This window comes from Eulemur rufifrons, chromosome 19, assembly GCF_041146395.1.
Source record: "Eulemur rufifrons isolate Redbay chromosome 19, OSU_ERuf_1, whole genome shotgun sequence".
NCBI lineage: Eukaryota > Metazoa > Chordata > Mammalia > Primates > Lemuridae > Eulemur > Eulemur rufifrons.
This window is the reverse complement of record NC_091001.1, coordinates 85,428,155-85,716,512: the sequence shown is the minus strand read 5'-3', so window position 1 is coordinate 85,716,512 and position 288,358 is coordinate 85,428,155. Positions and strand designations below refer to the sequence as shown.

At 39.4% G+C, this 288,358-nt stretch overlaps 2 protein-coding genes across 5 annotated transcripts; one reads left to right on the top strand and one right to left on the bottom strand.

The window, feature by feature from the left end:
- The first annotated feature begins 105,683 nt into the window (after window positions 1-105,683).
- Window positions 105,684-164,606, top strand: TMEM178A (transmembrane protein 178A). The gene is made up of 4 exons (XM_069495014.1): window positions 105,684-106,140; window positions 148,449-148,562; window positions 151,705-151,842; window positions 163,641-164,606. Exons 1-4 carry the CDS (start codon window positions 105,741-105,743, stop codon window positions 163,880-163,882), a joined length of 894 nt encoding a protein of 297 aa, XP_069351115.1. The 5' UTR covers window positions 105,684-105,740; the 3' UTR covers window positions 163,883-164,606.
- Window positions 164,607-182,582: 17,976 nt separating this feature from the next.
- THUMPD2 (THUMP domain containing 2) lies at window positions 182,583-219,876 on the bottom strand. Of its 4 annotated transcripts, XM_069494359.1 has the most exons (10): window positions 219,714-219,857; window positions 213,725-213,860; window positions 211,751-212,163; window positions 211,032-211,109; window positions 209,057-209,109; window positions 203,801-203,888; window positions 197,335-197,406; window positions 196,730-196,844; window positions 190,078-190,186; window positions 182,584-183,584 (listed from the first exon to the last, which is right to left on the bottom strand). In XM_069494359.1, exons 1-10 carry the CDS (start codon window positions 219,837-219,839, stop codon window positions 183,260-183,262), a joined length of 1,515 nt encoding a protein of 504 aa, XP_069350460.1. In that variant the 5' UTR covers window positions 219,840-219,857; the 3' UTR covers window positions 182,584-183,259. The 4 variants fall into 4 exon arrangements, with proteins under 4 accessions (XP_069350463.1, XP_069350464.1, XP_069350460.1 ...); XM_069494362.1 differs by lacking the exon at window positions 196,730-196,844 and having other exon boundaries at window positions 182,583-183,584; window positions 219,714-219,876; XM_069494363.1 differs by lacking the exon at window positions 211,751-212,163 and having other exon boundaries at window positions 182,583-183,584; window positions 219,714-219,876.
- Window positions 219,877-288,358: the final 68,482 nt, after the last annotated feature.

Genomic DNA, 288,358 nt, shown 5'->3' with positions numbered 1-288,358 from the left:
ACTGGTGTAGTAACTCTAATAAAAAAGAAAAGATGTCATTTGCAGTGATCTTTTTCTTAGAGAACCTAGGCTGACTCTGAATGATCACCTCTTAATTTCCAAGTGTTCACAAATCATCATCTAAATACTTCATTCTAGAACTTTCCTGGAAATCACACCAATCTGTTAGTTACTTCAGACTTTTCGCTGCAGTTGAAGTAGCTATGTGCAGACATACTGGCCCTGGCTACCATTTAATGGGGCTGAAAAAGTGATCCTGTGGGTATATATTGTCTTATTCTCTCTCCTTCAGGAGATCAGCTTCCCGTCAGCATGCAGGAAACTGGAAAGCTGCAGTCTAATAATACAGCCACTGACAGGAAGATTGTTGTTTAGATTGCCCTTCCAGATTTCTCAATTGAATAATGTCGGTGAAGGATGACTGCTTATTTTATTTATGACTTTGAATCAACCATAAGGATACCTGACTATGTTGAGTAGATGTGCTGCTTCAATATTGCATATAAATCATTTTTCTGTTAGTCAAATTCCACCTAAAATGTATACCATGGGAGTTTACTTTTAAGGCCATCTTGTGGTGAGATACTTTATGAAGTCCAGAATTCTTCAGTGATTTATCTGTTTGCTTGGATTTTAAAGATCAGGGTAGTTTAAAGCAAGGCAACATTATGCTATATATTTCTTTACTTTTCGAAAAAGCAGCCTAACATTATCTTTTGTGAATGTCACCCTGAGCAAATAGCAGTGGAAAGATCTTGGGACTGCTGGGCAGCCAGCTAATGAGTAAAAACTAGAGCCACGACCCTAAGCCACATTCTCACCTCGAAATTCTCTGATGCATTCCTGCTGATGACGGGCTGCTTCTTTTGATTTCCCTGATTGATACTTTTTGAATTTTTCAATGGTCTCATCAATAACTCAAAGAGAATTCTATTTGCTCATCTTCTCCAAGAGACTTCCTGTCACTCAGCTGCCAGGGGCAGGGCTACTGGCTCACTGGTGAGGCTTCAGTTATACATTGTGTGCTCTCCACTTCCTTGGATTGGAGCTGTGTGAAGGCCAGGACCTCACCTTGTTCCCTCTGTATCCCACTGGACTGGCCAGAGCGTCCTGTGAAACAGGTGCTCACTACACATTCGCTGACTCAATGGTGACTCCCAAACTTGATCAGGAACCAACTGCAGGTGACATGATAGGCTCACCCCATCTCCACCAAGGGGACTGTGACAACTTGGACTGTGTCTTGGACTATTTGGGCTGCTATAACAAAATACTATAGACTGTGTGGCTTATAAACAACAGAAATTTGTTTCTGGTAGTTCTGGAGGCTGGGAAGTCCAAGATCAAGCCACCAGCAGATTTGGTGTCTGGTGAGGGTCCACCTTTTGGTTCACAAATGGTGCCTTTTTGCTGTATCCTCACATGGTGGAAGGGACAAGGCAGCTCTCTGGAGCCTCTTTCATAAGAGCATGAATCCCATTCATAACGGCTCTGCCCTCATGATATAATCACCCCCAAAAGACCCACCTTCTAATACAATCACATTGGTGATTGCGTTTCAATGTATGAATTTGGAGAGAACACAAACATTCAGACCAAAGCAAACTGGCTTTGTGGTTCCTGAGAGTCCCCTCTCTTCTATGAACTTCTGCAACATTCTTTAACTCTGAGGCTCATGGGCCCTTAACCAAGACAGTCTTCTTTTGCTATTTGTGTGTATGCATGTATATTTTACTTATATACATGAATAGTCTGCCTAAATTTCTGTGTTTAATATGTTTCCAGGACAGGTGTTGGGCCTTAACCCTAACTCCAACCCCTAACCCTAATCCTAACCCTAACTCTGAAATCTCAGAGTCTAGCAAAGATCTCTACTAATATTTAGTCTTTAATAAATGTTTGCTTTTCATTATGTATATTATAATGATCTTGACATAATTAAAATAACCAGAAACTAAAGAAGCCATACGTTTTATGTATGTAGTATTGTTCAATGAGAATTATACTGTAGCTCAGAAAGAATATCCCCTGGCACTGAAAGAGCCAGAAGATTAAAATACCCTCAGTATACGTGTTAGTGTTTAGTATGCAACTCATTATCTTATTGCTATGACAATTAATCTATAAAGAGGAGTTAAGCTAACCTTATCAATTAGTTGAAGCAGCCAATTGATCAACACTAATACCACACCATTTGTCAATAAAGGATGTTTAACGCTTGTTCTCTTTCTAAAAGTTTTTATCCTCTCATCATAGGATAATTTTATAGACAGCTTTAAAAATAAAATAAATGAATCCATTAATATAACCAGAAGCATTTAATACTCCATGTAATACCCCAGAGCTACATAATTTGAGGGGCTCAGTGCAAAATGAAAACATGATGTGCCCTTTTTGTTAAGAATTTCAAGATGGTGACAGCAGATGGTAAACCAAGTATGGACCCTTCTGACCGTGGCCCTTCTGTGCCTATTTGCACATCCATGAATTTGGCCATGCTTACTTTACAGATGAGGGGAACCCAGGTCCAGGAAGGCATAGGAAGTTTCCTCCATCCCATAGCTGATGAGTTCTGGAGAAGCGGTTGAAAATCTGGTCACTGGTCACCTGGCCTACTTCTCTTTCCTCTTGCCTTCTGGTTCTCAGACTTTTCCCACCACGTGGCCTCATCACTGCGAGGCAGCTGGGGTACATCACTGGGGGTGTGGACTGGACTTTCTTTCCTTAGTACGTTTCTTTAGTTGTTCCGACCCTCAGCCTGATTCCTCCCCTAACCTCATGCCTCAGCTTGTTTGCATACAGTTTCTTCTCATTGTCACATGACCTCTTCCATTGGTTTTCTTGAAGACTCTGGGGAGAGGATCTGTGAGATACTGGTGGTGGAAAGAAAGCTAATTAGGGACATTTTGCAGATTAGATTCCTTGCCTTGGTTCTCAGTAGCAAAAAGGATATATTTTTTCACACTGAGTTTCTCCTCTCTTCCCAAATCCCAACATACACTAATTCCTAAAGGCCAGCCTAAATGTCTCTGCTAAAACAGCCTCAGGACAGGCTCCAGAACATGCTGGATACTAATAAAGAGACGGTAAGAAATTCCATTTTGAGAATTTCTTAAATGAAAAATTCCATTACTTTAATCCCTAGGAAATCAGTCCCCAATCTCCTGCCCTACCGTAATTCACCCGTCTTGAATTAACCATGTCTGTTGTGTGCCAGAATTCCATGGACTTGAGAATTTGATAAAGAATTCTATTTCCTTCTTTCTCCCCAGAGGCTGGAGGAATTCAGACCCCTTTATTGTGCCAGACTCCCCAAAACTGCAGACACTGCATTAACTTCTGAATGTGGCAGAGACTGTCCCTTTGAGAAGGAAATACTGCTGCCCTGAGCTTGACGTCTGTGCAGACCCAGCCTTGCATCTAGCCAGCAGGCTGGTTTTTGAGCTTATTAGTAAAATTCAAACAGGCCTAAAGAAACCCTTGATCCAATGAAAATGTGAATAGCCAGTTTTCAATCAAAAAGAGTGGAAAAATGGAAAGATGATAGGTGAATAAACAGGCTCAGGGAGGTTTGAACAGAAACTTATTAAAGTCATCTACACAGTATCTCCCTCCCTGGCCTCTCCCAAACTTTTAGAATGGACTCAAACCCAAGCCGCCCAAGCCATCCGTGCAATGTGGGCTCTACACAGTCAATAGGCAATGCTCCTGAGAGTTGTCTCTGCTGACAGTAAGCACTTTGGGGACATACCCAGCAACGGAGGACACAGTAGAACCCTTATAGAATTTCACTATAGAGGGTAGATGAAATAAAGATACAAACAAAGGCAGAGGAACATTTCAATAAAGATACAAAACAAGCTACTAAGGACCAAATGCGAAACTCAAACACCACATTGCTGTGGCAATGAGGAGCAAAATGAAAGGATCATGTCAGTTAACCAAGGAGGGCTTCCTGCAGGAGGCACGGTTCAAAGCAGAGTTTTGAAGATGATCTGGGGGAAGTGACCTGCCAAGGTAAAAGGAGGGAGGGCAGTCTCTCTGGGGTTAGCTAGCCAACAAACTGCTTTTTCTCTTAATGATTTTATTTTATCCCTCACATATATTTTTGTTCTGGTCTAAATAATTCAAACCATTCTGTCTGCATAGATCTGATCTCTGAGGAATCCTCAATTGGTTTTGCAGGTATTTATAGGTACACTCTAAAGTGCCTCATTTTTTTTTTTTTTTTAGCATACAGTGTGAACATATAATGTAAAACCTTAATTCTGGACAAAATTGCCAAGATTTGAACTATGCTACCTCCTTTAGTTATTACTCATTTCTGGGAAAAAAGTAGGAGGCTTAATTTACCCCTAGGGCAATTTAAAAATACTATTTCTAGTTAATTCACTCTGAACCTTGCTCCCCAAACAGGTTTGTTTTTCCTTTATCATTTGAGTCCTCATTTTTAAAGTTGTATATTTTTTCTGATTCATGGCTGTGTAGGCAATTAGTTAATCTGGATAAAGTTAACACTTTTCTGTAAAGACAAGTTTATGTTGTTCTAGGAATATCATATTTAGAAAAGAGCTGTAGATTACATTTTATAAATTGTTTGTCTCCATCGGTATCTTCCCTACTGGTTTGGAAAAAACTTTCTGTATCTGTTGACACAGGCATCAATTAAAGTAGGAATTTAAACCCTCATTCACAGGATTATAAATCGTTAAGCTCACAGATCTGATTGACAAAAAAACAGGGGTGGGGCGGGGGCTGGAGGAGACTTCCTGTTGCTTCCTGGAAGCTACTGCTCCCTGTCATCTAAGAGGATTTAAAAGTTGGTTTCAAACAGCTGTCAGAATGATTCCCCCCTTTCTTAAGACACTCATTAGAAAATAAAACCAGATATAATTAAAAAACAAACAAACCTATCTGCCTGCTGTTCTGACTTGTTATAATAAGTGTTATTTCTACTTACAAGCAGTTTCCTGTCAGCATCCTGCTGTTTCTTTAATAAGACTTCTGCATTGGGGGAAAAAAAAGGTCTGCATTAAAATTAAGCCTTGACTTGTCTCAATTCTTTTCCTGCATTCAGATTCATTTTGCTTTCAGGTTGAAACGAACTAAGGCATCTAAACCATTGCTGAGAGTGGGAGAGAGAGAGAGGAGGGAACTTTCTGCTCCTACATTTGGCTGAAGGATGAGGCTGCCATTAGGTTCCTGACAAACACCCTCACTGCTGGGCCTAGGAACCTCTACAGCCGGCAGAGTTGGTGGAAAACTCTTCAGGTTCCTAGTGTTGGTTTTGGAGCTGGATGACGATATTCTAATACCTGTAACAAGTTTCAGAGGCTCATGTGAGTGGATGGATCTAGAGGGTACTTTGACTCCAGAGCTAGTCTGTGAGTCTGGTAGTAACAGGAGACTAAATGAAAATAACTGGGGAGTTGCTGAGTGGCAAATATAGCAGCAAAGATAATGCTATGTGATCAAAATGTTGGGAGAGTGTGGCTTTTCTTCTTTGGATTTTTTAAATTAATTTTTTTAATTCTGGAAAATTTCAAACGTGCATACACGAGAGAAGGCAAAATAAAATAGTGACCTCCTGTGTCCCCATCATTCATTTTTAATAATTATTTACTTGTGCCTTGTTAACCTATAACCCCACCAACTTTTGCCTCCTGGGTTAGTCCTGAAGCAAATTCAAGACATTATATCATTTCATCTATAAATATTTTAGTTTGTATTTCTAAAAAATAAAGACCTCTTTTTGAAAATATAACCAAAATATCATGAACACACTAAAAGCAATCAGTAACTAATTCCTTAATATAATCAAATACACAATGTTTAGATTTCTAGTTGTCTCATAAATGAATTTTTTAAAATTATTTGATCTTGATTCAAGTAAAGTTCTACAGAATGATTGGTTGATATGTTTATTGCCTCTCTTTCCCTCTTTTTAAAAGAAACTATTTTGGAATAATTGTGGATTTCCAGGAAAATTGTAGACATAGTACAGGGAGTTACTCTGTACCCTTTACCCAATTTCCTCTATATTATCATCTTATGTAATTAAGGCATGTTAGTCAAAACTAAGAGATAAACACTGGTACATTACTATTAACTACCCTACAGGCTTTATTCAGAGTTCATCAGTTTTTCCCCTAATGCCATTTTTTTTTCTGTCCCAGGATTCAATTCAGGAGACCACAATGCATTTCGTCACTATGATTCCGTAGACTTTCCTGATTTGTGACATTTATTCAGCCTTGCTTTTTGTGACTTTGACAGTTTTCAAGAGCACTGGTTAGATATTTTGTAGAAAGTCCCTTAATTTGGATTTGTTTGATGTTTCCTTGTGGTTAGACAAGGGCTATGGGTTTTGGGGAAGAATACTACAGAGATAGTTTCCTTCTCATGGCATTATATCATGGGGTACATAGTACATACCAGCATGACTCAAAGTCTCTTTTAAATCTCTTTAATCCACCTCTTTTTCTCTTTCTCTCTCCCTTTGTTCCTACTACAAATTACTTGTTGAATCTCTAGGGATATTTTTTGTTTTGTTTTGATTTGTTTTTAACAAATAGAGGCCATGATCGCTGTTTAGGCTGAGCAATGGAGGCCTCTGCTTCAAGTGAAGGCTGCTTTCCAAACAGTTGCATCTCAGCAATTCCTGTTCATTCGCATCTCACAATGTCACAAGACAGGGTTAAGTAAAAGTGCAGGTTACTCTGCAGGCTGCGGGGCAGGCAGCGTTTGACTGAAGGTTGACACTGGAGAGAAGCTCTGAGAAAGACATTCTTCACGGAAATACTTTTAAAAAATTCCCTGAAAGCTGGTTGCTGTGTCATTGAAAGGTTTAGATAAGAGCACACATGCACACCTCCCTCCCCCATGAAGAAGCATACAGATATTATTATCGGTATTAGAAAGAGAAGGAAGTACACTGTCTTAGTTTGTTGTGTGTTGCTATAACAGAATACTCAAGACTGGGTAATATATAAAAATAAGAGGTTTGTTTGGCTCATGATTCTGGTGGCTGAAAAGTTCAAAATGGGGCAGGTGCATCTGGTGATGGTCTCATGCTGCTTTTGCTCATGGCGGAAAGTGGAAGGGGGGTGGAGTGTGCAAAGAGATCACATGGCAAGAGAGGAAGCAAGAGAGAGAAACTGAGGAAGCCAGACTCGTTTCTAACAACCTGGTCTTGAGGAAACTAATCCATTCACACAAGAATGAGAACTCACTCACCCCTGTGGGAGGGCATTAATCTATTCCTGGGGGCAGCCCTTCCCGAATACCTTCTCACATTCGTGGGATCCATTCATGAGAGATCTGCCCCCATGACCCAAACACCTCCCAACCTGCCACATTGGGCATCAAATCTCAACATGAGTTTTGGCAGGGACATACCACATCCAAATCATAACATATACTATAACCCCAGGGAGTCCTTATAAATGGACACTGGGGATGATTAAGATCTCCCGACATTGGCTCTGACTGACCGGAGTCCTCAAGTTCCCACATGGCAGGATGCTGGCTCAGGTGAGCAAAGAAATAGCAATGGCTCCCTCTTGACCGCAGTGCTTTACACTTCACCAGGTGTCTTTGTCTGTGTAATTTAATGTCATGTCATTGTTGAAACACTTGCAGGTGTGGTGGGACACATCGCCTTTTCCCAGATGAGAAAACTGGGAAGGCTGAGAGAAGTCCTGTGACTTGGTCCTATGGCCAGTTATGGTTGGACATGGGATTAGAACACAGATGTCCTTCCTTTGCCTGCTGTTGTCAAATAAAATTCAGATTGATGTTATCTAGGATCAACCTTTGAGGATTTTTTGCTTTGGTATCAAACACCTCAGGATGAATGATTAAGATTAGAATTGAATATTATAGGCCCAAGCTTCTCATAGTGAACAGTTCAAATGTTGATTTGGAAGACTTGGGCTCTACATCTGGTTTATTGCTGCTATTCTGATAGATATCTTCAGTAGCAAGCCCGAGTGGGCCAGACAACATAGCCTTTCCTAGTCTAACTACTGGGGTGCAGGCAGCAGCTCTGATCCTCCCAGCATGGGAAGGATGACCAACGACTGACAATGTCGGGAGGACCAACAACTCACCCTGTAGCATTACAATTGGTTCCCGGAGGTGCTCCTTGGCTGCCAGCCTCCCCAGGTCAAGGTCACACTCAGAGCCCGCATGACCCAGCTTTCTGGGGGCAGGATGGTACTTCTGAATCCAGTCCTTCGTAGTTCCCCTTGGGCTCCCATCAGAAACATGGAGAGAGTAATTGCAGAACATAGAAGGCAAGGGAGAGAGAGAGAGAGAGAGAGAGCGAGCAAGAGAGAGGAGAGCGATTCTCCAGGGCTCTCCTGGGAGAGGAAGCCAGCACCTAAGCACATGTTGGCATTTCAGATACAATGTCTCCCTCTGGTAATGAGGATGCTGACACCAGAATGCTACTGTAATGGGGTCCTCTTGTTAGGGGAGGTGTGATTGTAATATGGGTGAAAAGCCCAGGCTCACGAGGGTGACTTTGAACATACCTTTAGTTTCACGAGGAGGGTCTATTACTCCTTCCCCTCGCTCGGTCCATGGGCAGTGGCGTTTAACGATGTTTCACACACAGTGTGTCTCAACCGTGCTAAGGCATTTCACGGAAACTCTAGTTGGGCTTCTGTATTCTTGGGCCATTAATATTTTTAATGGTGACAATAAACGCTGGAAGAACTCGAATCTCAGCAAGGGTTTTCAGGAGGCAGTGCAATAATGAGGCAAACAGAGCCCTGGGTGGCAGGGCCTTCAGGCTCTTGCTCTGTCCCTGGCTGGCTCTGTATCCTTGATCTCGCCACTTAACTTCACTTTCAGAATTCCAGAAGAAAGTGCAGGTAAAACTTTCCTTGACCTGCCTGATAGATAAGTTTTGAGAAGCAGCTGATTGGGAGTGTAGAAGGTGGGGGGAGTTTGAAAGGAAGAGAAAAAGGGAAAAAATATTACATTTGGAAAGCAGAAATTGCTTAATAACAAGCAGTGACAGAATGCCTGCGTAGTGGAGTTTTGTAGTCAGAGTGAAGATTTATCTGGCATTTTGAATTTGTTTTTTTTTTTTTTTTTTTTTACTCAGCACAGGCTGGGGGAGTTAAGAGAAAGGAGAAACAGGAAAGAAATTTAAAGTGTCAAGAATAATCTATGTAGAAGTCTCTACCAAAAATTCTACTGATTTACGACTCCTCCTACTTAAAGGAAAAGGTATTTCTATTAGGATTATTTACATCACGTCTGCTTTCCACACTGTTTCACAGTGTGTGCTCCCTTCACACACCCCATTCCCTCGCAATTGTCTAAAGCTCAAAAAACAAAACCATTTAGATCGTTGGCCCTCTGGGGCCTTAGAACAATGAATGACCTAATTTTTTCCACAAGTCCTATTGCAAGCCTGGTGTCACACCTTTTTAGCTGGCTTATCTTGGGGACCTTATGAAACACTGTGCCTAAGAATAACCTTGTGGTTTAAAAACAAATAGACTAAGTGCTGCGTGAGCCTTCCGTGAAGGGCATTTCTAATTCCCTCTTGGAAGCTCGAGCCTGGAGCAGAGTCATTGGCAATATTTCGAGGTCACCTGCCGACCTTACTTTCCCCACAGCCCCCCTTGTGTCAGGATCTTGCTTTCCGCTGACTATTTTCAGTTCCAGATGACACCTGGATAATGGCAAAATGCAGATACCTGGATGAAGCCCTGAGTCTGGCCAGAGAGTGTGTCTGTCCCTTCAGCCCTGGGCACTGCCGGTTCCTGGCTGGATGAGGAGAATGATTAACCTTGTGGGAACCAGCAGGGCTGAAGCTGCTCCTCCTTCTCCTAGACCAACTCAGATCTTGCTGGGTTAAGGGGTTAACACATTTGAAGGTCTTAACAACTGGCCCCCTCAGTGTTTGTTGTCCTGCCGTGGCGTCAGCCTAGCTCACAGCAACCTCAAACTCCTGGGCTTAAACGATCCTACTGCCTCAGCCTCCCAAGTAGCTGGGATTACAGGCATGTGCCACCATGCCCGGCTAATTTTTTTCTATATATATTTTAGTTGGCCAGATAATTTCTTTCTGTTTTTAGTAGAGATGGGGGTCTCGCTCTTGCTCAGGCTGGTCTCGAACTCCTGACCTCGAGCGATCCACCCGCCTCGGCCTCCCAGAGTGCTAGGATTACAGGCGTGAGCCACTGCGCCCGTCCTCTTGTCCTGTTCGTGTTGAGGATGCTGTCTCTGACTAATCCTGACTTGTCCTACTGGGGGAACAATGTGAGGACTGGAGAAGTTTATTTGGTCATAATTCTGCCACCAGATGAATGCCTGTGTCTACTTCCATCCATCCCCTTAGTCGAGATCTTTGTTCCTAAGTCCTTGCCAGGGCTTATGCCCACTGAAAGGGCACTTTCCATGGGTGGTTCAACTTTCTAGAAGATTCAATGGTGACATATCCACTCCTGTCTTGAACAGGTCTTATAAAATCCCTTGGCTACACACTTGCTAAGGAGGTGGCTTGAAATGGAAAGAGCACTGCATGGGGAGTCAGGAGACAGAGTCCTAGTTGCAGCTCTACCACCTACTTTATGGCCCTTTCAGTTCTGAGGATGCTATTTTTCTTGCTTATAAATTGAAGGGATTAATCTAATACTCAGATGGTCTCTAAATGCCTATCCCATAATAACTATTAAATTGATTTGGTGAAAAAGGTTAACAACTTGTAGCATTCTGGAAGTATGCTGAATGTTTATGTGTGTAAGTGCAAATAGGTCTTAGAAAAAAAAGAAATTGATAAAAGAAACTTCTTACCTAACTATTCTCACCTCTACAACAGACATCAGTTTATTTTTATTTTTTTAGAGACAGGGTCTTGTTCTGTCACCCAGGCTGGAGTGCAGTGTTGTGATCGTAGCTCACCGCAGCCTCCATCTCCTGGGCTCAAGTGATCCTCCTGCCTCAGCTACCTGAGAAGCTGGGACTACAAGTGTGTGCCACCATGCCTGGTTATTTTTTTTTGTAGAGGCAAGATCTTGCTATATTTCCCAGGCTGGTCTCAAACTCCTGGCCTCAAGTGATCCTCCTGCCTCAGTCTCCTAAAGTACTGGGATTACGGGCTTAAGCCACTGTGCCTGGCCAGAAATCACTTATTTTTAATGGAGTTTTGCCTACTCAGTGTAATATAAGGAAGGAAAATTCTTCCTTTATTGGCCTGCTGGGTCTAAGTTTCTGAAGACCACCAGTGGCCATTTTATCACGTATAAGTGATATTAACATTGAAAGCCTGTGAGTGGGGATTTTTAAGTGGCTGGCTATTATTTAACAATAGTGACGATTTAGCAACTCCATTCTTTCTGAAAGTTAGATACACAAAGCTGTTATTTATTTATGAGTTTAAGACAGAAAAAGAGATGGAAACACTGCCTTAAACCAGATGGAGCGTGGGCAGATGCTGGCCAAGATTTTCTTCTATCAGTGGCTCCTTGCAGGCTAAGCAACCAGCCTCTGGGGTGAAGGCTGGTGATTATGTTAAATCACACAAAATGTGAGGTGCACAAAATGGATTGAAAGCAGTGAACTACTTATTTGTCAGTAGAGATCCCAGACCCAGTGGCTGAGGAGATAAAGAATAAGGATTAACTCTTCTAATATGCTCCCTCCCACTTTGGGAATACTTTTCTGTGGAAAGTACAACACACACATTTCAGTTTATTACAATTTTCCAATTAGTATTAACTCATTAGTACAGCATGAGTGAGTTTGGAATTTTCAGCCCAGCAATCATGCAGTTGCATGAAGGTCTTCACAGACTTCCTTTAATCTCACCAAAAATGTCCAAGATTCCCCCTTCTTTGCTTTAATTAGAAAACTGGATTGCAAATCAGAACAGGGACGTAAAATTGACTTTGTCTCTCTTACTAAATCTGTCACCTGGAAAAAGTCATTTAGACTATTTGGACTTCAGATTTTGTAACATCACTGTTTTAAGTTTACATCTATAAAGACGTCCACATTATATTCTTAGATGGGAAAAGCAGATGATAAAAGATTTATGCAGTAATCAGCTTTACTACAGTAATAACAACCCCGAAGTTTCAGTGGCTTATAATAATAATTTATTCCTCTTTCACACATATGTTAATGGTTGCAGTCAGCTGTATTTCGGCTCCTTGTGTCTACTTATTCTGGGACTCAAGCTGAAGAAGCAGTATCCTACTCATGGCAGAGGGAAAGAGCAAAAGAGCTCACAGAAACACACAATGGCTCTTGAAACTTCTGCTTAGTTGTGGTGCATGTTGTATCTACCATAGGCCATTGGCCAAGGCAAGCAACATATTGGCCACGATGATGGTGTGGAGATACATATATTCTTCCCACAGAAGACACTGCAAGTCATTTGGCAACTGGAGGTTTTATTAATTCTCCTACAGGAAAGAGGAACAATAATAGTTGGGAACAATAATATATCACAATATATTAATATTTACTTGTAAATATAGATATGCATAGAAAAAAGTCTGAAATGTTATTCACTGAGCTATTTTTAGACCAAGGGATTTGAAAACATATGTTCACCAAAATCTTATACGCGAATGTTCATAGTAGCATTGCTTATAATAGCCCTAAAGTGGAAACAACCCAAGTGTTCAATTATGATGTGGTATGTCCATACAATGGAATACTATTCAGGCATAAAAAGGAATGAAGTACTCTTACATGCTACAACATGGATGAACCTTGAAAACATTGTGTCAAGTGACACAAAGTCACAAAGACCCCAGATGGTATGACTCAGTTTATGTAAAATGTCCAGAACAGGCAAATCCATAGAGATAGAAAGTAATTTAGTGGTTGCCAGGGACTGGGGGATGTGGGATATGGATTAACTGCTAACAGGTGTGGAAATTGCTTTGGGGTGATGAAAAAGTTTTGGAAGTAGATAATGGTGATAGTTGCACAACTTTATGGATATGCTAAAAACCCCTGAATTGTACACTTTGAAAAAATGAATTTTATAGCATGTGAACTATATCTCATTTAAAAAATTCTCAGAAGTTGTTGGATGGTGGGATTGTAGATAATTTTCACTTCTTCATGTATATGTTCTTATACTGCCTGAATTTTTTATGATGAGAAAGTATTACTTTTATATTCAGAGAGAAAGAATGAAGATATTCTAATTAGGGAAAATACAAAAATATTACCTACACAAAGTTCCTTTGAACTTTCATTAGGATGCAATTCATGCATTCTAATCTCAAGTACTTGCAAGTTATAATTTTGAACCATCTTTGAATTAAACACTTAAAAAATCATCACTTTTCTTCGTAATTAACCTGGAAAAGTGCTATAACAATGATGAAAATATCTGAAAGCAGGAAGAAGTGAAAGCGGGGTTAACAAAGGGTATTTGCAGTCAACACCAATCTACCTCATAGGGAAAAATGGTTTTCCAAAGAGTTAGAGCCAGAGCCAGTCAGTGGTACAACAGTCTCCATATTCTTACTTCTTCCCATGGGGAACAATCAAAACTACAGCTTCATCTCTTAGTTCTACCATTAGAAAAATTATGAGCTTAACTAAGTCTTTTGGCCAAGTGTACCATTTCACTTTTGAGTGAACATGAGAGCTAATATCCTAGTCAGGAAACATATTTTTCCATTCTGGGTTAGGGGTAGAAGAAAAAGACAGAGTGCTGGGTATAAGGTGGTTCCAGAGGAGCGAGATGGAGACTCAGCCCAGAATGGTGAAGCTGACATCAGAGTGTGGATGTTTTCCTGTGTGTGCTTGGCCGGGGCAGGGAGCTGATGGTGAGTCTGAGACCAACTCAAGCATCTGCCCTATCCATGCAATAGGAATTCCTTCCCGCACCCAGACAATGACAAGAGACCCCTCTGGTTCAAGGTTGATTGGAGGATCAGTGGCTGGTGTCTCTTCCGTCGTATGTCCTTCTCAGTAAGCAGTGTTAAAGGAAATGAGTAAACAATAATGAAAGAGCTATTAGAAGTCCAACAGCTCAATAGACATGAAATATACCCTACTAAACAGGCAGGGCTTCTGCCTGCCAGAGATTTACAGTAAAATACGGCAGATGAGAGAGACCAACATGCAATCAGCAGAAAATTAGTGCTCAGAAGAGTTGTACTTACGTGTAGGTGTTTACAAGCACATATTTCTAGAAAGGCCATAGTTTAGGTTCTTTACAAATAGCACTCTATAAATGTAATTGGCCCAAACATGGCTGTTCATCACACTTTTGATCTGAAAGGTCAAATGGAACTTAAGAAAAATTGTTCTTTGACCAGAAGCATTCACACATGATGCAGTGATGTAGCCTATTACTGACGACTTAGTATTTGAATGAGGAAAGGGCAGAAAAATTGTTCTCCCTTACAACTCTGGCAAGAAAATACAGTCTTTCTATGCCCTTTCTAAAGCAACTTCCTGAAGAACAAAACCAAATCCACAAACAGCACTGCGGCTCAGACCATTTTTGCCTGGCATTACCCATAATATTATGCTAATTCTAATCTGCAACGCAGATTACATTAGCAAGGAGTAACAAGAAGCAATCAATGTTTATAAAGTATGTGTTCTCCTTAGCCCCACCTGACACTGTGCCCCAGAGGTTGCATAAACCTCTAGGTCTAACATTGGAGACGGCTTCAATATGCTGCCTGAACGCTGGAGCTCTGCGCTGTGCTATTATTATTATGCCCAAACATCACACAATGGCTTCCATATTTTCCCACGTTTAATAAAATGACTTTGTAAATAAATATGTTTAAAAAAATTTTTTTGACCAGCGCAGATAATAATGCCCAGAGTACCCAGATAATAATGAATTCTTTACTTTTGTTTTGCTAAGGTATATGTCTTTTGTGTTTTTTAAATATTTTAATTTTAATTGTGGTAAAAAACACAACATAAAATTTATCCTCTTAACTGTTTTTTTATGTGAAGTCTTTAAATTTTAATGCTAATCTGGGAAAGGGCAACTTCCACAGCTGAGGGAGCAGTATGTGCTGGTTTTATTCAAACACCTTAAATTGTGCCTGACACACAGTTGGCCCCCAACAAACATATATTTTTAAATGAACGAATGAATGAAACACAACTAGGGTGCAAATTCCCTGCACACCCTACCCTCATAGTAGGACAGGTTATATGAATCAACCACCCTTTTCCTGGCTTCTTTTGTAATGAATGACACGTGAGGCTGCTTAAGTAAACTACCTGGTTTGTGACCACAGATTAGAATTTTCTGTGCATGAAGTTAATTAGCACAAAAGAATCCAATTCATGATTTCTGACAGCATTTAGTACCTACTAGATACAGTTGATTAGATGGTCCTGTGTTCCCTTAATCATCAGCTACCCTCCGATACTCGTATAATCAAACTGACCTCAGAGTGTGGGTTGCCAGGACCAACACAGGCGATGGGGAAGCACAGAGTCTGAGGAGGTGGGATAGCGACGGAGAGCAGGAGGGCGGGCTGAGCAGAAGGCATCAGGTAACATGTAAACACTTTTGCTAATGGTTGTCAGTTGGTTTAGCTGTATCAGGCCAATTTGGCTTAACTCTCATGTCACAAAGTTGTGAGTTGTTTTTCAGTTGCCATGGACCCCCAGGTTGAAGGTCATGCAACCTGAGCATGCCCAGATGAACCAAACGTGCAACCATGGGTGGAACCTAAATGCTTGCACTGAGGAGCAGGGACTGAATTAAGAAGTGGACACTGTGTGGCAGGATCCAATCAGATTGAGGCTGGTGATACCCCATGGCAGGATGCAGTTGGAGTATGTTTCCTGGCATCACCCCCTAGCAAGATCCTATCAGATCACACCTCATTACCCACTGACTATAAAACCAGCCCAACCCCCTTGTTTGGGAACACACTGCTTTGGGAACTATCCCAGTGTGCTCCTTACTTGTGCCAAGTAGTAAAACCCCTTTGCTATAACCGACTTGGCTGTGTCTATTGACTCCATATTTTGTAGCACTGATTACTGTGTGGTCACCTCAATGTTTGTGTGGCTCTTCATTTTAATATAAATAACAATTATGACTTGAGCCTGTTCAACCTCTCCTCTTTGCTCTGTTGTTCCTTGGTGGCCTTGGTGAAAAGTGCTCTCTGGGCTCAGATCTACAGGGTTGATTTTAATCCAGGAGAAAGCTGAGTTTGCTCCTGAAGTCCCATTTGGTCCAATCTCTACAAGGAGACAGAATAAAAGTAGTCTAAAGTAATGAAAAGGAAGCCCTGTCTCTATAGCTGCCAAATAATTTTAAAAGGAAAAAGATGAGAATGTTTAGAGACATTTCTTGAAACTCCTTTCTTCTCTCTCCTTTCCAGATCGCTCCAATTTCACAGCACCTGGAGCCACGGCTACTCCTATTCCTCCATCTCCCTCTCCCCCTTGTCCCCCACTCTTCTCCCTTCCTCTACTTCTTGGTACATCTGTGCAGTCTCTCTGCATAGCACGTCCCCTACTTAGGTCTTCCTCTTTTCATTCTCCAGGACTGCAACCCAAAAGTCCCGGAACCATCCAAGAAAACTGCATATTCCCTGATGGCCAGGGCGGGACCAGCAGATAGGGAAAGACAGCATTTCCTATGTCAGGGGGAAAAGTGAGACTGGAAGCCCTTCTCTGTTAATGATTACCTTGCGTGTTTGTCTTCTCTACTGGACTGTAAGTTCTTTGAGGACTCCTTGTCTTACCCCATGTGTATCTTCCACCAGAGTCCAGTTTTTGATACATGGTGAGTGTTCAGATATGCATGAACATGACTTCTTGGTGACACACAAGACTCAGGTTCCAGGTTCACCTGGATTCATTCCCCTTTTCCCCTGATGCCACAGAAATAAACTTTCAAGGGTCTCAGTTGCCTTTGCAGTCTTCAGCTTGTAGCTGACATTCTCACCAACACTCTTTGATGGAGGTGATATTTTGAAAACCCAGAAAACCAGCAGGTCCCTTTGGAAGTGATATTTCACTGCTGCCTTCTCATCCATAAAATCAATGCTTGTTTTTGGTCCAGAGCCGGGTACAGATCTTATTTCTTATGCATAAACAGTATTTTCTCTGAATTGATTCATCACTATATACCTCTGCTCCTAATGACAGATGGCAGCTTTTTCTTGTCTTTCTTGCTTTCAGACAAGGACATTAATCTGTGGGCTAAACATTACGGAAAGAGCACACGTGTGACCTTCTCCTGTGGTTCTCAGGATGCTGGACCTAGGAAAGAACTTTAATATTCACCAACAGAGGCAGCTGTAAATATCGCACTGTTTTCTTAACTTGTAACATTAATCTTCTGTGGCTCTGGGCATAAAATAATAAGGAAAATATCACAACTTACTACAGCAAGTCAATGGGCCGATAAGATGAATGCTGTTACGTTTCAAAATTGTGCCAAGTTTATGTTGATAAAGTGACTTTCTTCTGGGAATCTAAGAAACAGCACCTATGGTTCCAATCCTGTACGAGTCTGACTTTGTCTTAGATTTACATAAGACAGGAAATTGGCCCAATATGGCCTCATTCATCTTCACAACTCCTCTGCCGATGGAATTTATAGCAAGGAGAGTGTTATTATTTTTTCACTACTGAGGTGTAGTGAGCTTAACCTTTCAATCAAACTAGAAATCCTGTATTGGTCCCAGAACCAGGAGAAAAGGAGTAAGTCTGTGGCTATGCCTACATTAATGACAACAACAAACATTTAAAAATTGCTATTGTGTGGTGAGAATGAGCACATTTTCTTAATCAAAAGTAGTTGAGACTCACAGACTAAATTTATTTAGGACTGTTGGTTAGAATTGACTTGTCAGTTCTCTAGAACAACTGGTCATTCAGCCTAACCACTTTGATATTTTTTTTCTAAACTTAGAACGCTTGGTTGATCTACCTAAATTGATTGCATGTGGACCGGCAGCACCTGGACTGTTTCAATTAAGTCTCTCTCATGGCTCTTGAGAAAAATAACGACTCCAAATTCTTATTCTTGGGCCCAAATATTCCCAAATCCTTCTTTCCACATTCACTGACTATGCTATGAATTTTGACATGGTCCATATTTCTGTTAGGAATTTTATTTAGCTATTAGTACCAGAGACTTGAAATAATAATACTTATATCTGATAAAAGTTAATTTTTTTCTCATGTCAAGAAGTATAGGGAGTTGACATGCTCACAGGCAGAACATGAAGGTGCTGCCCCCGCTAGGTGAAAGTAAATTGCTTTTGGTGTTTTAGGCTGTAGGTTAAGGTAGAGAAAAAAGCATTGTAAGCTTAATGACTGCATACTAGATGGCCACACTTGTGTCAATTTGCTCCAGTAGGGACAACTTTAGGAATAGTAGCAATGACTGGAATTACTAATTAAGATTTTTTTTTTTTTTTTTTTTTTTTTTTTATTTTTCTTGTTAGATACAGTATGTCCTCATAATGTATACATTATTTCTTGTACAATGATATGAAATAATATGGGAAATATTCATGATAAATTATTAAGTGAACAGTGCAAGTTAAAAACAATAGTTTCATATTTTTTTCCCCCACCCCCCCTTTCCCGAGTCAGCACCTTCAAGTGTTACCACTCCCCAAACGGTGCGCAATGCACTCATTGTGTAGGCATACCCCCATCCCCTCCCCCACCCCCCACCTCAGTCTGATGTCCAATTGGTGTCGTTCCCAGGTTTGTATTTAGGTGATGATCAAGGAAACCAATTTTCTGGTGAGTACATGTGATGCTTGTTTTTCCATTCTTGGGATACTTCACTTAATATAATGGGTTCCAACTCTCTCCAGGAGAACCATAGAGATGTTGTATCTTCATCATTCCTTATAGCTGAGTAGTATTCCATGGTATACATATACCACAGTTTACTAATCCAATCATGTATTGATGGGCATTTGGGTTGTTTCCACATCTTTGCTATTGTGAATTGTGCTGCTATAAACATTTGGGTACACGTGCCTTTGTTACAGAATGACCTTTTTTCCTTTGGGTATATGCCCAGTAATGGGATTGCTGGGTCAAATGGCAGGTCTACTTGAATCTGTTTAAGATACCTCCATATTGCTTTCCACAGAGGTTGCACTAGTTTGCAGTCCCACCAGCAGTGTATTAGTGTTCCTGTCTCTCCACACCCACGCCAACATGTGTTGTTTTGGGTTTTTTTGATAAAGGCCATTCTCACTGGGGTTAAGTGATATCTCATTGTGGTTTTGGTTTGCATTTCCCTGATGATTAGAGATGTTGAACACTTTTTCATATGTTTGTTAGCCATTTTTATATCTTCTTTTGAAAAATTTCTATTCATGTCCTTTGCCCACTTTTTGATAGGGTTGCTTGATTTTTTCTTGCTGATTTTCCTGAGTTCTAAATAGATTCTTGTTATCAGTCCTTTATCTGATGTGTAGTATGCAAAAATTTTTTCCCATTCTGTAGGTGGTCTGTTTATTCTCTGGACTGTTTCTTTGGCTGTGCAGAAGCTTTTTAATTTAATCATGTCCCATTCATTTATTTTTGTTGCTGCTGTGATTGCCTTGGGGGTCTTCTTCATAAATTCTTTGCCTAGGCCAATGTCTGTAAGAGTCTTTCCTACATTTTCTTCTAGAATTCTGATTGTATCACGCCTAAGGTTTAAGTCTGTTATCCACCGTGATTTGATTTTTGTGAGAGGTGAAAGCTGTGGGTCCTGTTTCAGTCTTCTACAAGTGGCTAACCAATTCTCCCAGCACCATTTGTTGAATAGGGATTCTTGTCCCCAGAGTATATTCTTTCCCGCTTTGTCGAAAATTAGGTGACTATATGAGGATGGTTCTATATTTGGATTTTCTGTTGTGTTCCACTGGTCTGTGTCCCTGCACTTGTGCCAATACCAGGCTGTTTTAAGAACCACGGCCTTGTAGTATAGTTTGAGGTCTGGCAAATTAATACCTCCCATTTTGTTTTTGTTGCTTAAAATTGCTTTTGCTATACGGGGTCTTCTTTGGTTCCATACAAAGTGTATAATTATTTTCTCTATGTCTGTAAAGAATGATGTTGGTAATTTAATAGGGATTGCATTGAATCTGTAGATCACTTTGGGTAGTATAGACATTTTAACAATGTTGATTCTTCCGATCCACGAGCATGGTATATTTTTCCATCTATTTGCAAGTTCTGCTATTTCTTTTCTCAGTGTTTCATAGTTTTCCTTATAGAGGTCCTTTACCTCTTTAGTTAGATATATACCTAGATATTTTATTTTCTTTGTTGCTATTTTGAAGGGTATTGAGTCTTTAATTTGGTTTTCCGATTGACTGTTATTGGCATATATAAATGCCTCTGATTTGTGTATATTAATTTTGTAGCCTGAGACTTTGCTGTATTCGTTAATCAATTCCAGGAGTCTCTTGGTTGAATCCTGGGGGTTTTCCAGATATAACATCATATCATCAGCAAAAAGTGAGAGTTTGATCTCTTCCTTCCCTATTTGGACTCCCTTGATTCTGCTCTCTTGCCTGATAGCTCTCGCAAGGACTTCCAATACTATGTTGAAAAGTAATGGAGACAATGGGCAGCCCTGTCTGGTTCCAGTTCTAAGTGGGAGTGCTTTCAGTTTTTCCCCATTCAGTATGATGTTGGCTGTGGGTTTGTCATATATGGCTTGTATCATTTTTAGGTAGGTTCCATCAATGCCTATTTTGTTAAGCGTTTTTATCATAAAAGGGTGTTGAATTTTGTCAAATGCTTTTTCTGCATCTAATGAGAGTATCATATGGTTTTTGTTTTTGCTTCTATTTATGTGGTGAATTACATTTATAGATTTACGTATGTTGAACCACCCCTGCATCTCGGGGATGAAGCCCACTTGGTCGTGGTGGATTATTTTTTTGATAAGTACTTGGATTCGATTTGCTAGTATTTTATTGAAAATTTTTGCATCTATATTCATGAGGGAAATTGGTCTGTAGTTCTCTATTTTTGTTGTGTCCTTTCCAGGTTTTGGTATTAATGTTATATTGGCTTGGTAGAACGTGTTAGGGAGAACTCCATCCTTCTCAATATTGGAGAATAGTTTATGTAGGATTGGCACCAGTTCTTCTTTGTATGTATGGTAAAATTCAGGTGTGAACCCATCTGGACCAGGGCTTTTCTTTTTGGGAAGGTTTTTTATTGCTGTTTCGATTTCAGTTCTTGATATTGGTCTGTTCAGGTACTCTATTTCTTCCTGGTTGAGCCTGGGAAGACTATGTGTTTCTAAAAATCTGTCCATTTCCTCCACATTCTCCAGTTTGTGTGCATAAAGATTTTTGTAGAATTCATAGGTGATATCTTGTATCTCTGTAGCATCGGTTGTGATTTCTCCTTTCATGTTCCTAATGGAGGTTATTAGAGATTTTACTTTTGTGCTCTTGGTTAGTCTAGCCAGAGGTGTGTCTATTTTGTTTATCTTTTCAAAGAACCAACTTTTTGTTTTATTAATTTCCCTTATAGTTTCTTTGTTGTCCTTTTCATTTAGTTCTGATTTGATCTTAGTAATTTCTCGCCTTCTGCTGGGTTTGGGATCGTTCTGTTCTTCTTTCTCCAGCTCTTTGAGTCTATTCGTTAGGTTGTCTATTTGCATGTTTTCTGTCTTTTTGATATAGGCATTTATGGATATGAATTTTCCTCTCAGGACTGCTTTAGCTGCATCCCATAGATTTTGATAAGTTGTATCTCCATTGTCATTTAATTCAAAGAAATTTTTGATTTCCATCTTGATTTCTTCTTTTATAGAATAATTATTCAGGAGAAGGTTATTTAGCTTCCATGACTTTGAGTAAGGGTGAGGGTTTCTGTTTGTGATCATTGTTACTTTTATTCCGCTGTGATCTGAGAAGATGCATGGTATAATTTCTATTTTTTTGAATTTTTGAAGACATGATTTATGTCCTAGGACATGGTCAATCTTAGAGAATGTCCCGTGAGCTGATGAGAAGAATGTATATTCTGTGGACTTTGGGTAGAATGTCCTATAGATGTCAGCCATGCCCATTTGTTCTAGCATTCTATTGAGGTCCATTATGTCTTTGTTTATTTTCTGTTTAGAGGATCTGTCCTGTACTGTCAGTGGGGTGTTAAAGTCTCCAGCTATTACAGTATTGTTATCTATCATTTGGTTGAGATCTAGTAGGGTTTGCTTTATGAATCTAGGTGCACCTAGGTTGGGTGCATATATATTGAGTATAGTCATGGCTTCTTGATGAATTGTGCCTTTAATCAGTATGTAGTAGCCATCTTTGTCTTTTATTATTTTTGTTGGTTTGAAGGCTAAGTTATTGGAAATTAAGATTGCCACACCAGCTTTCTTTTGGTTACCATTTGCTTGAAATATCGATTTCCATCCTTTTATTTTCAGTCTAAATGCATCTTTGCAGGTTAGGTGAGTTTCTTGAAGACAGCAGATACTTGGATTGTATTTTTTTATCCATTGGGCCAGTCTATGTCTCTTGAGCGGGGAGTTCAAGCCATTCACATTTATTGAGAAAACTGATAAGTGAGACAGTTTTTTGTTCAGCTTGTTGGGTAGAACTTCATTGTGATGTTTTCTCTCCTGGGCCAGTGTGGTATCTGGAATTTGATCTTTAGCTCTTGAGTAGTTTTACATTCGTGGATCTTTCTTGTGCTGATCCGTGTATAATTCTCTTTTGAGTACTTCTTGGAGGGCTGGTCTTGTCTTGGTGAATTCCCTCAACCTTTGTTTATCTGAGAATGTCTTGATTTCTCCTTCGTATAGAAAACTTAGCTTAGCTGGGTACAAGATTCTAGGCTGGGCATTATTCTGTTTCAGAAGCGTGAAAATGGGGCCCCAACCTCTTCTTGCTTGTAAGGTTTCAGCTGAGAAATCTGGCGTAATTCTGATGGGTTTTCCTTTGTATGTTACTTGTTTCTTTCTCCTTACAGCTCGGAGAAGTGACTCTTTAGTGGATATTTTGGTCAGCCTGATGACTACGTGGCGTGGTGTTTTCCTATTTGCTATGAATCTCCCAGGGGTCCTTTGAGCTTCTTGAATCTGTATGTCTAGAGTATTGGCAAGGCCTGGAAAATTTTCCTCGATTATGTCTTCAAATAGCTTGTCCAACCCTTGCTTGTTATCTTCTTCACCCTCAGGAATGCCAATAACTCTCAAGTTAGGTTTCTTCACATAATCCCACATTTCTTGAAGACTCAGATCATTTCTCTTACTTTTTCGATCTATCTCTGTGACTGACTTATTTAGTTGGAAGGAGTTATCTTCAATTTCTGAGATTCTTTCCTCTGTTTGATCTACCCTGCTCTTGAGACTTTCCACAGTGTTTTGTAGCTCTCTGAGTGAATTCTTCACTTCTAGGAGTTCAGTTTGGTTTTTCTTCAATATTTCAATTTCTTTAGTGAATTTTTCCTCCAAATCCTGTATTTTTTTTGTGTTTTCCTTGTGTTGTTTATCCATTGATTCTTGTATATTATTCAGCTTGTTTATAATCCATAATTGGAATTCTTCCTGTGACATGTTGGTGTTTTGAGTCTGGTTTGTGTCAAATGGTTGGGAGCTGGTATTTCTCTTTGGGGATGAGCTTTCCATTTGATTCTTTTTGCTCTCCGTGTTTTTTCGCTGGGCCCTTCCCATCTAGATTTGTCGTTGGATCTTTACTTATAGGTTTAGTCTGGTTAACAGGACTCTTTGTGCTCTATTCTTAGGCTGTGAAACAGTCTAGGTATGTTGCTTCTTTTGGCAAGAGGGGGAGTTGCTGTAGCTCCCACGGGCAAAAGTCTGTCTTGGCCCAATGTCCCCAGGGATCAGGTTCCACACTCTCGCTTCTGGAGAAGTATTCAGTGTTTACACTTGGGCAGGGATCCTATATAAGGTCCGTGGACCAGGGGAGAGGGCCGTCCAGGGAGCCTCTTGGTACCCTATTGCTCCGCAGTGACTTGGCTGTGGGCTCTATAGTGGCAATTGCGTGCCCGCAGATCTCCGGCCCTGGGGGTGACTACTCAGGATCCGGTATGTACCAGAGCCAGGGACCTGGCCCGTTCCGAAGCTCACCGTGGGTCCCCAGTTTGAAGGCGAGAAGAGAGGAGAAAGAGAAGAGAAAAGAAAAAAAAAAAAAGAAAAAAAAGAAAAAAGAAAAGGAAAGAAAGCAAAGAAAGAGGAGAAAACGAAAGAGAAAAGAAAAAAAAGAAGAAAAAGAAAGAAAGAAAAAGAAAAAAAGAAAAAAAAAAAAAAAAAAAAAGAAAAACGCAAAAAGCCAAACCAAAAAACGCCAACAAAAATGAACAAAAACAAACTACATAGCACTTCACCACACCGCAAGGCAGAAAGATACACAAATCTGAAGTATATAATTCAGCGACTCAATGTTTTTTTTTGTTTGTTTGTTTGTTTTACGCCTTAGCACAGCTCCGCCCCTTCACTTCCACTCGGCTGGGTCCGGAGCGGCCATTAGATGTTTTTGTTTTTACGCCTTAGCACAGCTCCGCCCCTTCACGCCCGCCCGGCTGGGTCCCGGGCGGTTTCGCAGTGGATTTCAAGATGACGTCTGCGCGCCCGCACAGCTCCGAGGGTGGTGGGGATCCAACCTCCGCGCTCAAAAAGGCGCGGCAGCCAGAGGCCCAGAGGGCAAAGGTGCCCGCCGAGGCTGTCCGCCACCGGAAAAAAAAAGAAAAAGAAAAGAAAAGGAAAGAAAAAAAAAGAAAAAACCCCAAAAAAACAAAAACAAACACAAACACAAACAAACAAAACCCAGAAGAAATTTACCAAGAGTAAAATATACAGTTCGGCGAGCCTATTCTTCTTGTTCGTGTTTTTTTTTTTTTTTTTTTGTGCCTTAGCGCAGCTCTGCCCCTTCACCCCGAGCGCGGCCCCGGCATATCCCGTACTCCTGGTGTTGGTTCAGAGACCAGCGGAGGGCGCCGGGCAGAGAGAGCAGCTCGGCACTTTATGGCTCCTGAGCGGTTTCGCCCTCGCTTTCAAGATGGCGCCTGCAGAGCTCCGGGGCTGGAGGAGACTGGCTCCTCGGCAGGCAGAGACCACCACTGCCCGGGGGCTGGCGAGCAAGGACGCGCACCAGGGGGTCACCGGTTGGAGAACCGCCGAAAAAGGCAGCACGGGCAGAAAGAGCCGCTGGGCACTTTTTGGCTCCCGAGCGGTTTTGCCTTCGCTTTCAAGATGGCGCCTGCCGAGCTCCGGGGCTGGAGGGGACCGGCTCCCCGGCAGGCAGAGACCGCCACTGCCCAGGGGCTGGCCAGCAAGGACACGCACCGGGGGTGACCGGCTGGAGAACCGCCGAAAAAGGCAGCACCGGCAGAAAGAGCCGCTGGGCACTTTTTGGCTCCCGAGCCGTTTCGCTCTCGCTTTCAAGATGGCGCCTGCCAAGCTCCGGGGCTGGAGGGGACCGGCTCCCCGGCAGGCAGAGACCGCCACTGCCCAGGGGCTGGCCAGCAAGGACACGCACCGGGGGTGACCGGCTGGAGAACCGCCGAAAAAGGCAGCACCGGCAGAAAGAGCCGCTGGGCACTTTTTGGCTCCCGAGCCGTTTCGCTCTCGCTTTCAAGATGGCACCTGCCAAGCTCCGGGGCTGGAGGGGACCGGCTCCCCGGCAGGCAGAGACCGCCACTGCCCAGGGGCTGGCCAGCAAGGACACGCACCGGGGGTGACCGGCTGGAGAACTGCCGAAAAAGGCAGCACGGGGTACAACGCTATTTGCTGTCCGGGAGTCTTTTGTGTTTTTCTGCCCTGGGGCAGATCCGTCCCTCCTCGCCAAGCGCTGTCTCAGCTGAGATCCCCCAGGTTCTAAGGTAATTTCTCAAAAAAGCCTCCTGTCTGCAATGCGCCACGTATCCCTCAGTGATTCTGCGCTGGCCTGGGTCAGGGCTCTATTCAATTGGGAGCGGCGGTCAATGAGGAGGACAAGCCGCTTTCCCGAGAGGCTGCACCCGCCCCGGCTGGGGGCAGGTGTATCCGACCCGCGCTCCGCTGGCTAGTGTCTGTCCCGCGTTCCCAATTTTCGTTCACCTCAGACCTCACTCGTTCTGTTTGTCCCACGCTGATTCTCCGTGGATTCACACCGCTGTTCCTGTGTGGGAGCGGTCTTCTAGCGTTGTGGCAGGTCCGGATCGATGCCTTCCTTCCCGGGAGCGCAGATTCAGGCCGTCACCACCACTCCGCCATCTTTGATTCTCCCTAATTAAGATTTTGATAAGCCATAAAATCCATCTGTTCAGTGAACATGTTGGTCAGGTGAGTTAAATGGGGATATAATAGAAATCATCACTTCTGTAGTTTTCTTTTTTTAATTAAATTTTAATTAAATTTTATTTTGAGAAAAAAATGTATTCATGATATACAACATGATATATGTATACATTGTGGAATGGCTAAGTAAAGCTAATGAACATACATATTTTGTGGTGAGAACACTTAAATTCTACTTTCTTAGCAATTTTCAAGTATACAATATATTATTATTAACTACAGTCATCATGATGTACAATAGGTCACTTGAACGTATTCCTCTTATCTAACTGAAATTTTATATTCTTTGACCAATATCTCCCCAATCCTCCCACTCCTCAGCCCCTGGCAATCACCATTCTACTCTCTGATTCTATGAGTTCAACATTTGTATATTCCACATGCTAACATTTTTAGATTGCCATAAGTGAGATCATTCAGTATTTGTCTTTCTGTGCCTGGCTTATTTCATTTAACATAATACCCTCCAGTTTCATCCATTTTGTTGTGAGTAACAGGATGTCCTGCTTTTTTAAAGGCTGAGTAGTATTGCATTGTGTATATATGTCATATTTTCTTTATCCATTCATCTGTAGATGAACACTTAGGTTGATTCCATATCTTGCTTATTGTGAATAAGGCTGCAATAAACATGGGATTGCAGGTATCTCTTCAACATGCTGATTTCATTTTCTTTGGATATATACTCAGTAGTGGGAGTGTTAGATCATATGATGGTTCCAGTTTTAATTTTTGAGGAACCTCCATACTGTTTTCCATAATGGCTGCACTAAGTTTTGTTTCCAGCAAGAGTGTATGAGGATTCCCTTTCCTCTATATCCCTCACCAGCACTTATCTTTCATCTTTTTGATAAAATCCATTCTAACAGGTATGAGGTGATAACATGTTGTGGTTTTAATTCACATTTCTCTGATAATTAGTGATTTAGATCATTTTCTTCATATGCCTGTTGGCCATTTGTATGTCTTCTTTTGAGAAATGTAAATTCAGGTCCTTTGCCCATTTTTAAATCAGGTTATTTGTATTCTTACTGTTGAGTTTTTTGAGTTCCTTTTCTATTTTGAATATTAACCCCTTATGGTTTGCAAATATTTTTTCCTGTTCCACAGGTTGTCTCTTCACTCTCTTTAACATTTCCTTTGCTGTGCAGAAGTTTTTTAGTTTGGTGTAATGAGAATTTTTCTGTTTTTTCTTTTGTTGTCCATGCTTTTGGGGTCATATCCAAAAATCTTGCCCAGACCAATATCATGAAGCTTTTTTTTTTATGTTTTCTTTTAGTAGTTTTACAGTTTCAAATCTTATATTTAAGTGTTTAATTCATTTTGAATTGATTTTTGTATATGGTGTGAGATTAATCTAATTTCATTCTTCTGCATGTGAGTATCCAATTTTTCCCAGCATCATTTATTGAAAAGACTGGCCTTTCCCCATTATGTGTTCCTGGTATCTTTGTCAGAAATCAATTGACTATAAATGTGTGTATTTATTTCTGACCTCTCTATTCTGTTCCATTTGCCTATGTGTCTGTTTTTATGCCAGTACTATGCTGTTTTGAGTAGTGTAATTTTTTAGTAGACTTTAAAATCACATAATGTGATGCCTCCAGCTTTATTCACTTTGCTCAAGATTGCTTTGGTTATTAAGGGTCTTTTATGGTTCCATACAAATTTTAGGACTTTTGTTTCTATGTCTGTGAAAAATGTCATTGGAATTTTGATAGAGATTGTATTGAATCTGTAGATCACTTTGGGTAGTATGGACATTTTAACCATATTAATTCTTCCAATCCATGAACATGGGATATCTTTTCATTTATTTATGCCTTCTTTAGTTGTTTTCATTGATGTTTTATAGTTTTCTGTGTATAGGTCTTTCACCTACTTGGTTACATTTATTTCTGAGTATTTTATATTTTTGTAGTTATTATAAATGAGATTTCTTTTTATTTCTTTTTTGGATACTTTGTTGTTAGTGTATAGAAATGCTACTGATTTTTGTATGTTGATTTTTTATCTTGTAACTTTACTGAATTCATTTATTAGTTCTAACAGGTTTTTTTGTGTGTGTGGAGTCTTTGGGGCTGCAGTTTTCTTTGATGATGTTACTGATTTTCAGAATTCTCTTAAAAATAGAGTACTGCTTTTGTTTTAGTATAATATTTTGAAAGGAAAGGGCAGTCTTTTTGGGTCAGGAGGAAAGTTGAGGATTCTGCTATTCCTTGGATTTATCCATTCAAACTATAAATCAGGAAATGGGAGAAATAACTAGAGGTTGGCTTAACAGAAACTGTGTGCCCACTATGATATAGACTTGGACTCAGACTCCATTTATCACTGGATACCCATAGATATGGAGAAACAGTGATATTCTAGGTTCCCAGGGGTTAGCACAAATTCAAAGCCATGTCTAATAATTTGTGAAAGGTATAGATATTCTACCTTCTCTAGAACACAGTTACCTTGGTAAATGTGTGCCAGTCCTATTGGGGAAGGGGTAGAGGAATATTTTTGTAGGTTCTTATAAAAGAACCTATAAGGTTCTAAACCTAAAAGGTTCATCATGGGTCTTCCCTTTTATTCGCTGAATTGAGAGTCTAGGTATTGGGAGATAGGCCCTGATTATCTAGGGATAATTTAAGTCAAGTATGATGATTTAAGTCTAGGTTCATTAGTCTCAGAATTTTTTCAATCATTAAGGTCAAGTACATTCTTTGTAGGCCACACATCAAGTTCATTTTTAGGAACACCATGATCAATTAGCCACCACCAAAATATCCCTGCAAATCAAATCATTCTGCTTATTGTAATAACCATAGCCACTCTGTTTCTGTTAGTTAAATCCCACTATTTAGTGTCTGCACCTCTGAGCACCCATCAACACCACTGAAAACAGGGAACTAACTTCAATAGCAGTATCTCCCACCTCTCCCAAGGGTAGAGAAGAAATTCACAAAAGCATTATTCAGGGATTCTGGTTTTCACTTCATCAATGTTTTTCTCAATGTCTTAGATCTAGATTCAGTAATTGACTAAATTTGACTCTGCATTTGGTTTTTGGCCATGGCATTTTGTGACTATAAAAGATAAAAAGTTGTTTGAGGGGAGTCCTAGAAACTCTAACAATCCCTTGATCTGAGAGTCTAAATTCTTTTGCCTATGTTTTTCTTTTGTAAAGCTCACTGGTGCTGATAAAATCAAGCCATTTCTAACCCATGCTTCTTATATTCCTTAACCCCCACATAATGGTGTATTGCAGCAACCAAAATGGAAGCCAAAACCTTGGCTTCAGTAGGCACTTTATTCCAAATGACACAGGTACTCATTTAAGAAGCTGTTTTATTACCTTGTTTGGTTACTAGTATCCCATCACTTAATGATACTCAAACACTCCTTTAAACCCAATCAGGACAGATAGCCAATCTAAGGGCCTCATGTTTTCGAAATCTGTTGCTTGCAATCACTTCTGGTCCATTTTTAAAAAATATTGTTTAGAGATCCTTAGTTGCAGTTAATGAATATACTCCAGTTACTTTAAGCAGAAAGGAACTTATTAAGGGATGGGGGATTAAAGAATCATTATGAAGCCTGAAGAAATAGTCTCTAGGTGAGCTTCCAGAAATAACGCCAGCGTACATTTCCACATTCCAAAATAGCTTTCTGAGGGAGCTATAGCATTTGCTATGATCAGGAAGCCAACATGACTGCTGGTTCCAGTCCATGCTAGAAAAATGGGTACCTCATGGCTTGCCTCTTCCCCATATAACTTAGTTCTCATTCAGTTATATGGGTGCACCTGTTTGGTGGAATCTCCATCACATCCTGGCACCTTTTCACAAGAAGATCTGGGAAGTACAGTTTTCAGTTTTTTTATTTGTTGTTGATAAGGTTGAATCAACAGAGTGGGGTACTATCAAAATGTTAAGAAAGTGTTGGAAATCTTTGGGCTTAATGTATTTGTATTAATATATCTTGTGCAAGATATTTATGTATCTTGGGACATTTCCAGCTGTTTGGTTAAATAGGTTTTCTATGTTTTTGCCCATCTCTTCTCTTTCTAGAACTCCCAAAATTCAAATGTTTGGTTGCTTTGTGGTATCCGTATGTCATGGAGGCTGGCTGGCTTTCTTTTGTTCTTTCTTTTTTTCTTTCCTTCTTTCTTCTTTCTCTGACTGGATTGTTTCAATAGATCTTTCTTCAAGTTCAGAGATTCTTTCCTCTTTATCTAGTCTATTGTTGAAGCTTTAAGTTGTATTTTTAATTTCATTCATTGAATTCCTCAGTTCCAGGATTTCTGTTTGATTCTTTTTTATAATATCTATCTCTTTGTTGAATTTCTCATTCAGATCATGAATTTTTTTTCCTGATTTCTTTGTATTGTTTATCTGTGTTCTCTTTTATCTCAGAGTTCCTTTAATATCATTATTTTGAATTTTTTTTCAGATAGATGATAGATTTCCTTTTTATTGGGATCTGTTCCTAGAGAATTATTCTGTTCCTTTGGAAGTGCCATGTTTCTTTGTTTTTTCATGTTTCTGTGTTCTTACATTGATATCTGCCCATTTAGTGTAACAGTCACTTCTTCCAATTTTATGGATTGGCTTTTCTGGGGAAAGACTTTTTCCTCTAGGTGTATCTATAGTATTGATTGGGTAGGGCACTTTGGCTTTGATTCTGAGTGGGTGCAGTTTTATAGTCTAGTCTTCATATGATTTCAGTGGCTGTAATCAGTGTCAGTGGTGTCTCTGAGTTCCTCAGTGGCTCAGGCTGCAGTTGTTAGTGGAGGTGGTGGTGGGGCTTTGCAGGGGATGAGGATGCCAGGGTTGCCAGTCCTCAGGCACCAATGGTGGTGGTAGTGGGCTGGGTGTGCTGATCCTTGGGCCCCCAGGCAGTGTATCTGGGCACCAGTAGTAGTGGAGGAAGAAAGGCTAACCACTGGGCCTCCAGGCAACTTGTGTGCGTGTCAGCAGTGGTAGCAGTGGGCTGGTTGGGTGGGCAGGTTCTCAGGCCCCTGGGCAGTGTATATAGTGTCAGCAGCGACAGTAGTGGTGACAGGCCAACCCTCAAGCCTCCAAGCATCATGCATAGGCACCAGTGGTGTCAGTGGTGGGCTGGGTAGTCAGTCCCCAGGCCTCCAGGTGGCACATGAGGGTGGGTGCTGGTAGTGGTGGTGGCAGCAGGCTGGGATGGTCCAGTCCCTGTTCCCAGTGTGTTTGGACAGCTGTGACAGTTTGATCCCCAGGATCTTGGACATGTTTGGGAACTGGCAAGTATGGCACTGAGTGGGGACAGGCCTGTCCTCAGGGTCCCTTATGGTGTGAGTGGGCGCTGTTGGTGATGGGCAGGGTGGGTCCAGTAACTTGTCATCTTTCAACTTTGGTGTCCTTTCAGTAAAAAAGGCACAGTAGCAATACTTATCTCTAACACTCAAGGTTCTTATAAGCAACAGCAGCTGACTGTGGCTGATTAAGCAGAATAGGGAGTTAATTAAAAAGATTATTGCTTGCACATAGTAGTTAGGAAAGGCAGGCTTGAGGCCAAGCTTCTGGGGTCGAGGCCTGAAACTATGTTGCAGAAGTGACCCAATAAGGAACCTGCTGACCCTGCTTTCCCCCAGAGCACCAAATGGCTGCCAGGAATTCAAACCCTACTGCAGCTCTGCCAGCACTGATACTTCTGGGTCAGGAACTGATCTTACAATAACTGCTACCCCAGAAAACTGGATGAATCTGCTACCACCTTTTCAGGAAATGGGTCCCAAGCATCACTTCCTTCCTCTGCTTCATTATTTCTGATTAAACTCTTGCTTGGGTACATCTTAGTGGCAGATCCTCAGCTTCATGCCTGTATTCTAGCTGCCAAGGTCTCTGAGGAAACAATTTTTCTGACTTGACTTTGGGCAGGTAGAACTCATGAGGTGAGACATTCTCCAAACATAGTAAAGTGCATAAAGGGCATAAGGCAGCCAGAAAACATGGCATACATTATCTCTCAAAGAATTGTAAAGTCTGAGTATGTCACATTTGGCATGCTTATGAGTTCAATAATTTTCTGTTTTCTTTTTCCTTTATCAGAAAAATCCATTTGCTCATTGGTTTAACCCCCCCAGCCTGATTTTTCCTTAGGTAGGATTTGTAAATAGAGTGGAATAGAGCCTTTGATCCAGATTGAGGACACTTGGAAGAGTCTCCGCTTTCTACTGCCATTCCCTGGGTGGATTTGACCTGTTGGCTTCTGACTCTTGTCCACTCTGACCCATGAAACCAGTCGCTTCCTCCTGTAATATTTGACCTTTTCATTCCTAGACCTTTGTCTTGCCCATGACTACAGGAACACACTGACAACCCTCCCCCATTTTGTCTTCATCTCTTGATTTATTGGCACTTAAACTTTTCCTTTATAATGAATCCTAATACCGATTGGATTCTCTCCTAGCCCTGACTTCTGGACAGCTTACACAGCAGTCTCATATTTTGTATAATTACTGAAGGAGAATATGTAAGAAATATTTGGTTCTGTCTAGTTTTTTATTCTTTTAGATTTAAAAAGTAACTTTTCTGTCTCTAATGAAAGTAAAGTGAAGAAAGTCTGAAGGTGAGATCAAAAAAGACAAAAGCAACAGTGACAGAATGGTTTTCCTATCACTTACCCCGTCTTCTACTCCTCTTCCTAAGAAATGAGTCATTAACTTTGTACACAAAAGGGAAAAAAAAACTGAACCTAAACAAAATAAAAAGCAAAACTAAATCTTGTTCCAAGAAATAAGCTAGCATCTTTCTTATTGATAATTTTCCCCCAAACTCTTTTAAGACAGCTTCTCTTTTTTATTTCATGCAAACTGAACTTGCTAAGTTGCCAAAACTTCTTCTCAACTAAAACAAAGGGGAGCATTCTCGACATTATCAGCCTGGTTTCTAGTTGTTGGGACTCTGTGGGCAGAGACAATGCCTTGAGGAGCTGGGGAGAAAGCATGATCCTGTTCTACCATCATGGCTCAGGGAGCCTGGAATAATCTGTCCATGATTATTTATTCAAACTGTCCTTCATTTAACAATCTTGGAAATGTTTTGCTCAGATGACTCAAAATGTCTTCAGAAGCTATTAGTCCTGTCTGTATCCTGGAACAAGAGATCTAGAGATGTATCCAGAAGCAGATATGAAAGATGATTCGTGTACAGAGTTGTTACAGTGCAGTGACTGACTCTCAGGATAAAGGCAGCTGGAGCAATGTGCTATTTTACATCATGGATATGCTAGAGAGAGCCAGAAATTTCCACCAGAAAATGTGGCAAAGAGTCAGCACACTTTTCTTGCTCAATTGTGTATCTCAAAATAAGGTATTATTGGAGAAAGCTGGATGACATCAGATCAAAACAGCTATCGTATCTTTAAGAAATATAACTTTGAGTGTGGCCTCATCCATTTATAATAGTGGGAGAACTCAACCTAGAGTCAGGCCACTTTGAATCCCAGCTCTACTACTTTTAGAAGAGCATTTTGGATGAGACATTGGTTCCATTATTATACGATTTCTTGTTTTACAAAAATAAAGGGCATAGCTAAAGTGCAAATATACTACAGGGCCTTTCTAGCATCTAAATTAACTAAGATTCTTTAGCTTGTTGGCTGTAAAGATCCAGAAAGAATAGGACAGAGAGAGGTAATTCTAAAGAGGGAACATGGTCTCTCAGGATGTAGAACATAATATCATGGAAATGGCAATTCTAGCGGAATGCCCAGGCTGTGGTCTCCTGTTGACCCTGGGACAGCTGGAAGTAAGTGGCATAGCTAAAACCATGGCAAGGCGCTCACAGAGAAATGGAAGGAGCCTCTCAGGCAGACTTCATTTACTGTTAAATTTTGTCTACATTTGGCCCTGCTTAGCATACTTAGGTAAGCAGCAGGGGAAGCAGTACTGGCAGATCAGAAAAAGTATTCCGTGGATGGAGATGGGAATGCACAACGAGCATATTCCTAGCTAGTCGGTTTCATGCTGAAGGTATCCATACTCACAGCCCTGTTGAGGAAAGAGATCCTAGACTTGCTGCCAAGCTTTATCATGGGGTGTGTGGACCTTATTCTTTGAGGTTCAGTGGTCTTGGCTCAGCTGCAAGAAATGACTTGTACATGAATTGGCAACAGAAACAATGGTAAAGCTATTGGATGAGGACCAAGTAGATGGCAACCTCTCTGTCCCTTTATATGTGTCTGGTTTTTGGAGGGCTGATCTGGTTAATTTTGGCAAGTCTGTCTGCTGGGCTCCTACACCTAGCTTCTGGGAGCTCGAGGCACCTGTCCCATTCACCTTGCCCTGGGTCTGTTACTGACGATGAGTTCTAACAACAGTCCAAGACTGTTCAGAGCCTCAATACCATGTTGAGAGCACAGGAAAAACGGTTCCACTAATATATTGTCAAAAAATAGAATGGAGAAACAGGAATGAGTACTTTTGTTCCCCAAATCCAGGAGGAGGCTCAGGTCCAGAGATTTGCCCAGAATTACCTGAAAAAGTTTTTGGTAGGAGTGGAAACTTTTCCAAAAAGAATGAAAAGTTACCTATGGGCATGGTTATTACCTCTCCTCATCAGGCTGTTTGTGCAGTACACTATTGCCATTAAAAAGGAAACAAATCTCCTCCAGATGTTTCAGGGTGTGACCCACTGAGCAATGACCATATTGCTAATATACAATTTTACATAAACAGTGGCAGGAAGGCACTTATTTTGCCAGTTTAATGCAGCACTAGATTTCAGGAAAATAGCATTTTGTTTTAGAGGGACGGTGATAGCTATTTATACACAACAAATTCTTCGGCCCTGAAATATAGCTCTGTACTTCCTGACTGTCTTTCTAGGCTAACCATGACTCACAGAATAAGAGTCCTTTAATTATTCTGAAAATGGCTGGCTAACTGTTATTTTTTCTTCTATCCTTTCATTTCTACCACTCATCAGCATCACTTCTCCAGGCTGAAAACTGTCCTTTCTACTAGGGTCTCCTGTTCCATGCAGTCTTTGGAGGTGCAGACACAGGGCACGTGTCTGTTCTGTAACCGTGCAGTTGCTCCTTCTCACATTGGAGGGAGGGGCCTCATTCCCATTCCTCAGCTCAGATGGGGCTTCCAGGGAGAATGAAGCAGGTCAAGCCTGCAACCTGGCTGTGGCTGTTTTATGGGCTAAACTTTTGGTTTTTTCCTTTAGATAAAGTCCGTGATGGTTCACCTTTAATTTTCAATTTTTCTTTTCTCAATAAGGATCCATTTTGAGAGCCTTCCCTCTTAACCAAGAAAGTACAGTTCTCTTGCAAATCAGACTTCTCATCACAGAAAGGGCCAGACCCTTCCTTTTTTCTCCCTTCTCAAGTGTCTCATTTTCCCAGCGTAAACCAGCTGCCTTCATACAGAGAACTTGATTGGTATTCAGGAGACATTCATTCACTCATTCAATAAATACTTATTGAGAGTCTGCCTTAAGTAAGGTGACTGCTACGGTTTGAATGATAGTGTCCCCTCCAAAACTCACGTTGATCTTCAATGCAACAGTGTTAAAAGATGTGGCCTTTAGGAGGTGATGGAGGCATGAATGCTCTCACGAATGGGATTAAATTCTTTATAAAAGGGCTGATGGAGGGAGTTCAACCCTTTCCCCTCTTTTGTGCCTTCCACCTTGTGAGGAAACAGTGTTCCTCCCCTTTGGAGGATGCAGCGGCAAGTTGTCATCTGGGCAGCAAAGAACAGCCCTCATTGGACAATTGAATGTGCTGGTGACTTGATCCTGGATTTCCTAGCTTTCAGAACTGTGAGAAATAAGTGTTTGGTCTTTATAAATTTCCCAGTCTGTAGTATGCTGGTATAGCAGCACAAATGGAGTAAGACAGTGCCCAACTGTCGACTTTACCTCAGACAGTCCTGGGTTTTGGACTGAAAGCCCTGCATCCCAGAAAACCCCTCAGTTTGGGGTAGAGAGACAGTTGGTCACTCTAACCCTAAACCAAGCACTGTCTAGGAACTGAGTGTATAACTGATCACCAGCTTCTCAGGTACCTACTGTGGTTCCGCATTCTTTTCTCACAGAGAAAAGCAGGATATTGATGGAAAGGGCCCCTCACTGGAATTCAGGACACTGGGCTCTGGCCCCAGGTTGGCCACGAAGAAGCAGGGGCTTCAGGGTGGATCATTGAGCTTCAGGTGCCTCCTCTGAAGAGTACACGTGTTGGGTTTGGTGTTATTTGACTCTGTTTTTACCCAAAGTCAAAAATTCTATTTACAAAGCAATATGGTCACCTATTTCACACTAATTAGTATTCCTAGGTAAAAAGGTAGCAGATAATTAGGTTTTGTTGACACTTACTGATGATGCTAAATTTACGAGATCCTCATTCTATGCCAGACACATCCACTGTCTAACTTCATCCTCACAACTTTTGATGTGGATGCTTTCTTTACTTTGATTTCCAGATGAGGAACTTGGGCCTAGAGAGATTATGTAATTTGCCCCAAATCACAGAGAAAGTCGTGAATCGAAGATCAGAACCTAGGAGGTCTGACTTCCAAGTTCAAATTTGAACTGGTGCTCTCACTGGCTAGAGATAAGTCAACAGTTGAAGTGAACAGACTAATTGTTTCCCCTGAAAGCACTGGAAAAAGGAACCAGCAGCTATTTGAAATGAGATCTTTGTATCCTGGGCTGCTAAAGGTCATGGTCCTAAAAAACAGCGCATGGTATTTGAGAAATTAGTGTTCTTAAAGACTAGCTAAAAGGCGGTGGGACCACATTGAGAATTAAAGCGTCTCCCATCCTCCACTCTTCCCTTCCCCTTTTGGCTAATTTGAAGACGTTATTCCCACTCCTTGCAGGATCCATAAAATACTTTAGGTGCTGTTAGCAAGGTTCAGAGGGTCACTGCTCACCGTGCCCACTGCCTCTTACTGTTGGCCTGAAAAACAATTCCTTTTACATCTGGCTGTTCTAAACGTGTGTGTGTGTGTGTGTGTGTGTGTGTGTAGGGTGCAGGAAGATTTCTACTAGGCATGTTTCTTCTCTTAGAAGAAGAAACTTTCTTTCTTTAGAAAGGATGATTTGAAATACAAACAAAATAAGGCTGTGGGGTCTCATGCACAGCAGCTGGCAGAGTTTCACTTAATTCACTTAATCAACTACTGTTGATTGCTTTATTCATACATTTTGCTCGTCCCTACTCCCTTCCTCTCTGACTCCTTATAAAAACAATACTATTTTATAGGGGAAGAAATTAAATGCTGTTAGTCTCTAAGACCAATAGCATTTATTTCACTGATTGCCTATGTGGAAGTCTGCAAAAATAAATTCATATTCTGAGAATATGATTGCTTTGGTCTGAACAGTAAAGGGAAGGAACAGTTCCTGAGAACTCACCATCCTCTGCTTTAAATTCTCCAGAGGGTAGTGAAACACCAGTGCCAGGGGCAGGATATAGAAACAAGGGCCAAAAGCTGAGGCCAATTGAGCTGCCAGCTACCAGCATGATCATCCTCAAACTCAGGTCTAACACACTTTCTCTCCTGTCGCAAACCCTGAAATGAATCTCCTGCCTGCTGCGTCAAGGTAAAGCTCCTGAACCTGACATTTAAAACATTTCACAGTCTGGCTCCACCTTTCTTCAGCTTACCTCCCTGTACTCACCACTGCATGCCAATGCTCCAGTCATTGCCCCCTGCCTCATTCTTTTTATACCTCTATGACTTTTTCGTAACTGATTCTCTTTTAATGCCGTCCACACCCAGCATACTCCTGCCACCGGTGAATTCTGCTCATCCTTTAAGATTGGAGCTTGCCTTTGCTGTGAAGCCTGTCTCAGCTCCCCCTGGTAGGATTAGTTTCTCCCTCTCTTGTGCTCCCATACTATTTTACATATTTTTATCAGAACATTTATCACAATGCTTTGTAATTTTATTGGCATGGCTGTCTCCTTCATTAGACTGTGTCCTATTCATCATTGTTATGTCCTCTTCCAATTTCAGGGACTGCCACAACCCTGTCACATAGGAAGCACTTAATAGATACTTATTGATGACTGTATGATAGCTGTTATGATATGTCAATTAATATTCATTGTGTGCTTACTATGTGCAAAGCATCATGTAGGTGCTGTGTCTGCATGGGTATCGACGGGGGAAGGAGAGAGAGAGAGATGTGCTATGGGTCACGGTACTCAAGAAACCTAAAATTCTGTGTGAGACAAAAAATTAAAAAGCAAAGCAGAAGAAGCTAAACATTATGCATAGATACAGGTACAGTTAGCCCTCGGTATCCCTGGGTTCCGTAACCTTGCATTCCATCAACTGCAGATCCAAAATATTTGGGGAAAAAATGGATGGTTGCTTCTGTACTGAACACACACAGACTTTTTTCCTTGTCACTCCCTGCCTAAACAATACAGTAGAATAACTATTTGCATAGCATTTACATTGTATTATCTATTATAAGTATATAGAAGGATATGCATAGGTTATATGTAAATACCATAGCATTCTATGTAAGAGACTTAAGGATCTGTGGACTCAGGTATCTGCAAGGGGCCCTGGGACCAATCCCCCGTGGATACTATGAGAGCTGTGGGGAGGGGAAGAATCATTTGGATTGGGGTTAGCTTGGGAAGGCAACATCACAGAATAGGTGGCATATGAAAGGATTTTGACAGTTATAGAAACAGTGGAGGGGAGAGGGAATCTAGGCTGAGGAAACAGTATGAACAAAGGCATGAAGATAAGGGCATAGTAATTTTCCTAGAACAAAGGGGCCTGAGAGTTCTGGTCTCACTATAACTAGAGAGATTGCATATTTTTAAAAATCTGAAAAAAATCTCATTAATATCAATAAGTACATTTTCTCTAGTTGCCTATTTGCATCCTCTAAGCAGGAATGGTGATTAATCATCTCCAGATTGCTCAAGGATATATGAAATGGGGTGCTCATAAGTCTTTAGCAGCAGGAAATGCTTGTTGCAAATAAACTATTTGCAATTTACTTTGTGAACATCATTTCTGTTTGTGCTGTGCAGCAGATACAGTAACAGTAGGTGTTAGGTCAGTCTTAACAGAAATACAAAGAAAATGTTCATTAAGTGGAAGCCACTTCCTATTGCAACAAAGTTTTAGAGGGCTGGGCTATGGTGTTAGACCTTTAACATACAGTCAGGAAGCACTAAGTTGGTTCCATAATTTACACTGCTATTGTATTTTGAAAATTAAAAGAAACAAATAAAAAATTTATTTGTCCCTTAACATTTCTTTATGAAAATACAAAAGTTAAAATGCCAAATACAAACGGTATAAATGAACCAACACGAAACTGGACTTTGTCAGTTTCTATTAATAATTTCAGGATGGGAGGCCTTGAAAGTTGAAAACTTTTAGACTCTAACTCATAGATCCCCCATTGTTAACAATATTCATGAAGTACCCAGTGGTACCACATGAAGCCTATCACAGCAGTATTATGTAGGCATTGTTGCTGCATTCTGGGTGTGATCACTGCAGCCTCTTCTGTGTTCATGACTTTGAGGACTTGCAGATGTCAGAATAAAGATAACCAACCAACAATGGCCTCTTGCATTTTCTCCTTATTCTTTTCAAGTAAACATACCCTCACATTCTTTGTTTTAGTGTTTTAATATTGATTTCCTGATTTTTTAATTGATATGTGATAGTTGTACATATTTTTGGAGGTACATGTGATATTTTGATACATGTATACAATGTATAATGATCAAATTAGGGTAACTGTGATACCCATCACCTCAAACATTTTTCTTTGTGTTGGGAACGTTACAATTCTTCTAGTTATTTTGAGATATACAATAAATTATTCTTAACTCTAATCTCCCTACTGTGCTATCAAACACTATAAATTAGTCCTTCTATCTAACTGTATTTTTGTGCCACTTAACCAATTTCTCTTCATCTCCCCTCCTCCCTTCCCTTCTCAGCCTCCAGTAACCACCATTTCACTCTCCACCTCCATGAGATCAACTTTTTTAGCTCCCACATACGAGTGAGAACCTGTGAATATTTGTCTTTCTGTGCCTGGCTTATTTCATGTAACATAATAACCTCTGGTTCCATCCATGTTGCTGTAAATGACAGGAATTCATTTTTGTAAATGGATGAATACTATTCTATTGTGTATGTATACCACTTTTCTTTATCCATTCATCCATTGATAGGCATGTAGGTTGACTCCATATCTTTACTATTGTGAATATTGTTGCAATAAACATGGTAGTACAGAGATATTTCTTCAGTATACTGATTTCCTTTCTTTTGACTGTGTAACTAGCAGTAGGATTCCTGGATCATGTGATAGTTCTATATTTAGGTTTTTGAGAAATCTGCATACTGTTTTCCATAATGTCTGTACTACTTTATGTTCCCACCAACATTGTATTAGCATTCTCCTTTCTCTACAACCTCATCAGCATTTGTTACTTTTTGGTTTTTTGATAATAGCCATCCTAACTTGAGTGAAATTATATCATGGTTTTGATTTGCATTCCCTGATGATTAATGATGTTGAGCATTTTTCATATACCTCTTGGTCATTTGTATGTCTTCTTTTGAGAAATGTCTATTCAAGTCTTTTGCCCATTTTAAGATCGATTATTTGAGTACTTTGCTATTGAGTTGTTTGAGTTCCTTATATAGTCTGGTTATATATCTCTTGTTGGACGGAGAGTTTGCAAATATTTTCTACCATTCTGTAGGTTGTCTCTTCACTTTGTTGATTGTTTCCTTTACTGTGCCGAAGCTTTTCAGCTTGATATAATCCCATTTGTCTATTTTTGGTTTTGTTGTGTGTGCTTTTGAGGTCTTACCCAAAAAATCTTTGCCCAGACCAATGTCCTGGAGCATTTTTCCCATGTTTTCTTCCAGTAGTTTTATAGTTTTAGGTCTTACATTTAAGTCTTTAATCCATTTTGAGTTAATTTTTGTATATGGTGAAAGACGGGAACTTAGTTTCACTCTTTGGCATATGGATGTCCAGTTTTCCCAGCACCATGTATTAAAGAGACTGTCCCCAGTGTACATTCTTGCTGCCTTTGTTGAAAATGAGTTGGTCGTAAATGTCTGGATTTATTTCTGGGTCTCTATTCTATCCCAGTGGTCTATGCCCTTGCATTCATCTTTTCAGTTTTTTGTAACCTGGCAAAGTAAATAGAGCACGAAAAATGATCCTTACTTTATAGATGAAGAAATCAAAGGCTGAAATGATAAAAAAATTTCTCACACCCACCAAACTGGTTGTTACCATAGAACAAACCAGAACACTTGCCTTCTGACTTCTTGCCCATTGCTACACTATGTTGCTCATGAATAAATTTACCTCATGTAGAGTGTTGTAGAGATGGGAATGAGAGTTAAGTGGTTACCATAGAGATCAGCAGAAGAAAGAATGCCAATTCCAAGATAGAGAGGAATAACTCAGAGAAGGCCTTTAGCTCACCTTTAAGGTAGAGGCCCACTAAAATGGATATATCCAATGCTCATGTAACAGACATAATGCCACTGAAATTTGAATTGAAAAATCTCCAGGTTTTTCACAGGAAACGAAATAGCATTACATTTCCAAGGCAGAAGACAATAATAATCACAATGAACATCTGTAGGGTGCTTGATCTGTACCAGGTACTATGTCAAGTACTTTATATCCATCATATCTTTTAACAACAATTCTGTGAAGAAGGTAATGTTACTGTTCTTGTTTTACAGATGAGGAAATTGAAGCTTAAGTAGTTTGTCAAGGTCTTACAACTAATAAACCACAGAGCTGAGAAGTGAACTCAAGCAGCCTGCCCCCAAAGCCCACATGTTTCCACTACATCACTCCAACTCCTGCATATCAGCGGTAATGTCTGTGAGGTGAGGGAATGGAAAATGTGCAGGAGTAGGGTTGGACCTGACCCTCAATATTGAGTCCAAGTGTTAGACAATATCTGAGAAGGCAGATCCTAGAGAGGAAGCTCCCAATAAAGGGAATCTAGAACCTACCAATGCTTTTCTCATGTGGTCTCTCCCACAACACTGCGTCTCAACAGACAAATCTGTTGGCAGGCAAGTAAAGGGCCTCAGAGTGTCAAGGGCCAAACTGGGTCTAATGTTTTCCCATTTTTGTTTCCCTCTTGTTGTTCAGAAGTTTATTTCTGCTGTTTGATTCCTTTTCAGGGTTAATTTTCTAGATCTTGATATGGTTGACAGTAGAATTAGGTTTCCATCTTCCTGAATCTTGAGTGCATATTCTAACTCATAGAAGACTCACTGCTTCTGAGAAGGCAAAGAGAATATTCCTTAAACACAGGATATGTGGAGCCTTCCCTCTCAGTGGAGAGGGCTTTCTGTTTATCCCCACATCCTGCTTCTGTTCCCAAAGCATAGGTGAGAAGCAAAGCCAGCTGTCCCCCTGAGAACCCATCGCTTGTTCTCTACGGACCTGACCCATTCCTAGTGACTCTCAAATGCTGTGCCGCAGCCCTTTGAAATGAAATGCTTTTGTATTGAACCAGAAAATAATCACATCCTCCCATTTACTCTTTAGGGTACAAACTGATCTGACTTGATTTGTCAGAGAGCCAGAACTGCAGGCAAATAGATGCCAGAGAAATCAACCAATCTTTTAAGCCAGCAGTAATTGTTCCTCCTGTCGGCTGGCTAAATGACGTGTGTCTGGAGGAGATGCTCAGAATGAATCGGAATGCTCGAGGTGACAGGAACACAGAGCATTCCAAAGTGGGCTCAGACGGAGTAAGTGTTTCTCCATGTCCAACAAGGGTTTGGTTTCATGTTTTCCCCCTTTCCCTCTTATCGTGTCTTCTGGGGTCAGTGTTATCTGGCGGAGACCAAGGTGATGTGTGTATATAACAACAAGGAAAAAAAGCTTGTTTGGGGAGAGGTGAGTATTAGCATTGGATTCTAGGATATGCTTACTCGTACGTCAGTTGTTAGTAAACCCAGGAATTTCCTATATAATAGGCCACACAGCGCAGGGGGTGAAGTCCCTTTGCTGATGAGCTGTTCAATATTTTTAACATAAAAAAAATTAGAATAGTTTAAACATGCAAGAAAACTGCAAACAAAGAATATAATTGACATTCATGTACCAACTACCCAGATTTAAGAGTTACCATTTTGTTGTATTAATGTTGGTTCTCTTTCTTCTGTCCTTCCTTCTTTCCTCCCTCCTTCTCTCCCTCTCTCCTTCCATCTCTCCCTTCCTTTGAAATAAAATGTCACAGTATAGCTGTATAGTTAAATCTCCATCCTTCTATTCCACTGTTTTATTCATTTTTCTTTACAAAAAAGGCTGCTATTATAACATTAGAAGTTGTTTTTCTTATTCATTAAAATTATTATGTATATACATAATAGAAATAATATGTGTTACTCTTTGGGGTGAGTTTTAAATATTAACCTATGTGATATATTCTATATCTTTACTAGCTATTACCAAATTGTTAAACTGTGCTCCTAAAAATAGTTTATACAGCATCATCCTAAAGCTTAGACTAAAAAGGAATAAGTTGTGGGAAACTAATAGCAATAATTTGTAATAAAAAACTAGGTGAATAAGGCAAATTGTGTTTATTTTCTGTAACCTGGTCCGTGACATTTATGGTTGTGTTTCCCATCTTGAAATAAGACTCTAATGCAATCTGTATCCCACTTGAAGTAAAGTAATATCTAACTGGCATCTCTATACTATTTTACCATAAATAGACATAAGGCAAGTAGCTGGATAAGAGGTGCTCAGTTATCCCTCTGAGCGCTAAACTTTCATTCCATAACTTTACCTTCAAGCTTAGTTGCAATATATGCCCACGTTGGGAAATTAGCCTCACAGAGTCTATAAAATCCAAAGAAAACCAGCTCGTGAAAAAGGAAGAATGTTCACTTCCTCCAGATGATATCAGAATGTCTGGTTCAGGTCACGGAGACTTCTGACCATCAGGAATAGAAACTGAAAAAGGTCTTTACTTCATTGTGTAACCAGCCTGCGAGTACAGGTTGGACATGCTCACGTGGATGCTCCGGTTTGCAATAGTTCTGAGCTCTATCTGCTCAGGCTGAACTTCCACCACGTTCCCCTCAGAGGCACCCCAGTTATTTCAATGGGGTCCCCAAGGTGTTGGTGTATCACATGTGCTCAGAAACAAGTCTGCTTGTGTGGTGCTTTGGCTTCTTTGTCAGGGGATCTTACCCTGAGTCAGGCCCTCAGTGAGAAGGAGACTGCACTAAGCACGCCATATTCTTTCCTTCTTAAGAAGCCGGAGCTATTTGTATGCGTGGCAGAGTTGGGGCAGGGTGAGGCAGGGGAGAGAGACCCTTTCTCCAGCTCTGCCTCCTGGACTCTAGAGCAGCATGCCTGAGACTGGATTTGCACAAGATCTTCCTTCTGATACTTGCTTAACTCCTCTTTGAGATTCAAAATGAGTCCTTTGCCATGGGTTTGGATTCCGGGTGGGGAAGACATTCTCCATCCTCGCCATTGACACCCTGTGTTCCCAGCTTTCCTCCCTGGCACCCTGTTGGCACTGTCTTGACTTTGTCCCCAGGCATGGTGTTCCATGGCAGCGGGGGTGGGGTGGGGGCCAGACCCTGGCGCCTTAAGACACATCTAAATCCCTCCTGCAGTCTAGGCAATACTGCCTTGCTAAACACAGTCACTAAAGACATAAGGAGCCCCTTTCGGGGCATTTACTGTTTTCCTCCCATGGCAGATCATCAAAAAAAGCACGTGCAGAAACCAGCCTTGTTCCGAATGGAAAACAGAGCCGTGTGTGGACATGAGAAAAGGCGTGATTAGGGCTAAACCAAACATCTGAACATTTCTTAAAAAACAGGATCACGTTTGAAGAGATCTTAGATGTTATCTAGCTCATCGTCCATCTCTTTTGGGTATTTACAAACCACCCTGAAATTTAGTGACTTTAAAACAGTGATTTATTATTTCTCACGATTCTGTTGGTTGGCTGAGTGGTTCCTCTGCTGTTCTCACCTAGACTCGCGTACGTGGCTGTGTTGAACTGGAGAGTCCAGGATGGTCTCATTCATGGGTCTGGCAGATGGTACTGACTGGCAGCTGGGGTGCCTTGGGTCTTGTCCTTGTGTCCTCTCATCCTCTAGTAAGCTGGACTGGTTTCCTTACATGGTGGTCTCGGGGCAGCATTGAAAGAGAAAGGAAGCTGCAGGTTTCTGGAAAGCTGGGCTCTGAAACTCATACAACAGCTCTTCTGTCACATTTAATGGGCCAAAGCAAGTCACAAGGCTCGCCCAGACTCAAGGTGGGGAAACAGACTCCACCTCTTGATGGGAGTGTTGCAAAAGACTGTGGTCACTCAATCCCTGCTATAGCCTCTCTGATGGTTGCTCTATTTGAATAAGGCTGGAGAAGGGGTCCTTTTTCTTTCTTGAGACAATCTGTTTCATACAGACCACGTGCAGGCTTCTCCCTTTAGATAAGTGCTCTCACGGTTCACAAGAAGCATCCAGGTCTCACACATCCTTATCCAGTACTGGGGAAATGAAACTTGTAGTGGGATGAATAAGGAAATTTAGAACATGTAGATGGAATAAACTTATTTTGTCTAAGTTATATTTGTGCTAGGTGTGCCTGTTTTGAAAGGCAATGTCATTCTGAAGGGCTGAGTCGGGAGGTGTGGGGCTGAGGGGAAACCAAACTAATGAGCTGATTGCAACTGTCTCTGTCTAGACTTTAAGGGGGAAGGATAATGGGTGCCCTTGAAGTTTCTATGCTATTCAGCTTAGTCCCCTAAAGCAGGAGAGCAGGTAAGTTAGTTGGGGAGGAAGCCGTAATCAGGAATAAAGTGTGATGAGACCTATATACCTCAGGAAATTACATATTGCCATAAGTAGCTAGATGGCATGCAGATCCAGAAGGCAAGATGGTGCTCATACGTTTTTGGTCTAGTGCCTTGTTACTAATAGTGTGTTCACTGGGCCAGCAGGAGAATCTTGGACCCACTGCATTTTGATTGCTAAGCATTAAGATTGCTAAGCAATTCATATGCTCATTAAAATTCGATAAGCACTGGCTAGAGAGCCGTCTTGATACTGTTAAATCATACCCTAGTGGGAGATGTGACATAATGCTGGCCTTACTTTCAAAAAAGAACTATGTTTGAACAGAGAGGACCCAGCCTTGCTGTCTGCAGGTACCTGCTGTCCATGGTCCTTTTTCCTAAGCAGGGGTTCTTAGATGTTTTTTTGTTTTTTTTAAACAGTTTTATTGAGATATAATTCACATACTATACAATTCACCATTTACAGTGTACAATTCAATGGTTCTTGGTATATTCATAGGTATGTGTAACTACCACCATAGTCAATTTTAGAACCTTTTCATTACCTTAAGACAAAGCCCCATATCGTTTAGCTATCACACCCCACATACTCCCTTCCCTGACCTCCCCAGTTTTAAGTAACCACTAATCTACTTTCTGTCTCTACAGATTTCCCTATTCAAGGCTTTCATATGAATAGAATAACATAGTATGTGGTTCTTAACCATCTTTCGGGTCATGCACACCCATTGAAACTAATGGAAGCCATGAACCTGCTCCCCAGAACATACGTGCACAAGTGTATTCACCCAGAGTTTCATAAAATTTCATGAATCCTCTGAACCCTGGGTCTAGGGAGCCAAGATTAAGAACTCACACTCTGTGGCCAGTCAAAATGGACAATTGTAAGCAGGTCCCGATCCAGTTTGAGCACCATTGGCAAAAGGGACGGGACCACACAGGGATAGGTCACACAGGGTCATCATCACCTCAAGGTGGAAAGTGACTGAAGCAACAAGCAAAAGACAGGCACCAAGTGTTTACAGAGCTAAAGGAACTATGTTTATAACACATAGTTTGCTAAGGAGGGGGCGATGGTGAACAGATGTGTCATTTGCAATTATTCCTAAAGATGTTAATTATGCAAATGGAATCTCTGATTGGGGTTCTAAAAAAAGAACCCTATATATCATGGGGTGTTGGATGCGTACAATCAAGCATGCTTGCTGACTGCTCATGCAGGTAATCACTGTTGGTGCCAGACTTATCACCTGGGGCTCGGAGAGAGGCTTCTGTGGGATGCTCTCCAGCTGCAGAGTGTGGAAGCTGGAAGTGATCTCCGAGATCAGGGAGTGCAGCTCTGTCCTTATTCAGAGGCAGAAACTGAGGTCCAGAGAAATTATGTGACTTGCCACTAGCAGAGCAAGGATAAGAGCCCATATCTTTTATATCATTGATTCCCTTTCCTGTGCCTTTTTGCCTCAAAGAGGCTATAAGTCAACTATCAATTTTCCAGTCAGGGTCTTCCTTAAATCTATTTGGAGTGAGGGCCAAAGGAATGATGTGAACCAAATGTCTTCCTAACTCACTGAGCAGGTGCATGTGAGTGTGTGGGGGCAGGTGACTAGAATAACATGAGGGTTACAATCTAGGCTATGCTAGTCAATGGATAGCAGCTAGTCACCTGTGGCAATTAAAACTAAAATTAATTAAAATTAAAAAATCAGTTCCTCAGTTGCAATAGTCACATTTCAAACACTTAGTAGCTACTTGTGGCTTGTGGCCACCATATTGGACATTTCAATCACTGTAAAGTCCTATGGGACAGGCATTGCTAGAGTCTAGAGCCAGATTTTCTGAATCTAAATCCCAGTTCTACCACTTAGAGTAAAAGCCTGAGTAAGTTATTTAATGTTCCCAACCCCCAGTTTTTTTGGTCTGTAAAATGGTATCTGCCTCAGTGGTTTGTTATAAAAATTATGGATGTAAATGAGATAATGTATATCAAGCACTTAGCAAAAGAACCTTACACTTATTAAGCATTAAATAAAAGTTATTATCAGCATGAAACATCCTAGCATCTGCTTAAGACTGTGCAGTCTCTTCTAATTGGCATGATACAACTTGTTCCCTGGAAGACTAAGGAATTACTTGCCTGGGGCCCTGGGACTCTAAGAAGCCCAAGTCTTGGTTGGGTTATAGTGCAAGTAAGTTGGGATTGAGGAGGTGGAGGTGGGGAGAGGTTGGGGTGGAGGGAAGATGATCAGAGTCCTGGGGGACAGGGAGGAGACAAAGTGGTGTGAGTTGTGAGAAGTGATGGAGAGCTGTGAAGATCGCTCTATCTCATGACTTTATCAAGGGCTGGACTGACAAATGCCACGTGTGGTGAGGACATCAGCCGGTCAGTCTGTGTGGCTCTTGGGAACGCCTCACCTCCTCAGTCCAGTGCCCTAACTGCTCGCCTGCTTGTCCACCAGAGGGAGGCAAGGGAAAGCAGAGGAAGGAACGTGAAAAGACCAGCTGGTTCTTTGCTGCAGCTCTGGTCAAGGGTTTGCGGTGGAGGAAGCTGACAGTCCTAATTTTAAAAAAAGACTCTCTTTCACACAAGCTCCCAGGTCTCAGCTGTGTTTTCCTTGAATCCACTACCTCAGGCGAGAGGATCCTTCCCAAAGGCTGTGTGTTATTCAGAAAGTCCCACTTTTCACGGGGAGGACAATTTTCGCACCTGGCTAAAGGCTGTGCCAGCCTCCCAGCAACCTAGAAACCCAGGTCCACAGGCACAAAACCCAGAAGGTGTGAGTGAAGGGGAGGGTGGTGGCTGTCGTCCAGGCAGTTTAGCCACATGGCCAGCCACTCCACAGCACGATTGTCTGCCAGGGCTCACAAAGCCTCATGTTAGGCATCGGGAAAAGATACTAAATGATCATTCATTTTACCCTTAGGGAATTTTAGAGTAAATTCAGAGCTAGTGAGCCAAGGGACAAAAGGGTCTTAAGGTGGCAGAGGGGAAAGACACTACAACAGGAAACTAGCGATGCATCTTATTCCCTGGTCTGCCGGTAATTCGCAGTGTGACTTTGGGTTACTGCAGTTCTTTGGGTCTCTTCACTCTTATCATGGATAAATTTAAACTGTTGGACTGATTTTGAAGTTCTCTTCCATTTCTAGAACTCTGAGATTCCAATTCAGATGTGGGGATGCCACATCATGCCTCAGAGTAAGATTCTTTCACTAGGGTTACCAGAGTTATCAAATAAAAGTACAGGGTGCCCAGTTTAATTTGGATTTGAGATGAACAATGAGTCATTTTTTTTTAGGGTAAGTATATCCCATGCAATATTAGGGATACACTTATAGTACAAGATGATTTATTGTTTTTCTGAAATCCAAATTTATCTAGCCTTCTGTATTTTATCTGGCAATGCCTGCCTTCTGCCAAACATGTCTGCCCCACATGAAGGTGCTGAGGAGGGCATTTCTGCCCCTCTGTGTCCTCTAACTCAGTGGTCCCCAGCCTTTTTGGCACCAGGGACCGGTTTCATGGAAGACAATTTTTCTACGGACAGGGGTTGGGGTGAGGTGGAGCTGAGGCAGGGATGCAAGTGATGGGGAGGGGAGCAGCTGCAAATACAGATGAAGCTCTGCAGCCCGGTGCCTAACAGGCTGCAGATCAGTACCAGGGGTTGGGGACTGCAGCTCTAACTGGCACGTCCTGATGGGAGGGAGCTGATCAATCTGGTTGGTCAGAATCTGCAACATTCCTTGGCCACATTTGTCTGTAAGGGATAACTGTGTCTAAGGCAAGGCTCTGGGCTTCCGCTTTGGCTTTTGCAGCCTAGACACAGGAGCTATGGGTTCTCTCTCCCTCTCTCGTGGGAGAGCCCCCAAGAGCAGGGCTGCTCATGGGGAAAAGGTAGGAAATTCTCCTTATGTCCTGCTGCCCTGAAGACCCCATCCAGTCCAATGGCTGATGGATGGACTTGCAGCTCGCTCTGCAGGGCCATTCATCACAGGCTTACCCAGTGTTTAGGTCCCAACGTATAGATTTGGGAGGGGAAACAGAGTTCCATTTGTCCTAAAGGTTAATCTTTTTTCTCCAATCTAGCTTTTACCAGTGAACTCTGAATTTGGGGGACTATAGGATGCTTGGTGGCTTAATAATAAGTTGAATTGTGGTTCCAACTGGGCCAGTGGATGCCCGTATTTTCCTGTTTGACCTATAAGGGAGGAGCTTTGAGACTTAGATCCCAAACCTCTTACATCATTGTTGTCTCTACATATCGGACTTATTGGCCCATCTACATCCAGCCTCATTCACTGCAAAAAAGAAAAAAAAAAGCGAACAGCATGTGAAGTCATTAGACTGGAGTAGGAGGAAAGGATCAAATATAGGACATCCTGGGACATGTCTTATTTACTTATAGAAATGATCTGGGGACTTTGTGTTGTACATAACTGCTTGCTGTATGAAAGAAGATGGGGAGAGTTCTGGGCTTGCTATCCAGCCCTGGCATTTGCAGTTACAGACTTTGGCAACAAGGTAGTTATCAGAAGCTACCTCTCGAGATCTTTTGCCAGTGGATTCTGTCATCACAGTCATTGGGATTTTCATAGCTCAGGCCCTTATTGCTTGCCGGGTACCTTTGCACGCACAGCATTGTAACTTTACATCTCTTGTACTTGGCTGTCCTAAACACAGTTCTGATTGTGTCACTACACTGCCTGAAAGCTTACCCTTTCCTATAGAAGCAAGTCTAAACTCCTCAGCATGGCACAAGAAGCCTTCCCAGGCTGGGCTGACATTCCTTGCACTTATGCTTTTCTCCTGCTACCACCCTCCCAGTTCCTGGGCACTCTAGGTTCCACCCTAATAAACTTCTAGCTATCACCCAAAAGTTGTCCTTCACGTCTCCAAAGCTTTGTATATTCTGGTACTTCTGCTTCTAATGTCCTTCCTCTTCTCTCTCTGGTGAATGTTTTCTTTTGAGAATTAACTCAAGTGTCAGCTCTCCAAAGCCTGGTTGAATTTCCCTCTCCCTGGGAGAATTACTGTTCCCCTCTCTGGGCTTTCGGGCTCCACCATATGCATTGCGGTGGTTGGGCCAGGTATCTATTAATATTTCTCCTGTTGATCTAAGAGCTCCCGGAGAGCAAACAGCTTGTCTCAGTTCATCTTTGTATCCCCTCTATAACGTCACATGCCTCTCCTATTCCTCTGTCACAGGGCCCGGCACAGCAGGCGCCTTCAATAAGTGATTGCTGCATGAACGAAGACAACAGAATATGGCCCAGATATCTGATATTTAAGTTGTTTTAATTATGTAGAGTGTATGAATTGTCAGATAAAATAAATCTTCAGGGTGGAAATGATTAAATTGAAATATTAGTGTAGGAACATGCTGCAGCCCATAAAAACCAAATAGATACTGTAATTTAAGAGAGGGATATTAAATCTTTATCTCAAGGAACAAATCAGAATAGAGCCACAGCATGAAACACTTGTAACAGGCTAACATTAGCATTAGTACTAGCATTCAGTAATCCTTTCTTCTTTGGGGTGCAGAATGCCTATTTTGGTATCAAACATCATCTCATCAACATATGCGTTATGATTTATGGAAGGGATTTTTTTTTTTCCTTGTCATGTAAGATTCAATGGATCAGCAAAATATCTCTGCTGGCAAGTACTTTGTGAGAGGCTGTGAGACTGATTACAGGGATAAAGGATACTTATTTAGTACTTTGCCTAAATGAAATCTGGAGTGACATCTTGTCTAACATTTTATTTCCTTCAATACACATTGGGGCATGAATTTAGCTCTCAAAGTCTAAAGATCTAAAGGGGAAAATCACAAAGCTGGAAGGACTCTAGGAGAGAACAATGAACTTGCAGTCAAGATTTCAGTCCCAACTCTTACTAACCAGCTGTGTGATCCTGAGGAAGTTACACAACCTTTGAGGGCCTCAGATTCCCCATCTTTATATCAGAGGGTTGTACTATGTGATCTCTGAAGATGTTTCTCTGTTCTGTCGCTTTGATTCTCTGTGCTCTCTGCAGAGACAGGTTTGCTGTGAATTTAATGAAGGTTGAGCTTCAGGGCTCTTTGCTTACACAGTTCCTTCCAGAAGCCCCAAGAGGGGCCCCGTCAGTGTCTTTTACATGGTCACATATTTCTATAAAGTTTCAAAAGTAAGATATTTTAACTGAAATTGGTTAAGACAGCTGACTCTTTCTACTCCCGCCCCTTTCCTAACACAAATCCTCAGGTATGGGGCAGCTTAAAAGTGAGTGAAGGTATTTTTGGGATTGAATTGGGGATAGGCTGATTTTGGAATGGAAATTGAACTGGGGCTATGTTGATTTGGGGCGTATTGGTATATCTTTATGTAGTTTATAGTTACTTTGTATGTAATTACATTGTTGCTAGTCCTCCTAGCACTGCTACAACTACCAGGAATATTTCCACTACCCACTGTGCTGGCTCACCCAGTACTGTGACGTGAAGGTACAGGGCCACACTTTGTATCACGGAATGAACTTGTCCTACGACACTTGGCACTAGAAGCATGTGGGGAGTGGAAGAGAAACAAGATTTGAAATGTGTAGAGCCAGCAGCTACTCTGTGGAAAATTCTTCCAATCATCAGGCATGTAAAGCTGTAAATGAATGATTCAGTTCGCAATGATGACTAAACAAAATGGCAATGTTCTCCTGTCAGGAATATCCTCAATAATGCAGCATATATGTTTATAAATACACTTAAAAATTTTTTTTTTGATGGTAATTGCTCAATACAGAATCCACCAGTATTCCTGTATTTGTGAGGACAAAATCCTTTAATTGTACCAGGAAGAGTAAGTCTGTGTGCGATGTTTCAAGTTTTATGCATCTCAAAATGTCTTAGTACATTGGACGCATCTTGTCTTGATGAATTCTGATGGTTGCAGATGAAGTGGCCTGCAATATTGACACAAGCATTAGAAACCCCTGAAGAAACAAGGGTTCTAGTGACAGGACTCCTATATTTCTCAGTAAGGCAGCAATAGATGTAGGAGAAGAGTAATTTGATTATACTATTATGTAGCTCAGTATATGGTAGTCACAACTTTAAAATGTATTTGAATTGCTCTTGTGTATACCTTAATTTCAGATTAATTTTGTACCTCTTTTCTGAATGATCATACTAAAAGTCAAGAGTGAAGGGAAGGAAATATCCTACTGGAAACTGAAGACCTAAACTAAAAGGAAGAAAACCAGCACAAAGTTCAAAATGTTGAAAACTCGCTTTTATCACAACAGAAGCTAAAAACTGATGGTCAAAGTCATAAAGACAAGAAACAGAATCATGATAACAAAGAAAATGTAGATAAAATTATAACAGAAGAGGTAAAGAAATTTATGAGAATTGGGACACTCTGGGATAAGGAACATAAGAGCAAAAGAGACTGGGCACGGTGGCTCATGCCTGTAATCCTTAGCACTCTGGAAGGCTGACATGGGAGGATTACTTGAGCTCAGGAGTTCGAGACCCACTTGAGCAAGAGCGAGACACCATCTCTACTAAAAATAGAAAGAAATTAGCTGAACAACTAAAAATATATAGAAAAAATTAGCCGGGCATGGTGGCGCACGCCTGTAATCCCAGCTACTCGGGAGTCTGAGGCAGAAGGATCATTTGAGCCAGGAGTTTGAGGTTGCTGTGAGCTAGGCTGATGCCACGGCACTCACTCTAGCCCAGGCAAGAGAGTGAGACTCTGTCTCAAAAAAAAAAAAAAAAAAAAAAAAGAGCAAAAGAAAGATGAAAGTAATGGTTGCCCAAGGTCATGAACTACATACAGATGGTTAATGAGTGTCCTTGGTACCAAGGGCACTTAAAATTATCCACTGGACAAGAACCTTGAAATGCCATGACTCTTATAGCTCTTATGAAAGAAACTGAATACAGTTTATCCCAAATTTGATAAAACTCTAAATATTTTACATGACATTATAATGAGTTGGAAGTTGAAAAAAAATTTTGTCCAAAGTGTCAATAATAAAAAATAAATTTATAGCCAACTGAATTATCTTTCTCATCTCTGTATAGAAGGATTATATAAAAAAATTTTGTTATACAAAGAGAAAGCTAAAAATTTAGAAAAATATAGAAGTATGTTAGGCGGCTCAGTAGTGAACATGTTTTGTCATTTTTTTTTCCTGGATCTTGTGATGTTTATGGTACTTTTTGGGTATTAAAAATTTGTATTTTATTAGGATTTATTACTTCATTGTAAATAAATATTCAATTTGTACTCAAGTTTTGTTTGTAATTTTGTATTCTCTTTTTGGTAAAAAGGACTCCCTAAATTATATAAGCTTTAGGCCCCACAAAATCTGGATCTGTTGGTGCTCATCTGTTGCAGTATCCTTTATAGAGTAGTGTTTCTTGAACTTTAATGTGCATTTAAATCCTCTGGGGATCTTGTTAAAATGTAGCTTCTGAGAGTCTGCATTTCTGACAAACTCCCGGGTGATGCTAACACTGCTGGTCTCGGGACCGCATTTGAGAATCAAAGACTTGATGGTTCTTACCTGGCTGTGCATTGGCATCACTTGTAGTGCTGTTAGAAAACACATTATGTCCAGGTCCCACTCAGTACTCGGTAGGTTTGGAATAGGGTCCTATAGTTGTTTGATTTGTTTTTTTAAAAAATTCCACAGGCTGGGAAAGAGGCCCCTTCATATATTATTGATGGGAGTACAAACTCGTGCAGCCATTTTTGAGCTTGATTTGGCAATATTTTCATAGAATAGATAAAAAACAAGCCAGCTGGCAGGGCAGTGTGGGAAAGGCAGATTATCGATTCCCACCCAAGGGTCACAGCGTAGGGTGTAAGAGGATGGGCTTTGGCTGAGAGACGAAAGCTATATAACTGGCACAAGGTACATTCTCTGTGATCCAGTAGTTCCACTTCTAAAAATTTATCCTTGTAAAATAATATGTATCAAGATTACATTTAAATATGTTCAATTTCATATTATTTATAGTAGGACAATTTACATGCCCATCAATAGATTACACAAATTATGTTACACTTTTATAAAGGAATAACAATAGCTAATCTTAATTAAGCAATTACTATGTATCATTGTTTATTTATAAGTAGTAACTTAATTTGCTTTCACAACTATCATATTTCCATTGTACCAATGATATAATTTATAGGTATCAACATGGAAAGATGTGGAAGGATAGAATAAGCAAAGAACAAGTAGCAGAACATTACGTATAATATATTAAGCATTACCATTATAAAACACTAACGACAAAAAGTACTACATTTGATTCCGATGCACAATCCTCAGTAGATAACTACTGATTTAGTATAGAAATAAAAGAACATTCAGTTGCATCAAACAAACTGTTTTCATGTAATTAGTTAACTGGTAACACTTTGAGAAGAAGAAAAGGAAAAATGGTTAGTTAGGTCAGTTTGGTAGTTTAGAGTATTCTGTTGATCAATGGTGGAGAGGGTGGACATCATGAGTGATCTCTAACATTAGCGTTGACGGGAAGAACTGACACATAGGTGTTCCCACGTCTCATTTCTCCTAGGACATGCCCTAGGGAGAAATGCTCCAGTGCAGTTTGTCCAGGCTTTTCACTTGATCCAACTGCTTTGCATTATGATGTTTCCACCTTACTGGCTCTATTCCTCCCTCACTTCTAGTCCACAGCAAGGTTTTGTTTTTAAAATATATTTTCCCCAACACTTTATAATGGAATTTTCAAACATACAGAAAAGACAAAAGAAATTTACAGGGAGCACTTATGTCTGTATCAGCTATATTCTACAGTTCACATTTTACTATACTTGCTTTATCATATATCTATTTCTATCTCTATGCATCCATTGATCCCTCTCACTTTTGGGATACATTTCAGAGCAAGTTGCTGACATCAGTACACTTTCCCCATACATCTCAGTATGTACATCAATAACTATAGTTCAATATTTGTTTATGGTTATTTTTCTTTCCTTTTGAGGTGAAATTTATACACAAGGAAATGTGCAAAACTTAAGTGTACCATTTGATGAGTTTTGACTAATGCCTCTGTTTGTGCAAGTCAAACCTCTACCAAGAGACAACATTACCATACCTGAGAGGACCCTCGTGCCCCTTCCCTGGGGCAATTCTCTACCTCTATACCAATTCCCCTCCAGGCAGCTACTGTTCTGATTTTTTTTTCCACCATAGATACTTGTTCTAGAACTTCACATAAATGGAATGATAAAAAATGTCTCTGGTTTATTCTAATAAAGGATAGTATTTAGAAACCAAGATCTGGGTTATCAGTGTGTTAATTGCTACTAAGGTGTCATTGTTTTAGGCTCATTCAGTGGACAGAACAAGGAAATATATCTATTTGTCATGTCTGTTTATATATGTATGTGTATATATACACACATACACGTCTATAATGATTTCTATATCTATCTGTCTGTATGTATATACACCCATGTAATAAAGTCATATATTTCTGCGGTTACCTCTATTTCAATCTGGCCCCTCAGGGTTTTTTCTAGACTTCCTTCCCCCTGTCAATGTTCATAAATACCTGCTTTGGCAATGAGACTTTTGGCTCCTGTTGTCTTCAGTATATATATTTATTTCCTGTCCACACCTCTGTATGGCTCCATAACTCCTCACTTCCCTGTGAGTTCAGCTGCTGTGCTGACTTGTCTATGCTGGGAAGGGAAGTAAAGGGACCATGTAGCAGGTCTTAGTAGCAAAAAAGCAAACTGAACAAAACCAATCCTCTGTTCTATTTGCAGTCCTATTTCCCAGCTCCTGTTTTTGACTCTGCAAAGAAAAAACAGTCTTTCAGTCTTTAAAAAAAAAAAAAAAGGCAGGGGGTTTGGGGGAAGATTGAGTATAGTGAGTTACAATTTTATTTAAGGTCTCAAATAGAAAGGCTTTTCGAGAAAGGTTACGAGAATTATAACCTGTTCCTGCTGTGCAATCAGCTCAAACCCATCATGATTTTGCCCAGCAGGGGCTAATGCTACTCTGTAACAAGTGAACACACTACGGCTTGCAAAGGGGTTAATCAATAATAAGGAGTTCTAGCAGAAGCCTCCATTTGCAGAAGTGTTGGCTGTCCTTTGGCAGGCACAGCGGGTGAGGATCCTCGTCACCCGCACCAGTCCTCTGACCTTGGCGTTCACGAAGTCTCAGCTGTGACAAGCCACTTGGCACCAATGTCAGCTTCTCACCCACTGACTGGAGCTTCCTGGGGGCTTTCTTATTAGAGCCTTTGCCTATTGCCTTAGGGGAGAAACTTTGCAATAGTTAGTTTCACGTTCCTTAAATCAGAGAAATATCCTGGCTTTTGGGAACAATGTGATAACATTTTCTGGAAAGTATGGGTGGTAGGCACAGCTTAACAGCACCAAGCATCATGCAGGCACCAGCTCTTTCATTTCTAGCTTGACATTTACTCACTTCCCTCACTGCATTCCCTGCACTGACCAGAAAGCACAGATGCTTGGCTTAGAATAGTTCAGATTGCACAGAGGGAGAGTACCCTGGGACTCTGCCTTTGTCTCTGGCCACACACTCCCCATTCACCAGGGCACCCAAGAAATCATCCCTGAAATAAGCCTCATTTGCAGGCTTCAGGCAGCCCATGACCTGTGATGGGGATGGCAAATTTGCTTCAATACATTTGATAGCTCTGAGTGACTGTTAGTGGAGGCTTGAGAGAGCTGCGTGATAAAGGCCTTTGAAGCCTCATCTGGGCTCAATAGGATAGAGTGCTGTAATTGATTAGTGATGTCTGCCATGAGCATGGAATGGGAAGAGAAGATTGGGGTAAATGTACAACATTTCCGCCATCCATATCCTAGGATTTAGCCTCATGTTCTAGCAGAAGACAGGCAAGACAATTTTGCCTGAGGTCTTCAGTAATTATCCTAATTTTCAAGGCTGTCTGATTGGTGATATCTCTTGTCTGTTGTCCATATTTATATTATTAATATTTTGGCATATGTGTGCTCCCTGACTAATGATAAGAAAAGAAAGGGAGAGAAATGGATATTTATTGTCTGTTATTCTTTTAGGAGCTTTCCAAGATGTATCTCATTGAATATTCGAAACAAACCTGTGACATCAGAATATTACTCCTTTTTTTAATATAAAGAAATCAAGGCTAAGAGAAGTAAAATATGTGCCTAAACCATAATAGAAAATTTCAAATTCAAGCATGATACTCATTGTGATACACTTGGGCAGTGGTTCTCAATCTTGGGAAAACTAAAAAAAAATTTTAAAATACCGATGACTGTATCTCATCCCAGATAATTTTATCAGAATCTCCAGGAAAGGGAAGCTCAGGCATAAGAATGGTTTTAAGAATCCCCAGGAGATTCTAATCTGCAGCCGGGGCTGAGAACCACTGCACCAAGCTTCACATTAACAGAATGCCTACCCTGAGCCTAGCTTTTTCTTTTTTTTCTCTTTTTCGTATGTCCTATCTAATTTAATTTTCACACAATTCCTTAAAGGATGCATTTACCTGTGAGGGAAAACTGAGACTCAGAAAACAAAAATACATTGCTGAAGATCATGCAGTGAAACTGGGATTTGAATGCAAGTCTGTTTGGTTCCAAAGCACTTGCTCTTTCCATGACACCGTTCTTCTTCCATTAGGTTTCTGAGCTCAAGCTCCATCCTTAACCTTAGGGTTGAGTGATTCTGGATTCCACCTGGTTTCCAAATCTGACCCCAACGTGTCATTTCCTTTCTTGACTTGTTTCTCTAGCTTGGGCTGGAAGCATCGTTCATAGTCTTAGCATTTGGTTTCATGGGAGAGAAATGCAAGAGGTGCCTCCTAAAGTTACTACCATTTATCTTGTGGAATTTGGGCAGCTCAGGGGGAGGCTGCTTCCAGAGACACGTGTCCTGAACAGTGATCTTGCCTCGGAAGGATGTTGTGTCTAGACCACACAAATCTGGGGTCCACTCTGTAGTCCCCAGGCAGTTGGAAAGGTACAAAGGAGCTGTTGGCCTGGCTTCCTGATCCTGTGAGCTGTGGGCACGTGTGTTCCTGCTTTGGCTGTTGTGATACTACACTGACTTCAGCTCCTTTGATCAGAATCTTGAGTGTCCATGAGCTAATTGAGCAAACTATCGGAACTTTAGAGTTGGAACGGACCTCCAATTTAATCTAATTCCAACGCCTACCTAGGGCAAAAATACTCCCCTAGCACCATTTTCAGAAAGGAATTCAGACTCTTTTTAAATGTTTCCCAGGGATGGAAATGCATGATCTCCTGCATTAATTGACACATTGCTGGGTGGCCCTAGCAACTCACAAGCTCTTTTCAAATGAAGTTTATATTTTGCTCCCTATAATTTTCAAGTTTCTCAGCTGATTAATTTTCCTCAATCTTATCAAAGACTGATTTCTATGAGGCTGATCCATCAAGCAAGTAGTTTATGCAAATTAGGGTGGACTAAGCAAAGTTGTTCCGGGCAAAATTATTAATAAGGTCTCCAGGGGAGTTTATCTTTAGTATCCTTAATCCTGCTGCCTTTGTTTGGGGCCAGCTGCTTCTCACCTCCTCCACTGTAACTTTTCCTCCTCTATCAGAATTCCTGCTGTCAGAAAAAGTTTGGAAACTCGGCCACTATCAGCTATGGGTGGCCGAGAAAGCATGACTTCCCCCGCCCAAGAGCATTTACACTTTATTAAGGATGAAGCCTTGAAAAGTTTGGCATAAAGGAACAAATTTGAAATGAATCGTAGTCATCAGGCAGTCTGAGGGAGGGTGGGGGTAAGGCAACACAGCTTCCCAGTGCTGCTCACATCGCCTCCTGTAGGCACACCTGACACCCCTGGGCGAGCCTGGGCCTGAGAGCCGTCGGGAGGCTGCTACCTGGTCCTATGCTGCTTCTGCTCTGGGCACTGGTGGTCTCAGGGGAAGTCGTTGGAGTGGAGCGTAGGGAGGGGAGGTACCTGAGTTATGTGAAGTCTAAGTGCAATAGAAAGTGGCTGATTTGCTGAAATTAAAGCCCTGTAGGATCTGAATGGCCACCCTGGGTTTGACTGATAATTTGTTTTGATTTTCTTCTCAAAGATGGCACTTCCAACGGCGCAGTCTCCACCAGACTGTTCCCGCTGCCAAAACAGGAGTCAGCTGTCATTGGAGGGGAGTTTTCCTCAGAACAAACAGCCATGTTTCTTGATGCAGGGCGTAGACATTCCTTGAAAGGTTTTCTGTTCAAAACAGACAAGGTCCCAGTTCGCCTTCCTTTAAGAGAGTTGAAAACATCACAGCCTGCAGTGGTTGAGGGCGCCGTGGAAACCAAACTTCTTAGCCCTGAGGTGCGGGGATGGCATGTGTGTTTTATTTATTATTTACTGAGAAATCTGTCCAAACACTGCATTTTAGGAACTGGTAAGAAACCCTGATGAAAACGTGAGCACTGGAGGCATAAAAGAGCCTTTGAAACTAGGACAGCCTTTCATTAGATCCTACCTGGACTCTCCGGGGGAGGCGCTTTGCATGCACGACCCTCTCCTCCTCACAGATCAATTTTTCAACTTGGTTTAGACTCTGGGAAACAGGGAAATAGGGGATTTCAAATGAGCCTCTCCATCCAGATGTGTCCATAATAGAAACCGCTGGGCAGTGGGGCATAATTAACGATCTCTCCTTCACTGAGACCACAGAATGGCATTAATTTTGCCAACTGGGCTTGATGTGAATTGGCTGGAATGTCTGAGTAGATTTCCAGCTGCTGCTCCTGGAGCTCTGGCTTCCAGCAGTATTTGCATTCCAAATAAAACGAGGCCTGAAATAGATGTGCGATACATGTTCAAAGCTATTTTTAATCAATGATCACTTGGTTAGCTGTGAAAGATTATCCGCAGGTCACAATCCATTTTGAATTCTGCTGTGTCCTGCAGAACTGATCTAAACACACAGCGACTTCAGCTTCCCCTGCGGTCCTTGTGCTTCGTCAGCTCTTTGGAGGAGGGGTGGGGGGGAGTTGGGTGGACAGCGGCACCACATATGCGCCACAGTGACAAGTACCAGAGCTGGAGGGCCATTGACTCCAGCTAAGGCTGTGTTTAAATTGGCCCTGGTCCCCCAGAGAAACTTGGTAGAGCAACCATAAGCCCCAAAACTCTGTTCCCTGAACGTTTATCCTGCAACTCACCATGTTACTGCCCAGCAAGCCCATCTCTTTCAATTCACGGGAGAACTCAGAGAGAAATGTTTATTTCGCTTTTGCTACCCCCTCCAGCTGTGGGGATGCTGTGGGCACTGCACATTTCTTTATACGTAGTATCTTACTGGAAGCTTGGGATTTCTGTGGGGACTGTTGTCAGTATCACCCACTAGTTGTGTGTGTGTGTCTTTTTTTTAAATAATAACCACCTTACATTTGTTGAGCACGCTTATTATTTGCAAGCAAATCTATAATCTCATTTGCAAAAGGCATTTACATAGTATGAATGCATACAATTGCATATTAATTTTATTCAACAGAATATGCTAATATTATTTTCCCCTCCCTTATTTCTCCCTTCTCTTTCTCTATAACGTGTGTGGGTTTTTGGGCGTGTGTGTGTTTTTTTTAATTTAGCTTCTCTAATGTTTTTGCACATGTGTTGGCAACTGTATTTCAGCTGCACCAGAGTCTTGATGCCCAGGATCTTTAGTTTTAATGCTTTATTTTTGTACTTAAAAAAATAATAATCCCACCATCTTTTACCCATAATATTTGTTTTGCCCTCATTTTTTCTTCCAAATATTAATTTATAACTTCCAAAAGCATTTTTGCCATGGTTTATTTAGAGTTTAGATGTGGATTTGTCTTTTCTCAAAAAAGTTCTCTTAAGTATATTTCTTTTTGATTCTTCAATTTTATGAGGGTTGATCTGTCCACTTTGTCATCATTTGGTGTTGTCAGTATTTTGGATTTTAGTCATCCTAGGAACTATGTAGCAACTATGTTGTTTAGCTGGTGAAATGCAATAAGAGATCCTACCTGAATGTGTTATGAAGGATGTGCATTGACAGTCAGGTTTCCTGGAATTGGGAAAGGAGACAAAGCAGAAGCAAGATTGGGAAAAAAAAAGGAGGGGGGCCAAGTCTCACCCCAGGATGGCAAGATCTACCTGAAAACACAAATAAAACTTGACTCTCAAATTTAAGGTCAAACCTGAGAAAAAGAAGTACACCAATATCTTTAAGTGTCTGGACATCTCCTTTCTTAACAGTAATTTTGGTTCATTTGTTGGTTTGCTGAAATTCTTCAAATATCTTTTTTGAAAAAGATAAATGGATAGTATATTTTCTGATCCCATGAATATTTGGGAATACCCTCAAGTACAGAAGACAAGTTTGTCAGAGTGATGGAACATCTCTTGTACTTTTCTGCCCCGTGTTCTGGTTTTTTGGTTGAGGAACATTTTCTCTCCCAACTCATGTACTTTTGGTGCAATTATCAGTCCAGAATGTACACATACTCAGACCAGGTTCATTGTGATCATCTGTTCACAGTGATTTATTAAAAGTGTGGGCATACAATCCAAATAGGGCCAATCATGGCCCTTGAATTAAATGTATGGGTTGTGAGCCATATGGATGTAGGCTTGGGCTGCCAGTGGCCATCTTTCCTGTCATATGAACAGAGTCCATCTATGGTGGGAAAGAATGAGGCCAACACAAAGAAAATAAAACAAAAGACAGAAAAAAGCAGATCTGAGAGATGTAGAGAAACAGAAGTATAAATAAATAGATAGATGACAGATAGCTGGAGGGAGAGGGAATGAGAAAGGGAGAGTGAGCCCTGATGAATTGTTTGAGATCCTTGATCCTGTGCCTGAAGTCTTACTTTTGGATTTCTTAGTCATATAAACCAATAAACTTCCTTTTTCCCCCCTTAAGATAGTTTGAGTTTGGTTTTTTGTCCTTTACAACTGAAAAAAAAAAGTATAGAATTAGTACTAGGAATGGGCCATTGCTAGAGACAGATTCTACAGTGAAGAATTGGTTGAGTGCAAGTGTGGCACAGGCTGGTGAGGACTCCTATACCAAGGGCAGGAAAGTTGACAAATCTTGTCATGCTGTTCTGAAACATATGGCTAAATGATCACCTGTTGTTTCTTTGGGCACAGGTCATCTGCCTGCTGAGGCTAGAGCTTTAGGGGAATCGTTAAAATTTCAGGATATCAGCTTATTGCATGTCTTTCAAGGAAAGAAAAAGGTTCAATATAAATTGGTCCCTCTGAAAGCAGGAAGGAAATAGTATAATAACTATTAAGAGATGCCTTTCCCCCATTTGGATGTGAGCAGTACTCTTAGACTTCTGCGGGTCAGATAATCATGCACCTCATGGAACTGCAAAAGACAACATTATCCTTGCCCCAAGCTGAAGTTAGAAGCTGGGAGGTGGGAGACACAGTGGAAGGTATGACTGGGATGTAGGAGGAATTTGAGATATCTAGAAGCCTGATCCTTTAAGCCCTTTCCCAAAATATCCTGCTGAGAACTTGCTGATGGTGAAAGTAGCAATTCATTCCATAGCAAATAGCCAACCAATGGGATTCGACCTGGGAGGAGGCCCTGCCTCAACACCTCAGCCTGAGTCATTAGGAGTCATTTAGCTGAGGGCTAAGATCTGTTGCTAAGAGACAGATATGCAAAAGAGTCTGGTCCATAATCAAGGACATAAGACAAGATTTCTGGTGTTGTTCACTCACAGAAGTAAGCTCAAACAGTAGCTAGGTGTAGAATTGCCAGAGAAATGCCAACCCAAAGGAGCTTGGGGATGCTACGTTTCTAAAGCAACAAAATCAAAAGTAAGAGGGAGGCTAAGGGGCAGGACCTCCAGAAGGGACTCCCTCCTAGTACTTATTTCAGCCACAGCCTGGGAGAATCATGAATTTGGATGATCTGTCCACAGGGTAAAGCCCTAGGCAGTCAGATTGATTCCACTGTCAAGATGTAAATCCTTGCGATGCTAATCTGCAGAGTATGCTACATGTTGTGGCATATGTCATGTCACCCTTTCTAAATGGAGTCTTAATTGAAGATATCCTGTTGCCTCTTCTCTACTGAGTAATGGAAGTGTAGGAGATTCTGACATTGATCATTTAAACTGCAGGTTGTTGGACCAAGAGGAACCATATCTGGCTGTGAGAGTTATGTGTATTACTCAGAGATCCTGGATGTGGAGATAGGTTGGTGACTGGATATAGTTCTGGGTGGTTGTCTCATTTTGACAAGTATGGTTTGGGTCACACATTAGTTGGACAAACATTAGGTGGAGGCACTTTTGAAATTATATGTGCAGAGATGTGTACGCACATGTATTCAGCAGGTATGGGGGGAAATATACTTGACATTTGCTCTTAGTGTCTGTCCACTCTTTTTTTCTGGGAAGGAACTGCTTCTGTCCCATCTCATTAGGTTCTTGTGGAACTTCTCATCACAGTGTATCCCTTGGCTGCAGGAGTGTTGAGTGACTCAGGCCTGACCAATAATGGTCTAGCCCCTTGTCCATGGTGAATGGACATGATCCGAGTACAGGCAACCAGAAGACTTTCATGAAATTTTAAATCTCGTGGATGCAGGGAGTCTGTCTTCCATTTGAATCATGGGCTAAAACAATGTGAGCTTGGAATTATTTCCTGGCTATGTTTTTTGGGATTGGGAAAGAGGGTACACACTTGTCCATCAAAACCTATTAAACATCATAACTTAGCCCAGACTTCTTTAAGTACTGACATTGATTAGCCTAGAGTTGGTCAAAATCATCGTGCAACACCGTACAGTTGACCCTTGAACAACACAGGTTTGAACTGTGTGAGTCTACTTACACACAAATTTTCTTCTGCCTCTGCCACTCCAGAGACAGCAAGACCAACCCCTCCTCTTCTTCCTCCTCCTCAGCTACTTGGTGTGAAGATGATAAGCATGAAGACCTTTATGATGATCCACTTCCACTTAATCAATAATAAATATATTTTCTCATTCTTATGATTTTCTTTTTTTTTTTTTGAGACAGAGTCTCGCTTTGTTGCCTGGGCTAAAGTGAGTTCCGTGGCGTCAGCCTAGCTCACAACAACCTCAAACTCCTGGGCTTAAGTGATCCTCCTGCCTCAACCTCCCAAGTAGCTGAGACTACAGGTATACGCTACCTTGCCAGCTAATTTTTTCTAATTTTTAGTAGAGACACTATGTTGCTTACTATGTCGCTCAGGCTGGTTCCTGATCTCAAGCGATCTTCCCGCGATGGCCTCCCAGAGTGCTAGGATTAAACTAGTTTGAACTGGTTTTCCTTTCACTTGCAACTAAAAGAATCATAAGGGCTAGGTGTAAAATCTTGAATGACAACTTTTGCCTCTCAAAATTCTGTATACTACGTTTAATTTCCTTCTGACATAATACAAAGGAAAAGTCTGGGATCAGCCTGATTTTTCTCTCTTTATATGCAATTTATTATTCTTATTTGACTGCTTGAAGAGTTTTTTTCTTTATACTCATATTAAAGTCTTTTCCAAGAATGCACTTAGTTGTACTTAGGTATATTTTTCATATATATGAAATAAATATATTTTTATCTGAATATATAAAAATATACATTTTATCTAAAACATCATGAATTCTTTAAATCTGCATACTTGAGGCTTTTTCCAATTCATGTAAAAATTTTTTTTTTCAATTATGTCTTTGATTATGGTTTCCATTCCATTCGCTTTGGTTTCTTTTATCTATAATTCATAAGTTGGATCCTCATAAGTTGGGGAAAGTGGGAAACACAATATTTCATGAGTCTCAAAAAGCAGCAGCTAGCCAATAAAGGTCAACTATCCAGTTTCTGGGTTGGGAGAGGTCTTGTGTTCTTATTTCAGGGAGCCAGACTGTTTGAAAGAAATGAATGGTCTTTGTACGTTTGCTCAGATGGGCTGTCTTTCTCTTCAGGCAGAATAACACAGCGGTTTACCAATTGCACCCTGTCAACTCTTTCGCATGGTGTTTAATGAACATGACTCAGTGTTCAGGGAGATGTATTTTTATTTTCCCCCTCTTATATCCATAGATATTTTAAGAGAGACTTTAGAGAGACTGTCAGATGCCATTTAAAGTTGGAAGTCATCTGTTGACTTCAGAGCTAGCCAAAGTATCATGTAATTTGTGCTTTCAACATTCACCGAATTAATTAATTCACAAATCAGCATCGAGCACCTTCTATGTGCCAGACCCATGCTTACTAGGCTCTAAAGTTGATTAACATGTTATTCTAATTCTTTTTTGTTGTTGTTTTCTTTTGTTTTTTTGAGACAGAGTCTCACTCTATTGCCCAGGCTAGAGTGCCGTGGCATCAGCCTAGCTCACAGCAACCTCAAACTCCTGGGCTCAAGCAATCCTACTGCCTCAGCCTCCTGAGTAGCTGGGACTACAGGCATGTGCCACCATGCGCGGCCAATATTTTTCTATATATTTTTAGTTGTCCAGCTAATTTCTTTCTATTTTTTTTTTTTTTAGTAGAGACAAGGTCTCACTCTTGCTCAGGCTGGTCTCGAACTCCTGAGCTCAAAGGATCCACCTGCCTCGGCCTCCCAGAGTGCTAGGATTACAGGCGTGAGCCACGGCACCCGGCCTATTTTAATTCTTAAGGATCTAGCAGTCTAGTGGATAGGTATATGTGTAAAATAACCAATGGCTGGTGAGCATGTGATACACACAGTGCTCTGAGAGCAATTTGGGGAAGGCTCCACAGGGGAGGTAACAGATACTGGTATTGGGCTTTGTAGAATCAGCAGGTGCTTGACAAATACATGGAGAAGTAGCGTTGGTGTGTTATTCTGTTCTCACTGGCCTGTGTCCTTTCAATGGGGTGTAATAAGGGTTCAGTCTGCATATTGATATTTCTTTTCAAAATTTTATTCCATTGCTTTTAAATTTCATAGTATTTTTTTATGACCAACAGATTTGCATGCCATGCACAATGTATGGGATTACGTGGGCAGCTTTGCCTTTCTCTTTGTTGCTTTTCTCTTTCTCTTGACTCACTGGGAATGGGGATACTGTGTTCTTCACATTTTAATTGCTTATCTATTGCAATATATATTTAGGTAATTTGGAAGAGAAAGGAATGATTTATATTAATATAACAAGAGAATGTGAAAGTCTAAAAGACTAACCTAGTTTCACGTCCTCATCTCTGCTGCCGTGTTATAGTTGGTAAGGTCACACCACTAAGGAGAAATTGAGCAGGGATAATAAAAATGATGATGAAGGTTGAGTAGCACTGGCAATTTATAACACTTTTTCACAAGCATCATGGCATTTAATGTTCACAAATATACTCTGAGCCTGATATTAATATTATGCTGTTCAGTAGTGAGGAAATTGAATTTTAGCAATGCCAAGGTATTTGTTTAAAAATATTATATTAACTCTGGACTTTCAGTCCAGTACTTTCCCTTTAATTCAATGAAACTTCACTGGTTTTTGTTTGTTTAACTAAACTCTAGTTAAAAATACTTTCCAAATAAGGATTACCTTTTTTTTTTTTAGTTTCTGAGAAAGTACTCAAATGGTATTTAGCACCAATACTTGATTTTCTATATTTCTTATAGTCTGTTTCACAAGTAATACTTCCTATGATACACCACTCTGTTATTGTCCAGTTTGTGTTTATATGATTTGTGTTGTCTGAGCAAAAAGTTTTTTCTCTGCTCAAAATCTAGTAAATTTCTTTCTCACTCCCTGTTTGTGACTTCTCTTGAGTTCACCGAACTGTCAGCTCTTTCCTGCCTTTCTATGGCAGACTGCCAGGTTTCATTTATCATGCCTTTGGCTGTTCTTGTCAGCCATTGCAGCAGAATTTTTGCAAAAAATCTTGTAAACAGTGTGTTTCAATGTCAGTGGTTTCTGCTACTAATGCTTTCCTTCTCTTCTTTTTAAAATAATGCTTTGACCTCTTGTTTTATGGAGTGGACCATTTCACCTTTCTCCCATGTGTAGCCAGGCTCTTCCCATGGATTTAGTTGAAGCAGACCCTGAATTTATTATAGTCAAAGGCACTTCCCCTCTTCAGCAAATTCATTCTGTTGCTCCCTAAATCCCTTGACCCTTTGGTTCCCATTAGGGTTCCTAATGGGAGTAGGGTAGTGTGAAACACCAATCACATGCTTTAGAATCTGAGTCCTGTTTTCAAATCTTGGCTCCTCCACTTCCTGGTTGGGTCATCTTGGACAAACTTCTCTGAGCCTCATCTGTAAAATGGGACCACATTGGACATACCTACCTGGCAGAATTAAGAAGATGGAATTAGATGAAAGAGGAAATTGCCTAGAATAGTGCCAAACATATAACGGTTACTAGAAAAAAATGTTAATTTCCATATTTGTTATTGCTGTAAATTACTCTTTGGCTGAAGTTTCTCTTTGTTGCCATGCTAACCATCCAGTTGGATGCCATAAATTCACCGATGCCCTCTCTCTTTTGAAACATTCTAAGCCAGCTGTTTTGTTTGTTTTTGCCTAAACTCTGTATTTCTTGAGCACCTTGATTCCCTTATCTTTTAAAAAATGTTTTTGCTCATTCTTTTCCTTAGGAGTTTTTAGGGCCGGCTAATCGCCAGCGTCTTTAGGTTGGAGCAAATGGCCCCTGTGGGTCATTCCTCTGACATTTTTAGTCACTTCCTATTCTCACAATAATTTGGTAATGCCACATGTAATCTGATAAACCAACTCCCAAGGAATACATTTTTGTTAAGACTGTGGCAAATTGGTATCTATCACTCTCCAGTGATATGTTCTGGTAGTTCTATTGGCTCATTTTCCATTTTTTCTGAGCTTTTAGAAAATACATTCAAATAAATATTCTTCAATATCATATTATTCCTATTAACCCAAAAGCTTTGATTTATTACTGCCAGTCTTACCTACTTTAGTTGAGCAGTAGTCATCCCTTCCTTACTTCTTTATAAGATATTCATATCTTTTTATTTTTATAATCATGAAACTTGGGAACCTGCGGCCTTCTGATTTCAAGACTGTTCTTTATTAAGCAGCAAAAGAGGGAAGAAAAGCTTCATCTTTCTTTGCTGCACCCCTTTTAATAAAAAAGGATTTGTTCTGTAAAGTTTGGATTCAGTCCAAAAGCACTCAAGGATCCAGAAGGCCACATGTGGCCCCAAGGCCACAGGTTCCCCACTCCAAAGGCCTATATTAAGGTGAAAAAAAATTAGATGATTCCCAAAAGAAGTGGTTTGTGGTTCGGGTATAACATTTGCATGAGCCTATTCTAAAAAGATGTCTTTTTTTGAGTTAAAACACTATGGCTACAAATGAGAGTGGACTGCATACTTCATGTTTGGCTATCATAATTGCTATAGATTGTTTATTCCAGAAACATACAGCCACAAGTGAGTTGACAGTTAAATGGAACAGAGAAGAGAAAACAAAGAATCTCAAGAAATCTTCTAAGACAGTAATAGCCCCCATCTGTAATTTTCCTCTCTTTTGCAGGAGCTACTGCAGTTAATTAGAGTGTAGCAGGACCAGAAGGAACTCTGGTCTGCATGAGGCCAGTTGATGGTTACTCTAAATCTTCCCCATGTTCAGTTTTTTTCCCTTCCTGGCCCTTGTGTTAGGGCATTTCTATTGTCAAAATAGAAATATTTAGTAACAGAATTTTATTGCTGAAAGGAATCTTACAGATCATTATACCACAGAGGTTCCCAAGCCTGTAGTATAAAGGAATCCCCTTTCAACACCAATATTTCTTGGATTCTCACATAGTCACACTAAAACTTATAGCATCCAGGGATGGAGAAGGTGTATAATGACCATATGTTACTATGAATTCAATAATCATTTGAGATGAATTTAAACTTTATTAATTAGAATACCATTGCATATATTTGAAATAAATAGCTACTCCAACATGAGTGAGAAGTGCCACTTATTTCAATTAGCCTGCTAGGTGTACTTATGGATTTGGAAATCCCATGGATCTAGAGACCCCCAGGGACCTGTACCTTGGGAACCACTGATCTAGTCTAATCTTATGTTTTAACAGATGAATTAAATGTGGCTCGTGGACGTTAAGTGATTTTCCAAGGACACAACCTGCTGGTGGCAGAGTCCAAGTCATTGACATCTTTTCCACTGTACCAAAGCTGTCTTAAAGTTTTGTGAAATTATTATTCATCCAGATCAACAGAGAGAAGTATCATAAATGAACTAGCTCGGAGGAAACTATGACGTACACACCACATCTGGGAGGACATGCTCCTATATTTAACAACAACAACAAAAACTTTTCAGTTAATTAGATTGTGAATAGAATTCTTACATAACTTGTCCCACTTGACAATTAAATATTTCTTGAGGATTTCAAGGAGGCAGAGACCTGTGTTAGGTACTTTTTTAAACCACAGAATAAATTTGGAAATACTGTATTAAATTTCTGGCCACAGATAATAACTCCTTCCCCCCCCACCCCACACACAAAAATTAGAGAAATTTTTTTTTTTTGGTGGTTTAAATTTATCATGGATATAAATATCCCTTTTTACAGAAATCTAATACACATGTAGGTTAGTCAAATAGGTAGTGTTTAATATATTTTGCATCATGACCCTTTTGATAATCTGATTCTTTCCCTAAGAGAGAAAAACATACATATATATGATATTTTGCATTTAATTTCAAGATGTTCAAAGATCCCTGAAACTCTTGGCTCCAGGTTAAGAACTCTTACTCAAATGAATGGAACCTTTGATTATAAATCAGCAAACTTAGATTCTTATCTGACTTTAATGTTGATGAACTTGTGACCTTGAATAAATTATGCGGGTTTTTTTGGCATTAAAATCTTCATCTATAAACATGATTGCCACCGATAGTAATAATGTATTCCTTAATGTAAAAAAGGAATTTTGGACTCTCTGGAGGCATATCACCACATAAATCCAAGATGTTATTGTTATTGAAGGTACTGTATAACCCAGACACTGTGTACAATAATAATGCCAATTTCACACATCTACATATATATTTGTTTTCTTTTCTTCCACATTGGAAAAATAAGCCTCAAACTAATTTGATTTTTAGGTCTTTCCATTCTTCCTGAAGACTTCCTATGACTATCTAATCTTAAAAAACACTCTACTTTAAAATATAATTGATACATAAGGAATTAATAGCATCTGCACTTGATTATCATTAATTGCTGCCTAATTCTTGGTTTTAGACAAAAAAAAAAAAAAGTAAAGACCTTAAAGATTATGGACTTTTGGCAATGAACAGGCACAAAAGTCAGCAAGAATGGACATCTTCAACTTCTGCCAAGTCAGGAGAAGCAGTTCTGGCTGCCAAGTTGAAAAAAGAAATGAGAAAAATCACCAGCCAAATAATATATTATAATATTGGCAGACATAAGAGGAGGAGGAGTGTGTCAAAGATATTAAAAAGCCATTCAGTATTAGAATGACTCGATTCAGCAGGGAAAGATGAAAAGAACAATTGATATTTCTTGGATATTTTTTAATGTTTAGATACAAGTGGGTGTCTCAACAGTAGCCCGGTCTCCAGCCAGGGTTTCTCTGAGTGATTGATCTGAGGTTAAAGATGCTAAACTGAATGCTGATCAAATTCATGGTTTCCCTGGATGATCCATTCCCTCCAGTATGACATTGGTTCAGAAAACTTAAGGAGTTCAATAGATCAGCTTTAGGCTTCTCTTAATCTGGATGACCCTGCAGATTCTGGGTTGATTCTGAGTCCCATCAAAATTTAGGTCATTTTGGGGTAGACCCTGGGTAATCTGATCAGATCTGTCATGTGGATATTTTAATCTTGGGGGTTCGTTCAGTTGGATCCAACAGTGTCTTAAGAAGGTCAAGGCTACTTATCTAGACATTATGTGTCTGTTTTCCATGGATAGAGGATCTATCTTATAAACACAGTTTGCAATTTTCATCCCAACCAAATTAGAAACTATGAATCTCATAAGGAATCTTAGGGAGGGTAGGATCAAACACGCACAAATGCATTCCCACCACCAGAAGATGTAACTCAACCTGTGTGGTCTTTGGGGGACAGCATACCTGAGTCATAGAGCAGCAAAGAGTAGATACATAATCGGTGTTGACAGAAAAGCTATGCCAACAGACCCCAGTGAATTCTGCAGCCCCTACAGCTAAATATAATAATAAAACTGGGGTGCAGGGAGTGCTGCTTTGCCTCTGGGTTTCCCTACCCTCTCATTCCCAAGACTCTCAGAAGTCGCAGGGAGGGAAGGGTGTTTGCCGCAGAACAGAAATCCTTTCTCTTCCCGTTACCTCTCCGGAGAATGCCAGAATGCCGTGGTGTTGGCAGCCGTCCTAAGAAGGCTCTGAAGAGTGGGCTGGTTAACCGGAGCATTTTCACCGCAGGCAGACTCGGTTGCCTTGGTGAAGTCCCCGCGCATCTGAAGAGTGGCTCATCTGTTCCCGGCTGGGGATCACTTGTGCTCTCCCAGGCTTGGCCCGCACGAGAAACCTGGAAGGCTGGCGAGCTGGTGCCAGCTGAACTGTGAACCTTTAAGAATAAGCAAATAAGAGCATTTTACTCATTACACTTCTAGGAGGACTGATGCCGGGAGGAAAAGTGGTCGGAGCAGAGATTTGGGGCTGGGGGCTGCAGCAGGAATGGCAAGTTGAGGAGAAGGAGGAGGGAAAAGGGACAGAGGGACAAAGCAGGGACAAAGCAGTGAGGCAACTCGAGGTAAGAGGAGTGTGAGATTCTTAGCAGTCGTCTTGTGTGAGAAACTTTGGAGACAGTTGTCCAAGAAGGATTTTAAGGACATAGGCTTTATGATATGCTGTGTAAAATCTCTTACCATGCTCCTTTAAGAAAATCTCACTGAAGATTCTGCATTCTGGTCTGCCCAGTGGTGGGAGCCAGTAACCATATGTGGCTACTGAGCCCTGGCATTGCAGCTGGTCCCAACTGAGACGTGCAGTAAGCGTAATATACACGCTGGCTTTGCAGCCCTCGGTGAGAAAAAAAGAATGTCAAGTATCTATCTCATCAATAATTTTTTTACATTGAATATATGTTGAAATGATATTTTTAATATATTGGGCTAAATAAAGTATACTGTTAAAGTTAATTTTACCTGTTTCTTTTTACTTTTTTAAAAAAACGTGGCTACTAGAAAATATTAAATTACATATGTTGCTCACACTATATTTCCGTGGGACAGCATTGCTCTACGTCCTTCTTCAAAGCTTCTGGAGTCAGATGTGTTTATTTTGGATTGATGGTGGTGGTGCCACAGGTTTGTACAAGCAAACACCTACACCCACGTCTATTGATGGCCAAAATGGAAGGGGGGGGGTCAGATTTAATAAATCTCAGGCCCCAGAAGAAGCTCTTGTTTGCAGCCTTTAGAGAAATGATGCCTGCCCTTAAATACATCAAAAAGAGACCAAGTTCCCCTATAAGAATAGAACTTGTGTTAACAGAGAAACCGACTGGGGCAAGGATTGGAAACAAAGGGAGTGTCTGAGTAAAGAGAGGAGAGAAGTCATGCTCTTCTCTTTGAGTGTAAGGATCTGGGGTCTTTTCTCCGTGAGAATGCCTGAGAGGGGGGAGAAAGAGAAAAGAAAGGGGGAGGGGAATGGAAGAGAGGAAAGGAACCAGACACAGCTGAATGAAGAAAAGTGGAGCAAGACTAGACATGGTTCATGCGGTTTCTAATAGATCTTGTGAGCTTGAAACAGCTTAAGGAACAACCACTCTAGAGAGCAGAGATCGTGTGTAAAACCACTGCAAGCTAAAGCAAAACACAGATTTCCCAAATGCTCCGTAGCAGCAGTCTTGAGTTTATTTATTCAAGAAATGGCTTTGAGTGGCCCTAATTCTTTGTCCAGACAGGACTGGGGAGAAAGGAGCATTTACATAAATGATGAGGTAAAATGGCTCCAGGGGTCCCCAAGGAGCTGTTCCTGGATGTGTCCTTAGCACTCTCCTCTGAAGGTTGCTGTGGCTTCTCAGAGGGTGTCCCTGGCTGTACCCCTACATGGCATGATTATGCAGCATCGTGTATAACTCAACTGTCCAGAGCACAACTGGGCCCTTCAATTAACCAAAACGGTGCCCTTTGTTTCCCATTAAGGCAAGAAAAGACACTCATTCCAAAGAGTTAGTAGAAACACATAAAGCCCATCAACAGAATTCAGTCTATGCTCTGGATCTGAACAAATTCAGTTCAATTTCTTACCCTGTAACTCCTGTATCCTTGGGACAGGGCAATGAAAATGAATGTTCTAAATACTGACCCGAGGCATTGCAAGGGTGTGAAGTGCCCCACAAATCATCAAAGAAAGATTAAATTATGTCCCATACTTACCAAAGCCAAAAAGTGAACTAATAACATATTTTAGAAACTATTGCTTCAGGAGCTGAAACTGAAAACATGGTAGTGTCTAACTCTGACTTAACTAGAACATCTAAGTAACCAAAAGTCCCCCAGATTAAAACTTTCCAGTTGATTCTTTTTCATATTGATAATGGATATAAGAAGGCCTTACATGTCAGGTATTCTTTGAGGCAAAATTGTTAACACCACCAGCCTGGCAGACCAGCGGCCCTTGTGTCACCTGGGACTAGTTAGAAATGCAAATTCCCCAGCCTCCCCTGCTGCACCCCAAAACACCTACTGAATAGAACTGCATTTTAGCAACATCTCCAGGGGATTCATACGTGCGCTGAAGTTTGAAAAGCACTGGAGTAGGAGCAGGGGAGTAATCGGCCTCTTACAAAGGAAGAAACCCTTTTTCCTTAAACAGGGCCTTTGGGGCTACAACTATTTCTTCAATGTTTATTTTATGTTCTAGGCACTATGCTAAGAACTTTACATGACTTATCTCATTTTAACCCTTATAACAGTCCTATGGAATCAGTATTAAAGTTAATCTCATTTTACAGATAAGGAAATTGAAATACAAACCGGTCAAGCAATTTGCCCAAACTCATTTAGCACTAGAACCAGAATTCCCATTTAGGCTGCCACCTGTTGGCAGGACGTATTTGTTGGCTCTCTCTTCCTCAGTTGTTAAGACATCTACAGGGGGCAAATAAGGAGTCCTGTGTGTCTCACCCCCATGAGTTTTCTTTATCTCCAGAAAGCCTGGAATTTCCTGCTTGAGATTCCCACACGATCTAGATGGTGGAATGACTTCCAAAAGTCGCTCAATTCATGGCAGGGGCCTGAGTGGATTGCATTCTGACATCTGGCCTCATGTATTGCAATCAGAAAATATAAGAAGAGCAGAACTAAGATCATAAAAATTGATCTGAAATCTTATCTTTCAGAAATAATATCTGTTAAACTTAGAGGTTTACTCTTTATTTTCCTCCAGCTTTACTGAGGTATACTGACAAATAAAAATTGTATAGTTTTAGGATGCATAACATGATGGTTTGATATATGCATACACTGTAAAACAATTACCACTATCAAGCTAATTAACACATCTATCACCTCACTTAGTTATCTTTTTTGTGTATGTGGTGAGAACACTTAAAATCTACCCTCTTAGCAAATTTCAAGTACATAGTACAGTATTATTAACTATAGTTACCATGCTGTAATTAGATCTCCAGAACTTTTTCGTGGAGGTTTACTTCTTTGTGACTCAAGATAGCTCAGTTGAGGGGGACTTATTTAAAAGTGGAGAGAAGGCTGGATGTGATGGCTCACACCTGTAATTCCAGCACTTTGGGAAGCCGAGGCAGGAGGATTACTTGAGGCCAGGAGTTCAAGACCAGCCTGGGCAACATAGTGAGACCCCACCTCTAAAAAAAGTTTTTTTTTAAAGTTGGGAGTGGAAGGAGACAGGAACACCCCTCCTTCTACCCATCAAAGTCTCAGGTAGCACCCAGTCTGTTTCTTTGCTCTCCTCTTCTCTCTCTGCAAACAAGGTTCCCTCTCTACTTACTCCTTGGCCTGCAGGTGGATGAGAATGGCCACTGCATCCCTGATTTGATAGTATCCTTCAGTTTATATCTCAATGAGTACATGAGCCTGGAATTTTTACCTTTTATTTCCAATTCTCTAGAAAGAGAGTCCCAGGCTATTCATTGGCTCCTCACAGCAATGCGCCAAAGTCCAGTTGTTATTAAAACAGAGCCAGGAAGCCACCCCTTTTGGTAGGGACTGTGTGTCAGAAGTAATTCCAAATAATGGATTGTGGGTTAGGCAGGCATGCCCAAATATGCCTACTACAATTTTTTTTAAATGTGAAAATGAGATTATACCTTTTGTAACTTTTTTAGCTTAATATTTTGCCCACATATTTCCCTGTCTATAAATGTAATTGCACCTCATCGTTTTTAGTGACAGTGTGGTATCCATTATATATGCACCTGCCTCAGTTTGCTCAATGAGTTGTTATTGCTGAATACTCTTTCCTCCAGGTATTTGCCACTATATTCAATGTTGTTATGAATAATCACCATAAATCTTTGTGCGCAGCCTTAATTATGTTTTTAGGATAAATTCTTAAAAGCAAAATTGCTAGGTTCATAAGCGTGAATATTTTTAAGGCTTTAGAAATACATACCCAAACTTCCTTCCGGAAAGCCGCACAGTTCATACTCCCACCAGCAACGTGGAAAAGTGCCTGCCTTCCCCCCACCCTCCCCAGTGCTGGGGATTACTCTCTCTTATCTGCCAATTTGATAGGCAAAAACTGAGCTCATTGTTCTCCTAATTTGTGTTCTTACTGAGGTGGAACAATTTTTCATATGTTCACTGGCCTTTTGCACTTCTTACTTTGTGAAACATTTATTTTTAAAACTCAACTGTACTTTATACAAGGGGAAAAATGATTCCAGCTGCTGTCATTAGTTGTCTGCTTGATCCTTGCCCTAATTGCATCTCGTGGCTTCCTTTATTTGATTATCCCCACCTAAAAATAAAGCAGTATCACATTGTCTTCCTTAGGATGATGTTGAGTCATAAAATACTACATAGAACTAAGCGTTTAGTTTATTATGTGTCACCGTCCTATCAACCCTGCATGGAGATGTTCTAGGAGAGGTGAATTGATCTTCCAAGTTGTGTGATAAAATGTCTGAGACCAGAATACCCAGGTGGGTTGGAAAGGTGGGGTTGGAGAGATTGTGGGTGATATCCAAATAGGCTACTCAGATGGCAGTTCTTAATGGACTAGAGTTTTTCCTACCATCCTGATTTTTAAGGAAGGGGAGAGAAACTTTTATGGGAAGTTGACTTTTTCTTTTTAATCTCTGCTTTATATCCAATGTTGAAGGGGTGGACTCCCATCTCTCATTAAAGTTGAAGCATGGATAATTTTGAGTCTTCCCTCAATTACTTTCCAAGACCTTCAAATGATTCAGGATAGAAAACTCCCAAGACATCGGGTTGAGGAGAGAGAAGGCTCATTGAGAATCATGGCCAAGACATTTTGAGGAGTGCAGGATAGTGGAGCTTGGCTGCTTTAGTAAGAAATGTCCTTCTGTGTGGCCAGTAGCCTTTCTGGTTTGATTCAACAGGGTTTCCCAGCTTCCTTCATGGTAAAAGCCACCAGATGCATTTACAAAAAATAAACATTCTCAGGCCCCATCCCAGGCTCACTGATTCAGACTCTTCAGGTGAGAGTCTGATGAATCTACTATCAGGAAGTTTAGAAAATGCAAATTTAAAGGGTCTGAAGGAGGGCCTCTTGTAAGAGATAGCTTTTAGGATGTCCATCCGGCCTATGAGATGCCCACTAACAAAGCTCTCTACCCATAGGTAGGTCCCTAGCATTCATCTCTGAGCTGTGTCCTCCCCACATCCCTGGCCACGAAGGGAGCCAGGCTGTCCAGTCAGCTTCTCTCTCTGCAAATTAGAAATGGTATGCAGAGACAGCCCGTCTCTCTAAAACTTTAACCTGGGATCTCACAGCATGGGCAGCCTGATTTTGCCATGTGGATGAAGAAGTAGTTAGAATGGTCTACAGGAAGATAGAAGAATGAGACACAGATTCCCTTTTTGCTTGAAGTAGCTTGATATGCTTTCAATAACTTGCTCCCAAGACAAAGACCCTCTAATACTTAAAAAAAAAATTTAGTACATTACTAAAACCTTCAAATTAAAGATCAAGTGAGGTTAATAGGTCTTCTGTTTTAAAATGCAAATTCTTCTAGAAAGATTAAGGCTATCAAATGTTCATAATGAATTACTTTAACCAGATTGCTGCATACTGAGGGAAAAGAGTGTTATTTGTTGGGGAAAGGGTGGGGAGTGGGCAATGAAGGTGATGTGGGGAAGGGCCAGCTGGGTAGAGTCACACAATAGGGGTGTTAGAGACCAACAAGGCAGCATGAAGCCTGGATGTGGTCATTGCACATTTTCTCCTTATGCTAGGAAATGTGTAGGTATTTCCAATGGCTGACCTGTCCACCATCTGTGACATAGCACAGATATCAGATGGCATTTAGGATGTCAGATTCAGTTTTGGTTGGTGTAAACCATATCTGGCTAGGGTCTTGAATCAAAGCTTAATCACATAAATGGGTTATTTGAAGATAACTCAGTGGGCTTAGTGGAGTTGATTCAGTGTTCATTCAACCAGTTAATTCATAGCACGACTAATTATGTTTAGCCCTTGATCATCACACAAGGGTGAGACAAATTCTTCTACAATAGAACTGGCAATGGTTGTCTAACTGTTAGGGCTGAGTGCATGTCTATTCTGGGTGTCTTGATCTATTGTTTTCTTTCGTTCATGTTTCAAGGGCTTATGGACTCCCTTGGAAGTTATCTCAGTGCTCTCACACTTCTAGACACAATTTCTAGACTCTACTATGGAGTTAGTAAGTTCTTAAAAGCTCACCTTCTGGTTCCCAAAATTTCTTTTGCTTTCCAAACACTTAGTAAAAAATACCACATTCCCAGTCCTCTTTGATTCCACTGTCTCCTGTTTTTCCCACTCTTTACCTATCTCTTATTTCATGTATAATATGTGGAAGGGGTGACTATTATCTCCCAGCAAAGCTTGTTGAACAGAGAAATATCTGACGTCCCATGGTCTCTTTAAGGTTCTTCATGTTGCTGTTCTTTGAAGGAAGCCCCAGCCACTGAGAAGGGGGTGAAACCACTGAATACTGAAGATGGGGGCAAACCTTTTAGGATCTGATGGACTCCTACCTTTAACCTTCTGTTGCTACACCAGTGATTCATTTTGTTGTTTTAAGGGATTCCATTCCTTTGCCAGGGAAGTTGCATCAAATTTTACTCAAAGGTCCTTGGAAATCTAAAAGTGTAGGATTAGTGTAGGTTGTTTGATGTAATTAAAATTTTTAGCTTGGTGATACATTTAGAAAAGGAGTGTCTGAGGGCCAGTCCTAGAAGTCCAATTCTGGATCCCTGGCTGCGTTCACAGGGGCAAACATGCTGCAAGAAGGACATATCTGATCTCTTGAACCAAATGGACCCCGAGGTTGTGGCCTTCTGATGTCAGTTTTTCAGTTGTGGGCTGGGAAGGCAGATGAGAATGAAGCTTAGAAAAATCTGTGCTTTCTTGACGTGAGATAAAGCATAATGCAGTATTTGCATATATAGCAAACTCCTCTTTATTATCTCTTAAATAGGTTTTCAGGTACTTTGTAAATGTGGACTGTAAACTCTGACTAGATCTGTGTATTATTTCTCTTATTTATGGCTGGGCAAACAAGAAGATAAAGAGATGCAAGGACTTGCCCGAGATTCCTGAATAAGTGAAACAGGCCGAGCTAATAGACTAACTATCCCTCACTGTACCTCTGGCCCAGCCAGCCCACCTCACACCCTGGCTTCTGAGGCAGCTGCAGTCCTTTTGGGAAAAAGGGGAAATTCAAGTGCAAGTGAAGAAAAGGGAAATTATTTCAGTTCAGCATTCTCTTAACATTTAATCCAAACCTGCGCCCTTGGACTAGCAAGACCCACATGATTTAATGTAATCATGATTAAACTAAGTCTAAAAAAAGAGTATATGCACAGTATACTAACCTGAATGCATATTTGGGGAGAAAACTGCAGACTTCAGAGAATTCTACATTTATTTCAAGCCCCTGAGTTACAATGACTGTTATTTGTTTCTTTCTGTCCACTCAGGAATTAAATTGAGTTCAAGCAGCCCGGAACAGCTTGATGACTCCTCCTTTCAGCCATGGAAGATGCCAGGTGTGCTTCGTCTAGAATCTGACATCCTATCAGTGAGGATAACGATACACTACCGGTAGTCCTGAGAAAGCTTTCGGCTCTTTTTAGATCCTTCTACAGGCTGATTTATGTTAGAGTTGGCGGGGACCTTAGAAATGAAGCAGAGTGATGTAGAGGTAAGAGCATGCACTTTAGAGACAAATGGTCTTAGGTTCAAATTCTGCCACTTAGTAATGTGATTGGGAACTCTCTGAGTATTATCTTTCAGGTGATGACTGAGCAGCATATTATAGGTAGGTAATAATAATGATAGAGGTAATAATGATAATTATTAGAGTAGCTACCATGAAATAAGTGCTTACTGTGCTAAGTGATCTCACCAATCAGTGATCTCATCTAATTTTTACAAGAACCCTAGTAGATGGGAACTACTAATGATTGTATACTTAATCAATGTCAGTTGCTTTATTGTTTGAGCAAGTATTTGCTGAGTGCTGGTTACATGTAGACATTGCATTAGGTGCTGATGATTCAATGTCAGATAAGTTGTGATCCCTTCCCTCAAGAAATTCTCATATTCTTAGGGGGATGGGAAAGAAGACAAAGGAAATACAGTATAACAAGGGCCAGCCAGGGTATGATGGGAGCAACCAGGTAGGGGAGTATAAAACAGACTGGGAATCAGGAAAGGACGGATCCGCAAAGCTGTGTGGCCAGAGAGGTTACTGAAGTGCTGGCAGTCATGGGCTTCTGAGTTTAAGCCATGCCCTCTACTTGCTGGATGGACATTATCACTAAGACAAGGCAAATAGAAAGAATAGAATAATAGAGCCCATATACTCATCTCCTAGATATGGCAATAATCAACGTTTTGCCACACAAGCTATATGAGAAGGACACTTTTAATAGGGTGATTCTGCAGCAGGCTCTATTGGTGGTTCCAAAGGGACTAGATAGATCGCATGTCCATTTCCCCTTGTCCATAAACTGGATCCTCTCCTTTGTGAGGGCACCCTTGGTTCTAACAAGGGAGAGCTGTGAGGCCTGTGTTCCAGCCTCCATCACTGCTGGAGTAAGACAGCCTCACACAGGTGCTGGAGTAGCAGCCTCCTGTTAAATTTGAGACAGCAGTGCTGCTGCTGTAATCAGATTTCCATTCTGCAATATGGCCTTTCTTTCACGCCAGTATGAACAATGACTTAATTATCACGTGGCCAGTGTAGTATGGGCATCTTTAACAAATGGATTGGACACAATGGGCACCTTAGGATGCTGAACCTTATCAGGTAACTGTTGTCGCCCACATCTATTACTTAGCAATCATCTGGTGAATGGTAGATCTGACTGTGAAAATACATTCGAACTTGTCTTTTTTCCTCTTTTTCTCCATTAGTCCCAGACCTTGGAAAGGAGTCTGTGTCAGGCAGCATGCCCTGAGTGGCAATTTCAAAGGCAGAGAAAAAAAAAAAAATGAGCGCTTAGACTACTAACCCATGGAATTTAATTCATGGCGCTTTTTTGAGGGGCTGGGGGGAGGAATTACAAAAGAATTGATTGAGCTTGTGAAACAAGACTAAGTCATTTCTGGAAGGAAAATCCTTTTTAGCATTCAGTAAAGAGACTGACTGAGGTTTACCAAAGTTAGAATAGCGCTGCTTTTGTTAAAAAGGATGTGATTAGGTACAGGAGAAAGCATTTTGGATTGTTGGGCAGAAATCATAAGTTCAAGTTCCAGGCTCTGCCTTTGATGAGCCAAGTGCTACTTGGCAAAGCACTTCATATCTCTGAGTCTCATTTTCCTTACCTGTAAAATATGAAAGATCCTCTTAATCTGTGTTATTTTGTGATTTTAAGGCAGTGTAGTGTTTAAAAGCAGTAGCCTTTTGGAGTCAGATAAAACTGGGTTTCAGGCCTAAGTCTGCCGCTTGTTAGCTGTGTGGTCTTGGAAAAACTCACTCAACCTTTATATTTTCCATTTTCACCATCTATAAAACTGGTGCAATAGTAGTAGCTGCAGCCTGGATTTGTTATAAAGAGTAAATGTGTTATACTATGCTTAGCACAGTGCCTGGCACACTTAAATGCTCACCAAATGGGAACTATTATCATTAGGTGTCCTCATCCCCTTTATACCATATTCTACCTAAGTCATCAGAGATCCAGGAAGAAAAGCAGAGCCCTCCACAAAGTTCTGCAGAAAAATTAAGCAAACCATCTGTCTTCAGCTAGCATTATTTTCACAAGCGCATTGCTCTGTTCTAGTGCTAGCATACGTGCAGAAAGGATGCATTACTAGCTCTGTGCCAAGTCTATGGTTCATTTCCAATTTCATTCATTTAAACAACCAGCCAGCATCACTGAATGCCTTCTAGGTTCTTGACATTCTACTAGCCTCTGAGGATAAAAGGGCAAATGTGACATCTCTCTTGCTGTTCCGGGGCTTACAATAGAGAGGGCAGAAGTAGACATAAGCAACATTGTTTCATCGTGTTGTTTATCAGATCTCTCTTACCTTGTGCTTTGTGGAACTCCTGTCAGATTTGGAACTCAAAAGCCTGTGCCAGTTTTGAAGTTTGCCCTCAAGTCAGCTCTCTCTGTGGTGGTGTTTGGTTCAGGTACATCTCTGCTAATATTCTAAGTCCACACAATTTCAGATTTTCCTTCTTGAAGTCTGCAATTGGCAGAATTAGTCTCTTCTTTTAAAAAGTTTATTTGAAAGAATATTTGAAACAAACTTGGAAAATATGTAGATTTTTGCATGGTTATTTGAAATAAGCAAACAAAACAAGAAGAAGGGGCAGCCAGTTGCACTTTAAAAAATAATAAACATAGCTAACTTATACTGAGTGTTCACTGTGTGCCAGGCAATGATCTAAGGTCTTTGTGTGTAATAATTCACTAATCCTCACACCGGCCTTGTTAAGTAGATTCTGTTATAATCCTTGTTTAACTGATGTGAAAACCGAGGGACAGATAGATTGAGTAATTTGTTAGTCAGACAACCAGTAAATGCTAAATTGGGATTTGAAGTCTTACAGTATGACCCCAGAACCAGGCTTATAACCAGTAGCTTCTGAATGGCACAAGGTACTTGTAATAGTTTTCTATTGTTTTATTAAATATTGAATTCAAGAAAATTAAATCACAGCAGGCTGCAAATATAATTCAAACTTTTATTAAATGTCAGAATATCGGATCCTTGGATGCATTTTACTTCTGGGCAATTATCCAGGTTTGAAGCACATATTTAAGTATTTGATGCTGTGATTATTGCATTCACTTACAATGGCAAATCAGATTACACAGTGAGGAGAATTAAATTACTGACACACACTTTTCGGAGGACACCTTTTGATCCCGGTGTGTGAGTTCAGATGTTACCTCATGAGCAGCAGGACTTCTTCCTGGCCTGAGTATTTCCTTTGAACTACCTACTCTGTTGAAAAAGTTGTCATCTAACTCGGAACCTGTGAGTTCCAAAGGGGAAATTTATTCTTTACCCTTTAGCAAGGTGCACACCTACTGCAAATAAATGCTCTTGGTTTGTAAGTAAATTTATAGCTGCTATCGTAACTATTTTGTTTAGTTTGGAAAACCTAAAATTGCTAACTACTCTAACTTGCCTTCTTCCTAAAAGTTCTGCCAGACATAATTCTTGCAGTGGAAATAAAAGATCTTTTTCTGTCTGTCTTACTCTACTGTACTAGAAATGGTCCTTTTTATTTTTTTTTTTTATTTTTTTTTTTTTTGCTTTGCTTTTCTTTTTATATAAAATATCAGCAAGCTTGAGGTAGTTTACTTCGCACACAGCATTGCCTGACTCCGCCCACATGTCGTGGTTGTCTTGTTATTGTTGTTGCAATGTTGGAAGGGAGGGGAACTCCATGCATGGGCTTTTCCATGCCTAGAGAGGGCTTCCTCCCTTCCCTATGGTCCTTTTTAAAGTCTACATTTTGGCCAGGTGCGGTGGCTCACGCCTGTAATCCTAGCACTCTGGGAGGATGGCTTGAGAGCAGGAGTTCGAGACCAACCTGAGCAAGAGTGAGACAACTGTCTCTACTGAACAATAGAAAACATTAGCCAGGCAACTAAAAATAGAAAAAATTAGCCAGGAGTAGTGGCGCACGCCTGTAGTCCCAGCTACTTGGGAGGCTGAGGCAGGAAGATCACGTGAGCCCAGGAGTTTGAGGTTGCTGTGAGCTAGGCTGATGCCACAGCACTCTAGCCCAGGCAACAAAGTGAGACTCTGTCTCAAAAAAAAAAAAAAAAAAAAAAAAAGGGTTATAGAGTCTGCATTTCCTTTAAGAAGTACACACATTACTTAACTTCTTGTACCTTTCTTTTCTTGACTGTGTCCTCCTTAACTTCCTAAAGTTAAATTTAAATGATTCCAATCACATGTTCACCTCAGGTTACAAAATCAATGGTGGCAGAAAGTATCTTAGCCTCACTTTTGGAATTAGTTCACATTCCCAGGCAGGGTGTCCAGCAGCAAGGCCACAAATGCAGAGCTCCAGGGCTGGCCCTGAGCACTTCCTCACTGTCAGGTCTTCGTTATCCACTGCCAACAAGCACCCTCTTGCCTGACACCATAGTCCAGCTTATCCTAAGAATCTCTTGCTACTGTTTCCTCCCTTTGGGCTGGAGCTCCAGGTATCCACAAACTCTGACCTGTGCCTCATTTCACTGTGCTCTTTGAGGATCATGTCTTCAGACCCAGTCTGACTGTCTCTGTGCCCAGAGCCATGGGCAAACTGTAAGCTGGGAATGTTGGGCTGAATGCTCAGGCTGCCCATGGGGGCAGTTGTGGGAGTGAGTCCTGAAGACTGCCTAGAGGGGCCATGGTGCTCAGGATTCTAGGCAAGCAGTTTAAGCATTACTGAATGAGGAAGAAGAAATACCAACAGCCTAGAGGTGAAGTGGGAGGTTGCTGTCCAACAGAACAGGTAGTCAGAAGTGTCATGTTGATGCTGGGGCTGAAATGAATGGCTGGTGAGCACAGAGGGCAGGCAGGGATGGAGCAGGGGGAAGGAGTAGGGAGAGAATCTTCCAGGTCTTGTGACCCTTTTCCAGGACGGTGAGTAGCACCTGCCAGACTAGATGCAGGACTTTAAAGTTTGCAGCTGGCCTGGCGTACGCTCTGGTTCCCCGTGCCCATTCCCGCCTGCCCTTTGCTGCCAAGGCCCCAGCAAGCCTCCCGCCTGCCGGAGTCTGGGCTCTGTCCCATTTTCAGTTTAATAGAATTGATGTTCCTCCGTGCTCCCAGGACACATGGCATTGCTCTGTTTGGCTCCGGCCCTGCTTTCAACAGAAGGGGGAAGAAAAGAGGACTGCCAATAAGGCCATTTCCTTCAACGGCAGTCCCACTGCGCCTCCTGCTTCTTATGAGTGACGAGCCCGAAAGATTCTGGGTAGGATTTTTAAATGAAAACACTTTATGTTTTCTATTCTAGAACATAAATAGTGGGGAGAAGAGATCATGTCTAATTAAACTCAGCAAGTGTTTATCAAATGTCCAGTATTTATCAGTATTAATTGCATCCCTAACTTTGTTACTAATATAAAAGTCACAGAGACAAAAATAGTATAAAATGCAGCTCTAGACTTTAAGGGCATACCCAGAATTTATTATGACTTAAAATCATCTAATGCATATATAACAGAAATGTAACTAATATTACAATATGGTTTATGGGTTTAGATATACCTTGACTCAAATCATGCGGACTGAAAGTAAACTACACAGAGAACATTGGTTTTAGTCCCACTTTATAGCACCAGTCTTTTAAAAAATTTGAACCTTTCTTTCAGCTTTATTGATATATAATTGACAATTAGGAATTGTACATATTTAAGGTGTACAACTTGACATTTTAATATATGTATACATTGTGAAATGATAACCACAATCAAATCTTTAGCGTATCCTTCCCCTCATATAGTTACCATTTTCTGTATTTTTTTTTTTTTGTGGTGAGAATATTTAAGATCTACATTTTTAGCAAATTTTAAGGATACAGTAAAGTAGTAACTGCAGTCACTATGATGTACATTAGATCTCCAGGACTCATTCATCTTGCCTGACTGAAACTTTGTACCCTTTGACCAACATCTTCCCATTTCTTCCTCCTACCCTGCCCCCACCCCTGTGCCCTTGGCCACCGCCATTCTACCCTCTGCTTCTGAGTTTTATTTTACATTCCCATACACATGAGATTGTGCATTATTTGTCTTTATGTGTCTGGCTTACTTCACTTAGCCTAATGTCCCCCAGGTTCATCCATGTTGTCTCAAATGGCAGGACTTTCTTCTTTTTAAAGACTGAAAAATAATCCATTGTGTGTGTTTGTGTATGTGTATATATAGGCATAGATATATCTAGAGAGAGAGAGAGAACATTTTAAAAGAATTCTAACTTTAAGCTCTACCTTTCTATGAATCCTTGGAGTTGTAAGTAGTAATAAAATCACACACACACACACACACACACACACACACACAGGTACACAGAATTCTCCCTTGCATTACTACCAAGTCAGATCAGCTATAGAGATGGCCAATGAATAATTAATGACTGGCTGAATGATCAGCCCATATATTGTTTGGCAAATTGGATCAAACTACAGAAAAGCAGCCTTAGACAAAGTGAACCATTTAATGTAATTTACCTTCTCATAGTGAGATGCTCTATTTAATTTTCACACCCCTGGGTCTGGTGTCCTTTCATGAATTACAGTAGTCTGCCTCTCAAAACTTTCCTGCTGGTGAAAGGCATGCATTTGTTTTCTAACACATTCTTAATTTTTGGTCTATAGCAATAAATTAGGTCTCTGGGAAAGAGATGCACTGCATGGATACACTTTGTGAAGGTAAACATACAGAGGCATTTTGCTCTATTAATTAATGATAGTGATGCCAAGTTTTTATAGGAAACAAATTTTGCTTTTGAACACCAGGGAAATCTTTGAGCATAAGAAATGTTTCAATTTGGGAAACCATAGCACAGCCAGAAGTCCAAATGGAACAGGTGAATTACAGTTGGTCTAGAAAAGTGGATCATCAGGAATTGGTCCATGAATGTTCAGTAAATACAACTAGAGCCCTGAAAATATTTTTGCAAAGCTAAAGAAAGGCAACTCTGCAAGTTTGGATTTGCTCCAGTGTTTTCCCAGGAGTTGGAGTTCGGATGCATAAGCTGGGACTGTGGGAGCTGAGAGGGGCTGGAGTTGCGAGCAGCCCTCTGGGAAGATCTTGGCCTGTCGGGTGAGGGATCGATGTTTCCTGGCTCCAAATGAAGACTGGTTGACTTTTTTGCAGAGTGGGATTTTGGGCTTCCCCTTGATTTTATTCATTATGAAGTTATTTATGAATGCTCACTAACTGTGACATGGCCTCATTGGTATATTTAAAGCAACCCCGGGCTAATGTTGTCAAAAGTTTCATTGTACATACAGATGAGGCTTGTCAGCAGGAATGCAGAGTTTGGCAGGGTGAGAGGAGAAGGATGGGAGGCCTGAGTCGCCCTGCAGAGCACACCAGATAACACCTCCCCAACTTACGCAACGGGGTCTCTTCCAGCGACATTCCCAACTCTGTACAATCTAGACTCTATCTGCCTTGCACTTGTGTGTAATTGTCTGCATGAAGGCATAGTTAGTGGTAAAAGAATGATGAAAGTCAGAACAGTTAGATCAAGTGAAAACACGAAAGTCTGGGCTCTCTGAGCCCTCCCAAAGATGTCTCCTCTTTGACGTCTAGGAATCGATTCCACAGAAATACTCAAACACAGGTTCTCAAATACATGCACAATGAAGTTAATTACAGCATCATGTATAAGAATGACAAATTGGAAACAACATAAATGGGAGGGGGGGCCATAAACTATGATACATTTATACAGTGGAGTATTATGTAGCTGTGAAAAACAACTAGGCAGCTTTATGCAGATAAAAACGTCTGCCATAGATTGCTAAGGAAAAACATAAGGTGGCATATATATAAATGTGTGTATATACACATTCCCATTTCTGTGTTTTAAAAACCCATGTGTGTGGACCAGTGTTACCCTTGGGGAGTGGAGTTGGGGAAGGTGAGGGAAAGACCATTGCTTTGGCTTTCTACATTTCTGTATTACTAGAAAGTTTGCATTCACATGGATTATTTCTGTAACTAAATACACATTTGAAAAAGCAGATTAAATAATTAAAAAGTTTTAATTAAGATTCCCAGAGTAATCCTGGGATTACATAGTAGTCAAAAAGAACAAACCCATCAGTACAAACAGAGGTTCTATGGTAGCTCTAGGCTATTGGGTGAAACCATTTCACCAAAGAGTATATAGTCATTCATTGCTTAATAATGGGGGCATGTTCTGAGAAATGTGTGGTTAGACGCTTTCATTTTGCAAGCATCACAGAGTGTACTTACACAAAACTAGATGGGATAGCCTACTACAAACCTAGGCTATATGGTAGTCTATTGCTCCTAGGCTACAAACCTGTACAGCATGTTACTGTACTGAATACGATAGCCCATTGTAACACAATGATAAGTATTTGTATATCTAAGAATATCTAAATGTAGAAAAGGTACGGTAAAAATACGGCATAAAAGATAAAAAATGGTACCTATATAGGGCACTTACCATGAATGGAGCTTGCAGGACTGGAGGTTGCGCTGGGTGTGTGGTTAGTGAATGTGAAGGCCCAAGAGATTACTGTACACTACTACAGACTTTATAAACACTGTACACTTTGGCTACACTAAATTTATTAAGAGTTTTTTTCTTTCTTCAAAAATAAATTAACCTTAGCTTACTGTAACATGTTTACTTTATCAATTTGTTAATTTTTTAAAACTTTTTGATTCTTTTGTAATAACATTTATCTTAAAACACAAACACATTGTACAAATTTACAAAAATATTTTCTTTCTTTATATCTTATTCCGTAAGTATTTTTCTATTAATTTTTTTTTACATTTTAAACTTTTTTGTTAAAAACTGAGACACAAACACACATATTAACCTAGGCCTATACAGGGTCAGGATCATCAATATCACTGTCTTCCACCTCCTAATCTTGTCCCACTGGAAGGTCTTCAGGGGCAGTAACAGGCATGGAGCTGTCATCGCCAATGATAACAATGCCTTCTTCTGGAAACCTCCTGAAGGACCTGCCTGAGGCTGTTTTACAGTTAACTTTTTTTTTTTTTTAAAGTAGAAATAGTACTCTAAAATCACAATAAAAAGTATAGTATAGTAAATACATAAACCAATAACAGTCATGTGTTATCAAGTATTATGTTCTGTACGTAATTGTATGAGCTGTATTTTAATATGACTGGCACTTAAGTAGATTTGTTTACACCACTATCACCACAAACATATGAATAAATGTTACAATGACTATGATGTCACTAGATGATAGGAATTTTTCAGCTTCCTTATAATCTTATGGGCCCACCTTTATGTGGTCCATCATTGACTGAAACATTGTTATATGGTGCATTACTGTATTTCTACAATTTGTGTTCTATCTTCTGAAAGACTGTAATTCCAAACTGTTCATTGGTCTAGGCTGGCCCTTTTCTTCCATCAGCTTAATGATACTACTAATAATGTACTATTATTCTTTTCCTATTTTACAGCTTACAAAACACTTTTCACGTCTTAAATAATACAACAGTGTGGAGGGTATCATTATCTCTACTTTCAGAAAAAGTAATTGAGGTTTAGGGAAGTTAGTTTACATGCTCTAAATGACATACGTAGTCAGGACAGTACTGCAGAAGGAGTCAAATAGGCATTCTGCCCCCCACTAGGCCATTGATTATAGGTAAGTCACCCTTTTTCTAGGTCTCAGGTTCCTCAACTATAAAACAGGGATGGGGAAGTGTGTGTTCTGTGTGTAAAAGCATGCAATTGTGTAAATGAAACAAAGTAGTCCCTTCCTACACACCCTCCTCTTGCCCTAGTGAACTTGGGGACAATTCCCTGGATGTGTTTGAAGATGTTTATGTTGTGTAGACATGGCAGCCGTCGTTTCTAGTAGCATATTTAGGTATAAGGTAAACAGTTGTATATTGTGAAGCAATTTAAAGGAAAGATTCTATTCTTGTAGAGGTTGGAAAGAGCCCAAGGTGTTGCGGGCATGCCGTCCCTTCCCAGGTGGCACAGATGGGAAATCAGGAAGCTCCTGGACAGTGTGCATCTGCACTAACCCAGGTGGTCATGGCCCACCAGATGTGAATTGTGCTGCTTCTCCTGGCCTTGGTAATTTCAACTGCTTGAATAAGGATTTCACTGGAGTTTAGAGTAGAGAGATGGATTTGTACAGATCTACTTGGTACATGGTAGCTCTAAATAAATATTTACTAAACCATTGAATTTGCTGGGTGACTGTTTGGCAATGGATCATAGTGAAAGAAATTGACCTCTCTTATGACTGAACTATCACCTTAGTCTTACTAATACTGTGTCCCAAACAACTTTCACTAATCAACTAAATTTTCATGGGCCTACACCCAAAGGGCTACGCTTTAAGGTGTAGGTTTTTACTGTTATTCAGGTATGGTGAGGCCAATAAATCAGGAGATAGGTGCCGTTGAAAAGATAATTTGTTCAGCCCAGTTTCCAAGAGGAGGGATGCACCATGCAGGACCATGCAGGGAGTAACAGCCTTGGTCAGGAGGCAGAGAGAGCAATGGAAAGCATGGGCCAGAACCTTTACTGTGGTTTCCATGGCTGAGGCCAAATAAACAGCCTCATATGAACACTTCTTGTGGGCTCCGGAACACAGCGGCTATCTCTAGGTGTCTGATACCTGACCTCGGTGGTTAGGACAGGGGGATATTGGCTTGACCTGTGACAGCCCAATAAAGGAGGTGATTGGAGCATGGGATCTGGATTGGTTGGGTTGTGTATGAAAGGTTATGCTCACAGACAAGCCCTTTACTACCTCTGCAAATTGGCTAGCCCTGGGAGAGGCAGTCTCTCTAGGGCCAGCAAGGCCCCAGCTGTTCAAGCATCAGGATAAAAAGACATCCTTAATACTGGCTGATATAAATTAGGTTAGTCTTAAAAGGAAGCAAAGAATGGGTAAACAGGAGTGCTAACAAAAATTGGATATATAACCTATCACTCTGTATAATATTAATAGCATGTGTACCAACATATTACATTTTCATCATGGGTCACTGGTTTGGGGTTAGTGAGTGTTCTTCCAAAACCACTAGGTTACTTTGTCATATGAGATAGTTTATTTCTTTAGGTAGTTTTCCTGCAATTGAGCAATATAATTACCAGGTGGCAGTGGTTCCTAATCATGAGTTTTTCTAACCCCTCCTACCCCACCCGCAGATATATATACACATATGTATTCTAACTTGTTGAGTGGTAGCATTTGTTTACAAATATGTACGAGTGTATACAAGTTGATAGATACACACACCTTTCCATACCTACCTTTTATCAAGGTACTGGAATACATAAACCTTATATAACAACATAAACATAAACCTAATATAAATATCATGTAATTTCAACAAAATGTATTTTAAAGTTGAAAAAGATTTATCGCATTGTTGACCTTCAAACATACCCCCCGCCCCCCAACACTGCCCCTCCCCTGTCTAGTTAGACAGAACTGGTTCCTGAAAAACATACAAATACGCGCATTATCTTTCATTTCTTTCAGGAATGACTTATATCGAGACATCATCAGTGTCAGTAGATTTATTTGCTGTAACTTACGGTATCCTTAAGTGAGTCTCTGGGCAAAATGAGCTCACATACATGATTTAGCATTGGTCTTGTTTTTACAGACTTATCATTACAGAACGCCAAATGCCACTGACTGTTCTCTTTTATGGGCACCCAGCTGGGTGGGTACAACCCTCCTGAGTCCAGTGAGGCAGGGCAGGTGACAGGTGCCACCCACGCTTTCTTCTCAGGTCAGCTGACGGGGGGCACCAGGGGGTTGCACTGCTTCTTGGCCCATGAGCCGAGAATTTCCTTTCCTGTAGGACTGGCAAGACCCTGCTTACGTATAAACATGTTTTTGACATCTGCACCCATTTGCCAGTTCAGCCAGAGAAGCAACAGGTCTCAGGGACAGAAGTTCTCTCTGCTGGCAGGGTCCAAGGTAATCCTTCAGACATAACCATTTCTTTCATGATCTCATTCACTGTGCAATCACCCTTTCTCTAAACCTATACTTAGATCTCCTCCCCAAATGGCGCTAGTCACATATAGCCCAACTTCTAATAACTCATGAATGTACTTTTTTCTTGTCACAACCTCATTAACAAAGGGAAGAAGCCCCAATGCCAGAGCAACAGAGACCCAAACAGGCATAATTCAGCATGTCTTGAACCCTCTGCTCTATACGCCTAAACCCCAACCCCAACTTCCGCTTTTATGTCACCAAAAATATAAACATTCTTCAGTTCCCCGTTTTTTAAAAATTTTCTCCATAAAGTCTTCATTACTGGTCCACATTTCCTCGTATTTGATAATTTAGCTCCTTTTATTTTTTTCTAGTAAGGCTTGATGTCTCTCCTTCCTCCTATACAATACAGTCTTCCTCTGGATCAATACTGGTCCCTCAGTATATACCTGCCTTATAAGTAACTCTCAAAAGACTTGGGTCCTTTTTCAGAGTCCAGAGGCAACCTCAGGGGTCTGATGGCTTGGGTTCAGGTAATGAGGGCAATCACTACGTCTGCTTTATTGTCTTAAATGCCAGGTGAAAAACCATTCTAATTGAATTCAAAGTGAAGTTGAAAGAAAAAAAATCTTGTTTGATATGGAAACAGCTCATGGTTCTGCACAAACCCGAAGAACTCACTGATCATATCTTTCCTGTGACACAATAATTTATACTTGGGCTTCTGTGTTGCTTTCTGGAGCATCCATGAGAGTAATTCTCAAACCTTTCCTGTTCCTGGATGGCAGATAGAGCAGCCCCTTGGGCGAGGGAGTGAGGACTCCGGGTAAGATAAATGCCTGAAGAAAAAGGAAGTCAGGAGCTCAGGAGGACTGGCTCAGAGATGCACTCTCCAGCTGTTAAGAATTTTAATTTTCCTGTCTTTTGGAATTCAGTAGACCCTTGGAGCGTGATCAAAGAGGAAGCAGAGTCAGGGCGGAGGTGGTGAGCTTCAGGTTGTCTGAACAAGGAAGTAGCCTAGCCCCTGTGTTAGTTTCCAATTGCTGCTATATCAAATTACTACCAAGTTAATGACTTAAAACAAGACAATTTATTATCTTACAATTCTGTAGTCAGAAGTCCAAAACCAGTCTCACTGCGTAACTGCTGATGTGTCAGCAGGGCCGTGTTCTTTCTGGAGCCTCCAGGGGAGACTCCGTTTCCCTGCCTTACCCACCCCCTAGAGGCGGCCCACATCCTTGGCCTCTTCCTCCATCTTCCAAGCCAGCAGGGGTTGCGTCTCTCTCTTCTTCTATTGTCACACTTCTCTCTTTCCCAGACTATGTAGCTGGGAAAGTTTCTCTGGCTTTAAGAATGTGATTGGATTGGACCCCCTGGATACTCCAGGCTAATCTTCCCATTTCAAGATTCTTAAGTTGATCACAGCAGCAAAGTCTCCTTTGCCACATAAGGAGACATATTCATAAGTCATGATGGGGGTGGGGAGGAAATTATTCTATCCCACCATAACCACAAAGTTGCTATCTTCACTGAGATGGGAAAAGGAAGCTTGTACTTGGGACCCTGGTGTTGTGAATGAATCAGAAGGGCCACAGCAGCCAAGGATGCTGAGTTTCCAGGAGTGCCTGGTTGATGGTATGGAGAATTACAGGAACATCCAGCAACCTGTAGAAGAGAAAGGGCTCCAGTGACATGACCCCTGGGGCCTGTGGCAGATCCGTGTCATTAGAGAGCTTCACACAGGAACCAAACTTCTCAGGTCTGAGGGGTAAATAGAAGGTAAGGAATAATACATGTTCATTAATTTTTGGAGAACTTTAGCAGTCAAAGGAGGGAGAGGAATCATTCTGTAGCTGGAGAAAATTAAAGGTTTTTTTTCTGCCTCAGCTTCCCGAGTAGCTGGGACTACAGGCGTGAGCCACGATGCCTGGCTAATTTTTCTATTTTTAGTAGGGACAAGGTCTCACTCTTGATCAGGCTGGTCTCGAACCCCTGAGCTCTAGAGATCTTCCACCCTCGGCCTCCCGGAGTGCTAGGATTACAGGTGTGAGCCACACTGCTTGGCTTAAAGTTTGTTGAAGGTAGAGAAAACTCATGTATGTTTGAAGGAGAGGCATGAAGAAGAGAGCAAACTTACCTCTACAACTGGAATTAAGGTTAAAATTCGAATAAAGAAAAATTATACCATTAATGATATTATTGCTTACCTATAATAAAATTTCATTTGTTACAGACTGATTTGATATCAAAGTAGAGAATTAAAAAAATCTGTGCATATCCTATTAGAGCTGAGGTCCTTCTCATTTCTGCTTTACTTCGCCACCATTGCTAGATCGATTCTTCATCTCTCTTCTTCCATCATGTCATTATCCTTTTCTGAGTTGCCTAAGATCTTGTGTTGTTTAAATTCTGTACAGTCTGAATCTAATCAACATTTCCAAACTTATCCTGAACTTTTCATCACAAACCCTCCATTCTGGCAGGACTGGGATGCTCACTGTTTTGTGAACATAGCTCGTTCATTAGTATCTCTGAGTTCACATGGTTTTCCATTCTCAAAATACTCTTCCTATCTACCAACTTACTCTTTTGGATCTTCAAAAGCTTAAATTCCATTAATACTCTGGCTATCTCTGTTTATAAAATATCTCCCTCCTCTGAGCACATTAACATTTACTAAGCATGTTATAGATCAGTAGACAACTTCCATAATGTCCAATCATCACACGCACCCATCTTCCTGCAACTGTAACTATGTCCTCAATTCTTTCCGCTGTGGCTAGGGATGAACTATACCTGTGCCTACCTAAGACAACCTCTGCGCTTATCTCCCAGATCCCCGCCCCTCTTGCCCACTCATGGACTTTGCTCCGGGAGTCTCTTTCTCTTTTCTGTATCAGTTTTTCCATCTCCCATTAATTGTTTCATTAGCATACAAACATATCGCTATCCTCCCATCCTCAATAAAACAAACAAACCCTCTCTTAATCCCACTTCCACCTCTAGCTATTACTCTTTTTTTCTCCTTTGCTTTAAGACAAAACTCCTTGAAACAATTATCTATACCCACTGCTATAACGTGTCTGTTTCCATTTTCTTTTGAATCCATTCCATTCAAACATATATCCCCAAAACTCTCCTGAAACTTCTTTCTATTAAGATCATCGAAGACCTCTACATTGCTAAATCCAATGCTAAATTATCGATTCTCATCTTGCTTGACTAGTAAGCAACTTTGACTTGATGATTCTCTCTTGTTTGAAATGCTTTCTTCACTTGGCTCCCAGGACTTCACACTTTCTTGTCTTTCTGTCCACTCTTGTTCAGTATCTTTTGCTGGTTTCCACTGATCTAGCATATAGCAGTTTTCCACATCACTCTTCTCTATTCTGTCAACTCCCATTGCCTGAGTGACATCATCCAGTCTCATGGTTTAAGTTCCATCCATACATAGGTCCTCTTGGCTCTTGAATTTGTATCTGTAGTCTGAACCTCTCATCTTAACTCTAGACTTGTATTAATATACCCAATTGCTCACTCAACATCTCCACTTGGATAGCTAATAGGCATCTTAAATTTAATGCACCCCACACAGAGCTCCTGATATTGTCCCCACCCCAAACTCTACTTTCCATAGCCTTCCCCATGTCTGTTGATGATAGCTGCACCCAATCCCTTTCTTTCTCTTTCACCATACATTGTACACATCAGCAAATCCTATTGGTTCTGCTTTCAGTATCTATCCAGAAACCAATCACTTCTCTCCAGTCTACTTTTATCACCTGGTCTAAAACATTGTAATGTCTCTATTAAGTATACAAATAACAGTTAGGAGTACAAGCCGGGAAGTCACACCCTGCATCTTTGAATCCTGGCTCTGCCACTCACTGAGAGTACGACCGTAAGCAAGCTATTTGCCTTCTCTGTGCTTCAGGTTCCTTATTTGTAAAATGAGGATAATAATAACAATCTTGTTTCTACCAATAATAATTTCTAAAGGATTAAATGAGAAAAACATATAAAGTGCTTAACAGTGCCTTGCAAATAGATGTGATTAACATATGTTTGCTACATAGTATTATTCTATAAATCTATACACACTCCATGACAATAAGTAGAAAGTAGTAAGCAAGAAGATCAGAGAAACTGTGGAAATGGCTATTCTCCTAAGCACAAACAGTCCAAATATTTAAATACCCACACCCACACTGAGCCAGGCTGGGAAACTGTTCTATCAACCCATTCTGATCTATGACTACTGCTTGGTATGTTGCTTATTTTGTGCAGATTTTGCCTATAGATTTGTAGACTAATAGTCCATAGCTAACATTTCTCGATTATGTAGTATTTGCTATTGTCATTTCTTTTTCCTTTGTCTTAAAAATAATTTCTATAGCTCCTCTTTTCAAAATCTCCTTTCAGATCCTTAGTCCTGATCCTGGATATATTTTGGGTTGACCTCCCCTTTCAGGATTCTATATCTAGTTTGCTGTCAGTCTTACTTATTATAATATTTAAAAAGGGGCCTTATAAACCCAGGTAATAGTAGTGCCATGAGAGCCATATTAAATTTTCATTTTATTGACACATAGAAACTGGGTTTCATTAAAAAAAGAAAGAAAGAAAGAAAGAACCTGGGCTTCTTGGCAAAAGTGGTTGATTTGGAAAAACGTAAACTGCTGAGTGAGAATGAAAAATGCAAGTAACTAAAACTATGCCCATGAAATTCAGGACCAAAACAGCCAGACATCTTTCAGGAAAGGAAATTGAGAAATTAAAGAATTCCCCTAAATGCCCAGAAGGTAACCTTTTATATTTGGGATTAAACTTCAGTGCTTGAAACTCTAGGAATTTCTTTTGGCAAATACGAGGATTCTTAGGAGAGAATCCCTTTCTGCTGTGTTTTGGTTTCAGCAGGGTTCATAAGGGCATTTGATGACTTGGCTGGAAAACACTAAGAGACATCTCCCCCACTGCCAATCCCCTCCCCGACTTGCCACTTACATAATCTGAGGCTCTTGATCACATGCAGTTTGTAGACACCAAATAAATTAGGCAGATGGAATTCATACATCAAAGCCACCTACTTGGATTCCTTTTTGGCCATTGGTGCATTTCCTCTCCTTCTTTTTTAATCAGCCTCATAAATCTGACCCTGACAAGTTCCTGCCTCTCCATCCCATCTCACAGGTGAGATGGTAATTTGCCCCCAAGCTTTCATTTGCTTCTCCACTTGAGTGACCATCAATGCCCCACAGCACCTATTCATTTCAGGGGCTCAGGTGCGGCCAAGGGAGGTGTGTGCCAAGTCCTACCAAACTGGTTACTCCTTCCAAATGACAGGATGGTTCTCCAAGTACTGTGCACATCAGATGATTACACTCCACAGTGCCTGATGAAATCCTGGTGTGCTGAGAGCGGTAAAGAACACGACACATTGCTAGGTATTCTTCTGAGTATCTGGTTCATAATAGCTATTCACATACTAGCTAATGATTACCTGGACTCAAATAATTTTTCAAGTGGTTTATCCAAATCAAGAGTTGAAGACAAAAACAGAGTTGTCCAGAGTAGTGACCTTGCTTTCTGAGGTAGGGGCAAATGCCTGTGGATTTGTGTTGAATTCACCATTTTCAGGGACATCTGACTCAATCTTTGTCTCCTGGTCTGGACAATGAGAATCTGGAATGTTGACCTAGCTCATGTGGGCAAAGTTTGGATTTTTAGTCATTTGTGGGGACCTGTCATCTTGATTCTAGCAGTTGTGTCTTTGCTGAGTCTTGCATCCTTCTTGAGTTTTTGCTCTTTTCTCTCTGCCCTTCTTACAGGGAGCCTGTCTCTTTTTCTCTTCTCATCCAGATGTTGTCCACAGCTGGCTTAGTGTCCCCTTGTCCTCTCAGGGCTTTCCCTGTTCCTTGTTTGGGAGGGGAAGGTCCAGGCACTCCCTTTATTCCCCTAACATGATTCATACCCACAAAATACAGTAGCTGTGGGGGGTCATTTTCTACAGTGCCTTTCTGTCTAGTCCACTTTAAAGACCTTGAGAAATGGAGATACCTTATCATACTCTGGCAGCTTATTTCTGCTGTTCACAAAACAGCATTAAACCCCTTTTATGGGCTCCTAACAAAATAGCCTATTGAAAGAGCATAACGGTCCTAGTACTTTTGAATGCTCATCATTTCACCAATACTATAGGCGATTTATGTTTTTAGGGGCCTTATGGTAGGTCTTTATGCCTTTCATTAAGGTGCAATCCTTGGGAGAGTAATGTGCTGTGCCACATCCAGGATTATGGCCTGCAAATGTGAGCAGTCACTAAATATTGTTGGAGATGATAAATGACAACAATAACAATAGCTGTCATTTATATATTGAGTCCTTCTTAAACATCAGCCTTTGCATGAATTATGTTGATAAATGCTTAATATTCATTATGTATTTGGAGTCTCCTGGAGCACTTAAGAAAGATATTCTTATCCCCATTTCACAGATGGGGAAACAGAGGCTGAGAGAGGCTGAGTACCCACCCCCAGTCCCCCAAATCACACTAGAATTTCAATCCAAGTGTCTCTGACTCCGCAGCCCAGACTCTATATTGTCCTGTCTCTGTGTCATCACAGTATATTATTAGACTTCCCTGTCTTGGCTTTGGGATGCACATTTTCTTGGTTTCCCTTCTTTTTTTGCTTCCCGGTCTCCTTTGTGGCACCTCCTTCTCTAATGAAATTCTAAATGTTTGTGAGCCTCAGAGCCTGGACCTAGACCTCTTAGTTTTTCTATCTACAACTTTCCCCTAAGCAATCTCATCTAGTCCCATGAATTTAAATACCACTACGCATATAGCACCTATATGCTGATATATCTAAGATCTAAATCTCTAGTGCAGATGCTTCCTTTACTCTCAGGTTCACACATCCAACTGCCTCTCCAACTGAGATTTCTAAATGACATCTCAAACTCAACATGTCCAAAACAATTTTTTTGCTTCTCTCCTCCAAGTATGATTCTTCCCTAGTCTTCTCCTCTCAGTACGTGGCACCACCATTTTAAACACTCCAGCCAGAAAGGTAGTATGGGTCTTGATTTCTCCTTTCCCTCATTTGCACTGACAGTAATTCTGTGAGTTTGACCTCCACCCACTTCTCTCTGTTTCCACTGCTGCCTCCTTGGTCTAAGTCAGTAACAGCCCTTGTCTGCAATAGCCTCCTGGCTGGTTTCCCTGCCTTCCTACTCGCCACCCCCAGCCCCAATTTATTTTTCACATAGCTGTCTGAGTGCCATTTAAAAACATGAATCAATTCATGTCCCTCCCCTGCTTAAAATTATTCAAAGGTTTTCTTTTGACTGAAGTCCAGATATGGCTTTCAAGGCTATGCATGATCTGGTGTTGCCTAACTCTGCAACTTCATCGCATACCATTCCCCTCCTCTTTTACTGCTTTCTAGCTCTCTTTTCAGTTCCTTGGCCATAGAAAGCTCTTCCATGCCTCAGGACCTTTGCACTGGCTGCTCCCTCTGCCTGGAATAATTTCTCCCCGGCCAATGGGTGCTCAATAATGTTAAGTGAAAAAAATGACAATGATAGATTCTGTCTCTTATTTGCACCATATTAGTAACATGGAAAAACTTATGTCAATAATAAGTTATTTAGACATTTGTATTTATGACATTTAAATTATATGCTCTTAATATGATAGACCTACAGATTTTCTGAAGCATGGATATGTGTTTACATGGATGCAGTAGGGAGGAGAAGGGAGTGGGAGGAATATATTTAGCATGTGACAATCATGAATCTTGAATCCTGTGAGGTCAATTTTAATATCCCTGTTTTTCATAACTTAGGTGGTTTGGGAGGTCAGGTGGCTGGCTAAGAGTGCACAGGTAGAAAGTAGTGGATCTGGAATTTACAGGTGGTGGTGACCCCAGGGCCTATGTGCATTCCCCAGAGCCTTATGCCTTTGAGTTGAACAGTAGAAAGAGAAGCTTTGATGGTAAGAGAAGGAGGAGACACCTAGAAATACTGGCTTTTTTGTTCATCTGGGCAGCAGTACAGGCAGCTGTGAATCAGAGACATTGGATATCTTTGTTATATCCAATTCTGCCCTGGCTGTCAAACATGGCCTGAATGAGCTGAATTAGGCCCCAACTTCAAAACCCAGTATCCATACATACAGATAAGGTGGGAAATACAGTTAGGTATGGCAATTAATGAGCCACCATCTGCTAAAACATCACACTTTGAGTAGGACTTAACATGGTTATGGGTTTCTTTGAATGTTTTTTTTTTTTTCCTTCACCATATGTGCTTAAAGGCTCCAAAAAGGAAACAGCTTAATCCAGGAATGTGAAAAAGAATGATGACATTCTGCGGTGTGTCAGTGAAATGAGAAACTTATCAGGCACCATCTATTTTGGGGGTTTTGTGGTATTTTATGGTTCCAGGCTTCTAGTCAGTGACAAAATGGCACTGCCAAGATGACTTACCACATGCGTGGGGTATAGAAGAGCATCATGGTAGGTGCTGCTTCTAAGATTTACTTCTGGCTTTGCCCTGGACTGAGTTGACACACATACAGAAAATACTCCTTTTCCTCCAAGGCCTAGCTGAGATAGCATCTATTCCACTTGGCTCACCCATGTTCCTCCCCATGGAGAAATGAATCCCTCTGTACGAGGCTTTCCCACTGCACAGTGTTTGTACTTCTGTGCCAGCACTCATCCCAGGCTGTCCCTCTTTGCAGCTGTTGCATTTCTATCTTCCTCCCCTCACTAACCTAAAGCTCCCTGAAGGCATGGGCCGTGTTTCGTTCATCTTCACATAAACCGGTGGGACCTACCACAAAAGCTTACATTAGAGGTGCTCAACATATATTGTTGAATTAAAATAAAATTGTTTTAAGAGAACAATTTAGAGTGATGACGGTAACATAAGATACCTCACTAATATGCAGAAATGATATATTGTAGATTAACAATATAATGACTATATCCTTATATTAAATGCTGAAAAAAAAAAACCTGATATTACCAAGAAAAACAAACTTCACACTATTTATGAATGCCAGTGTGTGGTTTGGTTAAACTGCACAGTCTAAATTGTGTAATCCAAATGTTTGAAATGAGGAAGGATGTAGCTTTTAGTCTTGGGGCTGGGGCAAAAGGATGAAAGTCTTTTAGAATATTCATGGTTAGCGTGGTTAGCTTAGCATAGGTATGTCAATAAATCATTGCCATAGCTCTGTGATAATCTGAGATCTGTGTGTGTGTATGTGTATGCACATGGACCGTTTTCTAAGGAAATATTTATTTAGTGAACTTTCTAACTGTAAGGAGAAATTCAATGAATGTCAAAAAGCACCTAGATAGTATGGTAAGTATGTTTGGAGGATACAAAACAACTTTGTTTTCTAAATATTTAAACACAGCCAACACATCAGTTGTGATGTTTAAATGTGATGGGAATACTCACAGTAACAAAGGGCTCTAAAGTAGCAGAGTGGAAAATTCTCTCTAACCTAGACAGGAGAGCTGGAAGCTGAAAGATGACATAATCAAAGTAACATTTGAGGAAGAGGAATTTGGCAACAGTACCCAGGATAACTGCAGGAAGGGTTGATCCTGGAATCACAGGGACCAAGGAGGAAGCTGCAGTAATGATGCAGATGTGAGGTGGTACATGCACAGCAATAGCATGTGGTGGAAACGTAGAGGAAGGATTGAATACAAAAGAGATTTCAAAGGAAAAAGCCCTATGTCTCTGTGAAGGTGATGGATAATTCTAAGCTACTGAGTCTGAATGACTTGAGAGACTTGTCAACACCAGGGAAAGAGAAGTTGATAGGGGCAGCTGGACCATTGGGAATTATGGGTATTTGGTTTTGAACATGGTGAGCCCGTTAACACAGTAACACACCCAGGTGAAAATTCTCTGGCTCCATCCCTGTCACATTAGGACACTGTTGTTCTCTGAAGGATGCACTGAGGATATCAGATCTGGAGATGGCAAAGAGAAATTTAAGACAAGTGAAGAACAAGCAAAGTTTGAAAACATCGAGGTCATAGCCCAGCTAAAGCTAAGACATGCCATGCGTTCCGGCTGGATATTTGATCTTCCATCATCTTGACTCTATGCCAAGCTAAATGCGCTCATACACCGTCTATATTCTGGATAGACTTTTGCTTCTATTTGTCTGCGGATATCTAGCTTGTAGTCAGTCGTTAGAATATGTTAACTTTATGGTTTTAAAATGTAGGGAAAATACTTATTTTACCGTGGCCCCAAATACTGAAGCTTCCAAATGTCTTAGGTAGGCACAAAATCAAAGAGGTATATTCTAACTGCAATGCCAATATCTCTGGTAAAGTTTAACTCATCCTTTAAGAACTAACTCAGAAGTTACTGTCCCTACATAGCCCGCCTGACTCCCCAAGGCATTTTGTCTCTTCATTTTTCATGTTCCCACAACACTTTGTTATTTCTACTACAGCACTTGCCGCTTGTTCTGTCTGTATGTCTGTCTCTTGTCACTAGACTGGGAGCATCTTGAAGATGGGAACCGTTTATTCATCTTTGTATTTCTTACTCCCCTGACAGAAATGGGGGTTAGTGGGTGATAGTTCATTGTTGGAAATAAAAAAAAATTTTAAAAAGGAAATTTTTAAAACATGGATGGAACAATGTGCAGTTGCTGTAGCAGAGCCTGTGTACACATCATATGTCACATCCCTGCTGGTGCCGTTAATGCTGCACCAGCAGCGGCAGTGCTCTCATTACATGCTGCTGGCCCATATTTGTAATGTGTGACATTTTTTATGAAATACTGTCAAGGGCAATCCATCATATAGTAACCTTTGGATTATATGCTGAGACTGGTCTTAAACATAGACATAAATGAACTTCAAGGATAATGCTATTTTCTAAGAAGAGTATGATCAAAGAGTTCTGGCTAGGAAAATGAGACAGAACAGTATGTTCTTTTAAGTTAAACAGAAGTGCCTCAAAAAGAGGTTTTCTTCTGTCTAGCTCCAGTTGGGGACAAGATTATTGGGTGAAGAGGATTAGGTGACTCTGAAATGCTGCTGAATATTTATTTCTTGTAGTACATCAGGTGAGGACTTGAAAAGGAGATGAGCACTTGCTAAAGGCTTGACAACCCCTGGGACTTGCAAGGTTTGTAATAACTTTATCTAAAGAGGTATTTTTTAAAAATAAAAGGACGCATGATAAGAGTGAATTTTAGATGTCAACTGTGGACTTACAGTTAAAAGTATTCTCTCTGTGTATCCATAAAGATCTAGGATTTCACACATATTATACAGCATAAATAAAAGAAAGCTTCTAAGTCTCATCATTTTTGTGCAAATCCAGATAAGACTCCTTTGATGAGCTTAGCGTTTCCTGTTAAGGAAAAACTTATAGGTGAGAGATATACTAAAATTATAATTCTTTGTCTTCCTTAATTAGACTAGAGCTCATCATAGATTTTGCCGAAGCTGTGAGAAGATCTAGGCAATAATTCACATTGTCAGGTCAGCAGAAATAGGCACGGGGGATCTGATATGATTTGCTTAAATGAGGCTCAGAATAGGTACATGATCTTTATTGGACATATACCCTCTGAAGATGCTGGGTACAAACAGCAATGAAAATAAATCCCAGCAAGATTCTTAAACCACCTGTACAGATGTCATTCCAGAGGAAGTATATAAATCATATTAATACCAATTGATGTGGGACACTAATTAATAAGTCCCATTAAATCATGGAGTAATGACATTTAGTATCTAATGAATGCTTCATAATCTCTTGATCATTAATATTTCATAGCATAAGAACACAAGAATTTCCATCCCTGGGCTCATGCAGCATGGTTTTCTGTCTCTAACATAGTCACAAGGGTATTAAGCGGCACAAGGGTATTGCACCCCTGTACTGACTATATACCATACAAGCAATTAACTCTTAGTACCCTGGCTCCCAACATCTCCTCGTTTTAGAAAATGTGGATCTGCCTGCCATTCTTGGAAGTCACATCCCTGACTGCTGAGTGCTCTGGAAGAACAGAACCGGGCTCAGATGTTGACTTCAGTGTGTAGCACCGCTTTGTTGTTGACCCTCCCGACCCAGGAGAGAAACTTGCACAGGAGAAAATCATTACTTTGATTTATTACTGGGGGCTTTCTTTATGCAAAGGCAATAATTGTCTCACAGAGCAGGTGCCACGGCAAGGGTTTATTGATCCCAGGCTCTTCTAGAAACTCCAGGAGGCCATCAATCTGGAAGAGATGGAGGTAGTCAAGGAAAAGAGAAGCCCATCTCAGTGCAGGCTGAAATGAAGTTGGGGGACATCTCTGGCCATCGCTCTATCGCTCCAGTGACACTCGGTGTGTTTTCTTTCAGAAGAGGGGCTGGGGCAGAGAGAACGCTTAGAGGTTGCAGGGGAGAATGAGAAGGAAAGAGAGCGACAACAGGGACAGCTACAGGGGGTCCAAGGGGCTGTATCCTTCTGGCGGCAGGACAAAGGGTCTTCAGCTCCAGATCGACATTCCGAAGAGTTAAATGCTACCACGCAGACTAGCCTGGATGGGATTTGCTCCTGGGTACAAAACGGGACACTGATCAAAATCAACTTGGACAAGTGACAAGAGTGAGTCTGATGTTGGTGGATGTCTTTTAAGGTCGCTGGAGGGGAGACGACGCGAGGGGTGTGCTGTGGAGTAGGTGGAGAGAGGCGCTGGGTGCAGAGCGGGGATATAAAGGCGCAGGAGCCGGGAAGCAGAGGGACAAAATAAGTGGGGGGAAGAGCGAGAGGAAGAGTTGAAGAAAAGTCAGGGGAAAGTAGGGATAGGGTTAAGGGGAGAGAGGAAGATGAAGGCGGTGAGGAGAGATTAAAAAGGGAAGAGGGATCGCTGGAAAGAAGGGCGGACTGTCGGACACAGAGGTAGGGCGAGGGGCGAGGGGAGCGAGCGGGGGTGCGGAGAGGGGCTGGGCGGGGAGGAGGGCAGGAAAGTGAGAGCGGCGCGGGGAGGGCTCGGAGCCGGCCGGGAGGCGGCGGCGGGCGGCGGGCAGGAGAGCCAGGGCCGGGCGAGCGAGCGAGCGAGCGGGCCGGGAGCGGAGGGCGCGGAGGCCGCGGGAGGGAGGTGGGGGGCAGGTGGGGGGAGCGGGAGGGAGCGCGAGCGGAGCCGAGGCCAAGTGCATTGTGTCTGGCGGCGGCGCGCGAGCCCACCGGCGGCTGCGGCGGGCGGGAAGCCATGGAGCCGCGGGCGCTCGTCACGGCGCTCAGCCTCGGCCTCAGCCTCTGCTCCCTGGGGCTGCTCGTCACGGCCATCTTCACCGACCACTGGTACGAGACCGACCCCCGGCGCCACAAGGAGAGCTGCGAGCGCAGCCGCGCGGGGGCCGACCCCCCGGACCAGAAGAACCGCCTGATGCCGCTGTCGCACCTGCCGCTGCGGGACTCGCCCCCGCTGGGGCGCCGGCTGCTCCCGGGCGGCCCGGGGCGCGCCGACCCCGAGTCCTGGCGCTCGCTGCTCGGGCTCGGCGGGCTGGACGCCGAGTGCGGCCGGCCGCTCTTCGCCACCTACTCGGGCCTCTGGAGGAAGTGCTACTTCCTGGGCATCGACCGGGACATCGACACCCTCATCCTGAAAGGTGAGCGGCGGGCGCGCCCCGCGCCTCCCAGGGGCGCGCCGTCCCCGCGGCCCCCTCCCCGCCGCGGCCCGCGCTCCGCCGCCCGGCGCATTCTCTCATCCTTCCCCGCAGCCTTTCTTTCTCCTCCTGCCCGTTCCTCCCTTCTCTCTCTCTCCCTCTTCTTTCTCTCCACGACTCTTCTTCCGTCCTTATCCTGCGCTTCCTTCCCCTTCCCTCAAGTCTGCGCTTTTCCCCCGCCTCTGTCTCCTTCTTTCCTGCCTCTGCTTCCTTTTCCCCTCTTCTTTTGCTCCCCTCTCGTCCTTCTCTGTCTTTGTACACCTGCCAGACTTGGATGCATGTGTGTATTTTCTTGACGCTACTCCCCATGAGGGTAACGGTCAGAAGACTCGACTTTGCCCAGGCAGGCTCCTTCCCTCAAGTTGTGCTTTCCTTTTAGGAATACCCTTTGGGAGAAAAGGGGTGCACACCTCAGAAAGGGGCGGGGAAGGGCTCTCTCTTGCATTGTGCGGATGCTGGTGTCAGACGGGACTGACGGGGTCATCCCAGCCTGGCGGGCTAATGGGGAGCTGCAGAGGCCGGAGGAACCTTCCCCCAGACACCCAAGTGCAGGGTTTGTGTGGATCAGACTTCAGGTGACAGTCCGCTGCCGCTGGAGGCAGCCGGGGCAGGTAGGACACCTGCTTTTCTCAGTCTTCCTGATGTGCCCTCAGTGTCTAGCCGAGGAGAGAAAATGCCCCGGCCCTTTAAAGTAGAGCTTTCCAGATCTGGGCATGGAGTCTCTACAGATCTCTCTCTGTCATGTTTGTGATACCTTGAAAGGTTGTTTTCGTTGTTTTGTATTTGGCACTGAGTTGTAGAGCATCAGTTCGCTCTTTGGGAATCTATGCAACACCTGGTTTCCATGCACGTAATCAGATATGTTGAAAAAAAAAATTTTTTTTTTGGTAATCCCATTCGTGTAAAAATAGTCAATGTGACAATTCTATTTGGTAAGCTTCCTTTAACTTGCAGAACTCAATCCTTATTATAATGTTTTTTCCCTCTGAGATGAAAAAAAAAAATAAACATCTCTTCCCTTGGACTCATTATTCCAAAAAAGAAAAAAGTCTAAAATAAGTACATTTTAATATTTAGCCATTCAGGAATGCAGAACAACAGATTTGTGCTAAATTACAACTCGGAATGGAATTACATAGAAAGGAGGGGGTTAATAATGTGTTGGCCTTCAGAGTCTTGCTGGTTGGCGTATTCTTCATTTCTCAAACATGTCAACTTCCTCCTTCCCATGGCTAGCTCAGCTGGGGACTGCCATCCAAAATCTGTCTGTGCATGGAAGGGCTCCAGCACTTTTGGGGGAATCACAGTAATCTTTCTTTGGGAAGTGCACCCTTTTCTTTCCTTTCCTAACTCACATCCACATCTGATTTCTCCTCATGAAGATGCTGCATAATTAATGCTGATAGTAGACAGTACATGAACAAACTGTAAAAGCTGAATTCGGAGGCTCAGTTATGGAATGCTCATTTAGGCAAGGCAATTTTGAAAGCTAAGCAGTGTAGTCTGTCTTTGGAAATGACAGAACTGCATTTCCTTACACTCTTTCTATGCCTAGAGTATTTGATTGCATGTAAATTGGATATAGAGTAATACCTGAAACAGCAAAGTCCAATCCACCAGTAGGAGAGGGACCCTCACAGAATACTGTATAACGCCTCTGGAAATGTAGCTGAGGTGCCCAGTTCCTGGGCAGTCCAGAATCAAATAATCATAGAGGTGGAAGGACTTTAGAGGTCATTGAAACCAAACCTCCATTCATTGTTCAAACTCCCTTCCACAATCTGACAAATGGTTGTCCAGCCCAGTACTGCCATAGGACAGAACTCACATACCACTTAAAAGAAGTAGATTTTTCTAGTGACGAATGCATATTTTAGATGAAAACAGTCTTAGGCTGATAATATTGACGGTGTTTAGCTGATCCTTTGTGTAGAACACCGAAGGGTTCTAGGTCATAAGCAGAAGATATGGGCTCCACTGCTGGCTCTGTTGCTAAACTGCAGTGTGTTCTCCAACAAGCATCCAGGCCTCCTTGGCTTTCAGTTTCCTTGTCTGTAGTATTAGGAAGGCTGACTATTCTTCGGAGAATTTCCTAGTTCTAAAATCTATCATTGTTGTAATTAATGTAAATTTAGTGCCCTGGGAAGTTAATGAGCTGACACTATTAAGAAATGAGGAGTTTGGAGGAAAGGATGAGCACCGGTACGTTATAGGTCATAATTTGTTGTTTGGGAGATAGCTAGCAGCGCCTTTCAACACTGCTACTAACATAGCTACCTTGGGCTAGTTACATAACGGTTCTAGATCTCAGTTTCATCATCTGTGAAATGAATGGATGACATGAATAGCTTTAAAATTCTGATTCTGTGAATAATTTGAGAAAGGAAAATGTCACCAACATTTTCCCATCTCAAACAGATGATTTTGGCACCCATATTAGGTAAACATCATTACCTTTGCTTTAGCATCTGACATTAGTGGCCATGTGGTATGACATTAGTGGTATGAATTTCTTAAAGGAGCCATATAAAACTAGAAATTGACATTACCTCTAATTTAAAAATGTGTGTAACTAAAATCCCAAGTCCTTTTCTTACTTTCTTCTCTGAATTACCTTGTTCATGAGTCCCAACATCATTTGGAAATTTTAATTATAGGAGTTGGAGAAAAGTTGATTCAGATGGGAGAGTGGAGAGGGGTGAGAAAGGGGCACAAGAACTGCCTGGCGTGTTTGGTGAGCTTTTGAGAGTAAAAGAGATCAGCCTTTTTCTCCTATGGACCTAGAGATGGGTGAAGGTTGTAGAGACAAAAGTGTAGACTTGATAAAATGGAAAACATTCTCACAATTGGAATTGTTTACATTTTCTATCACTGGAGGAAAGGCAAGTATTTCTGAGAGATGTAGAGGAGATAGAAACACACAATGTGGGCAATGACAGATTAGTTTAGAAGTATGTATAGATTCCATAGTAGTAATCTACTTAAATCACATGAGCCAGAAAAGCATTGGTGTCGATGGAACAAATATTTAGAAGAATCATCAAATTCTGATTTTCATCCTCTCATTATGGTTCTAGTTCCTCCCCCATCTAGCCCAGACCCTGGAAGGGTCTCCATTGGACCTCCAACTGGACCTTCAACAAGAATGGAGGTAAAGTTGTTGATAAGCCCATTAAGTACTGATACTAGAACCCTATGCTGTTCTACCAGGCTGACAAAAACCATTCACCAGCATAGTCTGAAAACAGTTGTGTTTCCAGCGGCAGGTTTTTCCTAACAGCACTATATTGACCAATCCACATTTTGCTATCTTGCTCACCAGGATAACGTGAAAACTTATCAAGTGCTTTAGAGATATTAGGTTAACAGTGTATTTCCTTAGTTTACTATCCAATTCGATAAATGCCCATTGCAATCCTATTATGTGCCAGGTTATACTAGGAAGATTTTGGCTACACACATGGGGGTTCTTTTGTGTTTGCGTTGGACACTGACTCTGAGTTATTCTTCCGCATGTGCTCTTCTTGCAGCACTGGCTAACTTTTGATGCCAAGAAAGCTTTGCTGGTCAAATAAGGACTGGCTCTGGGAAGTATGCAAATGAAGTCATCCTCCACCCAACAACCTGATTGCTGGAGTAGTTGAACAGAATGGATTTAAAACTGAGGGCTTCGGGCCACTGGGAATTTGGGGGTCTGAAAGAAGCCTTTATGTGTAAAAGTCTGTAAGGCAAGTGAGTGTAACATGGATTATATAAGGATCCCAGGAAATGAGAAGAGGTGACCTAAAGATAGGTTCTTCCTTCCTTCATCCATTTATTTACTCAACAATAGGTATTGGAGTGTCCGGTATTGTTCTAGGTGTAGAAGATACTGGAGTGAACAAAATGGATAAAAATCCCTGCCTTCACAGAGGTTGTTTGAAGTAGTGGAGTTTGTATTTTCTAGTGGATTACATTGTAACTACTCTTAGTAGGTTATGGGAAGATTACCTGAGAGCACTTTGGGAAGGCTGATAGCTCTAGTGAGTAAATGACAGGAAATACAGTGCAGAGTGATGGAGTGCTGTGCCCTTTGGGGGACTCCCAGCCATTCTGTCCCAAGTGCAGTACATATGTTTCAACTACTGGGTGAACAGTAAGATAGGAGGACAGATGGAAGGAGACTCAGTTGGAAACATATAATGCTTCTTTCAGTTACTGAAAACACTGACTTTAATAAATAAACATTGATGAGATTTGTGAATACATTATGTAGAACTCTGGCAAAATCAATTTTGAATAGAGACCATTGTCATTGAAATTATACTGGAAGTTCTAACTGTTCTATTAGCCTTAACTTTAATTTTTAATTAAAAATTTATCACTAACAACATCACTTTTCAAATATATGTACTTTGTGCATGTAAATCAAATTATAATATTCTATATTGTCTGCAATAAACAAAAGGAAAATTAATGTTGTAGTGTTTTGTTTTGATGAAATTAAAAATGATAGGATTTCAGAAATGTGAAGATTACAATTCTGTACGCATAATGTAGACTTGTATAAATCATTTGGGATTGAATTCTTGAAACTTGAAATAAAACATGTCCTTGTGGTTTCAGAGGCATTTTTCCTCTAATGGGATAAACAGATATCAAAGACAGTGGGACATAAATACTTTGTCATTTTGCTCTCTGTAAGAAAGGAAAGTAAGAGCTTTGGTAGGAATTCATTGGATCTGCTCTTCACTCTGCTAATGATTTATCTGCTTCCCCTGTTGCTTATTTCCCACGAAATTAATAGTCTGCACAGGACCCACCAAGTTCTACCTGACACAGAAATAGATTGATGATTTTCTTCAGCTCATTTGTAGACCAGAGTATCATTTGTGTTTGAATAATTATCTCCCAAGAGCAGATATATCTAGGGAAGCTGAGAAGCCAGCACTGTTTATCCTCCTTGACCCAGCAGTTCACAGATTGTTCTCAGACCGTTTTGGGCTAGAAGATGCTGCCGGCAAAGGGATTCCTTAATTTTGGGGGTGCTGGGGATGTGAGTAAGACTTCCTTTTTCTTTCTTTATTTCTCAAGGCAAGTGGTCTCTGAAATTCATCCCTCTATACGATTTATATTTACTCATTTAATTTATGTGCATGGACTGTACTAACATATACATCATACAATGTAGACAAAAGCAAATTTTGAAGGAATGTGGTAGTAAACAGATTGAAGTTTTTCATCCCACCTTCCAAAGAATTGCTTGTATGCCCTGGCATGCATACACCCCACTCTCAAGAATGCTTCTCTCACTGTTCATTAGCAGAGCCAAGTCTCATCTGGGCAAAGGAAGCAGGGATTTTTTCTATCATGGCTAAAATTTATGGTGGGTATCCCAGTACACTGTTACATCACACACATTTATCTTCCACAGGGAAAAGAAGATGCATTTTATTTCTGCATCAATTCTGACATTAGGCACAGTATTAAATGAGCCCTTTTTGATTAAACAACTGCTAGCTAATTCTACACAACTCTTAATGACTAGATTTGTAGTTTTGGCTTGTCTCATAGTATGTCGAGGCTGAACATCCCCAAGTGTGATATTTTATGTTTCAACACATTCTTTTGCTAACACTCATGCAGGTTATCTTGAACAGAAATTAAATTCTTGCCCCTCTGCCATCAATAGAAGATACTTGCTTCCATTTTTACCATCTGCACACAGGAACTGTCTTTTAAAAGTAATTTATAAACACAAAAGTAAATGGTGTTTACGAGGTTTGTGATCAGAATTGCCAGAATCAATGCCATTTTCATTTACCATGTCTCATGGATAACATTTAGCAATGGCCTTGAGGGGAAAAAAGGAAGTTTTTGCTATGTCATAGAAAGTTCAAGTCCAATTATACCAGAGTTGCTGTGATTTTTTTCCTTAGCTACTGATTTTTCTTCTTCAGAGCTCAAAAAAAGCCCTCAAACCCCATCAGGCAGACTGCTCATAATTGCAAGTGTTCTTGATTGCCATGAAAGACAGGCTTTTGTTGGGGGAGCATCTGGGAATTCCATTCCATTGAGGGGATGTCAATGCTAAGTGTGAGATCCTGGGGAGTGGGAACATTGAAGGAATTTAGGCAGGTCACAGGGTTTCCCCAACAGTTACCAAGAATGAACTCTCCTTTCATCTCTGTACACCTGCAGTGCTATGTACACTATCAGGTTATAATCACAGATTATATAATTACAGATTATCAGATTATAATCATAGATTATTACTACCAAGCAAACCATGATCTCAGATTGGCTATCTCCTTATTCCCTGAGCCCACCTTTCTTGTGTCCACCTTATCTTTCAGGGAAATTCCACTTTTCTTCGATTTTCAATTGTGTGAAAAACTGGGGTCCTTTTTTTGTGTTATTTGCTGGTTAAAAGAATAAAAATAATCAGATCTAGTCTGGTCATCCTCTTCAGTACCCCCCACCCCCTGACCACCAATAGCAATGGTGGGATGGAGTAAAAAATTGAAAACAACCGAACTGGAGGATTGGTCAATAATACAAATAGCAAATATGTTTCCTTTGGCATAAAACAGCTCAGTATTCTGGGTTGATTCAGATAAGATCACTGCTTTAGGTTTAAGAATTTTTGTTTTTTCTATAGTTCCTATTTTTAAAAAACACCATTGATATTGTCAAAAGCTTTGCATAGCTGATTGTAAAGATTTTAATCAAAAGAAAGACATTTGTAAATAGAAAATGGACCTTATCTTCCCAACCTGGCAAAATTTATGACAGTTTATTTTTTGCTCTTTCAGAGTGTTTCCCTGTGGTTAAAAGTGGTTGCAGTGATTAATCTGTTTTATTGCAAGTTTTAACTAAAAGGATGTAACTGAACTTCTTGGAGCATGAGAGAGTCAGCGTCCACCGTCATGAAGCTGACAGCCTTTGTTTGCTGCAGAGTAACGGGGAAACTACATGCTGCATTCCATCTTTCTTGTAACTCAGCCAGATAGCTGATTGCAGACCAAACAATAATGTCATGGGGACACCCATCAGGGAATGCATTAGCAAGTGAAAAACGGGGAACAATACAAACCATATTTTAGTTTCTGTTATCTTGAATTACTGAGGACACACTGACTTATTTTCTGTAACTTGCCTCATGTCCCCAAGTGTTCAGACTTTTTAATATTTTGTTCATAGGTAAAAATCAATCAACTCATTTCTTTCCTAAGAGCCTAAAGGATGTAATATGTTCCCTTTTGGTTTCACCAAGTTATTTGACATTATACATGTAGACAGGGAAGAGACTCCAAAAATATAAGTAGGAAATTTCTGAGCGTACAGATAATTCTAGAAGGCTTAATTGTCTCTTTATGACAGGTCACTCAACTGCAAATCAACACCCATGCTTCCATCTGCCATGCAAATAAGCATTAACTTGCATGCTTAGGGTCTGTAACAGCAGAACAAGCTGGATGGGGGCAGTGGTGGGTGGGAGGCTGTATTAGGCTTGGATCTTTTTTGTGTGTGTTTCAAGAAATTTTTATTTGGTGTGGGGAGGGTGTGAACATTTGCTTCACTCAAAAATCAGTCAACAAATGTTACTGAGTGTTAGAAAAGAATTTTTTTTTTTTTTTTTAAATAGGAGGCTGCTTAGTGAAAAACCCATGTTAAATCCTCTAGGTTCCATGGGATTGTGCTTTCCCTAACCGACCCCAGACTAGTGTGGAAGGGGCTCTGAGTCTTCGGAGTGGGCTGTTGGTTAATTTCAGTTTTCATGCCTTTTTTAAGCTCTTGCAATTTTGAAAACTGCTTACAGTAATGTTTACAATTGTCATGGAATTTTAAGTATGTGCGTCCTGTTAAATATTACTCAATGAAGTTATCCTGCAAAAACAACAAAATTGATCACTTGTCATGTGATTGAAAAATTATGAAACAGATCATCAGAGCAACAATTTTACATAGCAGAAGATAAACTGTATGGGGGAAAACAAAAATTATAATGGCCAATTGGAATAATTGAGCCTCTGCCATTTGGAGCTCAGTGTTTGTTTTATGCCACTTATACTTACGTCATTTATTCCAGGTAATTTAGTCCTTAGCATCTAACATATTCTAGGAAAACTTTGCTTGGTTTTCAGACAATGGAAGAATAGGATGAAGGAAGATAAAACTCCCAAGTATTGGAAAAATAAAGAGATAGGCTGAACTAAAGAGTGGCAGGAAAAGCAACAGTGACTGCCAACATGAATGGTCCTGAAAAATATTGTCTTTTCCCTCAGGTGTTTGAAACAAACAAAACAAAAGACACAAGGAGACTGTTTATTATTCAGCAGTAAAAGATAAAATCCAGCCAGAAGATGTCCGCTGAAGAAGCATCAAAGTCATGTATTTCCTTCCTTTTTTTCTCAAGGGTCACCTTTCTTTCTGAAAGAAACGCAAATTGATAGGGAGAAAATGGGTAAGCACCTGTAGAATCAGATTCACAGAGTTGAAAGGAACTTCAAGCAGTGATCCTCACCTGATTTTTACACAATAATGCCTGTGATAGGTGATTTGCACTTGTGATACAAACTTTTGTCAATTACTCGCCAGTCTTAGCATATTAGCGCTAACTGCTTCCATTTCTCTCTGAAAGCCCATTATCAGAATGCCTGTAAGGGGGATGTTATTATCGGTAATGGGTTTTAATTTATAAAACAGAGTGTATGTTTGGAGGGGGAAAGCCCTTTGACTTTTGTGTAGAAGAGGTGAAGGTGGGGGCTTTATCCGGATTGTGCATTTTTTTAGGGGTGGGTGTTGTACAGGGAGCTGATGGGTATTTTGGGCATGAGTGCTTCAGTCCCTAAAGTCATCCCTCGGCACCACCACTGATTCAGAAAATTGGCAGCTGTGTAACTCATTACCTGTTAGTCCTCTAAACAGGTCCCAACATACCTGATTTGGAGAAGTTAAAAAAAAAAAAATGAAGGGAGAAATCTTAAAAGGGCACAGTTTTGTATGTCCTCCAAATGTGACAGAGTTATTGAAATACATTGGTTTGAGGGCCACTGAGAGGTGTTAAACAGAGTAGTTCCCTATTCTCTTAATCACCTGTACAGATGATTCTGCAGCAATATTTTGATTATGCCATGGGGGAAATTGAATGCTTCTTACTAATAGGTCCCAGATTTTCCTTTTGGAAATTTGTGGCATAAGTGTTTTTTAGAGCATGTTTTTATCTCTAAATTATCACACAGTTCTTGTTTTCACACTCTTCCAGTTCTGTTTGCAGGTTAACATGGCAGACCTATTTTTTTTCTGGTCAAGTATTCTCCCATATGTGTAGTTTCCTGGAGTTGTTTTTATTTCTAAAAAGGTCAGATACAGCAGCATTTCTGATTAGGTATGAAACATTATAATTTGGGTTGCAGGTGTAATTTTTTAAAACGTAACTAATAAAGTAGTTGATAAACATTTATCCACTCACTTAGGTAGGTTTTACTATTAAGGATCTTTCAGTGCTGTATAACAGAATACCCAAATAAAAATGGGTTAACCAACAAGGAAAATGTATTATTTGCATAACAAGAAGTCTGGAAAAAAAAAAACCTGCACCCAGACTAGTTAATTAAAGAGAGTCAATGCTTTGTGGCTTTAGCAGACCCAACATAGGCAATTTTGCCTTGAGTCTTGTCTCTTCCTGGTCATTGGAGTTCTGTGAGTCGCTTCCTCACACAGCACAGTTCAAAGGCTAGAAAATAGGAGAGCACATGCCCCTTTTTGATCCCTTTTTTACAATAAATGTGACTTCCCAGAAGTCTCCTAGCAGACTTCCCACTGATCTCATTGGTCAGAATTATGTCACATGACCATTTCTAACCCAACCCCTGGCAAGTGGAATGGAATTGCCATGATTCTATTAGACCAGTCAAGCTTCATCTTTAGGGGCTGGGGAAGGGCTGCCGTGTTGACAATCTGAACAAAATCTGGCTTCTGTAACCAAGGAAGAGTAGCTGCAGAGTGCACGACACAACCATAGTGCCTGCTGCAGCAGGGACATTGAAATGGCAGTCCCATCCTTCCTATGATCATTCCATAGTAGGACAAGACTGAGAGGAGAACCCCAATTTCCTTCCAGCTCTTTGGGATTTACTACTTTCTCTCTCCACACTCTGCCCTGGTGGGCACGTGGAAGTGCCATGAAAGCCCTATACTTTTCTTTTTGAAGAGCAGTTTAAATCTCTTTAATCCCTAGTGACCCAGAGATTGCATGGTTGTTGCTAAGGAGTTTTATTTATAATTACACTTTAAAATGGAATGTTAAAATGTTCAAATTTGTGCATTTTAGTGGATATTAATGTACTCTAAGATTAGATGGTACAGTTGCTGTAAATTTGATACTCATTGGGTTGGTGAGGTCAGTGCTTCAGCACTCCTTAGATGCACAGCCTTTGCTCCCTACCCGTCCCCTTCCCCCAAACAGAAATTTAGTCCCCTCCAGAGAAGAGCTTCGTGGTCATGCCACCCCACTGCAAACCCTCAGACCAGTTTCATTTATGAAACCTGTTCAAGCCATGTTATGACTTGTTTTAATTTCTTGATTTCTGGGACGAAATCAACAAGAACAAAACAGCAACAACATATTTCATTCCCATCCTTTGACTGGTCACTGAGTGACCATCACTGTGACTTCTGAGTACATCCATAACTATCATAACTTTGAGAAAGAAAATTAATAAATCACTCTTTGCTATTGCTTGTGACCTGGTGTATTGATGGAGGCACATGTTCAAAATTTGAGAAACTAATCCATTTTAATTCTAGGAAAGCCACTTTACTCATGTCTGCATTGGGCTTTCATAATCCTTGAAAGTCCTGTGAAGAATTGTTTGCTTTTGAAATTACAAACCTGGAAATTCCACTGAGGAAGCAGTTGTTATTTAGCAGTGTATGTTTCTGTGTTTGGAGGAGAGGGATGGAGGAGAAGAAGTATGTGAAGGCAGGAATGCTGAAGTCAGAACACTCCAGTGAACCTCATATTTCCTGATGGAACTGCTGTGCTCCTCTTGGACCTCTCATTCAACACCAAGAGGCCTATTTATTAAAGCTTGATACTTCCTCAGAGCAGGAGTTGTGAAGCAAGAAAACAATCTGAACTATTGCAGATGGGCTGAGCTAGCAGGATTTTAGCACAGAAGCCTCAGAAGATGGTGTAAAGCCACAAGGTGTGTGGGTGGGCATATATTTGGACTACCAGATTGCATGCCAACTTGTAGGTTCGAAAAGAAAAAAAAAGGAAGAGAGCAGGCAGGAAAGAAAGGAAAGGAGGTAGGAAGGCCAGGAAGGAAGGCAGGAAGAAGCAGATGAACAACTATTTGGTAGATCTTTGGGGAACCATCCCTATAGGATCTTGTTTCCTTAAATATCCATTAGGTACATTTAAGTTTCTAAAATACAATCTTATGTCTTTCCTTTGACTATAAGTATCTGATGGATTCCTCAATAAGTTAAACCAAATAACCCAGCAATTCCACTAGTAGGCATATACACTCCAAAATTGAAAACAGGTACTCATAAACTTATACCATACATAAATGTTCACAGTAGCACTATTCACAATAGCCAAAAGGTGGAAACAACCCAAATGTCCATGAACTGATGAACTGATAAAGAAAATGTGGTATGTCAACACAATGGAACATTATTCAGCCATAAAAAGGAATGAAGTACTATACATGCTACAACATAAATGAACCTTGAAAACATTATACTCGGTGAAAGAAACCAGACACAAAAGGCCACATATTGTATGATTCCATTTATATGAAATGTCCAGAATAGGCAAACCCACAGAGACAGAAAACAGAGAGGGGGAAATGGGGGAGTGACTGCTTAGGTATGGGGATTTTCTTTTGGATTAACAGAAATGTTCCGGAAATAGTGGAAGTGATTGCACAATGTACTAAATGCCACTGAATTGTATACTTTAAAATGGTTAAAATGGTAAACAAAACAAAACATCACAAAATCTCTGATGGTTTACTACTGCCTACAGCTATACGTCTAAACTTCTTAGAAGGTCATAAAAAAGCTTTGTCATGTGGTTCCAGCTACCTTTCTGGTTGCGTCACCAGCCACTTCTCCATGAAAGCAGGGATCAGGCTACATGAGAACGTTTGCTGGTCCCTCAGTACACAAGCCCTTCCACATCTCTGTGTCATTGCCTATCCTGTTTACTCTGCCTGAAATAGCATCCTCTCTTGTCCATCTGGGCAGTGTCTTCTTTTCCTTGAAAGCTTAGTGCTGGTGTTATTTCCTCTCTAGCTTCCCTTGCCTCTGCCCCCAGCACCTCCCTCATTCCCTGCAGAATTAACTGCTTTATTGACTGGGACTCCCGTGTGCATTGTACATACCGCTATGACAGTACTTGCTACATCACACTGAAGTTTGTTCCTTTTTACTTTTACTCCTTCCCTTAAGGCCAGAGACAGATACCACCCAGCTCAGAATTGGGCATATGGCGATCTTTCCATAAAATGGTTATTGAAAGATTTGCTTTGTATTGATGCAAATCACAGTCATATCTCATCCATTCTCTCCTCACTAATTCCATGGCTTTTTCTTCAATTCAAAGACAAGAAGAAGTGAGAATTATTCTGCTTTCAAATACTTAGACACTAATTATTAATTCAAAGAAGATAAAGTACTTGGCATTAAAAAATATATAATAGTAGCAGATGTGAAAAAAAAGCAGCCAACATTTATGGTATGCTTTTATTTTGAAGTATTTAAAAAAAATCAGTGTAAAATTAAAAAGGGCACTCCTTTATGGGGATTTTTCTCATACAATGTTCTTAATCCTTAACTGAAGGATTATATTATTATTGTTGTTGTCTTTCTGCTTATCTTCATAGGAAGTCCCTGCCTGCAAGAAACTGTCCCTTTTGCTCTGTTTTCTCACAGGACCTAGTACTCAATATATTGGCAGTGCTTTGCCAAGTTCATTCTATGTATGTCCTTTGGTAGTTTTGGTTTATTAAGTATTCTTTATCCAGTAAAATTGTCGCAACTCTAGTTATGTACTTCCCCTGACCAGAAAGCAGAATGTCTGGGATGAATTGCTGCAAGAAAGGCTCTTGGTTTCTGCCCTCATCAGGCTCTTCACTGAACTCTTGTGCTGCTGTGTGAGCCTCGTTACTAGGGAGGCTCCACGTGCTGAAAAAAGCCCAGAGGGTCACGTTGGGGGGGGGCGGCGTGAGGGCTCTTCAGGCTCTTCAAGAGACCAGTGGCCTTGCTGGCGTCCTGGACTGATCTTCTTTCTAGCAAGTTTATGTTGCAGTTTGTTGAGGTGACAGGAGGGGGGAGATTTGGGATATCTTCCTCCCTCTGCTTTTAACTGTAACCTTAGGCAAGTCACCTCACCTCTCCAGATCTTGATTTTCTCTTTCCTGAGAGGTTGGATTGGTGTAACGTGTTGGGTTCCTTGCTGTTTTAGCTGGCTGCAATTATAGAATGCTTAGAAAACAGCAGCTTAATTAACTCAGCAAAGTGTCAGGATGGGAAAAGGTTAGTTCTTTCTAGAAGTAGGTAAGCATTAGGACAACCCAAATGCAAGGGTCTTTTCCTGTTTTCAAGTTGTTCACTCACATAGCTTTCCTTTGCTCTTTTGAATGTGGCATGCTTTCTTATTGCTAATTTTCTTTTTCATTTCTTGAGGGTTTCAAAGGAGAAGTCAGAATCTTTATTTTGTTCCAGGAATTCTGTTCTGTGTGAATATGTGCTATTTGCTTGGGAGGACTCAGCTGTATAATTTTTTTCTTCTTAGATGATTTCATAGGGAGTTGGTAATAAGTTATACCTGATTTTAAGAAATGGAATTAGAGTTGATAGTGGAGAGCAAAAAAGGAGATACTCTTTAGAAAACTGCATAGTATAATTTAAGTTTTGCCTTACTTGCCCATTTTAACTTTCTTTGGAGAAGGTTTGAAAAGATTTTGATGAAAGAAAAAATTCATATACTTTTTTTGTTACTACAGGAAAAAAGTCTAGGTTTATTCCTTCTTTACTTCATGAGAGTATTTAATACTCATAATCCATGTGAAGTCAGAGAAGACTACAATTATGCTTCATTTGTTCAAAAGTTTTAGAGATGTGCTTTCTGAATTTAATAATCCTCTGTGTTAAATACCCGGAAATTATATTTGATCACTTTAATTTAATTTGTATTATAAATCTTGATTATTCATTTTAGTTTCTTCCTTTTTTTCCTCAAATGATATTTCTAGGTAGCTTGCTACATATTATAATTGGCATAATAGTTAATTTCATTGAAAGCCTTATTCAAAACTTTGAACATGATGTGACTTTCCTTGACCTCAAATTTCCTCTTTTATGCAGACAAAAGGACATACCTAGGTAAACCTCTTTGATCATACAGAGGGCAGTGATTATAATGGCAGATCTGCTGCTTAACCTCCGATGCTTGACAGGACCTGTTTTTACTTAAATCCTTCCACACAAAGCAGACATTAGGTAGACACGCCAATCATCTCCATCATCTCCGTCAGGGTTAGGCTGGTTCTTATTGAGAGAGCCAGAGTGTGACTCCTAGAAGACAGAGTGTATATGACCTAATACATTGAGCATACTGCCCCACCTCTGCCCTGTCGTAAGCATCTTGGTCATTTGGAAGACTTACTCAGAAGATAATCTAAGAGAAGAAAAATAAACCTGTTCAAAACAGGTTAGCGAAACTCTACTGGCCAGTGATGGGGAAGATGGGAGGGAGAGACACCTCCATGGAAGAGTGATGAGGAGAGCCGTCATGTATTGGTCTTCACGTTCCTCTCTTGACTTGAAAATATGTTTCTTTGGATTTTATTTCATTCTGTTGGGATTTTTGTTCATTTGTTTGTTTCCTTTTACAAACAGTAACACTAGGGGAGAGTCTTACAAAATCCATGGGAGATTGTGAATTAGGAAACTGAAATTACTGTGTAGTAGCCATAGGATGAGGAATGCATTACTCATGGAATGTAAGACAAACACCTTAAACTTAACACAGCAACTTCCTTTCACATAACTCAAAGTAGTTTTTACAAAGAGAGACAGGAGACACGTTCCTTGACTAAGCATATGTAATCACGAGAATGACATTGGAACTGCTGGTCATTATTATTTATATATAGCAGAGACTGTGTCCATGTGGGGTGGGGGGAGATCAGGAACCCTGGGAAGCAGAGTTATAGGTCTGGTCATGGCTCTTCCTGCTCCCTGTGGGACATTGGCAAGTCATTTAAACCTCTCTAGACCTCAGTTTCTCATTTTTAAAGCGAGGGTCAGACTTCATGCTAAGCATTTATCAGATTATTACATTTTATGATTTATTTAGAGCATCAGAAAGTAAAGGGTGAGTTTTCCAAATAGCTAAAACCTACCTTTCTGTGCACGAAAACTTGTTTTTAGTTTCAGTTAATTGTGCACATCTCTGCCTTCTGAAACAGAGAGCACTAAATTTAACTTCTTAATGACTCAAAGTTAGCAGCTATGACGGAATACCGAGGCACTCTTGGGGAATGCAGAGGTGTGTAGAACTATCTGCCTTAAAACTAAATGACACTGTTTACTATCCTTTAAAAAAAAACTATTATGCTTGTTCTGATTGTTTTTATACTTGTTGCTTTGCTAAATATCATTTCTTTCTGCTTCTATTGTCTGCCTGTAGCTGTCCCTTTGTATCAAATATATCACACTTTGCTGTTTCTAATGGGCTAGGAATAGGGGGCCATAGATGAAGCAAGTTAGTGTTAGCTTGATATATAGGTCTGAAGTTAAGACTAATAGTCCCTAAGTGAGGTTTCAGGAGGTGCTCCTGCCAGTGAATACTTTGGGACTTTATTGCCACTGCCTGAGGCCTTTGGGATATTTTTCTGTGTTGCAATAAGTGGCCCTTAATATGTACTGGATCAAAGTATATGGCACTTCCTATTTATAGAATGATGTAAATTTTGGGGATATCCTTCCTAGAAGAGAATATGAGGATGAGAGCAGGGCAAGAATGACAGAGCCCACAGAACCTCAAGAAGGCTCAGAAATATAGGGGTCACGGAGAGGGCAGATCAGCAGGGTCGTGAGAGTGTCCAGATGATTGACAGGCATGGGCAGACCTCATTTTTGGGCCATCCCACACAGTCATCCTGTTCACAGCCTTGGTTTGCCAGCCATTCTCTACCATGACAGCCTATTACCACCTATTTAAGATAAAGCAGATATGAGGGGATTATAGTGGCAAAGGTTGAATTAGGATCTGTGGATGCAGAACTTCTAGTTAATTGTAATTCTATTGATCTTCAGGGCTACTTACAGTAGATTAAGAAAATTTAAATTGGTTATTCATTTTCTCTGTATTTACAATTAAATGGTGCTTTATTAGCTTGCAAAATAGGTATCGTCCATTTCAGCATAAATTTGGACACTGACTAATTTGCACTTGTTTAATCTGCAAGCCTGGCAATTTTGGGAAGCCTCCTACCTTCTCCATCTTCCCTCCCCGTAGTCTCACCTCACTCATCCAACAAAGCCAGGAATGTTATTTTAGGCTATGGAAGCCATATTAAAAATACCACTGGGTTTCTTTAAGCTTTTTCTGAAGTTTTAAAAGGATTCCATAAAAATAAGGCCAGTCTCACACGAGGATCTCCTTTGCTGCATTTTCTGGGCATCTGTGGAAGAGAAGCCACGTGCCCTGCAGTCAGACCTAGTGCTGTTCTGGGGCCATGGCTTCCCTGTCCAGGAGGTGGGCGGGAGCCGCTTCTGGGCAGGGGAGAGCCTGGAGGGTCTAATATCTGCAGCTACAGTTTTATCTAGGATTGTGTTTTTTGTAGCTCCTAGGGGTGATGGGGAAGCGTGGAGAAAAAGCCACGAGGTGGTCAGCAATTTGAGAAATAGGACTATATATACCATCCATTTCGGCATGAGAGTTATGAATGCCACAATTGTGTACCATTTATGTTACCTTTTTTTTCCTTTCTTTTAACACAATCAGTATGGATGAGGGTGGGCACAATGTGGAAGCAACTTTTGCTTTCCTCTCTTCTAATACTGGCCCCCTCCTCACTGCTAGAAAAATACTGACATACTTGAGTTCAGGATTCTGGAATTACAGTCCCTATAGCCGTGTAGCCTGCCTTATTTACCCAAGGCTTTGGATTGACTTCTTCTTTATTGATTTGGGCTGATAATCATGCAGTCTGTTGGGCTGCTTCTAATTATTTTGGTTATCTTAATTATTGGATTGTGCATGATCTGTTCTGTCCAAATAACTTCTCAGCAAAAAGAATCAAAGCAGCTGAGGAGTGCATGCATCTACCTCGTTCCTGTTTGCTTCTGCCTCTAGCCCTTTGTGTCACGTTAAATGAATCATTTTGCTTCCCTGTTTTTCATTTTCTCCTCTGTGAACATGGAGAGAATGATATTTATCTTGTGGTTTAAGATTTAGGGTCACTAAATACCAGGTGCTATCAAAATATAAATTGTTGCTATCAGTTTGATGGGCCATCCATGCTGACTTTATGTGGTTTAAATCTTATTTTTTTTCTGATTATGAACTTTCATAAGTACATGCTCCTGTGGTAAATGCAGAAAATTGTAAAGAAGGAATCAAAAACCATCTATAACTCTACCACTTAGTTATATAAACCTGTTAAAAGATTTGTTTTCATCCAGTCTTTATGTAAATATATACACAAACACATATTTGAGATAATATGAAATATACTGCTTTGTATCTAGCATCAAGCTACAAGAATTTTCTAATTTTAATCAATTTTAATATCTGCATAGTATTTTACCATGTGGATGCATAGCCATCTAGTTAACTAATCCTTCTGATTCTCATATCTTCTCATATCCCTTATTTATCCAACCGACAGAACCATCTATCTAAAATAAACTTGATCATATCACTTCCCTGCTTAAATCCTTCTGCAGCTCCTGATAAGTTACTGGATAGGGCCTTGTTGTGTGGGGGAGGGAGCTGTTCTTGTCGGGGCTCTGCCAACCTTCCCTCTTAGCTCTTTATTTCTCATCACTCTCCCTCTCACGCTTTTTGCTCCAGCAATGTGGAACCTCTCACTGGTTCCTGTAAACATCCCTTTTTCTACACCTTTGCTTTTGCTAGTCCTCTGTCTGGAATGTTTGTTCCTTTTCCCAACGCTTCCTGGACCCCTGGCAGACTCTGACTCAGGAGGGCTTCTCTGACCTCCACTCACGGGGATGCTTTTCTCTTGGCAGTTCTTTTTTTTATTTATTTATTTCAGCATATTAGGGGGGTACAAATGTTTAGATTACATATATTGCCTTTGCCCTGCCTGAGTCAGAGCTTCAAGCGTGTCCATCCCCCAGACAGTGTGAGCACCTCACCCATTAGGTGTGAATATACCCACCCCCTCCTCCCCTCTCCCACCTGCCCGACACCCAATGAATGTTACTACTATATGTGCACATAAGTGTTGATCAGTTAATACCAGTTTGATGGTGAGTACATGTGGTGCTTGTTTTTCCACTCTTGTGATACTTCACTTAGTAGATTGGGCCCAGCTCTATCCAGGATAATACAAGAGGTGCTAGATCTCCATTGTTTTTGTGGCTGAGTAGAACTCCATGGTATACATATACCACATCTTATTAATCTACTCATGTATTGCTGGGCACTTGGGTTGTTTCCACATCTTTGCAATTATGAATTGTGCTGCTATAAACATTCTAGTGCAGATGTTTTTATAGAATGTCCACAATGAGATATCACCTAACTCCAGTGAGAATGGCTTTTATCAAAAAGTCCCAAAACATTAAATGTTGGCGTGGATGCGGAGAGATAGGAACACTCATACACTGCTGGTGGGACTGCAAACTAGTACCACCTCTGTAGAAAGCAATATGGAGATAACTCAAGGAGCTAAAAGTAGAACTACCATTTGGTCCAGCAATCCCACTACTGGGCTTCTCTTGGCAGTTCTGTAATGGCCTGTTTGTGTCTCCATCACTTAAATTACTACAGACTCTAACCTCCATTCACACCAGGGTCAGAGTGAAATGTTTTTCCATGTTTGGTTTAAAATACCAATTCTGAGCATGTCTCCTTCTAGCGTACGATCTGTGGAGACTTCTACTGAGGCTCCCGATAGAGTCTCAACCTGGCCTTCTGACCCTCTGTGATCTAGCCCTCACCTTCCTTTCTAAGCAATCTCTTCTGTCACGTGCCCTTCCTCTCTGCACCCTGGGCCTGCAGCCTTCCTGTTCCAGGAGTGAGCTGGGCTCTTACCATAGGGCCCCGGGGACACTCTTGCTTCTGCTCATCGGGCGACCTCAGGCTTTTCTTCCTGCCTCCTCCTTCCCTCATGGCTCAGGCACCCTGTTCTATGATCTCAGAACACTGTATTTCTCCTTTATGTCAGAGTCATCATTTTACATCTCTTTGTGCTATTATTTCAATAACGCCTGTGTCCTTCACAAGACTCTGAGCTCTGGGAGAGTAGGGATTGTGTTCTCATTCAGTTTACAGGCAGGATTGGACAGAGGGAAGATCACAGGGTCCACTAGCTGAGGTTAGACAAGCTCTTTAACAGACCGGGCTGGATGAGACCAGTTAAGCCAGATGTGGCTGAGTGGGGTATGGCAGGAAGCGTGGATTAACGGTGATCATACATTAGAAGTGCCTAGTCCTTGCAATACCCTATGAGATAAATATTATCAGCCCCATTTTACAGATAACCAAGACTAAGAGAATTATTTTGCTGAAGGTCGTAAAGCTAGTGGGTAATAATTCCATGTTAAGCCAACCTACAGGATGGAGAGGCAATGTGGAATGAACAACATGTTAGGCTTGGGAAGTGACAGACCTCCTGGCGTGCAGTTTGTAGAGCTTGTGTTTGTTCAGGTATCTCAGGAAGTGTTTTGGCAGCTGGCTGGCTCACCGGGGCTCTTAAACCAGCCAGGCAGGGGAGTGGCACAGCCAGAAGCAGGGACTGCTGCAGAGGCTGACTTCACTTCTGCACACTTGTGAGCTGGTGACGATTAATGGTGCTCTCTCAGACCTTTTGACTGCCCTACACAGGTGGGGGCAGCTGCCAGCCAGGGTGCCAGAGTCCTCTGGGAGCACTGTGCAGAGCCCCAGCAGGAAGTCACCAAGTGCTCAGAAAACTCAAACTCAGGTGCTTCAGAGCCCTATGGGGGAAACAGAGATAGGCTTTCTGCTCCCAACCCAGGGCTCTTAAGTTACCCCCAAAGGAGTCCTGAGGACTCTGGGAGGCCCTAGAGCATTGGGTCTCTAGCCTGAGACTTTGAAAACCAAACAAAGGCAACTATAGAAGTCTTCTGGTAAAAGAGAATAATCCATAAAGGATGTTGCCAGAGTTTTAAAAAATGTCTTCAGAATTTTCTTAAATTAGGTTTTTCTTTTAATTACATACTTATCCTTCAGAAATTTGGAACAGTCCCATTCCTTATCAACATACTCCTTGTCAGTTATGCACAGGCGCAGGCTTATGGTGCCGGGGGTGATGCTGAAGTACAAGGCAGCTGGAAATTTCTCCCCTTGGGTCGAGGGGAGTGATAGGAATGCTGATGTGCTGCAGCTCTGGGCTGAGTGTGTGTGTGGGGGGCCTAACTGAGCATGGCAGCGCCTGGGGGCAGGGTGGGGAGCAGCTGAGGGGACCGAGGAAGACAGGCGAGGGTGGGCGGCTGCTAACCTTTGATGTTTGTGATCCTGTCAACTCTGCCTCCCCACTGCACTGAATCCCCAAATAGCTGATTTAAGGGATACATAACAAAACTGCCTGTCGGCACTATTTTTTCCCCCTGCCTGGTTGGCTGTGTCATCCATGCTGCTTTGAGGTAGAATCAGGGCTGGAAACATTCTGTGGACATATTCTGATGAGATGTCAGCCAAAATGTGGCAGTGTGTGTGTTAAGAAATGCAACGAGAAGGGTAGTGAGGTACAGGTCTGGACTATTTGCAAGTTGTCCTGTCCTGTGCTTGTCCTTCAACTAGGCAGTCTGTATGCCCTTGTTAGGACTAGATGTGACAAGGACAGGTGGTAAGCAGAAAGAGAATGATAGCTACCCTTCACGCTGTCGTTGGAACTGGGCCAGAAGTCCATTTGTATTTCAGGCTCAAGTACCTGATGGTTATTTGGACTGTTTGAAATATGTGGGGTAGGTGGGTAAGTTCTGGTAGGAGGGAGAACAGGGAATTCAGTTTAGAGGGTGCGGCTGTGGGGGTAGGCCCCCTGTCCCCACACGTAGAGTCCCATCTGGAGATGTCAGCTCTACTGGGTCAAGGAGGGGTTTTCCCTTCCATCATCACATGGGATGTTGGAGCTCCCACTCCCACCCCTGATCTGGGGCTCATGTGTATCTGGGGCTGTGGGGTTTCACAGAGGTGGAACCCCTTTCCCACCTGCCCCCTCCCCCTGTTCCCACACCTTCTTCTCAATTCCTGGTCAATTCTGTGCCCCTTCCTTTGTTTTTCCCCTGCCCCAGCCAGGTGTTTAGGCACCTGAAAACCTGCTTGGCAGTCTTTCCATGCAGAACATTGGACAGTGGCTTCCTAGAGTCTCTGCTTCGGCTTCAGTTGTGGGTAGAGGGCAGCCTCAAGGTGTGAGTGCAAGAGCAAAGGAGATGGAAATATTCAGATTAATATTATGATAAAAGTAATGCTACATGTCAAGGCAGGCCTGTCTGCTCTGTCCTTGTCCCCTTAAAAGGATTAACTGCATGATCAGATGTAGTCACAGTGATTCTTATCTAACAACATCTGTTTAGATGTCTAAGAACTGGTTTTGGAGACAGATACAAATTCAATACCAGCTATGTCGCTTGTTAGCGGTGGGACTGCAGTCAGATTATTTAACTTCTCTGAGCCTCAGTTTCCTCTTGGAAAAGAGAGGTAATGATAGAACCTATCACTTGAGAGAAATATGAGTAGAGCTCTCAGCATAGAGCCTGGCATATAGTAAACCCGTAGTAAATTAGTGTTGTCACTGTTTAGTTATGTGGCCTTGGGCAGGCCACTTAAGTGCTCCATGCCTCGTTCTCCTTATTTGCAAAAGGGGAAGGTTGTCTGACTTATGTAACTAAGAGGCATGTGTGAGAAGGCACTTTGAACAAAGCATAACATGTGATGTATTAAATAAAAGCATGATTATCATTTTCCTATTACTACACTAAAGCAATTCTGGTGGTCTCAAAAGTGTGCTTATCTGGCTGCAGATTTATGTAGTGATTTAGAGATGCCTGTGGAGCTGTTGGAGGAACCAGAACACATGGGAAATAGTGATAAAGGAAGCCAAAGACAGAGGACCCTGACCTGACTGTCACTTCCTGCTGTTACTACTTAATGGCTTTGGGATTTGGCTTCTTCCTACCATAGGTTCTTGCCACTGGAAAGTAGTGAGTGCCATCCTCAGCTCTTGTTAGAGTACATCCTTGATAAAGCATCCAATTTGTAGATGTCATTGCCCCTTCACTTCTTTGAATCTGGCACCTACCAAGATATTTAACTGTGAGAGGATAGGCTAAAGAAGTAAAAGGAAATAAAATTCAGACATGGCAGTTTTGCTTGATCTTTGCTTAGATTGTTCATAATCATTGCTTTGATTATTGCTTAGAAAAAGTTGAAAATATTGTTCCTAATCAGTTCATATTGCTTTTTGAGATTGATTTCAATAATCCATAAAAGCCCAGGAGTACAACTCTATCAATTATCAAGCCAGCTATAGAAAAGACTCTCTATTTAGGTCCTGAAGGTTGGCTTTAAAGGGACTCTTAGTTTCCATTTATCTTGATATGTATCTATGACATATCTCATCATAAATCCAGCAGCCCATCTGGTGTAGAGGACACGAGAACATTGTTCATGGTAGCAAATATGTTTAAATTTTTGTCACACTCTGAGCAGAGCTATTGCCCTTGTCTATATTTTCATAAATTAGTGGTACCAAACATTGCTTTCCTAATCATCTTATACGGTGTTAATTAGTCAATTCAGTTTGATCTACCATTCATTTTCATAAAGGAAACAAACTTTTGAAAGTGTAGTGCAATTAGAAGGCTTCTATCAAGACACCTGGAGGGGACCAACAATACATTGTTTTTAAGGATAAATTACCCTGGAACACTGCCAACTCATTCTAAAATGTGCAGACTTTCTCCAGTAAATCTCTGTTTTCTGAATATTTGGGAAATTGCTAAAGCCATCAGTGTTTCTGGGTCATGATATGGCAAGTGGGAGATCTCTCTATCTTCCTCGCTCTCTCCCTCTCTTCCTCCCTCTCTCCCTCCCCATTTCAGAGTTCTAGTTTAGTTTCACTTTGTTAGTTTTTTGTTTTAGTGGTACCATATTCTAGATTCAGAAAATAGTAGGTCCTCGGTCTAAAAGGTACTTGCTAAATGTTTGTTCAATTAATGAATGAAAGAAAGAATAAATAAGATAGTTGACTTTAGAATGCAAAAGGTAATGATTGACATGGAGACAGAATGGTGGTTTCCAGAAGGTGGGGAGAGGAGTAAATAAGGAGTTTTTGTTTAATGGGTACAGAGTTTCAGTTTGGCAAAATGAAAAGAACTCCGGAGATGGATAGTGGTTGCACAACAATATAAATGTGTTCATGAATGGACACGCCTGGAGCTCTGACTTGGGGGGATAGGCAGTACGTGGGCAACGTATGTAACCTGAACTTTTGTACCCCCATAATAAGGTGAAATTAAAATAAATAAATAAATAAATGTGCTCAGCACCATTGTACCGTACACTTAAAAGTGGTGAAGAGGAAGTGATGTCAACAAATGGCAGGATAGGAGATTCCAGACCTCATACCCCCACAAAAACATCGATCTTGACAATCACCCATGGATGGGAATACCTCTGTGGGAACTCAGGAGTCCAGTGAAGAGATTCCAGCACCCCATTTGAGCCAAAAATCTGAAAATAGGTGCCTATTATAGATGAGGGTAGTAAGAACAGTTTCACTTTACCTGTGTCACCTCTTTCCCAGGAGGCACAGCTCAAAGTCAAGAGAGACCACCTTGGCCTGCAATTTCACCCATGAGGAAAAGGGAGAATGTAGTAAGTGTTTGCTTTCACAGCCTCCCAGGATGTTGCCCAGGAATCCCACTTCTGCCTTGCCCCACCCAGATCACTGAGGGGATCAGCATGACTGAATAGCCTGGGGGGAGTTAGAAGCAGGGAAAAGGAGCAGAGACTTACAATAACTACTGCATTGATCTCAAAATCTAGCCACAGTTCCTACTAACTGACTGCAGACTCCACCAAAAGGTCCACCCACAAACCCTGTGGGATGCCTCACCTTCAGTGCCCCTCTAGAACTGCCTGTTATGTGTCCTCAGTGCGCTGTGTACACCCCTGAGATGGCACATGTGAGCCTCTGCAGGTGGTGTGTGCCTGCCCTCACAGATAGCACATGGATATCAGCAGCCAGCTCAACTCTGTGGAATTAGAAGAAGATGTACAACCTTGGACATTTCAGGGCAGTGCCCTAGGGCACTGGTAAGCCTCTCAGCACCTTGCCTGACTCTGTGGGGTTGAGAGAGGGCCAAGAAACCTAAGACTCCCACCCCCAAGAAGGAATGAGAGGAGTAGGGCAGATGAATCTATAGAAAAAGCCCGAGAGACCTTCAATATTTCTAGCTGAGCTGACTAATGAGGGTCATTAATTCCCAAAGCCAGTCAGTAAATACTGGGGGAGGGACTCCTTAAATGCAAAGATAGCAATGCAAAGCTTCAAAGAACATGAAGTATTAAAGAAACATAACACCACCAAAGAGGGGTATAGCTTAGAGTTAGAGCATTTGACTGCATAACACCACCAAAGGAACAAAATAATGTTCCAGTGGCTGACCCCAAAGAAATGGAGATCTATGAATTGCCGGACTGTTAAGACAAAATTTTGTCTTAAAGAAGCTTAGTGAACTATAAGAGAACACAGACAACTAAATGAAATCAGAACTACAATATTGAACAAAATTATAAGTTCAACAAAGAGATAGAAATCAAAAAAGAACCAAACAGAAAATCTAGAGCTGAAAAATACAATGACTGGAATGAAAAATTCTAGAGAGAGCTTCAACAGCAGATTCAATCAAGCAGAAGAAAGAATCAGTGAACTGAAAAAAACAGATCATTTGAAATTTTCCAGTCAGAGGAACAAACAAACAAAAGAATGAAAAAGAGTGAAGAATACCTGCGTAACTTAAAGGACACCATCAAATAAAACAATATGTGCATTGTGGAAATTCCAGAAGGAGCAAAGAAAGAAAGGCACAGAAAGATTTTTAAAAGAAATAATGACACGAAACTCCCCAAATCTGAGGAGGCAAATGAACATCCAGATCCATAATACCCAAAGAACCCCAAATAGGCTGAACATCAAGAGATCTTAACTGAGACATATAATCAAATTGTTGAAAGTCAAAGACAAAGAGAGAATTTTGAAAGCAGCCAGAGGAAAGCAACTCATCACATATAAGGGAACCCTTATGAGACTACCAGCTGATTTCTCAGCAGAATCTTACAGACCGGGGAAGAGTGGGATGATATATTCAAAATGCTGAAAGAAAAATCAAGAATACTTTACTCGACAAAACTGTCCTTCGCAAATGAAGGGGAGATTAAGGCTTTCCCAGACCACAAAAGACAAACAAACAAACAAAAAAACCTGAGCGAATTCATCACCACTAGAACTGCCTTACACAATATGCTAAAGGGAATTCACCAAGTTTAAATGAAAAGATGCTAAATAGCAACATGGAAACATATCCAAAGTATGAAACTGACTAGTAAAGGTAAGTCTTTAGTCAAATTCACAATTCTGAAATGGTACTGCATAAATCACTTTTAACACTAGAATAAAAGCTTAAAGACAAAATGCTAAAAATAACCATGCTATAATAATTTGTTAGTGGATATATATTACAAAAATTATAAATTCTGACATCACTAACATAATATGTATGTGGGAGGGAGAAATAAAAGTTTTTGTATCCAAAGTCAGGTTGTTATAAGCTTAAAATAGTATGTTATTTCTATAAGATGTTTTATGTAAGCCTCATGGTAATTACAAAGAAAAAATCTGTAGTAGAAGTACAAAAGATGCAGAGAAAGGAATCAAAGCATAATACCACAGGAAGTCATCAAATCACAAAGGTGAGACTGCAAGAGAGAAAGAAAGGAACTAAACAACTACAGAACAGTCAGAAAACAAGATCCAATTTTTTAAATTAATTAATTTTTTTGACATAGAGTCTCACTCTGTTGCCCTGGCTAGAGTGCAGTGTCATGATCATAGCTCACTGCATTCTCGAACTTCTGGGCTCAAGTGATCCTCCTACCTCAACCTCCCGAGTAGCTGGGATTACAGGCATGCGCCCCCATGCCCAGCTAATTTTTCTATTTTTTTAATAGAGACAGGGTCTTGCTTTTGCTTAGGCTGGTCTCAAATTCCTGACTTCAAGTGATCCTCTTGCCTTGGCCTCCCAGAGTGCTAGGATTACAGGCATGAACCACCATGCCCGACATACAAGGTCCAATTATATGCTACCTATAAGAGACTCATGTTAGCTTAAGGGTACACACAGGCTGAAAGTGAAGAGATGGAAAAAGATATTTTATGCAAATGGTAACCGAAACAGAGCAAGTATGGCTATACTTAGACAAAATAGACTTCAAGTCAAAAACTGTCACAAGAGACAAAGAAGGTCACTACATAATTATAAAGGGGTTGGTTCATCAAGAGGATGCAACAATTGTAAATATATATGCACCTGACATCAGAACACCTAAATATATAAAGCAAATATTAACAGAACTGAAAGGAAAAATTAGCAGCAATACAATAACAGTAGGGAAACTTCAATAACCCACTTTTGATGTTGAATAGATCATCCAGACAGAAAACAATGGACACTATCGACCAAATGGATCTAACAAACATCTAAAGAACATTCCATCCAATAGTAGCAAAATGTACATTCTTTTCAAGTGCTCACAGAACATTCTCCAGGATATGTCATATGTTAGGGCCCCAAATAAGTCTTAACAAATTTAAGAAGTTTGACATAATATCAAGTATCTTTTTTTTACTACAATAGTATGAAACTAGAAATGAAACTAGAAATCAATAACATGAGGAAAATTGGAAATTTCACCAAAAAAGTTTCAGGATACAAAATCAACATATAAAAAATAAGTTACATTCTACATACTAATAATGAACTACCCAAAACAGAAATTAAGAAAACAGTTTCATTTATATTAAATAATAGCATCAAAAGGAATAAAGTACTTAGGAATAAATTTAACCAAGGAGATGAAAGATCTGAACACTGAAAACTATAAACAATGATGAAAGAAATTAAAGACGACACAAATAAATGGGAAGATATCCCATGTTCATGGATTGGAAGAATTAATATTGTTAAAATATCCATTTTACCCAAAGCAATCTACATATTCAATATAATCCCTATGAAAATTACAATAGCATTTTTCACAGAAATAGAAAAAGCAATTCTAAAATTCATATGAAACCACAAAAGACCCTGAAAAGCCAAGGCAATTTTGAGAAAGAAGAACAAAGGTGAAGGCATCACAGTTCTTGATTTCAAATTATATTGCAAAGCTATAGTAATCAAAACAGTGTGGTACTGGCATAAAAACAGACACATAGACCAATGGAACAGAATAGAGAGCTCAGGAATAAATCCACACATTTATAGTCAATTGATTTTTGAGAAAGATGCCAGGAATACATAATGGGGAAAGGACAGTCTTTTCAATAAATGGTGTTGGGAAAACTGGATATCTACACGCAAAAGAATAAAATTGAACAATTATGCCATACACAAAAATCAACTCCATGTATTAAAGACTTAAATGTAAGACCTGAAGTTGTAAAACTCTAGAAGAAAACATGAGAGAAAAGCTGCTTGATGTTGGTCTTTGCAATGTTTTTTTTGGATATGATCCCAAAAGCATGAACAACAAAAGCAAAAATAGTAAGAGTCTGTCTACATCAAACTAAAATACTTCTGAAAAGCAAAGGAAACAATCAACAAAATGAAAAGGCAATCTGTGGAATGGTAGAAAATGTTTGCAAACCATATATCCGATAAGGGGTTAATATCCAAAATAAATAAGGAACTCATACAATTCAATAGCAAAACAAAACAAAACAAAACAAAACAAATAACTGAATAAAAAGTAAGAAATAGGTCGGGCGCGGTGGCTCATGCCTGTAATCCTAGCACTCTGGGAGGCCGAGGCGGGTGGATCGCTCGAGGTCAGGAGTTCAAGACCAGCCTGAACAAGAGTGAGACCTCGTCTCTACTAAAAATAGAAAGAAATTATATGGACAACTAAAATATATATATACAAAAAATTAGACAGGCATGGTGGCGCATGCCTGTAGTCCTAGCTACTCGGGAGGCTGAGGCAGTAGGATCGCTTAAGCCCAGGAGTTTGAGGTTGCTGTGAGCTAGACTGACGCCATGGCACTCACTCTAGCCTGGGCAACAGAGTGAGACTCTGTCTCAAAAAAAAAAAGTAAGAAATAACCTGAATAGACGTTTTTCCGAAGAAGGCATAGAAATGCAAACATGTATTTGAAAAGGTGCTCAACATCACTAATCATCAGGGAAATGCAAATCAAAACTATAGTACAATGAGATATCACCTCATACCTGTTAGGGTGACATTATTAAAAAAACAAGATAAGTGTTGACAAGAATGTGAAGAAAGGAAACTCTGGTACACCATTTGTATTAGCCATTTTGCATTGCTATAAAGAAAATACCTGAGGTTGGGCAATTTATAAAGAAAAGAGGTTTATTTGGCTCATGGTTTTGTAAACTGTACAAGAAGCATCACACCAGTATCTGTTCCTGCCGAGGGCTTCAGGGAGCTTCCAATCAAGGCAGAAGGCAAAGGGAGAGCAGGTGTGTCACACGACAAGAGAAGGAGCAAGAGAGAGAGGAGGAGGTGCCAGGCTCCTTTAAACAAACAGCTGTTGTGTGAACTGATAAAGCGAGAACTCATTCATTATCTCAAGGAGGGCACCAAGCCATTCATGAAGGATCTACCCCCATGACCCAAACACCTCCACCTCCAACACTGGGGATCAAATTTCAACATGAGATTTGGAGGGGCCAAACATCCAAACCACATCAACTGTTGGTGGAATGTAAATTGGTACAACCATTATAGAAAACACTATGGAAGTTCCTTAAAATATTGAAAAGAAAACTACCATATGGCCCAGCAATCTCATGTCTGGGTATTTATCCAAAGGAATTGAAAGAAATGTCTACACCTCCCTGTTCTTTGCAGCATTATTCACAATAGCCAATAGGTGGAAAAACATAAATGTCCATCTACAGGTGAATGGATAAAGAAAATGTCAGATATACATAAAATGAAATATTATTCAGCCTTAAAAGAGAACAAATTCTGCCATTTGTGACAACATGAAAGGACCTGGAGGACGTTATGATTAAGTGAAATAAGCCAGATATAGAAAGACAAATACTGCATGATCTCACGTATATGTGGAATCCAAAACAGTAAACTCAGAAGTAGAGAGTAGAATGTTGTTACCTGGAGCAGGAGGAATAGGCAGATAGACGTTGGTCAAGGGTGCAAAGTTTCAGCTATGCAAGATGAATAAATTCTGGAGATCCGTATACAGCATGGTGACTATAGGTAACAATACTGTATTGTATACTTGAAATTTGCTAAGAAGATAGATCCTAAGTGTTCTCACTACACACACACACACACACACACACACAAGCTAACTATGTGAGGTGATGTATATGTTAATTAGCTTGATTGTGGTGATTATTTCACACTGTATATTTATAGCAAATCATTAAGTTGTACACTTTAACTATACACAATAAGAAATGGTTAAGATAATGACTTTTATGTTATGTGTGTTTTACCACAATAAGAAAAATTGGGGTTGGGGGAGAGAAGGCAGTGATTGATAGTTGGCCACTTATTTCCTAACTGCTGGAGATGAGGATGGAATTCCAAGTATCACAGTCCCTAGGTCACACTTTATTGTATGCTTATAAAGAGGGAGGAAGAGAGGGAGTGGATGGACACTGACATTTACTAAGCATCAACTATGTGCTAGGCACTGTGTTAGGACAGTTTATGTGTATTATCTCATTTGATCCTTATGACATTTCTGAGATTATGTGATCACTTATTTTACAAATGAGGAAATACAGGCTCAGAGAGGTCGAGTTTGTTGCTCTAAGTCATACAACTGGTTCCAAAACCAATATTCTAGTTTACACTTTTGCATGCTGCTTCTTATACACACATATTAAATGCAGAAAAGAATACATTCTCCAGTTTCTCCCAATATTTGGGAGCACACAGGCTTAACCTTATGATTTAAAATAATTATATTCACTGATGTTTATACTAACCGAAACAGTCATACTGGAGAGGGAAGAAAGCTTAGGTCTGCTCCTCACACTGTTTGGATGCTTTCCTGAATTCAGGAGATTTTAAGTTCAGGGGTGTATTAACAGCAGCTTTAGACCTGTATACTATTAAGATAGCTTTTGTTCTGACTGTATTGATCTGTCTGGGGTCAGTATGTTGTGACTAGAGCAAGAGTAACCAGCAATGACTGTTGGCCTGTTTCTGTAACATGGTATCCCCTGTGGAAAGGAAAATACCACAGTGTGTTCCGCTTGAATACCCCCTGTTGATGGATGTATTCAGTTTCGCATGAGACAATGGCTCAGGGAACAAGGCATGGGATGGGGTGTTAGATCTTGCCTGGGTCTATCTTCTCTCCAATGGCACAATCATGTCCCTTTTCCATACCTTGGTAACTCTGAGATGGAGAAGAAAGAATAGGAACTGTCTCCACACTGTGGAGTCTCTTGTCTCCTGCTAGGGAGGGACAATAAAGGAGAGGAGAAGAAAACAGTGTGGGAGAGAGAAGCAGAGAGGTGCTCAGCTGGGGTGGAAATCCTCCAAAGCCATATAAAGTCATATCATCTCTTAGCCTCAAGTCATAAATACTGTTTCTGGCACACCAGTCATCAAATGTATGCCATGATGGTTCTGAGAAGCTGAGAATCCCTGGTTTTAAAATTTTAAATATCTTATTACTTTTTATTATAGATACACTATAACTACATTAAAGGAGATTTAAAAATTAATTCAGCAAACCAGTGGTCATCCACTACCCTAAACTGATGACACTTCCCACTTTTGTACAGGATCATGCCTATTTGAACACCGTGATTTCTGGTTTGCTCCACTGGCACTTTTTAAAAAAAAAAAAAAAACTTATTGTGATGATGTTTAGTATCTCTGAAATGGGTTGAATCTGTCTGGCTTGTCAGGGAATCCTCCCTCTTTGGTCCCTAGAGATCCTGTGTTTGCAGGTCAAGGAACTTACCTGAGTCTTGCCTTTAAGAAATAGGACAGTTGTTGGGGTTTGTTCAGATAAATAATATAGCAGTAGTAATAATAACAATAATGGAAGCTAATACTATTATGGAAGCTAATACTATTATGTGATTATTTATTTGTTTTTGGTGCTATGACTTGGATCCTGATTATTTTATTTAATTGTTCTATGAGATAAAAGGACTATCATTGTGTACATATTCCAGCCAAGAAAACATGCTCAGAGAGATTAAGTAACTGCCCATGGGCACGCAGAGAGTGAATGGTGAAGGCAAAATGGAAATCCAGGCTGTCTTGCTCCAAAGACTATATAGAATGAACACAGATATAATTCCATAATCACTAAGAAGTTGAGTCTCCATTAATAATAAGAAACACTTATGGCAGAACAAGGTAGTATGTTGTGAAGAGAGGATATAAATAAAGAATAACCTTTGTTTTACTTTCATTGGAGTCTTATTCATCTTCATCTAGAACTCTCCCCTCTCCAGGATGGTAGTCACCAGCCACCAGTATTTGAAATGAGGCTTGTTCAAAAAGAGATGTGCTGTAATTAGAAAACATACCAGATGCAGGTTTTGAAGACTTAGTATGAAAAAAAAGTATATGAACTATCTCATTGATGATTTTCAAAGTATTTATTGCATGTTAAATTAAAAAGTATGATCATTAATCTCACCTATTTATTTTTTAATGTGACTATTAGAAAATTTAAAATTCTATACGCCTTGCATTATATTTCTGCTGGACAGTGGCTGCTTAGATTTACTAATTTTGTATCTCTCTCCTTTCAGTTCTGCAGACTTGATATGGGTTTGCCCTCCAGGGCTTTACCTTAGGGTCTGGTTTTGGCCATCGGAGGCTCTAAAAGTTCAGCCACTAAACTTTTTGTACTTTGTTTATTTATTTAACTGAGGGTTATTCATACCCAATACAGGAGGTGATAAGGAAAACATTTTCTTTTGTCTGTTTAGCACCTGATTTGCTCTGAAATTAAATCTCTCCAGCAAGAACATGGCTGCTACCCTGTCCTGTGACCCCAGGACTGATCTTTCCTTTCGAACTGGGATGTGTGCTGGGAAAAATATTTATTTATTTTTCTGCCCATGGACCAGTTACAGAATTCCAAGTTGCTTCTGAAATGTTTTAGGAAACAGTACAGACTGTCACTGACCCTTTCAACTAGAGAACCTTGAGCAGCATCACTTGTATTATTTTGTCATGAACTACTTCAGACATATCTTGGATGTTCTATACCCAGAAAGAAGTCATAGCCTCTACTTGTAGGGAACTTGGGATGTTGATAGGGAGGCAGACTTTCTGATCTAGAGGGAAATGACAAAGACTGAGTAATCAAGAGCCAGGTTGTGAGGCTCAGCTTTGAACTTCAACATAAAGCCAGAGAAGAGAGTGAGCTGTATGAGCTGCAGTGTTTGGAGAAGGCTTTTGGAAGGCAGTGGGTATGGAGGGCTTAATAGGTTTTTGTTTGTTTTAAGGTGAGAGCTGTAGGTGTAGGGAGGTCACAGGAATGGGTATGACATTGCCAGGGACGCTTCTGAGAGGGGCAAAAGTACCACTGGGAATCAGTCACAGGTAAGTGTAAGTGAGGTGGGGAGTGGGTAGAGATGATAGGGGTCTAGAGTGTGGGCTTGATTCAGGGGAAGCCAATTCTATGTTCTTGGACAGGGGCATGGCAGAGCCAAGGAATGAAAACCCTAGTCTTATGTTCTGAGGGGCTGCAAGAGATTTTCTCACCTTCTGTTTGTCAAAGTATGGAAATTGGCACATCACCAAAACATTGAAGCTTTTAAATAAACAATTATATGGTACTCATATGTGCCAGCCACTTTATTTTTAAATAAATACATAATTAAAAATAAATACATAATTATATCACGGCAAGTAAAACTATTTCTCACAGTAATCAGTTTAAAGCAACATATTAAGTTAATGATACTGTAAAAGGCAGGTAGATGTAGGAAAAATCTTAAAGATTTTCATATTTCATTTTACTGATGGGCAGATGAGGCTCCAGAGACCCCCAAAATTCACACAGCAGATATATCTAGCAGTGGCATGCAGGGTGGGTTGAAGGTTGAATGAACAGTGGCAAGGAGGGCAGTTAGCAAATTCTTCAGGAGTGAGTGACGGGAGACTTGCGAGAATAGAGAGGATAGAGAGGAATCGTGAGAGCCAGTGGTTGGGCCATTGTTCAGGCAGGTGTTGCATACATCTATCTCTCTGGACACTGGGGTTAATCTGTGATGCCCTTTGAGGGTACAGACTCCTGGTATCTGGCCGTGGTTCTATATGGTGAATTGCACAGGTGCCAAGAGATAACTCAACATCCAATGCTCACGTTTACGTAGTGCTTATAATGAGCCATATCCTATGCTAAGTCCTGAATTACCTCTTTCTTCCTTCACAATAACCCCATGAGGTAGCTGCCATGGTATCTGAATCCAGGTTCAGAGAGGTTTAGTAATTTGCCAAAAGTCACACAGCTTGAATTCAAACCCAAGTCTGTGTGACTGCAAGGCCTTTAGCCATCATATAAATGGCCTCATCACTGATTGATAATAATGACTTTTTATAGCATTTTTTTGCTGCTTCTCATATTTCTCCCTCATTTAACCTTGAGTGTGGGTTTCTATGACTTAGCTTGGAACTATATCATCTCTCTTAGCATTGGATACAACAGAAATCCATCAGACCAAAAGCTCCATTTCTAATCGCTGTACAACATATTTATATATCTTCTTTTAGGGTTTATGTCATCATTAAAGTGGCTCTACTTGGCCCTTTAAGAAGCTAATTAATCACTAAATATAGACCACAACTTGTTCTTTTCAATCCTCTGCATGTTTCTTCCCCCCATTGTGTGATGCCATCTGGTGCTATGAGCTCATGCTTTTTGTGTTCCTTTTCAGAGAGCCAGATTCATTGCTCTCTAAACCTGGAAAGCCAGTTAATTTCAAAGTTTGCATGTATGGTTTTGAAAAAATTGGAATCTAATGCCTCCTTGTGGATTATCACAGTATCATTCCTTAACAGAACACTGCATGTAATTTCTGTCTTTGCCACCATCTCTCTCTCTCTCTCTCTCTCTCTCTCTCTCTCTGTGTGTGTGTGTGTGTGTATATGCTTATCTTTTTTTTTTTTTTTTTTTAAAAGGACCTAATTTGTCTTTGGAAAGCCATCAATCAACCACAGGTCTTTTCCTGTATGATTTTGTCAAGTTTCATGCTGTCAGTTTAATGTGTGTGTTGTAGGGAGCCAAATCTTAATAACAAGCTTTCTTCTTCAAATCTATTTGACTTTTTGCTATGACAGAGGAACAAGGGTTTGATAACAAGGACATAAAACAGCTAATAGCAGGTCTCTGACACTGTTGCTGATCTGTCTTTCATTCCCACTCTCTCCTCTAATTCTGGCTGAAGTCTCTAATCATCCTCCAAGGGAGTGGAGCACCAGGACCATAGAACATTTTCTTGTGAACTCAGCTAAGGAGCTGTGAGCTCACCACCAGACTCCCAATCTTTGGGATCCTTTAGTACTGCTTGTTACTGTCAATCCAGACCTGATCATTCTCCCTACCTCCTTTCTCTTCTCATTTCAGAATTCTTGGCACTTTAAATTTAGCCTGAGAGCTCAGTGGGGAAGGAAAGGCAATTTGGTGATGTGTGCACTACTTACCTCATTCCTGGCACATGCAGACTCCCCTGGGGAAGGAGGAGAGCACTGGGCCAGCTGCCCACCTCCTTCCTGTTACTCTCCCTGCCCACTGGGATCCTGTCTGTTACCAGCAAGGGGCAGAGGAGGAGATGGGCCCTGGAAATATTTGCGATGATTTAAAAGCGACCACGTATTTCCCTAGCACAGATGCTGTTCTAAGGCCAGCTGCTTTGAGTCTGAGAGAACAATTTCTCCCCAGTCCACACCCTATCTCCAGCCCTGAGATGCAGGTAGGATGAAGCCATGGAGTCAGCCATGTAGCCAACCCAATCTCCGTCGATTAGGAATCAGCTTTGCTTCCAAAAGAGCATATGCTGGTGCTAAATTAGAAAAATTGTTTTTTACTTCAAATTGACAGGACATATAATAACTACAGCTTTAACTACCCACAGAATTAAGATGTATTTCTGAAAGCCTAGAAGTTTCTAACTTTCCTGAGTGAGTAGTGTACAGAGTTTGAGTAACAGCATCTATGTTGAAGCTCCGTTACAACCTTGCGCTGTGGCCTCAGGCAAGTAACTTAACCTCTCTGAGCTCCAGATTTTTCTACCTATTTAGTGGAGTTAATAATATCTTTTATATCTGGCTCATAGGGTTGTGACAAATGTCAAATGCACTTTGTCAAATGCTTTTTTTTTTTTTTTGAGTCTTTGAGATTATCAGGTGGTTTTGGCCCTTTATTCTATTGATATGGTATATTGCATTAATTGATTTTCATATATTGAATAATTTTTGCATTCTGGCAATAAATCCCACTTGGTCTTGATGTATAACCCTTTTCTTTTCTTTTCTTTTCTTTTTTTTTTTTTTTGTTTTTAAATGTCTTTGTTTTATTATGTACAGACTATATTCAAATAAACTACCCACTCTGAAAACAGCGGATTCTGGCTTTTCCATGAGCCCTCAGAGGAATATAAATTGGAGCCTCTGAGAGACAGTTGCTTCCCCAGGCGGGGGGAATGTATATGTGTGTGTGTGTGTGTGTGTGTGAGAGAGAGAGAGAGGGAGAGAGGGCCGATTCCATGGGATCTGGCCAGCCCCTCTGAAGCTACACACCCCTCCTTGCTTTAAACCCCGGCTTCAGCTTCACTGGTCCAGCGGGAGGCTCTGCCTGGGGCAGGTGTAATGTGAACCAGTCAGTCGACCTGCATCCTACTCCTCTGCAGAGAATCGGTGAAGGCGAGCTGCTCTGCTGGGTAAAAGGTGTATAGAGTTTGATCTTACTCCGAGTCTGTTTCGGGGTATCTTGATAGTACTTCTTCTCATCCTGGTACATGACCTTACAGTCAGTGAGATCACGAGACGGGGTATTTCCTTTCTTTTCCGGAAATCTGGCGTCTGCCTCCAGGTCATTCAGCACGTAGGGCTTCTGGCACAAGCTTCCTCGGCCTCACCTCCACGTCCCCCTCCATGGCCTTCACCTTCCTCTTTCGGAGGGCCACCGCCTTGTTGGGGTCCGTAGACAACCCCATCTGGGCCAGGTGCTGCCGCAGGGATCCGGCGTAGTCCCAGCGATGTCGTACGTGTGAGCGCCAGATCTGCGGTGCCACCTTCCGTGGAGCTTTCCAGTTCAGACGCTTTAGGTTGACATTGGAACCCAGCTTCTGCCTCCGGGTCTGGCACTTGGCCTTGGGCCTCGCGCGGACCAGGGCAAGGGCGGCTCAGTCTGGGTGCCTGTCAGTCTCAGAACCTCGTGTAACCTGTATAACCCTTTTCAAATGTTGGTCAATTCAGTTTGAAAATATTTTGTTGAGGATTTTTGCACGTATATGCATAAGAAATATTATATAATTTCCTTTTCTTGTGATATCTTTGGTTTTTTTGTTTCAGGGTAATACTGGCTTCATAGAGTGAATTAGGAAGTGTTTCTTCCTCCTCTTCTATTTTACTTTATTTTTTCTGGAAGAGTCTATTAAAGATTGTTAATTCTTCTTCAAACATTTGGTAAAATTTACCAGCAAGGCCATCTGGTCCTGGGCTTTTCTTTGTGGGACGTTCTTTGCTAAGTTAATTGCTAACTCAATCTCTGTACTTGTTATACATGTATTCAGATTTTCTGTTTCTTCTTGAGTCAATCCTGGAGTTTGTATATTTCTAGGAATTTCCCTTTTTATCTGTATTATCTAATTTGTTGGCATGTAACTTTTCACATGTTTTCACTTTTTTTTTTTTTAATTTCTCCAAGATCATTAGTAATAGCCTCTGTTTCATTTCCTGCTTTTAGTAACTTGAATCTTTTGGTTTTTTATCTTGAAAGTCTAGCTAAAGATTTGTCAGTCTTTTCAAATAACCAATTTTTGGTTTTGTTTATTTTTTTCTATTATTTATTTCATTTAATTCCACTCTAATTTTATAATCTCTTCCTTATACTCTGGGTTTAGTGTGCTCTTTTTTTTTTTCTAGTTTCTTAAGATAGAAAGTTATTGATTTAAGTTCTTCTTTTTTTTAATGTAGGCATTGACAGCTATAAGTTTCCGTATGAGCATTGTGTTGGCTGCATCCCATAAATTTTGGTATGTTATGATTTTGGTTTCATTAATCTCAAGTGTTTTCTAATTTATTCTTGTGATTTCTTCTTTGACAAATTGGTTATTTAGGAGTGTATTGCTTAATTTCCACAAATTTGTGACTTTCCCAAATTTATATTATTGATTTCTAATTTTATTGCATTATGGTAAGAGAACTTACTTTGTATGACTTTAATACTTTTAATTTATTGACACTTGTTTGACTGCCTATGGCCTATCCTGGAGAATATTCTATGTGCATTTGAGAAAAATATGTATTTTGCTGTTGTTGGGTAGAGTGTTCTATAGATGTTTCTTGTGTCTAATTGGTTTACAATGTTGTTCAAGTCCTCTGTTTCCATGTTGATCTTCTGTCTAGTTGTTTTACCATTTTTGAAAGTTGGATATTGATATTTCCAACTATTATTGTTGAATTATCTATTTCCCCCTTTAATTCTGTTTTTGCTGTATTTTCATATATTTGGGGGCTTTATTGGTAGGTGTATATATGTTTATAATTGTTATATCTTGTTAATGGATTGACCCTTTTATCATTATAAAATATTTTTGTCTCTAGTAACAATTTTTGTCTTAATGTCTGTTTTGTCTGCTATTAGTATGGCCATTCCACCTCTCTTTTGGTTACTGTTTTCATGGTGTATTTTCTCCCATCCTTTTAATTTCAACCTATTTGTGTCTTTGAACCTAAAGTGTGTTTCTTGTGAGCATTATATGGTTAGATCATGTTATTTTATCTACAATGCCAATCTCTGTCTTTCTATTGGAGTGTATAATCTATTTATAGTTAATATAATTCCTGATAAGGTAAGATTTATAGCTGCTATTTGTTTTCTATATGCCATATGCCTTTTTGTTCCTCTGTTCCTCCATTATGTCTTCTTTTGTGTTAAATAGATGTTTTCCAGTGTAGCTTTTTAATTCTCTTTTTGCTTCATTTATTATATTTTTTTTTTGTTATTTTCTTAGTGAGCACCCTGTAGATTACAACTGACATCTTCATTTATAACCATCTAGTTTGGATTAATAACAACTGGATTTCAATAGTATATAAAAACTTTGCTCCTTTGTAGCCCCATCCTGTCCCTTCTCCTTTGTATTGTTATTGTCACATAAATTACATCTTTATACTTTCTATGTCCATCAGCAGAGATTTATAATTATTGCTTTATGTTTTATGTATTTTAAGTCAGAGAGGAGAAAAAAGAGTTATAAACAAAAATACATTTATACTGTCTTTTATGCTTACCTATGTCATGACCTTTACATGTATTCTTTAATTCTTCATGTGGATTCAGTTACTATCTTTTCATTTCAACCTGAAGGACTCCCTTTAGTATTTTTCATAAGGCAGGTCTCATAGTGACAAATTCTCCCAGTTTTTGTTTATCCAGGAAGATCTTAATTTTTCCTTCATTTCTGAAGGATAGCTGATGGATATAGAATTTTTGGTTGACAATCTTTTTCTTTTTGTGCTTTCAGTAAGTCATCCCACTCCCTTCTGGCCTCCTTGGTTTCTGATGAGAAATCAGCTGCTGATCTTTTGAAGATTCTCTTATGTGATAAGTTTTTTTTTTTTTTTTTTTTTTTTTTGCTGCTTTCAAGATGCTCTCTCTGCCTTTGGCTTTCAACAGTTTGATTCTGATGTGTCTGGGTGTGGGTATCTTTGAGTTTATGCTATTTGTAGTTCCTTGAACTTCTTAGTTATGCAGATTCATGTTTTTCATCAAATTTGGGAAGTTTTGAACAATTATGTCTGAAAATATTCTTTTTTTGTTCTCTCACTTTTCTTTTCTGGAACTCTCATTATGCTAGTGTTGGTATGATTGATGGTGCCTCAGAGGGGTCTGAATCTCTGTTCATTTTTCATCACTTTTTTCCTTTATTTTTCTCAGATAGAATAATCTCAATTGACCTATCTTCAAATTTCCTGTTTTCTTTTTCTACCTGCTCAAAATTTCTTTTGAGCCTTTCTAGTGAATTTTTCTTTTTGGTTATTGTACTTTTCAACTCCAAAATTCCTATTTGGTTTTACTTTCTTTTTTTCTAATAGTTCCGTCATTTACTGAATTCTCTATTTGGTGAGACATCCACTCTCATAATCTATTTCTTTCTTTTTTTTTTTTTGGAGACAGAGTCTTGCTCTGTTGCCTGGGCTAGAGTGCTGTGGAATCAGGTTTGCTCACAGCAACCTCAAACTCCTGGGCTCAAGCAATCCTTTTGCCTTGGCCTCCCGAGTAGCTGGAACTACAAGCATGCACAACCATGCCTGGCTACCTTTTTTTCTGTATATTTTTAGCTGTCCAGCTAATTTCTTTCTATTTTCAGTAGAGATGGGGTCTCACTCTTGCTTAGGCTGGTCTTGAACTCCTGACCTTGAGCAATCCTCCCACCTTGGCCTCCCAGAGTGTTAGGATTACAGGCATGAGCCACCATGCCCGGCCCCACTCTCATAATTTCTTTTAGTTCTTTGGATATGTTTTCCTTTTCTTGGATGACATTTAAAACAGCTGATTTAAAGTCTTTGTCAGACAGGTTCAATATCTGGCGTTCCTCAGTGATAGTTTCTAGTGACTACTTTTTTTTTTCTTATTTTTTTGCTTATTTTGTACTTTTTTTGTCGAAAATGGGGGCATTTTAAATACGATAACATGGAACTCTGAAATTAGATTCTTCCCCCTTCTCAGACTTTGTTAGTGTTTTTCTGATTGTTGCTGTTTGCTTATTTGATGACTTTCCTGAACTAATTCTATAAAATCTGTATTCTTTGCTATGTGAGGCCCCTGAATCTCTGCTTGGTCAGCTTAGTAGTAAACTAATGATTACACAGAAATGTCCTTAACCTCTTGGAACCAGTAAGTGTTCCAGTCTTTGCCAGGAGGCTCTGTGTTTATGTTGGGGCATGCCTTCAACTCTGTTGTAGCCCTTACTTCCTGCTTACATAGATCTTCCAGGTCAGTCTCAGGGTTCATATCAAGTGAAATGATAGTTTTGAAAAATACAAATGTAAGCTATTACTACATTTGTGGTCCTTTATCTGCCATTGTTCTCCTACCAGATTGTTTGACATTTGCAAGCACAGGCATTTCCTGATTTATAAACATCTAATTTATACATAAACAGCTAGAATTTGTGGTTTCATTTTTTAAAAAGCTTCCAAAAATCAGAGACAGTTTGGCTAGCGTTTCTCAAAGTGAGGTTCAGGGACCTGCATCAGAATTACTTGGGATGTTTGTTAAAACTCAGGTTCCTGGTTCCATCCCAAAACTTTTGATTCAGAATATCTGGGGTAGGGTCCTAGAGTTTACATTTTAACGCACCCCACCCAGGTGATTTCTATGTACACTAATATTTGAGAAACTCCTTAGGGAAGATGATCCTATAGGTATTTTCACAGGACAGACTGATTAACTCATGATGCAAACTATGCTCAAATATTGATCTCCTCCTTTACTGTCTGGTTTTTTAAAAATTTCACTTTACTTTTATATCTACTCAGATTTTTACCAATTAGAGATTTATTTGCATTGATGAGGCCTTTTTAAAAACATCTGCCAGGGATAAAGGACTAATATTTACTCACATCTTTTTAAAAATTAGTTTAATCAGATTACATTTATCCAAACAACTGGCCAAGATGATTTACACTGAGAGAAGAAAGTTTTGTATGTTTTTTAATTTTAAGAGAGGGTAGATACTTTTAATGGGATTCAGAAGTCTTTAGGAGAAAAGAAGAATAGTCCTGTGTTAATTTATGCAATAAAAGCATGGGTTGGGGGTGTGTGAGGAGCAGAATGTACTAGATAAACCAGTGGGTACACTTGCCTATATCAAAATATAGTGCTTAGAGCTGGCAATACAACCAGACAAGGAGAGGAAATTTTTTTCCTTTCTCCATTCTACTTTCAATATTACCCTTTTTCTCTAGATCCAGAATTCAGGTCAATAAAATCATATTAAGGAATGACATCAGCTGCCCTAGGGTTAAATAGGCTTTTGTGGGTCATCTAGAGACATAATCACCACCTAAACCATGTGGAGGTTTCTCTTTATGGAAAAAAAAAAATCTGCTTGTTTCCAAATAACACAATTCCTAATGAACTTGTTGATGCTACCCATTTGAGAGTTTGAGACTGTATCAGATTCAGAGATGTAATTTATCTGTGTTAATTTAAAATTTTAAGCTGATTTCTCCCAACCATCTGCATAATTTTAAGCCATTGTCTTTAAGGAGTTTTGTGTTTAGGTAAAACAAACTCAGTATTGAAAAACAATTAGGGGAGTATAGATCCTTATGAAATTTAATGCATTCAAAAGTGAAACATGATTTTCAAGATGATTTCATGTTTTAGGTTTTTACTGCTCTGACTGGCCTGTTAATGAGAGTAATCAAGAGAGTCCTATCCTCTCTCCCTTTCAACCCGGTTTAGGATACATTATTCTGCCTTAGGTCTCCAGAATTCTATTACAAATGAGCAGACTCGTAAATCGCATTTCTTATTTCCTTCAAGGTATTGCACAGCGATGCACAGCTATCAAGTACCACTTTTCCCAGCCAATCCGCTTACGAAACATTCCTTTCAATTTAACCAAGACAATCCAGCAAGATGAATGGCACCTGCTTCGTAAGTATTTCTGGGAAAGGTTCAGAGAGGAAATGGTATCTTTCTGAACACAAAGTATTCCTACCACCCCTCTCAGATTTGAACCAAAAGATGTCCTTATGCTCTGTATCAGGCTTGCTCAGAGACTTGGAAGATCATTTCACTATGCTGTGGATACAGCTTGATTACAAACAAAATGTGTGAAAACCAGGTCTGAGACTTTGTGAGATAGTGCGGTGTGCCTGTCTGCCCTACTGAATCTTTTCTTTGATCTGTTGGGTATAACGACTTGCTCTACTCCTTGTCTTAGTACACCAAGGAGATTATTCCTTAGGTGCCCTTATTTTTTGTTTTGTTTATACAGTATGTACTTTAGCTACTATGTTTATCTCAGACCTTAGTATTTCTACTAAAATATCTTTATGAGTATATGTCATAATTTTCTCAGAGGGTGTCTACAACTCAATGGAAGAAACTACTCTTTTTCACTGTCAGGAAAATGTGAAACTCTACAAAGAATCATGCAGTGTAAAACTGAAAAGGGCTGATATGTATCTGAAAACTGTTGATTCAAGCTCCCTGGTGATAGATAGCTCATCAAACTAAAGAACTACAGTGAATTCCTTTTGGTGTTTACCCTCGTTAGAGATTGACGTGGTTGTTTTCTACTGAAATAAGCAGGAAGGGCTCCAGGATCTTGTTTGGTGACCAAAGTCACTGCAGGAAACTAAATAAAGTCTCATTCTCTAAGTAAATCCCTCTCAATAGTAAAGCCTCTGTTTTGACTCTCAAACACATAAATGGAAGCTTTTACAATATTGCCACAGCAGTGGTCTAATATTACAAATATGATTGGCAACTTTAGGACTTCAAAGCCGTTGGATAAAATGTGATTTATTTCTTAATAGTATGATTTCCTGAAAGTCTTTCTTGCTGGCAGATTTTAACAATCATTTCTCAGCAGATCCAAATTAGAGTCTTATCTAAGTATCCTTATGTCTTTATTCTTTATGAGCATGTTTGGAGTTCTCTGCCTTAGTCATCTGTCCAGAGTTACCACATAGTTACCATAGTTTGGGCAGGTGAGGAAAGGTCATCACAGGATCCTGAGAAAGAACCTTACTTAGCTCTTTACTCTAAGAGTTTGTACCCTGTTATTGTCCAGCAAGGCGATATTTGAGCATTCTCCTCTTAATCCATTTTTGGGATTCTCATGGAAAGATGCTTTTAGCAGTCTCATACATGGCTCTTTCTGAGAAAGTCACACTTGGTGATCTGTACCACATTTACTGGATAAGCTCAATATGTATGATATTAATGTACATTCTGTGTGGATTATATCTGAACCTTGTGCATTGTCATAGCCATAGAAAATAGACCATCACTCAAACCACAGGGAATTTGGGAGGCTGTAAGGAAATAGTAGCTGAACTATTACTATATTTCCCCTGTTCAGATGTGTATGTCTCCAAACTACTTATACCTTTAACTTTAAAGTCAGCATCTTTAAATTATTGCTTCTCCTCCCCTTGCTTTGTGCTGTCTATACTTCCTCTTCTAGGCAGAAATGCTCTGTTTTAATTTAATTGCTCTGAGCAGGAAATGAGAAATCCTCTTTTAAAAAAAACGGTGGGCTCTGTGTGGCTAAGATGCTAAAAGCAAGCCTGGAAGATACCATAATCCATCCTCCATGCAGCACCCCCAAGATGCCCAGGGGCTGCACAGGCATGTAACGAGGTGGCAGCTGCCTGGGTACTGCCACCTTAGCAGAGCAGCCTACACTCCAAACAGTGCAGTGTGCACCTTGTTTGGCTTCATGTGTGCATGGCTATGTGTGATCCATGTGCCTGTTGCCTGGCCTCAGGGAAGCACATGTATGTTTGGGATCTAATGTTTTAAGAAGGATCACAGAAATTTGGCTAAAAATGTTTTTTTTTTTTCTTCTTTGAGACGGGGTCTTGCTCTGCTGCTCAGGCTAGAGTGCAGTGGCGTCATCATAGCTCACTGCAACCTCAAACTCTTGGGCTCAAGTGATCCACCTACCTCAGCCTCCTGAGTAGCTGGGACTATAGGCATGCACCATCACGCTTGACTAATTTTTTTTTATTTTTGTAGAGATGGGGTATGGCTGTGTTTCCCAGGCTGGCCTTGAACCCCTGGCCTCAAGTGATTCTCTCACCATGGCTTCCCAAAGTGCTGGGAGTACAGACGTGAGCCACCATGCCTGGCCTTAGTTATCAATATTTAAAGTTAGCTTTCGTCCAAAAAAAATAAAAGGAAGGGAGGAAATAGAAAGAAAAGACAAAATAGCCAGAAGGTGGGCAATGAGAGTGCTGCGTTAGCAGTTGGAGGCAAAGCGTATGCAGGTACATGTAGTCCATCCAACTCTTGGTTTTGCCAAGGAGATGGGGAAAGAGCTAGATTCCTGCATCGGTGATCACATTTGTGTTTTTGCGATGGACGAAACTTGACATTTGGACATATAGTGGAGACTTGTGCCATGGGAACAGTCCCTCCTTAACCTGGGTAAACGGGTGCTCAGGTTGTGGGACCTATGCTTTGGGGGAGAGGGCATTTAGGAGCAGAGGTTTTAGAGGAGAGGGTGTTTATGAGCAGATGTCTCATGTGTGCACCTTGGGCTGCTATTTCAGTCACCACAGTTGCCTTCAGTTTCTCAAATCCTTTTCGAAAATAGGCAGGAGTAGATGTAAATGAAAAATAATATAATTGGCGTCCATGGTGCTCAGATAAAACCCTATTTCACTATAGGTCACGTTTTAGGCTCTTTCTCCAAAGCCAGGTTAATTACAGCCACTGTGGCGGTCACCTACATTTTCATTGCTCTCTTAAGGCTATCAAAGATATTTCCCAAACCTTTCTCACTCTCAGTTTACTAAATAACTTGCCATCTGTTATTCAGATTTACCCTGGGTTGCCCTCTAGTTTGTTCTCCACTGGGCATGGACGTCTCTTCGTGGACTCGGAGAGGGCGGCCTCTGACCCCTCCGCTGCTCACCCCCCGTCTGCCGCTCATGGGATACCTGGGAAAGGAATTCCAGCTTATTAATTTTCACAATGTATTCTAAGCTCTTCGTTGTCTAATTTTCAATAACCCTCCTGCCGCTTCTTCTGATTTGAATGTCTGTTTCTGTTTGGAGATTAGATTTAAGAAGAATCACTGCCGGCTTCCTGGGCATGGCCGTAGCCGTCCTTCTGTGTGGCTGCATCGTGGCCACCGTCAGTTTCTTCTGGGAGGAAAGCCTGACCCAGCACGTGGCGGGGCTCCTGTTCCTCATGACAGGTATGCTGTGCACCCCAGGCCGCCTCTCCCCGTCAAGGTGAATGCTGCTCTGCATGCAGCTAGCTTCACTTTATCTGCTTGTCAATTTTGTTTTCACGGTGAGAAAAGCAACCAGAAGGTCATTTGGCTTTGGTGGGGAATACAGAATTTAAGGAAAACAACAGTGTTATAAATGCAGCCCGGTTTCCCCCTGTGGCCTATTAGTAGGTTAGGTGGAAGTGTCTTGGGTTTAATCTCCATAGGAGGCGGGTCTGTTTTTTTCTGTCCCATTCTTTCCTACTGTGCCCCAAATCCTGGCCTGGACTCTTGGTAAAGGTGGGCCATTTGCTTGTCAGGAGCCCTGAAGGAGAGAGAGGGTGATGGATCAGAGCACCCCATCTCCCCCAACAGTCAACTTAGAGTTCATGCCTTAATGATGGTGTCATTGGTGTCACTTTTACATACAAAACATACATCCATTTCATTTAGCTCCACAGGTATTTTTTGAGGACTTACCATGTACCAGGCACTGCTACAGGTACTAAAGACACACAGCGAATAAGGCAGGCAAAGTGCTTGTCCATTTTTCTTGTGTGGAGACGTAACAATGATTTGTGATAGTGATAAAAGCTGTGAAGAAACTAAGCAGGGTGAAACAGAGACTCCGGAAAGGCCTTGCTGAGGCGGCGACTTCTGAGCTAAGTCATGAGAAGCAGCGGGTGGATGGGAGTGGGCTGCAGGCTGAGGGGGCCGCCAGCGCCAAACCCCAGGGCAGGGTCCATGTATGGTAGAGCCACAGAAAGAAGACCAGTGTGGTAGAGGGCAGTGAAGAAAAGGACAGCACTAGTGAGGTGGGAGAAGCAGGCAATGGCTAAATCTTTGGGGCTTTCTTGGCTGTGGTAGAGAGCTTGGATTTGAAGCCAAGGACGATGGAAGCCACTAGAATATTTTAAGCAGAGGAGTGACTTGATCTTAAAGTGAGAGATTAGGGCAGGGGGTGTCAAGACATGGCTAGGACTTTTTTGATTAGCAGGTGAAGGATATTTTTTGTCTAAAAGGAGTCGGGAACTGAGTCCATGGCTGACATCCTGGGGAAGAAATCTTTCCTTCCTTTTCCCTCTTCATAAAAAAATTACCGTATTAATGATCAGCAAATGCCAAATGAACAGTTTCACAAAGTATGTCCAGCATCAGAACTAATACTACTCTAGATAGCCATTTTTAATAAGCTCATTTCCACTTGCCTGGAGTTCTGTTGCTCAAGTGCCCATGACTAGACTTGCCAGCACCTCTCACTGCACAAGTCACTTAGTCCAGCCTGTGCGAGCAGGAGCAGGAGGCCCCAACACCCCTCTAGGGCCGATACCATTTTCTGTCCTGCTGTCCCTCAGGGCTGGCAGGCAGGGGGTGCTCTGCTCTCTGGTGCGGTCAACTGCCCTGCGGTCTTAAGGAACCCACCTCACAGGCAGGAGTCCCTTTCCCGTTCCGTGAAGTGGCACTGTAACACGCGACCGTCTGGAATATGGGCCATCACCACAACCATCCTGACAGAACATCTGGAAGTCATGTGGATCCTGCATAGTTCTAAGCAGAAAACCAATTTAGGTTTTCTAGATTTTTGTACATACTCAGTGGCTACCAGGACTGTAGCACATGGAGGCTAAAATTCTAGTTTCCGGGGTTTTGGAGGAAGATTTAGACTCTCAAAACCAGCTACTGGCTCTCTGCCCAACGGATGCACTTAAAATCCAAATTATAGAGTAAGCAGGCCAGGGCAGCAGAGACTCGGAGGGGACTGTGCTGCCTAGAGGATTCCTTTAAGCTAATGGTTATTAAAAATCTCCCCCATTTTCTTCCCTCCCTGTATTAGTTGAGCCCCCATTTCCCTGACTCGTGTCCCCATATACATCAAAGAAGTACAGACTCATTGTCTTCCAACCCTGGAAAGGCCCCACATCAGGAAAATGAGAGAAGCTCTGTATCGGACAAAAGCCTCAGTAGGAATAGTTTTTAAAGGACACTTTTAATATAGGTAGTGCATGAATAATTTAGGATACTCTCAGCATATAAAACAATTGTTAGCGTTAAATCACAAGACCACGAAAGCCTAGTGAGTGCTCCTTGGGAGGCCCAGGGGCTGGTCTGATTTTAAGTGAAAGGAAGATGGGAGTTCAGTCTTGAGTGGGCACAGAGGAGAGCCAGGAGTTTCCCAGGACAGTTCCACCTCTCCTTGCTCTCGGCCCTTATTTTTGATCCATGTGTGGACTCTGCCTCCGGGACAGACTGGCTCAGGATGCTCAGGATTGATCATCGAAAGCTTTTATGTCATTGTTAAACAAAAACAAACAAGCGGAATGATAGCCACAACAACCAAAACCCACAACCACCCCACAACAACTAAATCAAAAAAACCCAAAACAAAACAAAACAAAATCCCCAAACTTATAAACTTGAAGTTTCATGACCAGGCCCGAAGGACTCACCGACACAACCTAACATTGTTAAGGTTGTTCTGTTTTGGTTTGTTCTGGGTGAGCCAACGTTGTTGGAATAAAGGGGAAGTCTACTTACAGAACCCACCACCTGAAAATAAAATGACCTTGTTTAAATATCTTCCTTAGTCTGGACCAACTCTTGCCATATATTTGCTTCAAAAAGAAAAAAGAAAGAAAGAAGAGAAAAAGGAAAAAAATATGTTTGGGACCGCTGATCCCCCAATGGGAATCTATTTAATCTTCTGTGTGTCCACTTAACATTATATCATAAGCATTCCCCATGTTGCTACATTGTTCTTATACTCACAGTGTTTTTTTTCTTTTGTACGATTTTCTATTTATAAAATCCATGGCACACAATTACAACAGACCATCACTTCTTTCTGTAAATGGGACATCATGAATATAACGTTGAATCCTCAAGACCAGGGTCAGCAAACAACAGCTGCTAAATCCAGCTTGCTTCCTGTTTTATTTTATTTTTTTTTCTCCTCTCTAAGTAAACTTTATTATTTTTTATTTTAGTAGGGTACAAATGTTTAGGTTACATATGTTGCCTTTACCTCACCTGAGTCAGAGCTTCAAGCATGCCCCTCCCCCAGACAGTGTGCACAGCATCCATTAGGTGTATATATTCCCATCCCCTCCTCCCCCCTCCCACCTGCCCCACACATGACGAATGTTACTACTATATGTGTACATAAGTGTTGATCAGTTAATACCAATTTGATGGTGAGTACATGTGGTGCTTGTTTTTCCATTCTTGAGACACTTCACTTAGTAGAATGGGCTCCAGCTCCATCCAGTATAATATAAGAGGTGCTAGATCATCCTTGTTCTTTGTGGCTGAGTAGAACTCCATGGTATACACATACCACATTTTATTAATCCACTCATGTATTGCTGGGCACTTGGGTTGTTTCCACATCTTTGCAATTGTGAATTGTGCTGCTATAAACATTTGAGTGCAGATGTCTTTTTTATAGAATGTCTTTTTTTCCTTTGGGTAGATACCCAGTAATGGGATTGCTGGATCAAATGTTAGTTCTACTTGTAGCTCTTTGAGGTATCTCCATATTACTTTCCACAAAAGTTGTACTAGTTTACAGTCTCACCAGCAGTGTATGACTGTTCCTATCTCTCCCTATCCATGTCAACAAATTCAGCAAAGTCTCAGGTTACAAAATCAATATACACAAATCAATAGCATTCCTATATGCCAACAACAGTCAAACTGAGAACCAAATCAAAGACTCAATACCCTTCACAATAGCAACAAAGAAAATAAAATGCCTAGGAATATATTTAAGGAGGTGAAAGACCTCTATGGGGAGAACTATGAAACACTGAGGAAGGAAATAGCAGAAGATGTAAACAGGTGGAAAACCAAACCATGCTCATGGGTCAGCAGAATCAACATTGTTAAAATGTCTATACTACCCAAAGTGATCTACAGATTCAATGCAATCCCTATTAAAATACCAACATCATTTTTCACAGATCTATAAAGAATAATTCTATGTTTCGTGTGGAACCAGAGAAGACCCTGTATAGCAAAAGCAATCTTAAGCAAAAAGAACAAATTGGGAGGCATCAATTTACCAGACTTCAGAGTTTTTAAATAGTTGAATGTTCTTCCGTGGAATGCTGTTCTGGATTCATCTGTTTTCTTGCTGTGAGATTTAGGGAGGTTTGTTTTATTTTTGTTACTACAAATAACGCCTTGAAATTTCCTTTGTAAACACTGAGATAACCACGTCAATCCACTGCATGAGACAAATCATCTATAGAACGTTGACATGCAGTAGCAGGAAATGAGAGCAAAAAATGGTTAAAAGAATTGATTTTAATTAAGCAGAATGTCTTCAGCGGCTCAAGGCACCATCCTTCCCGCAGACATTTGATGCTAAACTTAGCCGCTTCTAATGCGCTGCCATCTTCATTCTCTGCCTGAACTTATTAGCCAGATCTTCAATGAAGAACATCAATGATGTGACAGTTTGAGTTGTTAAAATGGAACCTTTGGAACAATCTTTCTCCTTCTGCCTTATTGCATACAGACAGGTCTTACATACCCACATGTGTCAGTGCACATCTCGAGCCAGGTCTCACCCCCTTTCCTCTTCCCTGGGGCCATGCCAGGGGTCCTCCCGCAGGGCCAGGGGCAGGCTGCACATCCCCAGGGACCTCACATTTAGACTCTTGACGTCATGTCCTCTGAGGTTACACACACACAGGCACTGAGGCATACACAGAGGATTGGGGGAATAAGACTCTCATCTTCCAGCTTCACGCTTCTGCCCATTACCAGACCATACTGCTATCAGTTACTGTGAGGGAATATTTCCATCAACATGAAGTGATGCATTCTATCAGATTGCTATAGTAATATAATTATAATTATTATAATTTAAATTATTGATGTAAGTATTTTAAAGAGTTTATGCAATGCAAACATTTTTAAATACAATTTTTATAGTTCTGTTGTGGGATTTTTATTATCTTTTAATACAAAAAGTCTCAAAAATTGGATAAAGCTTGGGGCCTCCCCTGGTGGACTGTCACTGCCTATGGGATTCATTCTCCTTCACAGGCTGTGCCCTGAGCAGCTATTTCCATTTTGGAAGATCACATACAGCACATAACATTCCGGTCCTGACAGCAGAGAAAGAGGAGACAGAGCCCAGGCAGCCTAGCAAAGCTTCAGGGACAGTTAACACCCACACTGGGTTATTCATTCCTTTGTTTCAATGCATCCAAATAAAAAAAGACTCCACTGTGGTAGGTCTATTGAACTATCCATGATATCCATTGATTATGACCTGAAACTACGGCTCAATAATAACCTTAACTAAAACCCTTGGGGCCAGATATGTTTTGGAATTCAGGCTTTTAAAAATTTTATTTTAGAAAAGTAATATGGTGCATATATCCTACATTATTTAACAGCCTCAGCAAGGTCTGGGGTAGCATCTTGAAATCAAATACATTAACATTTCTGCAGTGAAACATATGAATATTCACACTAAGCAGTATCAGCAGAGACTATAATAGCTGGTGTCAGATGAGGCCAGGCTTTGCCACTAAATGAGATTGCTGCAATCTTTCAAAAAATGATTGGATTTAGGAATTGCATATTGTGGATCTGTTGTGTGTGTGGTTTGAGGTTTTGTCTGTCTCAGTTAGTCCTGCCAGTCCTTTAATTAAGACAATATAGGAATGGCTTTTTGAGTAATATGTGTGAAAAGTAGCAGGAGGCATTTTGGATGGGGCAGCAGAGAGGGAAGAACAGTGGGCAGGCCATCTTTTGAAGGAGTGGGGAAAAATCAATGTTTATGCCTTTGGGTGATGTGGTTATGTTATTTATCAAGCAGGCTAACCAGGGTGAAGCAACTTCCACTCCTTTCAGCTTTTTAAGCACATCAAAAAAAGGGCGGTCAAAAGAATTATATCTCACCAGCTGGCCACAGGCACCACGAAGATTTTAGGGTAGGAAATTAGGTTGATGTTGTGGGATGGTAGCATAAATTTACTTCTGTCCTGATCTGAAAATATCCCTTCCAGCCCTGTAATTCTGTGATATCATGGTATCTTCTAATTAAGATATTGGCAAAAAACCTTTTAATATTTTATGAGAAAAGTAGCTGCATACAGGGTTTGTAAGGGAGCCAGTAATTACTCACTCTTTTGAAGATGCTACCAGCAGTAGCCAGGACCAAGCTTGGAACTTGGGAACCTCTCTGTCTCCTGGGGCCACCAGCTGGGCTGGAAGGCATCAGTTAGGGGAGAAGTGGACCGGAGGCTCAGAGAAGAGTGAAGGAGAAGCAGCCTTTCTCCCCGGGGATCTCCAGGAAGCACTGTTGGATTTTGAACTTTTGAATGCAGGGGTGTTACCTTATTAATCTTTTCATACTTTTCCTTCACATACCTCGCATTGATTAGATTGCTACTGATGAAAGTGCAGCATTCTCTGAAATAACTTGCTACGTAGGTAGTAAGTCCTACTTGGGGTCATTTGGGATGAGCTGGCTCTTAGGTTGGTAAAACTCAATGTCTTTCAGAGCTCAGTTTTGCTCAGCAGGTCTTCCTGACTCCATGTGCTCAGCTCTGTCAGACTCTGTGCGGAACTTACAGGGAGTCTCAGCGGTCCTACTATGAATACCTTTCCCTGAGATGCATACGGGAAAGTGGGGTGGAAAGAACACTTCAGGTTCCTGACCACAGCAATGTCAAACCGAGTTTGGCTGTGACCCACAAGAACTCATGAAACTAAACTACTCCTAATGTAATCAGAACTGGGTCTGGGACATACTTCATACACAATTGTTGAATAACTGATTAAATAACACTGAAAATAGTACAGTCTTGATAAGACCTATAAAAAGAGAATTCTGACACAAGCATTGTTTCTTGTTTTTTTTTTTCCACAAACTGATGCTATTGTAGTGACAGGCTGTACTCCACAGAAGGAGGAGTATGGGATTTGGAAGAACACCAGGCTTTAGGCTTTGGGCAACTCCTCCTAAGTCCAGGTTTCTCATCCATAAAACAAGTATAATAAAATCTATTACAGTTTCCTAACAGGATGTTGTGAAGATTTAAAGAAACAAGTGTATGTAAAAAAACTGTAAAAACTACAATATAATAATGGTGATAGGCCGGGCTCGGTGGCTCACGCCTGTAATCCTAGCACTCTGGGAGGCCGAGGCGGGTGGATCGCTCAAGGTCAGGAGTTCGAGACCAGCCTGAGCAAGAGTGAGACCCCGTCTCTACTAAAAATAGAAAGAAATTATATGGACAACTAAAAACATATATAGAAAAAATTAGCCGGGCATAGTGGCGCATGCCTGTAGTCCCAGCTACTCGGGAGGCTGAGGCAGTAGGATTGCTTAAGCCCAGGAGTCTGAGGTTGCGAGGTTGCTGTGAGCTAAGCTGACGCCACAGCACTCACTCTAGCCTGGGCAACAAAGTGAGACTCTGTCTCAAAAAAAAAAAAAAAAAAAAAAAATAATGGTGATAGCCAATATTTGTCATGTGATTACTGTGTACTTGGCATTTTCCCGTATATTATCTCATTTAATACAACAATCCAATAAAGTAAGAATTATCAAAAAAAGAGATAGAAATATACTTTATTCATGACTACACACACTCGCACACACATAAATGTACATGGTGTTATGGGCTGAGTTGTATCTACATCTAGATTCATTTGTTGAAGTCTTAACACCCAGTACCTCAGAATGTGACCATATTTGGAAATAGGGTCTTTAAAGAGAAAATGAAGTCATTAATAAAATGAAGTGATTATGGGGGGCCCTAACCCAATATGACCAGTGTCGTCGTGCAAGAGGAAATTTAGACACAGTTACAGAGAAAGATTGTGTGAAGACACAGGGAGAAGATGGCCATCTATAAGCCAGAGAGAGGGGCCTTAGAAGAAACCAGTCCTGCTGACACCTTGATCTCAGACTGTAGCCTCCAGAATTGTGAGAAAATAAATTGGTGTTGTTTAAGCCACCCAATCTGTGGTAGTTTGCTATGGCAGGCCTAGCAAACTCATGCACATGAGTACTGTAAGATGTGCATATGGAACCTAAAATAGAATTCCACAGCCTCAAAACTGACCTAAAACTATTAATCCAGCTACAGTTAAGCATGCTTTCATCATTTAAAGCAACACCTTTTCTTGACGCCTTTGAATTTAGAAGGAATTTTTCTTTTTAAAATTTCTTGAACGAATAAGGCTTCTTTTACAAAAGCTAGTTGGAGAAGTTAGGAACAATGCTTTGTCTCCTGTCAGTACATTTCCTTGTAATGATCACGAACACTCCTGCCCATCCCACAGATAACAGCTGTGGCATGGCAGCTATCTATATGCAAACTTCCTTGGAGATGTAAGAGTCTGAAAAGGAGGAGCTCTTAGACGTGCTCTTCTTGTTAATCTCTCCTTCTCTCCTTTCCTCTCACTAAGAACAACTTCAAGAGCATCTTGGAAGGAGAAAAGATGTTTCAGAAGGACAGAGTGTGGGGGCATTTGTGGGAAGGGGGAAGGGCAGAGAGGGGATGTCTTTGGAGACTAACAGGCTTGCTCTCCACCACTCTCAGGTGAATGAATAAAGGCAACAGGAAATTAAGCAAGTTTGCATCAAATGAAATGAGTATACTATTCCAAAAAGGACTTCAGTGGCACAGAGATGCATATAAAATTTCATAATAAGATAAATACAAATAAATAATAAAAATAAGACAAAAGGACAATCAGGTTTACAAGGCAAGATGGATCCAAGAGTGAGATTGGAAGCAAAAAGCATGCCATGAAATCCCATTGCTCATGGTGGGCTACAGATCTAGCTTTAGGGAACTACAGTTCTCTGGTAACTTGGACAAAGAAAGAAATTCTATTAGTGACATCATTCACAGTATACATGAGATAAGCAAAAACCAATTACCCAGATAAAGCACAACCATCCATGACATTGAGGGCAGTGAAAAATCTTCATCCTGGTTAAATCTTCAGATTAAATTGTTTCTTGCAATCCTTTCCTATTCAGCATGAACCGGTGATGTAATGCTAAACTTCATTTCACCAAAAGTGATTTTATGGGGTTGGCGGGAGAGAGGTGCTAATAAAATCAATGTTTAGTATAAAATCAGAGGGAGTATATGCATAAAGATAAATATTAATACATAGGACATTCCATTTTTATTTAATTGCATAATACTGAGTATTAGATTCACTAGGAAGTTTTAGGAAGTATTCTTGTTCTATGTCTTACTTTGGAATTACAAAATCACAGAAATTGTCACTTTTTAGGGACTTTAGTAACCAAGTCTCCCAATTTTTTTTCTAGCTAAAGAAACTAAAGCTCAGAAAGGTTAGGTATAATAATTTCAAGGTTGTACAGTGATTAGTAGAGCTGGAAACTAGAATACCTATTTTTTGCTTCCCAACCCAATGCATTTAGACATCAAAGGATGCTTAAAAGTCTAAGTTTGAACTCAAGCTTTCAGAGGTCATTGAAACCATGTTACGTATAAAAATGCTTGCTTTTAGGAATTCAGCTGTATGCAGAAAGCTAAATGCAGAATAGAGTTGTTTTTCCTGTGAATAGGTCCTTGTTCTATTGTTATATTTTACCTGTTGATACTCCAGAGTGATCACTTTTTTCTAAATGCCTAATATTGTTCTATTACCAGCATTCATTAAAAGGGTCTTGTTATATATAAACACCATTTTTGTTTTCATGCCAGTGAAAACATTCATGTAGATGTAAGAACATTTGCTTTTCACAAGGTTTGAAAAAAGCAGTGGAATGTTCTTTTTTGAATAGTCTATTCCTTTATGAAGGAATTATTTTCATCTTGATCTTTTTTTTTGGAGAACTCAGAGTGATATGTTTGTTGTAGTAAATTGGAGCAAGAAGTCAGAAGATAAGATTTTATCCTTTTTAGAGAAACAGAATTACAGAATTAGGCAAAGAGTGGGAATAAGATTTTATCCTTTTTAGAAAAACAGAATTACAGAATTAGGCAAAGAGTGGGAAATATCAAATTATCTCAGATCAAGTGTCCTTTTAATTTAGAACACTTATTTTCTAAATTCACATTTAGAGAAGGATTCGGGCAATGTGCCCTTACATGACTTGAATGGAGGCAGAATTCTAACACTTTAAAAATGGCATTAAGGTGATCTTTATTTCCTCCAAATTGTTGCCTGCTGTGAATTTGTTTTTCTGCTAGCGTTTCTGATCTCCAAAGCTTTAGGTTAAAAAGAGGGGGGCACCTGCTACTTTTAGCTGTCTCTTTTCAGCTCCAAAATCTGTGTCTCTGTTTCCGGTGGAGATGCTGCATGTGTCCCTAAGGGTACCAAAGCAACTTTCCAGCAAATAGATGCTGTCTGCCTTGTACACAGGAAGAGATGTGTAGGATTCAGAACAGAACTGGACATCCTGACCCTTGCTTGGGTGTAGCTTCTGTTTTGATTACCTGCCTTCAACTTAGCAACTGCCTCATTCTGATCCCATGCCCATTCGAAAGAAGCATCCGTGGAGGTCCCTTGTGGGAAAATAGAAGCATCTACATCTTTGGAGCGTCACTTGAGTACTCAACATCCTGTGTTTTGGGCTTATGAAGCATTTTTATCAGAGTGCTGATTTTAGTATTCTAGAAGGGCAATTATACATACATGTATTGGTATATAAAAGTAAAATTTGAGGTCTGTCCATTTTCCTTATGTCACCCCAGTTGCCTACATTTTGAATGGTTGAGGTATATAACCTCCTTAGCTATTTTACATCAATTCCAAATTGCTGGTCTTAATTTATAATACTTAAAAGTATTCATTCATTCAAAAAAAAAAAAAAAAACAATCCCATTTGTTGAGGCCCTAGTATATGCCAGACCTTAAAGAAAAACGTTTAGCCACTTGTATGAATTAATTTAAAATGTTTTTTACAGGCAACATGATAAATACTTATTAATAACTGAAAAAGCAGACTTTGTCTAATGATTGCAACTATATAAAAATGTATCCAGGCCGGGCGCGGTGGCTCAAGCCTGTAATCCTAGCACTCTGGGAGGCCGAGGCGGGTGGATCGCTCGAGGTCAGGAGTTCGAGACCAGCCTGAGCAAGAGCGAGACCCCGTCTCTACTAAAAAAATAGAAAGAAATTATATGGACAACTAAAATATATATATACAAAAAATTAGCCGGGCATGGTGGCGCATGCCTGTAGTCCCAGCTACTCGGGAGACTGAGGCAGTAGGATCGCTTAAGCCCAGGAGTTTGAGGTTGCTGTGAGCTAGGCTGACGCCACGGCACTCACTCTAGCCTGGGCAACAGAGCGAGACTCTGTCTCAAAAAAAATAAAAAATAAAAAAAAAAAATAAAAATGTATCCAATCAGGTATAGAACAAAGGGAGATGAAAACTATTTTATATTAGATTTGAGTGATTATAGAAGATTTTTTTCCTTAAGAATATTTAGAATTTTATTAAATTGTTTTTAAGACTAAAAAGCAAAACTAATTTCAAATATACATAACCATTCAAACCAGCTAATTCTGAATACTTCCAGTTATCGGAATTCCCCTGCCTCACTTTTCACCTCTGTATCTCCAATGGCTAGCGTAGGGTCTGGCACAGAGAAGTTTTGTCAGTGTTCGGAGAGTGAATTAATTCAAGTAAAAGAATTATAGAGCCTTTATGAATTTGGAGTGATTGCCTCACTGGTTGATCTGCTTTTCATAAAGGCCTGTCTGGCATTTGCCTCATACAGACCAAACTGTAACTAATCATTCTGTTCTCTCTGTATTATTTATAGGGATATTTTGCACCATTTCCCTCTGTACTTATGCCGCCAGTGTCTCTTATGATTTGAACCGGCTCCCGAAGCTAATTTACAGCCTGCCTGCTGATGTGGAACATGGCTACAGCTGGTCTATCTTTTGCGCCTGGTGCAGTTTAGGCTTTATTGTGGCAGCTGGAGGTCTCTGCATCGCTTATCCGTTTATTAGCCGGACCAAGATCGCACATCTAAAGTCGGGCAGAGACTCCACGGTATGACTGTCCGCACTCAGGGCCCGTCCACAGTGCAGGCGACCCCTGAGGGCAGCGGCGCTGAGTTCACGTCCGGATTCCAAGCACAAAGCGGTCTTTTACATTCCAACCTGTTGCCTGCCAGCCCTTTCTGGATGACTGATAGAAAATCATGCAAAACCTCCCAACCTTTCTAAGGACAAGACTACTGTGGATTCAAGTGCTTTAATGACTATTTATGCTTTGACTGTGAGGAATAGAGAGCAGTGCCATGGAACATTTCTAGGTGTAGAAAAAGAGGAAACTGCAATGGAAAAATTTGTATGATTTCCATTTATTTCAGAAGGTTTGTATATAACAATTACCCGAGAGTCATTTCTATTTGCAAAAGGATTCGTAACAAAGCGAGTATAATTTTCTTGTCATTGTACCATGCTTGTTAAATTTCAATGCGGCATCTTCAGAACTTGTCCTAATGGTGTCCTGTTGTGTCAGCACCAAATCTTCGTGCATTATTTGTGGATGTTCCTTGTCACAGGAAGATTCTTCTGTTGCCTTATTATTATTTTTTTTAATTGAAGTCTCTTCTCTGTCTTTGTACCGGAATCGAAATCATAAGAAAACCAGATCAACCATGTTTAAGAGCTAATCTGTGACACTATGCAGTAGTGTTTGAAGTCCTATCTGTTGTTCAACCTCTGTCTCTTTATGTTAACTGGATTTCTGCATTAAATGACTGCCCCCTTGTTAATCTCGGTGTGTTTTCCTATGTCTTCTAGCTGTGTCAACAAGTCTCCCTGGCCACACCGGACAGATGGGAACTCTGTTGTTTTCATAAGACTCTCACTAAGACTTACTGATTGCTTCATTTCCATCAGGCTGGTCATTATTATTTATCTTTCATAGTAACCACACACTTGCTTTTGACAAAAGATGTCTTTTTTTTTTTAATTAAAAAAAAAAAAAATAGAGTCTTGCTCTTTTGCCCAGGCTGGAATGCAGTGGCTGATTATAGCTCATTGTAACCTGGAACTCCTGGGCTCAAGCAATCCTCCCAAAGTGCTGGGATTATAGGCATGAGCCACCGTGCCAGGCCAAGATGTCATTTTTAAGCTTCTTTTTAAACCTGACTATAATATTTAAAATTTTATTCTCTCTCTGTGAATTCTTCCAACTGTACCTAACCTGGGCCCCACCTCAGACCAATTAACTTGGAATGTCCACAGCTGGGCCTAGGCTTAAGTATTTTTGAAAAAACATCCCAGATGATTTTGATGTGCAGCTGCCATTGATTGAGAGCCACTTGTTTGGGCCAGAACCGTGGTTACCTCCTTAGCCACTGACTAAGCTAACTACCTTATTTAGTGCTTACTATATGCCAGGAACTGGGCTGTTTTTCTCCAGGTGTTCTTCACTTAATCCTCCCAAGGCTCTGTGAGTGGGTGCGGTTACTCCCATTTTCCTGATAAGGAAGCTGAGGATGAGACCCAGAGCCTTTGCTTCATTTTTTCCCCCTCAATCCTTGTCCTATATGTGGGCACAGGACAAAAGTTAAAATCCTGCCATTGTGTTTCCTTATCCTTCGTGGAGAGGTGGGCGCTGGCCGACTTCTAAGCTTTTCCTTTTAACTCCAACATTATCCCCTAATCTGCACACAGCACGGGATAAAGACACTCTGTAAAACAGGGGAAGATGCCATATCCAGAAGTAAGACACTGCTTCAGATTTTAATTTCATAAATGGTACTTTTCTTTCTTCTTTATATCAACTGATTTAGTACTCATAAAAGGAAAATGATAATCCACCCCCAAAGAATAAAGTCGGATTTCCAGGTGACGGTGTCCACGTGCTGTCACCTAAGCTGTTTGGAAGAGGTTAAATGACACTGGTGACCACACCAGCTCTCACCCCGCGGTTCCAGGTGCAGCAGAGGCCTGGGAGAGGATTCACGGGCAGTCTCGCAGGCCTGTTTAATAAACCGGTCCCTCTGGATGAGATCAGAGACATGCGGAAAGGGGCAATTATTTTCATTTATTTCTTATATGGGAAATTCTCAAAGCAGGAGAGCTCTTTCTTTGAAGTCTTCTTTAAAGATCCCCACAGACAATGTCAAGACTCTTGGACATTTATATTCCAACCACCAAAGCAGTGTCTGAGTGAGTAACTTTTGAAGTTTCAGAGAAGCTTCCTAGGGGTTTGAGGTGAGAATGGAAGAAAGCCTCACGGTGGCAGGAGGTTGAAGGGTTCACGCACCAGAAAGATTTGCCCAGGAGCCAGGGGAGCTCACTTAGGATTCAAACGAGTGCTGGCGAGGTCTGAGCCTCCACGCTTTCCAGCCTAAGTGAGCTGGGAGCAAGGAGCAGCCTTGGTACACAGCAGCGATGTGCCCAGCCAGGCTTCCTTGCTTTCTATTTACTGGCACAGAAGTGTGAGCAAATGTTGGCCTCCAGTCCCTGGGCTTCTCTTAGGCTGTTTTCTTAACTGGCTTGTGAATGGAGAAAGATTGAAATGGCTGCACAGCACTGTGTGGGACAGAATAAGTTGTTGAGATCTTTTATTTTTCTCCTGATGTTCTCTCTCAGTCCCACACACTCCTCTTTTTAACAGCCTTGTCCTTGGTTTATTTGCAGTGTTAGAGCCGCTGCCACCCACTCTGAGGGAACCCTACCCCTGCTTTCTGTGGACCCCATGGGCCCTTGATAGTCATGATATTGCAGGACGTGGGAAACCTCCGTAGAATGTAATATTCCCCATAAAGTTCATTGTATCTTTCAATAAATATTTATTGAATGCCTCCCATGTGCCCAGCACCATTCTAGGCACTTGGAAAACTTCAGTGAAGCAAAACAGACAAAGGTTCTTGCCCTTGTGAAGCTTACATTCTAGTAAAATGCAGTAAGGTACAAATAAAAAATTAAAGTCCCCCTTTCTGGCCCTAAATGATTTTTATAAATCCCACGATTAAAGTAATTCAGACAGTTATTAAAATAAACTTCTTTAAAATTGCATTCCCATCAGCTGTGCATTTCACTTCACAACATTCTCATTATTTAAATTTATCCTCAGCAAAATAAAAAATAAATTATTCACATTTGGAGGGGTTGCATCTTGAAGATTTCCCGTTCAAAACTTAAATCTCAAAATGACAAAAGTGTGCTACACAGGTGAGCTAAAGAGGATAAGAGGAACCTGGGATCCTGGAACTCAGGTAAATGGAAGCCCAGGAGCTCAAGACTAACCACCCAACGGAGGCTCGTGCATCTGGGATGCTCACGTTGTCTGGTCATCGCCTCCAAGTCTTTGCTCAGGTTGTTTCCTCTGCTGAGGACACCCACTCCTCTACCTGACTCCTGACTTACTCTGACTTGTCCTTGTGTCTCAGCTTCAACACAACATCCTGAACGGCTCCTGCAAACATGCTACACTGCCTTAACCCCTTTCCTAACTGTTTACACTCTGCATGCTAATTACCTGCTAACCCATAAGCAGACCATAGGCTCATCTTGCAAGGTGGAAACTGTGTCTTGTTTGTGCTCTGTCTCCAGTGTTTAGCCCACCCAGTGAAGGAATTCAGAGTCACGGGTAAACTTTCTTCTTCCCTGGACAGAACTGACTCCCTTAGCACCAATTTTAGGGAGCCCATAAAAAATATACAGTAGTGTGATGAGGCTAAATAGAGAGAGAATATAGCTTGGCAAGCAAGTAAGCCTCATTAGAATAATTAAAGGGACTATTAACCCAAACTAACCCAGACATAACTTAAAATGTGTTATGGACTAAGTACTATGGAACATTTATTTGATGGCTCAAACATTATTAAGTTAGTAACCTCAATATGGTTCTACACCTCAATTTAAAGCTTTTCCATTTATGTGTGGGTATGTCTTAAATCCTAATTGGAATTCTGAAAGGAATGCTTCAAAAATGACTTCTTTTGAATGCAAATAGCTACACTGGCCAAGAACTCTTTTAAAATTGCATTTGAATTTCTCAGGGGCCTTGTTCTTTAACTGGAAGGAGAGGAAGTTCTCTGTGCCACATGCAGGACAACCACAAATGTTTGAAGATGCTCAGGGCACCTAATTGCATACCGGGCATATGGCTATCCAATATGTCTTCTCAATATGCAATTTATATTTTTCCAGCCTTCAAAGCAAGATTTCTAATTGTTCTAAAACTGATTAGAGTATGTCTGCCTGAAACTCCTATAAGAGGAAAAATTGGTTGGCTATAAAATGATAAACTTTTTTGTCTTTGTTTCCTATTTTTTTCCTCCCCTGTAGCATTCACTGTAAAATATTGCCTGCTATCGGTACGTGGGCTACGGTGGGTCTCTCGAGGGTCTCTAAGTGAATGTTTTATAGACAGGATTGAGGGAAGACCAAGGTGCAGGTGAGATAGAGGAGGCTGAGTTTTATTCTGGCAATAGAAAGCAATTAAAGGGTTTAAAGAAGGACAGTGATGTGAACTGACTTCCATTTTAAGAACATTGGTGTCGCTGCTGGATGGAGAATGGATTGCAAGAGGCCAAGGCTGGAGGTGGAGAAGCCAGTCATGAAGGAGTATGTTGCAGGAATCCAGGAGAAAAGAAAGATGGTGGCCTGAACCAACAGGTGGCGATGAAGGTGGGGAGCAGTGGGTGGGCATGTTTTAGAGGGGGTGTTGATTTGCTGGTAAACTGGATGGTGGGGGGAAGAGGGGGAACGTCATCAAGGGTGACACCTAAGGAATTTTTAGAGTTAGATTATTTACTGAGGAAACTACACTTCTTATACCAAAAGGGGAATAAAATAATTTGGTAAAAAAAGGAAAAAGAAAAAAATGCTAAGTTTCATGGTAAACTTAGTGTCCTATAGGATGGCATTTATTTAATGGAGGCTGGGATTGAAAATTGTAATTGAGAATATGGTTCAAAGCCCTAGTTTCCCGCTCTCTACTTGATCCAACTGCCAGCTGATTCCTCTTTGATTTCTAGTTGTTCTCCAGATGTTGCCTATACCAGAGTTGGTACTAGGATTCACTTTGTGAATTTGCTCAATTAGTGGCGACTGGGAAGATTTCAGTCAAGGCACAAACATGTAGTGATTGCCAGCTAACGGGAAAGGCAGATGTCACACACTAGCCACCCCCAGCTTATTTTTTAGTATATGTGCTGCTGAAGCAAGCACCACCCCCAGCTGAAATCCCATCTGACTTTGGTCTGCTGTAATTAAGCATTTTCCTTTTCTGGAGCTCAATGAGAAATTCTGAGAATAGGCTCCCACCATGTCCCAGGGTTGACATTCCTGACATACACAAAATACACAGACCACTGTCCCCATGATCAGCTCACCTTGGATGGCCAAGACTGACCACACCACTGCTTTGAGGGTGATTTGTGAGGATGGATAAGCTTTACCCGCAGGCTCATCAGGAAGTGTTCTGAATCTAAATCAGGACCTTAAAGGTGAATTCCCTCAATATCTGCATATATGTGGAGTGGCATCCTCTGGGAATTCTGGAAAGCGCATGGAAGCCTTGCTATAGCAAGGGTTCAGGGAGGCTCTGCCGGATCCTACAAGAAGGGCCCAGGCTCCTTTGACTACGTTCCCAGAACATGATAGACCCTACACAATCACAGCTCAGGGCGATTCATTCTCAAATCATAAAACACTTTTCATTTCCATCCTCACAGCTTTGCGTGTCAGTCAAGCTGACTGTGATGAACATGTGAATACTTGCTTTAAAACTTGGCCATACCTGAACTAAACTTCACTCAGCTGTGGCTTCAGTGGGCTTCAAATTCATTCCCCACAGAGAAAATATATTACTCTCATCATCACACTGGTTGCATCTGTTAATCATAAGAGTTTAAAATGAACCCAAAGGGCCGGGCAAGGTGGCTCATGCCTGTAATCCTAGCACTCTGGGAGGCCGAGGCGGGAGGATTGCTTGAGGTCAGGAGTTCGAGACCAGCCTGAGCAAGATTGAGACCCAGTCTCTACTAAAAAATATATAGAAAGAAATTAGCTGGAGAACTAAAATATATATAGAAAAAAATTAGTCAGGCATGGTGGTGCGTGCCTGTAGCCCCAGCTACTCGGGAGGCTTAGGCAGTAGGATTGCTTGAGCCCAGCAGTTTGAGGTTGCTGTGAGCTAGGCAGACGCCACGGCACTCTAGCCCGGGCAACGGAGCAAGATTCTGTCTCAAAAAAAAAAATAAATAAATAAATAAAAAATAAAATAAAATGAACCCAAAGATCTGAATAAATTGCTGAGGTTTTCTCATTTTCCCCCTAAGCTTTGGTTTGCCATTTGTAATTCTGGACTCTGCTGGGTGCTCATTTAAAAAAAAAAAAAAGTCAAAAACAAAAAACCCCACTCTTTTAAGGAATTTGATTCTAAGAAGATGGCACCGGTGTCACATTCTTGTCAACTCTTAGGTCTCTTTCATTCTTGTGAATGTTAAATATGAATGAAAAGTGGAAAAGAAAGCTCTGATTTGTAAAGTCCCCTCCAGTTCTGTCTCTTGGCATTGATGACACCGAGTCTCTGATTCAGCATCTCCTCTGTGACTATTTTAGGCCAGGCCCTTTACACACCTTATCTTGTTGTTACTGCCCTTACTTCGTTGGTGTGGAAGCTAATGCTCAGAGGTTAAGTAACCTTCCCTAAAGGTACTCAGCGGTAAAGCCAAGATTTGTTTCCCAGCCTGTTCACACCAAAGTCCAAGCTCCGGCAGTACACCCATAGTGCGTCCCTGACCATATCTGAGCTACTCTCCAAAATTTTATACATCTAGATAGGTTCACATTCCCCTGCATTTTTCGTGGTTCCCTTTGGAAGTTACTGCTCTGTAGATTTTAATCAATCTGCTGTATTTCTAAACCACAGCACACACTGCCCTTTGCAACTCGGTAAAGAATGCCAGACCTATTTTCCTAAGAACCTCTCCTTACATGACTGACCTTCAAGAGACCTTGTAGTCTGCAGTAGCCTAAAGGTAGGACAGCAATTTTAATTACCTTCTTGGCACTTCCCCCACAAAACATTATGAGAAATTCCCATGTCACTAGGGCTGCTCAAAGATTAATATTTAAGTGGGTAGGTCCTTCTTACTTTGTCCTGTGAAAGCATCCCTGATGGCGTTTTTTAAATTATTAAATGAAAGCAATTATTTAAAAAAAGGAGGTTATATAGCCTTGTGGTTAGAGGTAGGATAGCAACTGAGAGACTCGTGAATTCTAGTCCTTGCTTCCTGGCTGTCTCGATGGATGGCCCTGAAAGTCAATCATCTCTCTGAACCTCTCTGGAGATGTCCATGAGCTGATATTTTCCAGGGATGTTGACAATAGCCACACATTTAAGAAACTCGAAAGACACTTTCAACACCTCTATAAACTTTTGTTTTCTTTATTCAAGTTGAATGCGAACTCATTTTAAAAACATAACGTATTATATTACACAAAACAATAAAATAAAGCCATCTGATGCCAAGTTGATACAAGGATACTTCCCAAGTTTTTTAAATACATATCAAGGAGAGTACAGTATTTTATTTTATATTTTCTCTTCGAGAGATTGGTTGCTGTGCAGTGACTACGGGAAAACCCAAAAACCAAAACCAACCCTGAGACAGCCTTGGAGGTACAGGGAAGCTGTGGTTGTCATCCCTGCTGACAGTAGAGGAACTGGGACGTTGAGCATGAACCCAACATCTCTCAGCCAGTCCCTGGCAGAAGGTTGAGGTCCCCAGGGCAGGAGCTAGCTCGATTTTGGGGCCGACATATCTAAGTATCTATATTCCTGCAAACATGTCGAAGGAGCGTCAGCCTCTGTTGTATAGGCCTCTGCTGTGACCATGGTAAAAAACTATCGTGCCAACATGTTTCTCAAATAAAATGGACTCGGGAATTGAAACGAAACCAACTGTGAAAGGTAATCTGGGGAGATAACACCAGTGATTAATGCAGTATTGACTCAGAGGATGAGCCAGTTCTTAAGCAGAGACTTCTCCACATAAAGGAACGGTTTACATGGTGTTCACAGGGGTTGGGGGAGGATGGTTTTCAAGAGGAATAACGTGAAGACGAGGGAAGAATGCAGGTGAGCTGGAGGGAGAGGCACGTGGAGCCACCCGCGGTGGGACACGGGAGAGGCCCTCTTCTCACAAGCCTGTCCAAAAAAAAAAAGAAAAGAAGAAATACCAGTTACCGTGTGAGCCAGATGAGTAGGAATGCAATGGGTTAAGATGAAATTCAGTACAATTTCATTATTTTTTTTAAAGCAATCAGCCTGTGGGTCTGTGATACGCCTACATAATCAAGAAGGGTGTCGGAAAATGTCAGGCTTTTACCTAGTAACGATTGAGCAGCTGGTTCTGTGCTGCACGATTCCATACATTCCAATGTCACAGAGGAAAAAAAAAAGAAAAACTTTCCTTCAGGGAAAGACATCTTTTTCTTTTTTCATCTGTGACATTGGAAGGCTTGGATTTGGCCAATGCGAGGGGGAACGTGGTTTAGCATCCAGTACCTTTCTGGCTCTGTTCACCTGGTTGGCAGATGACCTTGGAAGGGACCTTGTTTGGGGGGTCACTGGGGTGTGGAGTAAATGCCAATAAATGTGTGCTGAAGGAATGAGGGGGTGAATGAATGAAGTGCCACCGAGATGATGATCCCTGCTACGTAGAGGAGACTTGCTGCCTCACAGCTTCCATTTCTCAAAGTTACTTTTCTTTGGTTGTCCAGAAGCTCCACTTAGGATTTTAGGGCTGAGCTATTTGTGGTCCCTTTAAGAGTAGGCCCACGATAGCAAGATGGTTCTGGGGTCTCAGCAAAAATAGGGACATCTTAATACCGTGGAACAAAGACACACGTGGTCATAGAATGAATGACCAGCTCTGTTCACTTGGTCATTCATTCACAGGCTCACTCATGTGTCAACTCTATAGTGAGTGCCTAGTACATGCCTGAGACTGATTTAAGTGCAGGGGATAAACGTGAACAAATCAAAGCCACTGCACTCCAGTAGTGGCCCCTGCAATGGTAGAGAGACAGACGGTAATCAAACATGTCTTATGTAATAGGTGGTGGTGATGTGGGCTACGGACGACAAAGGAGGTGAGAACAGAGTGACATGGGCGAGGTGGTGGCCACTTTGGATATGGAGGCCAGGCATGGCCTCTCTGAGAAGGGACATTTGCACAGAAAGCCTGAGCAGTGCAGGGATCCAGGCTAAATGTGCAGGGAGAGGGGACAGCAAGCACAGAGGCTGGAGATGGGAATGGACTTGGCACGTTCCAAGGTCAGCAGAAGGTGGCGTGAAAGGGAGAGAGTTGCAGATAAAGTAAGAGGGGCGCCAGGGGCTGGATCAAGATTCTGGGTTTTATTCTGAGTAAAACAGAAAGTCATCAGAGGATTTTGAGCAGAGGAGTGATATAATCTGACTTACATAAGAACAGATGAAAAACCTCCGGCCCAGTGAACCAATCTTCCTTGGTTCCCATGTTAATACTGGAGGCCAGTACCGGGCATTTGGGGCTCCCTGGCAAAACACATGGTTAATACCCCAGTCCTCCAAGGTGAAAGCAAGCTCAAATGGTGCAGGGATACCAAGGGCAGGAGTCACAAAAGGGAAGCTAGAAGGGCGACCAAAACAATGGTAGAAATAATGTGTGAGTGAGGGGGGGACATGGAATATCTACTCCGGGTTGTTTCATCCTAGAGAAGGCAGGTACTCGCCAAGGAACTTCATGAACACTGACAGTGTTAAATGACTGTGGCATTGAGATGTCATAATTACACTTCAAATCTCCTGATTCTCTTGAATGCAATAAATCCATGGAAATTAACTAAAATAAAAAGCTGAGTTCTCCATGTGCTGAGACATGTTTTTAGTTGTTTCTTTAAATTCCCAACACTCCACAACTTTACTCTCAAATGTTTTCTTGGACTCTGGTCGACTTTCTCTCTCTGTCAAGATTTTCCAGAAAGTGGTTTCATCCCTCTATTTCCAAAGGTCAAGGATATTCCTATCTCTCAGAAGCACGGGCTTCTGGCTGGTGTCCTCCCGCCCCTGCCCAGATCCCTTTCAGAGAGCGGACATAGCAGCCATTCGGGGAGAGTCTGGTTACCAAGGAGGAGCCTGACAGGTGGTAAGTATTCTGTAAATGCCTGATAGCTGAATGAATGAAGGAGCAAATGAATGAGTGAATGACTAGGAGCTTTGAAAAGGCTATAGATACAATGGGAAATTATAAGCATGCATAAAAAACAATCACTTGAGATTTCTTAATTAGCAGGATTTCTCTGTTAAGACTTTGCCTCTTACCTAATTTTAGTCCAAAGGCTTTCTTGCATAGCTCCCTGAACAGTCATATTTACTTAATAGCTAAGTGAGCAGTTCCTCTTGAACTTCAATTTATTTTGAATCCCTAATGAGACTTAGCTTTCTAGGTTACATAGGAAGTCGGTGTCTCCCCTGACAGCTGTCTGTCTCCTGAATGGTTTCTGAGTGTCCTTTTGACTCACCGCTCTCAGATCCACAGGCATTTATTTGTTTCCTCCTACCTGGAGCGAGTTCAATTTAGTTCAAAAAAATATTAATTGCTCATGTGGGCCACACCCTGTGCCTTGTGCTGAAGGAGAAACAAAGACATTACGAAATAGTACTCCAACTAGAAGATATCCTCAAATTTTCAAAAATTCTCAAAAAAGCTTTATAGTCATGTGCATTTGATATTAAAGATATTTTAGCAGAAACTAAAATCATGATCTAATTCTGCCAAGTACACTGAGATCATTAGAGCCACCACCTCTTAGGATCTACACCTTGTCACACAAGTCAGTGAAGAAAGGCATTTTTCTACCTGCCCTTTGCTGCATTTTGGTCACGTGGTCCATCCCCACATATGTTTTTCTTTTCTCCTAAAAATGCAAGTAAAGCTTAGGCACACAATGAAAAAGACTGTATTATTCGAAATCTTTGAGAGGCCCAAACATTACAAGTGACTTTGAGGAGCGGGGGATCAAAGAATGCTAACACTGACACTTGGAAAATATGGTAAAAGAATAAATGCAAAGCACGTGGAGGGCCTGCGCTGGAATGAGGTCTGCAGTGCCTGCAGGGTGGGAGTGTGCTGAAGTAGCCTGGGTGTGTGGCAATGGGCTCCCAGCTGCAAACCACAGAATCCACTACAGGTGGTTTAGCAGAAAAGGAGCTTGTTTAAAAAATATATTAGGATGCTCACGAGGGCCAGAAAATTGATCTGGGAGGCTATACAACCAGGAACAGCATCCAAACCATCCAACAGCCACCCACTCCCCAGCTTCACCTTCGATGCCGAACCCTGAATGCTGAACCTCTTTGCCCCTGTCGGCCCCTGAGGACAAATGCTTCTGCTGCTGCCCTCCCAGAAAGTGGTTCGATGGTGCCTGCTGTCACAGTATAGCTCACGTCTGAATCAAATTGTCATATGTCAGTGTCTGCCCCACATTCTACCTATAATAGAGATTGGGAAAGCTGGCATTCTGGTTTCTGCCTTGAAGAGGTGGGACTCAAAAGGTAGAAAATTCCCCAATCATTGGAAACATGTTTTGGGATAACCCCAAAATATGCTAATTTACCATTTTGATACACTCTTTGGATGCCCAACATCAATATCAGTTCTTATTCCATATTTAAACTTCCTCCAAACAACAATATTCCCATGTAACATAATGCAATTATACTCATACAAACAAAAACCTGCTCATCCCCTCTCCTTCGGACAAGGGTAACACATGCACTTCAAGAACCTCATTTCTGGGTGGTTTCTATTCCTCCTCTAGTTCCATTTGACATTCTGTAAATTATGAATTAAATTGTGGGGGTGAAATACTAAAAGTGAGAAGCAATTGAAAGTCATCCTACTCTTGACCAATGGGGGACTTGAGCTGGCAGATACTCTCTTTTTTCGCCCTTGGGTGGATAATGCTGGGCTGTATTTTACATAGCACTTTAGAGGAGCCCTACAGAATCAGATCCCAGCTTCTCACAGTGGTGATCAGCTCAACAGTGTATCCTTGAATACCTTTTCCTCTTTCCATACTTCACACCTTCCAGTCCCCCTGCCCCCACTATAAATTATCTGGAAGGAAACCTTTGTCTCAGCTCTGGTATTGGTGGGAACCTCTGGATGACAGAGTTCCATACATAAATCTCCCAGAGTACTTGGACAAAACACTCCACACCACACAGTTAGCCCCTTTGTGCCTTTCTGTCCAGTGGAATCAAGAATCCAAAATAATCAGGTGGCAGTCTTACCTCCTAATTCAATGGCTTCATTGTTGTGTTTGTGGACAAAAGAAATCCTCTCTTGAGAGTTATTTTGTAAAGAGAAGGGCTATCCATGAATGACTCTGGGTGCTCACAGTGGATTACATGGACAATGAGTAGCTGGGAATTTGGGGGCATGGCACCCCTTTTCCAAGAAAGAGGAGCTGGCTACATTCAAGCTCAGATTCCCAAAGAACTGGAGGCTTTCTCCCTTCCTCTATCCTCCCTCTGGCAGGGGGGACTGTGAAATGGGTCCCCAAGGTCCCTAGGTCTCCCAAGTATCCCATGTGCAGAGCAGCTGGCTTTGCAGACAATTCCATAAAGAGCTGGTAGACCAAACTCAGACTGCCAAGCACCAAGAAACTTATGCATTTCCCTATTGAAAAGGCTCTTTTCTCATGGTTTCCCTGTAAGAAAGGAGACCCATGGGTGGGGGTGGTAGTGGTGATGATTACAGTGGTGGTGGTGTGGTTATTTCTTGTAAAGTAACTGATCTTTCCAAGAGTTGATGAGGAGACCAAGGGATGGTGTATCTTGACCCTTCAGGCAATAGGTGACAGTACTAAAGTTTCCCACCTGGAACTAGAGGCATTGAGAACTGTAAACCAGGGAGCCCAGATGCTCCAGTGATCAGATGCAAACGTTTTTTTTTATTTTTATTTTTTGTTTGTTTTTCAGCTCATTAAGGGGGTACAAAAGATCAGGCTATATACATTGCCCATGCCTCCCCATCCCCCCGAGTCTGAGCTTTAGTTGTGTCCATTCCCTAGACAGTGCACATCACTCTCATCATATAGGTGTGCACTCCTCCCCTCTCCCCACCCCATCCCCCCCAGAGAGAACTTCAAACGTGTCCATTCCCCAGGCATTGCGCATCGCACTCATCAAGTAGGTATACACCCATCCCTTCCACCCAGCCCCGACCTCTGTCCAATACCCAATTGGTGTGAATCCCAAATGTGCACTCAGGGAAGCCAGTTTGCTGGTGAGTACATGTGGTGCTTGTTTTTCCATTCTTGGGATACTTCACTTAATAGAATGGGTTCCAGCTCACTCCAGGAGAACCAAAGAGATGCCATATCGCCATCATTTCTAATAGCTGAGTAATATTCCATGGTATACATATACCACATTTTGCTAATCCATACGTTTTAATAGGGTAGTTAGGAGTGATACAGTAACGCGTACCACTCTCACTTCCTGCTCTCGAGCTCGTTATTCCAACTATGGGAGAAACAGCACCATCTATTGGCCACTGATTCACAGCACACAGAGTGTCCTGTAGGAAGGCATCTCATTTTCTCAAGGAGTTATCTGCCTGCTGGCACAATAGCTGAGCGTTCAGTAGGCCATTCCACTGTGCCATAAGACCTTCTGTTTCAAGATATGGGACACATGGTAAGACAAGAAATCCTATGAGCCTCAGTCTCTTGTCTCACTCACATCCCTGTACATTGGGCTCTTTGGTGAGAAGCATTGTTACATGGAAATAAATGATAATGAATAAGGCAATTTGTTAAATTCATATGGAAGATGTTGTTGGCATAGAGAATCCAAATACAGAATACTTATTCTAGTAAGGAAAAATTATTGCCCTCTTCTCAAGGAGAGGGTTTTCAATATAATTCTCCTCCTGTTTGCAGTTGCCTTCATCTATTTTGTGTTTCAACAGAATACTTGAGACTGGGTAGCTTATAAAGAAAAGACATTTAGTGAGGTCATGATTCTGCAGGCTGGGAAGTTCAAGAGCATAGTGCTGCATCTAGCCAGCTTCTGGTGAGGGCCACATGCTAGGTCCAAATATTACGGAGAAGTAGAAAAGCGAGCAGGCATGTGCAAACAGATCACATGGAGAGAGAGAGGAAGCAAGAGAGTCGAGGAAGCAGAATTCACTTTTATAACAACCCACTCTCTGATAACTAATCCACTCCTGCAAGAGTGAGAACAAATTCACTCCCTCAGGAGGGCATTAATCTATTCACGAAGGATCTATCCCCATGACCCAAACACTCTCCACTAAGCCCCACCTCCCAACATTGCCACATTGGGGATCAAATTTCAAACATGAGTTTCAGAGGGGACAAACTCAAACCATAGCAGTAGTGTTATAACAAGTCTCAGGATTGGTCACTGCTGCTGAAAATTCCTCAGCAGTAGCAGTAACCACATCAGCCTTGGTGAGGAGTCCTTGTTGGACCAGTGTATTGTCTCCATCCCTGCAACCATGGCGACTTTGTCCTCAAGGCCATTGAGCAAGTGCCAGAGTGCTGGGGAAGAGCAGGCTGACATCCACAGGGCACAGGGCAGGCAAGCTTCCACCTACATACTGAGAACCTCTCCACAGTGGGGCCTCTCGTGAGCATTCCAATCAGACACAAATATTCTCCCATTTGGGGGCCTGTTATGAGCTGTCCATATACATTCTTCTCCCCCAGACCTTCTTTCCTGTCCCTTACCATCATACAAATTGTTAGCCACTGCCCACGACACAGTGTGGATCTGTCTCTCAGGCCATCTCTCCTTCCAGGCAAAGTGTGCAACGTGGACCACTCAAAGTTCTGCTCCCTGGGAGGGTTTCCTTTCCCCACTGTCCCTCCCCGAGTGAGGCTATAAATTCTTCTGGTGACAGCAAAACTTGCAGTCGTCTGTGAGCCAGATTTGACTTTTTTCCTCCTTGGTGACCTGCTCATTGGGAATGTCCCATGAGACCATGGCTGTGAGGGACGGGTAGTGGCATGGCAGGAGGCACACTGAGGGGATAAGGAACCGATTGCCCCTGCAGGCATGAATTCGGTCAACCGAATTCTGAGTGGGGCGCAGTGCAGATACATACCACTTTCACCTGATGAGGGGGTGCTGCTGGGCTGGGCTTGGTGCATCAAATCACTTCCAGTTTAAGATGCACGGTTTAGGTCATATGGTCACCTAGTGTCCCGTGGTCAAGCTCTCAGTAGCAAGCCCCAGTAGCAAACCAAGAGTTATTTCTAAAAGGAAAATAATTACTTGCACAAGCGTGCTTGGCTTTGCTCCAAAAGTTAAGAGGCTGCAGCTGTGCTTCCCCTACTGGGATTTGCCGCAGGCTCCACACAGCATCCAGGTCTGCCACAGATGCTCTGAGCACCATTAGCTTTTCTGGGCGACGAGGGCATTAATGGAGAGCTGCTGACAGTGGGGCCGGAGCAGCTGGAGGGTCTTCCCTTGCCCAGGCCTCTATTAAAAGTAAATGAGTCCGAGTAGCAAACCCAAAGGTGACGTAGGCTGCCTTCAGATGCCAAAGAGTTCCGTCAGCATCTGTGCCTTTCTTATTGATGGCACTAATATCCGCAGGCCCTACAAAGATTATGGTATTGCTTTTGTCTATTTTGGGAGGAAGGGAGGGACTAAGGCATTGATGTTCGCTCTTCCAATAATGGACACCCTTACTCCATGAGTCAAAAAGCCATTATGGGAATTCTGCAACTGCTAGGGGGACCTATTCCAACTATAGACTCAGGAACTGGATAAATTGTCATGTAATTTTTCACTGAGAAAACTGAAGTAGTCAGAAGAGAACTTCCACAGTCTACCACCACCACATCCGCCCACCTCCCAGCATCTGCTCCCACTTCTAGTCTGCTCTCCTACAACACACGTTTCTGTAACAATGGGTGTTATGTCAAATATTGCCAAGTAGGGACATGATGTCACCATAACGTGGAAATTGGGTTGGTTCACAAGTGATTTGATTCCCCTCAGCATATTGTTTTGAGTCACCGGCTGAGAGCAGCTGGATGTGAAGGACACCACCGGAATGGGCTGGGGCAAGCTGCAGAATACGGCACTTAACATGACGCCATCGCCACATGCTCTTCTTGGTTCAGCCGGGCACAGATCGTGCCTTGGCCGGGCAGTGCTGATTGCGTAACTCGGCAGCTTCTACGCTTCCTTATGCCCCATTCTGTCAAGGTGCTTTGCCCTTTTCTTGAATAGGTGAAGTCCTTTATTTACTGATGTATTTATTTAGTACGAATATGTCTTTTTAAGTGGGCTAATATTTTTATTAAGACTGGGTTTTTGTTAGTGCTCAGGTTGCAAAGTTGGACAGGTTTGGAATGGTCTACCTCAACCCTACTTTTTTTTTTTTCCTATAAATTCTGTTACTTTTAGTGCATAAATTTGAGAATGAAAAAATTTTTAGAAGCACACTTATCATACTATAGCAGAAATGTCTGTTTGCTGCCTTCCTACCCGTAACCATGGATACATTATTCATGCTCCTATCTACAGCTAATTCCTCCACTTATGGACTATATTCCATCCTCTTACTCAAGGACATCAAGCCAGCACTTAATCCCTTTTTCCTACTGCATCAACTTTTTGTCTTTCCTGGAACTTTTCTTCCAATATAAAAAAACATGCTGCTACTTCTCCCTACTTAAAAAAAAAAAATCATCCTCTTGATTCCACCATCCCTTATGAACTTAATAACCCCATTTCTTTGCTCCCCTTTTCTGAAAAACTAGTTGAAAGAGTTGTCTATGCTCACTACCTCCAGCTCTGTTCCCATTTTTTCTTAAGGCCACTGCAGTCTGGTTTTGCTCCCCCGTCCACTCCACCCAACCCCCACTGTCAAGGTCACTAATGACCTCCTCATGGCTAAATCCAGTGGTCAACTTCCAGTCCTTGTCTCACCTGGTTGGTCAGCAGCAACTGTAGAGGTGAACACTCCCTCTTCTATACCCTTTGCTCATATGCCTTTGAGCCAACCACACTTGGTTTTCCTTCAATTTCAGTTTGCTCCATCTCAGTCTTCTTGAAGATTTCTTCTCCCAACTTCTTAGGATTGGAGAAATTCAGGGCTCAGCCCTGGTCCTCTTCCTTTTTCTCCAACAGTCCACCCTTTGGTGATCCCATCCAGTTTCATGCCACCTAAATACTGACAATTCCCTAACATACATCTCCAGAGTAGACCTTTTTCTTAAACTACAGAGTCACATATTCAATTGCCTACTCAACATCTCCACTTAATGTTTAATGCACATTTCAAAATTAGCAAATCCAAAACTGTCTAGCAGCAAGTCTAAACAAGATTTGTTTAGACTGTCTAGACAAGTCTAAATTAGACTGTCTAGCAAGTCCAAAACTGAACTTTAATATCTCCCACCAACCCTCACAGCCTTTCCCCTCTCAGTTGATAACTCCATATTCCAGGTTCTTAGCCAAAAATCTGGTGGTCATTCCTGTCTCCTCTCCGTCTATCACATTATACATCCAACACGTCAGCAGATTCTGCTAGTTCTACTTTCAAAACATGTCCAGAATCCAGCTGCCTTTTACCACGTTTCTATTGCTACAATCCTGGGGCAAGTTACCATTTTCTCTTCCTTGAATTACTGCAAAAAACTCCCAAATGATTTACTTTCATCACCCTTTCCTCCTTACAATTTGAAATATAGCAGCTACGATGATCCTTTAAATATGTGTTAGATGTCACCTGTTAAAAACGCTTTCAGTGCTTTTGAGTAAAGGCCAAAGTCCTAAGTCTTTAAGGCCCTATCTGATCTGACCCACCACCTCCATCTGCCACCCACTACCTCTTTAACCTAATCTCTCTATCCAGTTTATCCACTAGATGCCAGTAGTATCTCTCTTCCCTACTAAGTTGTAGCAACCAAAAACGTCTGCAGACATTGCCAAATGTCCTCTGGGGAACAAAATCATCCCTGGCTGAGACCACTGCTTTATTAACCCAAGGAGCAAGGAATCTTGCTCTTTTCCTTTGCGCTGTCAAGTTCTAGCAAAAGCAGACAGCTCACGCATAGTGCTCATATTCCTTAGGTCTTTGATGTTTCCTAAAGCATCAGGTAAGCACAGTAATTATAAACTCTCAGCATCACATGTCATAAACTTTCTATAATACTAGCTGTATCCTCACTGCCTTTAACCCGACCAGGCCAGATAAGATAACCAATACAAATTCACATTTCTGGGGGCCTGTTGCCTGAAACCCCTCAGATATCAATCTCCATACCAGAGTCCTACCTGCTAACAACACAACCAAATCTGGAGTTTTAGCTAAAATGAAATGTATTAAGGTTAGTAGGTAGCTTTCAGAATTTTCTTGGAAGGCCAGAGAGATAAGCTTCGAGGCCACACAGCCAGAAGCACTGTTGAAACCTCAGGACAGAGATGTTCTGATGAAGACCACTTTGTGGCTGCCGTTGGGTACAAATGCCACACCTTGCACAAGGTGAGTGTACCTTGATACCAGGGGCCTAGGCTACATATGACACCCTGGCTAGAAAGCAAATTTTCTGGCTTCTGCTTTGGAGAGGTGAGATTCACGGGTAGGAAATTTCCCAAGCATAGGAAGGTTGTTCAAATGGTACTAAAGTAGCCAACAAGTAGAACCACTGGACCAGGCTATCGAAAAAATTAAATCAGAGCATATATTTTGCTCAATTTACTGTTTCTTTTTCCCAAGTAATAAACACAAGAAACATATTGAATTTCTAGAAATAATGGTGAGGTGACAATTTATTAATGCTTTTAGAAAAAAAGCAAATGTCATTTTCCATCATGTTGAAGGATACTGGCTTAATTCACATTATTCCCATTGATGTTTTATATGAGACATATAAAACGTATTGGAAATATAAATTATTTTCTTTCCAATGGAGAAGAAAATCATAGACTCAAAAATTAAGTTAAATATCAAAAGAAGTTATATATAAAAGTTTCTATATTTCTAAAAATCTGATAAAGTATCAACAACTTTGTATTGACTGTGATACACTTATGTAACCCTTGAAAACTCATTTTGAAGCTGAAACTTTTGCTCAGAAACAATGCATGACAGAATAGATCCTTTCATAGTCTGAAAGAATACAAAACTTAAAGAGTCTTAAAAATATTCACTAACTGTTTTTGTTAAAAACATTAAGCACTTTAGAGTATAAAACAGCAACTCTTACTAAGAAGGTGGTTCATGAGCCACGCCCCCTGTCTTAGGGGGAATTTGCTTCCGTGGAACCCGGTGGGCTCTATAACAAATCCTAGACCAGCAAACTCCTTCCGCTGTACAGCTAATGTGTAAGGACTTGAACCTGGCTGATGGCAGCCAGCCTGCTACAGTGCAGAAGAGTGTGACTTCCTGTATTTATATATGAATGCATCTGTCTTTCCAAGGCTAACTTTGTAGCATTCTACTGGTACCAAAGAGCCGAATGGTGACATTCTGTCTAGGCACTCCTGGTTACTGGCTTCAAATGAAGACAATTCTGTCTCTGATGTTCCAGTTGTTTCTTCAAGATTCAAGCACTTTTTAAGCCCAGGTTCATCTGTGTAACTGTTCTTGGAATTTAAAGGGATGCTGCTTTCTTCACAGTCTTTAAGGCGCCTGTGGTGATCTTCGCTAAGCAACAATACAATGGTTCCGCCAACACGAAGCACTCTGTGACAAAAAACGATAATTGGTACGAGTATTTCTTTCTTTTCAGACAACAAACAATCTCACTTCATTTAAAATGTTTGGTGTTTTTAATTTGAAATTTAATTTTATCTATTTAAATACAAGAATTTTTGATAATTAGGTACTATCTTCCATAATGCATATTCATTACAGTAATTATGAAATCCCTAGTACAAATCTGCTTTAATTATCTATTTTCACTCTACTTAAAAGCCAAGCCTCAAAGTAATTTGTAGTCATGTTCTAATAAATGATTGTACAAAGGAAAAGGCAATGACAGAACCCTAAAGAATCAGCATATTTTAAAGGCAGTAGGCTGACGGCAGAAGAAAGTTATCAGGAAAGAGCACATGAACAAAGAAATGGCAAAGGAAAAATCAGAAAAAGGGCAGACCTTGAAATGTCAGCTGAGTAGAATTCATTTATTCAATCATTCAACCAAAGTCTGCATAGCACTTATGTAGAAAAAGTGATGAAGACACTTTTTCCTGGGTCCTGTGGGTTGTTAAAGAGGTGACTGGACAGTGGGAGAGGAGTGTGATCAACTTACAACCAAGGCAGGCGTGCAGAGCCTGGGAACACAAACCCAGGCAGGGGAGAGGGGAATATTTCCCAAAAGATGACAAGCAGGAGCGAGCCAGGCAAAGCGACCAGGGGCCGGAGCAAGGGAGGGAGCTGGAGGCAGAAAAGGCAGCACACACAGGAGGAAGGGGAGAGGAAGCACTGAGAGTGGCTCAGGTGGTGGCTGAGTCAGAGCAGGTGGCGGGTTCAGCAGGTGGGTGAGTCAGAGGCACGGTGTGGGGGTGCAGTTCCCCTGGAACGTGCTGAGGTACCTAAGGAGCACTGAAATGTGGACTCCACCTGATAGCTGGATACCCAGCCCGTAGGTAATTAGAAAGACTGGGGCTTGAGGTGGAGATAAAAGAGTTTCAATAGTCAGTGGTAGATACAGCTGTAAGGTGGATGGCATCGGCTGGGTGGCAGTACAGAGCAGGAAGAGAAAAGGGGCCATGAAGCAGAGACTTTACATTTAAGGACAGATAGAGGCGGCGGCCCATGAAAAAGATATTCCAAGAGAAAATCTGGACAGCAGTGGCATCAGGGAAGCCAAAGGAGTACAGTTTCAAGAAGAGAACGGTCTCAACAGTGTCAAATGCTATAGGACTAACAAGTGGCGAGGATTATAGGAAGTCATTAGTGAGCCTGGGGACAGCGGTCCTAGCTGAGGTCAGGAGCAAATGCTGGTCTGCCAGAGTTGAGCATGGACTGGAAGGAAAGGAAGCAGAGATGTCAAGTGTAGACTATTTTTTTCAAGTTCAGCAGTATAGATAAGAAACAGGGTGACGGGCCAGGTACAGTGGCTCACGCCTATAATCCTAGCACTCTGGGAGGCTGAAGTGGGAGGATGGCTTGAGCTCACGAATTCGAGACCAACCTAAGCGAGAGTGAGACCCTGTCTCTACAAAAATAGAAAAATTAGCCGGGCGTGGTGGCATGCACCTATAGTTCCAGCTACTCGGGAGGCTGAGGCAGGAGGATGGCTTGAGCCAGGGAGTGTGAAGTTGCAGTGGGTTATGATGACACCACTGCACTCTACCCAGGGTGACAGAGTAAGATTCTGTCTCAAAAAAAAAAAAAAAAAAAAGAAAGAAAAAGAAAAAGAAAAAGACACAGGGTGATAGCTAGAGGACCAAGAGATGAAGGGGATCTGTCTCATACCTAGCAAAGACGTAAGCAGCTTAGGTAGCTTTCCCTCATCTAAGCCATCAACAAACCCAGACAATGCTGTCTCCATCCATTTCATTCATGGTTTGCCTGGACCACAACAACAGTCTCCTGGCAGACAGGTCTTGTTTGCATTCTTGTCACCCCTCCCACTCTCCCTTCCCAGTTTCCACACAGAAGACAAATGCAAATCCCGGCTAACTCTCCAGTTGCTTTCATCATACTTCAAATAAATTCTAACCTCCTTCCTACGGCACACAAGGTTCCTACACGACCTGACCCTCACCCAGCTTTCCAACTCCACTGCCTGCTTGCTTCCTTTGCACACTGATCTGATCTTCCTTCAGCTGCTCAAACTCATCAAGCTGCTTCTTGCCTTAGGACATCTGGCCTTGCTGTTCACACTGCACTTAACACTCATTCCTGTGTGTGCCTTCTCATCATTCAGGCCTCAGCGTTCAAATATCACCTCCTTGGAGAGGCCATTCCTGACTACCTATATAAGGTAACCCCTGCTTTTCTCTCACTCTCCAGCAAAATATCCTGTTTAATTTCCTTCATCATACCAGTCATGATCTGAAATTACCCTGTTCGTTTACTTATTAACAATCTGTCTTCCCACACTGTATGGTCAGAGACCTTGTCTGTCCTACTCACTTCTGTATCTCCAGGGTCCAGTACAATGCAGGGAGATGCAAAGCCCTCCAAAAGTATCTGGGGAGGGGATGACAATCTCCTTTAAAGAACAAAGAGATGACTAGGTCGAAGATAACCATGAGAAGCAGGCAGAGTATTACTGAGGAGGAAGGAGTTGAGAGGATAAATTTTGTCTGGAAGAGAGAAACCTCTTCTGCTGAGAGGAGGAGGAGGTGGGATGAGGACAGATGTGCTTGTATACCATAAGGCAGAAACAAGAAAACATATAAATCTCTCTAAACACACAAAAGCAAATAGAATTAAAAATAATGAGATATTATATTTTACCCAGCATATTAACAAAGATAAAAGGATTGCCATGCTGAGGATGACAGGATTATGAGAAAATGAGTACTTCTGAAGACAGAAATTAGTATAAATTTTTTGGGACAGTAGTGTAGCACTAATGTATCAAAAATATGAAATGTGCATAACCTTTGACCTAGCAATCTCACTTCTAGGAAATTATATAACATATAATAGAAGTAGAATAATAGTGATAATAATGGTGATAATAACTAATATTTATTGAGTACTTATTATGTACCAGGCACTGTTTTAAATGCTTTGTATTATATATCATTTAATCCTCAGAATTATCTTTTTGGGTATGTTCTATTAGCATCGTCATCTTGCAGATGAAGACACTGAGGCAGTATGGTTTTAAATAACTTGATCAGACAGTAAGTTTGAAAAACTATGCAAGGATGTTCAAAGCATTGTTCTTTGTTAAATAAAAAATTGGGAATTACCTAAATGTTCATCCATAAGTACAGTTGCATAATGGTATATACATATAATGTAATACTATGGCAACTATTCAAAATTATAATATACATTATAACAACTGATCAGAAAGGAGATTCACGACATATTGTTGAGTGTAAAAGAAAAACATGTTACAGTACAACAAACTAAGGATGATTCTATTTACGTACAATAAAAAACATGTAGCTACTTGTGAATATGTACATGGAAAGATGTCTAGCAGGACATTCACCAATTTATTTATTGTAAATTTTTTTCAAATAATGGAGAAAATGAAGTAAAAATTGCTTGAAACCCTGCAACTGAGAGATTAACATTTTTGACAAAAGTCCTTCTAGGCATCTTTCCATGAACACACACACAAATTTCTTACTAAGAACGCTATTCAGAAATTATAAAGTAACATTTATCAAACTGTGCTCATCTGAACTAGTGTAGCAGTGCTTGATGATGATAATATTAATAAAATATTATTTCTTGGGGAAAAAAAAAATCTCGGTGGTCAGTAAGTTGGGGAAATTCATATCAAACAACATAAGAGATTTCCCTTTTGCATGTGAACTTGCAAAATTAGAGGAAGATGACACAAATAATCCTAAATTATTTGCCCATGGAACACATTCAGTCTAAACCAGCTACTACAAATCCTCTGCTGCAGGCAGTCTAGTGTACTCATTGTTTCTGGGACATGCTTGTTATTGCATATTCACTCAAGAAATACTGAACATCTGTATATATAAAACACAATGTAGTCTCCTTTTTAATTCTGTCTAAACTTCAGATTTTACTGAAATCTTGCTTCTTTGCTGAAAGCATCTCAAGCCTCTTTGGCACACAGTGCCTTCTTTCGAGCTGAGCAAGCTGAATTTTAAATTTTCCTCATCTGTTCTGCTTGGTTATACTTGATAGGAAAATTCAAATATTATACTTTTCTGAATTCCTCACAATGCTCTGCACCCATAAAATGGTTACTCCTTAAATAAATTAAAGGAGGAAATAATTGAGCTCAGAGTGCATAGCTCATGGCCCCAGAGCAATCATTTTCTGACAATCTTCAACTCTGATTCCATGAAAGAGTCCAGCTCTGTATTACATACAGTGCCAACTATTTCTACTACCTATCATGAACAGGTTCACCGACCTCTTGCATTTTTCTTATTTTCACTAATACAATTCTCCATTCCTTCCATTTTCTAGCTAGGGCCTTAAACAATCAGTAAACCATCAGGAGAAAAGTTATGTATACTTAGAGATATTTTTATATGTCCCCATCTACTTCCCAAAAGGATCTGAAGTGGTTTTACATGAAAAAAATCAAGTGAGAAGTAATAGATACTGAGCACTTTCTAGGAGCCTAACACTGTTCTAAGAGTTGTAAATTCACTGAATCCAAGAACAATGCTATAAGGTGAGTATTAAAGATACAGAAAGCAGTTAAACAACATGCCTATGACCGGTGAACTATGTAAGGAATAGAGCCAAGAGTGGAACCCAGCTAGTCTGGCTCCAAAGCCTGCACTCTTCCCCACTGTATTATGCTACACTGCCTGTACAAAACCTCAAACCATAAAAAATCAAGTCAGATGTAAAGGTTGGGGGCAGGTCACAGGAGAAGGAAAAGTCCCTTATATATCCAAATACATATACTTTGAACTGAAGTACTCTCATTACACAGTTAGTCTTGAATATTCATCTTCCTGATTCTCAGGTAAATATGTGAACTTAACTGCTATAATGTGAGGACAGTCACATCTCTTACTGCCTCATTTTCAATTACCTGGAATAAAACCAAATCCAGCCTAGAGAAAATTAGACTAGTATAATTTCCTAGTGCTGAAAAGGACTGTCTACTCAAAATAGTGCCCTCCACTGACTTGTGGAGATGTCCACAATAGGCAGCATTAGATTTTTAATTAGGGTACGCCATTATCTCTCTGGAAACTTCCAGGTTTAAATGTAAGTCACTACTCACACATATTACAAGTATCTCACCATGAATTGGTTAGTGTTACAGATGGAGAATAATCTATTAATTGTTCGGTTCAAAGGCTGCAGTTATCAACCCTGGCTACACAACAGAATCACTTTGAGATTCTGATGCCGAGATTCTACTCCAGATCAATTAAATCAGAGCCTTGGTGGGAAGGAGTGGAGAATGGGCATCAGCATTTTTTAAAAGCTCCTAAAATGATTTTACTGTACGGTTGCAAAATCTGCTCGAGGGGGGCATGATACTGGGCAGAAGAAAGTACAGATGCTCAGAGAATGTCTGAATTATAGGTGCTGCTCAGAGGGTAAATAGCAAGAATTAGATAACTGGGTAGCAGGGAAAGTTGTTTAGAAATAAGATCATCAAAAAAAAAAAAAAAAAAAGAAAGAAAGAAAGAAAGAAAAAGAAAAAGTTTGTTACACCCAGCTCACAAAATACAGTGAGACGGCTTTTAGCTGAGCTTAGACATTGTGTCAAGCTTTAATTTTCCTTATAGAATGTTAACCTTGACACTGATTTTTCTCCAACCAAAATACATGGCTCATTTTTCAAGTGGTGACACACTATTTACATAGCAGGCTCTTGAACATTTATGTTGTCCTACTTTATCAAATGCCCTGCTAGACAATTTAGTATCAATTGACCTCTTATATTCACATTCATTCATTCTTGTATGCATTCTAGGTTCTCTCCTTTGTCAACTTAAATGGATCAGAAAAATACATATTCATGCCTCACTGCTTGAACCTCTCAAAGAAATACTTCCGTTGAATTATATTCCCTTAGGTCAACATTAGGAACCATAAAGATGAATATTTCTGCATTTTCATTTCACAGCCAATAATGAAGGTGTCCATTCCGTGTTACTATTGCTTATATAACAATTCTGTTCTGTTGTTTAGTTGCTGTGTGATCATGAGAAAGTTAATGTTTCCAGACTCCAGTTGTCATCTGTTAAGTACGGGAGATTAACACATAGGAGGCGGGGTTTTTGTGAAGGTTAGAAGCAAATTAAATTTTTGCTTCAGCCCCATGACTGAAATATAGGTCACTATGTTATATATTCAAATTTCAGGCAATAAGAAAATTAATATTTTTCAGAATAAAATTTATAGTGCAAGATGATATGGAATAACATTTCAATTATAAACTTCTGACTTGAAACCTTAGAAAATTAAGCTACAAAAACCCTGGGAAATTACTACAATGCAATCAGACCTTAACTGAAGAGCTATGATATATTTTGGTTAAATGCCCTGCAGCTAAAAAATTATGGAAATAAATTCAACAACTTACCTTTCCATTTCTTGTAGAATGCTTTTGATGTCCTTTCCTAACTTAAACTTTTTCCCAAATGGAATATCAGAAATAATAATATCAACACTTTCTGAAGGCAATGGCAATTCTGAAATACAGAAATCAAAGAATCTTACTACAGTAAGGTCAAATGTTTACAACTTAAATAATGAGAAAATTGAAGTACACAGGATTAAATAAAATTTAGGGCTGCTAATATTGTTTCTAAGTAATTACAAAATCCCAAAATGCTTTCAGAATCACTAATGATAAACGGTACAGTTATTGTATTCTGTTCTTTGAAAATTGGTTTTTAAAGTATGATAAAACATGACGTAAGTTAAGCAGAATTTTAAATTAACCAGAAAAACCAGAAAACTCAATTCTCTAAACATATTACATGTGCAGAAAGTTGTCCCATCCAGGAAAAAATACATTAAGTTGTCTAGAAAAACTCTTAACAAAAATCATATTCTACAACTTTCTCTTCCCTTTTTAAAGTTGCATGTATGTATGTATGTATGTATTATTTAGAGACAGGGTTTCACTGTCACCCAGGCTTGAGTGCAGTGGCTGATCATAGCTTACTGTAACCTCAAACTCTTGGGCTCAAGCGATCCTCCCACCTCAGCCTCCCGAGCAGCTGGAACTAATTTTTTTGTAGAGAACAGGGTCTCACTATGTTGCCCAGGCTGGGCTCAAACTCCTGGCCTCAAGCAAGCCTCCTGCTTCAGCCTCCCAAAGTGCTGGGATTATTGGTGTAAGCCACTGCATCTGGCCCAAAAGTTATTAATATATGTTTAGATCTATTTGTTTTTGAAGGAGAGAATTCACAGCTATCATTGCATTTTTAAAGGGAACTCAAAAGGTCAAGAACACTGAAGTCCTAAGACTAAAGGCTATATGATCAATAATCAGCACAATGAGTATCATCACTAAAAATTATAGTACCTGATTATTAAATCTAAATTGCTTTATCATCTTAACATTTTCTTCTCAGAAGTTATATTATCACAAGGCAGTACAGTATACCCTACCTTAACATCTGTATCTTTTAAGTATACTTTCTACTTATTTACTTCCCACTCATCATCTAAATTAAGTCAGATATTCATAAGGAAGAAGATGCCTTAATTTTCATTTTCAATACATCAAATTCTATAGAAATGTAATGAAATTTAAATAATTTTTACTAAATATATAATTTTTTGTTGGCAGGAAATTAAAAAACAAAACATCCTTTGTAATCTGGGAAAGTCTAAAGACTACTTGCTAGATCTTAGTTCTAACACTTACGTGAGATTAGAAGAGTAGATTATTAGAAAAACATAACAGGATGATGTTATTTTAAACCTAGGCAGAAGTTTTTTATTTTCCAAGTTATGTTTTAACTTCATGCACTTAGTTTTAGGGTACTGATACAGGACACATCCATTTGAGTACTATTTATACGCACTTTTTGCGAAATGATTACAAACAATAAATAGGCATAGTTCTCAAATGTTTTATGTACGAGGAACTACGCAGTAATTTACTCCTGAATTTAATCCTAAATCTTCCTTTCACCTTATTACTGCCCCACCCCCATGCACACTTTCACAACCCACACATGAATTAGCTGCTTAATTTTTCCAAATTTGGTAACATTTTTTTTTCTTCTGGTTGTTCTTCATTTTTATCTGCAACTTTCCTATTCTATGTAATTTGCTAAAATGCTTGAAATAATTTTAGAAGGAACAAACTGCACATAGGTAGAAGAGAATAGTTTTTCAAAAATTTCCAGAACTAAGCAGTGTCACCTAAGCCTTTGCTGAGGTGATTGAGAGTGCAGGCTCTGGTGCCAGACAGCTGGTATTTGGCTTTGCTACTTACTAGCTATGGGACAAATTTATTCCTTCAGTTTCCTCATCTACAAAACGGAGTCGCTACCTCAGAATAAATGAGGTACTACATAGAAAACATTTAGGACAGTGCCTCAATAACTCAGTTATTGAGCACTCAGTAACTGTTAGCTGTACTGTGGTTACTACTTACAATGTCCCCTCTGATGTCTACAGATGACAGCCAGATGGAAACCAGTGGCCAGCACCCTCCAAAACAGCTCTGTGGAACATGGCATTCCCTTCTCACTCCTAGTGTATCAAAAGCCTAGGCAGGGCAACCACTTCTAGGTGAGTCTCTTTCCTACTCTCCTTTCTTCCAGCAGTGGTTCTCAAATATGAAAAAGTTCAGGAAACATATCACTAATGAGCCCTTTTGGGGGAAAAAGCATTTAATACAATCCAGACATTTAAGAGAAGAATCAGCTGAGAAATGGAGAAAGCCATGGAAAAATGATGGGTGATAAGGATTGATTTAAATATAGAACTGATTTAAACAACTATGAGAATTACTGTTAGGGGACAGAACATGAATGTTGTAAACCTGGGTAACAAAAAATAGCAGAAAGTACAAGGAAAGAAAATAGGAAAAAGGATGTGCCCAATTTTATAAAAGTCCTCAATCAACCTAGTCTTTTGTTTAAATATATGCATAACGCATATGATGGTCACAGACCACCAGCATCAGTATCACCTGGAAACTACAATTTATTAGAATTAACTGAAGGGCTTTTGTAAAACACAGATTCTTGGCCCTACCTCCAGAGTTTTTGATACACAAACCATGAGCACTTGACTCATACAATTCAACACACAGTAAAATCTTTTAAATTATTAAATGCTTTGAACTACTTATGAATTAGAAGTTTGCTTGTAATGAGCTAAGATTCTGAAATGAAAACATAATTCAAAACAAACAAGTAAAAAATCATCTTTTTTACATCTCTGCAGGAAGATTCAAGAACACGAAAAAAATTTTTAGTTTTAAAAATTGGTTGCTTTGAACAAAACAAATGCCCTATTTTTCCTCCGTCCAGGAGAAAAATGGGTAAAAATTGCTTAAACTTGGGATCAAGTCCCCAAGATATTTTCTTCCAATGGGTTTTAATGGCCTTCAAGATACCTTTTTATGCATATATCTAAACAAAAGACTCCATTTCTCAGCTGATTCATCTCTTAAATGTCTAGATTTTATTAAATGCTTTTTCCCCCAAAAGGGCTTATTAGTGAATGTTTCCTGAACTTTTTCATATTTGAAAACGTTTGTACTAAGATAATATTTTTGGGTCACATTTTGCTTCAATAACTTTGCAGACAGGATCTCAGAACCTTGTAAATAACCACTATTCTATTGTCAATTGTTCTATTTTACTGTTTATTTCCATTGTGACCAAAATAAATTTTGAAGTTTATTACATTAGATTATGATCTTCCCTTCTTTGGCTGCTGCTGGATATTTTTTTCTTATATGTTACCATTCTTTTTCTCATTTCAATAAGTACAAAGGGATATAAATCCTTCAATGAAATTTCAACCTGCCATCTTAATCCAGAAGTCTCTAATAATTAGTCTTAAATATGCAAAATGTAGTTTGGCATCTGGATTGGATCATATAATTTATAATCCCAACAAACACTTCAGAGAATGAGAATGCTAGAAATAACTAAAATTATATACTTTTGAAATATTTATTATCCAATAAATTGATTTCTTATGGTGGACCTAAAAACATATCTGTGCACATTGAAGCTTTTTAAAAAACCAAACTTTTAAAATAGTATTTTAACACCAAAACAAGTAAAATAATTATTTGTGGTATATATTCATATACTGATCAGTTCCTTAGATGTATCTAATCCCATGTTACCATTGGTATTTTTCTGAATAAAACAGTATTATTTTAATATAGACTTTTAATTTTTCATAAAATTGCCTTCATTCGTCTTTAAAGTTTCATTTTCATGTTTAATAAACATCTCTTAAACTATAGTTTTATTTGAGAAATACTTTGTCCCCAATTGCTAAATACCTGTAGAGCTCTGAACAAATTCTGGTAAATGGAGGAAACTCTCAATTCTATTTCTTTCATATGGAAAGTGTAAATATTTCCGTTTCCAGTTCACAGTCCCTCCATTCAGAATGTCTTTGACAAATAGGCTCACAGCACAAAACTCAAATAAGTTGTTTCTACTATTCTGTTTTACCAAATTTAGATGCTGCAAAATTAAGGCTTTCTCAAGTTTCATTCTATTCCATTCTAGACTACACATTTATCCAATTAAAATTAAGAAAGTCATCAGAAGATTCTTTCTATAAGGATATCCGAAGTATATTTACAGAATTTCAGAATTAAATCTTGTACATTATTGAGCTTTCAATAATTTGTTCATTTTCCTTTGTGTTTTAGGGAAAGATGTTAATGTCTTCCTGTTAACAGCTTGTTTTTATAACTGCAAATCACCAAGAAAATCAGAGGCTAAAGTTTTTTGGCACATCATTTGTTGAATTCTTTGATTACAGATTTCAAGCATATTTTGAATAAAATGCAACCAAAATTAGGAAACTTGTTTTTTCTTAAAAACTAGTTTATAGCACCATTGTATTACTAGGACACTTAGGCTGATTTATAAAGTAGTTCTTTGAAGGCTTAAACTTTTAAACCAAACTAATGATGGGCAAAGAGAGAAAGGGTACTGCCATGCTGGAGTATTTTTTTGCATTCACCATTTTCATCACAATAGTTTGAAGTTCAGTTACTTTGTGTATATTTAAAAAATAAAAATGTTGATTATTTTGACAACTTAAGTTTCTATTTCAATTGACAGAACCCTGCAGCCTGTTTGGAGGTAATTATGAATTATATGGGTACCACATTAAATTCTAAGTACTTTTCTGTGCTTTTAGCAAGAATATTAACTTTTACCATGATGTTGTGATCTACCAAATTAATGCATAAGGAGAAAGACGTGTAATGCTGAACTGAATTTACAATAGCATTCACAAAGAAGTTTCATCTTAGAAAGAAAATCGGTTAAGTCAATTCCAGTAGTGGTTCAGATTTTTGGTGGGGGGATTACCCCCAGTGCTTAGAAATTTAGGAGGTTTTTTTTTTTTTTTAAAAAGAGTGGAGTCTGGGCGTGGTGGCTCACACCTGTAATACTCTGGGAGGCGGAGGCAGGAGGATTGCTTGAGGTCAGTGTTCAAGACCAGCCTGAGCAAAGGCAAGACCCCATTCTCTACTAAAAATAGAAAAAAGTTATCTGGACAACTAAAAATAGAAAAAATTAGCTGGTCATGGTGGTGCAAGCCTGTAGTCCCAGCTACTTGGGAGGCTGAGGCAGGAGGATTGCATAAGCCCAGGAGTTTGAGGTTGCTGTGAGCTAGGCTGACACCACGGCACTCTAGCCTGGGCAACAGAGCGAAACTCTATCTCAAAAAAAAAAAAAAGAGAGAGAGAGAGAAAGAGAGAGAGAGAGAGAAGAGCATTTTTGCTTGTTTTTTAAAGTGAAATCTTATGGAAAACTTCCCCAAAGTGAAAACAGGTAACGGTACAGCCAGGACTGCAACAGAGGTCTGCTGCCAGCTCAGTACTCTCACCTCCAAGGTGCTTTGGAAAATGTAAAGGGATTGAAAACCTACTACTCTGGAGCCACTTGTGAAATGATTTCAGTTTTCTTAAAAGTCTCAGAAACAGCATTCTTAAAGAAATTAGGGTTCATGAAAGGTAGATTTCAGTCTAACCACCCCTCACTTTGCTCTAGAAACTTGTGTCTTATGCACAGAGCCCTATTAAAAACTGTGGCAGAAAGGCTAAAAATCCAGGCACTGGCAGCCAACAACTATGAGATCTCAATCAACAATAATTCTTCTTTGGGACTGCTTTGTTATGGTTTTACACAAGTTATCCTAGTATTTTCCTCTGTTGATGCTCATCTTTACTACTTTTCCATTATAATACAAAAATTTTAAACAATATTTTGTCCCTCCTGATTACAGCTTTGATACTGGGACCTATCTACTACCTAGTCACTGCCAAGATAATACAGTTTTCTTACCTGGGAATTAAATGCGCTAATTTTTTAAAGGAGAGCAGTGTAATCTGGGAACAGGAATAAAACAAGGAATGTGAGGCTTCTCTACAATAGTCTAAACACCATGATCTTAGGGAAATATTATTTTGATTGGACTCAGACTTGATTCCTAGCCATGTCTGTCACTACTGACTCCCCTTCAATTAAATAGGGGTAATATTTTCCTTCTACCTCACAGGGGACCAGCTGTTCCATTTGCTGCAGACTTTCCTGGTTTTAGCCCTTGAAGCACTGGCTTAGCACACTGAGATGGGCTGTTACCTTACTCCTGTATATCTCAGGCAAAAAGAAGGTAAGATAATTCAGAACATTTCACAGAGTTCATCTGAAATTCAAAGAGTTTTTTTTTTTTTTATAATACTGCTGTATTTATTTTATTCCTATATTAACTGATCACTGGTTATGATATGAGAAATGAATCAGATGCAACAAACACATCTTAAAAAGGCATGCTTCTGCTTACATGCTTATGAAAACTATATAACTGTTACTTCCCAATCATGAACCTTTTGAAAATAAAAAAGTTACAATATTGGAAGTAAACTGAGTATTAGCCTCACAGATACATTACAGGGTAAAACAAATCTTTGCATATGGAAAATGAGTCCTGTTTTCTATTATGATTTTAAATATATTTACGTACATTCATTTTCTCCAGTTTTTGCATTTTTAGTATCTTACCTATAACAGAGACTTTAAGTAACTCAATTTTATCCTTAAGGCCTGCAGCTTGCAGATTGTCACATGCACCTAATAACTGTGAGTCGCTGACATCAGCACCCACATAATACACATCCTATGGGGAAAGAAATTCATATTTTAAGTATAAATAAAACTACATATTTTTTATGTAGTTAATAAAATCTATTTGCGTTTTCTCAAATGATGAAAATGAAATTAATAGACTTTAAAATTCAGGTTAAAACAAATTTAGAGAATTCTTTTAAAATGATATTTAATAGCAAAAAATGGAAAGTTTTTGTTAAAATTTAAAAATCTGTTAATATTTTACAATTACAAATGCCTAAAGAATTTGGAGATTATAATAATCTGGGCCATGGCTAATTATTGGAACTCTGTCCTATTTTCGTGAAGTTATCACAGTATTTTAAAAAAATAACACAGCAATTTAATCCTCCATAATCTATTTTGACTATAAATAACTCACAATTATTAATTAAAAATAATAATCCCCACATAGACAATCTACTTGTAAATAACCAGTGACTATATGTATACTGATTAAAGTAAATATATTGCATGGTTTACCAAACTTTAGAACTTACTGGCCATTCTTTAGCAGCTTCCAAAAGTATTGTTCCAAGTCCACACATTGGATCTAAAACAAATTCACCAGCCTATAGACAGAAATATTAATTTGGTATTAATATTAATAAATTATAATTATAAAATAAATTAATAACTATTAATTAATTTCACCATAGTAGCTGTTATAAAAGAAACCTAAAACTTGAGGAATCAAAATTTCAAGAGTAAAGATTCCTTTTTACACTTTGTTAGGAATCTCAGGTAGTTTAAGCCTTAAGGCAAGAGCGTGCTCACCATGTTTAAAGACTAGGAAGGAGGCCACTGTGGCCAAAGCACAGTGAGCTTTGGGAAAAGGTGGTGACAGCACCAGACATACCTGGCTAGGTGATTCCAACAAGACGGGCTGGATCGTGCTGGATCTCATAATGACCCCCAGATCTTAGAGGTTTAAAACAACATGTAGCTCACGCTACATGCCCACAGGAGGGCACTGGGGCCTCTCTGCTCCTTGCTATGGAACCCAAACTGATGAAGCAATCACCATTTGGGCTGCTGCCCTCACCATGGCAGAGGGAGAGAAAGCATGACAAACTGTGCACTGGCTTGGAAAAGGGCCACCTGGAAGTGACCCACATCACTTCCACCAGTGTTTAACTGGCTAAAGCATGCTCATCACATAGCACAGTCTCAGGGGGCAAGGAAAGTATAATCTTACCTGTACCTGGGAGAATAGGAAATTTGGAAGAAAAACTACTTAGTCCCACTCTGGGAATCACATCATGTCAGCTCTTGTAGGTACTGTGAAGATCCTGGTTTTATACTGACTGATGGGAAACTATTGGAGGGTTTGAGTACAGGAGTCATGTGACACTACGTTTCAAAGGGATCATTCTGGCTGCTCTATGGAGAGCAGAACACAGAAGGGTAAGAGTGTTAGGGAGGCAAGAGCTGATAGTGGCTTGAATTAAGACTGGTATTGGTGGAAGTGGTGAGAAATAGTTGATTCTAGATATATTTTACAAAGTGGAGCCAAAAAGATGGATTGGATATAGAATGTTAAAGACAACAGTCTGGAATGATGAAACTTTTTGACCTGAGAAACTGGAAGACCAGAGTTGCTTGTTTCTGAGATGGGAAGGATTTGGGAGAAGCAATTTTAAGGGAGACAAGACCTGGACATGTTAATCCCAAGATACCTCTTAGAGCTCCAAGTACAGATGTCCAGTGAGTCACTGGACATACGTGTCTAGAAGTCAAGGGAGAGGTCCAGGATACAGGTCCGCATTAGGGAACAGTGAGCATCAGCCAGTTTATGAATGGTACTTAAAGCATCAGAAGTGGAAGTGATCATCTAGGAAACAACATAAGTTGAAAAAGAGGAGTCTACAGATTGGGCGCTGGTGATCCCTACACACAGACGTGTGGAAGATGAAGATCCAGCCGTGCGTGCTGAGAAGCAGCACACACTGACACAGGAGCAGGACCTAGCGTGGCGACGAAGCTGTTTCAACAAGGAGAGTGACCACAGAGTCAAAGTGCCAAGAGGGTTCTGGTGGAGTATTGGTGATGAAGCCTCGTGGAAGTAGGTACAAGAGACAATGGGAAGAAAGGAGGTAGAGACAGCAAATACAGATGATTGTTTTTATGAGTTTTTCTGTGAAGTAAAACTGAGAAAGGGGTGGTGGCCGAAGGAACATGTGGGTTCAGGAGAGGGTTTTTATTTAAGTTGAAAGATATTTCATCAGGTGTCCGAGCTGGGAGTGACCCAGTAGGGAGAAAAGTTCCTAAGTATACAAGAAAAATGGAATCCAGTAGACAAGTACTGGGGTAGAATAAGGACAGTTCACTTATTGTAATGACAATAGGGCAGAACATGTGGGCACAGATTCTTATATATTCATAGATTTGGTGAGAAGAACATGCTGAAGCTCTCTTCTGATTCTAATATTTAAGTCAAGTAAGAAGCAAGAGAGTTAACAGTATGGGCAAGAAAGTGACTGTAATGCTAGAGAATAAAATCCAAGCTGTCAAGGAGGGACGAGGACAGGTGCCAGGTAAAGGACAGTGGTCGGGTCAAATGACTGGAGGTCGCTGTGGAGTTGAAGGTTTTGTGACAGGGGACTAGAGGAAGCCAGCAGGAAAGAGAAAAAGGTTAAGAACAGGATTCCCCAAACAGATTTTTGGAATGAACAGCCTTCTGGGTAGGACAAGGTCTAGGATGTGACTAGGGCAGATCATTAGAGGTGGGAAGCCAAGACACTAAAGGCAGGTTATTGGGTGGGTATGGAGATCATAAGGAATTAGGACAGGAATAATGGCCCACACTCTTACAGGAATGATGGAGAGAGATCTGCACATGACTAGGACAATCTGATGGAATGTGCTTCAAAGGCACTGAGAAGTTCTGCACAGAAGGAAAGAAACAATCGTCTATTGTACAACGGGCAATGGGGCAAGCAGGACACCTACCCCACCTTCAGGCCCAGTGTACTCAGGCCGTGGGAGAAAAGACATCTACCACTTGATATGTCTACAGAGGAGGCCGAGTCCTCAGCGGACAGCCAGGTTTCAGTCAGAGCCATAGGGTACCTAAGGGAAAGAAACAAAATGTTCTTCAGAAGAGAGAAACTTCCCCCTGGCATTCAGTTCTGAAGAGAATATCTTATGGATCCCCCCATGAAGGGGCAGTGAGTAACAAAAGGAATAATAATTTAAATGGCAATTTTGTTTAAAATTAATAATGGTATGGGAACTAATTTTTATGAAGACTTCAAAATGTACCAAACACTGTGCTCTTTCCACCACCCCAATCCCATGGTCTGTGCTCAATGACATAATCTTACCTGAGCTATCTTTAAATGTCTTTATTTTACCTACGACCTTTTCTAGCCATGGCATTGGATATAGGCTGAAGCAGAAAAGTATTTCTTTATTCTTATAAAAATAACTAAGATATATTGAAACTGACTTTCCTTACTTGTTATGATATGTAGGAAGGAGAACAATTTAGAGTAAACACAAAAAATATCTAACATCCCCATTTTCAAATTCCATTTTTATAGGCACTGGCCTGCCCAGGGTTGAGCTGTCTGTGCAGGCTCTGGACTGAGCTCCGAAGAGGGCACTGGGTCAGGCTGGATCCTGGGGTGGCTTCCACCGTGCGTCACCACTACCTTCCCCCCAAAGGGACTCTGCCGTGTGCTGCTGCTCTGTGCTTCAGCAGCCCTCCTCTGCCAGTGTCACGTTTAGAGACACTTCTTACTCTTGGTATTAGCAGGGCAAATACACAGTAAGGAACAACTTTTATAGAGCATTACTTTTGGATACTGTTATATCAAGACAAAGGTAACATTTCAATGTTGGTTGGTGGTTATGTCAATTTATATTTAAATATAAACTGTGGTGAAGCCACTGGCACTTTGGAAAAAAATTAACTAACCATACCTCACTCCTTATACTAAAAGAAATTTGGAACTGAAGATTTAGATCAAACAAAAAAGCAAATCATGGGTTATGGTTACATGGTAATCTGAAAGTAGCTCTCTCCTCTATTCCCAACTCAATGCTATTTTCTTTCACTGAGCCAGACGTAGAGGCAACTGGTGCTAAGAGAAACCCTGGGCTCTGTTGGGGCCCCAGAAAAAGGAACTTGTATGGGGCCTCCTTGCCGTGGGTTGGGCGAGTGATAAGAGAACAGTATCGGAGCCCAGGAGGGAGAAACAGTGGAACCAGAGAGCCTGGTCTTCAGAAATCTGTGGACACCAAGGGAGACTAGTGAATTTAGAAGTTTCCGCCAGGTATCTCAGCAGGGCTGACATATTCTCCACACACTGCTGAGCCCAGGGGTGCAAGAGAACCATTTGCCTTTTACCACTTACAGGATTCTGCCCATTTAAAATACTTTAAAAAGCACATTTTAGCTCTAGTGAGCCAACAACAACAACAAAAAAATAATGGCACATTTAAGGGGAGAGGGGTTCCTCGGTAGCCAGAGTAAATGGGCAGAATAGTCAGAACACACACAGCTAGTGAACGACTAACTACTGAAACAGAACTACTAACTACTGGAGGAGACAGTTAAATAACTGAATAAAAAGTAAAAGACTTAGAAATACTCAAATCTAACATACACACCTTACAGAAGCTAAAAAGTATCCATGGTTTTTAAACTAGAAATATAAATAAGTGAATTAAAATAGAACATATCTCTGTGACTCTTGTTAAAAAGTGGAATACAATGTTCAAGAATAACTCAAAATGCAAAGCCAAAACATACAGAGATGGAAGCCACGTGAGAAAGAATAAGAGATTTGAAGGCTAGAGCAAGGAAGCTTAACATGTTTACAATAGGAATTTCAGAAGTAGAAAAAAGAAAACAGTTTAAAGTTAAATTTGCTAAAAAGTTGAGGCAATAATAATTAAATATATAATGGAAGAAAGAGTGCCTGGGCTGGAGACATAGTAATTTTTGTAATTATTATAAATTCCAAATAATTATTATAATTTTAATTATTATTATCATAATCGCAGCTAATACTTAGACACTTTCTATACGCAGGGCACTGTTACAATCACGTTATTAATGCTACTTCACTTAATCCCGTCATGATCCTATGAGATACTATTACTATTTTTATTTTACAAATGAGGAACTGAGGCACAGAGATGCTAAGTGTTTTGCTCAAAGCTTCCCAGCCAGTAAGTGGTGGAGCCAGAATTAGAACCCAGGCAGTCACTCTCACCAAGCTCTGGGCTGAATAGAAAAGACACATACATAAGCATATTTGTGCTAACATTCCTGAACTTTAAGATTAAAGAGAAAAATCTTACAAGCTTCGAAGTAGAAAGAATAAAGTAGCTATAAAGGAAAAGATGACTCCCACCGTCATGGCCTGTTCATTTGTAACACTGGAAGCTCACAGACAATGGAACAGCATCTACAGATCTCTGAGAGAAAAGAGCTGCCAACTCAGGAATCATATACCCAGCTAAGATGGGTATACTCAGGGTGAAAAGAAATTTGAAGATATAAGGGAATTCAGATAATATATTGTTCAAATAGTAATTTGAGGAAAATACCTAAGCAAAGGCTTTAACCAAGCAACAAGTAAACCAGAACAGAGGACTCAAACGGGGAAAGATGAAAAGAAGAAGAAAAAATAGTAAGGAGCCATACACCATGCAATGCATCTTTGTGTGTGTATCTAAAAATGCACGTGTTACACACAACTCTACCTTAATGATTAAGGATAAGCTGTGTAATGTGAGTGCTAAGAATTTTTAGAACAGAAGGGGCACACTTTAAAGGAAGTTCCAACACATAATAAATAATTTAGTTCAGCCTAATAGTTGGTGGTTGGGAGAGGAGGGGGTAAAAATATTTCAAAGGTCTCACTGTAGGGAGGAGTAAAGGTGAGAAGAGAAAAAAAATAAAGGTGTCAACTTATGACAGGGAAGAGGGGGGAGGCTGGGGGAAATCAGAGTGCTCGGTGCTAAGAACAGTGTGTCTCAGCAGAGGTAATAGTTGATGTTCTGTTTTAAAGTCAGAGCAGAGCCATATGTGTTTAATTAAGATACCTAGGAAAAGGAACCTAATGGAATAGAACAATAAAGTAGAATCTCCAACCTCAGGGAGAACAAGGGAATGATTAACAAGTAACTTGATCAAACTAACAAAAATAAGAGAAGTAACAGTGTAAGAAGTTATAGATGGAGTAAAAATAGGAGGAATACAATCAAGTGTATCTGTCATAACACTTCCTGAATTCTCTCACTGAAAGACAGATCAACAGAGTGGGGATAAGAATAGCTGTGTGTTTTTTAAGAAAATACTTAAAACTGAAAAAAAAAAAAAAAGAAAGCAGTGGCAATGAAATATTAGGCTAATGCAAACGAAATGGAGTGAAACTATTAGTAAGATGGTGCAATTTAAGTTTAGACTTGTTAATCAAGATAAAAAGGATTTTATGAAACACTATGTAGTTAACAGTCATAAATGTGTATATACTAAACTACATAGCAGCTGAATAATTCAACAACTAATAAAAATGCAAAACTTTTAAAAAGTATAATAACATTTCAAAATACCTTTAAGAATGGAGCGGACAGTAACATAGTAAGTAAAAATAATAGAGAACATGTCTTTACTAGAAAATAAAATTTTATGTTCATAGACCAGTACAAAAATCGATCAAGCTCTTGGTTACAGAGAAAAACTAATTTTAAGAAGTAGAGGTTTTAAGGCCACATTTTCTAATTGTGACACAACAAATTAGAAATAATAAAATGTAGCTAACTTTTGACCTCAGTTTTTTCATAGCCAAAATACTCTGAGAAGTTCAATACATAAAAGCACTGCAGCAGTTAATGTACACAACAACAAAAAGATAAGAAAGCAAGCAAACAAAATGTCCATCAATAAGAGAGTGTATAAGTTAACTATGGAAAGACTTGCTATTAACAAGAATGAAACACTTTTCTTACCTTAATTTCAGCGAGAGATGCCATTGCCCATGCTATGGTAGATCGCAGCCCAGCCGTCTTGATGTAAGCTCTGCTGGCTAAAGGAACTCTACAAAGAAAAGAACCTGATTACATAGCAAATATTCCTATATGTGAAAGAACAGGATATAAATAAAAATGATTAACCTGTCCATATCTGAGAATCATTTTAACATATTCATCCCACATACACTAAAGTATTCCCTAAGTTAGAGACTATTTCAACCTTATTACAAAAATACTTTATCTAATGGGCACTTTGTCTAACCAGCCAGTGTGGCATTTTAGAAAAGTAAATTTTTTAGACAAATGAAATTTAATGTGTTTAATTTATAAAATGTAGTCACACATGAAGAAAATCTTTTATACTTTCCTGTCTTCCTACATAGAATAGACTTTTCCTTGCTATCTGGAGTCATGCCAAGGAATATACCGTTCTGTGATACAGATGTAGCATGGGAAACAGGGCTGAATGGATGCTAACCCTTAAAATCTGTTTTCTATAAAAAGTCCCTTTTGTAAGTTTGCTTTCTGCTCATTTGCATCTTTTTCTTAAAAGATGAAATGAAGCATGACATTGCATTGTCTAAAATAATTTACTGAATGAAGGGCTGAAGCAGACATCTCCCTAATGAGTTCACTGGTCTCCATCATGTGCAATTTCATACTTAATCCTCCATCTTAATACTGCTACCATGTTTCCAGATTTGACAGAAACTTTTAAAATATCATGTATTATTTCTACCTTTCTCATGCAATGAACAAACAGCATCTCCTTGGAAATTTCAATGTGCTTTTTTAGTTCACTTCTACAATTTGTTGGTAAGATACGAAAATATGATTTCAAGAATTTGTGCTGGTTTGTTTTAGGGTACGCTTGTTCCAAAGCCACTAAGAGGGCTCTTCTATGAATATTACACAAAGCCACAATGTTCTTCCAACTCTTTTTAAAGACTTTCAACAGAACATGTTTCTTTCATCATTTGGCTTCTCATCTTTCTTTGACTTTAAGTTATCCTGTTTTTATATTTATTGCAAGCCTCTTAAAATCTTAAAATTAGATGATATATCTCTTTCAAATGAAACAGTACAGTCGTATACATACTGTTATAATGAGGAAGTTTTGCATGGTAAATACATGGGAGTTTGGTGTTTTAATAAAATTTTTTTTCAGGAAATAAAAATTTGCATTGTAAATAGTACTGTATCCATACATTTAGAATCAGGGATGTGAATTGGCAGGTATTAACAGAAAGACTAAAATGTTTTGGTCAATGAATTTTACTTCTACAGTGTAAACTTGGCAATTATCTTGTTGCAAAACACATTAGTCTGTACTCTAGATATCAAAAAAAGTAGATGCAATACAGAAAACTATTTTTGTCCACATATATTACAAAATGCTCCTCCATGCAACAGGGATTTATGTGGAACCATTGAAAGCTTTCAAAATTACATATATATTTTTACCAACAGAAATTTTATTTATGGGAGCCATTTCTATTAATATGTGACAAAAGTGAGTATGTTCTTACTTGGCTTAAACCTGGCCAAAATTGATCTGCTATTATGGCAACAAAAAGGCCCCATGATATCAGTATAACAACATTATTTGGGGGAAGGCAGTGTTCAGAAATAAACTCCTTGAAAATAAAAATAATGTTCTACTTTCATAGAATCTGGCTAATCTTTTTAATCAGATTTTAGCTGGCTTTTACATAGTACAAAAATAAATGTGGTTTTTAATCACCTCCACATATATGCATTTCCTCTCTATTCTCTTACACACATGTATCACCAATCAAAGACATGCTAATCTATATCTCTAGCCTAGACTTAACAACTGACCCCCAGTTCTTTATCTTCAAATAGGCGCCTAGGCATTTTTATCTGGAGTTTAAGTAGTGCAAAGTCAAAAGGTATAAAATGAACATACTTTCCTTTCCCAGGATTTCATATCATGATACATTTCTTCATTTTCTTATGTCACTTACTATCCAAATACTGGGTACCATAATCTACATCTTCAGTGTAGACTCCTCATTTGAACTCCAGATCTATAACTTTAAATATTTACTTGGACATTTTTCAGTGAATACATTGTTTCCTTTCCCTACATTTTGTATCTCAGCAACTAACATCAGTATCTACTGGTTGCCCAAATCAGATACCAGGTATTCTGGACTTCTTAACTTTTTCTTGAGTTCATGGCCTTTTTGTTACCCACCATTCTGTCTTAGTTCAGTTCCTCACCATTCACTGCCTTGACTATTTAACAAGAGTGTTTAAACCATCTCCTTCTTTATATTTCTCTTTCATTTTTAAATATAATCTCTTTGGTAATTTCTTAAAATCATAAATCTGATCATATAACTCTTCTGCTTTAAATTCTCACTGTGTCTAGAATAAAACCCAAGCTGTTTATCAGGATTACAAGACACCTCATGACCTTTCTGATTGTTCAGCCTAATTTTTTACTATTCCCCCTATGCATTCTCTGTTCCATCTGACACTACTTGCTGTCCCCACATAAATCAAACTTCCTCACATCCCGGCACCTTTGGACAAGCTATTCCCTGCCTGCAACATCCTCTTCTTCTCTTGTCCACTTGGCAAACCCTTACTTATTATTACTGTCAAGTATCCTCTTAAGTATTACTCCTTTAAATGCTCACTTGTTCCCCAAAAGAGTTAACTCTAGTTAACTCTTTCTTAACTCTAGTCAAGCATTTATCATGTCTGTTCTACCACTAGGCTGAACTCCTTGAACTTAATACCCATCGTACTCATCTGTGAACACTGGGTGTCTAGCACAATGCTTAGCATATAGTACATATACAATAGATGTTTCCACTGAAATTAATTGAATTTCTAAGTTGCTTAACTATTTCAAACATAAAAGAGCTGAAATTTATTCAACACTTACTGTATCCTAGAAACAGTACCAAGTATTTTCACATGGGCTATCTAATCCCAACCATAATATAAAGTAGGTACTATTATTTTCCTGATATTATAGCAGAGAAATATGATACTTTGCCCAAACTTGCATAGCTAATTTGTGGAAAAGGTAGAATTCAAGTCCCAGTTCTTATCCCCTGTGCTATACTGTACTAGGTGATATGTGCAGTGTGGCATAGCTATATTCAGTTAATGCCCCATGGGACTATTGATATCTAGATGGTTCTTTTCTTTAAAGAAAGCAGAGCTCTAATATGAACACTATTTTTAAAAACTACTAAGATACAAATTTTTATGTGACCCTCAAACTTCATGGCTGCTCTAAACTTTATTTCATCATTTCTGACTTTCTTCTGTTGGTAGGGTCGCCAGGTTGCAGTTTCTGATATCCACTGCCCCTTCTCTTGTCCAGTGCTATCTGCTGTTCAAGTCTTCATGATTCCCTTTTCCTCAAATCCCAGCAAATTATTCTTTGTCGCTGACACACATCGAGACTGCTTCTCTCCTACACTGAGGTAGTCAAACTGACTTATCACAGAGCATCTACTGTAACCTTATTTTCAACCACTGTACATTCAAGATCTGAGTCTTACTTTTTAGATATGTGTTTGTAAACTTTTAGGTACATTACCAATTACTATTTGAGATGCCACTGGCATGACTTGAGTGTTTTTAGCAAGCATTCAAATGATTTTAAATAAAGTTTAACACCTTAAAAAATTACTATAAGGTATATGTATTTGTTAAATAAAAGAACACAAAATCTAGCATTTTTATATATAATTAACAGTTCTTGGTGCCAAGAATCTAAATACGTTAGCACTATACTCAGCACTGCTAGGGATGAGATGTTCCACATAAGTCAATTTTCTAGATGCTTAGGCTCACCTTTTTAGGGGTTAAAGTAAGAAAAACATTTAGCTACTTTATAAATTTTTAAAAAAATATATTTCACATTTTGCTTGTTTTGCTAATCTTTCCTACCCTTGTCTTGGTGACCATCAATAATTACACTTATTGTAATTGTTGAAATACAGCCATCTTTCAGTTTCCCACCCTTTCTGTTAGCTATTATGGAATTTTAAAGAGCCAGATAGGCAAAATGGTTCAAATTTAAGTCAATTAGTTTTATAAACGTTTTTACAGGGATTAGGCACTGTAGTAGGGCAGCCTGGAAACCTTTTAGGTGTAAGTATAACAGAACAGGTTAGGTTTAGTCTGGAGGAACTTGTAAGGTATTAGGGTCACTGAGATGTGTTGACCTCACAATGTTATGACAGAAAGAAATTTTATTTAGCTCGTGATCTTTGTAATCTAGATGTCAGTGGAGCCTACCATATGACTAAGCACACAGCAATAACTCAATTGTTCAATATTTCTTGGACATCTACAGTGCTCTTAGCATTGTGCTCATCAACTGTTACAGCTCACGATTAGATAAAAGCTATTATAATACTCTTAAGCATTTTTTTAAACATCTGATTTAGGCTTATATACACATATATGTGAGCTTAAGCAAATGCAGTATTCCCACAGGACCTTTATGATCTTAAAACATTCCATGCCTAGAATCACCTAGGAAAAAAGTATGTAAATGACTTTATATTATATAAGCAGGGTTACGCATATAAGATGTTCTGAAGATGCCAATAACATATGTATGCTCCCAAGAAACTAGAAATCACTATTTTCATCCAACCAGCTCTTTCTCCCCAAAGCATCTAGAAAAAGTATTTGCTGCACAATAAGAGTTCAATAAATATTTTTGAATAAAGAAACAAATTATTTGCATTCATTATTTAGTACTCTGCATGACTAGGAAGATGTCTGAACATTTTAAAAACTAGTAATAACCATCCCACAATAAAAGAATAATGGCAATGAAATGTGGAGAATGTTCAAGGTGAATTTAAAGAATTGTGCCATATTTTCTATATTAGTTAAAACTCCAAGATGCCAACGGACTAAAAATCCTAGCTTAAACATGGGCCTGTGAAAATCACTTAAAAGAAATAATTAGATATAATTTTCAGTATTACTCATGTAATCAATGGATTACTATGATCAAATATTTCCCAGCTCTAACTGGTTAGTTCAAGTCATATCTACTAAGCCTCATGAAAATACTTTACTGGCTTAAGCAAAGAACTCACTCAAATGTTTTGCTGTGAGTCTCCTCTGCTATATCAGTGTTTCATACTATAAATAAAAAGCATAAAGTTCTTATTTTACAAACTCTCCTGAGGACAAACCTGAAGCTTAGAATACAGTATCTACCTGAACACAGGAATCCCCACCACAGAGTAAATGTCATTTAGATGTACAAAGATCTGAAAGAACAAACACAGAAGTTAGAACGGAACAAGAAACTGCATCACTAAAGTATTGACAATTTAAAAATTTCCATTTTGAACTTTTCTGACCTATATTTTAGTAAGAAATTCCAAGGCCTTATTTGTCATATCTGGAAAAATGTTCCATAATCTTTTTTTCTTAAGCAGAGGTGAGCTAAATTTTATTTCATAGAACAATTCTGAGTTAAATTTGGTATAGAAGTTATATGGAGAATCACGTTACAAAGAACTCAAGATCAACTTTCTTCCCAGAGATTCTTTAAATTATTATAACTGGATTAGACTTTTCAGCATTTTGGGTTAGAGAAGATTTCCTAAATCTACGCTAATTCTAACCTAAGCAAGACTCAAGGCCACACGGGGCTATCATTGCCTACTTTCAGGGTAACAGAAAACCTTCTTTAGGGCAAATATATGGTAGCAAGAGTACCCTTTTCTCTCTCTACTGTCTGTAGGTGAGTTTTTGCCTCTCTTTATTTCCTTTTTTCTGTTAGGCCATGAAGAGGATTTAAATGCCTTGAATTATAATTAGTAGCTCACAAAATTTTAAAAGTTAGAATCTTTCTTACTTTTGTAGACTAATAAGGTTTATAAAATATTCAAATTATTGTTTTAAACCTCAAGACCATTTAATCTCTAGTGCTTTCAGACCAAAATTATTTTTAATATAATTATTCCATTAATACATTTTCATCAAGAAAAGAATTATCTGAAATGACTCCATTTGGTCAATTTAATTCCACAATCAAAAAGGAACATCATACCTAAACTTTCCAATTTTATATATTATGTATTTTAGCAAATTTATTAGCATTCTATTTATAATTTATAGTAAAGATCTGATATACTTACCATCAAATGTTATTAAAAATAGCTTCTCACTATAAATTTTTTTCCTATCAATTTGCACAACAAAATTTGTTAAGATTTGATTCTTCTGTCAATTTTTAGTCACAAATTTTACTGTGCATGATTTTAGTGTTGTCAATTTTGTTTTGTGTTGATTTCTACCAATAATAGCTATCATTAATTACATCAAATGGCTGATAGGAATTGAATTTGCTATATTTATTTGTGAGCTAATCTATGAGAATACTAATTCTGAGACAGAGAGATGGACTCAGCGGAGATGGGGGAAAGACTGAAACATTCTTGGGGTCAAGACATTTAGCAGGACAAGTAATAAAAAATATATATCAGGTATTACTTTTTAAAAGTGAAAATCAGATAAAAGGAAATTTAAAAACTAAGCAACACAAAATGCTCTGATTTGGCTAGCTGCTACTGCATTTAAAGCAACGTAACAAATAACAAATTTATGAATTAATGAATCATGAAAATGACTAGCTAGCTACCTGTCAAATTTGTAAGATAGTTTTCAAAATGTAGTATAGTTTTTTGTTTCCCCTTGTAAATATGTTTGTTCCAATTAAAAATAGTGTAACCTTATTAATTTTGAAAACATACGAAAAAAGCCTATAATCCCATATCCTTAGCATAGTCACTATTAACATATTATTGGATTTTGTACAGGCCTTATTTTGTTGTTCTTTTTAACATCAGCTAGATGTTAAAAGAGACTTATAAGAGATTTGTATGATTTATAGAGATTGTAGAGAGCATCTCTGCAACCTCATAAAAAATGTTTTTTTCAATTGTGATCAAACAACTCCATTCCAAAAAGTCTTTTTTTTTGGAATTTGGATAAGAATGTTTTCATGGTGAAAACTAATAGCAAAATTAACTGCACCATTCTACTGCTGGAGAAAATAAACTGCTGGATGCATGTAGACATGCTTTGTAAAACTGTAAAGTAAAACTGAAAAGTACAATAAGAATAATAGATGACACTGTCTTTAAGAATTAGGTTACAAGTATATAAAACAAATATTCATTACCTCTAAATCTGGATTCCTCAAATCTGCTTTCCATCCAAACTGTTTCATAAGAGCAATTCCAATTACTTTTCCTACCTCCTAGAAAAGTAGCAAGTTAAAAGATAAGAACACTAAAAATAAAAAATTTTAAGTTTTAATGTAAGCAAAACCAGAGTAGCCTACAGGAAAATCAAGTCAGACTATCTGATGGTAATTTAGGGTTCTGACATTAAAACATTACAAAAAAGCATTTGCTATCAAGGCAGTAAGTCTGCATTTTACCTGCCCTACCCCCAATGTCTGTGGTATTCACTCCTCCCCAGCTTATTGAGACCTCACATGTAAAATTTGTGTATTTGCAGTCTAGGTTCCAGTGACAATCCCATATACAGGCCAGGTGCAGAGTAGCCATTTCATAAGCACAGAACTAAAGAGAAACCGCAAAAGTTTAGGCTTATAAATCAGGATTTCCAAAGGCAAATGACATTTATGAGTTTCAGGAAACTTTTAGGTAGAAAGTAAAAAAAAAGTTATTACATGGAATAGCATACCATTCCCCTTAAGCATCTAAGGTAAAATTAAAAAGGAAAATGCATTTTTAAAGTAGCTAATTATATGAGAATAGGCCTAATTCTCTATCTGGGCTAAGTTATCTGTTCTGTTACAGGTTTGCATCTTATTTTAAATCCAAAGAGTAATTCTTTTAAAAAACGGGAGCCCACTTTGAGAGGTAAGCATACCTGTGCAGTAAACGCCTTTCCAACAGTTCCGCTGCAGCGACACGAAACTCTGAAAGTCAAGTTGTTCTGGTTATGAGGAACAGTTGCTTTCTCTGTATCATTCTGAAATTCCTCTTCTTGAAATTTTTCTCTTTTGGTGATAAAATCTCTTCGCTCCAGAGTTTCTTCTTCTATTTGTTTCTCCAGCTGGCATTCCCCATTCTCCTCTATCTCTTGCAGTTGTTCTATTTTTAATTTCTTAGCAATGATGATTTCATTTTCTCCCACTTTCCTTTTTAGTGGGTTAGCATCTTTTGGAGAAAGTTTTTCATTTTTTGCATCAAGTTCAAGAAGCTTTTTCCAAACTGAAATGGCATTCAACCAACTTCCTGGATCATCATTTATAAGTCTTTGCATTTCATTAAATATTTTTCCTAAATAAATAAAATCTCAGTTTATCCTATGTTGAAGCTTTAAAGACCATCTATTGCATTCATCACTTCCAAATTCCATTATCTTTATTTCTTTAAAATCACTTTTATTAAGTTGCTATGTGAGTAACTTCACTTTCATTTGGAATTTATATTCCATTTATCATAAGAATATTGTATAGAAAAAAGTTCATTTTTATATTGCATCTACAGTATCAAAATTGTGTTAAAATTTTTACAGAATTACCATATAATACTTAAACAAGGACATTTGTCCTACGATAATATGTGAACCTCTTCAATATATGCATAGACCTAAAGTGTATATCAATCTTTGAAATAATGGTGATCTTACCTATAAAAATTAACTTTAAAAAAAAAAAAAGAATAGGAGCCCAGTGTGGTGGCTCATGCCTATAATCTCAGCATTTTGGAGCCCGAGGTGGGAAGATATTTGAGGTCAGAAGTTTCAGACCAGCCTGTGCAACACAGCGCAATCCTGTCTCTAACAAAAATAAAAATAAAAATAAAAAATTAGCCAGATGTGGTGATGCATGCCTGTGGTCCCAGATACTCAGGAGGGTAAGGCAGGAGGATCACTTGAGCCAGGAGTTTAAGGCTGCAGTGAGCTATGATGATGCCACAGTACTCCAGCCTGGGTGACAGAGCTAGATTGTGTATCAAAAAAAAAAAAAAAAATTGCAAAACTCAGACACCCAACCCATTTATAACTTAGGGACTGCCAGCATGGTCAGCAAAATTTAATATTTTCTTGATTAACAAGGGTCATCAAGATGATCCAAAAATTATTATTCCAGTTTCCTAAAGATGTGTGTACAATACTGGGAAGAATTATATTGACCCCAGAGTATAGTAGCTTGGGCTTTGCTTCAGAACGATTTTTTCTGCTTGGTCTTGATTTCATGCCACTTGCATCTTTATTGAAATATGTTATTATAGACTATATAATTACATGATCTCTTGTGCACAATCAGCAATCAAACCGAAGTTTAAGGCTGCTTTTATCAAGATCCTTAAATCATTTCAGCAGCATATTTATAAAATTAGGGAATGGACAAGAAATCTCTTATGCCTGCTTTAGCTCTAATGCTTGATAAATGGGTATAGTTTATTAAAAACACTTAAGTTCCCAGAAATAGAAAATTTTACTATGTACTATTTTTCCAATTCTATCACTCAGTTAAAATTTACAAGGTAACAGTTTGCACCAATTTACTATTAATATATTTTGGGTTATTACATGTTTCTAAATTGAAATCAATGCAACTGACCACATATATCCCTAGAGAAGGTGGCTGATCATATTCTCAAAGAATGTGATTTAGGACACTAAAATCACTTAAGAAAGGCAGCAGGTTGCAAAGAGAAGAGACAGATTCTACTTCAATCAGGTGATGACATTCAGGAAGTACAGAAAAATACATAATTAATGATCCCACACATTTGACTGAATCTTAAAAATGTGAAATGGCTATATATTATTTATCAAGCAGAAAACTTGAGCACAATATATGTGGGTAAAAGCAACAGGCAAACATCGTACCTTTACTTATAGAAGAAACAGTAAGTGGAAACTCCTTTTTAATAAGCAAAAATAATCTCTCTGCAGATTTTAATTTCTTCAGCATATTCACATCAGAACAGGTGGTAAAAAAAACCTTTCCTGAAGTATATTCAATCTAGAGATAGAAAAACAGATTTTAAGGTAGCCCGGTGTTGGTAAAACCCATTTTCTTTTCCCCCCTTTATCAATTTAGTCACAGCATTTAGATTAAAAATAAAAGCAACCATTTCTGAAGCATCTCTTGTTTGTCAGGCAGTGTACTAGGCACTCTGAATACATATTTTCCCCCTTATCCTTATAACAATCCTCTAAGGTAAATTTTATCATCCCCATTTTACATAGTTGGAAACTGAGGATTAGATAGGTTAAATAATTTGTATAAATTTACATAGTGAACAGTTTTTATGTTATGCTACCTCTTATAAAGTACACACATATATATACACATTACTAGAAAAATAGAACACAAAATACGCAGTAATTATATTACCAAACCTCACACATTATTTAAAAGTAGGTAAAAGAAGGTATAATACATAGGACAAATTAGGTATCTAAACCAAGGTGGATATTTATTAAATATCTGCCTGTGGTCTACCAGGAGGCACAAAGCACACATCCTGAATACAACAGATACACACTGACATATGAATTAAAACATAAAATTTATAAGACAGTAACTTGAATTAAACCCAGAAGAAAACTAAAGTTGTAATATTATAATGCACTGACAAGCTGCAGGTACAGTCAATAGCACTGAATATGAAAGCCAACATTACTAAGAGACTTGGGGAAGAATCCTGTAAGATTTGGGAAGAGAGATTCTATAATGACAAAACGGGCAGAGACAGAAGTGGGAATGAAATCCTGGCTGAAGTAAACCGTAAGTTAGCCTGGCAACATTTTCTGTATTATGCTGACTGATAGTATCAGGTGGATGGATGATGTAGTTTAGGCCAGCTTGATAAATGGTCATAAAATTTTGAGTACTGCAGAGGTAATGGTCAACCATCATAGACTTTTGATGAAAACTGTGACAGCACTGAATTAGCTGGCAGAAAAAAATCACTTTGGAAGAGGCATAAAAGACTGAGTGTAGAATGTGATGCCAGAGGGAGAAATAGGTTATTGAGGTAGAAATGATGAGACATTTGGCTGTAGGAATTGGATAATGGATAGAAGATACACATATCAAACAGAAACAGGCTTTCAACACAGGATAGATATATGATAAAAATCAGGAAAGAAAGGAAAATGAAAAGAGACTCATATGGAGCCTAAAGTGGTGTGACAAATGGTACCCAACACCAATGGAATCTGAAATCTTCCAGGGTCAACCCAACCTTCTTAAGTTCACAATGGATGTGGATTGTTCTGGGTTTCTCTTTTTAACAGTGTCAAGGATGACTGACGTGGTTCTAAGTTATCTCCTAATACTAAGGCACCAGGGAATTTGGGGTATCCTATATGTTTAGGCAGCTACCATTCAAGGGAACTTGAACCCCAAGGGATTTTTGGTTTGTTTTGGATCTGATATGGTCTAATTAAGCTCTGGAGATGGTAATTTCTCGAGTTATCACTCCAGGTTGATGAAGGAGAATCTCTGCCGAGGAAGCCCCAGGCTGGCACCAATGAAAATGCAAATATTATCAATAACAGCTTAGGTACCAGCAATACAGCTGACCAAGATAGATGGAGGAACTGATGACGACATCCTGGGAGGAAGTGGGAAATGAGAACAGTGTTTTGGAATCAATATTTAACAGGTTAGTGAGGTAACCAAAACAAGAACTCTGGTTTCTAGAATTTATTTCTTTTCATATAGGTAGCATTTTTCCAAATTAAAGTATATACCTCAGCATGCTCAGAAATTGAAAACAAAGTTGTGAAAAGTAAATTTTTCAAAATCCTGATTCTGTTACCTGATATATAGAACACATCTGATAATAAAGCCATCACAGAACAATTGAACACACATGAAATATCTTGCCAAGATTCTGGGGGGACTGAACTAAATATTTTATTGAAAATGTATGGTTTTAAGTTTCAAGTCCTATAAACAGGTAAACTGATGCAAACACCTAGAGCAGTGATTTTAGCCTAAGTAGTTAATGATCTAGATATTAATCTATAGTCACTTAATTGTACAATGATCTTTTCTTACTTATCCGAACATCAAGGGAAGCATTTTATACAATGAGCTTTCCCTAAAAATCTCCTTTGCTAGGGAGGGGGATTTTTAAAAAAATGATTATCAAGTTAATTAAGAGGATCTGAAAAGTTTAATTTATTTAGGGCTTCAAATCATAAGAACAGAATGTGTTACTGCACTAAATGCCAAATACATTCTCAAGACCAAAAGCAGCAACATTATTCTCTTTTAAGAATTAACATAAGATCTACATTCCTTTTAGAAGTAATAAGAACGTAATCAGAAGTACAGCAGGTCCTAGAATTAAGTTGTTTTGTTCAACGCTGTTACGCCTAACAATGAGAAAAAATGTTGATTTCCGTCAAGGCCACTATCTGGGTAGAGTTTACAACTTCTCCCCATGTCTTCATGGGTTTTCTCTGGGTCCTCCAGTTTCTTTCTACATCCCAAAGATGTACATGTTAGGTGAACCGGTGTATCTAAACAACGCTGGTCTGAGTGTGAGTGTGCCCCCTGTGGGATGACATCCTGTCCAGGGCTGGTTCCCGCCTTGTACCCTGAGCTGTGGGACAAGCTCCGGCCACCTACAACCCTGAACTGGAGTAAGTGGCAAATAATTAACTTGTTTTAAAGTCAGTTTTCAAGAACCTATTGATGAAATTAAGTGAGGACTTACTATAGTTTACTAAATTGTAAAATACAGTAGTCACTGTGAGAATCAAATAATCATATATGTGAATGCACTTAAATGGTATTACCCTTTGTGTAGACAGGTATTATATATCTTAAAGCAGTACGGAGTACAACTTTTGGTGCTTATGATTTCAAAAACTGAAGATATTATTTCCCCTTTTCTTAGTTTATTGCTTATAACTGATCATATTCAATTATAATACTTAAGGAGAAACATGGCATTTTGGAATATTTTATCCCAATGCTACTTGAAAATTTATTTGTATATACAATCTGTTTTTTCCATTCAGAATTAAATTATAACCAAGTATCTAAAACCACCTGGTTTTATGTCTAATGCTTCCAAAGATGAAATAACAGCCTTTATTAAAGTAAAAACAGCTCTATTATCTGCTAGCATATTTAAGCAGTTAGCATTTTTTCCCTTTCTTTTAAAATTCATAGATTCAAGTTTAACACAAAGATTAAAAGTTTAAATGTATGCAAAAATGTATGGCAATAAAGGGAGGTATCAAATTTCTCTTAATTCTACAGGTGCCATCTAGTTTCAGAACTAATTTGAAAGAGCAAATTGATGAGTTAAGGTGGTGTTTGAGTTTGTTTTGGTTCATTTTAGAAGAGGGAATTCAAAAATATGTTTTATTTAATTTTTTAAAAGGGCATTCAATCTAAAGGCAATGCAGAGAATCCTGAAAAAGGCAACCTTATGCAATCATTCCATTAAATGAAAATAATTATGAAATAACTATCTGCTTAGTTATTGCTGCAGCTGGTGGTAAGTATACAGCATTTATCACATCATTCTGCTTACTTTTGTGTATGTGAGAAATCTTCTACGATAAAAAGCTAAAAAGAATACATAGGAAATTTTGCAAGCTGTATGTTGGAAATTCCACCCATATCAGAGTCACCTGGGAGGGGAGAGCATTCAGGTTAAAATGGAAACACCTGGGCTTAGCAGCAGCCCTACTGAAAGGAATCCTTTCCGGGCTGGCACCCAGAAACACATTTCCAACAAGCTCCCCCGGTGATTCTTATGTTTATTAAAATTGGAAAAACACTGATTAAGACAGAGTGATTACTTTCTAAAAGTAAACAATCAGTTCTGAATTAATTTGTTTTGTAAATTCAGATTTCAGAATATTCATGTCCTTGAAAGGAACCAAAGTTTCTAACAGACTTATGTCATTGCAAGAATGTTTTAAGTAGTCCTGTGTAACTCGCTCAAAAAATGAGTACTGACTATTTGCCAGGCACCGTACTACCTGTGCTATTTATCTTTATTTCAAGGATTGCATTAATCCTTTAAAGTATTTATATTATCATCTCTATTTTACATCCAAGGAAAGTGAAGCTCAGAAATTTGAGTAATTTACCATAAGTTAAAAATCTATTAAAGGAAGATACAATATTCGAACACAGGTCTTTTGATTCTAAAACCTACACACAATCTTTACCATAGTGTCACACAGTTAACCTACATCCGTCCTTACAGGGCAGTTTCCCATGGTAATTTGGCCTAATGGTAAAGCACGTGGGCTTCGAAGCTAGATAGATTGAGATACAAGTCCCAGTTCTACCACTTAGCACCAGCTTTCTATTTCTTTGTAAAATAGAGTTAAAAGTCTTTTGAGGATTAAATCGTAACATGTACATAAAGTGTCTTATGTTTTAAGTGCTTAGTAAATGTTAGTTGCTATCATTATTATTCCTGGGTTGCCTTAACTTTGAGAGTTCACTTTATATTAGAGCAACTGGGATGGAATTTCAGGTTATTTATTCAGATTCCATTCCCAGGCACATCTATTCTTAAAATATACAAAAACAGGATATGGAAATTCCTAAATCTCTTGGCATTTAATTAATCTCATTGTCAAGAAGTTTTTTCCCTGCACTTAAGTGAATTTTCCTGTTGGTAATTAAAGTTTCCTATCTCATTTTGTCTTTAGAAATGATAGAGAACAAGCAGAAAGGGTCAGTCTTTTTTTCTAATAGTTCTGCATACCCAGATTGGGTCAAGCCTATTTTTTTCATGCCAAGCACTCCAAGTAAACATTAAGAAAAAACAAACAACACCCGCCCTCCTCCCCCCCCCCCCAAAAAAAACCCCATTGCAGCATCACTGGTGGTTTGAACACAGTTACACACTAATGCTTGATTACAAAGACAGCTTGGGTTAGAATCCTAGCTTTGCCATTTTCTAGTTGCATGGCTTGAATAAACTATTGGAACTTACCTGTGCATCATTTTCCTCATCTGTTAAATGAGGAACACCCACCTCATTGGACTGTTGTGAAAATCACAACAGCAAGTAAAAACTGTTTTACTTTTTTTTGAAAAAAGTAAATCAAGGTTAGTACCTAAGAACATGTCCCTGACACATATTAAATGCTTAATAAATGTCAGCAGTTCTTGTTATATATCGTTGCTTCTTTAGATTAGCTACACTCAATACACTATTAAACTCCGTGACCCAAAACACAAATGGCAGGTAGTCTATTAAGACTGACATTGTTCATGACTCCCACCTGTCACTGCAGAAACTCATATATACCCCATCAAGGTACTTTTTCAACTACATCTTTCTCCCCTGCTTTCAAGAAACCAGCTCGTAAGTACTGATGCTTAAAACCTTGTTCATTTCATGGAAATTAACAACAGATAACTATGAGGCCTACAAGCGTATATTACTTTGGCTACTGTTTGCTGCGTGTTTCAAGTGTACTTTACATACCCTGTATCATTTAATCCTCAAAACAATCCTATGAGGTAAATACAATCATTGTCAAGAAACTCTTAAGAGTCAAGTAACCGAACTTCAAGATTATGTTTGCATTCAAAGTACGAAAGGACTGTAACTCCAACAGGTCGAAATACAGGCACTATAATTTTAAGTACTTTATTTTAAAGAATCCAGGAAATAACCTGCCTCAACACTTCTCTTTGTAAAACTTTAGCCGTGACCGATGTGCGGTAACCGGATTTGATACGCAGGGAAAGAAAGGAGTGCAGGACTCGCCGGTCCAAGCCCGAGGGCGGGGCCGTCGCTGGGTCATGCCGGGCCGGGAGCGGCGCGCGCTGGCTCTCCCGGGGCCGCCCGCCCTCCCCGGGAGGCCGACTCACCTGCGTGGCCGCCAGCCGCGCCCGCACCTCGCGCATCAGGAACGGCTCCAGGCCGCGGCCCGCGGTGCAGAAGTACCGGGAGCCCGCGCCAGGCCACGACCCGGGATCTCCTGCCGGCGCCGACATGGCGGCTCGGGCGCGGCCCCGTGGCTCCGGGTCACGTGGCCTCGGGCGCGCGCGGCGCGCTCCCGCGTTCCCAGGGGCGGCGCGCAGGGGCGGGCGGTGCCAAAGGCGAGCCGGGGAGGGAGAGCCTGGGAGGGTCGGGTCAGCTAGGAGTGGCCCCCGTGGGTCTCCTTGGTTAACTACCTGGAACCTCCTTGATTAGGCATCTGGAGTTGTTTAGAATCACAGGTGGAAGGGCTATAATTGGTCGTTTCGTTCATCTGCCTTATGTTTTCAGATTGAGGAAATTGATGCCCCGAGAGGCCAAGAGACAAGGAGTTAGCACAGCTGAGGCTGCAGCCTTGGGTTCTCCAAGTATTAATATAGTGAATTTTCCTCCATCCCTCCTAGCTTCCTCTTCACCTCTCCTTCATCCCTCCCCACTACTGTGCTTATAGAAGGAGCCCTGCTCTGTCTTCAGCAAGAATTGGGCCAAACCTGTGAATTCCCAGGATCCAGAGGAGAATTTCTTGTTTTCCAACAGAATTTCTTTCTGTTCACGAAACAGGTCACATTTCTTGCACTGCTTAACCATCAAGGAAATGAATGAACATACCATCTAGTTTTGGCCACCTGATTTGAGTGGCTTTCCTAACAGCATTACTTGGGAAGAATAAAATCTGTATTATAAAATGAACAGCATTAAATTAGCTGTATTTTATATATATATATAATCAGATATAGAAATTATTACATGAATGCGTCTCTTTGGCAAGTGCCTCCCATGTGCCTTACAATGAGATACCAAGGTGAATAACTGACACCCCCCTTCACGTCCCCCAATGACCCTATACCACCACCCCATCTCATGATCTACTGGAATGGTATTGTAAAAATTCTTCACGGAGTTATGTAACAAAATTTTCAAAGGTCCGATTTTAATATTTACTCTTCCATTTTGGTGAATTCTTTTCTTCGCCTCCAGTCTTATGTCTTTTTCTTGCGTATGGCCATAGCTCATCCCAACTTCTCCATACTTTGGGATTATGACTCTCACGTCTGTCTGGGGAGGACCATGAAACCTCCTTTGTACCCGAGGTGGTAAATATGCAGATACAGCACGTCCTGGTTCAGTTCAACAACCTACTGAACACCTCTCTGCCAGTCACCACCCTGAGTCAGTCTTGAGGATTCAAAGATGAGTAAGCAAGGATCTGGACTTCAAGGGACTTAAAGGATGGTGAAGTTGACTTACTGAGGACATACCAGGGAAGCTGTGACAGCACTGACAAAGAGGGCAGGGAGAACTTCCTGGAGAAACCACTTCTGAGCCAAGCGTTGAACGATGTGGAAAAGGGAGCAGCAGCAGGTGCAGATGTCTGAGATGGTGTCATGGAGGTGAGGGACAGGAAGGCCCTGATGGCAGTTAGGTGTTATTCCAGCAGAAATTAAATGAGTAGATGGAGATACAGGTAGAGACGTGGGTAGGGGCCGGGTTATGTCAGTGCTGCCCAAGGCAAATGAAAAATTGACCTAAATGACCTGTCTAGCCTAGTGCTGGCCAGCAATGTGCTCTCCTGGACAAACCACAGCTGAGCTGAGGCTGCAGTTTGCAGAGCCAGTCTTCCCCTTACATCTCCCCAGGCCCTCCTTCTGAGGTCTTCCCCCCTCCAGGAGCCTTTGGCCAGCAATATCAGGGCCTACTCTTGTTCCAGTTGAGGGGGGTGTCATGTGCATTTGTTCGCTTGTGGATCCTGCTGCAGCATGTCACCTCCACCAACACCCTTCACAAAATATGTGCGATGAGATGGAAGAAGTGGAGTTCTGACTCTTCAGGGAGAAAATAGATTTCTGGGAGGAGAGTTGTTTGGAATTCTCTCCCCCATTATTCAAATATTCTTTCTTCCATTATTTCTTCTTCTCATTTAAAAAATATCTCCACTGAAAAAAGAACCATGGATCCCTATAGTTGAATTTAGCATATCCAGCTGCAATTTGCTGTTTGAATATGATATATTCAACACGTAGGAAATTGGAAGTTTGCAGGAACAATTTTAGAACAGACAGACTTTTAAGTGGGGGTGTTTTAGGAATTGAGGACGAGATCATTCACTTCAAGATATTTCCCTATTTTGGTGCCATTGGAAATTCTTTTTTAGTTCTTAAAAGCATTTGATGTATATTCTTAGATGTTAACATGCAAATGATTTAGATTGTGAGATCCTCATGGATGGGATGACGTCATTCACCTGGGGCTCTGTAGGGCGCACACTGGCTTGCACGTGCTGGGCTCACAGTCAACGCGTGCTGCTAGAATGTAACCAAACAGAATGAGGACTGACACACCAGGTCCCTCCCAGTCAGGATTGCCACAACCCGTCTACCAGCAGGGCCTTGGTGAGCACGGTACAGAATAAAGGTAAAGTAGTGAGGCCAATTATGTAGGGAAGTGAGGGCATTAAGTAGGTAGAAGGATCCCAGAGATAAACTTCTTCACAACCTCGCTTGCTACTTCTCTTCCTCACCGTCTCCTCTATCCTCCCTACACCCTTTATAAACATTGTTTCTTACCCAGGAATGCTCCTCAGAATTGCGGGGGAAGTTTTTTCAATGTCATGTGTGCCACCCCCCTTTCCTGTGTTCTGGTACAATTGAGTGGGGTTGGTGACAAGCTTGAGTCTCTTCTCTCAGAAGATAAAGAACCATTGCTATTAATATATACCAACCAATTCAACTGCAGACTTTTCCAAAATGCTCACTTTTCCCTCCTCCCAGGCCTTTGCTTACTGTTCCCTTTGCCTGGCATGTTCTTCTCTTCCTTTTTTTTTTCCTTTGAGGCTAAACCAGAATGCCACATCTTCTATGGTGCTCTTTCCTGCCTTTCTTGTACTCTTTTACTTATATAATATTTTATACATTTATCATTTATTCATTAAGAAATATTTACTGAGGACATTGCAATGTGTCAGTTAATATGACGAGGTCCTGGCATTTGAAAAGCCTCTTTAATGGGGGGTAATGGTGACAGGGCTGGCTTGCTGAGAGAGACAAGTAAAGAATGACAATACAACATGATATGTGGGAAAGAAAGGAAAGCACCTGGGCCTGGCGTATATCATAGTAACCACTTAATGAATGAGGTTGAATAAATGAGCTTATTCTGAAGTTGAATGAGCCTTTGTCATGTTTTTGGTTTCTCATTTCCTTTGGAGCATCTTTGCCGAGTCTGGGCCACTCTCTGCCTTATGAAGCCCACCTCCACCAGGTAGAGCCTCTTTTGTAGTTAGGCCATAGTTTTGTGATCTGGACTTTACCAGTGTGACTCGCCTGGCTCAGAAATGAGCAACTTGGGGGAGCATTTCACTTCCCGGGGTACTGGCAGGGGTGTCTAACTGTCAGGGAAAGCCTCACTGGCTCGATAGAAGCAGAAGCAGAAGTAGTGCTGGGGGTAATAGCAGTAGTATGGGAAAGCCGTTTCTGGTCAGGCCAGTTTCTGAAAGCTTAGCTTCCAGGTTAGTTTTCCAGCCTGCCCAGCAATTGTTACACATTTTTTTTTTTTTTAAACAAACTCTCCTTTGCTTAATCAGTTGAAGTCAGCATCTGTGTCTTACAACAAAGAACTTTGATTGTACATGCGCCCACTCTTCCTGGGTAGGAGCAGCTACCGTGGTTTGCTTCTCTCCCTGTGATTGTATAGGCCTGCATCTCTTCCCTCATTAGTTTGTAAGCACCGTGGAGGTATGATAACTGCCCACACAACCCCACAGAGGAACTAGCAAAGAGTAGGATTTGATAAATTTTTTGGAGTTCAATTACACTGTGGCATTGTGGTAAAACCACAGATACCTATGCACAAATCTGTCAAACAGACACGTTCCAACCAAGTCAGCACAGATTGTGAAAAAGAGAATCACTGTATTTTTATGGCTACTACTGCAAGTGTTTTGGGAAAAAGCTATTGGTCACATAGTGATCATTTAAACCACTTATATTTACACAATAATCACCTTGAATGGTGCTTTTTTGAACATATAATCAAAAAAGAAAATATTCAGCAGAAAATTGTTGCACAGTATATGCAAATACTATCTTTAAAACATTATTGGCTGATTAGTGTTTCTATCACTGTAGCTTTAATGTAGCATCAGAATTCAAAAGATACAATCTTTATGCTCTGTTCTAGAGAGACAATTCTTTTTTATATGTTATCTTGGCTTTAGTTATGCAGTGCATAAAATTATTTTGATGTATAAATACAGTCGACTATTTTCATCACCTTTTCTGAAAAGTGTGCCATATATTTAATGCATATTTTAAAACACTAGGCTATTTGATGTGATTTTATCTGTTTAAATATATTTTGAGCCCATAAAACTGTGTCTGTATCTGATAGACCCTTGTCATCTTATGATGCCCCAGTTGAAAGAGAATATGAAAGATATTTCTCTGAAACATTTGTTGAATGAACAACTAAATCTGTAATTTTCTTCAATTTACTTGAATGAACTATATTGCCTAAATAAAATAAAGCCATTTTCTTCTTGCAGTTATGTTCACCTCACTCAGACTGTTGTTTTAATATTCCTTTTCTCTTGCTGCATTTATGATTTTATTTACTATGAATTACTTTCCTCTACAGGTTTGCTATTATATATCTTTTTCTATTCCTTAGTCCAAAGGAAGCCCCAGAAATGTCCAAAACTAGCTAGGATACTCAAATTTTGTTATTTTCTCTTTTCATTTTTCTGTAAATCTTTTCATTTTTAGTATGTGTGTGTGTTTAGTAGTATGTTTTCTTAGTGGTAATTGAAAAAAATAATTATCTTGAAACTCAAGCAGATGTGATCTGTGAATAAACAAAGCAACCAAGGGATAGCTTGTATTTTCTCAGAAACACAGGTAGAGCACCATTTTATTATAAATGATATTTGGCAGAAGAGAATCTAAAGAGTTTATTATAGTGTTGGCTTAATTCAGTCAATCTTTTTCCCATTGTTGGCATGAAGAGTTGAAAGCAGACTATGGAATAAATGGACTTGCTCAATATATATCCATCTTTTCTTGTTTTTCTTTTTGTTGAAGGGTGATAATTACTTGCTGCCCACAGACATTTTGCACTATTTTGAAAAACAGATTTTAGTGTCATTGAAAAAGTTCTCTCTGATACATGTCCACACATAAACAGGCTTATTTTATAATACTTTTGAAAAGTTTGAAATTTAATAATTATAATATAAATATACTATTTATATTTATACTTAATGCTATAGCTTTTTATAATGAGTATGAATTTCTTGGCTAAACAGAAAAACAATATAGATACAAAATAAAAGCATGCAACCTGCAGTATCAGCTTAGGCAATCATTTTGTTCTTTCATAAAATAGCTTCAGAATAGGACAAAAAGCCTGAAATTATTTGATACCAGTTGAGCTTCCAGATGGCAGATAGGTAATATTTGTATATTCAATCACTATATGTGTCTTTATTGCTGTGTCACTCTGATCAACTTAGATGATATAGATCTTCCACCTCATAAACTTCAAAATCTAAATGTAGCCAGGTTGGGAAAACTAATCTTTTTTAAAAATTTTATTTATTTTTATTTCAGCATCTTATGGGAGTACAAATGTTTAGGTTACATATATTGCCTTTGCCCCACCAGAATCAGAGCTTCAAGTGTGTCCATCCCCCAGGTGGTGTGTACTGTACCCATTAGGTGTGTACATACCCATCCCTTCCTCCTCTGCTTCATCTGCCCGACACCTGATGAATGTTACTACTATCTGTGCACATAAGTGCTGATCAGTTAATACCAATTTGATGGTGAGTACATGTGGGCTTGTTTTTCCATTCTTGGGATACTTCACTTAGTAGAATGGGCTCTAGCTCTATCCAGGATATTTATTACAAGAGGTACTAGATCACCGTTGTTTTTTGTGGCTGAATAGAACTCCATGGTATACATACATCACATTTTATTAATCCATTCATGTATTGCTGGGCACTTGGGTTGTTTCCACATCTTTGCAGTTGTGAATTGTGCTGCTATGAACATTCTAGTGCACATGTCTTTTTAATAGAATGTCTTTTTTTTCTTTTGGGTAGATGCCCAGTGATGGGACTGCTGGATGAAATAGTAGTTCTACTTGTGGCTCCTTGAGGTAGCTCCATATTACTTTCCACAGAGGTTGCACTAGTTTGCAGTCCCACCAGCAGTGTATGAGTGTTCCTATCCGCATCCACAGCAATGTTTATTGTTTTGGGACTTTTTCATAAAAGCCATTCTAACGAGTTAAGTGATATCTCATTGTGGTTTTGATTTGCATTTCCCTGATGATTAGAGTTGTTGAGCATTTTTTCGTATGTTTATTGGCCATTTGTCTTCTTTTGAAAATTTTCTGTTCATGTCCTTTGCCCACTTTTTAATGGGGTTGTTTGTATTCTTTCTTTCTGATTTTCCAGAGTTCTATATAGATTCTAGTTATCAGCCCCTTATCAGATGTGTAACATTTGAATATTTTCTCCCATTCTGTAGGTTGTCTGTTTGCTCTCGTGATAGTTTCCTTGGCTGTGCAGAAGCTTTTTAATTTGATCAGGTCCCATTTATTTTTGTTGTTGCTGTGATTGCCTTTGGGGTCTTCTTCATAAATTCTTTCCCTAGGCCAATGTGTATAAGAGTTTGGGAAAAGTAATCTTAAAAGTTAGCCCTGGAATTCATGTTAGGTACAAAATAGTCTTTGTTTAAGAAAATTCCCTGATGGAATTCAGTGAGTCTCTGAAGTCACAGACCAGAGACATAGAAAGATAATTACACGGTTGTGCATAAGAAGTCGAAAGGAGGGAGGGAACACCAAGAGGGGGAAGATCAGCTGAGGAAGGGAATGTGCAGAGCTGAGATCAGCGAGGATGCACCGTCCTCAAGGGATTCCCCATGGGGTGGTAGCTGAAGACCTTCTAGTAAGAAGGATGTTCAATACTCGAATTTGCTTCTGATACTGACAGGTTAAACTCACTCACTTTAGTGGCCCAAACTTTTAGTAAAATAAACAAAACACAGCCATTTGCCTCAGATAGTAGGAGTGAAAGTACCAGGGCGATGCTACTCAGAGTAAGGTATTGTGATGTGGAAAAGGAGAGGCGCTTTCTACATGGGCCATGGAGGTCTTTAAATTGAGTTCTTCCATAGGCTCTTTAGTCTTATTCCTTGATTAGGCTTTAGCATATTGATCTTTTATTTAAACATGTAACATAAAATTGGCTCTCAACTATTTTCAAGTGTCCAGTTCAGTGGTGTTAACTACATTCACACTGAACAGATCTCTAGAGCCTTTTCATCTTGCAAAACTGAACTCTTTACCCATCATTGAACAACTCCTCATTTCCCCCTCTCCACAACCCCTGGCATATTGGGTTTTGATGGATTCTCTTTACATGTTTGTTTCCCCCACTTGACTCCAAGTTATGGAATTTAGTGATTTTCTGTCCCCAGTGCCTATCACTTCATAGGTGCTTAATAAATGTCTGTTCAATGTGAGAATGAACAACAGAATGAGTCTTTTCAAGTAGAGTTGTGGTAATGAAAGCAAGTTGAGGGTGTGCCTGGCACTGTTATTTGCTTCCTTAACCCATCCCTTTTACTTCTCTTTTTGACAAAACCCAGATTTCATTCGTGATGGCAGTGTGCCTAGCCCTCGCAATGGCTCTTGGGTGGTCCAGTCTGTGGCAGTCTACTGTCCCTGTCTGCAAAATAGAATCACCTGGGTAACTTTTAAAAATACAGATTCCTGTTCCCCCTCCATGATTCTGATTTAATTGGTCTGAGGTGGGGCCTAGGCATTAAAATTTAAAAAATCTGCCAAGTGCGGTGGCTCATGCCTGTAATCCTAGCACTCTGGGAGGCCAAGGTGGGTGGATTGTTTGAGCTCAGGAGTTCGAGACCAGCCTGAGCAAGAGCGAGACCCCGTCTCTACTAAAAATAGAAAGAAATTAGCTGGACAACTAAAAACATATATAGAAAAAATTAGCCAGGCATGGTGGTGCATGCCTGTAGTCCTAGCTACTCGGGAGGCTGAGGCAGAAGGATCACTTGAGCCCAGGAGTTTGAGGTTGCTGTGAGCTAGGCTGACGCCACAGAACTCTAGCCCGGGCAACAGAGTAAGACTCTGTCTCAAAACAAAACAAAACAAAATCTCCCTCTAGGGTAGAGAACCATTGTCAGGCAATTTTGTTCTTCTTTGCGAGATATTTGCTTCATAGGTTTTTTAATCCCTGTGGATGGCCCTGTAACCTAATTCTGGCCAGTGAAACTGTGCTGAATCTTCTGGAAAACTTCTTGCTTTTCTGCTAAAAGGGACAGATAATCAGAGAACTCAGTGGTGCTCTGCCTTCTTTTTTTCTGTCTTGAGTGCAGATGTGATGCCTTTTGCTATGGTCTTGTAACTATGAGGCACTAAGCTAGAAAACCAAAAACCCAGCAAGTTAAGAATGGCAAAGCAGAAAGTTGGAAAGAGTCTGGATCCTTAATAACATTATTGAACCTTGGAACTGCCTACCTTTTCTTGTTAAGTAAACAATAAATGTCATTATGGTTTAATCCACCTAAACCTTTTGTTATTACTTGCTCACAAAAGCATACTGTGCTGAAATAAAGAGTATCCTGGTCCAAGCTCATAAACTGAATGCCAATAAATCCCCAGGATGAAATGGTTTTGAGAAAAACTTGGCTAAAATTCTATAATTATTTGCCTAAATGTATAACTGTTATTACAAAAGTCCATGCTCTTTCCCATAAAACATTTCCTGATGCCATTATCAAAAACAGACCCAGATTGGATATATTAAAATTCTTACTCAGTTTTGTATTTAGGTTTTTATATTTCCAGTTATTAATGTGAGCATGGCAGAATGGCATATCTAATTTTTTAAAAAGTAACATTCATGAAATTGGACAATTACTTATTGAACATCCATTCTGTGCCAGGCACTGTTTTAGCTGAGCATATGGGAAAACATCAGTGAACAAAACAAATATCCCTGTCCTTAAAAATACCCTTGTGGCATTTATATTATAGTTGGTGGAGGAGGGGAAGAAAAGCAAGAAAACCATCACCATAATAAATAAGACACAGGTGTATTAGAAGGTGAAAATGCAAAAAAATTAAGAACCCCCCAAAAAATCCCAAAACAAAACAAAAAGAAAACCTGAAGAGAATAAGTAAGGCATGTCAAAAAAGCAGAGGGAGCACGGTTTACAGATTTAAGCCAGGTGGAGAAGGCAGCCCTCACTCACAAGATTTTACTTTTGATACTTGATGTATCTTTAAATACTCAGATAAAAATACGCTTATAGAGAATGAAATGATAGAATCTTCAATACTAGATTCGTTTTCTGAATATGTGATCGTAGTATGTTCTACAAAGGGCAAATGAAGATTAAATTGGTTAACTACAGATAGAGGGAAAAAAGGTGAATCCTTGATTATGTTGAGATTATAAGTCCTTCTGTCTATCTCATATTCTCATTAGACATTTTTTGGTGTGTGATATTTGGAAACCAAATGTTGACATTGTTTCCTGCAATTTGAATTTGCAGAATTAAAAACAATGGTTTTTGAAAATCATAATTATGCCTGTTCTAGGTGCTGGTGATATGGCAGTGAACAAGCCTAACGTGGCCCATGTGCATGGAGCTAACTTTCTAAAAAAGAAAGGAAGTTCTTAAGGAAGTTCTGTAGATTCATAAGCATGTGACTTTTTTGGTAAGTGTTTGGTAAATAATGAATCAGTGAGATGGTTGAATGTGCTAGACAAGACGGTTGTAATCATTTTTGTCCTTACAAATGAGGACAATGAAGATTAAAGAGGTTAAATGACTACCCATCTTAGTACATTTAATTAGTGGTCTTTTCCTTTTTCTTCCTTTTTTTTTATTATGATAAAAACCCTTAACATGAGATGTACCCTCTTAACAAATTTTTAAGTGCACAGTACATTATGGTTAATTATAGGCATAATGTACAGAAAAGCTCTTGAACTCATTTATCTTGCATAATTAAGACTATGCTCGTTGATTAGCAGCCCCCCATTCCTCTTCCCCAAACCCCTGGCAATCGCTATTCTACTCTTTATTTCTGAGTGTGACTATTTTGGGTATCTCATATAAGTGGGATCATGCAGTATTTGTCCTTCTGCAACTGGCTTATTTCACTTAGCATAATGTCCTCCAGGTTTATCAAAGGTTGTTGCATATGGCAGAATTTCCTTCTTTTTAAAGGATGCTTTGGATTTTGTATTATTTTTAGTAAGATTTGACATAGCAGGACATCTCATGGCAACATGTTGCTCCATCTGGGGACAGGGAAAGGACACAAACAGTAATGGGCATTTCTCTGACTTATGGCAGGTGCCACTCTTGTTATTAATACTATTGGTTTCTGACTTGCTTTGATAGATTTAAAAGCAGTTTTGTGAATTCCCAAGAAAACCTCATCAACCATGAATGTAAAGGGGTAAGAAACAGACAGATACAGGAATTAGTCTCTCTGTAGGGTCTTCCTCAGATTTTACCTCAATCAATTGCATGAGATATTTATAAAAATCACGTATATAAGTTATTAATTTTTATGGAAAGCATTTTTAAATGTTTTTAAAAAGTACTTTTGGGACAATGGTAGAAAGCTAGTTATTTAAAGAAATATCAAGATCCACCATAGTCTTGGACTTGAAATTATTGATATTTAATTATTGTCATCTAAACATAAAAGTTCTTGTTAGGGAGCCCAGTGGGGCAAATTCTTCACTAGCAACTCCTTGGCTTATTTTTCTAAAGAAAAGTCTTTTAAAAATGTACTGGGGGTGGGGTGGGGGGTGGGGAATAAAACAAACACTGAAAATGAAGGCAAAAGCGATTCTTTTGTAAAAATAGCTGCTGAGGCGGACACAGATTCATCTTGAGGCACAACACAGCAACGTATGGGGAGCCTCAGATCTTCTTTAGGGCAACTTATAACATTTTCCTTCTAAAAACTACGCAGAGCAAACAGAAGTCTCTCAAGATCAGGGCCTTCAAGGACATGGGCCAGGGCATGGCTGTGTGTTTTCTGACTGGTTTGGGCTTATGAGGTGAGAGGAGAATAAAAAATGTTCTGTTTGGACTGCCCTGTGTTCCTTTTCCATCCCTGAGTTATTACAATGGCCTTCTGGTCTGAAGTTTTATGGCACAAAATGAAAACTCTTTATTTTACCCGGGCTTTCGCATCTGACAGAGGCAAATCATCCAAATTTTACATCCCAGATAAAGTGTAAACAGAAGTGTGATAAGATACAACCTGAGGAACAAGCTTAAAAAATAGTAATCACCACTGGAAACAGTTTTTTATAAGCTTTTTCCTGTCTATTCCATTTGCTTGCATTAGCATTGTCTATGGGAATGAGAGTTTATGATGCAACTTTTTTTCTTTCCTGGTCAACAAATATTTCAGTAAATAAATGTCAGAAGGAAATCTGTGTCAAATTCCAAGTTGTTCGGTGTTGCTTCTATGATTTTGAAAATGAACATAGCTGTATGTTTTGTGCATGGTTAAGCCTAATTCAATAACAATATTTAGAAACCATATTTTTCCTATATGCTCCAGGAAAAGGTAGATCAGTAGATGAAATGTTAAAATGAGACAGCTGTAACTATTTTTTCTTCAGAGTTGATAGTATAATTTATTTAAATACAGGTTTTAATACAACTGGTCTAACAATTGACAAAGCAATGATACAACTCAAACTATTAATTTTTCAAAGTTTATTTTGGGAATACTTCTAATCATTATGTAAATTGAAATGACCGATTGTGCTAATTATGGATTAGATATGAGGAGTTAATAGAGCAAGCTGATCTATGAGGCCTTACAAGCACAAGAGAAAAAAAAAAAAGGCTTTAGAAAAAAGATGGATTTAAAGGTTTCTAATGATCACATAGGAGATTCCCACATTTTATGTAGAGTTCAATTGAAGCCCATGAGGCATGATGTCAGCCTTGAGTCAAACGGTCGTACTGATATAAATGATAATATTCCCAATTAGAAATTTCTCCCAAAACAGATTCATAATCTTCAAGAAACTTCCCCTGAAATAAGAAATGTATTCTAATCTTTCCTTCTAGGCTTTCTTTTTTACAGAGTTTATATTAATAGTTATTCTTTGAGTTTTAATGTTGAAATTAAAATGTCTATCCAGAGATATGTAAAGTTAAAATCCAACCCCGACCCCCGCCAGATGTCATTAATTACACATTCTGGATCCAAGTTCTGCTTCTGAACCAAATCTCTTGAGTCATGAACTTTGTCAATTTTTCTAACTCTGCTTTCATTTCTGATGCTTCTATAATAAAAATGGATCCCCTAAATTTTGGTAAAGCTTTATTACTTCTGCTAAATAACATTTATGTCAGGCTTTTGGTTTGAAGGGAGCTCCTGTACTAGACCCGACAGACCTAACCAAAATGGAGTCACTCACGCAGAAGTTCCACGCCACCAAGCCGAAACTAAATTCTTTATCTGACCTTCCCAGAAACTGGAGTGGGGAGGATGGTTGGGGGCTGGGCCTCCAGAGAGAGAGAGATAATAGCCAAATCCCCCAAACAGGCCAGTTTTAGTTGGCATGATAAGGAAATCCCCTCTGCTTTAACGTTTACAAGGAAAGTAAATTTGAAACAATCAATCTGTTTTTTGTTCTGTTTCTTCTTTGCTCAGCCCTTTTCTGTCTATAAAACCATGCTTCTCTGCTCAGCTTATTGGAATATCATCCTATCTTATACCATGAGGTGTTGTCCCGTTCTGGAATCACAAATAAAAGTCAATTAAGATCTTTAAACTAAATTTGCTGTCATTTTGTCTTTTGACACTTTTGAAGTCTGATAATCCTGTTTCTAAATCTTTTCACCCGTGGTTGGAATGAGGTATAGGTTTTTGACCTACAGCATCATGGTTAGAGTTAGAGTGAAGAGAAAATATTCTTTGCACTTCTATTTTAAAAATAGATTTTTCTAACAGGGCTTTAGCACTAACATCTTGCTTTCTATGGTATTGCTCATAAAAATATTTCTGCCCTGTAATTCATGACAGTCATTTTTAGGAGGTATTCACAAAACTAAATAAAAGATAGCCTACTAAACTTGATTTCCTTACATTTTGAGCTCTATTCTCTCCTTATTACAGATTTCAAGCTCTTTCCCAGTGCCTCCCTTACAGTGTTCATTTCTATACATGGCTATTCTGAGTGAATCAGACAATTGTGGATAGCAGTAATCTGAACTCGCAAGATACGGTTGGTTCCTCAAAGAACTAAAAGTCGACCTACCATATGGTCCAGCAATCCTACTACTAGGTATTTACCCAAAGGAAAAGAAGTCATTTTATCAAAAAGACACCTGCACCGGAATGTTTATTGCAGCACAATTCACAATTGCAAAGACGTAGAATCAGTCCAAATGTCTACCAATTCATGAGTGGATTAACAAAATATGGTGTATATTCACCACAGAATACCACTCAGCCATAAAAAAGGGTGACTTAATGCCTTTTGCAACAATTTGGATGGAACTGGAGACCATTATCCTAAGTGAAGTATCTAAAGAATGGAGAAACAAATACTACATATACCCAGTACTAAACTGGATCATACCGATGAGCACATATGGGCATAGAGGGAAGTAAAACTCAATGAAAATCAACCAGGGGGCTGGGGGGAGGAGGGGACGGGCAAAAACCTACCTAACAGGCACAGTGAACAATATCTGGGTGACAGGCCCTCTTGTAACCATGACTCAAGCATTATAAAAGCGATTCATGTAACCAAAATTTGTTGTACCCCGGAATGCTTTGAAATAATTACAAAAATTAACTTTTAAAAATATTTAAGTAATAAAAAAGTTTTATATATTTAAAAAAATATGGTTGGTTCAGCTGCCACACCAGGAATAGATAACAAAAGAAAGTAATCTTATAGCAGCATATTGTTTCCAGAGTCATGACGGTTTCCCGGTTATTTGTAGTAGCCCCAATAGATACTGTACATAGTCTCCACTGAAAACTTCCCATGTGGTAGGAAGGGTCATTTAGTATCATCCAGTTTTATTTCTGGATAATTATGTATATTCATTTTTTTTACCTTGGTAAAATAAACTTTATTGAATTATTTGCTCACCGTAACTAACGTCCCATACATACGTTTGATTTTATTTCTTTTCTTCCTGTTACAGTGATTTTTCTAAGAGTATTTTCACAGTAGGTCTTTGTGTGGTAAATCTTCTGAGACTTTGCATACTAAGATTATCCTTATTGCTTTCTCATATTTAAACGATAGATTTACTGGACATAAAATTCTAAGTTTGATGTTCATTTCTTGAAACACTTTAAAAATATTTCTTCATTATCTCTAGTGTAACTGTTGAGAAGACTGGTAACAATCTGAATTTTGTTCTTATAGTTGAATTAATCTTTCTTTCTGGAAGCTTTTTGCATTTTCCCTTAAACTTTGAAGTCTTTGAGTTTTCCCCATTGATGTCTAAATTTTGGATTTTCTTTTCCTTTTCTCTCTTTCGTTTGGCCCTTGGCACTCTGTGAACCTTTATAATCTCAGATGTTTCATCTTTAATTCTGGGAAATTGTCAGTCATTAATTCTTCAAATATTCACTTTGTTATCTTATTCTGAGACTGCCATTATATTATTATACAGATGGTAACACTCTATTCTTGTATCTTTTACCTATATTTATAATATCCTTCATATAGTCCATCTATTAATCTATTCCTGAATCCTTCCAGGATGGTTGTTTTACTTGCCCTTCCAGCTACCTAAGTTATCTAAGTTATCCACATTGCCTGTCATAATTCTTCATTGGTTCTTTAAAATTCTTGTTTCTGTGTCATGTAACCAATGCTTGATTTTATGCTTACCTTAAATTCTTGATCTGTTTCCTCCATTAATTCATCTCTGTCTGCTATGTGTTATTGCTTGTTGTCTTTTTTATAGCACTTATGTCCTTCGAATGCCATTTTTGCTTCTGAGCTTGTATTCTCCTGGGAGTATTTCCTACCTTGACTTATAATGAGTGTCCAGGGAGAGGGGTCCAAGCCGAGCCCCAGTTTGTAAACCTTCTGCTGAATTTGGGGTGCCATTTCCTCCACACTCTGGGTCCCCAAGAGTCTCTTATGGGTTTTTTGTTAGCTTTTTAAATGCATGTGATTCCCCCTTGGTTGTTTTTTGTTTTGTTTGTTTTTGCTTCTTTAGGATTGGGTTCAGGAGAGAGACTCAGCAGCCCGGACTAGTTCAGTGTCATGTCACAAATGTACAGTTCTTTATAACACCGCCAGTTCTCAAGATGTATCACTATGTTTGAAAAGGACAGTGTATGATATGGCTGCTTTCCAAATTTCAGTAACTTTGATAATTGATGAATATTACTATGTAATCGACTTGGTCATACCAATCATTATCTCTGGGGACTGCTGACATGAGCAGAATGCTGTATTGCAGTTCAGTGTTCCTGCAGTATATGGATTTGCCTCAAATTTTATTTTCTTGATGGGCCCAAAAGGACCAATGCTCTACTCACAAGGGCATAATTCATGTACTTGAGTGATGATTTTCTGGTTCTAGCTCTAGTAATCCTTACCAGTCTTGATGATTTACTATGACAGGAAAGTCACATCTTACAATTTATGTTATTTTAATAAAAAGTTTAAATTGAATTTTACTTTCATTGATTTCTACAAAGTCAAGCAATTCATTTGAGCATTATAAATCCCGCACCTAAACCATATCTGTCAAGCAATGATGATGAAGAATGATGCTGTTTCTGTTCTTTTCATTTTCACGCAACTTTCTACTTTTCTATGTCTTCTTGGGGGAGATTTGTTCCACAAGGCTGGTGGTAAGCCTTATGGAGCTCATATAGTATCTGTCTTCTGAGAGGGAAAAAAAAATTGGGTTTAAGCTGAAAGTTAAATTATGTTAGGCTTAAAAAAAAAACTCCTCTTAAGATTCTGAATGATAGTTAATTTAATTGATAAAAGAAGTAGTGTTAAGTGCTAAAAGTTACATGCTGAAATAGTGTGTAATGTCTTTCTTTGGAAGTCCTTAAATACAGTTTATACTTTTATCTTTCTAAGGTGACTGGCTTAGGGGTATTTTTAAAGATGGAAGGGTTGAGATGATATCTTTTCCAACTTTATTTGAGCCCTTCGATTGAAACTGCTCTTCAGTTTTAGCTGAAATATGCACCTTTTAAAAATGCTTTTGTGCAACTGATATTTTTCAAGGGAATGTAGGTAAAGACAGACATATAGCCTTGAAGGAATTATATGTAACCTGAAATTTTGTATTAACCGTTTCTTTTTTCTTGTCTCTCTGAATCATTTATGTCTCCTCCTGTTGCTCTTCATTTTTGTTCTAACTAATCCTGAACATATCTACTCCTCCCTAACTCTGCTATGGACTTTATATCTTTCTGAAGATTTGCCTTATATGTAAACTCATTTTTTTCTCTTTCTAACCTCTCCTACTCTCCCTCTCAAATAAACATGTTGTAATAGCCTAGATTAGAAAGTAAATATTTCTGAGAGTGGCTTAACTTTTCCCTAGCTTTATCAATTATTGCAATATGCTTGACCTCTCTCTGCCACTTCGTGCATTTCTCTCAGGGGAAAAATGAATTATTTTCCTGTTAAATTTGAGAACACGAAGTGGGCATGGAAGGGCCCAGACCCTTCCCCTTCCATTTTTTCATGGGATCTATTTGACCTAGTTGGATGCAAGTGAGCATGCATTTTGTTCTGCTCTTCCATGCTGCAAAATTTACAGGGAAAACTTGCCTCCATCTGTGTCTAGGGGAAGCCTTGATTGTTCCAGCACTTCCTGTGACTGGGTGAGGAAGGATTTCTAATTTTTAGGTTCTGTCCATTTACTGAAATTACTGAGTGTTTTAAATCGGATTTAAATCTACCATCTTATTGTGCGCCTCCTATTTGTCTCACCCATCCTTTGCTTCTTTTTCATTCCTTTATTTCATTCTTTTGAATCTAATTTTTTCAATTGTTTGAAAAGCTACAGTTTGGAAATTATATTTAAAAAATTCTTTTAGTGTTTACCCTAAAAATTAAAAGATACATTTATAATTATTAAAAATATTCAATAATTATTTATAAAAGTTTAATGTTGAACAAGATTTTTACTCTTTTCCCAGATAATATAAGGAATCTTAGAACAGTTTAACTCCACTTATTACCCTTCTAACTTATATGTTACTGTTGCCTGATAATTTTATTCTAAATATTTCAAATGTCATAAGACATTATTTTTAGTTCATATTGCCCATGTTCTTTCATATTTACTCATTTGTTTACCATCTTATTGTCCTTTAACTTTTGCTGCATTTTTGGCTTCCATCAAAGATCATTTTTCTTTTGCCTGAAGTATATTATTTATAATTTCCTTTAGCATGGGTCTTCTGGAGATAACTTAGTTTTTATTTTTTAAAATCCAAAAATGTATTTTCTCTTCATTTTTGAAAGATATTTAAAAATGGTTATGGAATTCTAGATCAGTATTGACTCACCCTCGCCAACATAGTGACATTATTCCACTGTTTCCTGGCTTCCGTTGTTAGTATCGTGAAGTCAGCTGTATTTCTAACTTTTGATCTTTCAAAGGTCTTTTTACTCTAGCTGCTTTTAAGATTTCCTATTAGTTTTTGCTTTCTGCCATTTGATTTGATGTGTCTAGGTGTGGATTTCTTTTTATTTATCTTGGGATTTATTTGACTTCTTGAATCTGTAGATTAATGTCTTTCATCAGTTTAAAAATATTCTCAGCTTCTATCTTTCTTTAGATATTGCCTCTGACACATTCTCTCCTCTCTCTCTCTCTCTCTCTTTTTTTTTTTTTTTTTTTTTTGAGAAAGAGTCTCACTCTGTCACCTGGGCTAGAGTGCAGTGGTGTCATAGCTCACTGCAACCTCAAACTCTTGGGCTCCAGGAACCCTTCTGCCTCAACTTCCCAAGTAGCTGGGACTACAGGCATGTACCACCAGGCCTGGCTAATTTTTCTATTTTTTTGTAGAGATGGGGGTTTCATTCTTGCTCAGGCTGATCTCAAAATCCTGGCCTCAAGCAATCCTCCTGCCTCAGCCTCCCAAAATGCTAGGATTACAGGCATGAGCCATAGCATCCAGCCTCTCTCCTCTTCTGGGACTTAAGTGAAATATTTGTTATAGTTCTTAACATAGCCTCCAAGTATCTTTCTTTTCTTAGTTTTATGTGCTATATTCCAGTTTCTTTTAATGTGTCCTTAAATTCACTAATTTTCACTTTATCTCTAATATATTGTTCAAATCATTCATTGAGTTCTTAATTTTAGATATTATATTTTTAAGTTCTAGATTTTACTTGCTTTTCTTTTGGTCTTCTTTGTTATTTTTCATAGTTTTCAGTTTCCTGCCTCAAATTTTAATCTTGACTTTTATTTTTTAAGAGATGATAAACAGGTTTTTTGGGTTGTTTTCAATTTTTTAATAGTCTTTGTCTGATAATTTTCATATAGCATGTGTTAGTAGGTTGTTTCTGTTACCTATGGCTTATATTGCTTTTTGCTTAGAGTGCTTTGTGTTTTTGCTTACTTGGTTATTTTTAAGTCTTTGTTGGATAGTGTATTTTAAAGATATTTAGAGAACTATTTTGATTTCTAGATTATGGTGCCTTGTCCAAGAAAGGACTTTCATTTGGCTCTCTAGATGTTTTGGAGAGAGAATGGATTCTAGGTCTCGTTAATCTTGGTTTAAAACTTGAGATTTCTGGATATCCAGGTGATGGGAGGCTAAATTACAAATCCCTGCTATGGCTGATTTATTTATAGTTCACCTTTACCCTGAGGACATGCTTTTCATTATTCTAGTTGAAAGTATGGATTAATTTATCAGAGTCCCATGTCTTGTCAGTGTCTAGGCTTTGATATCTGTCTGTTTGGTTCCCAGAGGACTCCAAAATGCAGATGAGCTTTACAGTTTCTGTTCCATCACAGCAAGTGCCTTTGGAAAAAGATATCATTGAATGGCTAGGCTTACCTTTCTTTTTCTTGTCTTCTAATTTTAATCTACAGGTATCTCAATATTTTGTAAATTTTTTTTTTTTTTTGGAAGGGGTACAGTTTTTTAGTTGTCCTTAGTAAGAGGGTCAGTTCAAATGACTTAGTCTGCTATTCTTTTGTTCCTTGAGAACTCTCTGCCTACAGAGATCAGGAACTTTGTTAGGGACAGGAAAACAAGAGATAATGGAATGATAGTAGCAGAAAATAAAGAAGGAGGAAATACTTAAAGAAAAAGAAGGAAATAATTATTTCAGTCTTAGAGAATGGGGTAATTAGACCATGGAACAGTGACCAACAATCAGAAAATAGAAAAACACCATAAATGATGACTTTCCCATTCACACATATAGGAGAAATGAATGTCTGGAACATAACTTTTAAGTTATATCAATACCTGGAAAAACCCAGACCCCAAAACCCGTGGTAAATAGTCATAAGTAATTATAACTGACCTTTACATCAACATATACTACTAGCATATAAAAGGAAAAACATAGAAGATTGTGGAGACAGACCCATTTCCCCTTATGAAATGTACTTTCACTTTGTACCCTTAAACTTTCCTTACAATGAATCCTTCATGCATATTTTTTGAGTGTCTGTCATCTCTCTCTGTCGTGTGGGCCACACCTTGTGATTCCTCCAAGCCAGGAGCCCAAGAACTGGGGAAACACTTCAAAGTCCAGCTATGGACACTTTGGTCTGCTCTTGGCCATGAATTTTGCTTGAGGGTAAAGGCCCTATTGATGTCAGAACTTCTACCACATGTTTCTTAAGTTGTATTTGTAAAGTGATTGTCAGATTAAACACGATGAACTTTTTTGGGCCTTCTCTGTGGTGTATCCTAATCTCTTTTTCTCTAGACATTTGTTTCTGAAATGAAAATAAGTTTCTCAAAGCAGGTATGTCTTCATATGCCATGCTATTGGCATGTATTTTTGCAATAAACTCAATGGGGAATCATTGAAGGGTTGAGAAGCTAGGGAAGGTGATGAAGAGGTCAAGTAAGATGGTAAGATATTAATTCCATTTGGCATTGAAGAGTTCATGGGCTATCTAGACAAGGGTAATCATTGGTGAGGTGGTGAAAAGAATGAATGGAAGCAGAAGGAGAAGAGATAACAAATGTAGCATGTTTTATAAAGAGCTTGATTATAGAGGAAAGGAAAGAAGTAGGGAAATAGTTAGAAGGGGTTATGGGAGCAAAAGACAATTTAAAGGTGGGAGAGATGAGCATATTTCTGTCCTGAGAAGAAAGATCTAGTTTGAAACGAGAAGCGGAGGATATAAGAGAGATAATTGATAGAACATTATTAGATGATTGTAGACTCACGAGTAGAGGTAAGTTGAACTTCTGACCAGAATTTGAACATAGCTTCTGCTGAGTTTGTTTACTTCAGCATTAGGGTCCTTTAGGATTCAGTTTGAGTGTCAGCTCTGAGAGTGTCTTAGTCTATCTGTGCTGCTCTAACAAAATACTACAAACTGAGTGGTTCACAAACAGATATTTATTCTCACAGTTCTGGAGGCTGGGAAGTCCAAGATCAAGGTGCTGGCAGATTTGGCATCTGGTGAGGATCTGCTTCCTGGTTCATAGACAGCTGTATTCTTGCTGTGTACTCACATGGCAGAAGAGGTGGAGAAATTTTCTGGGATCCCTTTTATAAAGGCACTAATCCCATTCCTGAGAATCCTACCCTCATGGCCTAATCATCTCCCAAAAGACCCACCTCCTAATACCATCACTGTGAATGTTAGAACTTAACATATGAATTTTGGAGGGGACAAACATTCAGTTTATGGCAGCAAGTCTCCTTTTATATACCCCTAAGACAAGTTAGACACACTTATTCCTATTACACTGTATGCATTTCTCCATTGAATTCCAAAATAGGGTTACTTATCCTTTAACCTCACCCAAATTTGAGGTCTTTGAGATCAGGACTTTTGTCTTTATGGTCCCATAGTAATGGCTAGTCAGTCAGTAGTTTATTGAATGAATGACTGCTACCCCTTTTGTGTTTGTACATACAGATCAATAGGATGGATTAGGAATAGCATTTTTCAATTTCCCTGTAGTACAAAGCTTTTTAAGGTATCTCTGAATCCAACTAGTAAAAATACAAATGGCAACCCTGGAGTGATTTACCAACTGATTTGTACTTTCGCTTAGATGTTACTTTGATGATGCATCCTTTTGGGGTCTCTTTGCTCTTGAAATAAGAGCAATGAATTTAGCTTCTGGCCTCAAGGGATCCCTTCTGCCTCAGCCTCCAGAGTAGTTGGGACTACAGGCATGTGCCTCTACTTGACTGTGTGTCAGCATTTTTGAAGATCTTGTAGTTGGTAGTGGAGCACAGAGGATGATATTCCATGGCAAAATATGGATTTCTATAACTCCAAATCTAAAAGTGATTCAGAAAAGTTAGACTCTGAATACAGAAGTTTTAGGAATTTCTTAACCAATTTTTCTCATTTACCTTTTGCTTTTTATATATGCACAATTATAGTAATAAAATTCTATAAATAAGTCTTAAAGAGTACTCTGTTTAAAATTAAAATTATAACTGATGATAAAAACATGTCAAAGTTTGAGAGATTTGTAATACTATATTTTGTTTTTAATCAGCTGCACAGTATTTCACTGGATAAATATGCAGTAATTTATTTAACTGATTTCCTATTGATAATCACTTAGATTGTTTGCTTTTACAAACAATGCTACAATGATTAACCTTGAACATGGATCATGATGTTAGTAGATTTGTAGGATGAATTCCTATAAGTGAGATTTGCACATACATTTAAAATTTTGATAGATCTGCCTAATTAGCTTCTAAAGATACAGCTGGTATTTTTTGTTAGTGTTGTAGCTTGACTCAGATTTATAGATTAACTTAGAGGAGATTACCACCATTAGTAATGTTGATTTTTGATATTTTCAATTTATCTTTTGGTTATTTTAGAGTATGCTTTCTTTTATTGTGTGCTTTACATATTATTTTTATCTTTTCGATTGCCATTGAAAATGGAATCTTTCCCCTAGTATAACTGCTTACTGGTTGAAGTTAATGAAAGTAATTCTTAAATGCTACAAATCAGTCTCTTTCAAACTTCATTGAAAAAAAGTACATCATGTTAATTAAAAATTTATCAAGATTATAAAATCCTCCTCCAGTAAAAAAATAATTAGTTAACAACAGGGCCACCTTCCAAATTTCTTAGAGGAAAACAATGTTTTATTGGTGCCATGAAAAATGTGTAATGAGAGTAATGTAATCATGCATTTACTTGAATCTTTTTCTGGCTGGTGAATAATGAATAGATTTGGATGTCTTGTGCTGCTCTTGCACCTGAATTTAAGTTTAATGATGTCGTGCCTGAGCATAATGCTCATAGCATTCCTACTTGGTTACCACTGACCATTACTCTGTTGACCATGAAAACTACCTGGACTTGGATATCGTCCAGATAATTTGGCAACATTCATAGTTTACATCTAATTTTCTTGAGGAGTCTTTGGCAAGTAAAATGTTCAATTCCATTAAATAGATTTGCAAAGAATTCTTAAACAATCTGGATCCCTCATGGCTCCACCTCCCCCCTTCCGCCCCCAGCTTCGTATTCTCATTAGGAAAGGGTGTTTTTCAGCTTTAATGTAAATCAATTTGAAAGGCCACATGCTGTCATATTGAAGATTTGCCATCTATAGCTTGATATTTCCTTAGACCAGGGCCAGCAAGCTTTTTATAAAAAGAAGCAACTTTTTTCCTCCATAAAATTGTATTCTGTGCTAGCATGTACAGCTTCGATAACCATGTCAAACAGTGAAATTTTCGATTATGAAAGCAGCGATGATTCATGCCATCAATGGTTTTAAAGTAGCAGTATATGTATTTCTTTCAAATAATGTTTATTGGGTTTCCTTTTAGTACCAAAAATACGAAGAACAAAGTGAACATGTCATGTAATCTCACCATTCTGGTAAACTTTATTATTTAAAAAACAAAATAATACACATATGTGGTTAGGAAATTTAAACAATCCAAAGAGAAGTGACATGGAGAGCAAATTTTTCTTTCTATCATGACCTTTTTTCCAAATTAAAGTACTAGAAACATATTCTTATTTACTCCCAAAATATTTTTGTAGATATACATACAATTTTGAGCACTTGCACATACACACACACATAGTCATCTCTTTTTAGAAAGGAAATTACACAAAATAAATCACATTAAATACAATAGTTTCCTCTTTATATTTTTTTCTTATGTCTTAGAAAATCTATGTGACTGCATGCAGATCTAGTTTATTATTTATGGAAATCAAACATATGGGCATATGGACATTTAGATTAATACCAGATTTTAAAAAATTTTTAAACAATGCTGCAATAAACATTCTTATCTGGGATTTGGAGCACTGCTGAGAGCATATCTATAGATGAAAGCAGGCAGTGTAGTGTAGTGATTAATAGCATGGAGCCTGGTGCCAGACTGCCTGCAGTTTGAATTCATTATTTGTCCTATTAGCTATGCGACCTTGGGCAAGTTATTGAACCTCTCTATGCTTTACTTTCCTCCTTGTCAGGTAAGGATCGTACACATCTGAGTTGGCATCTTAGTCCACTTGTGCTGTTACAACAGAATACCACAGACTGGGCAATTTATAGAGAACAGAAATTTATTTCTCATAGTTCTGGAGGCTGGAAAGTCCAAGATCAAGGAGCAGCAGGTTCCGTTGTCTAGCGGGGGCTGCTCTCTGCTTCCAAAATGGCATTTTGTTGCTGAATCCTCAGAGGAGGGGAATGCTGTGTCGAAGGCATGGTAGAAGGCAAAGAACAAGAAAACAGAATGCTGTGTGAAACCTGTTTTTATAAGGTCTCTAATCCCATCCAGGAGGGAGGAGTCCTCATTGCCTAATCACCTCTTAAAAGCCCCATCTCTTAATACTATCACATTGGCAGCACCTGAATTTTGGACGAGACACATTCAAACTATAGCAGTTGGTATGAGGATCAATACACATAAAGAGCTTGGATAGGGGCTTAACATATAGAATATAACCAGTAAATGCTAGCTACTATATTGTTATTATTATGATGGTAAAATTTGTGATACCTACATGTTAAAAACCTTTATTCTGGGAGAAGAGAAGAGTTGGAAATGAAGGAGACAAAGGGAGATGGAGGAAGAAGAGAAAATAATGAAGGACAGAGAGAGAAAAGAAAGAGAAGGAGGGAGATGAGATAAAGGTTGGAAAGAGAATGCTGGAGAAGGAAGAGGATGAGAGTGAACAGTGGAGAGAAAGGAGGGCTGTGTAAATAAAGATGGAAAACATACCTTATTATTGTCCTTATTCCTTTGGAGCCAGGTGCAGAGATCTGTGTCATCTTACCCCTCAGCGCATGGCACCTTGTCCTTGCAAGGCCCCTTTCTCATTTGTTTGCTTGTTTTTTTATGCACTCGTCATTCTCTTTCATCCCATTCCCAAGTCCTTTTCCCTCCTTAACACACAGGCATTCTTTTTTCTTAAAAAATTAATTAATTAATTTTAACCAACAAATAAAAATGTATATTTTTATCATGTACAATGTGGTGTTTTGAAATACATGTACATCGTGGAATGTCTAAATCCAGCTAATGAACACGTGCATTACTTCACATACTTATTTTTTTGTGGTGAGAAAACTAAAACCTACTCTCAGCAATTTTCAAGACTACAATACATTGTCATTAACTATAGCCACCATGTTGTGCAAAAATATCTACAGGCAACCATTCTGAAGTATTTACAGCATATCTTTTTGTCTGTGTTCTAGCAAGTTGTGTCTTGTTGTTTCATGTACATGTATTTTTAGTTTATATAAATCTTTTGTATGCTATATCATGTTCAGTTTTTTAAAAAAGTTTCTTCTGAATACCTTATTTTTAAAATTTATGTATGTTTATGGGAGTACATAGAGTACTTTTGATTCTCATTGCACAGGACTCTCTGGTGTACATCCGCCTTTTGTCCAGCCATCCTCCTAGGTTGCCCTCAACGCCTGCCACCATCAAATGATGTTCAATGAATATCCTTCTATATGTCCTATTATAGGCCTATATGGGAATTTCTTTGGTATATATGACTGAGAACAAAATTGCTGGGCTGTATATTATATTATGCATATACTAGTAATAATATGACTACATACTGGAAGGTTGCTTTTTAGAATCGTGCTTCTTTCTACTTCTGTCAGCACTGCATGGGGATCCATATGCAGCCATTTATTTGCCAGCATTTAGCATGGTCTAACATTCTTACTTTTTATTTAATTTAAGGTATTTCACTATTGCTTTCATATGCATTTCCCTGATTACTAATGAATTTGCATATCTTTTTTAATGTTTGTCATTTTACTGTTCTCTAAATTATCTGTTCGTTTTTCTACTGAGAGTCATTCTCTTTTTTCCAATTGATTTGTAGTAGTTACTTTCATATCCTAAATATTAATCTCTCATTGGTGTTAAAAATTGCAGTTACCTCCTCTGATTCTGTCATTCGTCTGTTAACTTTGTCCATGCTATTAATGGTTGACTAGAATTCTTGCCTCATGGTCTGTGTTGCCTCTCCCTCACAAAGATATTTGTTCCCTCTATTAACTATGTTTTCTACTTTAACATTAAGTCTTTAATTCATCTGGTTTCCACACTTGTATGTGATGTCAGATAGTTATCCATCCTTTTCTTCTTCGTTATGAGACACTTTCTCCCAAATCTACTATTAAATAATTTATTCCTTCACCATTGATTCCTGGTACCAACCTTATCATATATTAAGTGTGTGTGTGTGTGTGTGTGTGTGTTAGAAAGAGAGAGAGAGAGAGATTGAGAGAGAGAGAAGAGAACATGGTAGGGGTAGGTGATTCTGTAAACCTATAAAATCACAGGAAAGTTGTGGGGTAAAAGGCCATGCTACTTTCAGAGCATACAGAAAAAACTTTACACTCACTATGCCCACTCATATGACTCTTACAAACCTTCAGCATTTTGTTATGGCTTATGGAATAATTGAGAAAGTTTTTGTGGCCACCAAAAATGTTTTCAGCCACAAACTAGATGGACTGATCTACATACCCTTCTGCTATTTCATTTCTCTTTTCTCAAACAGGTTGACTAACCAGAAGGGGACACAACTGATTCAGAAGACACAGGTTAGGTTAGGAATAGGCATCAGAGCTCCCTGGAGGAAAATTATGGACAAAGGAACAGAAAGGCCCCACTTCCTATGCTATGCTTCAGTCCTAGTCTGGAGGCCTAAAGCAGAGCTGAAGCCCAAGTATTTTCCAAATAAAGACAATCTGCCGTCTACCAAGTCCCATCTGCTCAACCCTATTCTGCAGACTTGCTCCATTTCATGCCCCATTTGGATGCCAAAGGTGGGCAATATGGAACTGGTTTGAAGACAATGCCGAGAGGTTGGTCCTAGAAAAGGAACCCACTTTTATTACCTTTACCATTTCTCAAGTCCTCTGACCATGTAGTGACTCTGTAGTGGATAATGTATAGGAGGGGAGGCTTAGGTCCTCCCTAACAAGGACAGGAACACAGAAGAAGACTCAGTTAACTGTGTTGGGAGGGGAGAAGGGTTTGCACATCACCCAGAAGAGACAGCAAAGGATGAATAGGAGATTGTCAGGTGGGAACAGTGGGATGGCCAGGAGGGCATACATAGCACAGGGAACAGTGCACACAAAAGTAAGCCATGGTTGGAAAGGTTACATTTGGGGAAGTTTCTGTGGTTGGGCACAGGCACAGTGAGCACCTACTTGGCATGACAGCTTATAAAATACAATCTTCTGTAAAATAGTTCACTTAATGAGAAATGTAGTTCAAAATGCATCATGGTGCTTTCAACAAAATAAAACCCTTAGGGAGAAATGTTGACTTCTAAGATATCTGGGATTCAGGTTGAGTATAGTGATTTAGGTCGTGACTTACCAGATTACTTTCCATGTTCCTTAGGATCATTTTCCCAGCTGCAGATAGAGGATTTGGTTATGAAGGACAGAGAACCTTTCTAAATTTTGTTCAGGGGAAGCTGGGACCTTAACACACAGAGAAAGAGGAGATGATGAAACTGATTGGAATGAGGAATTCAATCTAGGGCTTCAAAAAGAAAGGGCCAGAATTCTAATAAATATCACGTTCAGAGAGCAGTGACTACTGACTCAAGATGCTTCCTGTTCTCTGAGAGATATCTATGCCCAAGTGGGGCTTGGCAGTAGTGGTTTTCTACTTGTCATTATCTTTCAGTTGTATTATTGCAATGAACTTCCAGATTCCATTTCCAGAATCTTTCCCGCCAGGCTATTCTGTACCTGTCCTTCTCAAACTTTAATGTGCTACATGTTAACCAGGGATCTCTTCAAATGCAGATTTTGATTTTGCAGGTCTCTGGACCTGAGAGTCTGTATTTCTAACAAGCTGGTACTGTTAGATGTTGATACTGCTGGCCCAGGAAACATACTTTGAGTAGTAAGGTCTATATAACATTGTTCGACCTTTCCGTTACCAAAATTCTTATCATGTTATTTCCTTGCTCAAAATCCTTCTATGACTCTCAAATGTCCACCCTTACTAAGTTAAGAAAAAGTCTTCATCTTAGTATGTATGCCTTTGATAATATGGCTCCAAACTACCTTTCCATTTATGTCTCTCATTAATCCCATACTTAGTCTGATACTTTGGCTAACCTGGTAATGTTTGCTGATTTTCTCCTTTACCTGGAAAAACATTGAACTCCTTCCACAAACTGCATTTTTCTTATATCTCTTTCTTTTGCATTCCTGATGCTGTGTAAACTTCATAGTCCACCTTTACTTGTAGTCATGTACTTTTCTTATGTTCTCTTTTGGGCGTTTAGGTCATTGGCAGCTGAGTTTATGTCTTATTCACTTTTGAATCCCTGTAGCATCTTATGCTCTGTAATGGATAAACATTTTTGTGGCACTGAATCTTTTCTCAATCATTATACATATCAATTATGACATTTTGCTGTAAGAGAAAAATGCTACCAGCAGTTAATACGTTATTTAGATTATTTACTTTATAATTGGTAATTCTGCTTTCTTTCTCTCATTTGTAGTGATCACGTACCAGAATGTTTCAGTTAACATAGATGTATCTGCTGCTTCTAATTTACTCTTTTAAGTTAGTAAACCAATGAATTTTAATTTACCGATAGTTCTAGGCCATTCTCTGGCCTAAAGGTAACTACTGACCTCCCTTAAATAGTCAAGTGCAAGTGTTTTTATAGCAGTTAATCCTTTTTCACTTATTTTCTCTATTACTATCTGTGTTGTGGTTACTTGAAGTTGCCAGAAGTTAAGCTGATTTTTGTTTTTAACATTCCATAATAAATGCTTGTGCAAATGTATTGAATAATGACCATGACATTTTTCTGTACAGCTAAATAGACTTTGATTAAATTCTACAAATGTTAATTGGACGCCTACTACACACAAGCTACTGTGGATAACACAAAAATGAATAACACATATTCCCTGCCAAATGGAAACTTTCACTCTATGCAACTGCTTGGAGCAGGATCTAACTCTCTTCTCTTTTATATTTCCTTCATGTAGGGGTGAAAGGTAGATAGTAACAGATGGAACTTCTCATTTTATTCAGCTTGCAGTTTTAATAATCACCAAATGTGATAATTCTATTTCACTTTATAAATGGTTTCATTGTACCTGAGTCTTATTAGACTATGATTGACTCATTTTACACAGGTGGTAGGATTGTATAATAGGCTACCATATTAAAATGCAAATTTTGGCTAAAAGATCATATTTACATATGGTGTTCATTCTTTTTAATGTTAAATTTTTTTAAGCCAGCCAGTTAAAGTTACTGAAGCCTTTTAAAAATGTCTTGATATAACCTCAAGACATGAGATAATAAGTTAAAATGAATGCTTTTAAATGGTCCTAGTATTTGCAGCATGTGTGACTATAAATATCAGCTAAATATCTCAGGCTTAACAAGACCAAAAGTCAACTCTTGATTCCTGCGTTTTCTCTATGAATTTGACTACTCTAGTTATCTCATATAAGTGAAATCATATAATATCTCTTTTTGTGACTGCTTTATTTCAGTGCTGATTATTTTTAGTCTTAAAAAACTAGAAACAATTTAATGAAAAATAGGGAAGTAGTTAACTAAACTATAGTATTTCCATACTATTGACAGCATGCAATTATTTGTTTGTTTTATATGACAGATAGAGATGTACTGACCAGGCAAGGGGTGAAAATGACTGAGACAAAGATTACCATCTTGGGTGCAGCTGGTAAGGACTGGCCAGACACGTGCCAGTGGTGTGTACAATTGGATTGGATATGGAAAAATGACACAAGTGTTTCTGGCCTATGGAAAGGGAAGATTGGAGATAGCATTTCCTGAGATTGGAAAGATGGCAAGAGGAACAGGTTAGGATATTTTCTTCATATATGACAAAGAATTGATTTTCTTAAAGCATCCAAAGATTATAATACGAATATCAAGTACTATAAAAGAGATAAACAATCTAATAGAAAAATAAGCAAAGGACTTGAACAAGTAAAAACAAATGAAGAGATTATTATGGAGTAAAAATATATAAATAAATAATATTCTATGCACTGGGAATCATCCAGATTCATCTTTAAGTAATGAAATGCTATTTTTCATCTATCAAAAGGACATGGTTTAAAAAAGTGATAAAACTTCAGTGGAAGCATTTCCCAAAGGAATATAAATTGGTACAATCTTTCAGATGGTCAGTTTGGCAATATATTTGAAAACTTGTAAACTATGCATATTTTTTTACCCAGAAATGTAACATTTAGGAAATTTTTTTTAAGAAAACAGAAATGTGCATAAAGATTTACATAATGTTATTTATAGAGAGAATTGCCTAAGTGCTTAATAATTATGGGATTGAAAAATAGAGACATCTATATAGAAAACACTACGTTTGACATTAAATTTCATGACATGGAGAAATGTCCACAATATAGTATGGATTAATATATTGAAATGATCTGTTTGGTGAAGCGAGTTGTGCACCGAAGATATTTTTGTAAAAGAGAGTAGGGAGCAATTGGAAATGACTGGCATGAATAAATATGGTTTAAAATATCTTTGCAAGCCTTTTGATGATGCCTCAAAAGCAGTAGGTTGTCATAGGACAGGCCAGCAAAGAACGGAAAGTGTGGATTGCTGTGCCAGGCACGTGTGTGTCTGCCATACCTGGCGACATGATTTCAGTGTGAGGAGAAAACGGTCTCAACTCCGTTTTATATGCCACTGACAAGGAAAAGAAAATGCTCTTCCTCTCCCAGACAGATTTTCTGTGAAGTCCAAAGTTTGCAATTAAAGTTAACTCCCACCAAAGTCATTGTAGTGTCAGAGTTCTTGCCTTCATTTGGTATGAAATAAGTGTTTTTGGAACATTTTGGCCTCCCTCATGGCTCCAAGTGCACAGGGCTTTTCTCCTTTCCTGCACTGTTTAAAACTCTAGCATGGAATTGCTCTAAACCCACAGCTACTGTTCTCTAACCCAGAAATAGGCCAAGGGCTTCAAGAAGCAAAGTGCCTGAGACTGTAATTACCAGAAGGGTTAATTTCTTAGGCTAAGTAAGCAAGGAAAGAAAAATCTCAGGAATTCTGAAAATAAGGGTCCCCTCCATCTCCTAAAGTGGAAGAGAGAGGCGGAGAGGTGAGAGCCAGCTGTGCAGGAGGCTCCTCATTTTGGTGGCTTTGTTGTCAGATCATGTTTATTTCACCAAGCACCTTCCTCCCACTGCTGTCCCTCTCCTGACAGCAACTATAGCCACCAAAGAGTGGCTGGAGAGGAGCTGGTCCCAGAGGGAAGAGAAATTTTAAAATATGCATAGTTGCTCACAACCAGATGCCATTTTCCAAGCCGTTTTGCTCACGGGGAAAGTAAGCTTATTGAAGCAAGTTGTGTTTGTGCCACAAGATGCCACCCTTCCCTTGAAAAGAAGAGATTAAAGAGAAGCGTTACAATGCAAGTGTTTTATGAGTCCATCTCTCCCATGTTTATATTAATGCAGTTTTACCTTGGATGGAGCAAAAGCAGTTGCATTTTGTTCTGTAACATTCTGGGGCCAGGGAAGATGCTAGTCCCTCGTTAACAATTTCCAAAATTCTTTTAAATTGCTATGGAAACAATACGTTTCCATTTTATCTGACAATGGATTACGATTTTGTAGTGCGAGCTTCATTACTTTAGGGTTCTTGGTGTTAGCCTAGCTTTTGAAATGTGTAGTCAAGCTATTACAAAAGGCCCCAAAATAACATATTGTCACTATCCACCACTTTAGGCTTCCAATTTCTCCAACAGAGATGTTTAGATCTCTTGTCTGTGGAAGCAAAAAATAGATATGGGATTTGTTTTTGATGATTTGTTTGATGGGTTATTTCTGTGAAAAACCATACTTCTTTCCACCTCCAACACACAGTCACCTGAAGGCAAAGTTGAAGGCTGCCATAGCAAAACGTTATTGACTTGTAAAATGAAATCAGTGTAATTTGTAATTAAATATTCTTTATATTTGTAGCTGAAATCAATACATATTTATTATTCATAATACTTGAATTCATCTTGGAGTTTTGCTGAAAACAAAATGTCAGAAAGTACAAAATGTCTAGTCTTCTGCCTTTTACTTACCATGAAAGTCCTAGCCAGTCAGTCTGTGGTTGTCAGTGGTCCGTCTGCAATCACCTTCTGCATTGGTAAGAAAAATGAAAATTGGAAAATTTCAGTTATTCTTCCTAAAGGGAAGCCATGAAGTAGATGTGACTTTGAACAACTTATTTAACCTGTCAGTATTTCCATTTTAATTTATAAAATGAAGCATTTTACTGGCTACTAAGTTGTCTACTGTATTTTTAAGACTTTTATGACTCCCCCTCATTAAAAACTCTGATAACCAGACTACTTGTGTGGTTAGTGAGGAAAATATTTGGAAGTTGAAAAGATACCAATATTTATATTAAATTCTGATGTTCTTCCTATAATCCCATTTCTACAAACCATTCTACCTCCTATAGCAATGAGCAATGTTCCAAAAATATAGCTACAAATATAGCTTGTTTGCATATAGATACATGAATTTTTAAGGTTTATATGACAGCACTATGTACACACACACACACACACACACACACTTTTTTTTTTAAGGGATGGGGTCTTGCTATATTGCCCAGGCTGGTCTCGAATTCCTAGGCTCAAGTGATCTACCTGCCTCAGCCTCCTGAGTAGCTGGGACTATAGCTACATGCCACCATGCCTAGCTTATATTAATATTTTATCTTTATTTTTTTCCATTTGAATTTTTGTCATGGAAAGGAGTCTAAAAAGTCTAAGCGTAAGTTACTCTCCATCTGAGAAAAGCAGTTCAAATTTTTAGTGGTGAATGTAATCACTGTGGTTTGTGCCATGTTTGTAAGATAAAACCATTTCTTTTAAATTGATCATGTCTAGCCACACTAAGAATCAATGTCTAAGTCAAAGGCGTACCGGGATGAGCTGGTCATTGGAGAAGCTTACTGTGAAAATCTACCAAATATGGGGAATTCCATATTAATAGTAACAAAGTTCAACATATCCTGTCTCAGCCGGGCGTGGTGGCTCACGCCTGTAATCCTAGCATTCTGGGAGGCCGAGGCAGGAGGATCACTCAAGGTCAGGAGTTCGAGACCAGCCTGAGCAAGAGTGAGACCCCGTCTCTACTAAAAAATAGAAAGAAATTATCTGGACAACTAAAAATATATAGAAAAAAAAAAATTAGCCGGGCATAGTGGCGCATGCCTGTAGTCCCAGCTACTCGGGAGGCTGAGGCAGAAGGATTGCTTAAGCCCAGGAGTTTGAGGTTGCTGTGAGCTAGGCTGATGCCACAGCACTCTAGCCTGGGCAACAGAGCAAGACTCTGTCTCAAGCAAACAAACTAAACCAAAAACAAACAAACAAACAAAAAAATAAAAATCCCCCAAAAACCCAGACAAAAAAACATATCCTGTCTCTACTGGGACATAAATGAGAAGATGATGGTTCACTAGGGTTTAAATGGTGTTTTCCTTCCAAATGCTAGCCTCTTTTTCCCATTTTCCACTAGACTTGTTGTCTTGGATATCCAGTTAAATTTGAATTTTAGATAAAAAATAAATTTTGGGGAGGGGGTATAAGTATGCCCCAAGTATTGCATATATATTATACTAAAAATTAAACTATTGTACTAAATTATATTTTATGCTAATTATCCTAAAATTAATTGTTTTTAAATCTGAAATTTAACCTGTATGTGGTATTTTTATTTCTAAATGCAACCTTAACCAGTGTCCAAAGGAAATGTGAGGATGTTGAGATGGTTTCTGGGCTACATGCATCTTTGCAAAGAACAGCAATAAACCCCATCACCTAAAATGATGTAATAATTCTAAGAAAAAAAACTACCTAGTGTATCCATGTATGTATATATTTCTTTCAAAGTTTAAGAATTATCTGTCTTGTGATTTTCCTATTCATTTAAAATATACAGTATTTCTATACCTACATCTTAAAATGGTTGCACAATTTTATGTTGTAGATAAATTATTTAACATTTCTCCATTGTTAAATACTTGGGTTATATAGGTTTTTTTCTTGCTTATGGTAACTTCTTGATACATAACAGTACTTGTTTTTTTGTTAAACTGTTTTTCTAGAATAAAATCTAGGAGTGAGATTAATGAGTCATTGGGAATCGAGTGGCCACATTATGCCTGAATAATCACATTCAGATTTCCCTTTTTATCCCATGTGATAAGGGCCACAAATTGAGAAAGAACAAGAGAGAGGAGAAATGCATGTGGATGCAATTTTATGTCTTATTAGTTCTGCAAGGGGACAATCCCTTTACAAAAATGTTTTAACTTTCTGAGAGGAAGCCATTTCTATTTTCACCAATGGTGGTAAAATAACAGGCATGGAAATGGGTTTTTAAAAATTCAGCTGAACATGAAATATTTTAGTAACCTATGGCACTCTCCCGTCATTCATTCCTTGCCAGTATGCCGCCAGGCTTCTCGATCATCATGAGTGGCCTCATGGCTGCTCCTGGAATGATGTGATTACTTCTTAAACAAGTTTTCAATGGTTATGGTGCATGTCTGTTCATAAACTGATCATGTGCTTCTTGTTCAATGTGTTGGAGGTGGGAAATTGGTTTGAAAAAATTCTGTGACAAGTTGGTCCAAGTGATAAATACCTCACCAACACCCAATTGATTAATCTTATCCAGAGAGGAAAAGGAAACACACGACAAACCAGGCAGAACTATTTTCTGTTAAGGCAAAAAAGAGACAAGGGAGGGGTTGGGGAAGGAAAATATAAGGTGAGGGGCCCGGGGTATGTAATTGCGATTTGCTCTCTTTTTTTGACTCAATATCATATAAGGGATTTAAAATCAGACAAATAAAACAAAATGACACAAAATATATAGAGGTATAAAGAATCCAAACTAGGCTTTTCTCTAGTTGCTTTGGCTGGTTAACCTCCGCTTTATACAGTTAGAATGAAGCCACCATCAGGATGTGTGTCTCTGTTTACAGCCCCCAGGGTAAGCTCATAAGCAGACAGCTTAGGTTTTGCTGGGAATGCTGTGCTGTAAGAAATGAAGCCTTCAGGGGAACTGCAGTGCATCAGTATTTCAATATAGAGAAATGGCGCGAGGAATATAGTTTAATCAATGTCCTATTGGACGTTAAACCAGCTTCTCTAGTCACCGTGCTTGAAAAAGGTCCTACTCCTTCCTAACCAAGCTGTAGTGAGGAAGCTCTATCAGCGTTTAGTAAATTGTTTTCATAGGGAAGACTAGTACTGTCATTCATCAGAATGTGAACAGCTGAATTCTAAAAGTGAGGTAGAATGAGCTTGGGAAAGTTACTTACCATGTATACCTCCTTTAAAGATTCATAATATATAGTAGAATATTGAAGTCTCCGAGAAATCCTGCAGTAGAAAAACCTGTTTAACTTTATTTGACTTTTAACTTCCCAAACTTATAAGGAAGTCATTTTTACACAACTGCAATGTACATTTCAAGAAATACTCATGCCCTAAAGAATAACTTATGCAAAACTCTGAGTTAAAGAAGTATCTCTCAGTGATAAACAAAGGGGTATAGAAAGAGTTAGTTGGAGAGCAACTTTCAGACTACTTTTCAATGTGTATCATAGGTCCTACCCACCCAGAGCTTGTCTACCTCCACTGAGTCACCTGGGGTGAGTCATCCATCATTTTCTTCAGTGATTTGAGTTTCTGGGTAGGAACACAAAGGAGAAGGGTAAAGGTGGCTCAGGTTTTATATTCATTTATCCTTCTAGTTAAACACTATGGTTTTAGAACAGAAAGGAAGGTCGGGAGGGAGCTGGCTCTAAATACAGTTTAGCAGAGCAGGATTTTATCTACTAAATCATAACTTCTGAACAAAAGGACAAGACAAAAAATACATTAAAAATGCATCTCAGGAATACTGAGAAGGACATGGTTAGAAGGAGAAATGTTTAAATGATTGAAGTCTTGAAATTGATTCAGCTGGTGGGAGCAGGAGACTGGCACAGAAGGATAACATCGGGGCCCATGGGGAAGACGCAGGGCACAGAAGGAAGCCACCCAGTGGAGGTGGCGATGAATTCTTCTCAATTGAAACTGCAGTGAAATGATTTGGAAATAACACGTATCATTTCAGATACCTAACTGATAATGTTTAGACTGTGGAGTGAAAACAGAATGTTTTAAGTTTTCTAACAATGAATATATTTGTTATTCAATCAAATGAATAAATACTGATTATCTAAAATGCATAGTACAGTAAAAAAAGAATTTTACAATATGAAAGACAAATTTTGCCTTGAGGAAGGAATGCTATACATGCTTTAGTAAAAACATAAAATATAATATTAGAAGCATCCATAAAAAAGAAAATAAAGTAAGTATATACTGTACCAATAACTCGTAGAAAGCAGAATACTATCATTTTTGAGCAGAATAGTAATGTGGTTAGAACTGAGTTTGGGAATATTAATCCACCAGTGATAGCCAGAATGGGTTGGAACACAGAGGGTGGAGGTAAAGAGATCAGAGAAATAAGAATGGATAAAAGCCTTGATTTGCTAAATGGGAAAATAACAGATTATAGGGATTAAGTAAGGGGATCAGCAACCTTTTTTTGTAAAGGGCCGGATGTAAGTATTTTTGGTTTTGCATGCCGTATGGTTTCTGTAGTGTGCAAGCAGCCTCAGGTGATATGTAAATGGGTGTGGTTCTTTATTTTCAAAAATAAGCGGCAGGCCTGATTTAGTCCACAGGCTGTAGTTTTCCAACCCGTGAATTAAATAAGGACAATTTAAAGTCAACTACTGGTGAAAATATAAAAGCTACAAGTAAATATCATAAGCTAAGCTGTATCATACAGATATAACACACGTGATCTTTAGGAACAATGAACAAATCATGGTTTCCTAACCCCATTTAAAATAGAGTTATTTGGATTTCCACATCCAACAATGGCAGACTAGCTTATTGTAGACCTATTTAACTCTTGCATTAAATACACTAGAAAAGCTCATGTGCACGTGTGCATCTGTGCACATCAAAGGGTTTAAAGTATATAGAGAATTAAAATACATGGCAATAATAGTACAAAAGACAGAGGGGAACAAATGAAATTAACATGTTCGAAGATCCTTGTACTGTTCATCACTTGGGAAAACTACAAATTTAAATTGGATTTTAATAAAACAAAGATGCATTTTGTAATTTCTGTGGTTATCACTAAAAGAATAGTAAACAAATATGTTGTACAGCTAAGAAGCTCGTAGAGGGGAAAATGGAATAATAAAATATTACCTAATCCAGACTAAAGCAAGAAGGCTAGAAAAAAAGAAATATAGAATAGGAGGGGACAAAAAAATATCCCCAATGCTAAATGGTAGATTTAAACCCAAATATATTAGTAATTATACCAAATGTAAATGAACTGAATACACTAGAAGATAAAAATTGTTTAATTGGATTAAAAAGCCAAAATTCAACTATATGTTGCTTGCAAGAGATAAACCTTGAATTTTAAGTTACAGAAACATTCAAAGTAAAAGGATATAACAAATATATCTTGCAAACTGTACAAAAGTAAGCTGTTATAGCTATACCAATACCAAACAAAATGCACTTTAAATAGAGATGAAGAAGGACATCTTATAAGGATAAAAGTCAATACACTAGGAAATTATAACTGTCTTAAATTTGCATATACTTTATAGCTCAAAAATTGACAAAATAAAAAGAAATATACAATAACATCTTAATGTTTAGTTTTAGTAAGGAAACTTAATACATCTTTTTGTAACTGGTAGAATGAGCATAGAAATATCTATAAAGATAATATTCAAGGCCATAAAATACCTGATTGATATGAGCAAAATAGTGTCATTCAGGAGATCAATGAGATCTAGTCTATTTCAGTATTCATTTGACGAAATTTTTCACCATAACCTTGTGATAAGGTGAATAAATGTAGACAGCAAGAGTACAAAATTAAGAGGATTTCAGTGAATGAAACACCCATCCAATTTGTATAGGCTCTCTAGTGCCAAAAACTTATAAACTTGGTTCAATCCTATTCAATTTAAATCACAGATAGCTATTACCAGTGATGATGGAATCAGATTCAAGATTCTCTTAGTGGTTTGGAGCATTGAGCTAAAACTCTGAGATAAAAATTTAATCGGGATAAATCCAAGGTCCTCTATATTGCTTGTTTTAGAACCAAATATAATAGTTTAGCATTTAAAAATGAGACATAACGTACGTACATACAATAAAGTGCATAAATCTTAATGAATTTTTACTTATGTGTGCACCCATGTAACCAGGTCTAGACTGTTTCCAGAACCTTGGAGAGCTCCCTCAGGTCTCTTTTCAGGCTATTCCCTCCCCCAACAGAGGTAACAAATATTCTGCCTTCTCTTATCGTAGATATTCTCTATTATATATCCATTAACATAAATAAATTTTTGAATGTAATATAAATGGAATTATACATATGTCCTCTTCTGTGTTTGCTGTCTTTTTTTCAACAATGTCTGTATGAGTAAAAGATGCTTGCTGGCATTTTGATTGAAGTTGCATTGACTTTTTAGATCAATTGAGTATTGACAAAACCAACAAGTCTTCTAATTCAGGAATGTAGTACTTATGTAGGTTTTTATTAATTTATCTCAGAAAAATTTTCTTTCATTATATTTATTCTATGTATTTTATGTTTTTGATGCTATTATATTTAAAAAAATTTATTTTCTATTTTTGCTAGTATGTAGAAATTCAATTAATCTTGTATAATAACTTTATATCCAGCAACTTTTCCAAATTCACTTGTTGATTAGATGGCAGATTCTTTTCAATTTTCCTATATTCACAGTCATGTCATGTGAGGATATAATTTTACTTCTTTTCTTGTCTTCGTAACTTTTATTTCTGTAACTTGCCTTATTTTACTGGCTAGATCTCCTGCACACTGTTGAAAAGTAGCAATGACAGTGGACATCCCTATCCTGTTTCCAAATTCAAAGGGAAACATACAATATTTTTCCATTAAATATAATATTAAACATTGAGGCAAATGTGAGCTATACATACACTTGAGAAAGATTAACAAAAATGATAATTCTTTACCCATTTATTCCAATTCAGGGTCATGGATGGACGGAGCCTATCTTGGCAGCTCAGGGTGCAAGGCAGGAATCAGCTCTGGACAGGAGGCCATTCCATCGCAGGGCGCACTCACACACACACACCCACTCACACTGGGACCATACAGACACACCTGTTCATCTCATGTGCACATCCTTGGGATGTGGGAGGAAACCAGAGTACCCGGAGAAAATCTGTGCAGATGTGGGGAGAATGTGAAAACTCCACACAGACAGTGGCCCCTTCCAGGACTCGATTTTTTTCCCTCGTCAACCTTATAATGAAAAGACCTTGAATAAAATTACATTATCCAAGGACCTGCTGTACAGAATATAGACATCCTCATTTGACACAACTGATGATATGAACAGTACTGAATATGACTCCAAACAGTGGTATAGTTGCTGCTTTTTTTGTTTCTTTGAAATAATTCACTCTTAGATTGCTAAGAACAAAATGCAGAACATGGAAAGTAAAACTAACTTTATTTTTTATCATTTTGACTACATGTGGAATATTTAATGCTAAGTGCTACATTTTAGGAAGATCACTGATGAAGTAGAGTGAGTACATAGAAAAAGTGAATTAGGATACAAAGCATTTTGGAAACCATCTCTAATGAGGAATTACTCAAAGAATGAGGTAGGGTAGATATTTAGTTTGTTACATGGAAAAGGGAATAAACTTGATGTCCCATAATGGTAAAAATAGGATGAGAAGGTGCAAGTCACAACAAAGCAAATTAGACTTGATATAAGCAACACTGTTATACTGATTAGAATTTTCTAACAGTGAAATAGTGTTGCCTCCTACTCCCTAGAGGGAGTAAGTGTAGAATGACTGGTAATGTTCCAGCACAGCCTGGGCGTGATTGATGGGATTCTTATTATTGGCAGAAAGTTGTACTAGTTTATTCCTTTATTAGGAAGGAAGATTTACCATGTAATTTATAAAATCCATCCTAATATTAAAATTATGATTTTGTAGGAACCCTTCACAGTGCATATGTTCTGGCTTTCTTGGACATTTGAAAGATGTGACTGAAATCTGAATTTAAGAAACATGTTCAGAAGTTAGTACTCCTTTCCCCTAATAGCTGACATTTGACCTGTAGGATCTAAAAAGATTCTGAGGGAATATGTCCACCTAAGAAAGTGATAACACATTTAATGACTGGCTTGGAGAAAAAGATTAAATAACCTTAATTTTGCTTCAATCATTTGCTCTTTTCTGGTTGTCTCAAAAGCGGTATTACTCCTGAGAGCCTTCCATCATGCCATGATCGCATGATGATTAAAAGTGGAAGTATGTACCCAGATGGATCGCTCAACTTAAAGCTCTGACACTTACTAGCCCTATGACTTTGGTCAAGTTACTACCTGAACTCTCTAAACTACAGTTTCCTCATCTGCAAAGTGAAGACAATAACAGTAGTTACCTAGAGGATTGCTGAGGAACTGAATGGGGGAGAATCCTTGTAAAGTGTTTAGCCTTTTTCTGGCACATAGAATGGTTTATGAAACTATCATTTCCTTTATGAACTAGCTAGTCTTATGTAGAAAATATGTGGGCAAATGTAGGACTTACCCACACAAACAGTTTGAGAAGATAGTTAAGAGGAATAATAAAAGATTATGGAAACATCTAGTAGTTTTCTTAGGATTTGAGTGTTAGGAAAATCCTAGTCTGTACCCAGTCCTTGACAACTAGAATTGTGCATCTTTTTCTCTTTTTATTCTCTCTCTTCTCTCACCTGTGCTGGGCTATGAATGCCAATCTGGTAACTTCCAAGCACATTTCCAATTGTGTGAAGAGGCAGGATCACCATCAGGACCTGCATGAGAACTTCTGACGGAACTCATATGCCTAATTTTCACACTGAAATTGGAAGAAAAAAATCTTAAATGCACTTGTTACCTTTAAATCATTAAAAGGAATAATCACATACTACACAGTCACATACCACACACATGCACACAAATATGCTGACTTAAATCCATCTTTCACTCTGACGAGAAGAGTAAAAGAAGGAAAAAACAAAAGGAAATATGTATCTTACACTTATTGATGATTGCTTTGTAATTCTGATGTACTTATATTTTCTTATGTGGAGGTGAGCACCTCAAGTAGTTAGAAAGGGTGCCAGGATTTGGGTTGCTTCTATAATCCCTTAACCCATAGCAGCTCACTTACAGTGAAGTTGCCATGGCAAAGGGGGAATTGGCTGAGCAAGTACGATATAGGAAAGTGGACCCCGAGATGGGTCCAGCCTGAAGGTCAAGTGGGTTCTTGGCTTCATGTAGGAAAGAATTCAAGAGCAAGCCGACAGAGTAAAGCAAAAGCAAGTTTATTAAAGTAGGAAAAGGAGGAAAAAAAAAAAAAGCAAAACAAAAGGAGGCTGCCCCCATAGACAGGGAGCGTCTATCTCTCAGAGCAACAGAGAGTAGCACCTTGTGAGTTTCCAGGGTCTTATTTTATACCTTCTATTTAATTTTACATTAAGCAGAGGGAGGGTTAAGATTTCTTGGAAAGGGGTGGGGAGATCCTGGAACCAAGGGTCCCTTCTCTATCTAGACCATATAAGGGAACTTCTGGGAGTTGCCATGGCATTTGTAAACTGTCATGGCGCTGGTGGCAGTCACCTTTAGTATGCTAATACATTATAACTAGCATATAATGAGCAGTGAGGGTCAGCCGTAGTCATTTTTTTCATGGCCATCTGGGTTCTAGCTTATTTTGGCCAGTGTCTCCTGTTTTATCAGAGACCTCGGTTTGAGTCTTATGACTCTTCATGGAGCAGGGCCTGCTGTTTCCCTGTCTCAAGCATGGTAGTGTTTGGACGGAGCTCGTCTTAAGCTAGCATTGCCGGGGAACACTCAGTTCCTCCCACCCCTCTGCAGGTGACAGCTGCCTGTGGCTTCCTTACAGTTGGTGCATTGCTCAAGTTGGCGTTTTTTTTCCATGAGGGGGTGAACATTATTGCTGCTGAACTCTCCCTTCTTCCCCAATGTCTTTGCTATTTGGTAGCACTTTCTGTGCATGATTGCTACACCAACTAAGGCTATTTTTGCTCATCTGAAGTTTGCTAGATTTTAAGAAATTCAAAAAGAAATACCACGAAGAAACTGCTGCACTTTGAAGCCAAATCCCCCCTCCTCCTCTGCTAATGCCTCCTGGGAAGAAAGGTTTTGCTTTTAAGTAAAATGTTAAAATGCTTCTCAGTGATTAAAAAATTCAGTTTCAAGGTGGAGGAACTTGACTTAAACACTCCCACACTGCTAGTTCTGAATTCAGGTTTGCCCCTGGGAAAAGCATCCTTCACAAGGGACCATTTGTGCTGTCAAAGCATCTCCTCCGGCTTTTAAAGAGTTAGAAATGTTTTAGTTGAGATTCATCAGGGTGTGGGGTAAACAGCAGCAGTTTGCAATTGTGTTTGTTAAAGTTAAAAAAAAAAAAAATTAGAAGAGGCCATCTGTGGTGACTCTCTCAAATTGCAAAAAGCGAATCCCTTAAAGAGTCCTAGTCCAAATAGTTAGATCCATAGGAAGTGACAATACCAAATGGGTAGAAGTCTGGTCAGCCTCTTGAGTAAACACGGCTTTGAAACGTGGGCAGTCTCAAGCTCTTGACCCTTTAGTTTTTCCATACAAAAGTGAGGAGGACAGTATTCGCTCATTATCTTACCACAAAGCAGAACTTAGCACCTTATTGCTTCCAGCTCAGCAGGACAGGGCACCTCCTACCTCGCTGAGGTTGGCCCACAGGAGCAAGGGGGACAGCTGACAGATGTTTGCCACACCCGTGTCAGGCCTGTGCTAGACTATAGGAAACCCATGTGAGTTTGCTTATGCTTGACTGCTGTTAACATATGTATTACAATGTATGCGTAGTAGCAAAGTGAAGGTGGGCAGCCTTTGAGGAAGGACAGAGGAGAAGTGGGGCTGACTGGGGGCGGCCACTGCACTAGAGTTACTGGCTGAAGCCCCAATAATCCCTGAGCCTTGACGTGGCTGCGCTGATCTGGAGGTGCCCAGACATCAAGGAAATACATAACCACTGTGCCACGTGTGGAGAATGATTCACCCCAAAAGAGTCAGAAGTGGCCTGTGACACACAGGCTTCAGACAGTTTGCGAACTTTGCTGGGGTCAAAGGGCAAGAACGTCTGCATACGTCATGAGGGAAGAGGGTTTGGGTGAGGCGCTAAATGTGAATTTTGATTTTGAGTGAGATAATTTTCTTCTCATATTTTGACTTAGAACAAACCTTATTTGGATGGCAGCAATGGAAAAGTTTATGCTGTGGCATTGCTTTTAGCTGGAATCTGAGTCCCCTGTCTGTTACCTGGGGACATGGAGACAACAGGCTGCACTACGGTCAGGGTGTGACTGACCAGGTAACATCTGGGAGGATTTTAGTACCGTGTACATCCTCTCTCTACATGTGCAGTGGGTAGGTAGATTCTTTTAGTTTCTTACAGACTGGATTTTGCTTCTGCTGTAGAAAGCACTAGAAAAGAATTATATTTACATGTGCTGAGGCTCCTTCAGAAGCCGTTAAGTATATAGGAACTATTTTGAGTATTTTGAAGTATCCTGCTTTGGGGAGATTCAGAGTAGAAACATGGAGAATGAAGTACTTAAAGTTTCTCTATTTAGATTCAACAGTCATTTAATATGCTTATCAATGTGATTGTTTGCCACTGGGAAAAAAGTGAAAAAACCTTGTAGTGATTTATTAATAAATACTTCTCATATCCAAAGGCAAGCTTAAGGAACCACTATTATGTGAATTATATCCTAAGTTTGATGTTTATACATACGTTTTATATAGTGAAAAGGTATAAATGTAGTATCCTGAGAGAAACAATCTGTATATTATTTATATTTTGGGGGGAAGATTTTTCTCATGAGTTAGAAGATTTTAGAATGGTTTTGAAAGGCGTGGAAAGATAAATTACAGGGATGATGGCTTACTTCCAAGCATTATTTTGACACCTGTTGTTAGATTAAGGCAACATTGCCCCTTCCCTCCATTTTTCTGCCTTTTCATGGCCCATAAAACCCTTTCATGATAATATAAGCTTTCATGTTAAATAAATAGTTTCTTTTCCTCTCAGTGTAAAATATTGCTAGGACTGGATGCAAAACTTGGATTAATGATCAAGTTTACAAGTTACTGAATGTATAGCAAATCCCTTTGGTTTATTTTGTATGGTCAATATTATTTTGTAATTGGATTTTTTATTGGGTAACTTTTACAGTTGTCTTAAACCTAACATATATATTATCCTCAATCAATGGAAATCTTTCATGGGTCCCTTGAGGACAGTGGCAATTTTGTATTCCAAAGATCCTCTTTGTTGTCCACATTTTCTTTATTTTTCCCAGGAATGAAAATTAGTTAGGTACTGAAGACTAAACACAACAACTTACTAGGCATTCATCTGGGTACTAGAAGTAATTTATATTTTTTCTATTTCCTCTGCTCAAATATTTTACTGAGATAATATGACCTTCATGCTGTGTAGTTGGGGAGGCATGATTTTCATATTATGTCTATGATTCCTGAAAAGATAACTGAATGTCCTATACATTTTTAGAGATTAGTTTGAATGGCAATAATTAGAAAACTCACGTTTTTTCCTGATCCTGATTCTCAAATGTGCCCCAATGTCTTATTAAAAGGGAATATGGAAAAGATTTAGAGATAAGATCCCTCAAATGCCTGAATTTGAATTTGCCAGAAGAGAATGTGGAAAGGACCTAGTTCTGAGGGAAGGCCAGCTCAGTTTCCCCTCAGCACACCTGTGTCTTCCCTTGATACACCTGTGTCTTTCTTCAGAGAACCAAACACTTGGAGAGCGTGAACTAAGTGATATTTCAGAGGCTGGTGTTCCTAATCCAATGCTAGAGATCCTGAACAGGTTTCTTTCAAGAGTTGTTTCTTGGAAGACCTAGTGGTTGAGAAAGAGCTCAGTAGGGCCCTTCTGAGGCTCTGAGACACCAGTGCCTGTCAGGAAGAGCCCCGGAGCCATGAAGGCTGGAAGGAACAGGCTGACTGGGTGCTGTCTGGGGAGCTGCTGCTAGGTGGACCTGCTGGCCTGGGACCCACTGGACAAAGGGCTGGGTTCCACCTGTTGGCTTAAGAGTGTGGGAAGGGTGCAAATTACTACGCTTTCACTGTACTAGGCAGCAAGGAGGGAGAATAACAATTATCCCCTAAAATATTTGGAGGCTTTGAGATATAAAAATTTGGGTAGGGGCTTGAGTAAATTATAGAGTCCCTTGGCTATTTGGATGTAACATTGTAACAAAGAGGGCTTTCCACAAAAGGTCCTTATTTCTAAGAAGGGTGACATATATTTCACTCTTCTCTTTAGTTGAGTGAAAAAGCCCTGTGAGGCATCATGTCTGTGTTGTGCTAACGAGGCTCACATTTAGTGTGTGTGTGTGTGTGTGTGTGTGTGTGTTAGATTCTTTCTCTTGGGAGCTCCTCTACCACTGCCCTTTCCCAGAATCAGTTCACGGAGCCTGTAGTGAGGGTTTTCATGCAGGTAATCAAGAAACTCTCATTTACAGCCAGAATCAAACTGTTTTGCCACAAGCACAGCCAATAAAATAGCACAGTGCTGGCAGGAGACAATCATTGCTCCAATATTTTTAGGCTGCCAGAAATGAACACACTGCAGTAAAACTGCTGTCCCAACCAAAAAAAAAAAAAAAATTCAACTCTCAGACCTCAACTATTTTACAAGGCACCTGTTCAATCAGAGTCTGCATTAGGTAGGTGGTTCACGGCGATCAATGACTGAACTCTATTATTTTGTGACTTCCTATTTCTTTTTCTCCTTCTTATGTGGGTCATACCTCTTGCTTGTCTGCTCCACAGTGGTACTTCCCTTGCCCCTCACCCCCTCAGATATTCTTTGTCTGGGTCATTCCCTTTGTCAGCAGTTGTCGGCACCATTCTTTCCTCCCTGTTTTCAACCTCTCCATCAAAACATTCCTTCCTCATACCTTTCTTTCAGTGTCTTGATACATAGCTTGCTTTCCTACTGAGAATTTTAAATACACCAGGAATTTTTTCAAGACCTATTTATTTATGTTAACAATGAAATCTGATGTTGTACTTACATAGCTAAGCTTCATTTTAATTGCAGCTAGTGATTGGCCAAAGAAGTTAAATAGTAGACATGTAGGATTTTGGTCCTGGGAGGGTACTTAATTTTATAACTTTATTAATTTATTTATATTCATTGATCCATTCAGTTATTCAACAAATTTTTGTTGTGCATATCCCATAGGAGAAAAGTGAGATTTGGTTTCTGCCCTTTTGGAATTTCTAGTCTAATGAGAAAGAAGGCAATATTCAAATAATGATAAAATAAATGAAAAGTTACAACTGTAATCATATAATAATGATATGAACACATGTTTTTATAAGGAGAACTGACATAATATGGGAGGTGAGAGAAAGCTTCTCTGAATAAGTGAGGACTGAGATGAGGTCTGATAGAAGAACAGACAGTGCCTGGAGGACAGGCAGTGTGGCAGGCAGGGGATAGCATGTGCAAATGTCCTGTGGTGCGAGGGAGAATGGCACATTCAAGCACCCAAAAGAAGGACAGTTCAAGAGTCAGAGAACATTATTGGATTTCCAAATAGCTAGACTATGTCACTGAAATATTCTAGGTAGAGGGATGGTATGATCAGATTCATAAAGAATACTGATTAGATGGACAAATAATTAGAGAAGCGCGAGTAAATGGAGGTAGAGCAGTGAGTTCTCATAGTAGTTAGGGTGAGAGTGAGGTGGCTTGAATGGATGTGGTGTTGATGTTAGAGATGGAGAGAGATGGGCAGAAATGAAAGGTACAAACTTAGCAGAACTTGGTCATAGATTGGACATAAAAGGAGAGAGCAATCAGACATGGGTTTTAGATTTCTGGCTAGTTCAGGTGGATGGGTGAGGAAAAATGGAAGAGAATCAAGTTCATGGTAGGCAATCACAAGTTATATCCTTGTTAGACTGAAGTACTTTGGAGGTTGTTGAGGTGGAGATGTCAGAAAATACAGTTGGATTTATGCATCTGAAACTCTAGGAAGGGTATGGGATAGAGTTATTAATGAAGGAAGCAAAGCTCCAAGAAATTCTTGCTCAAAACCACAGATCTATTAAAGTGGCAGAGCTGAGATTACATTCAGGTATTTTTACCTCTAGATCAAGCATGTCCTTAATGCCACAAAAGTAAAAGACAAATTCAGTGAGATGAGCCTATACCGCAGGTATTGTTCCTCTCCTCTATCTCAGTAATTCTATTGTTGATGAAAGTGCAAAGCTAAAATATATGAATAAAATCACACATTTATGCTTTCTTTTTAATTTCACTTGCATTCCAAGATTTAAGAATTATGTCCTATTGTGGTCTTTGTTTTAGAAGAGATAGAAAGAAGTACAATAGGAAGAAAACCGATAGAGGACCAGAGTTATCACTAAGATACTATTGAGACTATTGAAGAAAGCCTATTATTTGTATATATCATAATGAAAAGAAAGGCAAACGTGTGCCTCTTCTTCAATTTTATGTGTTTGCTCTAAATGCAAGCGGGGTATATGGAAGCAGCGAGCTGTTAAATATGGGAGCTTCATAGTATTATAATTTTCTACTGCATGTGCTCAGAACAGCATTTTTAAATGTTAATGATACTATTAATTCCCAAACTCTATTTTCAAATTTAAAATCACCTATTCTTCTGCAAGGTTGAAACCTGTCTTTCTATTATGTGGCATAAAAATGTCCCAACTCTGATTTGTTTTGCAAGAGAAAGATGATTTAAACGTTTTTCAATGTCCTTTCTCTTGTCTTGAAAATGCTCAAAGGGTTTTTAATCCTAAAATTTCCATTTCAATTAAATCAGAAGCTGCATATAGAAGATTGCTGGCAAATTCTCCTTTCCCTCATCCTCTACCTCACTCTTCCTCTGCATGCCCAGTGTTCTAATGGTCTATATAGCAAGAGCCAGGCAAAGTGATTTGTTGTATTCTCACAAAGCATTTTCTTCTGCATCAGTTTCCTCTGTGTGCTCATTATTTGCTGGAGTTTGCTTTGTCTACCACTTATGTAAGTTAGGTTTGAAATGAAAAGACCCTAACGTCATTTCAGTGTAATGGAATACATGAATACAGTATGTTTTGAGGGCCATAAGAAATGCCTTTATCAGTACCTTAAAACATCTTCCTTTTAGGCTTTAGTACAGTGCTCCAAAGTCCCCTGTTGATTGTTAAGTCAAAGCATTGAAGTGTGTAGCTAAGAAGTAATCATCTTTCAAGGAGGACTCAGATATAGGAAAAGAAGTGTAGGGTGTTATGGGACATTGTACATGCTTATTACTCAAATAGATGATCATGTGTGAATGTTGTGATGTATTCTGGTTGATGCTCTGTGTGCTGTTATTGTCAGGTCTGGGTATGTTGCTTGATGGTGAAATAATCTGACATAGAACTAGAACTTGATGGTGTTTCAGGCTGCCACATGTATTTGTGCAGTTCGTACACTGTGCAGCCAAACATGGCGCCCTGTGTTAGAGGGATGAGTGGTTACCATGCTGCCTCCTCTCAGAGTGCAAACATGGAAGGGATGGCCTCCTCTGAGGAGGATGGTTGGATGAACAGATCACAGAGAGAGGTAGACCTACTCAATGCCTATTTTATTTTCATTTCCTACAGCAAGAAGAGTGCTTTTCAGATTGGGAAAATCAGAGCAAACTTTATAAATCGTAGATAAGATGATAGATAATATGTGGTTTTGAAAATTGAGTTCAAGTTTGCTGACCCAGGTAAAAAGGAATTTATCAATATAATCCCACAATATATCAGTGCTCTTTGTGCAATCATTGAGAATAGGAAAAGCACCAGCAAAAGAGGATGCACATATGTCTTCCCTAATGGAAAATGGTAGATGTGGGCAACGTGGAGGCACCTTCATTTGCCAGTGTTGGGACACTTTGTTCCAGAGTTGGACTTTGGTCCTTTTCTGCTGTAGAAGTGTTCACTCAGGCTTTCTAGTTCTTTCAGTCTCCCAATATCTTTGCCAGCAGCACTCCTCTTTCCCCCAGGCATGTTTGCTTATTTTAAGAGGAGTTTTCTGCCTTTTGTTCTGAAGGCAAATACACCTTGCTGGTGAGCTACCTCTCATCGTTGGGCAAAGGAAAGAGGCCTAGGGGGTAATTTCTGCAAGGTTGATGCCACTCTTTGTACTTGCTGTATCTGAGTTTGGAGTTTCTCAGGCTCTTTTGGGAAGAACTGCAGGTCCCTCTGCAGGAGCTTTGTCTGCATCCTGTTTCCTGCCATTCTGATTCCAAGTCCTTTCCATCTTCGAGGATTCCTCTGATTTCTGATCTGCTCCTGGTCAACTTTGTTGTTTTCAGTGTTGGTATCTGATGTTCTTTTAAAATTGCATTTTCTGTCATTCCAAAAATTTGGGTGAAGGAAAAGAGTGTTAAGGTTAACTTTCAAAGAGATACAGCCATGTCTTGTATACAAATATAAAATGAATACATAGCACAGATTTTTTTTGACTTCCCAAATGTTATTTTGAATAACAGGGTGAGTGGGGTACCATTTACTAAAATAAGACATATTGGGGAATGAATAGGCAGATTTGGGGGGAAGTGTCAAAGAAGTATCAAGAAGTCCTTCTTGACCTTGCTAGTCATATTATCTATGACTAGTCCATACTGAAAGGATTAGTTGGCAGTTGAATATATTTTACTTGGAGTTTGTTAAATTTCTTGGATATATTGATGTTTTTCATCGCATTTGGGAAATGTTCAATCATTATCTCTTCAAATGTTCATTCACTTCCATCATCTCTCTCCTCTTCTGGAACTCCTATTGCTGTATCTTATATGTTAGAATTCTCGATATTATTCCACAAGCCATTGAGCCTCTGTTCATTTTTTTCAATTTTTAAAATCTTTGTATAAGTTTGGAAATTTCTATTTATTGGGTCTTCAATTTCACTGATACTTTTCTTCTGAAAGCCCTTACAATTTCAATTTCAGCTATTGTATTTTTCAGTATTAATATATCCATTTGGTTCATTTTTTAGTTTCTATATATTTTCTGAAATTTCCTGTATCTTTATCCATTATATCCATTTTAAAAATTTTTATATTTTTTATTTCAAAATAATATGGGGGTACAAATGTTTTTGGTAACATGGATTGCTTTTATAATGCTTGAATTGGGATTATAAGTGTGCCCATCACCTGGATAGTGTTCACTGTACCCGTTAGGTAGGTTTTTGCCCATCCCCTCTTCCCACCTCCACCCTGCTTGATTTCCACTGAGTTTTACTTCCCTCTGTGCACATGTGTGCTCATTGGTTAGCTCTTATTTAATAGTGAGTACATGTGGTGTTTGTTTTTCCATTTTTTAGATACTTCACTTAGGATAATGGTCTCCAGTTCCATTCAAATTGTTGCAAAAGGCAACAATTCATCCTTCTTCATGGTTGAGTAGTATTCCATAGTATACATATACCACATTTTGTTAATCCACTCATGAATTGATGGGCACTTGGGTTGATTCCACATCTTTGCAATTGTGAATTGGGCTGCAACAAACATTTAAGTGCAGGCATCTTTGTGATAAAATGACTTCTTTTCCTTTGGTTAAATATCCAGTAGTGGGATTGCTAGATCAAATGGTAGATTTACTTTTGGTTCTTTGAGGACCTCACTGTTTTCCAAAGAGGTTGTACTAATTTGCAGTACCACCAACGGTGTATAAGCGTTTCATATTACTGATTTTTATTTCATTTATTGATTAATGAGTAAATTAGTATATGTTAAAATTGGTTCAAAAGAGAATTCAAAGAACAAACACATATATAGATAACTGGAAATGCTGAAACAAATTTGCCAATAGAGATAAAAGTCATCAATATCCATAGGACAAAAAAAAAAAAGTCACTTTGGGAAATATCTCTTCCATAATGGGCATATCAATTGTATCTCCACTGGAAAATTTTCACTTGCATCTCTTTAGATAAGAGTCATTTGTTCAGCTCTCAGCTTTTTATAACTTAACAGAGTTGTGAAATAATTCAATGACAATGAAAGACAAAGATAACTGGAAGGTTGCATTAGACAGGACACTCAGTAATTTTTGTTTCAATGCTGTTCACATTTTTTCTGACACTTTATTCGTGAAGTTACCATTCCTCTTTTTTTCATTCTCATCAAGCTTTTGTTCCTCTTTCCTCCTATGATACAACAATGGCCCTTTTTAAAATTAACAATAAATCATCACATTGGCTTCTTTCACTTGGTAATATATGTTTAAGATTCCTCCATGTCTTTTCATGGCTTAATAGCTCATTTCTTTTTGTTTATGAGTAATATTCGATTGTCTGGATATACCACAGTTTGTTTATTCACCTACTAAAGGACATCTTGGTTGCTTCCAAGTTTTGGCAATTATGAGCAAAGCTGCTATAAACATCTGTGTGCAGGTTTTTGGGTGGACATAAGTTTTCAACTGCTTTGAGTAAGGGGCACAATTGCTAGGTCATATGGTTAAGTGTATGTTTAGTTTTCTAAGAAACTGCCAAGATGCCTTCCAAAGTGGCTGTACAATTTGGCATTCCCACCAGCAATGAATGAGCATTCCTGTTGTTCTACATCCTCACCAGCATCTTGTCAGTGTTCCAGATTTTGGCCATTCTAATGAGTATGTAGTAGTATCTCATTGCTGTTTTAATTTGCATTTCCCTGATGACATATGATGTGGAGCATCTTTTCACATGCTTATTTGCCATCTGTGTATCTTCTTTGATGAGGTGCTTGTTGAGGTCTTTGGCTGGCTTGTGGTTTCTTTGACTATAAAATTCTTATGCAAATTTGGTGAATTTCCAGGTAGTTCTATGTGTAAGTGGCCATAGCCAAGGTCTTGTCTAGACATAAGTTTAAGGTTAAAGGCAGTAAGTGGTTTTTAAAAATAGATTTAGGGGGTGCATGTGCATATTTACTACACGAATATATTGCACAGTGGGTGAAGTCTGGGCTTTTTGTGTAACCCTCTCCTGATTAGTGTACATAGTACCCATTAGGTAATTTCTCACCCTACACACCACCCTCTTGCCCTTCCAAATTTCTAATGTCTATTATTCCACTTTCTATGTCCATGTCACTCACTATTTAGCTCCCATTTATAAGTGAGAACACATGGATTTGACTTTCTGTTTCTGGGTTATTTCACTTAAGATAATGCCTCCAGTTCTATCCATGTGCTGCAAAAAACATGATTTCATTTTTTTATGGCCGAGTAGTTCTCCATTATATATATATATGTATATACACACACCACATTTTATTTATCCAATCATTAGTTGATGGACACTTAGGTTGATTCACATCTTTGCTATCGTGAATTGTGCTGTGATAAAAATATGAGTACAGGTATCTTTTTGATATAACAATTTGTTTTCCCTTGGGTAGATACCCAGTAGTGGGGTTGCTGGATCGAATGGTAGTTCTAGTTTTGGTTCTTTGAGAAATCTCCATAGAGGCTGTACTAATTTACATTCCCACCAACACTGTATAAGCATTCCCTTTTTTCTGCATCCTCATCAATATCTATTGACATTTTAGTAATGATCATTCTGACTGGTGGAAAATGGTATAATATTGTGGTTTTAGTTTGCATTTCTCTGATGATTAGTGATGTTGAACATTTTTTGTATGTTTGTTGGCTGTTTCTATGTTTTCTTTTGAAAAGTGTTCATGTCATTTTTAATGGTTTTTTTCCTTGTTGAGTTCCTTGTAGATTCTGTATATTAGTCCTTTGTCAGATGCATAGTTTGAGACTATTTTTTCCCATCCTGTAGGTTTTCTATTTACTCTGTTGATTATTTCTCTCTCTGTGCAGAAGCTTTTTAATTTAAAATAGACAAATAGGCCCATTAGTTTATTTTTGTTTTTGTTGCATTTGCTTTTGAGGTCCTACTTGTATATTCTTTGCCTAGGTCAATGTCCAGAAGAGTTTTTCCTAGGTTTTCATTGAGAATTTTTATAGTTTCAGGGGAAACTCTAGGTTTTTACTTACTGGTCTCTGGGCTTTGAACTTCTCCCCTCTCTCAATTTAATGCTGCCTCTCTGGAGGCTGTATGAAACAATGGCTTTGAGTGGGAAGGCAACACTCTTAATCTGGTCTCCACTAGTAGGATTTTATGACCTTTATAGAGTCACACCTCTTATTAAGGATGCAGTTTTATAGTCTATTCTAGGTTTATTAATTCCAGGTACACAATTCTGTATTATAATAGTTAAGATTCAGTTCAGCTAAGAATAACAGAAAACCCCCAAATGCTACCAACTTACACAGATAGAAACTTGTTTTTCTCTGCTCTGCCCACAAAGTGTGAGGGACTAAGGCTCCTCCCTGCACACTGGTACGCTGTCCCTAGGGCATAGACTTTGTCCACATAAACTCCAGCCATCATATCCCTATCTCAGGGAGCTGGATAGAGGGACATACAAGGAAGAAAATAGGCAAGAAGTACATGCCAACAAAGGTTCCTACATGTTATATGACTCTCCCATTTGCATCTGATTGGCCAGAATTTAATCATAAGGCTGAAGAAGCCTGAGCAAGGAGAGGAGAATGAATGGATATTGAAAGGCACCTTTATCATAATGGCCTGTTCAATCAACACCACTTAGCTTATATTCTTTCTATGGCACCTCCTTTCTTATTGCAAGATTAAGGTGACTTTTCAAATGTCAGTCAATGACATTGTAAGCCACAGTGGAAGTTAAGACAGCTAGGAATTCACATTCCAAAGCTCTATGGCTTCTGAGGTTAACATTACAAAATAGAAAAAAAAAATCACCACTGGTTTTCTCATTTTTCAGTGACTTTGCTTGGCAAGAGCCCCACCCAAAGCAACCTATCGTGAAATGGTTTGCCCAATCATGTTAGAAAACTAAGGCTGGGACCTGGTATTTTTGGTACCTAAACTAACTCTCTTTCTACTGTATCATTATGTGAATATCATATTTATATATAGAGACAGAGGCTTAAAGGACTGTATTTTCAAATTGATAGATATATCATGGGACATTGTTCTACAAGAAATTAATGGATACGCCACAGAAAGGGGAATATTATACTCAAATTTGAGAAAAATTGGTTGCACAAAGAAAACTGCATTTCTTCACTGCAGGACTTCTCGAGGTCTTTAATATGCTAATGTGCATTGTAAATCTTTAAGACAGAGATTTATTTTGCCAACTTATTTTGCTAATGAATGCTTTATTTCACCCCATACCCTAATAACATCTCCCAGAAAAGTTTATCATGGAATACAACTTGAAAAATGCTCAAATATTTGAGAAGCCACTAATTTATAATGTCTGATGTTTTGGAGCCTGCAGTGAATAAAATAGCCCCTTATCCCAATAACAAACAATCTAATTGGGGAAAGAAACCATGAATATGTATATGAAAAATAAAATTAAATTATGTGAATTCATGTAACATTTAACAATTATCTAATTAATGCCTATAATATGACAATTGCTGCTCCAGGTCCTAGGGATAAAACTGAACAACACAAATGAGATCCTTCTCCTTAAATAGTTTACTTCTAAGTGAATAATATGCCAACCCAAGACAATCTTCAGTTTTGACCAATAGTTATCAATGAATGGCATCATTCTAAATCTGTGGACCATACATCCTAGGGGCTGCACAATTACTATGTGGGATTCATGAGTGACTTTAAATGTTTGCCAAGCACTGTCTGTAGACTGAATAAATAAATGATGGTGCAACTGTTATACGGGAATTTACATTGCCTTTTGATGATAAATAGATGTTACTTAGATTGTCGAAGGGCATTGTTATAGATAGAAGGAGCTACAGATTCATTAAAGGGGGATCTTATTTAATAATGGCACTTGGTTTGGGGATTAGAAATAGTAATCATTTCTGCTACTCGGTTATGTAGGAAAATACCTGAAACTTACCTCTCCCCCTTTGCCCCTATCCATGAAAGGATGGTAGAATGTGAGGCTAAGGCTAGTGAAGCAGGCCATTGATGAGTCCCTGAGTCTACTGCTGACCATGCAGGAGAGTTATGTGGAGTAACAGGAAATTGTGAGTGTAAGACCAGATTCAGGGGTGTGCTAATGTGAAAAGGTCAAATCTGTTGACATGTCCAGGGAGTAAGAGAGGGACCAGGAGATAGAGACAATGTCTCAATGGGGGTTCTGGTAAATGCAGGGGACAAGAATCAAGTTGGGTTTGTGATAGGAGAATACATGATATTTTCTATAAGTGTGACTGATATGGCCAAAGCTCCTGCATATTGAGTTATTGCTTTGGTTTTGCAAAGTAAAGGCAGAATTTTGATAAGACAGACTGGGCCTTTATAGCAATTGTATTCACACACACACACACACACACACACACACACCATGGAGAGGTAGCAGGTGAGGACTGAATGCTGACCTTTTTTTCTCTTGCCCAAATTCTTTTATAAGAGGCCTGGGGAGTCACACCTTACAAACCATAAAATCTCATTAAATCGTTGTGTTTTTTTTTTTTTTTTTTTATTAACTTGCTATAATGTGGTTTACTTTCCAACCTGATTCTGGAGATAGAAGACTCCCTTATTTTGACTCAAGCATTCCTTTCTACTGACTCCAAGTCTTTAGGCAAAGCTTAACTCTTTCAACCAACTGTCAACTAAAGATCCCTAAAACCCACCTGTGACTTGTAAGCCCCCACTTCAAGATGTTTTTCAGGCCAAACCAATGTATATTTTCCATGCATTGATTTTGATTTTATTTGTAATTCCTGTCTTGAATGTATAAAACCAAACTGTAACTTGGCCACCTTGGGCACATTTTCTCAGGACCTCTTGAGACTATGTCTCCCTGGCCATGGTCACTCATATTAGCTCAGAATAAACCTCTTTAAATATTTTGACAGAGTTTGATTTTTTTTCCGTCAACACATGGTGGGGTAAAAAAAACCCAGGAGACCTAGACTGAGTGACCATTGTGACACTACCTACCAGTGAGATGCTTGATAAAGCACTTCTCTGCTCGAGGTCTCAGTATTTTTGTCAATAAAACTATCCCTTCCAGAACCTATTTTCTCTCTCAGGTCTAGAATTCAGGCTAGACCTTGAAGGAGGGATACAATTTAGATGGTTAGACAGAAACAAGGTGAGCAAAGCTTAAAGGAAAGGAAAATTTTAGGCATTTTGGGGGGGAGCCTATTAATTGAAATGAAGAGCTTGCTTAGGAGGCAAGGCAGCAAATATTTAACACTATTTGGAATTTTGCTTATGGCAGTTTCAGCAAATGTTAGATGTTACACAACAGAAGTTATACTTTATCTTGTGTCTAACTAAAGAAGCTCTGATGGGTTTTGACCAGAGGCATAGCAAGGTGAAAATGATGTTTTAGGAATCTGTGTTGGATGGTTACTGGTATCTCTGTACTTGTCTAGCCCAGAGATAAAGTCCCGTTGGCCAAGTCAAGCCATGAAGGAGGAGAAGCATCGATGTGGGAAAGCACAGTGGGGAAGGCTCACGTGGCCAATGCCAAACTCACCAGACAGACTACAGCATACTAGGTCCAGCCTTAACATTGCGGTTTCTTCTTGATCGTACTGCTAATCTCCTATTCTGGCTGCAAATGTTGCTTTTATTTTTATTTTATTTTTTGTTTAGTCCTGTCTCCTGTTTTTCTGAAGCACTCAATCTTAGAAGAAAATGCACTCCCCGGAGAGCAAGAATGTGGCCCTACGTGGTCTGCAGCATAGTTCACCCCCAGACATAAATGTCTATGTGGAAATTGGTGATTTCAGAAGGGAGAGGTGGGAGAGAAATTAATTTTATGCTTCACTGGCACAGCAGGCCACGTGGGTCTCTTATTCTCTCTGTCAGGGTCACTGGTCTAATAGAGGCTTTATCTCAATTGGCCCCACAACTCATTTCTTTTTAAGAAGCTGCAAAACAATATGAGAAGGAAAGAAAATGGCCTAGAGTCAGACTTTCCTCACCTGAAAAACAGAGCAATGGGTGCTCTGCCATGGATATTCACCATGATGTAGGCTTCTGGTTAAGGCTCATGGATAGGCTGACTGGAGGAGACTCAAAGGTGATGCAAGATGTTGGCATTTTCGTAGGGAAGTTGGCAGTGACAGTACGACAGCCACTGTGACACTGGTATCGTGCAGGCTTTCTCTGCACTAATACCAGTATCACCTGGGGTGACAGCTACAGACCAGGGTTACTGTAACTAGTAGTGGGATCAGGGCACATCTGCTTGTTACTCTCTAACTTCTATCCTGTACCTACTCCATTCAGAACTTGTCACCAACCAAAGAAATGCTTGACAATGGCTCTGCTGGAAGAGTTTGGTTCTATGGCATGTTACCTTTATTTTGGGAAGGCTGATATAGAAAGGATGTTCCACAATTTTCTTAGTTCTTAGGAGACAGTGAATCATGAGTGCTCTGCTATCAAGCACTTAGTGAGAATGTGACATGTGCCTAGATGTAGGGTAGATGCTGAGAGGGACTCATGAGCATTGGGGAGCACTTGTTCTCAGAGAAGGACTGCAGAGTCAGGACTAGAGCTTGGGCCAATAGCAGAGTATATGGTTCAGTCTATAGCCAAGTGGTAATGTGTGGTAGAAATTAAATGTAGCAGGACCTCAAAGAAGGAACACATTAGTAGGATGAGAGATTCAGGGTGTGTGAAAGAGGTAAAATTGAAAGGTAGATGGAATCAAATATATCATCTGTTTCCTTTTCTACCAGTTGAGTCAGCAAATCTCCATTTCTTATGACTGCACATTCCTTGTAGCTAGAGAGGGCCATGAAGATCCCCTTATGTTAGCACTGATGATATTCAGCTCCATTTTGAGGCCAAGATTCTGCTTTAATATTCAGGATATTTTATGCCTGAAAGATTAGGACGTAGATCAACTAATTTTCGATAGTTCCCCACGACTTTTGGAGGACACCTACAGTCCAGTGATCAGGCACAAGGGTACCTCAATAATAATGCCCTGGATATTCCTAAATTACTATTACGAGGAGATAGAAAAGTATGTATTTATATTGCACAGAAAGTATCATGGTACAATGCAAATGCAGAATCAATTTGCAGGCACATTACTAGCAGAAGGCAATGTTTCCACTCTCCCTCCAATGCCCCAGCGCTCAGATGCATCTCAGAGCTACTGTGAAGCTACTATGCAGACAGCAGGCTCTGGTTGTGGAGGCAGAGAGAAAGAGACAGAGAGAGAGAGAGAGAGCTGCAGCATTCTTCAGTCCCCCAGGATCAATATATTAATAGAAACCTACAAATGATTCGTGACAGTAACAAGGTCTCTGATATAAGACCATTCAGGGAAAGAGCAATGATAGAGAGCCACACAGAGGTTGAAACAGATGTAAATAAACACTGCCACATCTGTTTTCTTAGCTCTAACAGTAAAAGTTTATTACCAGTTGCTAAACTGTATGCATTGTTGTATATAACTATGCACAGTAAATTGTATATAATTTCCACTGGCAGATGTGAATTCAGTCATCCTGAGTATTACTTTTGTCTTCATAAAGTCCTGCAGTTAAAGATACCCCCTCTTGGTATTATTATATATAAATAAATGGGCAATTTGATAGCAGGTAAAACCCTGACCTGCAAGGAAGGTGAAAGCAAATGAACAGCACCTCCAAACAGAATGTATTTCCGTTTGAATGTGTCACATATTTCATATATCTAGCTGGGAAGATATAGTTCCAAAATTCTCACTTGGTTTATGTTATAAAATTTTGAAACAAAAGGCAACACAAAGATTTTAAAAGTTTATTATAGTCATTTCAGAATGTTATCTCAAAAAGGAAATAAATGAAAGGAGATTTTGTGATTTATTTAATAAAACAGTAGAGATGATGAAACTAGCTCTAAAATAATAGAGTTTTCAAGAAGTGTAGCCCCAAAGCTAGGAAGCAGCAGACCAAATGTTTAATGACATTGAATTACCAGTGAGTATCAGTGAAAGACTACAGACTGATTTGAAACACTGCCATCATTTTCTGAAATCTCATTGGTTGATAATGGAAGCTGCTAATACGATCTGAACATTCTGGATAATGAATACCACTTGAGGGATGGAAGAAATATTGCAAAGGAAGCTGTAGGAACAAAAGAAATTAAGCAATATTGAGTTCCCTTGGATGAGATTATTGTGCCTGGAGAAAAAAAAAATCATCCCAGAGTGAAAAGAATGCCATTCTTGAAACAGACACTGATTTGTTTTAGTTTTTAAAAGTTTATTTTTTTCTACAGTGGTATAGATGAAAATATTTCAATTAGGTTTACTTAGGCTCTAAAGTAAAACAAACAAAACAAGGCAACACATTCTTTCTTTGACTATTCTCACCAGGCACTCTTTAAATTATTTCATAATTGTTAGCATTAACACCAACATGACTTACTAAATGGAGCTAATATTTTGTTGTAATGAATTCTTATACATGAAAATCTTGATTTGGCTACACTAATGCTTTTCTTGTCTCCAGGCAAAGATGGCAAAATGTGTTTCATTTCTTGTGTCAGCACCAACTGATTGGAGTTGGTTGACAAGTGCTCTGTGTTAAGAAGTACTCTGAGGCTACTTATAGGCTAAGAGAAAAGAAGGGAGGAATGTGACTAATTAGCGATGTCTGTTTTGGATTTGGAGAGAATGGTGGCAGAGCTGGGTGCCATGTTTTTACTATTCTTAGAATTTTAACTTCGCAGCCAGAAACCCAGAAAATATCTCTATTAGATCCTTCAATAATCTGATAATACAATATTTGTTGAATTAAGTAGACATTAACTTCCCCATGGACTCATTGAGAGGATCACTCAAGTATAGGTTGCTCAAACTACCTCCTAGAGAAACATTTCCCTATTCAACTTCTTTGAATTTTTATTTATTTATTTATTTATTTATTTATTTTGAAACAGAGTCTTGCTCTGTTCCCCGGGCTACAGTGCCGTGGCGTCAGCCTAGCTCACAGCAACCTCAAACTCCTGGGCTCAAGCAATCCTCCTGCCTCAGCCTCCCAAGTAGCTGTGACTACAAGCATGCGCCACCATGCCTGACTAATTTTTCCATATATATATTTAGTTGTCCATATAATTTCTTTCTATTTTTAGTAGAGACGGGGTCTCGCTCTTGCTCAGGCTGTTCTCGAACTCCTGACCTTGAGTGATCCACCCATCTCGGCCTCCCAGCGTGCTAGGATTACAGGCGTGAGCCATTGCGCCCGGCCTCTATTCAACTTCTTTGGAATTTGAATCCTAAGCAGCGACTATAATTATATATATTATGAGGCCCAAAGAAAGACTTCCATAAAGTTGCCTCTGTGCTCAAGGCACTCTCTTTTTTCCCAGTGAAGGATAACATATTCAAACAGAGAACACTAAAATCACTCATATACTAAAGCACAGAGTAAACATCTCATGGACAAGATCAGAATCAGAAGCACAAATGGTGGTGGGGCTGAAGAGACAGACCAGCTGGAAACCAGGATTAGAAGCGTGTTTGGGTGGCTGGGTATTTGGCTCCTTCGGGCTGGTGGTATTAAAATTGCTTCTGACAAGGTGGGGAAACAGAGTCAGGCTGAGCATTTGAATCTGAGGCCCTGGAAGGGCTTCCACTTCTTGTTAGAGGAAGCTGGGGGGAAAAATCCTGCTGCTGGCCAAGCCTTGGGTTGCAGCTTTTAAGACCGATGCCTCCAAAGTGACCCAGCCTTTTAACTGAGACTGGAAGCGAGGTGCTTTCTAGATGGGTTGCTGTGGTATTCCTAATACCACTCTAAGGTGGCGACTCTGATCCACCAATATTGACTTAATTCTGATCTGAGAGTAAAGTAACTCTAAACCTCCAGGCAGAAAAGGGAAGAGGAGAGGAAAAGAAAATGAGAAAAACAACTTTGAAACAAAAATAAGCTCCCAAATAAAATCCTAAAGAAAAAGCTGAGAAAGATAGCCAATAGAATCAATAATGGGAAGATGAAAAAGATGAATTCAACCCTGTTGAGATTAAAATAATAAAGCAGCTTTAGAAATCATCTTTTAAAAATTCTTTAGTAGTTTAGTATTAACAGTATGTCAAGGATCCTCAGAGAGACACATGGAGGCTTAATAATATGTATTTTTTCTTTTGTAAAAAGGAAGAATAAATTATTAAATAAAACATGATATACACATAAAACAATATAAATCTTGGAAATAAAAATTTGTTCACTGACCCAATGAAAGAGAAGATTAGAAAATTGTAAATATAGACGAATTTGCCCAGAAAGTACATTTTGAATGTTTCAGAAAATAGTTAAGAGGTGTAGAAGACAGATTGACAGGCTCTAGTCTACATCTAATAGGAGTTCCAGAGGAAGGGGATAGAGGAAATAAAAGCAATATTTGAAAGCTGAGATTTTTCTAGAACTGAATAAAGACAAACTTTCTCAGATTAAATTTTAATAAAGGGTAACTATCTACACATGCTATTGCTAAGTTAAGAGTAAAGAAAAATCTTTAAAAAATAAAATTTAATTATCAGAGAGCAAGGTCAGCTTTCTTACAAGTGAAATGACAATTAGATCAATGGCAAAGATCTCATCAGTAACAAAAGACATTGAAGTCAATTGAAATAATAATATTTCCAAAGTGCCAAGGGAAAATAATTGTCAATGTAGGATTTTATACCCTAAATTTTTACACAAAAGTGTTTAGTAATACAAATACTAGGAGTTTACTACTGATGAATGTACACTAAAGGAACTATTAAAAGAATCAAAAGTAAAAATGAACCCAGAAGTAAGGTATAGAATGAGGAAAACAGTGGTGAACGCAAAAAGATAAAATGCCAGTAAATTTCACTATTAACTGTAAAAATAATTGATTTTGGTTTATATACACAAAGAACATAGAAAGTAGACTGTATATAAAAATAATGAGATGGTAATATACTTAAAGGATAATTCAAGCATTTTAAAATCTTCATCTTGTTTAGAAGGAGAATAGAGATATTGGGTAATCTTAGAATTTACAAAATAAACAAAAACTATTTAGTATCTAGGAATAACTCTAACAAAATAGGCGTAAGAGCTTTATATTTTTTTAGGACATAAAATATCTTATTAAATGGAAAGTTATAAAATATTCATGGATGAGATGACTCAGTATCTTAATATCAACTCTCTCTCAATCTATAAATTAAATGTATTTCTAATGCAAATGAAGACTGAGATTTTTAGGGGGGAACGAATTAATATTAAAATGCATATGGCTGGCTAAAATACCCAGAAACCAAATCATTTTGAAGAAGAGTAAGGTAAGTACATTTCCCCTACCAGATACCTAAACTTATAAAGTTATAGTTATCTAGGCAGTATGGTATTGACCTATAGAAAGCCAAGTAGACCAACTGAATGAAATAGGAAACCCTAACTAAACACCTAACATATTAAATCGAATCAACTTGGTTTATGACACAGGGGATATTATAAGGCAGTGGAAAAAGGATGGGCTAGTCAATAAATGGTGCTAGTTTATTTTAAAAAACCCAGATAGATTAAAGATCTGTATGTTAAAAACAGAATTTTAAAACTTTTAGAAGAAAGTAGAGGACACTATCTTTATAACCTTGGAATAAGAAAAGATTTTTAAGATGCCAAAAAGCAAACTATGAAGAAAAATATTGCTAAATATGACTTCATCAAAACATTTAGTACAGCAGAGCACATAAAAATTGAAAAGACAAGTCACAAGCTATAAAAAGACACACAGAACTGTCAAAAGATTAGCATTTAGAAGACATAAATAACTCAAATAAATCAATATAAATAACCGTCAATTCAATATAAAATGGGAAAAGAATATGAATAGATAGTTCAAAAGAGCAAACAATAAACACATGAAAAAGTGCCAATCTCACTAGTGATCAGGGATATGCAAATGAAAGTAAAATGAAATATTATTTCATAGGATTGGCAAACAGTTAAAAAGCCTGACAATACCAAGTGTTGACAAGAATATGGAGCAAGAGAGACTCCCATACATTACTAGTGGAAGTTAAATTGATGCAACTACTTTAATGGGTAATCTGGCAATAGCTAATAAAGTTTAGGATATGCCTATTCACTAGTTCTACTTTGGACTGTATGCAGTGCCAGATTTTTATGTTTAATATAATATATATTATGCATGACATATGTCATATATAATATTACATGTATCCTAGAGAAACTTTCACACATGTATTTAAAGAGATCTATGTTGTGTATGTGTGTGTGTGTATATTTTTTTAAAGAGATGGAGTCTTGCTATGTTGCCCAGGCTGGAGTACAGTGGCTATTCGTAGGCATAATCCCACTAACTTCTGACTTGCGCCAGTTCACCCTTCCTGGTGGCCCACTCCCGGAGGTCACCATATTGATGCTGAACCTTTAGTGTGGACACCCAATTGGCATAGCACACTATAGCCCAGAAGTCCTGGGCTCAAGCAATCCTCCCACCCCAGCCTCCCATGTAGTTGGGACTACTGGCATGCACGACTGCACCTGACATGTATAATTATTTTAATTGATGTCCTGTTTATAATCAAGAAATATTAGAAATGGCCTAAATAGCCATCAATGGAAGATGGAAAAATAAATCATGGTGTAAAAATATGTGGGACTACTACACTATAGTTGGATGAACTGGGACCACATTTCCCAATATGGATACTAAAAAAAAGTAATAATGTTGAATGAAAAAGCAAATTGCAGAATGTTATATACAGTATGATAGCATTTTTTTTCAGGTTGAAACACCCATGACTATACTATGTTATTTGTGAACACACACATATAGAAATGTGGCATGTATGAGATAAGAACCTGTGTAGGGAGGAATTACACTAATCTCTGGATTGTGATTACCTCTGGGTAGCAAGCAAGGAAATGGGATTGGGAAGAGTTAATAGAGGACTTCAATAATTTTTGCAATATTTGATTCCTTAAAACAAAACAAAACAAAACAAAAAACTGTATTTGAAGAACACTGGGCAAAATGTTAACATTCGTTCATGTGGGCTCATGTGTGTTTATATTATTCCTTTTTTTCTCATACATATATTTTTATTTATTTATTTATTTTTATTTCAGCATATTATGGGGATACAAAAGTTTAGGTTACATATATTGCCATTGCCCACCCCCCACACCCGAATCAGAGCTTCAAGCATGTCCATCCCCTAGACGGTGCGCATCGCACTCATTATGTATGTATACACCCACCCCTCCCCACATCTGCCCGACACCTGATTAATGTTATTCCTAAATGTACTCTTAGGTGATGATATGCTTTTATGTATATTTGACATATTTCAGACATACAAATTAGTAGAGAATAAAAACAAAGTCTCTAAATTTTCATGTTAACTATGGAGTGAAGTTTGGTGGGAATCTGTTCTCTAGGGTTCTACATAATAATAAATCTGTTATTTTTTTAAAGAAAAAGAATCAGCCCAGGCCAGGAATTGGCAATTTACCCAGGGCTATATCTCTTTACCTCACCACCTCTTAAGAGTTACATTAATGTAGATAAAAGTGACTCTCAATTGTATTTGTAGGCTGAGAAGAAGTACATCAAACAACTTGAAGTTTCTAGTATGTGTGTGTGTGTGTGAGTGTGTGTGCTTTTAGGCTTGGCGCTTCATATCCATTCAGATTTTTTTTGTATCAGTGCCTATCATCTCATGAAGTTTTATGCATTTTCTTTATATTTTTTTGTCACTTTCTAAAAACCATTTTGTATTCTTTGATATTTGGAATCTGTGCATAATATAATTTTTGCCATTTCTTGAGAAAAATTTTCTAAAATATTTTGGAAACCATTAATATTAATTTTTCCACAAATATCCTTAGATTTATGCATAGATAGGGTGTTTTCCACAATTTTAGCTGCGTGCTTTTCTCATATTCCAAGAATGTAGGGTGCGTTATTTTCTTTAAATATTTTTAAAAGGAGCCAGTAAATTATTTTTATAACTTTAATAGACATTAAATGGATAACTAAAATCAGCTTAGCCATTTCAGTATGCCTCAATGTGTAGTGCACATTTTAAGAGGTAATACACAATCGTGTAACTGTCTTAGAAACTTGGAGAAAACAATGATCCCACTGGTTGTAGAGGCTGGATGTGCACTTGCTTTCCACACCACTAGGTGGCGCTGCTGAGAGTCGGCTCTCACTACTGCTTCAGCTTAATGAGGCTACCTGTAATATCAAGAAAATTATGTCTTCTGCTAGACAAATAGTATTGGGATGTAAATGTCCAAAAGAAAAAGTAAAAATATACAATAACTGCATCTTTATAATACTTCGTGGGAGAAGCTCCAGGAGCCGAAATGTTTGCTCTTCATCAAGTATCGTTAAAACTTGACCAATTGTTTTTTCTTCCTTCAGGAACAACACAGATATATAACCCTTGTTTTTTAAATAAAAATGAACTTTTTTATCAAAAGATAACTTTGTATTTTCTCTGATGTGTAGTCAGTTCAGAGATGACGCTACATTAAATGTAATGCAATGATTAATATGTACCGGATGTATAGAGTGAGCTTTCATATGCTTTGTCGCACATATTTCTCACCATTATCCTCTGATGTAGGAAAACCCTTAATTTTCAAGATGAGGAAATGAGAGTCAGAGCAAGCAAGATGTTGCTCAACTAGCATGTGGAAGAACTGGATTCAAATATAGGATTTCTGACTCCAAAGTGTGCACTGTGCTCTTTCATGGGGCCACACTTCTGGAGTCCAATGTATGGCCACTGAGACCAATCTCTTTCAGACTCTTATGCTCACATCTCCCTAATGAAAAAAAAAAAAAACGACTGCTTTTTTAATGTGGGTATTGGCTTCTTTGGGTTATAGGGATCAATTTTGTTATAGGTGTCTTTTTTTCTAAAAATAATCCTTCACCTTCTTTTGTACAGTCTTTTAGCTTATAAAGCATTTTGTATAGCATATAATTTCTAAATCATCTTTACAACTTTTTAAGGTATATGGGATACCATAAGAGTATAAATGAAGACACCAACTTCCAAGATATCCAAAATTCAATTTGGGATATATTATTCTTTTTTAAAATTCATGACTTTGTTTGGAAATTGCCTCAACTTTCTTTCCAACTATTTTTTATTGGTTGACATGATTTTAATCCTTTATGGCATAATAATGGTGGTGAAGGAAACAGTGTATTATTACAAGCCCTGGAGGAATTGGGATGCATGTGTAATTTGAAAGGTAAGTGTGATGTTTTAATAACTATGTATTTGTAAATGAAATGCAATAACTCATATTTGGAAAATGAAAAAAAAATGCCTATTATTTTTCTAATATAAGGTACCAAAAGGAATGTTTGGCAAAGGCTTTTTTGGAGACGTGGTTAAAAAGGGCTGAGAAATACCCACGTAATGGGAACTGTAAGGACTGTAGAATCAGAGATTTAGGTCTGAACCCCAGGTCCACACATAGCAGCTGTGTGCCTGAGAAAAATCACTGAATTTCTGAGCCTCAGTTTCCCCAGCGGCAAAACTGAGAGGGCAATAATTATTTTATAGATTTGGTATAAGGATTAGAGAGATTTCCTAGAATAGTGTCTGGTCCATGGAAGGTATTAAAAGGTATTTTCCTTTTTATTAAAGAAGAAATGCATTCTTTCATTCAAATAAATGTTGAGTAGCTTTGCTTGTCACGTCTGGTTTGCAGCCCATCTGACACAAAGTCAGGCAAATATAGGCTGATTAAAATAAAGGTGATTTTGGAAGAAGGGAGTCATTGCACACTCTTTTTGGCCTCAGAACTAGGAGAGGGAAGTGTTTCATTTTGCCTGGTTTGGAATCGGATGCTTCTCTCCCTGCCAAGTCCCCAGCATGCCGAACGGAAATGCCAAGTGTAGGGCCAGATCCAAGTGGTGAGAGGCCAGTAAATTACAGCTCTCAGGAAGTGCTTTAACTCTTACAACCCGCTGAGGGGCAATTTAGCACCGTCTGTCTCCTCTTGGTGTTGTGAAAGATACTCTAGGAGTTTGAGACTGTAAGTGGGCTGGCCCATAACTCTCTGCCCTATTGATGGCTTCGATGGATAGAAAGCTCTGAAGGCCCTCATTGTCACAAGTAAGACATTTGAAAATTCCCAGGACAAAGCCGGTTCTTTAGCACAAATGATTGACTTTGCCAGTGGACAGAGTATGTGATTTCATCTATGGGACTGTTTGATGGTTGACCAAAAGGCTTCTCTACTTGAACATAATATACTTTCAGACATCTCTTTTTTTAGAGGTTCACTTCTATTCTGCTAAAAATGATTGGGCGGAAACAGCAGATTGGGTCTCTCGATACCTATTTCAAACTCTTTTGTGTGTGTGCTGTCAGACTGCAGAGGCTGGAAAACTATAAACTTTATTTCTCAGACTTCCTTGCAGTAGGGATTTGGAAATAATTTGGGTTCCACCCATTGGCTGCACTTGAAGGAGACTTAAATCCAGAAAATCAGTCTGGAAGGGAGAATGGTGGTGGTATAGGAGGTGTACCAGATTCCCGACGGGCAGAGGTAGAAGTCCCCCTGTGCGCCAGTGTTGCAGTGGTGTTTTAGGAGTCAGGCCCTGCCTAGATCCTTCGCCTTTAGGTCTCCCACTGATGTTATAAGCACCCAAGCACCTGGATCAAACTTCTGGCTTCTCAACACGGCCACAGTGGTTACCATTATCTGCAACTGGATCCAGCAGATGAATTGCAAAAATCTTAAAATCTTTTGGTTCACCTGATCGCACCCTTTATGACTGCTTTGCTCTGGCAATGAAAATGGGAGGAGTTTTTACGGGGTGAAAAGAGGGAAGCAAGGTGACATAGTGAACAGAGCGTGAGCTTTGGCGTCAGCAAGCCTGGTTCGCATACCTGCCCTGCTACTTTCTAGTGTGAAAAGATCAACTTAGGCACATCAATGTTTGGAAGAGTTTATTTGAACAGGCAGCAATTCATGAATGAGGAAGCTACAGACCACAAGCAGTTCAGGAGCTTTGACAAAGGGGCATGAGGAGAAGGTGAATGCGGAAGCAAAGGAAATATCCGATGGGTAAAAGTGGGGTGCTCCCTTACTTGGATCATCTCAGTGGTAAGTCCCTAGTTAGGGGTTAGTTGGCAGTTTCTGATTGGAAAACTTAAATTTCATTTTGCCATTTATACTGAATTGGGCTTTGGTTTGCTTATGCAGGAACCCAGGGTGCTGGAGCTGCTGCTGTCTAATGGACTCCCAATTATTATTTTTTTTAAACATTGGTTGTGGGTCCTTGAACAAATTTTTCTCTCTCTGTCCTTCAGTTTCTTCTTGTTAAATACTAATACTAAATAGCTTTCATGGATGCCGTGAGAATTAAATAATATAGAAATATATTAAATGCAGCTTCCATATAGCAGGCACTCAATAAATAGTAGCTATAATGACAAATACATACACATGATGTATGTGTGGATATACAAGGTGAAGACC

Coding starts and splice junctions, on each gene's coding strand:
- TMEM178A (XM_069495014.1), top strand. CDS start 105,741: ATGGAGCCGCGGGCGCTCGTCACGGCGCTCAGCCTCGGCCTCAGCCTC. Junction 148,563..151,704: donor AGATGAATGGCACCTGCTTC/GTAAGTATTTCT, acceptor TTTGGAGATTAG/ATTTAAGAAGAATCACTGCC. Junction 151,843..163,640: donor GCTCCTGTTCCTCATGACAG/GTATGCTGTGCA, acceptor TATTATTTATAG/GGATATTTTGCACCATTTCC.
- THUMPD2 (XM_069494359.1), bottom strand. CDS start 219,839: ATGTCGGCGCCGGCAGGAGATCCCGGGTCGTGGCCTGGCGCGGGCTCC. Junction 212,164..213,724: donor TGTTTCTTCTATAAGTAAAG/GTACGATGTTTG, acceptor TTATTTATTTAG/GAAAAATATTTAATGAAATG. Junction 197,407..203,800: donor CATCTCTCGCTGAAATTAAG/GTAAGAAAAGTG, acceptor TTCTGTCTATAG/GCTGGTGAATTTGTTTTAGA.